Source organism: Mustela erminea, chromosome 14 (assembly GCF_009829155.1).
Source record: "Mustela erminea isolate mMusErm1 chromosome 14, mMusErm1.Pri, whole genome shotgun sequence".
In the NCBI taxonomy this organism is placed as follows: domain Eukaryota; kingdom Metazoa; phylum Chordata; class Mammalia; order Carnivora; family Mustelidae; genus Mustela; species Mustela erminea.
Genome location: NC_045627.1, coordinates 90,238,363 through 90,522,228, shown reverse-complemented (window position 1 = coordinate 90,522,228; position 283,866 = coordinate 90,238,363). Strand labels below are relative to the sequence as shown.

Here is a 283,866-nt window from a genome sequence, read left to right as displayed (position 1 = left end):
CCTCGCCCAGAGCCAGGCCTCCAGTGAGCGGGGGAGGGGAGGAGGGGGAGCGGCTTGCCTCCCCGCGGGGCTGAGGTCCCTTCCACCCCACCCCTCCCCACACTCGCGCACCTCCCCTTCCCGCTCAGGGAGAGCCCGGGAGGAGACGGGGCTGCTCCGGGGGTGACCTTCCAGGAGCGGCGGGTGGGGGACGGGCTTGGGAGGGATGAGGGCCTGCCCGGGGCCGTGGGGTGCGGCGTGCGGCGTGGAGGGCCGGGGACCTCAGCCTTTGTACCCTGGGAATTCCCAACGTGCCGTCACTTAGACTGGAGTCTTACATGACGGCACTGGTCGTCGGTTCCTTCCTTCCTCTGTCTCTTTCTTTCTTTCTGAAGATCGCTATAAACTTAAAAATGCTGGCAATCTTGGTGTTCTGCAAAATTCCTCTTCACAACGGAAATAAATCGAATAGTGAGAAGCAAGCCTCGGGGTGACAGGCGCGCCCGGGTCTCCCGTGGGATGGACGACGCTGCCCGCAGCCAAGGGCCCTTCCTCGAGCTTCCGAGGCTCCCCCCCTTCCTCAGCCGCGTGTGCAGAATTAGCGTCCACGGTCTGCCGGAGCGTTCCAAACTGGACGTTGGGAGGCATTTCAGCCAGAGCTCCCTTTACTGGGGCGTCTCACACCGTAACCAGCGTCCATTACCAAGGGCTCCAGTGCGGCTCAGAGCCCGGCGGCTCTCGGAGAGGAGCTCGTTGTCTCCCAACACTGGAGCCGTCCTCACGCGGAGGAGGAGGCGGCCACAGGCTCTGGGGCCTCTGAGCACGGTTTGCCGTCCTGTCCCGCCCTAGAAGCCGGCCCCTTCCTCATCACGGCCGGCCGGGCCTCAGGAGTCCTGCGATGGAGCCCGCCTGGCACAGCCCTGCGTCCCTGCCCCCGGGGGAGCTCCCTGCCGCCCAGACCTGCATCAGAACCCTGCATGTTGGGTTCTGTTTTTTAAAGTCAAGGTTGAGGGGCGTCTGGGGGCTCAGTCGGTGAGGCATCTCCCTTCAGCTCAGGTCAGGATCCCACGGTCCTGGGATTGAGTCCCCCTTGGGAGCCTGCTTCTCCCTCTCCCTCTGCCGGCCGCGCTCCCTGCCCGTGCTCTCTCTCTGACAAATAAATAAATCAGATCTTTAAAATAAATCAGTAAGATAAAAGTTGAGTTCAGGCACTGTTTCCTCATAAGGAGACGCATGGTCTTTTGAGGAAACAGCAGTTTCCCAAGAAACCCGTTTGTAATCCATTTCTGCTGTTAATTAAGGCACAGGCGGGGGCGGGCTGTGCGCGGGCTGTGTGCCCCTGCAGTGCCCCAGACGCTTCTTCTCTGGTCCCCTGCACTGTGTCAGCATGAAGCAGCTGGGAGGCGGCGAGCGCGCAGAGCGGGAACCCCAGTCCCCAGCTCCGGGGACCCCGCTCAGGCCCCCAAGGACAACGGGCCCCTGTCCAAGTCCCCCGCGACACAGCGCACGGCCCTCTTCCAGTCCAATGACAGCAGTGCCCAGAGCGCCCCCCTAAGTAACGGGTCTTTTTCTTAAAAAGAAAAAAAGCCCAACAACAATGAACCCGGAATTCTTGGTTTATTTAGTCCAGGCATTTAGCCCAGGTCCCGCTTCTGGGACCACATTCGTTGTTCATCTTGTGCAATGGAGAGACTCAAAACACTTAAAACACGCGCACGCGCTGGTATTTGGAGAGACGCCTTGGGCCTGTGAAGATCCGATCCCCGTCACACTTCTTCTACTTATGTTCTGGAAAAAGGAACAGCTGGCTGAGTCTCTTCACATCTTGCTGACTAAGGTCAAAAAGCAATATTCCGTGGCTTCTGGATCTACCCCAGTCCCTGGGGCTTCGGTCCCGGTTCCAGGAACGCTGGAGCCGTAATGACTTCCCGGATCTCTCAGGATGCTGTCACCCATCTTTCTCACGACACCTGCAGTGTTTTTAATTCATCTTCAAGCATAGTCAAGATCCTTTAATAAGACAGACCTGCGGCTTTCTCTTTTCCTACCAGAAAACCTGCTTTTCACAATCTTCTTGAGATTCCTTGTAATCCATGTGGAATTAAAAACCGAGGTCAGACAGTTCAGAAGGAAACCTTGTATAATGGTTGTGATTCCTGCTTAAAACTGGGCATCACAATCCTGTCGACAGGATCCTAGCATCGTCTTGAAGTGTCAGCCTCTAGGTGACGGTCCCAGCCCCTTCCTTTCTGGGAAACTAGAATATCCACCCATGTACGCACATTTTTTTAAAAAGCTGTGATCAAGACTAAATCGTTGTGTGCTTGTTCCCTACAAAGTTGCCAAACTCATACGACAGCCACAGACCTCGACAGAACAGGTGTGAGGCTGGACGGCCGCATGTTTCTGGCTGTGAGTTTCTCTTTCCACCATAAGCACGTGCCAGTCCTCACCGATTCACCAGGAAGCGGCACCTGCCGTGCGTGTGCCGCTCTCTCGCCAATGGGTTTCTCCATCCGTAGGCTTGTTGGCAGACCTTGGCTTTGGGGCCCCTCCAGGAAGATGCAGGTGGACGGGGCACAGGGAGCCACGACCTACAGGAAAACATACATGTGGTTGCTCGGGTCCTGGAAGCGGGTCCTGGCAGAGGCTGCTTCTCAAAGCTGCCAGCCCCACCTCCCCCGAGGTCCTCAGTGCAGGGGGCCTGGGGTGAGCACCGGTGAGGACGACCACACGGTGTGATGGGCTTTGGGGCCCGAGAGGAGGACACTAACCCAAACCGGCCAAGCCCGTGAGCTCTCAGGCTGGAGCTCCCTCGTCTACCAACGTGGACGCAGTGACTCGGGCCATGTTTTAAATACTTGTGCCCAGACCTTTGTGTTGGGACGAAAGGACATGCTCCTGGTTCCCGAGCACTTTCTCATTCGAAGAGTAAATTTGCAGCAGCTCTCGACACTCTGATTGGAAAACGCAGCTCTGGCTTCCCACTCAGCTTGCGAGAGGAGCCGGACCCCGCTCGGCTCCCGCGCACGCCCGCTCAGCGCTGCCACAGGCCCCGGGCGTGACCGGCTCCTCCTGGCCTCAGGCTTCCCAGATCCAGACCGGTGCCAGCTGGTCTCCTGGGGATGCAGCCTGTGGCCCCGAGCAGGCAGAGCACCGAGACCAGGGAGTTCTGCCAAACGTAACGGTTCTGCCCAACAGGACGTTTCTCCGACTTCAGGGGCAGGGCAGGCTCTGTGTTCTCAGGACCTGCCGAGCTCCTGCTGGGGCCCCGGGGCGTCAATGGCGTGTGAGACCCCCTGGGCCACACAGTTTCCTGACACCGTGCCCCCAACTCTGGGTGGACAGACAGCGAGAACAGTGGCTGCCCCCCCGACTTTCTCCTCCTCGTCCCCGTTGCTCTTGTCTGTCCCAAGCGTGTCTGTGTGCTTGTCATCTCCCCGATGGGCCCCGCCTGCCTAGTCCCCCCTGGGACAGTCTCCGTGAGGGCTGATGTCTGCAGCTCCGTGCGGAGCTGATGCGCCCAGCAGGGACAGAGGCTCAGCGTCCCCGGCCCTGCGAGCTACCCTGGCTGGGAGATCTGGTGGTCACCCCCCAACAAGCAAGGTCTTTGGGGCAGAAACAGGCCAGTCAGCTGATTCCTAATAAACCGTGATGTGATTCACCTGTCCTGAGCCCGAGTGCCTTGTCCCTGGTACACAACGTTTTTTGAAAAAAAAATAGGCTTCCGTGTTCTCAGTCCCATTTTTAGATTAGACCGGATCATTTCTGATAATCGACAATCTTCATCGACTGTGTTCACATGTAAATGCTTCGTTTAATAACCCAATGACATCACCCAATGACACACTTTCCCCTTTCCAACACATCTTGGCCTTTCTCGTTTTATGTACCTGAACGAGGACTTCCCGTTTAGGACATGGGATAAGTCAGGAGGACGCAGCCGTCTGGCGGGGTTCCAGGGCATGTGGCAGGATTGGGACGACTGCAGGCCACGCAGCTTTGGGTCCCGATGACAAGAAGCGCTGCCTTTCTGAGCCTTGTGGTCCGGCGGGGCCTTCACGCGACTCTCAGTGGCGCCGCCAGGCCCAGCGACGCTCGCCTCTCCGTCGAAGCCTTCTGCGAGCCGGGGCTCCGCCAGCTGCCCCCACAGTGAGGCCGGCAGCGCGGCCTGGATCACGGCGAGGCCTCCCAGCCCCCGGGCTTGGTCATTCTTACCGCATCCGCTCTCTGCACGGGAGCCGCTGGGACTTTCTAAATGCACAGCTGCGGTAACTCCTGGTCGGTCCCCGGGCCTTGCGCAGCCTCTAGACAGGCCCATGTCAGGCCGGGTCTCGCCGGCCCTCCTCAACCCCCCTCGGGGCCCTTCCTTCCTTCCTCAATGAACGGGCGACACCTGATGTCTTAATGCCCCAAGAGAGTTCCGAGCTCTTCAGCCTTTGGGCTGCTGTCCCCTCTGCCTGGACTTCAGACTTTGCTCTTGTCCTGGAAAACCACGTCCTACCTCAGGGCTCAGACTCGCCGTCATGGTCCCAGGGAGGAAGAGACGGAGTCCCGACCCCTGGTTCGATCCGTCTGCTCTGCCCCGGGGTGACTGGCTCTGCGTCCCGTCTTATTAATCAGTAATTATTTATTGGTTTGTCGCCCTCCTTGGCCAGGCGTGAGCTCTGTGGTGACGGGATCGTACACGGCGTCCCGCGCAGCCTGCTGTGTGAGCGCCACATAAAGCTCGGGGGACGGATTGGCCCCTTACACGAGGACTTCTCGAGGAGGCCAGGCGGAAAGTTCTCCTGCAGGTAAGACCCGGAGCTCATCCCTTTGGGTTTTCTGGACTTTCTATTTGGTCAAGGCCATTTTGAAAGTCAGATTTCAAGAGAAAGTTTCTTTAATCTACTTAATGACACGTTTCCCAAACTGTTTATTAGCAAACATTAAAAAAAATCAATTCTAGCCATTAAAAGGAAAGGTATTTAACTATACGTAGGGCTAATGATTTTCTAGTTTCAAAATATACTTAAAACACAGGAAATTATGCAGGCAGCCCTAGGAAGCAAGACACATTTTCCGAGCCCTTCGATGGAACCTGACTTCTCCTGGCGACGGCTGCGGGCTCTCAGCCGGCCGCCCGGGGCAGCCACGAAGGTAAATTTCTTATTTCAGGCTCACTAGCAAGAAGCAGATGTTGGTTCATCCGGGATTAGTGTCGCCTGTGGGCAGGGGCAAGCAGATGCGACACTGCTGTGGAGTGGCAGAGTGACCACGTCTATGAGGCTCGCCCTTGCTGTGATGGCGCAGGGATCCCCAGGTGTCCTACAGGTGTCCCCCATCGCCGGCATCACACGGTGGGCCGCTGTGACAGTCTGGGGGCTGGACAGTGCCCTTTATAATGCGTGGATGGTGTAAAACAAGCATGACCTTGAAGTCACCTTTGTTCTCCAAGAAGTAGACCAAGTTACAGAATGGTCACTGACCTCCATTTCCCTGGTTAATGGTGGGGACGCATGTGACACCCTGACGCTTGCCCCACACGACGACGGCTTCTGGGAACGACAGGCATGTAGTGACCTCTAACAGCGCCACCCCCCACCCCCGTCCGCTTTGTTCCCTGACAACTTCAGCTTTTTCAGTGGACGCGGCAGTAGTTCTTTCCCTGCTTGCGCTGCCTTCGTATTCTATGGGATTGTTTTGACTATCGGGCGGTGGTGCCACCTGCTCCAGCATTCAGGTCCCGCGGATACTGTTTTCAAAATTCAAATTAAGACTAGATGTCAGCAGGTGTAGCATCTCCGGGCATTTGCTCGTCCCTGGCATTTCCAGATCACCCAAGAGCTTGCCCGGACTGCAGAGGTGTCATGGGGACAGCCCACCCGAGTCCCCCCACGGGGCTTCTGTCTGCGTCTCCTGCAGATCCCAACAAGGTCAGCTTCCCGTTCCAAGTGGCGGGACAGCCGGCTTCCCCAAGAGAGCTGCTCGCCCGGGGAACACTGGGCTTCCTGGAAGGCTCAGCTCTCGGGGCGGCTCCTCCTCCCCCGCCCTCGTCCAGACCCTCCATCCTTCCCCATTTCTCACAACCTCCTGCAGATCACTACCCTCTGGCTTGGAAAACGTTACTGAGGGTTTATCTGCTTTTACATCTCAGCAGGTTATGAACTGGAGAATTTGGACTGGGTGGTGCCCACGTGTGCCCGTGCACGATGTATGTGCCCCGCACGCCGGCCAGCCCCGAGCTCTGCGGCTGGAGGAGACACCAGCAGCACTCCCCCGAGTGACCGCGCTGTGTCGCCCGACGCGTTGGCTGTCCCCTGAGTGACTTCACTGTGTCACCCGACGCGCTGGCTCTCACCTTAGTTTTCATGCTGATCTCCACGTTCTGAAAGTGAAGACTTGCCCTTCCAAATGAAGACTGTGTCTTAACCTTTCCTGCATCTTTGAATTCCCAGTACTTAATGCAATGTTTGGTTCAGAGCAGCCACTTAGTGAGGATTTGGCGAGGCAGGAATGCGTGAAGCTGTGCACAGGTACCCACACAATACTTACGCGGACGTAGAGCGATGGCTTCGCCACCAGCTGCCCCCTGGCAAAACTCTGGAAACTAGAAACACACGTGTGCAGTCTCACATAATAAGAACTTGTGTGTAGCATTTACTAAGTTAAATTGCTTTTCCATGTAAATAACGTATGGCGAGTTTTCTGGGGGCGTGTCTGCTTTTGTCCACTTTTCCGCTACAAGGAATGTGTATTTTCACTACTTACTATAAAATTTAGACTTTAGGAAGCTCGACAAATATAAAAACAAAAAGAGACTTCAGACCAATGCTGCTTAGGAACGTACATTAACACCCTGAATGCCACACTGGACCGTCCGGTGATGACGCGGCGACCCGGGAGCTCACCACGGAGTTTCTGATGACGGTGGGAATGGTTTGACACCGGGAAGAATTTCCTCCCCAGCACGCCATCGGACAGATGTCGCGGAGACGCAATGGGCGATGGCGTCAGGCAAACCCAAAAGGACTTTGTAGAAAACATCAGAGTTTGTGAAACTGATACAGTTCCTAACTCAGGAAGACCTTTTCTTTTTTTTTAAAGTAGGCTCCATGCCTGGTGTAGAGCCCAATGTCGGGCTTGAACTCACGATGCTGAGCACAAGACCTGAGCTGAGACCAAGAGTCGGACACCTCACCGCCTGAGCCCCCCGGTGCCCCGAGACTTCTTTTTTTAAACCAGAAAAGAAGGGCTACCGACGCCCCGAGCCAGTGTGAGCAGAGTCTCCCAGGGTTTCTGGGAAAGCTGGGAACGGGGAGACACGGTTCCATCCACGCTGTTATCCACTGTCCCTGCTCCGGTCCCCGACGTAGCTGCAGCCGGAGCAGTGAAGGGTCCTGACATTACAGGACGCGGAGATACCAACAGGCCTTTAAGGTGGACCATACAGGACCTGACGGTCAGACAAAAATCACGTGGAGGCCAAGGGAGTTGGGTCACTGGCTGGTTAGAAGTAGGTACACACGGCCCGGAACGCCGAGGCGCCCGTGATGGCAGTTTGACGCGGGTCGTTGAAAACATTCCAAACGCACCGCACTTCTCTCTACAACGGCGATCACGACGCATGCTTAGGAACGTATTTGTCGAGAAATGTGAACGCCTAAGCCAGGCAGAACTACGGAAAACACGGAGGCCTAAACATCCGGTGTCAGAGGCGCCGTGGCCAAGCAGCCTCCGTAGACCGGGACCCTCTGCCCCCGCCGCCCAGGCTTCCTTGTCATGGTTGTTTCCGCGCTCTCGTGCGGCCTGGTCTCCTGGTCAGGCGAGAAGACGATGCTTTTCTTACTCGCTGAGCCGAATGCCCCAAATCACACAGATACATGGTTGAATAAATTCATGGTTCGATGAATTTTTACCAATTTTGGTTGAAAAAATTTTCTGAAAAAAAGCAGTTTTGCATTTCCATTCCGCTCAACTCCTTCTGCTTGATAAGCGCGTCCTGGGTCATCTACTTTCCGCTGTGCACCCTCGGCGTGCAGTGGTTTTACAATTAAAAGGTCATTTCTTTAGGACGGAAAGGACGTTTTAAAATAGTTCTGAAATTCGCTTATGATAAAGGGTCAGACTAAAACTAAGAGCGGGCTCCAAGCCGTCCCCACTGGGCGCCGGCTGTTAGGCTCTGGAGAGGGCTGACGGCGGACGGGCGGGCCGCGGGCGGTCTGGTTCCAGCCGGCCCTGTCCTCGCGGCCGGTGAGGAGTGGCCCTGCCCCGTGACGGGGGGAGAGGAAGCTCTCAGACTGTACACACGATGTGACTTCAGTTTCATTTAAATGTGTGTGAATATGTGTGTGAGTGTGTCTGTGGGTGTGCATGTGTGTTTTTGTGTCTGCGTGTGTGTCCGTGTGTCTGCTTGTGCGGGCGTCCACGTGTCCACGTGGGGTGTTGATGTCACTGAACGGGCAGGTCTGCCCTCAGGAATCTGTCTCTGTTTCCAGCTCAGTGTTCCTGTGTCTGCCTACTTGATTTCAAATTTGAGAATATCCTTGTGTGATGACCTCATGGTCTTGTAGGGGTTTTCCTGGTCCCTACTTTATGCCGCTGACATTTACGGGGCTCACAGCACGTCCGAGGCATTGCAGGGGTCGCAGAGGTGACCCACCGCCCAGGGGCCTCTGCCTGCAGAGCCGGCTTCCACGGGATTCAGGGGTCCCACATGCGTTTAAAGAGCGCAGGCCCACTCAGGTCACCAGGAGCCCTGCACGAGCCGTTCTGCACCCCAGGCACCCCAGCTGGGTTCATATCCCTCCAGGGGCCCTTCACCCGGTCCTGCACCAGGCTCCCAACCCCCACTTGTCTGGGAGGATGTGCAAATGCCCCGGGGAAGTTATCTGGAGACTCCGTCCCCTGGATGAAGCTGGAAGCTGGCAGGAAGGGGACCCCCGTGGGGGGGCCAGACCCAGGGGATCGAGCCTCCGAGTCAGAGCTGGTGGGATGAGCTGCCTGAGCAGGAAGCAGGAGCCCGAGGAGGGCAGAGGGGGTCAGAGGTCAGAGGCCATCAGGCGCCTGGCAGCTCAGGCTGGGGCTGCCCGATGGGCTCAGTGAGCCACAGACCAACCCCAGTCTCCCCGCCCACGCTATTTAGGGGCAAACTCACTGGGCTTCTAAATGTTAACAAGTGATTCTCATGAAAACTCCTGGGGGAGCCTCTGGATAAAGTGAGCTCTGAACTCAACCTTGCAGGTCCTCCAGGAAGGCAGAGGTGAGGCCCGGAGGGAGGGGGAGAAGGGGGCGTGGGTGGTTCCCCTCCGGATCGCTTCCCGGGTTTCTCTGCCCGCCGCCCAGACGTCACGCTCCTGCACACGCACAGCAATGTGGGTCATGGTCAAAAAATAAAAAGTGGGATTGACATCTGAGTCATTTACTTCTGTTTCCCTCTCCCTCGGCCCGTCCCGGAGAAAGCGGTCGCCGAGAGAAGCAGGGACCTGAAGGGGATCCTATCGTTCCAAAGCACGACGGAGCAGAGCGCGAGCCAGGGCTGCCCCAGATTGCCGAGGACTCCGGGTGCCGATCTGCGGGGTGCCGGGCTGGGGGGCAGACACGCACCGGCGGAGGAGGAAGTGCAGCCTCACTGAAGGCACCTCTGCTCCTCTGGGTTCGACTCCCCCCACCAGCCCGCCTGCCCCGACGGCCGGGTCTCTGGGACCCGCACAGCAACCCTGAGGGCGGACGGGGGCTGAGGGGCTCCAGCCTGGCTTCCAGGGAGAAGGACCGGGGCACGGGGATAGTGTGGGACGGGGGCCGGCCGGGCAAGCCAGCCGGGGCGAGGCCGTTCTCACGGGCCAGAGCATCCCCTTGTCACCATCACAGTCAATCCTCTGTACGGACTTGGTGGGACCAAATTCCACGCAAAGAAAGCAAACAGAAGAGTAACCTCTGTGTGAGGAAACAGGAATGGGATTCTGGGGGGGAAATGGCTTGATAATAGCTCAGAGTAGGCTCGTGTCGAACCAACTTAAATGTGTCCAGATTAATGTATATTCACTTCAAACACATCCCAACTCAACCAGCTACATCTGATTCTCAGGCCTTGAAATGACGGAGTCTGCCACGGTGACACAGCTTTGAAATCCGGAGACGGCGGGGGAACTTTCTTTGTCTGGATCGCCTCTACGCATCGGAGAAATGACCGCGCGGGGGGCTTGCGATCGTCGAGAAATGTCTGTCTCGCTCACTCAACGTTCCTGGAGCAGGACTGATCAGGCCGTTGTAATTCCAATAAACATCAGAAAATCTGGCCGTCGTTTGGGGTAGATTCAGTCATCTACCTGTGCAACTGCTCCTCCCCTCAACTTTGCAGAGGGACCGACGGAGACGTCCGCCTGGATTTTTACTACTTACGAGATGCAGCCTCAAGGCAGCGCGTGGCAGAGCGATTACTTGATTGTAGACCGGAAGGATCCAGAGCGTCTTGGTGAGGACGTGTCCTCTACTCAGAAGCGGAGAAGATGAGGTGTTCTGTTGTCGGAGCGGAGAGCAGACGGCGCACCCCGACCCCGCCACCTGATGGTGGTCAACGTCGCCGCCAGTCTCGGTGTCTTTTCCTACCGGAGAAGAACCAGACACAGCCCTGCATCTCCCGTAGACCGGTGAGCGTGGGGAACGCCAGGGCCCTGGGCGGCGGATTTTCCCACGGGAGCACACCCAGGTCATGGGCTAGAGAGTGGACCAAGGGCTCATTTCTCCGTTTGGGGTTTTCTCACGTTATGGCGACGGACCCGGGCAGGAAAGCTACAGAACGGGGCTGGAGGAGAGTCGGTGCAGGGGAGGCATCGGGCCCCAGGCTGGTCTATACCGCCTGCACACGTGCTTCGCCGTCCCGTGGGCGCTAGCCGGGCAGCCGCTCACCTCCTCTGGGCTTTACTGCCATCACCTGCGAACGGGCCGGATGCCAGCCAGGCTCAGGGCTCAGTGATCGCCGGCCACCACGACCACCCAGGGAGGGACCACGCAGGGCGGCTTCCCTCGGCATTTCCTCGGGCTGGAGCGCTAACCCTGCACCCCGGGCACTTTGGCTGGCCCCACTGTTGCTAGCGGCCCGGAGGCTGCCAGGTTACCGCATGTGTCCGCGCATTTAAAGCTGCTCATTTCCCGGGCCTGCCTCCGGGGCAGGGCAGCGGCAGGGATGCCGTGCCCCGGTGTCCTTGCTTCTGTTCAACGGCAGCCTTTTCCGCGGTGTTTTGGTCCACAAAGCCGCGAGTACCAGCTATAATCTGAGAAAACAAAGTCTCCTAAACTTGAGTGATGGCCACATTAAACAGTAATGGCCCAGAGACTGGGAGCAGCTTTGACCCAATGTTCCGGCCAAAACTTGGGCAGCTGCCCAGACTCCACTGCTCCAGCCCCTACAAAGGAAGTCGACCTCAGCATCTCTGCGCAGAGAAGGGGAAGAATTTACTCCCCGGCCCCCACCCCCTCGTGTCCTCTCTGAAAGCCCCCAGTCCCAGGGCTGCACATCGGCCGCCGCTGGAAGCTCCGGCCGGGGTCCCCTCAGACGCCAGGCCCCACTGCTCGTCTTAGGGAACAGCGTGGGCGGCCTCCCTCATGTGGATTCTGCTCCCACAGCAATCGGGTGGGACACAGGACCGGGTCAGGGGATGACAGAGGATCCTGCTGCAGGGGACCACGTCCCAGCCCTGTCCCAGGCAGGGACCTCTCCCGGGGCCCGTGTCCACGCCCCAGTGCACCCGCTGTCCCCTACGGAGGGAACAACCACAGAAGACGTAGCACCTGAGATGGTCCCTCCTGGCAGACGGCAGGTGGCAGGTTCCGCGGGGGGTGACTCTGAAGGGTGTCCTGCTCCAGAACTCCCGGCAGATGTGGCAACAGCCTTGCACAGCCCGGGCGGGGTCCGTCCCTCCTTCTGCCAGCGCTCAGGCCATGCCAGCCCCGGACAATGTGGGGAAGGGCTTTCATTGGTTCTGCTGTTTTTCCAACTCCGAAGGCGTTGAGAAAGTCCTGACAGCCTCCCGCTACAGGAGTGACGGAACCCGACTCACAATTTACCCATCACCCTGCCGCTGGGGAGCTCCATGGAGAGTGGGAGCCATGCAACGCGGTCTGCGATGGGCTTAGGGCCCCAGGATCCCAGCCCGATTCCTCTCTGCTGTGATACCACCGCACCGGCCGCCGTGAAGGCTGGAGGGCCTGAGCCGTGCAGACCGCCGGGCACAGGGTACCTGCTTGTGCAAGGGACTCCGATGGGACCCCGTGTCCCTGACCATCTCTGAGACCCCAGAAGCGGGCCTTCCCCAGAACAGAAGTCAGGCGCTGCCTGTGGTTCTTCTGTGCACTAGGGGATGTACAGTTTGGTGTACCCCCGAGGCCTTCTCTGTACGGCAGCATGTCAGCCCCCAGGGGCTGCGGCACCGCGTCCCCCGACTCTCAGCTCTAAGCCGGTTGAGCCCACAGGGGCATCAGGAGGAAGGGTGAGGTGTGGCCCCTTCCTGGCCCACCCCCCAGTGTCTCCCAGCCGTGGCCCCGAGGACCCGGCAAGAGCAGATTCCCCGGTCTTCTCCGGAGGCAGAGGGCGTGCCGCCCCACTCCTTCTGGACCCTCGATGTGTTAATCGCCTCCGTGCAGCCCGAACTCTGTCCACACCCCACGGCCTCGTTCGGTTCTGTTGAGCCAGGCCCTGTGGAGGGGCCGCTCCTTCCTGCCGGCATCCAGACCGACACAGCGGGCGACACCGTCTCGCCGGACGTCAGCGTCGTGCGTCCACGTTCTGTGCACGGCACGACACATGACGCGTCCTCACAAGCAGCTCAGTCATCGGTCTGAGGTGATCATTCGCCGGGTTGGCGTGTCGGAGGCCCACTGCGCTTCGTTGTGACGCCTGCGGGCCGGGGCGTTGGGCCGGGTTCTGAGCCAGGATTTCAAAGCAACCGGGTCGATTGTTCGTTCTCTTCTGAAGGGGCCACAGGCATGGATCACGTGAGCTACCAGAAACAACGAGAAAAAACGAGAAAGCTCTCCGTGCTCTGGAGCGGCAGCTGAACGCCCGAGACTGTCGCTGGAGGAAGCGAACCAGAGGTCGCAGATGAGATTCACTAATTCTCACGTCCAGTGCACTGTTATTATCCAGTTTCTTATCAAAAAAATAATGCACAACAACCTGGAGCAGGTAACACACGGGGGAGGCAGTAGCCACAGACATGTACTTATTTTCTCAAGTTTCCAGAAGTCGGTCTTTGCCCGGAGCTCGAGGGCTCCCTGCAGGAGTCACAGTCGGCACATTCTGGGGTGACAGAGGCCGGATACCGCCTTATCTTTGGTTCATTTTCCACGGGGGCCGCCTCTTCCGAAAGATGTCCCGGCCCCCGGTGGGCACCAGTACCTGGAAAGAGGGCCCTAACACTTTTTCTCCAAGAAATTCCATTTCAGCTTTGCAATGTCTCTCCATTCTGAAAGGTTATGACATGACGGAGGAGCCCTCTGTTTTCAGGGAAGTCCCGGCTGGCTGACACCGCGTGTGACGTCGGTCGGGTTGCACACGTGGCGACTCCACGCTCACTTACGTCACCCGGTGCTCACCGCCACGGCGTCACCCTTCACGCCCATCTCCGATTTCACCCACTCCCCGCCCCTCCCAACAAATGAGTCTTTAAATCTCAAATCTTACAAACTTGGTGAACTTAGAAATAAAAGTCAGAGATAATTACTGTTAAAAATGTATGTCGTTTCTTCCGGGCTCTTCCCGCACGTGGGTTCTTGTTTTGCGTGTGTGTCTCTAACGACGGGTGACATTCACTCACCTTCTACACGCCTGCTTTCGTCTGTGACACGGGAGGGTCGCGCCGTCTGCGCTTGGGGCACAGAGCCTGGCGTGGGCTCCTGGGTGTGCCGTCGGACTGCGGAGACCCTGTCGTGACCACCGCCACGTGCTGCTTATCACCTTGTCACAGGCTGCGTGTCCCTGAGCCGTGCGGTCCCCTGTGCACGCATGCTCCGGACTCTGTGCTTGACTTCACCGTGTAATGTCTCTGACTTTGTACGTCCGAGTCAGGTCATGCTCTGTGCCGTCATGATGTGCCTTGAACGGTGACCGTCCCGTCTTCCGTCAGCGGCTCTTTGAAATTCTTCCCTTTGACACTCCAGACGGCCAAGATTGTCACGTCACCTGCTTGTTGGGAACTTGTGATGGTGTTTGGTTGGTGGCTGGAAGGGAGAATCCGCCCATCAAAGGGCGTACACACTCGATTTCATTAGGTATTGACACAGGGACTTTGAGCTCCTGGAGAACGGTCAGCGGTAAAGGCTGTTTCCCCACATCCTCCCGGAATTGGGTATTACAGTTTTGTTTTTTTGGTTTTTAAATCTTTGCCCGTCTGACAGGGACACTGGTGGCTCCTGTTGTTTTTAAGTGCATTTCCTCGGTTTTTAATGAGGGCGTGTCTCCGGATACCTACCGGTCATGTGCATGGCTTTCTCCAGGGATTTCTTGTTCCTGCCCTTTTTATACTGACTTTCTAGTTTTATTATTTTGTAATAATTTTTTCATAATATCTTAATTCTGTAAAAATTTACTTTTATTATTTTGCTTTTATTTTATTTTGCTTTTATTGTACTTTTATTATTTTTAAGATATGAAGGACATTGCTGTGAAAGTACGCAGCCAATAAAGTCGACATCCGTAGGTCAACAGAAGCTGCAGAGTTGAACGAATATGTAGGACGTAATGACATAGATGACGCTAGTCTTTGTAAATGAAGACCCACGTTCATGACTCCTTCGGTCACGACGGGCAAGTGCACGTACTACGATGTGACCTCTGACGCAGCCAGAAGATGCAGGGGGGCTGCCGAGGCGGTCGGGGTGGACGTGGTGGGTGTTGCCAGAACCAACACACGGAAGAGCCAGCTCTGGAGGCAACGCGATGCCGTCGAACTGCCAGCAGGTTCTTGTTTGCTGCTGTGGAGTTTCTTCAGCTCGGAAGCATACTCGGAAATGTACGTGGGAACATGGAGGCCTTGGCCCGGGAAGGGGAGCCGGAGGCCGTGACCGCCTGCCATCGCTGCGGGCCTTCTGTGAGCTTTGCTGCTGCTGTGAAGTAGGCATCGAGGCCCACGTACCACAGCGACGCCCGGCGCGACCGCCGTGCGTGCGGACGGGTGATGCCGGGCAGCGAGCAGGGGCGCAGATGGGGCTGCGTCTGTTTCTCCCACACCCAGAAACGGGAGCTTTCCCTGATGTCCTACCAGACACAAAATGTCACTCCAGACGGGTTACCACTCTAGACGGGGAAGGTAAAACTAGAAGTGGGGGGTGTGTGTGTGTGTGTGTGTGTCTCCATCTCAGGAACCTGCTGGCCCTGTGGAGGACAGGGAGGGGCACAGAGCGCCAGTCTGCCGGGTGGTGCAGGGCTGCAGGACGGGGCTCTGGGGAGGCAGGAGCTCTGCAGGGGCGCAGGCTGACACTCCCGTGACCCTTCATCACGGGCCGCTGGCCAGTCCGGACACGAGGGCCGGTGGAAGCTTTGGGCGTTGTCTGTGCAGAAAACAACAAAGCCGAGGGTGGCGGCTCAGGCTGGGGCTGACCCGGAGCCTCTGAGCAGCGGGAGGGTCTGTAGCTCGAGTCTGGACCCGAGATCCCAAACCCCTCGTGCGCCTGGAAGGAGCGGACGCAACGGCAGCAAAGAAAATGCCCCGAAAATAACCCCAGCTCTGGAGAACAGGAATGCTGGGGACACGGGAGCCGCGAGGGCACAGGACCCGTTTGCCGGAGCAGCCGCGCGCGGACCCCTCAGGGCAGTGGAAACCCCTCCACCGTGAGGGCAAACCAGGTGCCTTGTGAGAACAAGGAAGGACAGAGGACTCGGCACGCGGGCGTCCGCCAGGCGGGAGGGGCGACCCCGCGGGAAACAGAGAACCGTGTGGGAACCAGGGGGGTCGGGAACTGACGGAAGAGAGAAAACCGCAAATCCACTCCGGGCGTGAGCAGAGCACCCATCCAGCGGCCGCACGCGGGGATCCTGCCGCTTCCGGGCCTGGATTCAAGCTTCCATGTAATTCTTTAAAAATCGGAAGCCGGCCAGCGATCCCTCGGAAGCAGCAGGGAGTGAACGGCCGGGTGAGCCCACAGAGGGAGGCGACAGACTCGTACCACAGGAGCAGGCGGAGGGCGCCGGGGGCTGGGGCCGGGGCCGGGCGGCGGGCGGTGAGGGGACCCGGGATGCCACGAGCCCGGGCGCGGCACGCACCTGGCGGATCCCGAACTCTACCTCTGACACTCATGCTGCACCGTATGTGGATTGAATTTTAAACAAAACATTAAAATAAAAATAAAAAACAATGTCTCAATTTAAAATACTAAATTTAGAAAAATGCTCCCGCGAGCTGTTTTCAACAGGACAACAGGACCCGCGTGACCCGGTGCCCCTCAGATGTTTCAAGCCGCGGGACCTGACAGGCTCGTGTTTAAGGATGTAAAATATTGTTGTGACTTGGCCAGCGGATACCGGCGTGAAGCAGCCCCTCCTGGTTACCGGGTGCGAGAATGGCTTTGTGCTTCCGACGGGCCCTGGACGCGTCAATAAAATAAAAATGTACCTTCTCAGCCCAAACGCCTTCGTACGAGTAATGATCACAGAAAGGACATTTTCCATGTGTCCGGCGCCGCTGGGAGCCGTCTGCACGGATGATCTTTCTCACTCAGCCCCAGGGGGCTGGCCTTCTCGGCCGGGCTCACACCAGCTTCCAATCCCACCTGCCGCGTGCCCCCGGGCCAGACTCCCCCTCTGCACCAGCGGCCCCGTCGGCCGGGGGGCTGGGTCCGGCACCCGAGGGACAGCGGCTGTGTGGACTGAGCGGGGTCATGCCCATGGCAGCTTCTGGCGCAGGTGTCACATACCTGGAAATCAGAGCTCCTGTGGGCCCCCCGGCAAGATCCGAGCACGGACGCCTGGGCAGGAAGAAGCCGAGAACAGGGTGGGCTGCTTTGCTCTCTGGCTTTGCCATCTTTCACGATGTTCACCCCCGGAGAAGTCCTGGCTGTTGGGGAGTGGCGGGCAGAAGCAGCCCCATTGTATAGATTCGGAAGGACGGCCTCTCCCTCAAGGTCACGCATTATCTGCACACAATCAGAGGAGAAAACCCATTTTTGCTTCGCAGTGTACGCCCCATCCTCCCGAAATGCACTTGAAGTGATTTTAGAAGCGGCGGCAGTGGGATGTTTCGAGGACGGAGCTGAGGAGGACATGCCTCATGTTTATGGGTTTTAAAAAGCATTCGAAGGACATTTACCCAAATGAGGTTATTAACACAACTTTTCCTCGCTGTCAGGTCCATTCATTGGCTCCTCTTTCTTTTCTCCATTTTCTTGGCCAATGAGAACATTAAAAGATTTGCTTAGTAAACTAATCTTTTAAGTTCGCAGAGAAACACAAGCTCGGAGCTCACATTGCTTCTTCCCTAATCTTTTTAGCTTAGCGAGAAAATTTACTGTGGTCCTCCCCATTTTTCCTTTCACAGACCATTGGTGACACATCATGGGGGATAATAAGTGAGAAAATGAAATTCTCTCTCCCTTCCAGAGATACGCAGGCACATCATTCTAGCCCCTGGCACTTTTATCCGTCCCTTCTCTCCAGCTTTCCCTGAGAATTCAGCACGTCCTGCTGCACCTTGAAAAGAGAAATGCCCGGGCGGTGTGTGACCATATTGCCCATCCGTTTTTAAGTGCATTTCCAAAGCAATCTCATCGTTACTGGTCACACCCAATAGGTGATCGCCTTTCCTGAGTGGCTGGCGTGCAGGCCTGCCGAATGGCTTTTTACAGCCGGGCCCCAAGGGGTGTTACATTTCCTGGAAAGAGGAACAAAGGTACTGGTTTTCAAGTCAAAGGCAGACAGTTACATTACAGAACCTATTAGGGGGAAAACATGCACAGGGAAGGTCTCAGGTGGACCTTGGCCGTCATGTGTGTGGGACCCTCCACGGTCCTCCAGGGTCCTCCAGGACTCTCCAGGGCTCTCCAGAGTCTGCTAGAACTCTCCAGGACTCTCCAGGGTCCTCCAGGGCCCTCCAGTGTTCTCCAGAGTCTTCCAGAGCCTGCTAGAACTCTCCAGAACTCTCCAGGGTCTTCCAGGGCCCTGCAGAGCTCTCCAGGCCACTCCACGGCTCTGTGAGGAGGTCTTCTGCCCCCCGATGACCAGGAGTCACTCAGCTCGCCCCGTCCTCTCCGCCTGCTTAGGACAACACACACCTCCCCAGAGAGATTGCCATCAGCCGGCTGCTGCTGTCCGAGAGGAGCCAGAGGGCCTGAAAGTCTGCGAGGGTTCCCCGGGATCTGGATTGTTAGTTCTTCCAATTCCCTCCATTCCTACCAACACAGATAGGACTGTTTCCCAGTCTCTGAGGCAGGCTGGGGCTCCGGGGCCATCAGGCCGGGATGCCCTCCTCCCCCTGCCTCCACCCTGCCCACCCCTGCAGGTTATTTCTAGCTCTGGTGAGTTCCTGGCCTGACCGTGACAATAACGGAGGGCTGTCTGTCGGTGCCAAACCTGTCACTAGTGTCCTCTCGTCCACCCTGTCCTCTGGGCTGTTCTCCGCGGAAGGGAGTCGGGGTCTTTCTAAATTGCAAAGTGGACACTTGAACCTGCTTGGCACCCTATTCCTCAGATGAAGTCCTGGATCACAGGCTCCCAAGGTCCCTGGTGGCCTGTCCCCCCTCAGCCCATGTGGGTGCCCACTGCAGGAGCCCCATGCCCTGTCCACATGCACACAAGCTTCTCTTGTCTGCTGCATAAGCCTCTGGGGGCAGCTGTCACAAAGCTCCTAACAGAGCCAGGACCTCGAGGTGTCTCTCAGCAGGTCCTTGAGGCCCAGCTGAGCTTGAGGCTAGCAGTGGGGGACGGGACACCGGGCTCAGCGGGGACACACTGAGACATGGGTCTTCCCACAGGTACTTGGACCCCGGGCAGGTCTGCTGAGCCGCATGTGCTTCTGGGGTCAGCTGAGGCCGTCAGGCCACAGGGCAGAGGGAAGCTTTAAGGCTTCATCTGGTGGGGGGTGGGGTGTGAGGGGACAGGCGGAGCAGGGACACAGGTCAGACATCTGCATCCTTCCTTGTGGCTGTCTGTGAGTCCTGGTGCTCGGCAGAAGGAAGGGCCCGTCAGTGCTTCACTGGACAAAGGCCACCTGCTGACGCACCTGGTTCCCAGCAGAACCCCAGACGGCTCGACCGTCTCAGGCTTTTCCAAAGATGCTTCTCGATGCTCGTGCGGTCTGTTCCGCTGTGCTCAGACCCTGCGGAAGCAGGTAAGACCCGTCCAGAGCTCTTCAGAATGCTCCAGGGACCTTCAGGACCCTTCAGGACTCTCAAGAGTCTTCTAGAACTCTCCAGGACTCTCCAGGACCGGCGAGCCCGGTTCGTCCCATCTGGGGTTTGCTCCGCGGTGGTGTCTCTGGGTGCCGCATCTGCGAGCCCGTCCACACCTGAGTGTCCGTAGCTAGAGAAGGACTCAGTCGACGGGGGACAAGGCTCCCTGCACAGGGCGTCCACGCCCAGCCGCCCCACCAAGCCCGGCCGGCGCATGCTTCCGTGGCCTGAAGGGAAGAACCGTCTCCATGGCTTTGCGCTTTCTTTTGATTTTTTATCAAATTCGCATTGTCAACAGCAGCGTGGGCTCGCCCATCTCCCGGCACCTCCCCTGTGTGAGCTAGGACAGCGTAAAAATTGCCCAAGTCTCACTTTGTATTTTGTTCTCATGAAATATGAAAGTCAATAAATGCGTACAGGTACCAAGCCAAGATTTTTTAAATGGAATATGTCTGTAAAATTACATAACTCACGGAGACTTCGGAAAACATGCGAAACACGACACCAGAAATCTCAGCGATGGCCACGCGGGAAGCAGGTTTGCTTTCAAACCACGGGCGGTTCTGGAGGGACAGTGGCTATTTGCTGACACCTGAAGAGTGTGTGACATCTGGGCCACAGCGTCCACAGGTGGGGGACACCAATACACGGGGCACCCGTGTGCTCACGGGATGGCGAGGGGTGCCTGTGCCCGACGCCGGAGACTGTCTGCCCCATGGACTGCTTCACTGGGCAGGTCTGCTGACCTCGGCTCCCAGAGCTGGACAGGGGGACCACGGAGCTGGGCCCCAGGGCGGGGAGCGGCCTCTGCGCCACGCCGTCCATGGCTGTCAAGTCCCGTGGCCACGGGAGAGCCCGTGCCAGCCCCCATCTCACCTTCTCTCTGACCCTGGGGGCTCTTGCTGTACACGTGCGAGTTTCCTTGTACAGACGTTAATTCTTACAAAACCCGGTTTAGATTTCCTCTCTCTGGCTCTTCCCGGGCGTTCGGCCTCCCTCAGAGCCCGCAATAGCGTCCGCGCCTTGCATTCGGGCATTTTTACAGAAATTCTGGTTCTCTGGAAAGCTAACCCTTGAAGCGATGTGACTATCGTAGGATAATACAGTGAAAACGTGGTCGTCTTCTTCCTGTGCCCCGCGGGGCTGGGATCGGGTCCTGGGATCGGAGGCTGGGGACACTGGCCTGAAGAGCGTCTGGTCCACAGCTGCTGCCCATGAGGGACTCTCTTGTTCACGGTCCGAGCGTCGCCTGAAGACAGGCCCACTTAGCTGTGTCCTGGGATGCACAAGGCCTGTCTCCCATGGGCTCTGTCTCGGCTCTGCTCAGCGGAGGTGGCCGTCCCTGGGAGACCAGGCGTGGGGGCTAACGTGTCGCCTGTGTCCAGACAACCCAGCCCCAGCGCTGTGCTAGATTCCTGGGCTCCTTTGACTAATGCCACAACTTGGTGGCCGACATGAACAGAGCTTTAGTCTCTTCATCCGGAAGCCAGAAGCTCCGGGTCATGGTGTGGGCAGGGTCGGGTCCCACCAGAGGTGCAGTGCCCTCCGTCCCTTGGTGGCTGGCTGTCGGCAGTCCTCGTGTCCCCTGGCTTGTAGACACAACACCCCGTTCTCCAACTGTGTTCGCGTGACATGTGCATCTCTGTGTCCAAACCTCATCTTCTTGGGCACTTCGTCAGGGGACAAGGGGCCCACCCTAGTCTGGTATGACCTCACTAGAACTTGATTTTATCTGCGAGCCTCTATTTCCAGATAAAGTCAGTCTCAGGCGCTGGCGGTAAGGACTCAGCCCGTCTTCTGGGGACATGATTCCATCCACAAGTGACTGTGTCACTCACACCATCTACGCGGAGGGTCTCCTCTGTTTTGTCTGTGGTCCAGCAGGCCGAGATCATCTCCGCCCCTGCTGGGCTTTCCTCCCTGTGGTCTTCCCAGCGGCGGTGCTGAAGGTCACCGACAGGCTCTGACCCTCGTCTGACCCTCAGCGCGGCCGGTGGATAGATACAGCCGGTATGGGGACCCCACAGAGAAGCCAATGGCCCCCGAGATCCAGAGGCCGGCTTGCCACCATACAGCTCTGCACCCTGTGTGCACGGGTTTGGGACTGGCACCGGGGAACGTGAGGCCCCTTCCCACCACAGCAAGGGGTCCCCGAGAACGGTTCCTCCGAGCTCACTTCCCGTCTCCGAGTCTCCGCCTCCTGCCGACTGCTGGCCACGAGCCTTCCCTCCAGACACGTCGTAACAGAGAGTGTAATAAACCCGATCCACACTGGGAGAACGGGCTGTGTCTTTGTTCTGGGATCACCCTGATGTTGTGGGCCTGATTGAAACACCTGCCGTGATGCACACGATCTTCGTGGGGAGCAGACGGAGCCTCTCTTCAGCCTGCAACGCCGACCGGGAATCCGCTTTGCTGGGAACCGGTCAGCGCCCGGCAGGGTGAGAAGGGCCTGGGGACACCGCAGTCCTGGGGCCCGCGCTGGGCTGCCGTCCTGGGGTCTCTGGGGCTCACGGGTATCTGTACCTCTGCAGGCTCTGCCTGGGTGCGGGGGTCCTGACAGCCTTCCGAGAGCGGCTCCCCAGGCGGGGTCCTCAGCAGCCGGTCCGCAGCCGAGGCCTCCACACCGCTCTGACAGGGCAGCGGCTCCGACTGTCCCTGAGCTGAACATTTTCCAAGAGCTCCGTGACGGCGGGTGAGTCTCGCCGAGCGCTGGGTAGCTCCTGCCTCAGGTCCATGTGCTCGTCTCCCGCGTTCTCGTAACTGCCGCGGTTTACGGGAGCCGTTACCGCGCGACGGAGGCGTGAACCCCGCGCACGGCAGTGAGACCCCTCGGGCGAGGGGAGGGTCGCGGGTGTGCGGAGGCCCAAACCCCGCCTGGAGCCGGAGAGAAACCCGGTCACGCGCGCAGGGACCCCCGAGGCGCTGTCTCCTTCCTGCGGCTTTGGCCTGAGCTGGGGGTGAATTCAGTAACCGCTGCTCCGCACTTGAGGAAACACAGAGCCGGGCAGCCTGGCCCTCGGAGCCCGGGCACAGACCGCGTTCGTCTCAGGCACGGCCGCAGCTCCGCGAGCCTCTTTGAGTCTGTCACCGTCCGGGACCCCACGTCCTGCTACCGGAGCGCCCGCTCGCTGCTGCAGAGAAGGAGGTGGCCGGCCGTGCTGGGAAGGGGACTGCCTCCGGGACCTTCTTCGGGTACTGGGGTCCTGGACCTCTCTGAAGCCTCTCGCAAGCCTCAGCCCACGCAACCCCTGCTCCCCATTTTGCTCTTGAAATACGACGCCTCTGCATTAACACGTGGGCCACAGGCACATGACCTGGTCCTGCGGGGCTCCGCTGCGTCCTCTCCGCCTCTGTGCGGCCCCCTTGGCTGTCTGGGCGTCTCCCTGCACCTGGAGCCAATACCTGGCTACTGGCCCTGGTCTCCTCCGTCTGTTCATTTGGTGAGGAGTTCTTCCCAAAAGGGGTGAAGGGCACAGCCTTCTGGGAAGGGCTTCCTCTGCGTGGAGCCGGCAGGATGCCGCTAGAGGCCCGACCCCAGCTTGGCCGTCAGAACGCTGCCGCGACCCAGTGGTCGGCCTTGGACGATGCCATTCCAGGCCAGCCACCCTGAAGGTGTCCGCCATGTCCCCTTCCCCGGTGGGGGCCCCGCCCAGCTTCTGTCGTCCCGCACGCTGTGTCCCTGGGGCCCTGGCACAGCCGTCGTCGTGGTCAGGTCTGCCCTTCTCTGGGCTCCTCCCGGCACCCAGAGAGATGCTGCGTGGGTCTGACCTCCGAGGGCCCCATGGAGGCCCGGGCCGGCAGCGGGTGTCCACGGCTGTGGGCTTGGTGCCCTGTGGCCCTGGTCTGAGTCCAGAAACAGGACCTCTGGACTTCAGTGCCCTTGGGGTTGGTGGGAGGAGGGATACCCACTGTCCGGGTTGTCCTGGGGCGGATAGAGATAACACAAAACCCCGACAGTTGGCTGCATTCCTGTGTGGTCTGCTTTGTGGTGCGTGCCCCTGGGCCCCTTTCTAGGCACAGCTTTGTCTCCGACCTGTGATGGCTCTGTTCTGCAGCACCCCAGACACTGAATCAGTGAACGAATGTGGAGCCGTCGCTCCCGGGGAGACACAGGGCTCAGGTCCCACAGCCTCCGGTCCCGGCGTGTTTCTCGGTGCATAACGTGGCTGCCAAGTGTTGTCCACAGACACCCTGTGTCCTGCACAGCCCCCGGCACTGCGACTCGTGCCCAAGGAGGCTTCCGGAGCACACCTGTCCCCTCCACAAGGCGCCCCCCCAGCGCTCTTGCCCACAGGAACCCCGGCCAGCATGTCGGCGCTGGGCTCAGGGGCCGTTTAAGCAGCAAAATCACCAGCAAAAAGCACAAAGAAAGATGTGCTAAGTCTGGTTCTCAACAGACAGTGACCTGAGACTCGCTCGTTGTCTCAGAGCGAGGCAGGACGGGCGTGCCGCGCGTCTGTCCTCAGCCGGGCGCACAGGGTGGACCCGGACCGTTCCCCTCGCTCACCAGCCCGAGCACGTGCGAAGCGACTGCAAACGCAACGGAAGTAGCCGTCTGGGGGTCGCGAGTAAATTGTAGCGAGTGGGGGATTCACGTATGCGGAGAGCGAGGGTCGCCCCGCCGCCCCGTGTCCCCACACACCCACGACTGTCTCCCAAAGTGTCCCAGCCACGCGCCACCCACCCAAACCGGCCTCGCCCCCCCGAGCCCCCGCATCCTCCCTGTGGCCGGCTGACCGCGCTCTCCCACGCACCGCGGGGAGCGTCCCGCCTGGAGGTGTGCCGGGTCGGAGGCCAAGCAGGGGGACAGCGTGTGGGGTCTAGACCGGAGGAAGCGACTGTGCAGGGGCGCGGCCCCAGGACGTTCCTTCCGGGCTCCGGTCCTCTGTCCTCTGCTGTGCCGCTCCGTCCACGAGGACGGCCGGGGAGTGAGGTGACGCGGGCGGGCGGGCAGGACCTGGCACGTGGCTCCTGGTGCTGCGACACGGTGGTCTTGCTTCTCTTGCTGGAGACTCACCCTGCTTGTCTCTGGGTGCTCTGCTCCCGTGCCTCTCCCGCTTCTGCGGTCCTCCCGGAGGGACTGAGCTCCCAGACGCTCGCCGTCCTGCCCCGCAGGGCTGTCCCCAGAGCAGACGGGGGCGAGCCACAGGTCTGCGTCGCCCCACCCGGACTCCGTGGGCGACCCCCGTGGCCAGCCCGGCACGGTCTCTGTCTGCTCCCAGCTTCTCCCCTGGGACTCCCTCGTTGGGAGATCGAACTGTCTTCTTCTCCTGGAAGAAATGACATTTGTATCTGTTTAGATGCCCTGACAAATAAGGCTTCTGAGGTAGAAAATGTTTTCATGTTATTTATTGCCGTTTCCAAGAAGAAAATCTGAATTTAGATCTAAGCCATCGATAGTGCTTAGTATTTACAACCCTACACATTACTGTGAAATTCTGAACGACCCATCTCCATGTGTCCGGCCCGTCTCTGAGTCCCAGTACACGAAGCCATATTTCAGGGTGAATTACCAGCCGGCGCGGCCGCGAGTCTTGACCCCGTGATGGCATCTGACCAGTTCACCCCGTCGGCTCACGGGGCACAGACGTCCCCCCACAGAGGCCTGGCAGGAACCCCAGCGGCTCCCCCGTGACTGACAGTGAGGCCTTCTGGAGGCGGGGAATGAAGCGGTATACTTCGGCGCCTAATGCATGCGCCGACAGAGATGGAAAGGGGTTCCTGGGTGACGCAGCAGCTCCGGGCGACTTCCGCTGGGTGACCAGGACGAGGGGCAGTTCACACCTCCATGCCTGGGGAACCCTCTCGAGGCGCAGTGGCTGGCGAGGGGCCATTAGACCCCGGTCACCATGCTTGGGGCGCGGGGGATCCTCTCCGCACAGTGGACGCGACGTGGCCGGCTGGGTTCCTTGGGTGACGTGGCCTGTGGCTCCCCTCTACTCAAGCGACTGCAGGCCCGAGTGGGGAGCCGGACCTGGAGCAGGCAGGGCAGGGGTGTAGGACCACCGTGGAGGTCCCAGCAGCCACACACACGTGGTCAGCTTGAGATCGGGACCTCTGTCCCCCGCCGCCGTCAGCTGCCGTGTGCATCCCAGCCCCCCGGCAGCAGACTGGATTTGCCCGCCGGTGTCTTCTCCTCCAGGCTGCCCTGGGTCCGCATTTTCCCTCACTGTGGTGGTTGTTTCGTTCCTAGTGATGGTTTTGGAGGGGACGGGCACCATGTGACTGCCTGCCTTCCCGTGCCCCTGATGGGCGATGTGACAGACTCCCCTGAAGGGCCACCCCGCGGCCTCCGTGGAGCGCTCAGGGCGGCTCATGAGCTACGGGAGCCGTTAGGAAGTGTTCGCTCCGAGTTTGGAGTTCTGAGTCACGGAGTCCTGCCCTGCTCTCTGGGACCCGGAAGGGATCTGGAATCGGCAGTTTGGGGCCATAACGGCCAGAGAGGCAAAAATAGACCAAATCAGGAGGAACGTTTTGTTTCAAATGAGCACTTTTTCATGCTCGAGCTCTCAGAAGCTGTTCTCCAGACACATGGTGGCTTCCTATCCGGAGACGGGTACTCGCCCGTCCGTGGACCGAACACCACAGTCCTCAGGGTCTGGGACAGGACACTCTCCCGGCCCACACTTGGGGATGACTTCAAAGCAGTGGGCCACAGTCTGTGGAGGAGAGCCATCCGTTGGGATCTGGTGATGCAGAGACAACGGAGGGCTTTCTGGAAGCTGGGTCTCAGGGCAGCCCGACCGGTGAGAGCCTGGGGGTGTGGGGAGTCCCCGTTAGTCCGATTCAAGGGCTTAAAACTAACCTCCAGTGAGACAGAGATACGCTGTTCAAGGTGGCCGACGGGACTGGACACAGCTGGAGCCGTGGCTTCATTTTCTTTTTTTTCTGCTTTGCTGGGTCTGGGACGCAAGTCTCATGTCTGGCAGGAGGTGACCAGGAGCTACCGTCGCCCCCAAGGCCCATGTCGTCCGGTTCTCGAGGCCAAGGGGCCAGGCTGAGAGCATGTTCCTCAGTGGCTTTCCACACTGGGCTTCTAGAGTGGACGCGCGGCCGCCGGGCACCTCCTGCAGGGGAGCCAAGGGGTCCTGTGCCCCCCGGAGCCTGGTGTGGACGTGATTCTAGAACGTTAGCCTCGGGAGGCTTCTCTAAACCCGTCACCTGCGCGTGCGTTGTCAGAGCTGTCCTGCCTCCCTTCAGAACAGGGCCTGGAACACGCCCGGAAGGGACAATCCTCCAAGATGCCTGGGAGCTTTCTGGTCAAGCACCTGCTGGACCCGTAAGAATCGGCCGGCTCTGCCGACTTGTCTCCCGGGACCCCAAGCACGGAGCAGCGTTGCTTCTCGGCAGCGATGGGCTCTCTGCGTGTAACGGAGCACGGCCCCGGCACGAATAGCTCCAGTTTTCACGTAGCTAATGCTGAACTGCCTCTCCCGGCAGTGGATGGCGTGTTTCCCAAGGCAGTCCCTGTTGCATCAGCACGAAGCTTGCCCACGCTCCTGTTTGTGACGATGAGTCCTCAGCAGCTCCCGTCCCATCCGGACCGCATGTGCTGGGTTACGAGGGGCCACCCCCTCGGGGAGCACCGAGCAGAAGCAGGAACGAGCCCATCTTCTGGCAAATCTGTCCGTTCTCAACAGAAGAGTTTGATCTGGACTCGGGATCGTTAGCGGCTGGGACTGGTATTGACCGGGCCGGGAGATCCAGCGACCCCGTGCGGGCCGAACGGCCCTGCTGCCTGGAACCCACGCACGCGTCACCTTGCACGGCAAAGAGGACTCTGTGGGTGTGGTTCAGTTACGGGTCTTAACTGCGGAGATGACCCTGGATGATCCGGTGGCCCGATGCCATCGCGAGGAGGGAGGCTGAAGTTCACAGTCATGGGAGGTGATAGAGGAAGGCCGGGGAGGGACTGGAAGGTTCCGTGTGCCTGGCCACGAAAGTGGAGGTAAAGGGTCGTAGCCAGGGGTCAGCTGCCTCTAGAGTCTGGAAAATTCAATTTTTCACCCTGAAGCCTCCAGAAATAAGCCAGTGCCACCGACTCCGTGACCCCAGCCCGGCAGACAGACCGGACTTCTGACCTTCGGAGCTGCAGAGGATGGGTTTTGTTGCAGCGGCCACAGAAGCAAGTACACGGACGTGGCAGGTGGCCCAGGTTCCTCCAGGGTTTCATGGGGGCCCCTTCCTCACGGCCGCCGCTCAGGTGGGGCCAGGGAAGACCCCAGCAGGAAGCAACAACTGAGTTGAGGTTTTCAGGATTGGGGGGTGGGGGAGGCGAGAAGCTCGCCGGTCAGGGAGAGCGGAGCGCGAAAGCCGAGGGCAGAGCGCGTCCAGCCTGTCTCGAGACCGCACGGCAGCCGAGGAGCCCGGGGCAGAGGCCAGGGAGGTCAAGGCGAGAGGCTGCAGGTCTGCGCGGGGACAGGCCTGCAGGGCCCTGGGAGGGGCTGCGACAGGCTTGGAGTGCTGGGCCGGGAAGTTTCTCGTTTGTGTCTGTATTCCGCGAACGGGATCGGTCGGGAGTAGGAGGCCAGGAGAACTGGACCAGAAGTACCCCAGGGACCGAGAAGAACCTACAGAAACACCTCCTGGCGGGCCCTCGCCCTTCCCACGAACACTTCCCAGCAGGAAGGGAGCCGGCCGAGGGGACGGTCTCACAGTCTCACCGAGCATCAGCGCTTGCCTCCGTCGCTCAGCCGCCACATCAGCCTCCGCACAGCACGCGGCGGGTGACTTTCCATCCCAGAGCCGCGAACGCTTGGGCCGGGAAAATGAAGCCCCCGCAGGTGCCACTCCGGCTCCTGCTTCCTCCGTCCTCCCCCAGGGCCGTGGCGCCAGCTCCGCCCTCCACCCCTCCTGGTCTCTGCACAAAGGGAAGCTGTAGCTAAACATGCCGGGACTTGCCAGGCGTGGGCCTCGTCCCCAACCCGCAGGCGGGTCCTCACAGTCCCGAGCACAGGGGTCCTCTTCGTGGGGAGCAGTGTGAAGCTCAGAATCAGGGCGTGGGGTGGCCCCGAGGGAATGCTCCCCAGAGGGAAGAGCAGAGCGGCTCCGGCCAGGCGGTGGGAGAGGACGTCGCAGCTCGGAGCTGGCGCCTCGCAGAGGCAGGGAGACGGGTACAGGGCCCTGGAGACCAGCCGGCCGTGCGGCACTGCCCTCGCCAAGTGCCGGGGCTCTGAGCCTGTCGGGACAGGCCCAGACTCAGGTGTGGATTCCAACGTCCCCAGACCGACACCCGATTAGCGGAGTCCAGCCACTCCCGTAGAGCCGTGGAGCAGACGGACCGAGTCGGCCTGTGCACACCGGCCTGTGCGCGAGCGTCCCCGACCCCGGCTTCGGGACGTCAGCACGAGAAGACCGCAGACCCAGTCAGGGCCACGCTTTGCACAGCGGAGATCCCAGACGTAGGTAACAACGTTCCAGAGTGATTACGGAGGAATCCAGAGACGACCTGGTGCCCGGATTAGTGCATGCCCACAAAGGCCGTTGCCTTGAGCCTTTGGACAGCAACGTCCATGTTTCTGCTCACCGTGATGCGTCTGCGGCCTTTCGGTGGTGCTAATGGCCCCTTCCACCTGGTGTCCTGCAGGGACAGGAGGAGCCAAGGAGCTCGGGGGCAGAGCTGGCGGCGGCCGGACGTTTCCCAGCTGTGGCTCCAAGTATGAGCTGACCGTCCTCTCTCGCTGCACGTCATTCATTAGGACGCGCCGTTGACGGAGTTGCTAATTACTATTCGCGTGGGTCTTTTCCACGTAAGGCGGAGTCAGCGACCGCAGCGGAGAGCAGAGGCCCGGGGTCCGCCCAGCGCGTGGCTAAACCTTCTGCTGGAAAGAACAAAGCCAATGATGGCGCATGGACTTCGCTTCTGGGCACCGTCTTCCTCTACCCAAGAAGCTCTGCCTGATGTCGAGAGTTTGGAAATGGGAACTGGAGGGACGTCTCCAAGTTCCCTGACAAGGAGCTAGCCAGGGCTTCAGCTGGCTAACAGCTCTCTGTAGCTTTAAGAGGAATTAATGCCTGTGTCCTTGAGTGAGGGCACTTGGCCATTAGAATAAGCTCAGGGTTTCTCTAGCTGAGAATTCTGTGATTTAGCAAAATGAACACTTCACCTTGTTGGCTGCTGGTGCACCATTTCTGGAAGGTGCTTTGGGATGGCAGGGAACTGAATATGGAATGTAGAATGCGAGTCCCCATGCTCGTTCGGCGTGTCAGAACTTACGAGGAGCTGTGCACCCGTCACGTGATTCCATTCCCACGCGGATGGTGCCCACCTTACTGCTCGCCGCTCCGGGGAGGTGGAGATGATGTCACTGACTCAAAGCTGAAGCCCAGATGGCGGGCTCCTGAGAACCAGACAACGCATTCTACAAATGTTTGTCATGGGGCACACATTCTGGGGGGCAAGGCCGACAGAGCCAAGGTCAGGCACGTGGTCAGAGGTCTCGGCTGACTCGTGAGGGAATCCCTCAAGGCTCCGCTGGCGGGCCGCAGAGGTGGGTGAGGAGGGGCCCCGCAGGCAGGCTGCACGGCCGCCGGTGGGTGTGAGTCGGCACGCGGAAGCAGCGTGGTAGGAATGAGAAGCAGGTGCGTGTGGAGGCTGCGCTCCTACCTGGATGCCTTTGTTGGGGATCCTTCCAAATGCCCTGGGTGTACGATGCAATTTTAGTATAATTAAAACTTGAATCACTCCAATTATATAATTAATTACATTCCGCTTCAATCACAATTTCTAATTGATCCCAGTTGCTGGTTCGGCACCTGGAGACCTGGGGCACAGCAGGATCAGCGAGCAGGTGGCCCGGCCTGGCGGCGCCCTCACTCCCATTCCATCGTCTCCCAGGAAAATGCCTCGAGGCAGGTCGCAGGGAGTCCACCTGCCGTGCGCCTGTGCCCAAGGTACGCACGCGTGGTGGGGCGTGTGCCGAGGGTGGAAAAATCAAAGGCCAGCCAGAGCCCCCGAAGGAAGGCTCGGTCCAGGCCCCTGAGCGTCGGAGAAGAGCCGTGGTGTCGAAGGAGGACAAGGACCCTGCTGGTGACGGAGAATTGGACTCCAGCCCAGCAAGCGCACAGCAGATGTCTACACCTGCTGCGTTCACTGCCCCACCACGAGCCCCACACCCCACACCCGCACTCAGGACGCGGAGAAGGAGGTCCACACCAAGACGGGAGACGCCAGAGGCTTGCCGAGCCTCCAGAAACTGCCGCCGTGTGTGGGCTCACACCTTCTGGAACGATTTCCAAAGCCCTTCCAGACTTGTCACATGACCTTAGCGAGTGAGAGAAATAGTGTAAGTGCCACGTGGAAAACAGTGCCCCGTGGGCGCCGTGGTCCCAGCCTTCGTGAACGCAGCCGGCTCTGCTTATCTCTAGACCAAGCTGATGCCCGGCTCTTGCAGATAAGCCCGTAGAGGAGCACTTGTGTAAGCCTGTGGCCCTGGGTCGGCCTCCTGGTGGCACCATGTGGCCCCCACATCCTGAGATGTCACAGGCCCCCATCTAAGCACACAAAAAATAGGATCATTTTAAAAAGGGTTCCTATGACCATCGCAAAGAGAGCCGCCTACTTGTTTGTTTTCTTTATCATTTGAAGGAAGAAGACAAGAAAAAGAATAGGATTTACTTTTACTTCGGGGTCAAAAACCACATTTGACACGAAGCCGTCTGTTTGGCCGGGTCTCGGGTTCCGAGAACGCCTGTGCCCATGCGCGCGGCGTGAGTGTCCATGAGTCTGTGTCTGAGCTTGGACTTTTGAAAATGTCAGAGAATGAAAGAGAAGTGCCCAGCCAGCCTCCAGGCCAGCGGCGTGAGCTCCAGCCGGAGCAGGGAGCAGGTGAGCTGTGGTCCTGCGGGCCAGACCCCGGGTGCCCTGCGGGTTCAGGCCGCCTGCAGAGGACCTGGAGATGAGCTGCCGGAGCGAGGTGGCTCGGCAGGTTTTCCCGGATGAGCCCCGTACATTTGTTACCTCCAGGGGACGGCCATACAGTTAGGGGTGATGAAGACCTCAGGAGCTGCCCCGGCTGAAGGCTCGTCGGTTCAGGATCTCTGCTCACCTCTTCCGTGGGGTCTGTGCCGAAGCCCAAGAATCTTCGCCCCGGGCAAGTGGCACCGAAGCAGAATTTAACCGAACACAAAAGTGTGCAGCCGGAGGGCGGCCGATAACGTTTGGTTATGAATAACATTAGCCGGTGGTTCCAGCCGGAGAGCGTCGTCCCTCTGCCTTTTACCTCAGAGATTATTAAACAGATAAAATGAATTTTTCAAAACATTTTAATAGTTACACATTATTCTAAGCTTCCAATTTATGTGCCTTTCTTTCCCCTTCATGTTTATTTATATCTCACTGTTTCCCCTCAAATCCAATACACCTTTTACTCAAATGGCTTATTTTTCCGCAGGATCCTGTCGGAGGCTTAGACATCCGCTATCTGTAGCAAAGTCTCGGACGTTCCAGAAAGACCCAGACGAGATGCACACACGTGCCGCGGCCCAGGAGGCTCAGTTCCGAGGGCGCAGAGCCGTGGGCTGCCGACGCCAGCTCCGGGCCCAGACAGAGCTACACAGGCCACAGACAGTCTCTGGAAGGAAGCAGGTTGCATGCGGTTTTGGTTCAAGTTTTGGTTAAAGTTTAAGGCCCGAGAGCCTTTGTAATGAAAAGTTTATATGAAGAATTTAAATAAAGCCGAGGACAGGATGGGAATTCTTATGGATTTATATCAGTCGCCCCACACCCATGTACCCCATCGCACATGCACGTACACACACACACACACACACTTCAATTAATGACCACAACCGTGGAGGTTGGCGGATGGAAGAGTAAGTCAGGAGCTGACGGGTTTTGGAATGAACCACGGAATGCTGAGGGTCGAGAGTGGGCTTTGGGGTCAGACGTGCCCGGCCCAAGCGCTAGACTCTGCTGTGTACCAGACGCATGACTCTGAGCCCCGGTTTCTCATTTGTGGGATGACGTGGGACATCTCCACGGGTTACCGTGGCCCCGACGATGCGGCCACTGATGCAACAAGCGTTTGGTGAATTTGTCCTTCGATCCTTGCATCTTGGTTCTGGGCCTCGTGGAGACGATCCCCACCTGAGACAGGACAGTAACGGCCCCAGCGTGCCCAGGACCTTCCTGGTTTGTGGACTGAAAGGCTGGTGTCCCGGGAAGCTCTCAGGCCCCCGCACGCCGGACGGCGGGTCATCCCACCCCTTCCCCCGCCGCCACAACAGCCACACACCCCTGCCCTCGCCCCGGGATCTGGGGATGACATTTCACGGTGAGAAAGCGATTGGAAGGAGGCTTCGGAGTCTCCGTCTGGTCTATTTCATTAGCTTAATACCAGGGGAGGCGTGGGTCTTCCCTTGTCAACCATCCGGGACGGTTTCAAATCCTTACAGTCCAAGTCAACCAGGAGCTGATTTGTTGACACCAAAGACCTCGACAGACGACTTTGACTTTGCTCTGCGTGGGTGGAGTTTCTCTTTGCTTCTTTTTTCTATATCTGTGGTGAGAACGGTGGTCTAGATGTTTCTATTTAGCTTCTTTTGTTCCAAAAGATTGCAAAGTGTATATTCAGGGTTTCGCCGGCACACATGGATTATTCTGTTACTGCCTTATCCTGCCTGGGGGGTGTGCTCCCCGGCGGCGGAATGTCGTCCGCACACACCCGGTGATGTCCGCGTCCAGACCCTTGAACACGCGGATAAATTTGGATCTGCGACAATGGAGAGGTAACAGATGAGCCTGAACTAAATCAGGGGATGGTCCTGGACCCTCCGACGGGCTCGACCTTTCATGAGGGTCGTTGAAAGAGGAAGATGGGTCAGAGGCGGAGATACCTGCTGTCCAAAGCAGGGCTGGAGAGGTGGGGCAGCGGCTCCGAGCCGAGCAAGGCGGGTGTTTCTAGAAGCTGGAAAAGGCAAGGACACGGATCTCCCTGGAGCCTCCGTTTTAGCCCGATACCCGTTTTGCATGTGTGACCTGCAGCTCTGTAAGGCGGAGAGTTTCCCAGTTTGGGGTGATTTGTTACGGGAGTGCTCGAGAACAACACCGTAGCACAGGGGACTTGATTTGGGCGTTTTTACCAACAGTCATAGTTGCTGGGAAAAGTGAAGAGGGAGCCGGACGTGGACCCGTATGCCTGGTTTCCGGCAAGTCTGCAGGGACAGCAGGCTGAGAGATGTCCCCCGGCAGGTGCCAGTTGACGTGGGAGCCCAGCTGTGCCCAGGAGCCGTCCAGGTGATGCACGGGGGCCGCCTGCCCCTGGAGGGTCCCTAGTGACACTGACCAGCACGTTTGTCGCCTGGACCCCGGGGAGAAGGCCCCTGGGTGCCTGGTTTCCAGTCCAGAGAAGGACAAGAGAGGGTATGGAGGGGACGCCAGGGGGCCCGGGGGCTGCTCAGTGTAACAATGGGGGACGTTCATGGCCATGGGCAGCCTGGGGGCCCCCAGACCTACACAGGACACGGGTCAGGACAGGTCCGAGGCAAGGCAGGTAGGTGAGCAAGAGGACTTGTGGGCAGGGCTGGGTGGGAACTGGACAGACACGCGGGCCTGATGACCTTGCTCCTGACTGGACACCCTCCTGGGACAGTGAGGACCCTGCCTGCCCCCCACGCAGCCTCCGTGCTGAGTCAGGAGCAGGGACTGCTTCGCTGGTCAGCGGCTTCCATGTCGTACCTTGAATCCACGAAACAACCCTCCCGAAGGTCTTAGCGCATCTACCATGCAGTTCGGATGCCTGGATCCCCGACCCTGCCCTCCTCCCCGACCTGGCTGCCCAGAGCTCTGAACGGAGGACAAAGTGCACACGGCTCCCTCCTACGTCTGGGGAACAGTCTGGCCCTCAGCTCACCCCTCCTGGCCTCTCCCACCAGACAGCCGTCCACGCTCTGCACCATCTGCGGGGAAGCGATCACTTCCAACACCGTTTCTCGCGCCAGCCCCAGGGCTCCCTGCCCACCCAGCTCTCCCCTGCCGGCCACTCCCACTCGTGAGCAGAGCCTCTGGGTCTGCAGGGCGAGACCTGCCCACTGCTCAGGATGCTCCTTCTCCTGGAGGCGGGGCACCTGCTGTGGGGACCCACCTTCTCAGCACAGCTACAGGACGCAGCTCTTGTCTGATGGGCTGCTGGCTGGCTGGTTACTGGAAAAAGACAGTAAAAAAGGAAAATTATACTCAGTGTTACGTAGCTTAAATTTTTTGAGTGAAACATAAACATTCCGTGTAGTCTTGAAACGTGGAGTAGAGCCAAGGCTCTTTTCCGAACAAGTTCCCACCAGCTGGAACCTGCCCCGCCTCCTGCCATCCTACCGGGCCCCCCTCCTCCGCGTGCTCGTGTGGCTGCCGGCCAAGGTCAGAGGCGGTGTCGTGGTCCAGGTAGCCATAGGTCATTCCCTGTCACGTTACAGTCCAATGGCTCCTGCAAGAGACGCTCGAAGCTTCGGGCTTCGGGATACTCCGTGAGCTTCATTCTAGGGTCCGACGTCTGCCCCTTTGCTCCTCACTCTCTTCCCTGCGAACAAAATCACACGGAGCAGGTGAGGCACACGCACGCAGTAAGCTCCGAGTATCGACTCCGATTTCACGCATGCACACACACACGCACACACGCACGCGCACACACACGCACACACACGCATGCGCACTTGCAAACATTCGAGACGTTCACAAAATGTTTTAAGTTCATTGGAGATGCCCGTGGGTGTCATTTGCCCACCCTGAGAGTCAAAGCCGTAAACCATAATGGTCGATCTCCTCCAAGTAGCTACTCTGAACTCAATAAACCAAAATAATTTGTTTCTCATGGAAAATCACAAACGTTCCTGCCTGACGTTGCACTGTGTGCAGGACAGCTGGTGTACACTCCGCAATCTTGGTGTCGGGGACCTGAACAGTCTTCCCAGCCAGGCCTCCAGCTCTGGGGAGGGGCACCAGCCCCACGAGGACATAGAACAGGACGCGGCTTCCTGCGCGGAACCTTCGAAAAAATGTATGTGGACGTCCTCCTCTAGGATTTCAGCTGATTCACCCCAGGCACGTCCAGAGGCCCTTGGAATAAAACAGACCAGCCTTCACGCTTCACGAGCCCAGACTCTGGCAGCACCACAGAGGAAGACACCTGCTTGAGCTGAGAGACTAGCAGAGTGACCTAGCCCTTCCCTGTGGTAAGATGTGTCCCATAGGCTGCGGGTCTTGGGACCCTGGGATCCTGTCCTAAAGACCAGGCGGCCAAGGGTTGACCCTGCAGGGAGCACGGACCACCCTGTGGCCGGAGAATGTGTGGGGTTGTGTCCACTGGACCCTGGAGAAGGGGACAGTAAGCCTGGTGTGCAGGAGGCGCTGCTGGTCTCAGGAGGCACCCAGGAAGTTACAGTGAGTGTTGGTGGGAGCACCTGTGTCCCAGGAGGTGAGCTGGGGCCCAGGGACGCCTGGATCTCTTGTCAGGACGTCATCGTGGGCGCCCGTCCTGTGAGCGGGAAAACTCTGCTAAGCAGTCACGCTGCGGATTTTTCTGAAAATCGGATAATCACGTTTGGGTCTGGGGTGCAGGCACACCTACAGCTTTGTGTCCGCATTCATACTTCTGTGCCCCGGAGATCAGAGCCCTCGGGCGACTCCAGCTGGGACGTCTCTGTCAGCCAGCGTGCTGGGAGGGAAGACTCGGGCGTCACTTGACTGGCCCCAAGGACCGCGTGCTTTCTTCCAGAGCCATAGGTCACATGGACTCCAACACGCAGGTCGGGCCAGGAGGAGAGGTTGTGTGATGACCATATCCGGGGAAGGACGTGGAAGGCTCCGATCACGTGACTCCCGCAGGAGGTGAAGGCAGGTGTTGGGGTTTCGGGGCACACAGCACAGACTGCTGAACTGGACTTCGTTTCGGCCCATCCCGGTCACGAGTGATGTGGTCGCCCCGGGGAACAGATCCCTTAGCAGCTGCCGGGCCCCTCTACAATGAGGCCGGCAGAACCACAGAGGGAAATGGATGCCTTGTCCGTCAGGCTCCCCGTCCATTAAGCATCCCTCCACCAATCAGCCCTGAAGATCAGCGAGTGAGCTTGGGTGCGCGCCGTCCCCCATCTCTGCGGAGCCGGCTGCACGTCCTGTGGTTCCACGTCCCGCGGTTCCACGTCCCGCGGTTCCACGTCCCGCGGTTCCACGGGCCCTGGGCTGCTCCTTCCACTCTCACCGGGGACCGCGTGCTCGCGGTGGCTTGACCTGGGGGAGGACGGGGGCAGCCGTACCCACAGAGGCCAGGCAGGTGGGGGGCTGTGGGGCTCCTGCGGACAGTGGGGGTGTGGCCCCGAGCGGGAAGGGACCCACTGTAGGCAGAGGGAAGGTTCCGGAGCCATCCAGATACCTTCATTCTGGAGGCGCAGAAACTCTCCCCACTGAACGAGAGCATGAGCACTTCTGTCACCAGAAAAAATTGTCTTAATGAGAATATCACGTCCCTATTTCCAGAGCCTGAAGAAACAGGGACCTGCCGTGTGCAGCAGGGATAAAAAATACTCCAGTTTAGATTTCCAAGGTCCAAAAGACCCTCAGACAAAATGTCATCATTCCAGACTCTGGTCGTGAACATAAGCTCCCGTTCAGCCTTTCCGAGTCAGTGAAATCGTACTATGGACGGATGCCCGACATGGCTCCTGCCTGCTGGGGCAGCTCCTCCGACGGCACGGCCACCGGACCTGGCTTCAGGCACTGCATGGGGACAAGCCCTGAGGGAAGAGACAGCCCTGGTCCAGTGGGGAGACAGACAGAATTCCGGTCATAAACCGACTGTGGAGTCTCGGTGTTACAAGTGCTGAGCAGGGAAGGCTCCCAGGGCTGTGGGGAGGAGGCAGGAGGGGTCTAGGCCAGGGACTGGGGTCAGGAAGTCATCTCTGTCAGTCGCTGCTGCGATGAGTCCCCCTCAGATGACCGGGCAGTGGTAGAAATGATGGTTGTTGGGGGAGCAGAAATGCAGGCAGAAATCATGTGCAAAGGGCCTGTGGCAGGAAGGCCAGTGGGTTGGAACCATAGCTCGTGTGTGATGAGGCTGGGGTGGGGTCTTTCTGGACAATTATAGTGAGGGTAATAGCTCTCCACTGAGTTTTTAAACAAATAAATTGTATTTAAAGTCAGGTCATAGATAAGAATTTTGAAGTTAACTATAGTTTTAAAAGTAATTTCATTTCAACATTCATATATGGTAATCTTGATGAGGGGTTTAATCAAAATGTAGAGGAATTCAATTATTTTTAAAAAACCCTGCATTTTGGGCCGCTTAAGGGAACAGAAAATCTCATTTAAAATATCCAACTTTAATAATATAAAAATAAGACTATCCCAGTAATTACAAAAATCATATTTTGCAACTGGTTTAGTGTATTCTTAAATTTTATTGTGATGAGACATTTCTCCATTCACTATGCTTTGGGGAGATGCTTGTCAGTGGATGTGAAAGACATTTCTTCTCCCGTCCAGATTCTACCAGGGGCCGCAGACCGAGGCTCATTGTCTGTGCGTCAGAAGGTCTCCTTTCCAGAGATGGGTGGGGGGGTCGTCCTTGCGACCTGAGCGCAGGGAGATGTGCTTCCAGACAGGGAGATGCCCAGAGAGTCCCGCACACAACAGAAAACATCTCCGCATCGTTCGCTCCAGGTGAATAAAAGGTCAAAGAAAAATGAAGTTTAAAAGTGGTATTTCTTTTCATTTTTTTAGAGATTTGGGCTCTAAACCTTGTGAGCGTGGGATGGTCTGAGGCCAGGACCCAGAGAGCCCAAGCCCCCTGCCGTTTCCCAGACACTGGCTCCCGGGACACCTGCCCCTGGGGGCTCTGGGGAGGGGCCGCGTGGGGAGGCCTGATCCCCAGGCCTTCAAGGCTGACCCGTAGGCGTCATCATGGGGGCACATGTGAGTCTCAGCCCCGCCCCCACCCCCGACGGGGCTGAAGGCGCAGCAGGAAGATTCCCTGTGGGACGGAGGCCTGGACCTCGTCCACACAGCAGACAGCCGGGACGCTTGGCACAGGTGGATCCGAACTCAGGGAAGGGACTCCGCTGAGACCAGACTGGCTCACAGAGGCCACCCTGGAGCTGGGGGCTGAAGGGGGGGCACCGGATGGAGGTGTGGGTGGTGCAGAGCAAGGCTAGGCCCCCAGACTCTGGCCCCAAACCTCATGTCAGAGCCTTCTTCCTTCCTGGGAGGGTCTCCCTGAGACTGGAGGCTGAGCACGGGGGGCTCTTGGCCTCGGTGCTCACCAGGGAGGAGGGACAGGGCGAGAGGGGGCTGCTGTGGCCGCACAGGGCCTGGGGGTCCCAGAGGAGACGTAGCACCGGGGCCCCGAGGCTGTCCCGTGAGGGGCCGGGCTGTGAGGCCCGGCAGAGGCTGGCAGCGCACTTTGTCCCAAAATGAGAGGGTTGGGGCGGGGCTCGGTGTCCTCCCCCGTGACTCCGCAGGGCGCCCGCTTCTCACAGACTGAGACCCGACTCAGGGAGGGGCAGGACACACACGTTGCCTAAGCAGCGCTGGCGGAAACGCTCTGTTCCGGCAAGCACAGGACCTGAGCGCGCGCTCAGCTTACCGCGTGGCATCTCGGAATACAATTTTTTTTATTTTTAACAGTGACCCCTCGAGGCGTAGTGTTGTAAAGCTGCCTGCTCTCCAGTAATCACTGCACGACGCACTTACCACCAGTCTCACGGCCCTTTTTCCGAGGAACACGACTACTGATTCCAGAACGGCTGGGAAGCCGGGAAGAGAGAGCTCGGTCTACAGAGCGTCCGGATGCGTCTTCTTGTCTCACGGTGGTAAAAGCTACAAGTTGTGCGGGACAAACCGACGCAACCACGATCCGACGGGTCGCCGGCGCAGACACCCCCAGCAGGACGCGGACGCTTAGCGGGGGAGGCCGGCCAGGTCGCCGGCGCAGACACCCCCAGCAGGATGCGGACGCTCGGCGGGGGGAGGCCGGCCGGGCGAGCTGCGGGGTCCCTTGCGACCTCCCTCGCGGGAGAAAGAAGCAGAACGTCTGCCGGACCCGCGGCCCACACAGACCCCACGTCCTCAGCGTGGATGACACAGCTACGCGTGGAGAGTGACATGAGGAAGGGCACCGGGGGGCGGTGGAGGCTGCGCGACCACTGGGGACACAGGAGCTTCCCAGAGGCCGAGCCTCACCCCTGCCATAAAGCAAACCGAGGAGTTTTGGCGGAGGGACTGGTGAGACACGGTTGTCACCACGGACAGCACGTGGAAAAGCCAGTGATGACGCCACTTGGGCAGGACAGCGGGGTGAGGGGCACGTGCTGGGGAGCGGGCTTGGGCAGCTGCTCTGCTCTGGGGGTGCTAGCCGGCCCCTGGATGTGGGCTGGAGCGGAGGCACCGTGCACCATGCCGAGAAGCCTGCGGAGACTGTGCACCCGAGCACCGTGCACTGCGCCCAGGCTGAGGAGCCTGGGCAGGGCTGGGTTTCCCTCCAGAAAGATCCCAGGACGGGCCTGAGCTGGAAACCTATGCAGAAGTCTAGAAAGGCTGACCCGGCAGAGGGGCTCACTGAAGAACGCTCCCGGGGACCCAGAGGAAGCCCGGAGGGCGCGGGCTGGGCCGCGGGAGACCCAGTTCAGGTGGGCACATCTGCAGGTCGGAATGAGGCGACCGGACACCGTGGACCGGCTCCGAAGGGGGAGAGGAGCCTCTCTGGAAGCGGGGGCGGGGGTGACGCCATCAGACTCTGGGACGTGCTGTAGACGATGTCTCTAGAAGCCGTGCCAGAGGGTGCAAATCCACGAGGGAAAGTGGGCCACGGAACAGATCCGTGTCCCTGCTGTGCTTGAGACTGGCCCACAAGGACCCGCGGTGACCGAGTTACCATGTCGGAGGAGGCAGCTGTGAAGTGCTGGCTTCGGGAAAGGAAGGGCACCCCTGCCAGGGAACGGAGCTCATCCCGGTGAACCCAGTGGAGGGCCTGGGGCGGAGAAGCTGCTGCCCGACCGCAAGCCCCAGGCTGCAGGTCCCCAGAAGCCGCCGAGCCTGTGAGGGCACCGCAGGGGGAGCCGAGCAGACCCAAACCCAGGCTCCCCGAGAGAGGGGACGTGAAACCGCGGAGCTCCGGAGGAGCGGGGGCATGCCGGCCATTCAGAACCACCTGCAGCTGCGACGCCAGAAGGAGAAAGTGGATGAAAGGAACAAAGCAGACGTCGGTGAGAAAGCACAAGAGGCAGGTCTCTGAGGCAGGGCGAGCGGGAAGGCCGGGCAGAGTCCTCGCGGAGGGGGCGTCCAGCGGGAGGGCCCGGGAAGGCACCGTGGGCCTGTGAGTGCGGGGGCACGTCTCGAGCCCACGGGGTGTCCACGCTCCCAGCAGCTAGACCCGAGACCCCACGGAATGCCCACCAGACTCCCCGGACCCTGGGAGGGACCATCCCTCGGAAGAAGCTACCCCAGGCTTGCCCAGAATTCGGATGAAGTCAAGCCAAGGAGGGAACGGGCAGAGACGTCGCTGACTCTTACCTCATCGCGTTCACAAAATTTAGCTTCAGACAGAAATAGAAGAAAGTGTAAAGGCTTAGAAATATATTTCTGGAAGAAAACGTAGGAGAAAACCTCGCATTAGGCAAAGATTTCTGAATCACTCTTAATCATAAATGAAAAGAATTGGCACGTTGGGCTTCATCACAATGAAGTCTTCTGTTCTTGTCCAGCATCATTAGACATGAAACAATGAGCTGCGGGCCGGGGGGGAAGTAGTCCCCGGGCGTGTCCTTGACGTATCTGCATCCGCTCTGAACGCAGTTCTGCGCAGAACACGAAGGGGCTGCCCGGTGCCTGGGCCAGCCTACCCTGCTCCAGAGCACACCGTGGACGGGCTCACACAACGCTTGTGTCTCGCGGCAGTGGGGCTGCAAGACAAAGATCGCGGCACTTGGGGTCTGGCTCTCGGGGACGTCACCCCGCCGGGCTCACCGACCGCCGTCTCCTCCACCTGTACTCGTGTGGCGGACAGAGATCTCTGCGCTCCTCGTCCCCTTACGAGGACACTAGTCCGACCTTTGGGGGCTCCCCTCACCACCTACTCACCTCCCAAAGGCTTCACCTCCAAACACCATCCCTGGGGATTTCGGGCTCATCATGGAAATTTGGGGATGGTGAGATCAAACGTTCTGTCCCCGGCAACCTAATGAAACGCAGGCAGAACACAGACGCTTCTCACAAAGAAGATATTCGGCGACTGATCGATGCATTCGAGGGTCCACGTCACGAGTCCTCAGGGAGGTGAGGTAAAGCTACAACAAGCACTTTGTGACCAACATGGAATACGCTTGACACTACGGTGAAACCACGTCCACGAAGCGCAGCGGCCCGGGGAGCTGCGCTGTCCGTCTCCGCGGAGGCTGGAGAGTTCGTTCCGGGATGGTACCAAGTGAGGTGCGGACGCGGGCTTGGACCCCGGCGGGCAGCTTCTCACAGAGGCAGACGGTACCTGCCACCTGAGCCCCGGTCCCCCTCCTCGGCTCTCACCCGAGAGAAAGAACAACCCGATGTCGAGTCAAGACGTGTGCCGGGCTGTCCGGACCCGCTTCACCCACAATCATGATGTGTTTCAACGGGGGAATGCATACACTGGGTTTTGAAAAGCATTCGCAATAAAAATGAATAAAATATGGACTGACACAACCACAGGGATGGGCCTTAGAGCCACGGTGCTCGGCACAAACCGCATGGCACCGCACGCTTCTGCCTCCATGCTGGCAGTTCTCAAAGACTGCAGCCAACCCTCAGGAACAGACGGGTCAGCGGCTGCCCGAGCGCTGGGGCGGGAGGCCTGGCCAAGAGGGACGTTAGGGCCTATTTTAGAGGATGAAAATGTATATATTTGTCAAAACTCATCCAACCACTCACTTAAAATAAGTGTGTTTTAAGGTATGTAAATTGTTCTTCAATAAACTCGATGTAAAGTGCCGTGTTGTACCACTACCGGGGCCAGCCAGCGGTTAACATGACATCCGTAGGTAATACGGCCTCTCGGAGGAAATTGGGAGCCACTGGAACCCTTGGATACTGGCGGATGAGCCCTACGTGGTAGTTTATGGCGAGTGTCAAAACTGCAGAAAAACACGGATGTCCCAGTAGAATAATGGACAAAATATTTTACTGGAGCTCGTGTAATACAGGTGGGACCGAGAGCGTACGTACCCGAGTGGGCTCTGGTGGGGCTGGGCATCAAACGAGGGGACGGCGGACTCTCCCGTGTGGCAGGACACTCGGGCACGTGCCCCTCCGTCCTGATGGAGGCTTGACGGACGATCGCCGGCGTCCTGCAGGACACGCGGCACGTGCACGGCGTGGGCCCCTGTATGTGCAGAACATGGCATGACTGGTCCCGAGAGCTCCGGCACGGCCCGAGTCAGAGGGCACAGCTGCTGCCAGCAAAGCCCACGTCGTGGGTCTTTCGCTAGTGCACGAAGTGTTTATGGGCTGTTTTACCAATCCATTTAAAGTAAACGAGAGAAGTTCAGCAGAGAGCATGGACACGACACCATCACCCACAATCAGCAACTCCCCTTCGTGTGCTGGAAGGACGGAGCCCGTGGGCGCTGGTGCCGGTCTAAAGAGCCCGCGCTTGGCGGTGGTGCAGGGGCACCGTGGACGGAAGCGGGGGGACGTCCCCGTGAGCCGAGGTGTCTGCCTGGCAGCCTGGAGACACGTGCGTCCGGACAGCAACGCCGCTAGCTCTGCTCGTCCCCGGCTCCGCCGTGTGTTATGTTATTGTGTAGAATGTGCTCTTAAAACTTCATCTGTGCTTTAGGAAGCGATGAGTTATCTGTCAGAGAAATAATTCAAAAGTAGACAGCCCGTGAAGAAAACAGATGTCACTCACCTTTTTCTACAGAAGCGTGCGTTGATGCAAAATGAGCGACGCTGAATGCTGTTCGGTACAGACGCGTCGACCTCTCGGTGGGCAGGGCACACACAAGCCTGGAAGCCGAGTGCGGTGCTGGGATCGGGCCAGCGCCACCGTTCTTGCCGGGGAAGAGCTTCGGCGGGAGCGGAGGGTGCGCGTGCCGGGTCGGTCCCACAGAGGCGCGCAGTGAGGAGGAGACGGGAGGTGCATTTGGACCCCGTGTTCTTCCTCGTGCCCAGACGTCATTCACAGCGATCGCACATCCTGCTAGGGAAGAGATGAGAAGGAGCTCCTGGCTTGTCCCTGGGACCCCACATCTGCGTGTAACTGACCCTGCGGCAAGGTTGTCAGAGGAGGACTTGGGGCGCAGGGCCGGGAGCCACGCCGTCAAGCGGAGCCGTGGATTTGGACGCCAGAAAAGCTAAACCCAAAATGTCACACTCCACCTGCCTGCTTCTGTATCATGCCCCCCTTTTTTATTAAGACTTTTGGTTTTTGCTTTTCAAACATAAGTCATCCAGCAAAGCAGAAGACCTGCTTCCTTCGCTGAATCAGACGATTTCCTCTTTTCAGACAGGCCGGGAGCTCGGTGGCCTCACACCAAGCAGCCCTCCCGTTTCGTGCCTCAGGACGGGTTGCAGACCACGCGTCCTGAACGTAGGTGAGGGTGCTCGTCACGCCGCACGCCTTCCACGCACCCGCCCCACGGGACCCTGCCCAACGGCCCTCATGCCCTGTTCTGACGGACCCACGGCAACACCGAGCTAATTGCTCAGGTGGAGAAGGAAGGCTCTTTGCGAAATGAGGCGGCTTACTTCGGAAACATTACGTTTCTGATATTGAGGGAGTAGAAGGTTTAAGTCATTTTTAAACTCCTGTGTAAAACTCACTCTCATACAGCACTCGCTTTGTGAACCACAAGAAAAACACTAGCGGGGGCAGACATGATCATTTAATTTCCATGTCAGAAAAGCAGCCAAGAAAACAGAGAACAGCTTGAGAATGTGGTGCTGCCAAGTAGCACAGCTTAACAATTCATTCCAACTTTGTAAAGCAAATATTTCTCCTCCCACTTTGGCAAAGCGCAGAAAGAGGGGTCCCGGGAAGCCCGCCGGCTGGGTGGTGCTGGTGGCAGTAACCATGGGGTGACTTCCCATCTCCCCGGGGAAGGGGCAGGGGTGGGGAGCTGGCCGGAGCTGCCCAGGGAGCTGACGGGTGGGGTCGTGGGCCCTGGGGCTGGGTCGCAGGCTGCCTGCGGTCCTGAGCAGTGGGACGACCTTGCCTTATCGACCAGGAGGACAGATCAGTTACGGCCACACCGGGCACTGGAAGGCCGGTCCTGGTCCAGACTCGGGGTCTAGGAAAGTTGGATTGGACAGCACCGCCTGTTCAAACGCGACCCTGCAGTGAAAGTTCACGAGCAGGCCCGTGTCTGGTTTGCCTCCCTGTCCCCGAAGAAGGCGCGGCCCCTGGAACCTCATGGGTGCCCAGTGGGTTAATAATAACGCTGATTTGGGGCGCCTGAGTGGCTCAGTGGGTTAAAGCCTCTGCCTTCGGCTCAGGTCATGATCTCAGGGTCCTGGGATCGAGGCCCACATCGGGCTCTCTGCTCAGCCGGGAGCCTGCTTCCCTCTCTCTCTCTCTGCCTACCTCTCTGCCTACTTGTGATCTGTCTGTCAAGTAAATAAATAAAATCTTTAAAAAAAATTAATAATAACGCTGATTCCAGCAGAGGCCAGTGCTGGTGTGCACGGCTTTGAATACTCCTTTGTCCCAGCACCGTGCTAGGATGCGTGCATCCTTGCAACAGATGAGGAGTCCAGGGTTCTTCGTGGCTAAGAAACCTGGTGCAGGTTTCACTCTGAGGTCGAGGCAGAGCCGTGACAGCAAGCAGGGTCTCCTTGTGCACTAGAACCAAAGCCTCATCTCACTCTGCTGAGACCCGAAGATGTGCTCATAATGCAACACCTGGGCAAGCACCAACACGGCTTTCAATGATTCGTGTGGCTACGGGGCAGGAGGTGTGAACAGCACATGAACACAGAACGTGGCAAGTTTGGGCAGGAAATGGAAGCGTGGCTTGTTTTCCCTCCCAGATGCCCTTGATGCCCCGTGCCTTCAATACTCCTTCATTCCCGGTGCAGGCCAGGTTCAGCTGGACACCAAGCACAGTCCCTCAAACACCCGTGCCCTGTCCCGACAACGTCCCAGCTCCAGGAGGGCAGCTGCCCATAAGGAAGGACAAAGCACGGTGTGAAGTGCACGTCAGAGGAATGTTCTTGTTTTTCAAGAAACATCACGGAGGATTGGCCACCTGTGTTTGCGGTGTTCAGGCACACATCACCAGAAAGGTGCATCTGACCTAGATTTTGAAGAAGCCAGACCAGCGGGTAGCGGAGAAGGCCCTGGGCTTGCAGGAGAGAGATGCCGGGTTTCTGGGTACGGAGCAGGCGGCGGGGCAGGACCCGCTGGCGGGGCAGTCAGGGCGGTGAGGTCAGCCGTGTGCAGTGCAGGGGCTAGACCGGCATCAGACGCTGCAAGCTGTGATGGGACAGGTCAGGATTGTTGGGTGGAAAGCACTCTAGTGCAGGAGTCGTGTGCACATGGCATACGTCGTAAAGGGAAGGTACAAGCGCCAAAGCAGGGAAACTGCGGAGAACGGGGTGGTCGCCTCACGCAGACTCAGAGCAGCCAGACTGTTGGGACGGAAGAGCCTTGGGAGGACCAAGGCCTGGCACGGGGTCAGTGAAGGGCAGGCGTGTGCCAAAGACGGTTCCACATGTCCCCAGTGGGCTTGAGAGGCTGGGCCATCCTCCTCCAAGCAACAATTCGGAAGGGGGCAGATGGTCGGGGTCAGGGAAAAAGATAATGAGCTTTGGGCATGATTCTGGGTGCTGGGGGTCAGGAGGCTCTTCTGGGACTCAGTGGCAAGTGGCTGAAGTCACTCAGGGAAGCTATTTCAGGAGAGAAGAGGTGGCCGAAAACAGGTGACTCTGAGATAGACCGAAGGGTAGAGGTCAGGCTGCGAGAGACCATGTGGGGTGTCCCCTGTGGGGCATGCCAGAGAAGGGGCTGGGCCACGGGCCCCAAGAGAGGAGAAGGTCAAGGAGGGGCTCGGTGAGCCGGAAGGGGAGGCAAACTGAACGGAGAAAAGCCATCGCCGTGGTCACGCTCGCGACGAAACTCAGGCCGGGACCCGTCCGACGGAGCCGATGCCGGCGACACGGAGTGCGCCGCGTCCTGTCACGTCTCCCCGTCTGGAGCCCAAGTCTTGGCACTCAAAAGAGTATTTTGAATGAGCGAGTATGGGACTGACTCTCTCTTCCACGCAGGATTGGAAACCACAGACTCTGTCCATGTGCTGGAGAAGACGCCACTTACGGATGCGTCCTCGGTGAGCCCCGATGAGGCCTCGTGGGTTCACTCGGTGAACAATTACCCGAGAGCAAACATTGCGGCTAAAACTCTCAAAATCACTGTGGCAGGGGGTTCATGATTTGGGAATCAGCAGTGCTGAGGGTTCCCGACCTGATGCGCCCCAGCCGGGGAACGTCAAGGGACCTGTGGATCTTGGGGCCTGTCCTGTGATGTCACGGCCATCATTCCACTCCAGGTCCCCAAGGCTGTCACCATGCCTCGCCACGGATGGACAACCACTTCATCCACTGAGATGCCAGGACCGTAGAGGCAGGACAGCTCCTCCTCCCCTGCGGAGGAGGGACTGGGCCATCACCGTGGCTGAGATCCAGGGCGTGGCTCCCGGTGGGCCACCACCTCCAGGCAGACCCCGTGGTTGCAGGCTGTCTTGTTCTAGAGCTCCGGCAGTGCTGGGGAACAAATCTGCAGGGGCATTCGAGGTGAGATGGTGAGAAACCAACGGTCTCTGAAGTCTCTTCCCTGAACCTGTAAGAGCCACTTGGCGGCCGGACCCTCCTTCGAGTGTGCCCTCTCCGACCCGCAGGAACCCCTCTGAAGTCGAACCTAGTGTCTGTGAACCACATCTTGCCCAGATACGATTGAATGGATGCAAATGAGACGGAGAGTCAGAAGATTTTCTGTATGACACCAGCACGTTCCCCCTCAAATGCTGGTGAGGGTTCCCTTTTGCAAGGGGGCCCACCCTCCTCCTGCCAGGATGCAGCGCCGGCCTGGCCTCACTGGGCACCGCGGCCTGTCCGCGCTGGTCCTGCGCCAGGAATGGGATGCGGTCCTTGGCATGGCAGCACGGAGGGCCAGAGCCCCCAGCAACCTCCGAGTCCCCTTCAACCTCATGGACAGCCACGTGGCCCCACGCAGGGACCTCTGATGACCCCGTGCTCTCACGAGGGCAGGCTCTGTGGGATGGTTTGTTCCCCCACGTCTCCCGATGGGGGGGGGGCGTCCCTGCTCTTCCCAACACCCCGTCCTCCTCTCCCTCCCAACAAGCAGAAGGAGCCCGTTCCTGGGGCATCTCCGGGTGAGGGGGTCACATGACCAGTTGGGTCAGAATCGTTATGTCACCACCAGGCCAAGTTTCTGGCCGTTGAGGCAAGACCCTCCAGCAGACGGAGGAAGCTTGGTGCTCAGATGACGCAGCCTCTGGGTCTGGCCTTTATCTGTCCCTGAGTCACCACGCGAAGAGAGCCGGCCCTAGTGCGTTCCCAGAACGGCAGCCGACCTTGCATGAACAAGAAATACAGCTTTGCCTGCCAAGTCCAGAGGTGTGGGCGACGTGGGACCCCACCTGCGCTGGCAAATACGGCCGCCATGAGCCCAGGCATCTCCCTCTTCCGAGCACGCGCGCGCCCGCCCCCACCGAGCGCCCGTGCCCCCGTGCCCACCCCCGGACGAGCCCTGCCTGCTCCTCGCGGCTCCTGCTGTCGTACGCGCACGGCGCTCCTTAGGCACTTTGTCAGGCTCGATCACAGCCGCCCGCTTGCACGTCTGCCTCCCGCTCTCCAGCACAAGCTCCTTGAGGATGGGCATGTGCTTGTCTTATTTATGGTTATGGCCTCAGTGTGTGTTCAGGGATGTTTGTCCAACAAATGAATGAATGAAAGCTTTGCAAAGAGAAGAAAAATTGTATAATGCAAATAACGACTTGCTAATTTATTGCTTATGTGAATTAGGGATGTTTTATGTTGGGCTGTTTTAAATGGGACACACATGTTATACCACGGCTAGAATTTAATTTTAATTAAGCAGGCACTTCTGCTGAAGTTGTTCTGGGTTTAATCTTTTAATGTCTCACATTGTTCACCAACAGTCCTGCCTGCCGCCGTGCCCTCGGCAGCGTGGAGGCCAGCCTGACTTTCAGGAACAGCCCTCTGCTGGCCTGGCAATGGAGTCAGTTCAGACTGGGCGAATGCTTCTCCAGCAGGGTGCCTGGGTGGCGGGGAGGGGGTTCTCACTCCCCGGGATCAGACGGGCTGGGAGGGCGGCCGGGCCAGGTGCGGGGTGGCGACTCACTCACCGCATGAGTCACACAGCGGTGGACGGCCTCAGAGGGTCTTCAGGTGGGGCCTGGCTCTGCTCCCACCAACCATGTACTCACCCGTTTAGTCTGTTGCTGGCTGTGGGCCGGTGTCTGGACCCACGGCGAACGGGTGCAGCCCTTGTCGTCAAGGAGCTTAGAGTGACTTTCTTTGGAGGCCTCTCCCTGCAACCCCTCCCCCCATGACAGATACATGCACACACTTGTACACACACTGCACACACAGACCCACAGACACATCTGTGCACAGGTGCACACACACATTGGTACCCACGTGCACAGCTATACATGCGTACTCATAGACCCCCGTGCACAGAAGACCCCTCCCCACACGCACCTTCAGGCTTCCAGGACTCCCTGGTGGGAGTGGCCCGCTGGGTCCCAGGCCCCCCAGCAGCGGCGTCAAGGCACCGCACTGCCCTAGACGGCGCAGCCCGACACCTTGTCACAAAACCTTCAAGGGAGCCGCGCGTGACCACAGACTAGTTTTCCATGGAAGCAATGGCTGTCCGGTCTCCGCGCTGTGCCGACACGCTAAGTGGGCGCTGACACCACGACCGCGGACAAACGGAAGGGACAGTATCTGCTTTGGGGGATTTCGCCAAGCGCTTCTCTCAGCTATGAAAGGAGGCACGGTCGGCCCGCAGCCCGTTGCTTCCAGCAGCAGGACGGCCGGGACGCGGCGAGCAGCGGGGTGGGGGTGGGTGTCCTCTGAGCTCAGGCTACACCGGGAGCTCGGCGGACACCCTGGCCGCCACGCGCTGCCACGAGCAGAGTTGACTCAGAGACGTGCGAAGCGGAGCGGGTGACAATCGAGGTGACACAGACAGCCTTCCTTCCGAAACAAAGCGAGGCACCTGTCATTTTATTTGCTGGGGATGTTCCATGGAGAACTGGCCCGAGCGGTTCTACCACGAGTCCCCGCGTCATTAGTCCGGGATCAGGAGCAGGGAAAGGAAGGCAGTCTCCAACGCGGAGCCCCCGAGTGACACCCGCGGGGTCTACCGGAGGCTTGACTCCGTGTGTGGGCAGGTGCTCTTGGCCGCGGGGCGCGGGTGCACAGCCTGGCTGAGGCCACGTGGGCGTGAGTGTGCGAGGCTGGGCGGGTGAGCGGCTCTGTCCTAATCTGCACATTCCCTGCTCCTCTCCCCCAACCACAGATAATTGATGACGAGGAAGGGAAGCCGCAAGGGCATCCAGACGGCGAACGGCATCCTCCTCCGCGCACGCCTGGTCTCATCTCTCAGCGGCGCCCGCGGCACCTCACCACTTCGTGCCGTAGAAACCCGGTGACAGGCCGGCTGGGAAGCCTGTGGTCTGCCCCAGGCACGAGGGCATGAGTGGACCGAGCCCACCGTCCTCTCTCTTACGGGGCCAACAGAGGTCCCTCGCACCTGGGGCACATGCACGGGTGAGCTCCAGAGCCAGAAGATCAGCAGAATATTTCTTGTTAATGTGGGGACGAAAGCGGTTATGCTGAGCGGACGTATCTCCCCACTGAAAATCTGCGGTCATGGATTTTTAAAGCTCCCGTAGAAAATGCTGTCTCTCCTGTTCGCTTCTTTGTTGTCAAAATACTGCTTCATGTGAGCGCATCTCTGATCTCCTCCCCTTCTCTCTCCGCGCAATAACTCATAATTGTGCCAGAATCTCTTGCCAGGACGGGCCCTCATATTTCTTTACCCAAACCTTCACTTGCAAGCAGCGGGCGCGCCTGAGCAGAGCTCGAAGGAGAAAGTCAGAGGCCGTCTTTGCAAAATGACAAAGTCCATGGTCGACTGATTTCTAATGCCTGGCACTAGTACGAGGAAAGCTCTGTTTACCCAATATCGCCAACAAAATAAAATATGTTGCATCTTCTGAATGTGGAATAGGCATCTGGCAACCCAAATCTGGAAGGATCTGGTTGGTCTCAAAGTGTCGGGATTGAACGCTGCACCTCGTGGCCGTGACAAGCCCCACGTGCGGTTCCTGGTGATGCCGGGAGTCCCCTGGCCGAGATACAAGCGGCCGCACCGTCTCTAAGAGTGGGCGTGGGACGCCTGGCATCGTGGATGCTTGACCATCATCTGTTCTGGTCCTAGCCTCAAGCTGGGAGCCAGGACGGCACACTGGGGTAACTGAGGTCCACGTAGTGCATGGTGGGGGCCTGTCTCCCTCGCATAGACCTTCCGCTTGGATGAAAATCAGTGACAAGTCAGGATGCAAACTACCAATTTTATGAACACAGAAACGAAAACCCAGAGAGCAGCGTGTTCACCAGTCGGAGACGTTAGCCCCGCAGGACTGCTGAGCACACCTGTTTCCAGAAAGCGACCCGACTGAAGGCACATAAATCCATGTTATCTTAACTCATTCTCACGGTTGCATTTTAACGGCGTTGGGTCACTGGGACACGGGCGTGGTGTGTGTGGCGGCCTTCTGGTCTTAGGGATTTGCCCGAGTAGTGCTCCTGGGACCCTCGGGCCTAGGGCATCTCCTCTCTGGACGTCTATTGAATCCCCGCTGACCACAGCCATGGCACTGGGCGAAAGAGAGAGCAGTTTAGGGGTAGAAGGGCTATCAGACCCTCGGGCCCACGTTCTGTGCCGAGCCCGTTGTTTTGAGGGAGGCCACCGCTCCAGGGAGCGAAGGGGCCGGACCACGGGCTTGGGCGCACAGAGGCGGGTGCGCCGGGGAAGCCTGAGTCCAGGGTGGATGGCAAGTAGAGTCTGTCTCACAGGACGTGGTGTCCCCCCAGCTCACAGCACCGTCGGAGAGGGGGTGGGAACAAGCCACCGGGGCTGTGGGCTGTCGGAGAGCGTCCCCACACCGACTGTTGTCCTCGAGTCCTTCCGACATGCTTCCAAGGGAGGACTCCTTTCCAGACACGAGCTGTAAGCTGCGGTGGACAGAGATAGACCAGTCTGGAAGAAGGGCTACTATCCTGCCCCGTGGCGAAGGGGGAAGGGCCTCGGGGCTCACGCGGGGGAAAGCCGCAGGAAGTGGGAAGCCACCGCATCTGGCGTGGCTTTGAAGCCTCTTCGGCTGTGAGTTTAATAAGGTGGCATGGAAAATAACCCCCGATTTCTTTCTAAACTCAGGAAATGAAAAATCTCCTCAGATACTCTCTACCATAAAAATAAGCCAAATGTTAGGTGAGGGGGTTCTCAATTATAAAGCAGAAGCTTCGTGGGCTTCCGGTGACTCTGAGCCCCAAACTGGTGTCGTGACCTTCTGCCAGCATGGGGGGAGGAGCCGGGGCGGGTCTCGCGTGCTGGAGATCGCTTTGACTCCTGTAGCGTCTCGTGGCGGGACGGCATTGCAGCATCCGGTCCGGACTCCGGAGTCCGCGCTGCGGGGCTGGGAGGAAGCAGAAGCGCCTGGCCAGCAGCACCACGTGCCTGGCACCGTTCTAGGCACTCAAAGTACCACATGAGGGAGGGACATTTAAACCGCTGCTCTCCGAGGGGAGCATGAACGAGCCCCGCCCACGCTGGCAGGGTGGGCCCAGGTCACAGAGCCGCACGGGGACCTGCAGTCTTGCGTGCAGCAGCAACAGCATGGCATCGACAAGGGGGACACCAGGAGCACCGTCCCTGTCCTTCCAGACGGTCCAGCGTGCACTCTGGCGTAGACCCAGACACGGGACGGAAAGGAATGAAGTCGTGACCCCTCAAGGTGGGCGGCACCGTGGGGAGAGCTGGCAGGTGCGGAGGTGGACGAGCCACGGGCCCTCCTGGTGCAGCGCGCACAGCCCAGGTGTGAGTGGGAGCTGCTGCCTCAGAGAGACGGCGCCTGGGGAGTGCGGGACGAGAGCCGGCCGACCTTCCCGCTGAGGCGGGAGCTGCTGGGCGGCAGAGCAGGACGTGCCGCCGCCACAGGCGTCTGGGGGCGCTTGCAGCACGTGGAGGAGGTGTGCATGGGCACGAGGCCATTGAGGAGGACACAGAGGAGACCACGGAAGAGGCCACGGAGGAGCCACGGAGGAGCCACGCAGTCACAGAGGCTATGGTCTGAGCCTTGAAGGACCAGGAGAATGAGGCCGTGAGCGTGGGACAGTTACGGTGGCCCTTGGCCCCCTCACAGGCTGGCCCAGGATCCACGGGGAGAAGGTTCTGCCCAGCTCAGCGTCCCTGCTGCATCACCCGGCCGAGCAGGTGCAGCAACACTGGTCATGGGCGGGGCTCAATCAGGCTGAGGTCGGGCCAGAAACAAGGCAAAGGAGGGAAGGTGCCGGCAGGGGAGATGTCCCAGGGAGGCCCAGGAGGGGCAGGCAGGGGAGACGTCCCAGGGAGGCCCAGGAGGGGCAGGCATGATGGGCAGGGTGAGGGCGGCGGGCGTGAAGGGCCCAGGAGAGTTGGTCCATCTCTAGGATGGGAGGGTTGGGGCCGCGGGGGTCCCAGGAGTGGGTGGCAATGACAGGAGGTGCCTTCAGGGATGGGTGCACGGGGGCTTGTGAGCGTGTGTGGGCAGCAGCTCTTGGTGATACCGAGGCCCGTGACTGGGCAGGAAGGGGGTTGTCCAGTGGGACGGGAGAAGAGGCTGCGGAGAGGTGCTCCAGGGATGTGACTGTCGAGTGGCTCACTGGGCAGAAATCAAAATAATCTCATATTTGGACAGTGACACCAGAAAGGGACATTGAGTCGTCTGTGAACTTCATGGAGCTGTGGGTGTTGATGGTGGGTTAGCTGGTCACCAGCAGGGTCCTGTGGATGAGGGCTGAGGCTGACATGGTCCCCCTGACAGACTTGCCCAGGGCCAGGGTCAACGGTGGCTGGATGGTCACATGGACGAGGCTTCAAAGGGCATCATGGAGTCCACCCTCTGCCCCTCCCCATGTTTGGCACCTGTACACCTGCTGCCCCTCCCCGCAGGTTGGTGGACTACTAGGGTGCGGAGGTGGTCCACGGTGAGCAAGATCATCAGACACCACAACCACCCTGTGCACTGGAACCCACAGCCAGTTCCCAGTCCAGCAGTCACTGTGGAGGCATTCTGTAGCTGTGGTTAGTGACTACACACAGCGGCTCACCCTCCATGATGCGGGTGGGCCTCGTTCAATCAGGTGAGGGCCTTATGAGCAAAAACTAAGGTTTCCCAGAGAGGGAGTGCTGCCTGAAGACTGCGGCATCTGCTCCTGCCTGAGCCTCCAGCCTGCCCTACAGATTAGGACTTGGCAGCTCTACGGCCTTTTAATTCCTTAAACCCCTCTATCTAGAGAAGGACGGACAGGTGATGGATATACGTGCAGGAGTGGGTGCAGATGTAAGTGTAGGGATAAGTGCAGGTGTGGGTGCAGGTGTGGGTACAGGTGCAGGTGTGAGTGCAAGTGCAGGTGCAGGTGGAGGTGCAGGTGCAGGTGCAGGTGGAGGTGCAGGTGCAGGTGTGAGTGCAGGTTCAGGTGGAGATGCAGGTGGAGGTGCAGGTGCAGGTGGAGGTGCAGGTGGAGGTGCAGGTGCAGGTGTGAGTGCAGGTGCGGGTGCAGGTGGAGGTGCAGGTGCAGGTGGAGGTGCAGGTGCAGGTGGAGGTGCAGGTGGAGGTGCAGGTGGAGGTGCAGGTGCAGGTGTGAGTGCAGGTGCGGGTGCAGGTGGAGGTGCAGGTGCAGGTGGAGGTGCAGGTGCAGGTGGAGGTGCAGGTGGAGGTGCAGGTGCAGGTGTGGGTACAGGTGCAGGTGTGAGTGCAGGTGCAGGTGGAGGGGCAGGTGCACGTGCAGGTGCAGGTGTACGTGTAGGCACGGTATGTACACACACACACACACACACATCCTCCTGGTGGTGTTTCTCTAGAACACCCTAACTGATACTGATACAAGAGTCACAACAAAGCATGTAAGCCCAAGTTGGCTTTCTCTTCCTTTCTCTTAGCAAACACTCAGGGGCACTTTCAACTCCCATCCGCCTGGAAGTCATCCAGAGTGAGTCTAATCAGGGACTGGGGGCAGAGGGAGCCCAAGACATCTGTCACCTGCTCCAGAAAGGACCATGTAACTGAGCTGCTTCCTCACATGGGAGAATTATTTTAGGTGAAAGTATTAATTCTGAAAGCAAAATTATAAATAAATAGATTTTGAAAGTTGTTGTGTCTAACTCAACTGAGTCCCACTGGCCAGAAGTTGCCTCTGGGGGATTTTATTGAGCTGGGACTTAAATCATTTAATTTTTTACCAGGCTATTTTTGCAGTTGAAAATTCAAATTTCACAATACAGTAAACAATAATTTTTATTGCCTGCTCCCACTACTAATTTACTTGCAGAATTTCTTTTTTTAGAGAGAGAGGAAAAAAAGCAGTTCTCCTGTGAACAGTTGCTGGAAGCACACTGAAGTCAAGTGTCCCACGTCGAGCGTGAGTTTCAGAAATTCAAGACCAAGTGTGCAGCGCAGTGACGCACCCACTTGCGGCGAATTAGCCAGAAAGGAAGAACAAGGCAAGAATCACCCGATTCTGGGCTATTCGTCACGGGGGGTGGGGCTTTCCTTTTCTATTCAGGAGTCGAGCAAAGCCAAGGATGGCGGCAAAAGTGATTTCTGGGGTTTTGCACCCGTTCACGGCAGGCCCCACACCAGGCCCCCAGCCACCCGCACGCCACTCCCCTGAGCCGGCACCGTGCTCTCCAGCTCCCAGCGCAGGGAGCCTGTGGGGCCAGTGCCAGCTGGATTGCAAGTCCCAAGCAGCAACCTGTGTTCAGGAGGTCACCCTGATGGCCCAGGCAAGTGACACTGAAGTGGACCGGCCTTGCCTGTCTCTGGGCTTCCGGTCTGCTCAGTGAGAAGGACTCCACGAGGCTGCATTAAACTTGCCGCTCTGTGTGCAGCTCGTGCAAGAATGACTTTGGATGATCCTGGTGGAGTGCTCTCTCAGAGCCTCACAGAGGTTTGGGTCCCGCTCTGCCGCACGGGTCCTGAGCCGTGCCGAGCCCGGATCCGCGGTGTTGGCTTCACGTGGCTTTCGTGATGTGTTTGGAGACTGGAGCCTGGAGGTAGACACACAGACGCTGAGCCTGAGTTTAAATCCTTGCTCTCCACTCTTAGCTGTGTGACCTGCAACGAGCTTAACCTTTCTGTGCTCCGGGCTCTCACTGTAAACGAGGGCTTGGAAAGGGAGCAGCCACCTGCCAGGTGTGTGTGGGCACCAGAGCAGCGGCGTACGTACGGCGGCCGGCCGCACCTGGCACGACCGGGCACCATTGGCACTCGCTGTTGCTGTTCGAGATTCATCATGGCTCTGATGAGCTTTGTTCTACCCAGCAGTGTTTTAAGTACCCAGAAATTAGAGTGAAGTGTAGCGTGGCTCAGGTCTCAGGCTTGGTTTGAATCCCAGGTAGAGCTGGGAGCTCCGTCCCGGGCTATGATGACAGGGTCGGCTCCCTGCCTGCCCCACATGCCCTACAAAAGCCACAGGGCTCCACGGGTCTCAATGACACAGAGAAACAGGACCGAAGTAGGTCCAAGTCACAACAGAAAGAAATCCTGATGTTGGAGAAGCTTTCCTCCCTAGCAGGTGTGGACAGGCTGGTAGTGGTGGGGGGCAGATAACCAGGATCACACCGTCCTCCCTGTGCTCCGAGCACTGGGTGCCCCCCACCCCAACAAACGCACACCTACAAACACACTGTGTGCCTGTCCGTGACTCTGTCCCATCCTGGGCTGTGCTCAGCAGGTTTTGGGAGGAGACACAAGTTTTGAATAGGAAGGGCCTCCAGTGCAGGGCCAGTTGCGGCCGCTGGTCAGCACGGGAGCAGAGGGCTGCTCTTCGTTGTCCGCCGAGCTCCTGCTGGCCTTGCGGAACAGCTACCTCCTTGCCGGAAACATGGGGCTCGTGCTGACCCAGGGCTGTGGCTCTGCCCTCCCCTCTCTGCAGAGACGTGGAGAAGGACTGAGCCCTCCCCTGCCTGGTGGGCGACCCCCAGGCCTCCCGGACGGCAGGTACAGATGCTCCCATGGGCTCCTGCGGGATGCATGGGGCTCAGGGGGAAAGTGGCCCCCACACCCGCAGCCTCAGGGGCTCCCCATCCTGTGCACAGTTCACTTTCCCTCTTCGGGGACTAGGCAGTGCCCTCAGAGCCTATGAGATTTTATCAGGAGATTATTTCCTTCCAGCAAGGACAACTGTGCTTTGGCTCTGCAAGATTTATGGACAATAAAAAATCTCGCGCGCAGAGAGAAACGCTGGCAACAGGCACACGGCGTGTCCGGCCGCGGACTGTGGGGCGGGCGACACGTCTCCCCACTACCTCTTAACCTCTGGGTGTACTGTCTGCATCGACGGTGAGGAATGTAAGTGCATCATAATTCAGCCGATGGCCTCGCTGGAGGACACGCAGAGGGCTCCGCAGAGAAACGGGCTCGACGCCCTCGCCCAGAGTCCGTGGATAAATGTTGCACCAAACAGCAGCCTCGGGAGGGCCATCGATCCCTGGGTAATGAAGACTGAGCACAGAGGTTTCCCTCAGAGGTGACCCGCATAACTCATCCGGGAATTTAGACTAATTCCCCGCTGCAAAACGACCGTCCAACAAGGGGCTTGCTGGTGCGGCTGCATTTGCGGATTCCAGCCCCGGAGCGCCGGGCGCCGAGGGGACAGGTGTGCCAGGGACGGTGGCCGCAGGCCGGAGGCTCACACTGCTCGCCTCCACCGTGGGAGCGAGCGACGCTGGATGGGGAAGCAGGGAGCCGAGCGCTCGCCGTCAGGCAGCCTGGGGAGCTCAGGCACAGCCACGTCCGGAAGCCAGGGTGGGGCCTCGTGAGCGGCCGGTGGGCGGAGGCAGGAGGCTGGGCGCAGGACAGACCCCAGACTCCATGTGTGGCCTCCTCAGAGGAACAGGAGACCCCGAGGTCAGGAACCGGGTGGGGGTGGGGAGAGCTGCCGCGAGCTGGCGAGGACCGCGGAGGCCGGCGTCGGGGCGGCTGTGGGGCCCAGGCTGTGGAGGCCAGGGGCGGGGCCAGGACAGACGTTGGTCTTGGGGTGCCCTCCTCCCCACAAGTGTCCCCTGAGAAGCCACGTGGACAGATCGCTGTAAGAGTTTTCTGAGCAGGTGCACCGCTCGGGACGTCGAGGGGAGTCTGGGAGTTTGCTGCCACCCAAGGGCCCTGGCAGGCGGTTCACGTGCCTGTGCTAAGCGGGTCCCCACGACACTGAGTAAACCCGAGCTTCATTTACCTGAGACCTGGAGGGGCTTTGCCGGCGTCCCTCCGGGAAGGACTCTGTGCCAAGGAGGCCGTAGCGGGCTCCCCGTGATCACCGTGTCAGCATCGTGGTGCTCCCGAGACCACCCTGCAGGGGAGCCGGCCGGACCGCAGCACACAGCGGGGGGTGGGGGGACACATCCTAGCACCAGGCCACCCTGGGTGCGGGAGTCACAGGTGAGCGCCCTGTGCCGGTGCGCTGGAGGGCCACCATCTCTCTGCCCCAGAAGACTGGCCACATGGGCACTGAGTGTGCCCGATGTCCGGCCGCCCCGCTGAAACCCTGCCCTGTCCCTCTTCCAATCTCGCGAGCCAGGCCGGGCTGTTCAGCACTTTGGTTCGTCCCTTCCCCTGCGAAGCCCGCGGTGGCCGTGCCTGCTCCAAGCCCTGCGGATTTCCTGGCCGTGGGTACATATGAAGCCATAACGTCATTCTTGGCACGTTCTCGGGGCTCGGTGAATGTATACAATTATCTCCAGACCTTTTTACCAACACACCCTGAGCACTGAAGGACAGCTTCCCTGTATTTATATGACTTTCTCTCAGTGGAATTAGAAAATAATTTTTGGTGAGGCCTCACACCCTGGGGGTCAGAAAGCCCTTGCTGGCCCGAGGAAGGATTCGCCAGCTCGTTTGCTCTCCTGCAGGCGCCCCGAGGCCTGGAACAGCAGCACTGGCCCTGTCCCCTCCTGGAACGGGCAGCGACAGCACGGTTGATCACCATGGCCCAGGTTCCCGGTCAGCCTCCATCCCTGACAGTGCAGGACCCGGATTCTGAACGGTGACGGGGTAGACGGGTCCCGTAGCCCGGGGAGGAAGGATCTCCCTTAGCAGGTCTCAAGACCACAGGAAACCAGCCCAGTAATAAAATGCCCTCTGTGCTCCGGAAAGCAGACCCAGGATCCAGGGTCCGAGGCGGACTTCATGCTCTAGGTCCCTCGGTGAGGACCAGGAGTCAGGGGACAATGGGTCTCAGACCCTTGGTGCATCAGGTCCCCTCCAGGGACGTAGCCTGAGTGTGGGGTTCAGTGATCCTGGCGGGACCTGGGAGTCTGCATTTCTAACAAGCTCCCAGGCGACGCGGGAGATGCTCCAGGCTGGGAGTGAGTTTCTGAGAACGACTGTCCTAGATTTCCGTCCGCCTGGAGCTATAGGGTGTTTGCTAGAGGGAGGGCGGCGGGGGGGAAATGGAGGGGTGAGGTCTGCGAGGTCTGGCGGGCCTGCGGCACGGGCTCCCAGCTCTGCAGGCGCTGACCTCCTGAAGGCTGCTGTGCTTCCGCTGCTGGGAAATCCTGCTGGGGGCTCCTGGGCAAGGGCTGCGGGAAGATCACAGGAACTACCAGGCCAGCTGCCAGCTGAGCACCTGCCCCTTGGATCCCCACTGGTCACGACTCCCCCGTGCTTTCCTGATTTCTCAGCGAGCTCCTCAAAGCTGTCTCCCCTTCGCCACACTCTAAGAACCTAACCCACACCCACCGCGGGGCCCCTTTATGTGATCCATTTACCAACAGTTCAATACATAGTTTCGCTAAACGGAAAAGTTGACGTGCTCAGCAAACATGTATTACTTGATTTTGCTTAGTGCTGTGCCTGCTGCTGGCATGGGGCTCTGAGCCGTTGACCCCAGCCCTGGGTCCGGATGCCCCTGCCATCCACCCCAGGCTCCCTTGAACACAAGGAACACAAGGGCCTCTGTCTCCTTGTGCAAATCCCCGTGGAGTGTCCTAGCGATGCTCCCTCAGGAGCCCCCAGGGCCCAGGCCAGCTGAGTGTGGAAGGAGCAGGTGTCCACATGGAGGCCAATCTTAGGACACGAGTGCCATTGTCCCGAGCTGGTTGCTTCCCTGGGAACATCTCTAGATCACAACTTGTTGCTAAACAGTAACAAAGGAAAACCAAAGACACAACCCAAAACTCTGGCAAATGTTCCTCCGTGTGCCTTGAGGACACTGATTTTGAAAGCCAGAACGTGTCCCTGATAGTTTACATGTTACACACCAAACACACACATGTTCATATGTATAGAGACGTAGACACATGAGTATGGGTGCAAAATTTCTACTTCTTTGATCCTGAAGTCAATGATCCTGAAAAGCGGGACTTAGAGCTGCCATCTGGGAGGAGGGTAGAGGAGACCACAGGTCTCACATGAACAACTCAAAACTGCATGACTGGCATCGAAAGAGCCAGAGGAAGAGTGAGCCCCAGTTGAGTCTAAAGGGAACGTTTTTCCCGATGACAGAGGTCGTGTCCCTCGGGAAAGCCAGTGAATGTAGGGGACTAGGGGCCAAGTTCGAGGACAGTCACAAAAGTCCTTCTCAGAGAGAGCTGCTGGCTCCATCTTTGCTTTCCTGGCAGAACAGGGGTTGGCCAGGAAGCCAAGAGGAAGGCCACCTGCAGAGGGTCAGTCTCCAGCCATAGGTGTAGGCACCTGGGTTGGCTTCCCCATTCAGACCACTTTCCTCGGTCATGGACCACCCATCCCATGCCATGTCCTGTTTTCTTAGCCTCTCTCTACCCCATCCCAAGGGTCGCTCTGCCCATGGCCTCTCCAGGGGATAACTGACATGCGACAAAACATGCCAAGGATGGGCCCTTTGGTCCATGGGACTGGGCCACCAAGGCTAAGGGGTGGCTACTCCGGGCCACAGAAGCATTTGGTGTCCCGGAGACCATGACGCACAGGTGGACTCCCTCCCCCAAGCCCAACTGCTTCAGACCAAGCTCACCTTGTCAGAGGGAAGGACATCTACTGGGCGAATCCATGTCTGGCCGGAAGAGAATCCTGCTGGGATAGATTTGTAACATGGTGATGACTCACAGTCTCTCCCTTGCGGTGTCCGCCCACACTGACTCCAGACTCCATCAGGGACGCGGTCTGGGAGGGGCTGTGAGCTAACATGTTGCAGCAGAAGCCTGAAGAGTTCTTCCTGGGTTGGGCTTCTCTGTCTGCTCGTTCCCAGTGCACACCAGAGGGTACAACAGGTGGGAGAAAACCATTAAAGTCCCATAGACAGACATCCAGCCTCCAGACGTGTGGGTCTGGCCAAGACTGAAGAACCACCAGAAACCCGTGATTCATGAGCCAGACAGACGTTTGTGTTTCAGGCTGCTGAGTGCGGGGGCCGCTTGTTACGCAGTGGACACTGCATCTGAGGATCACCGATGCACCTGCACTCTGACCTGACGTCTGCAAACACGGGCGCACCAGCTGCTCTCACCGAGGCGCAAGAGCAGGAATGAGAGAGACCGGCCTTCGGGCACCCTGGAGCTGCCAACTCCATCGACCCCTGCCTGGAACCAAGCCCAGAAGGCACTGTTCATTGCAGAAAGGGACAGGGAGCCACCTGCCAAGTCTTCTGTCCCAGAGTCCCTTGTGGTGTTTAGGGAACTCCTCTTTTCCTGTGTTGTGGCTGGAATGTTCACACCAGGAACTTCATGGGGAAAGAAAAGCCAGAGGGGTAGATGGGGTCCTTTCTAAGAAATGAGGGTGTCACCTTCCTGGGAGCAAACGATACATCCAGGGAAAGAGTGAATCATCGTCATGAATCTCATAAAGGCAAACCTGATTGTTCTTTCCAAAACGGAGTGTGTGATCTCACCATAAATGCAGCTGCATGGTTTGACAGGCTTTTACAGCGTGGGGATATAATGATCGATACTAAAAAGACGAGATGATGCATTCGGACAGTGATGAACCAGAGGAGAGGAGGATTGGTGGAATTAAATTAAACAAAAATCTGAAACAGGCACTGACTTCCCATTATTTGAACTGAGGAAATACTCATTTCTGTAAACATTTTTTTTAAGGTTTCACCCAGTCATTTCAGGATCTCAGTAACTCTTGAAAATGAGACAAGCTGGCAATTTAAGACAGCGTTCTTTTAACTATTCAGTGCCAAAGGAAAACAAAAAAAATGACTTTATTTTAATGAGTAAAATTTACATATACCATTGACCTTACGGGAACCCTCCCATTATATGAAATATACTGTACACCATACCATCCGAAACGCATTTTCCTTTCAGGCAGTTGACATTTAAGCGTGCTTCTTAGAATCAAGAAAAAATACCACGTTAATCTTGCTTTTCCATAATCTAAAGAAAGGAGGGGAAGAAAGAGCAAATGAACATTTTCATTGACAAGAGGGCATGCAGCTCCGTTCCTGGAGCGTGGGGCTCCTTCAGCAAGCATGGCAGGGAAGGGGGGCCCCACTAGGGCCACATGGATTCTCTTGGAGAATGGATACCCCTATTCCCTCCAATGTTTTTGAGCAAGCCCATGAACAAGGTTGGCCAGCCCTTGGACACCCAGTTCTGTCTCCACAAGGACAGAACTGCTGTGGTGGTGGGCGGGGGGGGAACCTAACATCTCTACCTATGTCCCCACACCTAACCTCTAAATTCACCGACTGTGGCTTTGCTAGGTGATGGTGGTGGAATCTTGAACTTGCCAAGCAGCTGGTGTCAGCTTCCCAACCACACTCTTTACTCAAAGAATTTGTTTTCTTCTTATTCCTGACTCTGTCCTTGCCAGAGGCTGGTTTCCTCCTTCTGCTCAAATTTGCCGCATAAGGACATAGGCCATTTTGCTTAGCTCCTCCTTGAACTAAGAACCGAGTATCCTGTTATCGGCCCTGCCTCAGACCTGTGAGCGCTGAAGTGGGGGCCTCAGCATCCTCAGAGCACACACTCATTCACTCACTCACTCACTCCCTCCCTCGTCCAGGTGAGGGCTTGCTGTACATGGCAGAGGAGATCGAGTTCCTGTTCTCCAGAAAATCACATAAAAGGATGTAATCATACAATCAAGACATGCAATGAGCTCTGGGAGCAGAGTGGGGTGTGGGATTAGTCATGCCACAGAGGTAATAAGATGCTTTTCTTAGGTGAAGATAATTGATTCAGGCCTTGAAGTATGAGGACAGAAAAAAAAATGGTCGGTAACTTTCTTGGCAGAGTTTGCGTAAGGAAAGGACATTTGTACCGCAGAATAACGAACAGGGACCATCAGCCAATGATTCGCAATCAAAAGCATACACATGGACACTAGTTAATAAACATGTTTTTAAAAATGATTCCACCTCTATAAGAATCCAATATATAGAAATTAAACCTACAAGACAGGGTTAGTTGTTGCCTGCCAGACTTGAAGGATTTCAAAAATGACAGACACTCTGTGGCAACAAGACATGGACTGACTTAGTCCCACACCACCAGCCTCACAGGAATTTTAGAAGCGTCACACTCTTTGGCCTTCTGTAACCTAAAGACAAAGATTCCTACACAAAGACAAGTCATACAATATTGTGTGTGTTAGCAAAATTGGGAAATCCTAAATACTCAACATAGGATTGTGGGACACTCACCTATGGACCATTATGTGGCTGTGAGAAGTCATGTTTGTCAGGGGTGCCTGGGGGACTCAGCGGAGTGTCTGACTCTTGACTTGAGCGCAGGTCATGATCTCAGGGTCATGAGATAGAGCCCTGCGTTGGGCTCCACACTCAAGGGTTTCTCTCCCTCTGTCCCTCCCCCTCCACTTTCCCTCTCTAAAAAAATTATATTTCTCAGGAACGTTTAGTGATACAGAAAACTAATGATAGTGTAGGTGAAATTTTTATAAAATTGCCTAACGAATGTTCTCCGAGCAGCAAATAAAAGACAAGGACATGTAAGGAAAATTCGGTAAAAAGACAGTGAAAAGACCGGAGGACCATAGCGCTTAAAGATGAAATATATAATGACCGAAAATAATAATAATTTCAGACAAAAAGTATTTAAATCAAATTAGAATGTGGTAAGGAAAAACACAAGATAATATTATATGATTCTTATCTCATGACCATGAATGACAGATTACCTTAGAAGAACTTATCTTCAGTCCATTAACTAGAAAACTGGACAAAATACATAAATACGATTTTGGAGTCTTTCATTAACTGGCAACTCCAGACTGCACTCCCTGAGAGAAGGTAAACAATGCAGGTGAGCCCTCTGATTGTCTGCTCCCTTTTCTCCCTGGAGGTATTTTCCAGACTGTGGCACAAGGAGCCAAGAACTGGAAGCACGACATCCCTACCGACAGTGTACGGCAGTTTTGCTGAGTTGAGGACACAGCTCAGAGTTGTGGCCAGGCTGATGGGTCTGGAATTTGCAGAGCAGTTCACTGGACAGCAAGAATCTATGTGGACAAAGGGCCCCATTAATTTTCAGAGGACCCCCATTACATACTTGGCTAAATATTGAGCTGCATGTGCATGATATGGAACTCTATAAAATCAGAACAACCGAAAGGACCTCTGACCTAGGCTGTAAAATGAGCAATTCCATGGCTAACACAGAGCTGGAAGATGCTTGGGTTCTGACTGGCCAGACAGAGGAAGGTGGTCTTGTTTAACACCAGTTCATTCATCCAAGACATGCAGGAAAACAACAATAAAAACAAGGATGTATTGTGGAGTTCATAGCCTGTATTGGAGTCAAACGAGTACAGCTAACATAGAGAGGGGAAAGGGAGAATCAAAGTAGATGGTTGTAAGTTTCTTACACTGAATGTGAAGTTGTGTATTAGCTGAAGGCTGGTGATGATGTTCAGACTCTATAGCCTCTACTAATATTATATGATTATATTATAGGATGGTTTATTTTAGATACCTTAAGCAGTACCCTTAATGTGTCTATTCATGGTTTGCTGATGTTATTCCTCAGGGATGGAAGTTGGGTTCTGTCAAATGTATTTTCCACATATTTTGAGATCACTTATTTTTCACTCTTTTAATATGGTAAGTGACATCGGTTGATTTTTTAATGTAAAATCACTCTTGCATTCTGAGAATAATCACCACCTGATAATAATATACTATTCTTTTATATACGTATTGTGAGGCTCTACTAAAAAGACAAACAAGAATATTTCACTAATAAGCCAGTGGGAAAGAGAAAATGAATACTAAAATTTCCCAATTAATCCAAAAAAATAGTAGAAAAAATGGAAAGTGGAAAAAAGAGTTGAAGAAGAAAGGATGGGACAGATAGAAAAGGGTGAAATTGTGCACTTAAGCCTAACCATGTCAGTAATTGCACTAAGTGTAAATGGTCTAAATTGCAATGAAAACACAGATTATTACACTGGATAAAAATGCAACACAAGTCTATGCTGTCTTCAGAAAATGTGTTTTAAATATAAACAAAGAGAAATACTGAAAAACAGAAGGATGATGAAGTATGTCATGTAATTATTACCGGTAAAGGAGCTGGAGCACCTCTATGGTCGCTAGATAAAACATGTTTGAGAAAGGAGAAACATCACGACATAAAAATAAAAATCTTTTGTAATGAAAAATGGGTCAATTCATCAAGAAGAAATAGAGTCCTAAATGTGTATGCTCCCAATGATAAAACCTCAAATACTTGAAGACTGAAGCTCAGAATTCAAAAGAGAAATAAGAATCAACAATTATGGTTAGATATTTCTTGGTTCCTCTTCATTATCTCAGAGCAAGTAGGCCTGGGATCAGTAAGGGAACAGAGGACTCAAGCAATGCCATGAGCCGGGTACCAATGCAGTCCCCACTGGGTGTGTAGTTCCACAACAGTAACACACACTCTCCTCAAGTACACATGCAATTTCACCAAATAGAAAATATACTGCCTTGAAACAAATCCACATAATTTAGAAGGGTTGAAATCACATAAGTTATCTTCTCTGAGCCAACTGGAATTGAATTACAAAGAAAGAAGAAAACTATCTGGAAAATCTCTAAAATTTGAAAATTGAGCAAAAATTGAGTAATAAGAATAGAAAAGACAATAGAGCCAAGCCTGTGGTGTACAGATAAAACTGACATATATTAAGAGCTTAAACTACTCAATCAGAAAAGAAGAAAGTTTTAAAATTAATCATCAAAACTTGTACTTCAAGAAGCTAGCAGAAAAAGGAATAACATAAATCCCCAAAAATGTAGGAAAAAGGGAATAATAAATATTAAGAGAAGAAAATGAGGTAAAAAATGAACAAAACACAGAGGAAGTAAATGCAAAGTGATATTTTAAAAATCAATGAAATCAATGAGTCTGTAGCTAGACTTATTTTTTAAAAAATAGAAAAAATACAAATTGCTGGTCTCAACACTGGAAGGGGTGACACCACTATAGACCCTACAGAAAGCAATAGGATAGCAAGATTAGCCTAAGTGACTCTATTCCAATAAACAAACAAACAAACAAAAAGGCAAGTTGGAAACTTCCTTGAAAAGGAGTACTGTAATACAAATGATACCAAAATATAGCTCCTTATCTAGTAGTGTAATTGAATTCATACCTAAACCCACTCAACACACACACACACACACACACACACACACACACACACCCTAAAACTGCAGACCCAGAAGGTTTTCATGGTGAATTTCTTCAAATGTTTAAGAAAGACGTCATGCTAATATCACATAAGCTCCCTCAGAATGTAGAGGAGAGGACCCTGCCCAGCTCATTTATGAAAAGAGAATTACAGGACAGGGAAGCTACAGACTGGTATTCCTCATGAATATAGATGTGAAAATCCTTAGCTAAATATTAGCAATTCAAATCAAGCAATATATAAAAGAATAATATATTATTATCAAGTGGTGATTATTCTCAGAATGCAAGAGTGATTTTACATTAAAAAATCAACCGATGTCACTTACCATATTAAAGGAGTAAAAAATAAGTGACCTCGATATACGTGGAAAATGCATTTGGCAGAACCCAACACCCCTTCCCGAGGAACAACATCAGCAAACCACGAATGGAAGGCATTGCTGCACCTTCTTAAGGTGTCTAAAATAAACTACTGACCTTGTATCCTCTGACCTTGCTAAACCCATTTATTTATTTATTTATTTTTGCTAAATTCATTTAGGGGCTCCCTGATTTTATTCTTCTCTGAAATTATTTTGGCTCTTTGGTTATTTTTAGTTTTCCTAATGATCATACGACATGATTTTAGACTTACGATGACATTACCTTAATCAAGAAAATGTGCAATTTGCTTTCAGGGTAGATTGACAGGTCAAACAAACAGAATATGATGTTGAGGTCATTCAGTGGGAAGCAGTCTTTCTGGAAGCCACTTCTGTAATAACTAGGACCTCTGGAAATGCACTACTCTTAAAAGTGATGAAAACAACCTAAAGACTTACCAACACCTATTTTTTTTTTCAGGACTCTGTAAATTAACCATGGGCTTGCAACCATCTGAAGAGCACTCCTTCAAGAAAGAGGGTCAGTCCTGGAATCGTATCCAAAACCTCACTAACTCATATGGCGCAGTAAGAAGATGAACACTCCTTGGAAAGGATGGAAAATAGGACGAAGAGTTAGACAGACGCTTCAACAAAGGAAGTATTATGTTCTCTATACTGGATTATTCACTTTAAGTGAATTCATTCTATTCTACCTAAATCAAATCTCAGTGGAATTGATTTAAAATGTTAACATTATAAATGTGGCAAAATATTCAAGGAGATGCTTGACAGAGTAATATGTAAAAATGACAAAAAGGCACAGGAAAAATGCTCAATATCACTAATAATTATCAAAAGGCCAATTAAAGCCCAGTGAAGTAGGACCACAGGTACACTAATAAGGGTAACATTTTAAAATTAACAACTGTAAGTGAATATGAGAAGCATGTGGTGCCCTCATGCATTTCTGGGCAGATTAAATGTGGTAACACCACTCTGGAGAATAGTTTGTCGATTTCTTACAAAGTTGAACAGACACTTGTACATCACCCAAATTCCACTTGTATATTCACTGAAAGGAAACAGACATACGTCCACACAACAACTCACATACATGTTTATACCAGTTTTATTCATGGTGCCCTAAGCTAGAAACAACTAAAAAAATCCATCAGCAGATGAACTGCTAACCAGGTCTGGGTATGCCTACATAGTGGAATACGACTTATTCATAAAAACATGCATACATCCCAAAGATAGCATGCTGCCGGAAGAAATAAGATATAAATTGGTGAAAATTGCAAAAAAAATGCTTTTATATGAAGTTCTGGGGCAGACAAAATGAATTAATAAGACACAAAGCAGGTCAATGTTTGCCAGGAGCCTGGGTTGAAGGGGTAGCCTGTGGGGTGATATTTAAAGGGCCCCATTGGGACATGTCCTATATCTTGATTATGGAAGTGCTTACATTTTATTTATAAAGACATTTGAAGTTGATGCCTCATATTCCATATAACATACAACTCAGTAAAGTTTATTTAAGACACCAAAAAAAAACCCTATAAAAAGCAGAAGTCAAAATCTTTAGCAAATTCACCTATTCACCAGGAGAAAGACCATGTATCTCCTGAAACTTGAGGAGGACCTCGCAGTCTTGAGGGTGATGCACATCCTGCCAGGGCTGCCTGTGTGAAGAGACTGCGGCACACACGGAGCAGAGACATCTCCAGGTGGAAAGTCACTTTGAAAAAGCTGTGGCTGGAAAGGTGGCAATCTTGAGACAACCGGCCGACCGAAGCACTGGGTGCTTGGGCAACCACAAGGCTGGCTTCTGGACCACAGGGATGGTCGACTGAACCTCATATCCTGAAAATAACACCCCAGCTGCCAGCTGTGCAGATGTGATGTGAATGCCTGCAACGTGCCAGGCACAGAGAGTTCAAGGATATTGCTCAAGGTCGCAGAGTCACGACCGTCGGAGCCAGGATGCACACTTAGACACTTAGCCACTAAGTGTAGGGTATGGTACTTCCCAGAAAGGATTGTCACATCTTGTAGAATCAGCCACGGTTGTGAGAGGGTCTGCTGACACAGCCTACTGGAGATCTGCATATTTTTTGAAGTGTCATTTCTCGTGAGATAGTCTCTATGTTTGAGATTGCTAGTTGTCATCTAAAAGCCTTCTTTCCTACGGAGTGACGGGTTTTTAAGCTGAGACACCTCCTCCTCGTAAGTGTAAATATTGCATTCCCAGAATCTCTTGCAGATAGGTCCGGCGGCGGGATAACATAGTGGCCAGGAGGCCCTCCGTGGATGTGGCAGACTTTGGAAACTTCCCGAGAGATCATCCTGCTCATCCTATAGCTGGAGGTCCATCTGGGACTGCCTAGAACACACCAGAGGGCTCTTGCCCTGGATGGCTGTCCTCAGCACTTCTATGTGTGAGAGAGAAAAACCCCAGACATCCGTGCTGAAATCAAAAGGTAGACAAAACTGACAGGTGTGTATTGGTGCTAATTTTTTTTTAAAGATTTTATTTATTTACTTGAGAGAGAGACAGTGAGAGAGAGCATGAGTGAGGAGAAGGTCAGAGGGAGAAGCAGACTCCCCGTGCAGCTGGGAGCCCGATGCGGGACTCGAACCCGGGACTCCAGGATCATGACCTGAGCCTCAGTCGTCCAACCAACTGAGCCACCCAGGCGTCCCTATTGCTGCTAATTTTTAACAGAACCTATTTGAGGGATTAGAAAAAAGTACATATAATTTTATTTCTTAGGATAAGGTTAACTATAAAAGATTTACTCCATGTGCACTTACAGAGAAAACCATCTCTCTTAGGTACAGATATAGCGGGGCCGGACAAGACAAGAAAGAGGAGCCCACGTCATCAGTACAGAATGTGAATTGGGGTGGGGGATGGGAGTCTCTCTTTACCCAGTGTTTAGGAAATACGTACCCTGTCCATGGCACTGCAGCGGCCGCAAACACCCAGCCCACATGCTCCTGAAAGCAGGGTGCGAAGACCTCTACAGAGAGCGATATTTACCCTGGCTTTGCACGTGCCATGGCAGCACTGTGAGGTAGACGGCGGGTTGTCCGTCCTGTTTCCCAGAGACTGAACGGCAGGCGTAAAACGTCTTGCTGGGTGTCAGAAAGTGCTTCAGCTAGGATTACCCTGGCAGGCAGAATCCACTGGCCGAGTTCCCAGAGCGTTCAGCAGCTGTGGGAACCCAGCCGCGCACCGAGGCCGGGGAAGGCGGCAGAGAGGGGGGCCCAGGAGGCTGCGGGAAGGGACGGACGCGGCAGCAAAGGTACAGAGAAACAGGACCACCGCAAGATGGGAAGGTTTTGTGCACCAAAGGACAGAACCAGGTGAAGGGGCAGCCCACAGTATAGGAGAAAATAGCCGGAAATCATGTGTCTGATAAGGGGTTGGTATCCAGATTATATAAGGAACTTCCACATTCCTTAACAACACAGCAAACAACCTGATTACAGAACAGACAGAGGACCCGAGTGGACGTTACTCCAAGGAAGACATAAAAATGTGGTGCGTAAACAATGAATTTTGAAACACTGAGAAAAATAAAATAAAATAAAATTTTTTTAAAAATGGCCAAGAAGCCCATGAAAAGATGCTGAACTTCCTTAGTCATTAGGGAAATGCAAGTTAAAACCACATGCACCGGGGGCGCCTGGGTGGCTCAGTGGGTTAAGCCACTGCCTTCGGCTCAGGTCATGATCTCAGGGTCCTGGGATCGAGTCCCGCATCGGGCTCTCTGCTCAGCAGGGAGCCTGCTTCCTCCTCTCTCTCTGCCTGCTTGTCATCTCTCTCTGTCAAATAAATAAATAAAATTAAAAAAAATTAAAAAAAAACACATGCACCGTTATTCAAAAAAGTAACAGTTATTGGAGATGGTGTGGAAACAGCCAAACCCTAAACACTCAGTGGGAATGCAAGATGGTTCCGCTTCTATGGACAACAATATACCAGTTCTTCAAAAAATCAGAAATAGAGTCACCGTACGATCCAGCAATGTGGCTGCCGAGTGCACACCCGACGGAGTTGAAAGCAGGGTCTTGAAGACATGCGCACACCCACGTGCCTGGCAGTGCTATTCACAAGTAGCCACAGACTGGGAACACCGCAGGTGTCACCATGGAAGAGCGGACTAACAAAATATGGTCCCTCCATCCTGCGGAACCTTGTTCAGCCAGAAAGAGGGAGGAAGCCCTGACACCTGCTACAACACGGGGGCCCTGGAGGACACTAGGCTCTGGGGAAGAAAGCACAAAGCACGAGTGCGGGACAACCCTGCTCATATGGGGACCCCAGAACCATCACAGCCCTGGAGACAGAGAGTAGATGCCAGGCACCCAAGCTGGGGGTAAGGAACAGCAGGGAGGTGATGTTTCGTGGCCGAGAGTTTCAGGGTTGCGAGACCGACAGAGCTCTGGAGCGGGGTGGTGTGGAGTGCCCATGAGAGCCCGCTCCGCACCGCTGAGCCGGACGCGTCGCGACGCTTGGATGACAGATGTGAGGTCTCGGGTATTTTGCCTCAGCATTTCGAAAATTTAAATTTCAGTAAAAAAGAAAGCATACACGTGTGTAAAAGGAGCCCTTGGACGAGGCACCTTCCCATGGAAAGATTCACAGCTTGGAGAACACCCGGCGGGCGTCGTGGCGTGCTGAGCGAGTGCTGGAGCCCGGCTGCGTTTGCTAAGGTGGAGGTGGTCACTGAGTGGACAGAAGGAACTAAAAATGGTACGGGATATAGGTACACGTAACATTTCTCCGTGCCTTTGCCTCCCACCATCCGCCCCCATAAAATATTCTAAATAACTTTTTGCAAACCGCGTACCAACTGTCCTCCGACGCTGAGGCTTCACACGGCAACCCCTTCTTGGCAATTTGTGAGAAGCGATGAAACAGTGTGTGGGCTGATGGTAATTAATGCCTCAGGAAAAGTCTGTCCTTGGCATGAAACAGGATTCTCTCCCCTCCGCGGAAGGAGTGTTGGTTTTGCTCCATGCGGCGGCGTGGCTGGCCCCGTGGGTCTCCCGTCCTTCGGAGCAGCCTTCCTGACCCGAGAGCAGCCCGGGGATACTTTTTGGTCTTAAAGTTGCCTGTCGGCGACTCTACTGTATCCGTGCCGACTTGGGTGTTGTGTAGAGACTAACAAGCTGGAAGAGGAGCTGCGCCATTGATTTTATTTGTTGAAAATACCTTTTTAGATATTTGCATCTTCTGGCTTGTTTTTCTGTTTGCACGTGATCACATTTGGTGGCAAGCGTGTGCGTCCAGCAAGCTGACCGCGTCCCCAGTCACGCCCTGTTCGCGGACCGTGTAAACTTGTGGGGTTCATTCACTCACACTCTCATTTTTTCCTTTATTCTCCATCACTCTGCCGCGCATTGACGCCAGCTGTATGCCAAGCGCAGCAGTGGGTCCTGAAGTAGTTGAAGGTTTTCAGGTCTGGGGTGGGGGGGGCACGACCAAGGCTGATGCATCATGGTGCCAGAGCCAATGCCACGTGAACACGGGAAAGAAAGGAGGTGCCAGGTCCTCGCAAAGTGGTGGACATTGGCGAGACAGGAGGGTGGGCACCGACGGAAGGACTCACTCTAGGAGAGGACAGCACCGCCCAGAACCAAAGCAAACTTCCTTGTGTGTGCGGAGTGGCCAGTGCCCAGGTCAGCTGGATGGAGGAATCATCCCATAGGATGTCCCTGGTGACCTTGCCCAGGCTCCCCCGCGCCCCTCCCTGCCCTTCTGTGCTTCCTCTGACTCCTCACCCACGAGGCTGGGCAGCTCCCCTCAGGAAGGCTCTGGTGGCTTTATGTCCCTCCGGTCCTTCCTCAGAGCACAATGTCTGCTTGCGGAGCATCTTGTCCCAGGAGAAGGCTTGGAGGGGAGCAGAGGAGAATCCCCAGCCCCACAAAATGAAGTGGCTTGAAACCCACTTGAAACTCCACGGGTTCCAAACCCATTCTTCTTCTCCGTAACGTCCAAGGCAGGTTTGCCCACACGTGTGACTGCGTAACAGGCCTCTCCTGAGCAGAATGTCACCATCCTTCCTGGGGAGTCTGGGCAGCGGCTCGCCCACAGGGTGTGGGCTCAGGCTTCGGAGGAGCCCGGGATGACACTCCCTCAATCAGGGTGACTTGCTCCTGAAGCAACCTTTGCGTGTGGCAAGGGGCTGCTTTGGCAGTCTTTAAGCCCACAGACGCTCCTCTAGGGCGGATCTGGTGGATACCCGTGTCGTTCCTGGTGCTGGGAAGGCGCTCAGGCTTTGTGCTCACGAGCTCACCTCACGCCTCGCCCCTCCCAGCATCTGCCGCACCCGGGGAGGACGAGGCTGCTTCTGAATCTTTTATTCATAGACTCTTCATGAAGCAGGCTCCCAGGGGACATCCTCAACAGCATGAGCGATGTTATTTAAAAGCATCTTGCCACTTGATAGTAAAAGTGGAATTATTCTTGTGGTGCAACCCATCAATCTTGAAATATGGGTTTTTAATGCTTTTTCCTATGGAAGGTCAAGTTTGAATGAAATACCAGGAGGAGCAGCCTTGCCGGCTGGTGGCACCTTTGCTTTATGCTCTTCCTTAAGGAGTATGAATACAGAATTCTCCTTCGGAGCACGTCGTTGAGGAGAAGGCCTTTCAGACACAGCAGGAACGCGCCCCCCAAGAGTAGAGCCATTGTGCAGCACCCGCTGAAGCTGCTCTCGACAAAGTGGAAATACGAGGGGACGCGAGCTGGGCCCTCTTCAGAGCATGCTGCCTTTGTCAGCCCTGGGAATGGGGTCTTCTGCTCAGCCAATGGAAGCACTCAGCTCGAGTCGTCTTGGTTAAGATGGATTGGAAAAGGGAGACGACCCATGGAGTAGGGCAGGTGTCTGATTTGTGCAAAGCCATGGAATTAGCAATGGGGAGTTTAGGGACCTGTTTGCTAACCTCTGCTTTGTTCCTTGTCATGCAGAAGGCAGACAGACAGAGCCCCAGGGACTGAGGAGGCCATCTTTTAAGGAGAAGGCTCTCAAAGCGGTCCATGTGGCTCCCAGTCTCACGCATGCAGGGTTGGTAGGGGTGTGTGGAATAACAGAGCTTTATCATGTTGGCTGTCTCCAGGACGGCCTATGGACTTGGCTTCAAGATTTACTTTTTTTTTTTTGCTATTTTCTTATCCTACGACGCTGGTTCTCAGCGTTGACAGATTCCTCTTATGGGATATTTGCCAGTGTTTGGAGACATTTTTTCATGATCGTGACTTGCGGTATTGCTACTGGTGCCCATGAGGAAAGGTTAGGGATGTGGCCAAATATCCTGCAGTGGCCCGGACAGCCCCAACCACAGAGAGAGATGTAGCCCGAAGGACTTCACACCCGTAACAGCTTCCCTGACACAGACACTGCCAGTCGGCTGTGGGTAATTCAGTGCTTTCTAGTGCACCTGCCACTTCTGTAAATTTCAGAACACTTTCATCACCTCATAAAGAACCTCCCGATATTTAGCTATTATTCCTCTATCGCACATCCCTTCCAGCCTTGAGAAACCACCAGCCTGTTTCCTGTCTCTACATGTTCACCTATTCTGGACGCGTCATAAGGATCAACTCGTGTGATGTGTGATCTCTCGTGTCTGGCTTCTTTCTCTCGGCATCGTAGCTTCACAGTTCACTCGTGTTGTAGCAGGTGTCAGTATTTCATGCCTGTTTGTGGCCAATGTTCCATGGCATGGTAAGTCACGCTTGTATGTCCGTTCCTCGGCTGATGGGTATTTGGGCTATTTTGGCTGCCTAACTCATTCTCGGCAGAAGGGCAGTGGTGTTAGAATGACTGGCATCAACGGGCAAAACAAACAACAACGAAATGACCTAACTGTCATGTGTTATGAGAAAATCAATTCAAAATGAATTATGGGATTAGTGCAAAATATGAACCACAAGATACCTGGGAATAAACCTAACCAAAGAGGTAAAGGATCTGTACTTGAGGAACTACAGAACACTCATGAAAGAAATTGAAGAAGACACAAAAAGATGGAAGACAATTCCATCCCTCTTGGATCAGAAGAATAAACATTGTTAAAATGTCTATACTGCCTAGAGAAATCTATACTTTTAATGCCATCCCAATCAAAATTCCACCAGTATTTTTCATAGAGCTGGAGCAAATAATCCAAAAATTTGTATGGAACCAGAAGAGACCCCGAATCGCTAAGGAAATATTGAAAAACAAAAATAAAACTGGGGGCATCACGTTACCTGATTTCAAGATTTACTACAAAGCTGTGATCACCAAGACAGCATGGTACTGGCATAAAAACAGACACATAGACCAGTGGAACAGAGTAGAGAGCCCAGATATGGACCCTCAACTCTAAGATCAAATAATCTTCGACAAAACAGGAAAAAATATACAGTGGAAAAAAGACAGTCTCTTCAATAAATGGTGCTGGGAAAACTGGGCAGCTATATGCAGAAGAATGAAACTCGACCATTCTCTTACAGCATACACAAAGATAAACTCAAAATGGATAAAAGACCTCAATGTGAGACAGGAATCCATCAGAATCCTAGAGGAGAACTTAGGCAGTAATCTCTTCCATATCAGCCACAGCAACTTCTTTCAAGATATATCTCCAAAGGCAAAGGAAACAAAAGCGAAAATAAACTTTTGGGACTTCATCAACATCAAAAGCTTCTGCACAGCAAAGGAAATAGTCAAGAAAACAAAGAGGCAACCCACGGAATGGGAGAAGATATTTGCAAATGACAGTACAGACAAAAGGTTGATATCCAGGATCTATAAAGAACTCCTCAAACTCAACACACACAAATCAGACAATCATATCAAAAAATGGGCAGAAGATATGAACAGACACTTCTTCACATACAAATGGCTATCAGACACATGAAAAAATGTTCATCATCACTAGCCATCAGGGAGATTCAAATTAAAACCACATTGAGATATCACCTTACACCAGTTAGAATGGCCAAAATTAGCAAGACAGGAAACAACATGTGTTGGAGGGGATGTGGAGAAAGGGGAACCTTCTTACACTGTTGGTGGGAATGCAAGTTGGTGCAGCCTCTTTGGAGAACAGTGTGGAGATGCCTCAAGAAATTAAAAATAGAACTTCCCTATGACCCTGCCATTGCACTACTGGGTATTTACCCCAAAGATACAGATGGAGTGAACAGAAGGGCCATCTGTACCCCAATGTTCATAGCAGCAATGGCCACGGTCGCCAAAATGTGGAAAGAACCAAGATGACCTTCAATGGACGAATGGATAAGGAAGATGTGGTCCATATACACTATGGAGTATTATGCCTCCATCAGAAAGGATGAATACCCAACTTTTGTAGCAACATGGATGGGACTGGAAGAGATTATGCTGAGTGAAATCAGTCAAGCAGAGAGAGTCAATTATCATATGGTTTCACTTATTTGTGGAGCATAACAAATAGCATGGAGGACATGGGGAGTTAGAGAGGAGAAGGGAGTTGGGGGAAATTGGAAGTGGAGGTGAACCATGAGAGACTATGGACTCTGAAAAACAATCTGAGGGTTTTGAAGGGGCGGGGGTGGGAGGTTGGGGGAACCAGGTGGTGGGTATTATAGAGGGCATGGATTGCATGGAGCACTGGGTGTAGTGCAAAAACAATGAATACTGTTACGCTGAAAATAAATAAAAATAAATAAATAAATAAATAAATAAATAAAAATATGAACCTTGAAACTTTTAGGAAAGAACAAAAGAACATAGGAGTAAAAATCTGATATCTAGGACCAGGCTAAGAGTTCCTAGACTTGACCCCAAACCTATTACCTACAAAAGGGGGGAAAATTTAAAAAAAAAAAAACTTATAAAAATGAAAATATCTTGCTCTATGAAAGACTTTGTTCATTGGGTGACAAGGGAAGGTAAAGACTGAGAAAAGGTGTTTGCAAACCATCAGTCCAGCAAAGGATTGTCTCAAATAGGTGAAGAACCCTCGAAACCCAATGGTGTAAAAACAACCCCTGATGATGGGCAAAGATACGAGGAGGATTTGACTGAAGAGGGTGTGCAGGTGGCGAGAACACACGAAGAGGAGCTCGACATTACTACCAACTCAGCCTACCGACTTCACATCTGCCGGAATGACTCTTGTTTTCAGGTGACAACACCAAATGCTGGTGACGATGAGGAGAAACCAGATTTTTTGTTCAGGAACGTACAAGAGTAAAGCCCTCCTGACAAACATTTGACAGCTTCTTTGAACGAAACGATCACAGGACCCAGAAATCACATTTCTGGGCACTCATCTCGGGGAAACACCACATGTTTATGGAAGGACCCACGCGTTAGTGTTTGTGGAGGCATCGTTCAGCTTAGCCAAGACCACAAAGTCATCCGGGCGGGCTTCTGTGGGTAGATCACGACACCAACCGCAGTCTGTTCACACCACGAACGGCTGCTGAGCAGCTGGAAAGAAGGAACATTAACGTGTGCGACCACCCGGGCCATGTGCCGACCATCACACTGAGCGACCAACACCCACCACAAAGGTTTCCGCCATGTGATTCTGTCTGTGCCACAACCCTGAAAGGACACAGTCGTACAAATGGAGAGGAGATTAGTGTGTCCCGGGCGTCCAGGACGTGGTGGAAATGGCGTCGAAGGGGCGTGGCAGGAAGGACAGTGCGTGGGGTCCTTGGGATGGTGACGTGCTCTGTCTCTTGACCACAGCCGGACCGACCGCTGGCTGTGTTATGTACCACCGTTTTGCAGGATGTTACCATCGGGGGGACTGGGTAAAGGTACAGAGAATCTCTCTGTGTTATTTCTTACAACTGAGTGTGAATCAACAGTGACCTCAGACAAAAAGTTTAATTTTGAAAAGCATAAAACAAGTGGCTCTATCTTTTACCTATGTTTCTGAGACGAATGCGCAGATAGTACAATGCACATATCTTGAGGGCAGAATTTGATGAGTTTTGATAAATGTTTGCACCCATGTAACCCCATCCACCGGAGATACAGAACACGTTCATTCCCTAAGAGAGTTTCTCTTCAAGTCAGTCCCCATCCCTATGACAACCACTGCCCCAATTTCTTTCACTGAAGATTATTTTTCCTGTCCTTGGATTTTGTAAAAAAAAAAAAAAAATGGAATTAAGTATGCGTTCTCTGATGCCGGGCTTCTCTCAGTCAGCGCAATGTCTCCAGACAATCAACGGTGCAGACATCAGGGACTCACGCTCTCTTATTGCTGAGTAGTAATTAACTGTTCGAATACACTGAAATTTGTTGTCCAGTATTGATGGACTTTTGGGATGTCTCCAGTTTGAGGCCACGATGACTAAATGTACTAAGACATATCGTACAAGTGTTCTTATAGACTTTTTAAAAGAGTTTATTTATTTATTGACAGGGAGAGCAGGAGCAGGGGGAGGGGCAGAGGAGAAGCAGACTCCAGGCTGAGCAGGGAGCCGGGGGCAGGCTCCATCCCGGGACTCTGGGATCAGGACCTGAGCGGAAGGCAGATGCTCAACCAACCCAGGGGCCCCCTAGAGCCATGTTTATATGTATCTCAGCTGGAAATTGAGGGTCCCGCCACCAAGGTTCCTGTTAAAAGAAACCAGTGAACAGAGCTGCAGGCGAGCGGGACCACCAACATCCTTCTCTGCAGAGCACGAAGTCTGGTTACTCCACGGCCTCACCACACCTGCGATGGTCAGTTCGGTTTGTGTCTCAGTTAATTCTAGCCGTCCTGGGGACGCGTGCCATGCGTCTCCCTTGGGTCTTAATTTGCATTTTCCGGGTACTTCATGACATTAGGTGACTGTCCAGAGCTCACTGACGTTTAGTGAGCATCAGGGGTGCGTATATCTTGTTTTGCGAATTGTGTAGCCAGCCTTTCTCACTGGGCGGCCATCCGCCGTGCTACTCGTGCAGGACGTTCTTCATGCTGGACATTTGCAAACTCTGCATCGTTTGTCAGATAAATGTGCTATGAATGTTTTTTCTTCCAGTTTCTGGTTTGCTTTTTACATTTTCTTCGTAGTGTCTTCTGAAGAGCAAACGTTTACATTTGTCTGTTGTGTTTCATACTTTCATGTAAGAGTTCCAAAGCCATTTGTGGAACGGACTTCCGAACAGCTTCCCAACTGACCGGCTTGTCCCGTCCAACCATATTCTCCCTTTCCACAGGGAGATGTATTTGAGGATTCACTTCCTATGTTCTATTAAAAAATGACTTTTGATTATTCTGATTGCATTAAAATTATACATCAGTGTGGGAAACTGGCAGCTTTAACATGTTGAATAGTCACACCCATACATATGGTTTATCCACTTCTCAAGATTTTCCTCAATGTCTCAACAAAATTATATGATTTTACCTGTAAAAAAAATTACACATTATCTGTCAGAGTACTCTCAGGAACTTCATCATTTGTATTACTATTTTAAATATTACATATTTTAAGTTTTACATTCGACTTGCATGTATTCTGGAAACGCAAACAACTTTTTTAGATATTGATTTTTTAAAAACTGCCAAAGTCTATTTTTATTCCTTTAGTATTTGCTCTGAAAAATCCTAACATGCATATTTAATTTAACAAAGTGAAAATTTAGTAAGTATATTTATTTCTTTCCAGATTTACATGCCATTTTTTTGTCCATTATGTCATTATGACCTAATTTTTAGCTCCCCCAGGACGCATGTACTGTCTGTTGTCAGGTGGGGGCCCGTGGTCTGTTGTCAGGTGGGGGCCCGTGGTCTGCTGTCAGGTGGGGGCCCGTGGTCTGTTGTCAGGTGGGGGCCCGTGGTCTGTTGTCAGATGGGGGCCCGTGGTCTGTTGTCAGGTGGGGGCCCGTGGTCTGTTGTCAGGTGGGGGCCCGTGGTCTGTTGTCAGGTGGGGGCCCGTGTACATTTTGGCCGCACGTCCAGGCTTCCTCCGCTCACTGTTTCTGCCGCTGTCTCGGACGCAGGCACCACTTGTTTTCTCTCTCCAGACCTCGTCATAACTCCCGACACTGAGGGTCTGTTGTAGGAAATGCTTTCAGATTTTATTTGCTTCCACAGAGCGTCATTCCGCCCCCGCTCTGTGTTCCACGGATGCTGGGTCCTGTGTTCCCCATTCATCAATCTCCGCGATCTTGTTCATTTCTTGGGCACCAGAGTCATCCGGCTGCCATACCCGCAGCTAAGGGAGATGAGATGTGTCAGACTTCCCCGCAATGGCTACTACGTTGTCTATTCAAAAGTCTGCTCGTGTTTACTTTATGTATCCTGAGTGCCTGTTACTAGGTTCCTGCACACTTGGAGCTGTTCTACGATCTGTTCATCGTCTGCCCCTCTGGGGTCCTGTTTCTGGCCCCATAGTGCTCTTTGACAGCTGTGCACCTGGACTAGCATCTCCTGGTTCCCGCTCACATGCAGGGCTGCCCCTAATACTGGGGACACCGTGGGCAAATATTTTACATGGGGTCTTGTCTATGGAAATAACTTGATTTTTAAAAATATTTTATTTATTTATTTGTAGATCACAAGTAGGCAGAGAAGCAGGCAGAGAGGCAGGCAGAGAGAGAGAGGAGGAAGCAGGCTCCCCGCTGAGCAGAGAGCCCGATGTGGGGCTCCATCCCAGGACCCTGGGATCATGACCTGAGCTGAAGGCAGAGGCTTTACCCCACTGAGCCACCCAGGCACCCCAGGAAATAACTTGATTTTTAAAATGCATTAGGAAGTCCACAGGCCCATTTGAGGTGCTATGATGTGTCCATGAAGGTTTCGAGCTGTGGGCGGACAAGAGGGTCAGCCACATGGAGACGCCTGGTCGTTTCGAGACCCCATCTCTTACTGGTCAGGGGTGGGAATGTCCCCTTCATGTGATTTATTGCCACATGCATCATTCCTGACCAATTTCGAATCTCCCAATAGGAGGAAAAGACAGCAGGGCTGGTCTGACCCATGGAGCCCCGCCGACTGGAGTATGTGCCTGGCGCCCTACACGTCTCCCCTCCTGCGTGTGCATGAGACGCGGCTACATCCCTACTCCGGAAGGCGTCCGTCGGTCCTACGGCCGGTCAGAGCACGCCCCGGGGCACCCTCGGCGACGGCCACACACGCAGGACATGCGCTCGAGGGAGCACCCCTGGCACTTCCAGCAGCTGGGACTCGTGGCTCCGTGAGTTCTGGACACTGTCTGTCCGGGACCTGCCGAACGCGGCCTCCCCTCTCCTCCCTTCCTTCTGCCACTTTCTGGAAAGGACTCTTTCAAGAGACACACTAGCCTTTCCCCCCTTACCCTTGGAACTCCACGGGCGGCTCTCGGGACCCCGGGGTGCTCCTCTGCCCGGTCCTTCCTGTCCTCAGTGTGGTCTATGCTGCTTTGTAATCCACATCCCCTGGACAGTGAGTCTTTTCTCTGAAAGAGTCAATAAATCCACGTACACATTCACCTCACTGTCTTTATAATCTCTCCTTCTTTAGGCGCGACCTTAGGACAGTATTTTAAACTATTTTAAAATAGTTTCTGCAGAATGAATTAAAATATTAAATAAATCTATTTTTCTCGGAGCCGATGTTTCCACTTCGTGTTTCTCCTCCGACCGCGGGCACGATGACTTCTGTCCTCGCATGCTGCCTGCCCCGGGTGCGCCTTTGATCTGCTTCTGAGGCTCGTCTCCGCCGGCTGGACTTCTCGTGTCTTCTTGGGGAGTTGCCAGGGCTTGCTGCCAGGAGCCCATGCCCACCTCCCTTCATGGGCCACCTCTGATCTTCGTTCTGTCACATGGGCGCTGTGAATGCCGACTCCAGCCTGCGGGAGGACAGTCCGTGGTTGTCCACTTCCAGAGGACGCGTTTCCTCCCGACAGCTGGGCTCAGGTGCATGGCGGACGCGTTGCTGCCTCCTCTTGCGGGACGCCCTTCCTGGCTCGCACGGAGGCCGTCACCCTCGTGGGACCACCCCTGCCTGGCCTCGGGCCACAGCACCAGGGACAGGGACCTCCCCGCGGTCAGTGAACGTCTGGTCAGATGACAGCTGCAGCTTCATCCCATCACCATTTTGGGTTCTCTTGTCATTTTCGCCATCTCGGGATTTCCTCTACTTATTCTTTTATTACCCAATGCAGCCTTGTATTTTTCTAACGTTTCAATCATACTTTTTTCAGTGTTTCACATGAGAAACTTTGTCCGCGGCATAGCGTCCGTAAGAGCCTTATTCAGCCAGCATCTGAGAGCGCCGGCCAATGGTGTTCTGGTTCTGAGAGGGTGACGTGTGCCGCTTCTAGTCTAGAGATCCTGGTTGCAGAAGGAAGGGGGTGGCGGAGGACTCAGGACCAGCCAGCACCCTGTCCCCCACCCCGGGAGTGCCCCGCAGGGGCTGTTGGGTGAGGACAGTGAGCTGGGAGCCAGGCATGAGGAGGACGTTTCCATCCATCACAAGAGAAAGCACGAGGGGTGACAGGTGGCACTCGGACCGAGCCCGTGGGTGAGGGGCAGAGCCGTGCAAGACAGCTGGGTGGCAGCCGGCGAGCTGAGCTGGGACAGGGCTGCGGGAGCGGCCTCAGGAGGCTGTGCGAGTCGGCGAGGGCACAGGAAATCCTATCTCTTGTCCTGAGCAATCAGGAGCAGGGGTCTTGCCCACTTAGGTAGACGCAGGGCCACAGTGGGGTTCAGGCCCTGGGCAGCTCACCTGTGCCGCCGCACCCCAGTGTCCTCACTGGGCGGGTGCTCTGGGTGTCAAGGTGAGCCAAGTAGGACACGGAGTGTGGGCCGGGGAGCCCGGCCCCCACCATCTCATTATTAACAGGAAAATCCGCCTGCTTCATCTGCCGCAGGCTACTGGGCCGATTCCGGGCAGGCTGAGGACCTCCAGCCTCGTGTGCCCCCTCCAGAGGCCTGCGGACGTCTGAGTGTCGTGAACCTTGAACCAGGAACCTTGGACGTCAGCCCCTCCCAGCCAGCACTGCTAACGCAGAGGGCTCTCACCTCGCGTGATCACTTGTCTTCTGCAAATGCTGGCGGTCACACGGCACAGAGAGCAGGTGCGGGGAGAGGCCGAGGGGGGAGGGAAGCCCTCAATAGGGACCTGCGTTGGCACAGCGGACCCCTGAGACTCAGGCTCTGGGCGGCTCAGGCGGGACTGGGATGTTTCCTGGGGGACAGTCCTCTCCTTCCCCAAACCAGTCTGTTCATCTGTAACCGGTCCTTGTCGTGCTGGTGTAAGACAGACTGTGGGCCAAGAGACCAGGACCCTGGTCCCGACTCGGCTGCCGGAAGGGCCTCGGGTGCCCCGGGCCTGCCTTGGGGCAGCAGCGGGAACTTGGTGGGATGGATCTGGGGCTCTGGCAACTGAGGGTGGGCTTGGGAGGCCCACGTGCCCGCAGCCTGCTCGCCCCAAAGCCCAGCTGCGGTAGCGTCTGGAAGGATCCTGGGTCCCAGCCTGGGTGTGGTTCTGGGATGTGCGGTCCGTGTCTACTCACGTGCAAAGAGTTCTCCTTTTGGAATGAAGGCCTGGGGAGCCAATATGCCTCCTCTTCCAGGCTCATTTTACTTTACTTTCAATTTAATTTAATTTAATTAATTTAATTTTGCCTTTTTCTCTGACTTCAGAGGAAGGTATCCCTTCTGAGGCCCCAGAAGGGTGTTGGGACAGGCCCGCCCCGCACCTGGCACAGGGCCCCCAGACAGCCCAGGGCCTCAGGGCTGGGTGAACGCCCGAGGCAGTTTCGCTGCTGGCCCTCGGAGAAGCTGCTGCCCCTTGACAGTGTCATGCAGGAAGGTCCCTCTGGCGACACCAGCTGTTTGCAGTCCTTGAACATTTCATATGATTTCAGAACGGAGGGCAGAGGTTTTGTACGTGCTGCTCTGCTCTGAATGTCTGTCCCCCGGCCTCCCAGACTCATAGGCTGGACCCCTACCCCCCGGCATGATGGCACTTGAGGATGAGGCCTTGGGGAGGGGTTAGGCTCGCTGAGGTCACCAGCGGGTCACGACGGGATCGATGGCATTGTTAGAGTTCCACCACAGCTGGCTTGCTTCTGCTCTCTGCCCCGCAGAACTGGGAGAAAGAAGGTTTTATGGGTAAGCACCCCGGCTCGGGCCTTCTGTTGCAGCAGCCGAGATGGACGAAGACACATGCGTATTTTCTCACTGAGCTGCTATGTTCCAGGCACTGTTCTGGGCAGTGGGGACACAGCCAAGACAAAGAAGCTGAGGACCAGTGTCTGAGCTGCTGGACACAGGAAGCCCGAGGACCATACCAGCCGCTGGAAAATATCTTCCTCAGTTTGCTTCTGTGGGAGCCCTGCTAAGTCGTGTGACCCGCGTCTGTCTTCCATTTGGGAACTGACCCGAGGGAGGCGGCAGGACTTGCCCAAAGTCACATGTCCCCGAGACACACGGAGACTGGGCTCAGGAGGTGCCACACTTGGTGGGAGACGACCGACTCCATCCAAACCTTTCTCATATGCAGACCCCTGAGGTCCAGTGATGTCAGGTTAGGGCTTGGCCGGGGGGACGCCCGGGAGCAGAATCTTTGTGACCTACTTCAGGGAACTGGAGTTGGGACCTTGGGCTGCCTGCCCGCAGCCCCCCACAGACAGATTTATGGGGGGGCGGCCTGGCGGCAAGACCGCAGCTCTGCGAAGTCGCTCTCACCTGCCGGACCTCGGGGCAGCCCAGGAGCTCACAGAGCAGCTTGCTAGCTGCACGATGGCCCGGCTATCCCTCGGCCAGCAGCCCTGGGGAACCTCACTCTCAGAGTCAGGGGTTTGTGTTTGTGTCTCTGCTCTACCACTTACCTCTTTAAATAATCCAAATCTGTGCCCTGTCTAATTCTGAACTTGGAAAAAGGTCAGAAGTCTGATGCCCCAGAGACTGGTCCCAAAGCAAGTGTATTTCACCATATTTATTAATGAGCTGGAAGAGTCAGAGAAAAGGTTAAATGGCAGAATTTGCTGAATACACAGAATTATTTAAGTTAACGTTTCAGGGGGAAAAAAAGCCCTAACTGTGAAACTCGGTTTTTTCCTTGCCCTGAGACTATTGTATCAAGGTGAAAAATCGTAAGACGATCAATAGTGCAGACAGCACGTTTAGACTTTCCTCAGGTTTTTCCCCCGTTGTAATATAATTTATTATCGAGAACGGAGAATTTGGATTGGAAGCATTACGGTGGCCGGGTTCAGCGTTGTCCCCACTTGGGGGTGGGAGCTGTTTGCCCAAACCGAACCGCGCAGAAAGGCTGCGGGGCCGGACGCTCCCGGGGGAAGCGGAGAGCGGAGCCGGGCGAGGAGGCCGCGGAGGGACGCGTCCACCTGGCCCGAGCGCCGGAGCATGGCCGGCTCGCTGGACACCCCCCTCCGCCCTGCGCGCTCGGGCTGTCGCCCCGCAGGCGGACCGCTCGGTTCCCGCCGCCCCGCGAGCCTGCGTCCGGGGCGAACTCGGCGCTGCCCCCGGGGAGCCGGCGCGGTCCGCCTGCGGGTCTGGGTGCGCTCGGGCTCCTGTGGGCAGACGCCGAGCTGCCTGCGCGCCCGCGCCCTCCGCTCCCTGGGAGGCTCGTTGTTCCGGAGCCTCGAAAGCGTGTGCTCAGAGCCTGCGCTGCGGAGCTGGGAGCTGCGCTCCGGGAACCTGGCCGGACGGCGAGGAGCGAGCCGTGGGCCCAGGAGGCTGACGAGCTGCCGGAGGAAGCAGGCCGCGGGCGCGCTCATGGCTCCTCTCCCGCGAGGCGGGGGCGCGGCGGGGCTTCCCCTTGACCTGTTACCTTGTGCTCCAGGCCGGGCCCCCAACAGTCAGACTGCGTTAAAGCGCACGGGGCACTGTACTTCTCCCGGGTCGGACCACGCCGCTTCTCCTCCTGAGTTACTTCCAAGTAGCAGAAATGGTGTCACGGGTTTCCCAGCCGCGGCCCGTCTCACCAGGCCGTGGGCCGCAAGGCCACAGCGCCGTTAGGCCGAGTGACCTCCGCACGTGCCTCTCGCGGGGACGCGGATGCTGGGGATCCCACCCCTCCCCCGCCCTCCGCGGCGCCAAGAGCACTTCGTGTCGGGCGGTTGGAGCGGCGTCCACCCCGGGCCTCCAGCTGGCGTGAGGACACCGGGCTTCGACAGGACAAAATAAAACGATCCTGCGTGCGGCGTTGGTGCCAGCAATGGGGTCCGCTTGGCACGCCTCAGGCTCGCTGTTGGGCTGGGCTCTGCCGTCCCAGTACAAACAGCTTTGTGTCTCCAAAACCCACAGATCCTGCCATCAGATGCCACCAGATGTGTGCCACGAATGAGGGAGGGACATCGCTCCGCGCTTCAGAATGCGTCCACCTGCGTCTCTGCCCGTCCCTCCTCGTAAGTGCCTGCTTGATGGCACCGGGAGGCTGAAGACTCCCACCCTCTCCACAGCAGCTGGGGGCGGCAGAGGGCACAGGAAGGGGCCGGGAGTTCTGCTGGGGGGCAGGAGAGACCCCCAACACTGTGGGGAGCCCGTCCCGGGAGTGCCCCCCGTCCCACTGTCTCTGACCACCCCCCCCACCTTTTCAGGTCACCCTGGTCCAAAGAGCAGAAAGAGGGGATGAGATTGGCCTACCCTGAGCATGCACAGCCAGCGCCTGCTCCCCCTTTTTGCTCTGCAGACCGGAGCCTGCAGGAGCTCCTTCAGCCCCTGACCAGGACCTACTGCTCTGGAGAGCCACATGCTCGGTGCTGTCACTTTATGAGGGACAACTCCCTCTCTCCCTGTCATTCTCCAGGGCTCGATTCCCCGGGCTGCCTCGGTGTGATCTCAGGAAGTTGCCTCTCTGGGCAGACTAATCTGGCATGTGGCTGGGTGGCAGCCCCCTCCCCTCTGGTGCACACGACCTTCAACGCCCTGGCTGTGTTGCTGTCTGTTGTGTGGGACGTGGCCGTACAGCAGATCTCCAAGTCCAGCGGAGGCTCAGGAGTGGGGCATCCGGCCTGGGTCTTCTGTTCACTGGCACTGGCTAGTGTCCCCTGAACTGCTGAGGGAGGGAAGAAAGAAGAGTGTCCGGTCCTGCCGTCCCCGGATGGGGAGCTGAGCCAGCAGATGTACGTGCCTCGTGCCCCAGCACGGGTGTGGACCCGGGACCTGCTCCGGGGAGGGTGGAGGCTGTGGGCACAGGGAGAGCAGCCAGGTTCTCACCTTGCCCTGGGAGCCAGGGAACAAGCCTCCAGCAACCACAGGGGGCTCGGGGTTCCCAGCAGTCTCCCTCTGTTCCTCATGCCTCTACCCACTCTGTTATTTGGGATGACATGTGTCAGAGATGGGTGACTGTGGATGGATGCATGGATTGGTAAGTCGATTTTTGTAACATCCTGTTACAATGTCCCTATTGTCCCACAGTGTGCTACTGAGTTCTCATTAGGGCACAGGTTCCTTCCCCTTAAAGATCCTCAGGGGGGATTTGCAGTGCTGTCAGGAAGCAGCTCCCCTAAGAATTTCTAATACTGTGGGGAAGTGCTCGTACTATGAAGTTGAGTGAAAAATAACATTTAATATTATATATAGCACAAGCTGAATTAAAACTTTCTTTATAAGATACGATTTAATATAAAATGCAATATTATAAGGGCGCCTGAGTGGCTCAGTTGGTGAAGCACCTGCTTTTGGCTCAGTCCTGAGTCCCAGGTCTGGGGCTCCTTGCTCAGCGGGGAGTCTGCTTCTGCCCCTCCTCTGCCTCTGCATCTGCTCTCACGAGCGCACGAGTAAATAAATCAATAAAATATTTTAAAAATGCAATATTATAGGATGCGCTCTGTGAGATACTCATACAAGATACACAATCACGTTTTATATATAGAGAGAGAGAGAGAGGGAGAGAGAGGGGGAGAGAGAAGAGCTGGACAAAATGCTATGGAAGACGATGGAGGGATGTCAGAAAAGGTTCCCGTTCTTTTTCTCTCAGTGGGTTGTATTCATTAAGCTTTCCTGTTTTCTAGATATTCTAGAGCGGCACATTTATAGTAAAACGGGTCACAGTACCCTTTATCAAGCATGCACACTCCTGCCCATCCATGATGCATTGAGGTCACTGCCTGCCTGGGTTTACCCCTCTGTTTTTTAGGGAGCTTCACTCCCCAACACGTGACCTGGTGAGCGGCCTCTCCCTCCCCACTCTGTGCTCCCCTGGGGTGACCCCACGCCCATCCCTGACCCCAGGGACTGTGAGCTGACCCCAGTTCTATACCCCAACCATGACTCTGCTCCCAAACTCCTGGCTGAGTTTCCAGCTGAGACAGCGTATCTGTCTGGGTGTCCCACGGAGGCTTCAACGCCATCAAGCCTGAGTCCACCCTGTCCTCGAGGCCAGCCACCCCTGAAGTCCTTGCCTCGAGACCAGGGCTCAGCTGCAGAATCTCCCAAGCTCGCCAAAGCCCGGGAGCCACTCCTGCAGTCTCTCTTTCTGACCCCGCACTGAGGCAGGCACCACGTTGCCAGTCCCCCTCCTGGAGCCACCAGGCTCCCGCGGTGGCGGCGGCTTTCCTGGCCTCCACCCAGGGCCTCATCCTGTCACAGTTGGTGGGTGTTCAGGAGGGAAGGACGAGGTGGCATCCGCACTGGGGTGGGGACGAGGCTCGTTTTAACTCTGCAGGCCTGCAAGAGACTATTTTCATCGTCTCGTATTTTTGGATTCTATTAGCTTTTACTTAGAAAACAGAGTAAAATAACGTGGAATAAAAAGAAAAACCTTTTACAGTCTGCAAAATCTTATTTCATTGATCTCTCCCTAACGCCCAACATTATTTTTTCCTGAAAGGTAATAAACAATTCAGAACTCATTAGCATACGTCAATAATTCACGGGTTTTTTTTTCTGGTGTGAATCTCCTCTTGCCTGTTAGTCTCATCTTAGCTGCAAATTTCTGCTGGTTTTCCCCTGAATAACATGAACTTAAGGCTGTTTTTATTGCTTAGAAGAACTTGAACCTAATTGTGTATAAAACCCTTTCTAAAGAAAACTTCTCACCCAGAAAACGGGCCTGATTTGTGGGGTGCTAGCCATGTGCCCTGCCCTGGGCTGACCAGACGGGAGGCACTGCCAGAGAGTAGACGTGCACACCAGTACTGCCGGTCTGCCGGGCCCAGAAGCCTCCCTTTGCTGGCGGGCGGTTCCCTGATTTCTGGTCCTCAAGGAGAGCTTCCTGCTTTAACAGAGTCCTTTAAATCCCCACTGGGATTAATGTGTCTACGGGTTGAGTGGAGAGTATGGGGGGAACCTTGAGATGAATCTGATTGAAACAAGAAACAGAAGTTGAAGACGAGCCCGTCTCCTGCATCCCCTCACATCAGTTCATTTATTAGTGGAAATCACTCCGCATGTGTGTTGTCCTAGGCCATGTCTGTAGAATTCACACAGTATAAGAAAACATTCAAGGCACCGTAATAAATGAATCCAGTGAAGCCCATGGCAAGAAATAGCCAAGGAGGTTGGGCTACTTTGCAGTTATTCGAGTGAACAGCTGTGATTTTCCAGCTCTCATTCAGAGATGAGCACCATGCACGTAGGACCCTGGAAGGCCCAGGGACAGAGGAAATCACCAGGTGACAAACCCCCGCTTGAGTAGAACCACTCTAAGGACAGTGCTGTGAAGCAGTGGGGGCGAGATTCCTCCCCAAGTGCCTGCTGAAGCACCCACAGATGATGAGGATGGCTAAACCTGCCCTCCCAGGAGCTGGGGGTCAGTGGATGCGGCCATTTGCATACCCCAAAGGAAGCCATACGCTGCCACCAACGGTCCCCAGTCTCTAGCCCCCAAGGGAGGAAGGGGGGCAAAAACTCAGCTTCAAACAGGACCCTTTAAGAGGTCCACATTAGTCTGCCGGAAGATGCCTGCTCCGGAACCCTAGTCAGGCTGTGACCATCAAGATCAAGACACTGGGACCCCCTGTGCATGCACGGACAGATATATGCACATGAATTAAGGGCTTAGGTTGAATAGTAACAGCCTCTAATCTGTAGAGCTTTCTGATTTTAGGTGAGAAAAAACAAAATCTTGCCAGTACTTTTGCATCAAAGAGAAAGCTAAACTTGCTAATTGAAAACTGGTTTGCATGGAGGAAAGTATGGGGATGCCAGCTATGTAAATTAGCATATGCCCGGATCTACAAGAAATCATGCCAGGCCAGGAGGAAATTAAGCAAATTAGGACGAACACACAAGGCTAGAAGCAAACGGAATGCACCCTGCTGCCCTAGGTGGTCTCAGAGGGGGTGATCGGCAGACCAGTTCAGAGGTGATGAGATAAGGCGTTTGGGGAGTCCCAGCTGTGCTGTGGGTGTAGGCGGGTGGGGGTGTTACGCTGTCCGTCCAGGTCAGGAGGAGCTTTTCATACATGCCCTTGAATGCATACACCCTAATTCGGTCCCCCCTTTCTGCTTTCCGGGGCAAGAAGCCTCTTCATCCAATGCTGCAGAGAAGCACAGGCCCCCCAACTGGCGCTGGGCTGCTCCGGCTCCGCGACCTAAGCAGCAGATTGTCTCACGAGCCGCCCAGGGCTGGGCTAGGTCTCAGAGCCGCTGCTGCCGGCCGGGATCACACCGAGGTGAAGGGGACCCGGCTCCGAGGAACCTGGGTCTGCGGCTCGAGGTGGGCCCGAGCGGCTGGGACGCGCCGCCTGGCGGTGACTGCGTGTCACTGGCGCTGTACCTGCTCACTCCGCCGGCGGGGCCTGTGCTTTGGGCTGAGCGAGGGTCCTGGGAGGGAGGGGTCCGTCCTCAGTCCCAGGCAGCTCAGGGTGCCCCGCAGAAGCCGCTTGCCGTGGGTAAAGGAGGAGCACAGTCCTGTGCCTGGGAGAGTCTAGGACCAGCTCCTAGTGCGATCATGGGGCCATCGTGTGCAAAGGCCCAGAGGCGGCCTGCCTGCTGCGTGCTGGTGGGCCGTGGAGTGGGGCACCCGGGGCAGAGGACCTGCCGGCGGGTCAAGAAGTGTTGGGCAGATTTTCCCGAGACGGAATCTGACCGCGTCCAGTGGCGATGGACGCCCCCCTGGCGTCGGGTCTGCAGCCAGCATCCCCTCGAGGCCCTGAGACCTTGGCCCTGCTGAAGCCAGGCAGAGGGCGGCTGGCCCCGTGCCAGCCCGCGCCCCGGCCCCGCCCGGCGGCAGGACGTGCCCGGCTCCCGCGCCGCCGGCCTGGCCTCCGCTCGCCGCCGCGCTTGCATTCGGCTCCCGGGTCGGGCCGCGCTCGCCGCCCCTCCGTGCGCACCGTCCGCGCGAGCCAGCGGCCTCCCGCGCGGCACCGGAGCCGGGGGCGCGATCCGCGGGATCCCGGCCCGCGCGCCCGCGCCCCGGAGCCGCCCGCCCGCGCCGCCGCTGGGGTCCGGGCGGGGGCTGGGGGCGGCGGGCGCCCGGCGGCCGCGGGAGGAGGGAGGAGCGGACAGCGGCCGCCCGGAGTCGGGGGGCGCGCGGGCCCGGCCCGGCCGGGGAGGCGGCGGCGGCGGCGGCGGCGGCGCGGGCGGCCGCGCTCGGAGGGGCGGGCGGCGGGCGGGAGGAGGGGCTCCCCGCGCGGGGCAGGGGCGGAGCGAGCGGCCGCGCCGCGGAACCAAGTGAGTTGGCTCCGGAGCCCGCGCCGCCGCCGGCCCGCACCTCGGGCGCCCGCCGCCCCCGCCGCCCCCGCCGCCGCCGCCCGCGCGGGGATGCAGGATGCTGGTGGGCGCCAGGCTCCAGCGGCGGCGGCGGCAGCTGCAGCAGCAGCCCCGGCGGCGGCAGCCTCTCCTCTGGCCGATGAATGCAGACCCGCCGCCGCCGCCGCCGCCCTGGGTTTGGATGGTTCCCGGCTCGGCCGGGCTGCTCCGGCTGGGCGCCGGGGTCGCGCCCCCGCCCGTGCTGCTCGCCTCGGCGCAGCCCCCCGCCGGCCCGCTGCTCCCGGGGCTGCCCGGCTGGCAAGCCCCCGGCGAGCCCCTGCTGCCGCTGCTGCCGCTGCCCTCTGCGCCAGACCACGCCGCCGCCGCCGCCTCCGTGCACCACTACCCCTTGCTCCACGGGCAGGTAACGTGTCCCCGGCCCCGGGATCCGGGGGGGGGGGTCGTCCCCGGCTGCCCCCCCACCCCCGCTCCATCCCCTGGGCGCGGCCCTCGCGTGGCCCCCCGGGCGGCCCTGGCCCTGCGGCTCGCGCCCTGCCCTCCCCGCGGTGGTGCTCGGCTCCTCGAGCCATCAGGGCGCAGCCTGGCAGCCATGCATCGGCAACAAAGTTCATGCTTCGACGTCCCGCTCTGCCTCCCGGCAGTTTCCGCCGCACGTCCTGGCGGCCCCGGGCCGGGCGCTGGGCAGTCCGCGCCGCGGGCGGGAGCTGGGACCGCCCTGGCCGCAACTTTCGCCCGGGCCGGGGTCGCTGTCCAGAGCGCGGTGCTGAAGTAGCGGCCGCGGGAGCCCGCGTTGCAGCCGCGTTCTGTGGCTGGCGTATCGCCGAGAAGTTAATACTTTTACAGTCTCTGCCAGACTTGAAAAGCAAGCTGGGAATCAATAGCTATTTCTGATTCTGATCTGGGCTCCCCCCCCTTTTTTTCTTTTTCTTTCTTTCTTTCTTTCTTTTTTTTTAATTTTTCAATAGACTCAGGACAATGCTTAAGAGAATTCAAACCAATGGAAGCCGGCAAGGAAATCCTGTCTTTAATACTGAGAAATACTGCCGGCGATTTTCCCTTCCACCTAGGTCAGCCGGAGTCCACTAAATTAGCTAATGCCATATTGCACTCTAGAAGAGTTTGGGGTTTAAAACGTGGAATTAAAAAGAAAAAGTGACTGTACCTTTGATTAATGGTGCAACAGAGCAGGGCAGGCTGGTTTTGGCAAGACCCATTGTTTGCTGTCTAACATGCAGATGCATTTAAATCAGGGAATAACATGTATTTTATTCCCAAGATTGTCCTCATTAGCATATTCAAATGAGTGGTGTGTTAGAATACATCATTTAATTAATTTAATTCCAATATTATCTCGTGAGCTTTTCTAAAAAATGTTGTCAAACTCCTCCTAAATCGGTCTTCATACTTAAGGATACATCACATATAAGGTGCCGGATATCACGTTCTGATATGTGATGCAGTTCGTATTGGGTTTTATCGAATAAACGTCGGTAGCTTTTTCCGTGTTTTGAAAAGGTTGTTATATCAGAGTCCTACCACTAGAGGTATATAATGTCAAGGAACTACAGTTTTTTTTCAGTAGGGAACACTGCATTTGTGTGTGTGTGTGTGTGTGTGTGTGTGTGTATTTAAACAGAAAAATCTAAAAAAACTTATCTCTTAAATATTTTGTGCTACATATTTTCTGTTCAATAACAATATTTAGAGCCAGAAGAATATTTTCACATTAACAGGAAGATCAAAGAATCTTTTACAATTTTAAAACAAATAAATATCAAAGTGTTCCATACCATCAAACAATAATCTTATTAGTTCTCCACTGATGACGACTCAGTTATTTAAATTAGAGAGACTGTCTCCTAAATGTCTGCTCCCCCTTCGATGTTGCTGTTCTGTTCTGTGCATCGGGATCTTCAGTTGTCTGATAAGCTCACTTATATTTTCTCTGCCTTGGAGTGTATTTGCATTTGTGAACCTTGGGAAACTTTGAATCCTAACCCCTGAGCTAATTTTATTTTGAAACTATTAGCTGTGTTGGTTTTTAAATGATAAGTATAATTAATAAAAGAATTTGTGTTGAAAGCATTATCATAAAATAGAGCTTCCTACTTGCTTGTGAAAAGAATTCCAGAATTATAGAAGGAATACCCAGCATTTCATCTCTCCACTGTAGTTTCTCATTATCTTAAGGTAGAAACCCATTTCTTACCATATTCTCATGGCTTTGTGCTTAGAAATTCTTTCCCAGTATCGAAGAACGCAATGTTGGTGATGCTTTGTGATGATTCCAATATGAAAGCTTTAATACATTTTGAAAATTTGTGAATATTTATGGTTTTTCTTCACTCTTGAAAGGAGGAATTTCTCTCCTAATCGAATACATATATTTTAAAATTATTTTCTTAAAGCAGCTATGCCAACATCTTGTGGTACAAAGTAGTAGATATGTTTAGGCTAACGAGCACTCCCTTGTGTTTTCTTGGGTTTCAGTGGCTGTGCGGTGGCCATTCTCCGTCCATAGGACTCTCTCCCTCTCCCACTGTGGAGCTGGTGCCCGTTTTCCCACACGTCTGCCCATCTGCCCTTCCACCTCCTGTTGGGAAAAGTTGGATAGAAAAAAGGATACCCAATTGTAAGGTAAAATGCAAGTAGTTTAATTAGATGAATGGGCCATTAATTATTAATTTGTTGGGCATTTCCATAACAGCAGAAAACATTGTGTGTTTTCTAATTGCAATATCTAGGTCTAGAGATAAATCTTTTCAGAATAAGGTCAATCTGTTCAAAAACACCAGCAGAGGTGGGGGGTTCTTTTGTTTTAACTGAAAAATCTGGATTCCGTGGAGCCATGAAAAGTTTCTACTTCTGAATCAGAATCCACTTGAAAATTTTTTTTTCAGTTTTTAGATCTGTAAGCATTGATCAAAATATAGTCTTAAACATTGTATACTTTAAGTACAAATTTTATGAGGTTTTTCTTGCTGTTACTGCTTTAAGTGTTCATCTTTCTGATTTATGTTAGCTTTTGGATTCAAATTTAAGTGCCACACTGTGTTTACTTGAAAACTAAAGACAAGTAAAATGGTGACTTTCCCACGGCACACTGTTTACCTCACTGAGGGATTCTTCCATTTGTAGACTGGCCGCTAGGCTCAATTAAGCACGTCAATGGTAGAAGACTGGCCCAGGAGACTTCATCTAGAAGGTGACTGTTGTCGGCACCATGGATCTTCAGGGTTTAGGATGATGCCTTTAGAGGGTCCCACTTACAGAATCCCCAGTATTTGATCAATGTCAGAAAGAGAACTATTTTACAGCAGTTTTTAGCTTTTATCATGTGTCTTTTCTTACGTGTTATGCTCGCTTTATTTTTGGACAGATCTTTTTTAATAATTCCTTTGCTCTGGACTCAACGTGGATATATCCTGAGGAGTCAAGGTTGTTCCGTGGGCATGAAAAGCCTCATCTGTTGGCGAACCAAGTCGCCCTGTCTCTATCCAGACCAGCTCCTGCCTCCTGGCCTCTTCCCACGGGGCTGTTAGCACCTCAGCTAATACCAGGTTGGTGCCCCAAATACATATTATTTTTTGTTTCTGCTTTAGTCATAAGTTAGTTTTAGGTATGAAAACTATATTTGTCATTTTAGCAAAATGATTATTTCATGTTGTAACTTTTTTTCATGAACATGATTCTTTTTTATAAAGAAATCGGGTGTTGAGTAGTTTATTCGTTGTGTTTTTAGACTGTGGAATCTGTTTTTAAGATCAAGGTATGGCTGAGGGGATTTTGATAGAACCCCAGTTCTCAGTGCTCAGTTTTTAGGCTCGGGCTGAGTCTTCTGCTCTTAATAGGAGTACTAATGGATCAGACAGGTCATTGCCCGCATGTTCCTCGTGTGGCATAGGGCTCATGTAGCCAAGCTCCCTGGTCTGCAGGACGGGGGCACCTGCAAGATGTTTGTGAGTTTTGCCTGCATGCTGGGGGTGATATTGGGAAGGACCTATAAAAATACACTGTTTGGAAGATGGATTTTGTTCTATCTTTGGAGCCTAGTGGCCTGAAAGAACATTTGTCCTGGAACAGACTCTCGTGAAATAATCTCTGGATGAAAGATTGTATAATAAACCTATGTAGCAACAGGAGAATAAAATCATCTTATGAATTTTTAAATTGATTTTTAAAATCACCTTAACATAGATCATAGTATAAAAGCGAGCGTTGTCCATGCCAAGATGATCTTGCAACGCCTTCCATTATGGAATATTTTATGACTTCAGAATTACATTATCTTCCTGTAATCTCCTACCTACCAAGCTTTTCTCAATGTGCGTCTGTGAAATTCAGTAACAAGGATGTGTTCCTGTGGATGACACCGTGCTGGTTTAGGGCATGTGTTTATCTCCTTCTCCCTCTGCCTACCTTGCATGTTCTCGTTTGGAAGGGACCTTGTTTAGTAATAAATCAGGAGGAACAGCTCAACTATTCGTGTTTGTCACAGGCTTTGATAGTTCTTGACTGAAATTTGCCTTCTGTCCTTGCAGTGGTGCATTACTGAGTCACTAAAATCTGCATACATATCACGCATACATTTATAAACATTTTAGGCTAAGATGGTCCTGTTTCCTATTTAATTCAATGACCATACAGGATGATCAGATTACACGTATCACGTAAGGACTCCATGACTTCAGCTGGCTCACGTACCATCCTTGAGTATCACAGAGACATTTCTCGGTATATCTGCTCCTCTTTTTAGAAAACCCTTACTGTGGGGACACCCGGGGGGCTCAGTCGTCAAGAGTCTGCCCTTGGCTCAGGGCATGATCCCAGGGTCCTGTGATGAGCCCTACATTGGGCTCCCTGCTCCGCAGGAAGCACATTCTCCCTCTCCCACTGCCCCTGCTTGTGTTCCCTCTCTCACTGTGTCTCTTGCTGTCAAATAAATAAATACATAAATAAATCTTAAAAAAAGAAAACCTTTACTATGAACGTGTTAAATACATAGTTAAGGACGCTCGTGGCAACTAACAGATTGTCTCTCGTATGGATATTGTTTATTGTGTGGCCAACATCTCATACTTTATTTAAAGCAGATTTATGTTCATTTTACCTTTGACTTTTGACTACTTTATTTTAAAGGGCATGTTCTAGTTGATAATAGAATAATCACTCTGACCTGGTCCACTATCTGAAAAATCTCTGCTTCTGTTTTCCCCTGGTTTTGTTTTTGTTTTTGTTTTTGTTTTTGAACTTATAACCCATAAGAATATAAGACTTACATTTTTACTTGTCTTTTGGGGAGAAATGTGTCTGTCCCTAGAGGTAATTTAATAACAGTTAAATGCATGTGTTTGAGATGGGAGTTTTCAAACTTTGTGAAAATTTTGAATTTTTAAAAAAATATCAGAATCTTTAGGAACTACTGTTGTGGAAAGCAGGGGTTAAATGCCCTGTGTACAAACAAGGTATTGAAGGGGTGGATTGTGTGTTACTAACTGCTTAACAGAGAAGCGGGGAAGAGAGCTCGTAACTGCAGAAGGCAAAGTCAGCTCCAGGTCAGCTAACAAAGACACGTCGTTGTAGGTTCACCAGAGTTAAGAAAATAAAAATGCACTGAACCATGGTACAGGTCAAGTTTCGGAATACTGGTAAAAGTAATCATGAAGGGGCGCTTGGGCAGCCCAGCTGCTTGAGCAGTGGGCTCTTGATCTCAGCTCAGTTCACGATCTTGGGGTCATAAGATCAAGCACTGGGTCAGGCCCCCTGCTGGGCACAGAAACTGCTTAGGATTCTCCCTCTCTCTGCCCTCTCCCACCCCACCACCTGCTCACCCACTCAGGATCTTTCTCTCTCTCTCTTTCAAAAATTGCTATTAAATTTTTTATCCTATTATAGATCAATAAATTTAGATATTACATTTATTTTTATTATATAGTTATACATTTAAAATATAAAACATTGCATATCTTCTATTAATATATCATGTACAAATATGACATATAGTTGATTTTTAAGTTCATCAACCTTGTTATACACTGTTCTATTTGTAAGTAAATGGTTTTATATGATAGATATGTTTTATTGATCTGATTTCAATTAATCAAAGGAACACCATCAGAACTCTGAAAGAAACAGAAGAATGAGTCAAACCCCCTCATTTTAAATAGGTCTAGTGAGTGAAGCTCATTTTCCTTTCTTGGGTGGGTAGTAATTTTGTGTAATAATCACTTTGGGAGTCATGTTTTGTATGCAGGACAAGGTCAATATGTGCCATGAGCTCCAAAGATAAGACATAGATAGCAGCTTTGTTTGACTAATTGCGCCGTTCATTGAACTGGATTAGACGTTGAAACAGGCAGGGATGGCGGTGTTGGGTGGCCTTGGAGACTTGTGTTAATATCTCACAACCTGATGTGTTGTTGGGTAGCTGAGTGCACAGCAACAGGGTCTCATGTAATATTAGCATAGCTGTGAATTTAGATAAGTCATCTGAAGCCTAATAAATATTATAAAGGACCTTACTTCATTTTGATCTGTATTAGACTCACTTATATTGAAGGTACTATGGCCGCTCTGCCATCATATGCAAATCTGAGAGAAGCACATTGGCTGCTTTCCATCCTGGAACCCAGTGGTTAATATCATACTCTTGCTTCATTCCCTGGACCACGCTCCTGCCGGCCATGCAGGGTGCTGGGAAGGAGGTCATGCTCCAGTGGGGAACAGGCAAGTCAGAAGATGAGATCATGCAACATGGATCTTGTATGCTCACTGTGGACCTTTGAGGAGATCTCAAAGGGAATCATCAGGAGAGGGCCCACCCCCGGGGGGCAGGTGATGACACCTGACACACATCTCCAAGACTTAGCAGAACTTGAATAGGGCAGGAGAGGGGAATGGGGTTCCAAACGAAGGGCATAGAATGTGCCAAGAGACAAACACATGAGAAATGTGTCTGGTCATCACACGTGGCTGAGTGTGGCCACACCACAGAAGAAGACAGAGAGGGGCAGGGAGCAAGGAAGGGGCGGCAGTTGTGAGCCCCATGATCCCACTGGACTGGGTGGTGTGTAAGCCCCGGCTCTTTACAGGGTGCTGTGGAGTTTTCCCTCTTTCCTTGGCTCGGGATCCATCGTTCCTTCAGCAAAGTGAAGAAGACACAGAGAAGACAGAGCGTTTTTCTCATTGAAAAGTAAATCCAAGCATTTTAAAAATATGTAAAGTTACAGCTGTACTAGAAACTTAAGTCTCTAATGAATAATTTAGCGGCTTTTTAAGGAATTATCCCTAATTACAGTATGAATGGGTTGAATTGAGAAATAAGCCAGGACTCACTCATTCCCAGATCTCGGAAACTGATTCAAGGCAAGACTGCTGGGGAGGAGAGTCAGTGAGCCACCCGCACAGACAGACTCTTCTCTTGAGGAGCTCCCCCACACTTAGGTCGGAGTCTTTGCTTTCTGTCTTCCACCAACATCCCCTTTCTCTCATGCAGCAGGCGGGAGCCCATCTTTCCAGGGAGGAGAAGGGTTGCACCACATCTTAGGACACAAGGATGATAGCAAGCAGAAGAGGAGACAGGGCCAGCGTGGAAACCGTGCTTCCTATGGAATCTCTGTACCGTACTTGTAAAAATGAGAACTTCTGGGTCCCTCAAGATGCTCAGAAAGAAAATTACTTAGATTCAGAGTATCAAGCAAAGGGAGGTTCTGTCCAGTAAAGATGCATGCAATAGTAGTTTGGTGTAACGTGGAGATTGTCTAAAAGTTGTCTGTACAACCTTGCCCTTTAGCTTAAAATCAAAGAACCTGATTCTACCAACACCTTGGTGGAAAAAAAGCCAAACTGACCTCATTCAAAGATGACCAGTGAGAGAGAGAGAGAGAGAAAGCTGATGGAAGATGGGGTGGGGAGCCTAATCATATTCTGCTCCATAAAAGATTCTTTTATTCAAAAGACGTGGAAGAGAAACAAACCTAGGAACAGGTTCGTGCATGGGAACTGATAAATATTTTGGATAAATTAACATTCGGTTTACCTTATTAGAAAAAAAAAAAGAGTGTTATAGAAAAGCATCAAAAAAAATAAGATCAAAAGAGAGCAGCCAAGATGCCAAGTCATGCAGAAAGAGAGTCAGATGCGAGAAGAGAATGCAAGGGAACTTTTGAACGCTGGCAAGTAAGATCCTTAAAGAGAAGAGCTGATTCTGGATGTAATGATGGAAGACAGTGCAGGAAAAGTCTCAAGCATGCGTTTCTGGAACAAGAGATGAGGATAATGAGATGAGGTGATACGTAAAATAGAAAGCAAACAGCACATCGATTTGTCTCCGGCCTCCATGCAACACCGAGAGCAGCAGGGGTGTGCAGTGTGGCTGCACCATGTGTCTTACCCACGATGTCCTGATGAACTGTATGCATGAGAGGGAGAGGCACCGCTTGACCCAGAAGCGGACGTAGCTTCATGTCATTCTTCAGCACCAGGCACCGTTAGTTGGTGGGGGAGCTTTAGAGAATTATGAGGACAAAAGTCTGTGATTGAAGAAATGTATTCCAACAGGGAAGTCAGACACATGCATCAGTAAGGGAAACATGTTCTCAAATGAGCAACAGATCAGCTTTGTCACACCAAAGTTTTCGCCTCAAGTTCTCCAGGGAATGTTACTTTTCTTCTGGCTGCATTATGCTATATCTCTGCATTGTTTCTCCTGTGGGTTTTGCCTCGTCTTTTGTTTTAAGCTCAGGTTCACTATTGAAAGGCACAGTCTCTGCCTTTGCCTTTTAAAGATGTAGTTGAGCATATTTATGTCTGCTTTCCTGTTTTTTTTACTTCTTCTGTTATATTATTGTATCTTGTTTCTAATGGTATCTTGTAATTCCTTTATTTTTAAAGTTTTTATTTTAGTCTTATTTAACATACAGTATAATATTAGTTTCAGGTGTACAATGTAGTGATTCAATGCTTCCATACAGCACCTGGTGTTCTAAGGACAAGTGCACCCCTTTAACCCCATCACCTGTTAACCCATTCCCCCCACCCCTCTGGTGACCATCAGTGTGTTCTCTGTAAGTCCTTTCTTTTAATCTGTTTTTATTCTTTTGCTGTGCCATTTATGTTTTGACTTTGTCTACTTTTATATGGTTATGTGGGATGTGCTGGTCCTCTTCTCAAGCAGTCACCAGTTAAATTTTAAAAAGCAGACTTGATCTTACATTTCCTCTGATTTCCAAATCAGGACAGCACCAACACTTTAGAAAATCATGACACTTTAGAATCCTTTTATAGAATATGAGAAATTTGGGAAAAGTTTATATCATAAAAATGTATAGTCTCTCTTTAATTTCCTCCACCAACTGAGAAATTAATCTAAAGCAAAAACTAAGAATGGGGCTAGTCAGGTTTCAGAATATCTGTAATTATAAATAACCTGCCAGTCACATAGAATACTTTTTAATTTCGTTACAGGAGTAGGTGAATAATTCTAAGCAATATTCTTGATGAGAAGGAATTACAATAATAATTATAATCTGAATGGACAACCCCAAAATGTACTGATATAATTGGGGAGAAGAGAAATGAGAAACATGAGCACAAACTCAAAATCCCTCAACTTTTTTAAAAGAAGCAGAAACATTAGGAAATTCTCATACTTAAAGTCCCGATAAGAAGGTTATCTGGGTCTGAGACTGGACCAGGCCTGCTGTACACTAAGCAGATGAATGAGAGCAACAGCCATTTGCTGGTGTTGCAGGGCAAGACACGGAGAGTGACCCTTACTTGTGACGCAGAAATAGGAGGGTGGCTGCAAACTGAAGGAGGGGAGCACAAATATTAAGAAAGTCTGTCAGATACCCCAGAACTTCCCCAAGCAAAAGTCATCATTAAAGGGGTTTGAAGCCTATAGGGTGTTACAGGCTACTGCAGCAATGAAGTCCAAATCCAGGTCAACACTCAAATATATGGACATACCTCCTTTACTAGCAGCTTCACAGAAGAAAAGGGGTGCCCATTTATAGGAGTAAATCCTATTCATTGCACCCTCTATTGTTCTACTCATCACGTATGGCATTCAACTAAAAAGTTCTAAGACACACAAACAAAGCAAGAGATGATAAACCATAATCAAGAGATAAAATAAGCAACAGAACCAGGTCCTCAGATGACACAGATACTGAACTATCAGATAGAGACATTGAATTACTATGATTAATATCTTCATGAATTAATAGGAAAGGAGGGAAAACTACATGAATAGATGGAGAATTTCATCACAGATATGGAAAATATAAGAAAAAATCAATCTGAAAAAGGCATGGTATGAGAAATTAAGAATTACTTCAATGGATTCATGAGTAGATGTGATACATCCAAGGAAGGGATGAGTGAACTTAAGATAGGTCATTAGAAATTGCTGAAATTGTAACACAAAGATAAAACAGGTGAAAAAAATAGAGGATACTTTCTCAGCACTATGACATTTATAACAAATGGTTTAATATACATATAATTGAAGTCTGAGAAGGAGAGAAAATATGGCAGAAAAAATATTTGAAGAAATAATGACCCGAAGAGATAAAAAAAATTATGAAACTGATCAAAATATGACTCCAAACTCAGCAAACTCCCAGGACTGAAAACTAGACAAATCATATTCAAATTTCAGATTGAAAGATTAAAAATAAATCTTGAAGACAACTAAAGGAAAAAAACACACCACATATATAGAAACAAATCTTAAAATTGCAAGAGTTTTACTGTCAGAACCTATAGAAGCCGGAAGGCACTAAAGGACATTTTTAAAAGACTGAAATAAAAATATCTTAGCAACAAAAACAACACTCAAAAATAAAGTGAAATAAATATTTTTTCCAAACAAACTAAAGCTGAAGAGAATTCATTGTCAGCCTGTATTCAAGAAATTATAAGGAAGCTTATCAAGCAGAAGTTATATAATAGGAGGGAGAAGCTAACTGTGCAAGAAGAAACACAGAGTTCTAGAGATAAGCTATGGTAAGGTAAACGTAAGTTGTCCTTTTTTAATTGCTCCAAAAGATAACTAACTGTATAAGGAATAAGCAGTAGTGAAATAATAGATGTGTATCTCCAAGTAAAAATTAAAATATATGTCAGTAACCACAGATGATGGAAGGAGGAATAGGAAGTATGGGGCTGTGAGGCTATTAAACCGTAGAGTAAGTTTTATAATATTATTTGGAGGTGAATTCTGATAAAGTCAGTACATATTACAAAGCATAGAGTGAACTCTTAAAATTATTTAAAAAGTTGTAATTAATAAAACTATAGTGGAGATAAAATTAGAATCATAACAAATGACACAAAAGCAGGCTGGAAAAGAAAGAAAAGGGTCAAAGTACAGATGGAACAAATATTTTAAAAAATAGCAACCATGAGCACCTGGGTGGCTCAGTGGGTTAAAGCCTCTGCCTTCGGCTCAGGTCATGATCTCAGGGTTCTGGGATCGAGTCCCGCATCGGGCTCTCTGCTCAGCAGGGAGCCTGCTTCCTCCTCTCTCTCTGCCTGGCTCTCTGCCTACTTGTGATCTCTGTCTGTCAAATAAATAAATACAATCTTTTAAAAAAATAGCAACCACAAGATGGTAGATTTAAGTACAAAGGTTTAAGCTCCCCAATTAAAGGCAGATATTCATCCTCAAATATATGATGTTCTCAAGAAAATCATTGAAAGGGCGCCTGGGTGGCTCAGTGGGTTAAGCCTCTGCTTTCAGCTCAAGTCATGATCCCAGGGTCCTGGGGTTGAACCCCATTTGGGGCTCCCTCCTCAGGAGGAAGCCTGCTTCTCCCTCTCCCTCTGCCAGCCACTCTGCCTACCTGTGCTCATTCTCTCTGTCAAATAAATAAACAAAATCCTAAATAAAAAGAAACGCATTTAAACAACACAGAAGTAGAATAGATAAAAGTAAGAACACAGAGAACACACAGCAAGTACAGATCAGAAGTAGGTGGGGTATTCGTATTAGGCAGATTGGAATTCAGAACATGAACTATCGCCAGGGATGAAAAGGAACATCCCATAACCACCAAAACATACTTAAGAGCATACGAGGAGGCATAACAATGCTAACAGATGCGTCTGCATCTGTGAGAGAACTTCCATACGCCCGAAACAAGGATGGGTTGAATTGAACAAAAAGAGGCACGAGGGCAGTTGGAGATGCTGGCACTCATCACTCAGGATTCCACAGAGCAGGAAGGCCAAGAATCAGTGACAATGGAGCGCACTTACACAACACTGTCCACCAACTCGGGTCAACGAACACTTACAGAACGCTCTCCCTACCGCGGCGTGTGTGTTTTCTGTGCATATGGGGGATGCACCTAGGTCAATCATACTCTTAGCCAGAAAACAAGTCAACAGCTTTTAATTAAATAATAAAAGATATACAATTTGTTCTTCTGCCACAATATCATTAATTTGGGGGTCCCTACCCGAAAACAAGTCCAGAGAATTTTCAAATATCTGGAAATTAAATGAAAACCTGACAAGTAATGTGTAGCTGAAAGAGGAAGTGAGAGGAAATTTAAAAATATTTAGAATCGAATGTAAGTGAAAGTCAATTTTAAAACTGCCTGTGAAACATAGCTTAAGCCATATTTGGACAGAAATGTATAGCATGAAAACGCCTATATTGAAAAACAAGACATTCTCAACAAAATATTAGCAAATTGAATTCAACACATCAAAGGAAGCGGACACCACAGTCCAGCAGCATCCGTCGCTGGGACACAAGGATGGTTCAGCGTCCGCCGAGTGGTAAGTGCGATGCGTCGAGTGAAGAGACGGAAGAACGGAAAACTGTGACCCTCCTAGCAGGGCAGGAGAAGCACAACATACAACGTCCTCTCACGACCAAAGGGCTGGACGAGCGGAGGACAGAAGGACCACCCCTCAACATAATTAAGGCCTGTGTGACCAACCAGCAGCAAACGCCACACTCCGGAGTGAAAGGCTGAAGGCTTTTCCCCTAAGATCAGGAACAAAACAAAGGTGCCGGCTCTCACCGCCGCTATCCAACTTAGTTCTGGATGTCGTAGCTGGAACCGTCAGGCACGAGGAAAGAAAAAACACCCAGGTCGTAAAGCAAGGAGTAAAATTGTCTTTCTTTGCAGATGAGGTGATCTTATACAGAGAAAATCCTAAGGACTAAGCCAAAATCTGTTGGAACTAACCAATAAATTCAGTAACGTCACAGGATAAAAAATCAACAGAATCAGCCGCTCTTCTATTTCCTATAATATATGAAAAAAGAAATAAGGAAATCACGATTGCTTTTCACTATAGCAAACAAAACAAAACAAAACAAAAAACATAAAATACTTAGAAATAAGTTTAACCAAAGAAATGAAAGATCCGTACTCTGGAAACTACAGGACTTTGATGGAAGAGATTGGAGAAGACACAACAAATGGAAAAACATGCATCTGTGTTCATGGATCAGAAGAATTAATATTGTTAAAATGTCCACACTACCCAAAGCCTTACATAGATTCAGTGCAATGTCCATCAAAATTCCAATGGCATTTTCCACAGAAATAGAAAAGATCCTAAAATATTTATGGAACCAGGAAAGACCCTGACTGGCCAAGCAGTCCAGAGAAAGAAAGAACAAACCTGGAGGCACCACAGGTCCTGATTTCAAGCTATAATACAAGCTACAGTAATCACAACGGCACGGTACTGGCATCAAAATAGACTTTGGAAAGCCCCAAAACAAACTCTTGCATATATGGTAAACTAGCATTTGACGAGGGAACAAGAATATTAGTGAGGAAGAGATTGTCTCTTCAATAAATGGCGCTGGGAAAAGTGAAAATTTCATAATATATAAACAGGCAGAAAAGTGAAATTTCATAATATATAAATGTTGAATTACTATGTCTTATATCTGAAACTATTCTAATGTTGTATGTCAACTATAGTTCAATCGAAAAGATAAAATTGGACCTCTGTTTTACAACGCTCAAAAATGAAAAAGACTTAAGCATGAGACCTCAAACTGTAAAACCCCTTGATGAAAACAAAGAAAAAAACTCCTTGATGATGGTCTTGGCAACAAGCTTTTGGATACAATACCAAAAACATGAGCAACAAAAGCAAAAATTAAAAAGTGAGACTACATGAAACTTCAAAGATTCTGCATAGCAAAAGGAGGAGGAGGAGGAGGAGAAAATGATCCAGCAACCTATAGAATGAGAACAAATATTTGCAAACCAGACCTCGGTTAAGGGGTTAATATCCAAAACATATGAAGAACTCCTAAGTCAGTAACAACAACAACAAGCCATCTATTTTTAAAATACATTTTTAAAATGTGCAGAGGAACTAAATTAGACATTTTTTCCAAAGAAGACACGCAGATGACCAACAGATGTGCTCACCATCACTCGGCACCTGGGAAATGCAGATCAAGCCCACGATGAGACGTCACCTCGCACCTGTCAGAATGACCATGATCCGAAAGACAAGCACTCTCGGTGGGGATGTCATTGGTGCAGCCACGGAGCAAAACCGTCTAGAACTCAACCCTACAATTAAAGGTAGAACTACCCTATGATCCAGCCGTCCACTTGTGGGCATACAGTCACGTGAACTGCAGTCCTGATCTCGAGGCGATACCTGCGCTCCCGTGTTTACTGCGGCGTTATTCACACTAGCCACGATACAGAAACAGTCTCAGTGTCTGTCTTGTCCCTCATGGACAAGCAGGTGGTAATACACTCTAATACACTCACGAGTAGCACTCGGCCGGGAGAAAGAAAGGAATCCTGTCCTTCCTGACAACACGACGGACCCTGAGCGCATTCTGCTCAGTGAGGTAAGTCAGATGCAGAAAGACAAGTACTGTCTGACCTCACTTCCACGCAGGATCTATCAAAGCTGAACTCAGAGAAAGAGGAAATTGCTGTCACCAAGGTTGGAGTGGGGGTTGGGCCGATGTTGGTCCAAGTGTAGAAACGTGCGGCAGGTGCGGCCTTCCGGGGTCGGAGGCACAACTCCAGTCAGCAATGCTGCGTCATGCGCTTTGCAGTGGCTCAGGGACCAGACCTATATTTTCTCATCAAGAGAAGAAAAATGAAGAAAATATGAAGAAAGGTCTGAAATCAATGATCTAAAGCTTCCACCTTAAAAATCTAGAAAGGAGAGAGAGCTAATTTACCTGCAACTAGCAGACGGAAAAAATAGTGTTGAAAGAGCAGACGTCAAAGAAACGGGAAACAGGAAAATACAGAGAAAATCAATGAAACCACTTCCTTCCTCCCTTTCCTGCTTCCTCCCCTCCTTTTCCTTCTCCCGTTCCCCCTTTCTCCTTCTCTCCCGTTCTTTCTCGACCGTCCGACTGACAAACCCCTGGCTACAGAGAATAAGAGGAAAAAGAGGGGCGCCTGTGTGGCTCAGTCAGGTGAGCGTCTGACTCCGTCTCTGCTCAGGTCTTGATCGCAGGGTTGTGAGTTCACAGCCCACACTGGGCTCTACACTGGGCGTGGAGCCTACCTAAAAAATGAAAAAGAGGGACAACACCAATTATTAATATCAGGAATCACATGAGAAATGTCACTATAGATCTCATTATAAAAATGAAACAGGAAAATATTACTACTTCCTAACAATAAGCTCAACAGCTTAGATGACGGAGACAAATTATTTGTGAGTCACAGCGACCTGTGCTCACTCAACAAGTAGAAAACACAATAGAACCATATATGTCAGAAATATTGAATTCTTAATTTTAATCTTTCCGAGAGAGAACACTCCAGACCCAGACAGCATCAGTGGAGTTCTACCAAATATTTAAGGAAGAAATGATACCAAATTAAAGTAACCTTGTTTGAAAATAAAAGGAGGAATAACAATGCCCGATATTAATTTACTTATTCATTCATTATTCATTCGTTCATTCCCCATTCCTCTGATTTGAAAACCAACTAGTGCAAAGAGACAATTACAGACCAATATACTTCATAAACAGAGATGCAGATGCCTTCAACATGAGAGTAACAATATATAAAACTGATAATACATCATGACCAAGCAGGGCTCTTTCTAGGAAATCAATGCTGGGTCCACATTAGCAAATCAATGTTATTTACTTTATCAAAAAGATAAAGAAGAAAAGCAATATGATCATTTCAATAGATGCAGAAAATGCATTCGTCAAACTCAACATCTATTCAGATTTAAAAAATAACAAACGAAGCTCTAAGTCAACTAAGAATTTTTTTGGTAAGATTTTTAAATTATTTATTTGAGAGAGAGCAAGACGGAGTAGGAGCAGGGGGGAGGGGCAGAGGGAGAGGGAGAAGCAGGGGGAGTGGCAGAGGGAGAAGGAGAAGCTCCCACTGAGCTGGGAGCAAGGTATAGGGATTGATCTCAGGACCCCGGGATCATGACCTGAGCCAAAGGCAGACACTTAACCAACTGAGCCCCCCAGGTGCCCTCAAGTCAACTAGGAATTAAAGGGAATGTCTTCCAACTAAGAAAGGACAATCTTCAAAGAGTCACAGCCAGTGTTGTATTTAGTAGTGAATGTCTGCTGTTTTTTCCTCAAAGATGGAGAACAAGGCAAGTGTTTGTGCTCTTCCCGTTCCTGTGCGAAATTTTGCTAGAAGTCCTAACTTCTGGGTGGAGGCAATGCAATAAGGCAATAAGGCAAAAGGCAAACCTACAAAGTGCCGACAGTATACAGACAAAATGATTGTCCTACGACTATCCCAAAGAGTCTATGAAAAGCTGCTAGTTCTCATGAGTGAGCTTAGCAAGTTGCTGGACACAAGGTTCATGTGAAAATTCAATTGTATTCCTGTACTACTGGTGATGAACAATTAGAAATTAAAATAACATAGCAGTATCATTAAAGCACTCAAACCATGAAATATTTACAGGTTATCCTAACAAAACATTGGTCCTGAAAACTATGAGACATTGATTGGAGAAATCAAGGACATTAATAAATGGAGAGATATTTTATATTAATGGGCGAGAAGACTCCATGACGTTAAGATATCAGTTCTCTCCAAATTGATCTATAGTGTATGTCATCCTAAACAAAATCCCTGTGTGTTGAAATCGACAAGCCGGCTCTATCTGGGAAGCTGGAGAAAGCAGAACAGCCATAGTAGTTTTGAACAAAAATGCAGAGGAATCATACATAACTGATTTGAATGCTTACGATAAAGCTACAGGAATGGAGGTGTTATATAATTGGCAAACCCATAGGAGGAAAGATCAATAGACATAGTAACAGACCTTCCAGAAATAGACACACACATAGATGGTTAATCTGTTTTTGACAAAGCTACAAGGCATTTAATAGAGAAAGCTTGCCTTTCCAATAAACGGTTTAGGAACAATTCATCTTTACAATAAACAAAGAGACCCTAAGCAATACCGTACATCATATACAAAAATTAACTGAAAATAGATTATAGACTTGATTACAAGACAAAAAACCCTGGAACTTCTGAAAGAAAACATAAAAGAAAAAAATTTTAGCCTTGAATTAGGGAAAGACTTCCTAGTTAGGCACAAAAGCCTGAACCATAAAGAAAAATGTACTGATACATTGTACTTCATCAAAATTACCTGTTGTTCATTGAAAGGACTTTTAATAAAATGAAAAGAAAAATCACAAGGTCATGCAGCCTGGTCACAGCCCATAGATAGATTAGCAAAACATATATCTGATAAAGAATTGATATCTGGAATATACAAAGAACTCTTAGAAGTCAATAATAAGAAGATGGGCAAAATATGTGAGCAGACACATCGCCAGCAAGGATATATGGATGGTGGCTGAGCCCATGAAGACATGCTCAGTGCTCTCTACCATTAGGAAAATGCAGACTAAATCCATATTGAGACCCTCCCCTTCATATTAGAAGAGCTGTAATTGAAACCCTACACAGGTGGAGGCACGTACGTGGGGAGAGGTGGGACAGCTTGCTGCTGGGAATGCGAAAGTTAGGATCACTTTGGAAATCAGTTTGGCAGTTTCTTGTAAACACACCCATGTCCTGTACCCCGTGATCTCATTGCTGGGTATTTACCCAAGAAAAACAAAGAGGCATGTCCACACGAAAACCTATACACAATTGCGCACACTGGCTTTCTTGGTGAGCAACAAACTTGGGGACAATCCACATACCCACTTTGTTTGACCGACAAACCTGGGCACATCCAAATCATGGCCTGTGATCGGGATGGACCTCGGGTGCAAGGCGACCGAATCCCAAAGACGTGACGCCAAGGGAAGTGCAGGATCAGACACTTGTGCTGTATATGATGCCCTTTTCCTGACGTTCCAGGGAAAGCGACACTGCGGATCCAAAGCAGATCAGTGGTTTCCAGGGATCAGGGGTGGGAGGGGGTCCTGACTACAGAGGCACAGAGGGCATGGTGTGGGGCTGTGGTCAGTTGTCCCAGACCGGCATGGCTCCACGTGGAAGACTGAATTCGTAAATCGCATCTGAACGCGCCAACTCCTTTTTAAGAAGAGTCGTTAGAGACCTCCACAGTAACACATGCAAAATTCCTGTGATCCGGGTTTGAATAAACCAAACCAAAAAACTGTGAGACAACTGGACACTTAATACAAGTAGATATTAATAATTCTAAGGAGGCCGCGCTAGTCTGGCGCAGCTGTCGGGTGACGGGTTCTGTGCTCACGCTTTCCAAAAGAGCCCTCGGCTCCCAGGGCGCACGTGCTGCAGCCGGTGCCCGGAGCTGCAGGGGGTCGGGGGCCGCCGCGGAATCGGGGTGGGGGTGAGCAACGAGAGTGCTGGGGAGGTGGGGGCCATCGCACTGGCCTCTATTTCATTACTGCGGGGGCTTCATAACGAAAATGGAAAAAACAGAGGAAGCGCATTCGAGAAAGCACAGCGACGGCGCGACCCCGCCGGCCCCAGCGCCGCGGATTCCCCAAGTGAGGGTGAGCTGTAAGGAAGCCGGAAGACGACGAGAAATGAATGAATGAGGCAGAAATCAACGCAACAAAAACAAGCCTTTTGTTAAATAACCAAACGCGACGTGCACCTGTTCCGAGGGGTAGTTCGCGGCCAGTGGTACCTTCCTCCCTGGCTCCGGAAACCTGTGCCCCCAGTGACGATGGTGCTACCACGGGCACAGCGTAAACTCGCTTTCAAGGCATCAGGAAGTTAGAGAAAAATTAGGAAAATGATAAAAACAAAGACAGACATTCATAGTTTAAAAACAAATATTGATTAAAAAACAACAACTCACTGCACTCATGGTCAGAAAAAAATAAACATATCAGGTGGAAACATTCCTGGTCAATATCAGTATTTCTTTCTTTTCTTTTCTTTTCTTTCTTTCTTTCTTTCTTTCTTTCTTTCTTTCTTTCTTTCTTTCTTTTTTTTTTTTTTTTCATGACTAGATGAAGTGTTTTCTGGGACACAGTGAGCCCTTCAGCTGGATCAAGGTGGGGCAGCCTGGTCAGAGCCCCCAGTTCCCTGCCTCCTGGGACGGCTGCCAGCTCACAGATCTCACTCACTGTCGCGGTCCGTCCACCTGCGTCCCTCGCCAGGCGCTCCGCACATGTCACCTGTCAGGTCTCCAAACTCCAAGGAGAGTCTTCTCCTGACACAGAGCTTCTTTCTGAACGTAGGGAATAGTAGTTTGCTGATGTAGGTTATAAAGCCGGCTACCCATTTAACCAACGTTTCTCAAAAACGGGGGAAAAAAGAGAAGCAAATAAATTACTTAGACAAGCAAATACATTACTACAAGATCTCACTTGTAAAAGTGGCTATAAAAATCCTAAAAGTATTAATGAGAATGTAACATTATGGTAACAATAGCGTCTGCCAGGAGCGACTGGATACATTTCATGGTGGCAGAAATCATGTAATGACAAGAAAGGGATTGGCAACAACATCACATCAGTAGGTTTAATGTGAAAAAATATTCCTTAATTGGATTTGAGGACGATGTATTGCTTGATAAAATTCAACAACCATTTAAAACATGAGAAAACGCAAAACTGAAGGGTAAACCTTCAACATGATACATATTTATCTAAAAGCTGTCACATCACACAGCAAACATCACTGTCATTCCCCTGAAAATTGGTCACTATGTATCTTTGACTGCGCTGTTTTCTGGAAGTTCCAGCCATTACAGTAAGAAATGAAACATAAATATGAAATTCAGCTTGAAGTTTGTACACCTTTATATTTTGAACTCACAACACTCAGCCTAAAAATTCTCAGAATTATAAAGGCAGTGAAGCAAAAGGGACTGGTAAGATAGAAACATAGAAAAGACAGTATGTTTCTTACCTGTTGACACGTATTTGGAGATCGCAGCAGGAAGAATGCTGTCTTTGCACGTGGTGTTGGACGCAGCCATCGACGGGCCGCGGCCTCAGAACCTTCACTGTGCATGAATCTAAACAAAGGAAATGAAGAATTTGCCAAAACTGGTACTTTTCAGCTGAAGAGACTCACTGTAGGTTTGGATAGGACAACGGAACATCATGAGGATGTCAGTTCTCATCTTGGTTTATGACTATAATAGAATGTTAATTATATTACTTTTATGAAGTGTGAGAAAATCATTTTAAAGTGTTGATCAGGGAATACACAGGAGATGGGCAAATATATATCTTTAAAATCTGTCAGATGGATTTAACTTCTTATTCCAAAGTGGCATCAGTTTTTAAAAATGGGATGCTGGTATACTAATCTACATATAGATTAATGAAATGAGTGTTAAAAGAATTGTTATATGGGACAATAGTCTAATACCGTCGTAACAAATAGACAGACATAAGCAGATGACTCACAGAATGATTATCAATGATCATTATGCGGTATGTGGTTTACTCATAAGTTATTCAAGGATGCAAACTTAAACCACCAAATATAATATTCCTATTAAATTAGCACAGACTTCCAAAAACCTTGGCGCTGCTCTGTGTTTGCAAAAATGCAGTAGGGTGTGCGCTCATTCTGAACGCTATTAAATGTAGTGTGTAATGGGTCATGCACTGTGACTTTCAAATCTTTTAAGAAAGTTAATATCATTTCAGTGATTCCACCTCTTGGAGAAAGAACAAATACGTATGTACAGAGTCAGTGCATCACTATTCAGAACACTGTACCCCAATGTTTATAGCAGAATACTGAAAAGAGGAAATAAAATCTCAAATATCCATGACTAGGTAGTTGGTTAGATGAGTTAGGACTCGTTGTTAAAAAATAAATAGTCTTCACCATGAATAAAATCAGATGTGGAAGGTTATTTAGACAAAAGGCAATGCTCTGGTTTTGTTTTGGTAAGTTTTAAAGGCAGCTTGCAAAGTGTATGGACAGGGCGTTCCCAATTTCAAGAGCTCTGTTCACACACACACACACACATACGCGCGCGCGCGCACACACACACACACACACACACACGCACACTGATGAAAGCCAGGGAGACTCACCGGAATGATCATACCTATTTCTGGAGGCAGAAATGAGGCCTTTTATGCCTAACTATAGAGTATCTTTTATTTTCCATTTTTTAATGAGAAGGTATTTCTTCTATAATCAGAAAAAAGGCCATAAAATGCAAGAAAATGCTTTCTCCTTCATGCTATTGAAGAGGAGACTCTTCTCCGCCGCTGGGGCCGTGCATCTGCTGTGCACGACGGGCAGGACCCGACCACGGAGCTGTGTCCACCTGGGTCACAGAGAAGCGACTGTGTGCCAGTGGCGCTCCGTACCCCAGCCCTCGCCCTGTCTGGGGAAGCAGCGGTGCCCCAGTTCGGGGCCTCTGCCTCAGACAGGTGTCTCTTTCTCGTTCTCCTTGGAAACATAGCCCGTGGATCCTTGGGGGACAGCACAGGGGGTGGCACACTTTCCTGACAGTGGTGTCCCCACAGAGCCCTCCCCTGCAACGGTCGGATCCGCCCCCTCCAGGACTGGGGATGGGTGAGGCGGGGCGAGCAGGACATGTGCGGGGCCCATCACTGCCCTCTGGACTCAGCCCGGCTTCCTCAGAAACAAGACCGTGAGGCCCAGCCGTCCATCCTTTGGCCTCAGCTCTCTAGCTGGCTGCCCAGGGCCCAGGGCTTTCTGCAGCGAGAGCCTAAGCAGGGATGTCTAGGATCCCAGCTTAACTGAGATGGTTGGGGGCAGCACGCTGCCTGAGTTTGGTGGGAAACCAGGTATTTTAGTGGAAGATGTGAGTGTGTTTGATTCTTTCGGGAAACGGGAAGCCCTCAAGGGACTTGAGGCTGGCATGAGCAATTCAGGGTCTGCTGCGCATCTGCCAGTATGTTCACACTTCCCTCCAGCCCCAGAGAAAACTGCTGGGGGTGTGGGGGAGGTTGTCCAAGAAGCACTGCGAGTTGCGCCTTCTGCAGGAAGCCAGAGAAATGCCAGCGCAGGAACGACACTCATCCGATGTCATCCTCTAATGAGTGGCTTGAAAGTGTGCTTTGGAGAAGTGACATTACAGAGGGCAGGTGGCCTGAGTTCAAAATGACTCTGCAGCTTGCTTATGGTACCACCTTAGGGACACTATTTCTCTGTGTAAAGTGGGACTATTTCCAGAATTCAGCACATTCCTATGACATGTCAGCAATCCATAAAATGCTCACAGCCCCATCGCATCTTGGAGGCTGGTGCTGTCCCGGCAGCTTCTCTCCAGACACGGCGGCGGCAGCGCCTTCTTGGAGATCGAGTGAACCAGCTGTCCCTCCCGATCACTTTATATTTTCTCTGTGTCTTGACTGTACTTCAAGGCTCCATTTCTAGGAAAATTGGTTGTGCCCCCAGAACCACTGGAATAGCATTCGGCGATCAACAGGAGTTGACAGGTTGCCTAGATGATGAACAAACTAACCAACAAAACTATCTTTTCGCACAACCGTGATCTTTTTGGCCTTGAGGGTATGGGGACATGCCACAAAGTCATGAGACACTCTGCGGAAAGAGGAGAGTTGTAGGTCACAGATTCGATTCTGAAGCCCCGTATGGTGCTGAGCCGTTCAGAAGGTCATGAGGGGAGTTTCAGCATTCCGTGGTAAGTGTGGACGCTAAAATCCAAATTAGATGTGATCATTCCCCACTTTCTCCTCAGAGAACTTTCCAGATGCTAGTACCTATTATAAAACGCTATTCTCTTTTGGAAACATACTGTGGACCACTTAGAGAATTTTAAATGCTCTGGTACTCATAATTTAATGAAGTATAATGAAACCGGTGAAATTAATTTTACTTAATTTTATTTAGCCTCACCTATGCAGAACACTGTCATTTCAACATGTAATTGGTATAAAATTTTATAAATGGGATTTTTTCTCCTCCTCCTCCTCTTCCTCCTCCTCCTTCTTCTTGTACATTGTCTTGATATTTTTTGTATTGTATTTTACATGCGTAGCACACCTCAGTGCGGACCAGCCAGTGCCTGGTGTCCTCGTGTGGCTAACGTCCCCGTGTGGGACAGGGCAGCACAGGAAGATAAGAACCAAGCACATCGGAAGAGACCTTAAAGAGCCCTTCCGCAGGATGTTTTATGGAACAAAAGTGTGAAGACAGCATTTTAAAGAAATTTGCCCGATGCCCATTCCACAAACAACTTGAATTCGAATGTGACCTTTCTATGTCTATGATCTTATAAAAATAGTTAAGGCACCAATTCTATCTTACATCTAGAATACTTAAAAGGTAATAAGCGTGTATAATTTATATGCACAAATGGTTTGCCTTTCATTTGAGCACATTTCACTTTTCCCAATGGAAGAATTATCCATATCTGTTAGGTGTGCAGAATTTGGAAACTCCAAAATGTAGAAGGAAAGAAAAAAAGTCACTGGAGGCCGCAGGATGGATTTCCAAGCAACTACTATGTTGCCGCAATAGTGTAGCTACCGTTTTGCATTCTACTCCGACTTAATATTTTAATATGCATATCTCTGTGATCCAATACATTAGGAAATGTTACCTTTAATCATTTTTTTTCAAAATCCAGCTGACAAATCAGAGTTTACTTAACATAAATGCACAGGGAACACTATTTCCACATCTTCGCTGTGCATACAAGTTTCTTTTAGGCATTTAGCATCGCTTTTTCCTAAGTCCCCAGACATCGTAAAGGCCTCTCGAGCCAAGTTGTCACCACCTTTTACTTGCTTTAGAGGACACAGGATTGCCTTGCGAGAGCCACACAAGTATTGATCATCAGGAAAAGGATCTGTTTCTTCCTTCCACTCTCATGCTTTTTAATTCCACTTTCAAAAATTTGATTTTTGCCTTTGCTGTCTAGGACTTGAATGCATTGACTAACGCAGCAATGACGGCAGACACTCTGGGCCATCCACATTTTGAAGGGGGTCTTTTAATCCTTTCCATTAACACTGATGTGTGTTGCGGCTTTGATTAATTACCCGTTATGGGACTTAGGATAAGTTCCTGCTGTTCCTAGTTTGCTAGTGGTTATTGCTTGTTATCATAATTGAGAGGTAAATTTTTTTCAATTTTTTCTATTAAGATAATCACAGTTTTTTCATTTTAATTTGTTATTGTAGCACATGCTAGTAAAAAGATTAATAATGTTAAATCACTGGCAATCCTTGGATAAACCCGAGTTCTTCGCTGTGAATCGCCTTTCCATACAGACGGCCGTGTTGTTGTTACCCCTTGTTTCGGGTTTTTTCTCCTGATTCGGTCTTTCTTTTCTTCCACGTTGCTCACCTGGTTTAGGTGGATGCTGCATCGTGTTCCTAGAATAAACTGAGAAGAGGACCCTCTTTTTCAATTCTTCGGGAGGGTTTTACATTAGAATGAGATGCTCCTTAAAAAAACAGTTTTTAGGACTTGCCAGTTAAATATAAGATCCTATTTTTTTCATTTTAGAAAGATTTTAAGCACCTGATTTAATGTATTTATTTGCCTTATGACTGTTCCTGCTTTCTGCTGCTTATTTCTGTAAGGATCCATGTGTTATAGACATTTTTCCTAGAAATCATACTTGCATTTACATTTTCAAATTGTTTTTGGCATACAATAGTTTATGATATTTACTTATTGTTTTAATATACTATACTAATAATTTTGTCTTTTTAAACATGTAATATTTCCATTTATTCCTCTTTATTTAAAAAACAGTTTACCTGTTCAACTTCACTAGAGATTTGTCCATTTTATTCAAACTTCAAAGAAACAAATTTTGCCCTTTAAAAATACTTTCTATAGCTATTTTTATACTCATTTATTTCTGATTTTACCTCTAGTTTCTTTCATTTTCTTTGGATTCGTTCAGGTACTTTCTTTTCGTAAATCCTTAAGTTATATATTTGCACATTAATTTAAAGCCACACATTTCTCTCTACATATCACTTTCACTGCTTTCCATAAATTTGTAAGCCATTTTGTCATTCACTTTTATAGATTTTGCATTTTTATTGTAATTTTATGTCTCATAGATTTTTAGGATATATCTGTTTAATTAATTTTATCATTTATAAGTTTTGTCCTTTTCTTTCTGTTATTCATTTATAATTTAAATAACTTGTGGTCAGATATGTGGCCTATATAACAATGATTCTTTTGAACCTTGCTGAGATTTTCTTTATGGCCTAATACCTATGTCGAGATGGATCAGAATGTGCTTTGGTTAATGGTGGACACAAGGTTCCTTACGTGTGCATTTGAGTAAGCTTGATAATTACGTTGTTTATAGGATTTTCCTCTTGAAACTATTTGAGAAACATAGGATCAAATCTAGTACTGTGGTGGTAGATTCCCCAATTCTACTACTCCCATAAGTTTTGGCACTATTTCATTAGGCTTATTCATATTTCGAGTTATTCTATTTTTATGGTGAATTTTACATTTTTACTGATAATGTGGTCACTTCCTCCACGCCCAGGGCTTTGTTCTTACAGCGTTCCCGCTCACTACCTGTCTCACAGGGGTGTACTACACCGGCACTCGTCCCTTCTGCGCGCCTATGTCTTTTTCCGTAGCTTTGCTGTCAGCCCTTCTGCGAACCCGTTCAATTTAAGTGTACCTTCTTTAAACATTGAATAGGTGGATTCTTTTCCAATTAGCAACCCATTGTTAACTGCTCAGTTGGTCGGTTTACCTCTGTCTTGGTATCTGTCTCTCTGGACTTTGCGTTCCCGTCTTAGGTTGGCGTCACTGTGTTCCTAGTTCGTCTCTTCCCAGAGCCTACCTTTATTTGCTATGAATTCAATTTTTTATTTAAATATTCCATTTTCTGCTATTGTTTGGAATTTATACACTCTATTTCTATTATTTAAAAATACTCTCTAAAAAAGTTTTATTTATTTATTTAGGGAAAGGGAGAGAGAGTGGGAGGAGGAACAGAGCAAGAGGGAGAGAGAATCCCAAGCAGATCCCCCACTGGGCACAGAGCCCAATGCAGGGCTCAGCCTCATGACCCTGAGATCACAACCTGAGCTGGAATCAAGAATTGTACACTCAGCCAACTGAGCCATCCATGTGCCCCTCTATTATTTAAAAATTCTCTTATATTTATGCCATCAACAGTTAACTTAAAAAGTCCAAAGTTGAATATTGTCTTGCCATTATTGTCCTAAACAACATAAGGGCATTGTCATAATTTAATACTGACCGTCCTTTTCTACCTACTTTTTCCAAGTTAGGTGCTTATATTGTTCATTACTCAGTTTTTTTTAAAGCACATTTATTGTTATTATTGCTCTTCATACTCATTACCTATTTGACTTTCCTAAGACAATCCTTCCAGGATCATTTTTCTTTTTTGTTAAATCCCAAGAATTTTTTTTAAAGTGAAGGTCAGCAAGTAGTAAAATCTCTTGTTTTTGCCTATCTGAAAAAACTACTAATTTTCCTCCATTTTTGAAGGGTGGGTTTTCTGGCTGATGGCAATTCTTTTCTCAAACCTTTACAACTACTATTCCAGGAATTTATGGGATCTATTTATTTCTGCCAAGTTTTCCATTATTTTGGTGGTGTTCCATGTAGGGGATCTATCTTTCATCTCTGGAGTTTTTAATATTTTTGTCTCACTTTAGGATTTACAATTTTGTCACAATGTGCCTAGCTGTGGTGCTCTTAAAAATTCGTAACTCACTGAATGTTATGCTTCTGAGGCTTTGCATCTTTCATCATTTCTGGGACATCCTTCAAATGCTGTCCTTCTGTTTCTTCTGAAATGTTGATAAGAAATATTTTAAGCTTTATTACTTTAAATTTTTTACCTTTCCTTTCATGCTATTTATCTCTTTGCTCTTTATGCCGTGCTCTGGGCAATTTCCTCGGGTGTATTTTCCAGTTGCTAAGTCTCTCTTCATTGGTCTCTAATATCCTGTTTCAGCTTTCTACGAAGTGTTTTATTTAATCATTTATAATTTAATATTTAGAAATCCCATTGGTTTCTTTTTTAAAATCTGCTTAATTGCATACAGTGTCTTCATCCTTGATCCTCTTGAGAACATGGTACACACAATTATTTTTTATTCTGTGTATGAAATTCCAATATTGTTGGTCTTTGAGGATCCAGATTAGTTGCTTGTTATTTTTGATGGGCATCACCCATGGTGATTTGCTTCTCATTTGACTTGGTGTACTTTAATCATGACGTTATTGCTTTGTTATAATATGTAGAATGGCAGTGGTCCTGACTTTGTTGTGCTTTCCTCTAAAGAGGTTTTATTTTTTTTAAGATTTTATTTATTTATTTGACACAGAGAGAGAGAGAGAGAGAGATCACTAGTAGGCAGAGAGGCAGGCAGAGAGAGAGGGGGGAAGCAGGCCCCCCCTCCCTGCACAGAGAGCCCGATATGGGGCTTGATCGCAGGACTCTGAGACCATGACCTGAGCTGAAGGCAGAGGCTTAACCCACTGAACCACTCAGGCACCCCAAAGAGGTTTTATACTTAATTCTGCAAAAACAAGGGGTGCCACTAACCCAGGATGAGATCAGTCCCCGACGAATATACAACTCCTGCCCAATTCTAAACTCCTAGACTCCACCATCCCATCTAACCATAAACCAGCCTCCAAGAATGCCCCATGGTATTCTACCCTTCCCATCTGCCATTGTAGACCTGAGGCTTAATTATTCCTGATAGTGAGAAGAGATGCAATCTTTGGAGACCACTTCTACTATTGGCAACTTTAGGAAAGCATCCCAAAGCGGAGTTTATCAGGACTGTCCTTTCCAGTGACAGGAGAGTCCTTTAGTTAGAATACTAACTCATCACACTGTTGGGGATATAAGTCAGCTCAAACTCTCCGACTGAGAAGACCAGCCAACTCAGTGGCCCATATCCACTTACGTCTGTAATTGTGTAATATCTGTTCCTCCAATAGAGTACATTTTTTTTTTTCTCACATTGGGTAGCCTCGTGGTTGGATAGCCAGGCAGACTGTCATAGATTTCTCTTGAAGTATAAAATCACGAGCACTGTTTTTCAATCAAAAGTTAGGTTCAAGACTTACAAGGAATGAACTTATGAGACAGAATGTTTTTGATAAAAGTTAAATATTTAGCTTGCCTGACCATGGTTTTCTTCCTTTAAACATTCAGTGTCAGCATCATGCAGGTGAGAAGTGAGTTCTTCGAGAGCAAAAAGCCCGTTTTGTTTACTGCTGGGTCTCTACGGCCTAGCAACATGTCTTGCCTCTAACGAGTGCTTGGAAATATTAGACAAGGATCAATACCACAAGGATGGATTAAGCACCTACCACCTACCGTGCTCTGGGGGATAGATGGTAAACCAAACAGGTTAAAAGGTTGGCTTCTGTAGGTCTTACATTCTAGCTGATTTTGTTAATATTTTAGTGTGTCACTTTTTGTATGCATAGATTAAAATACCCTTGGTGGAAACTTTTCAGATAGGGAGACCCAGTCTTTCTGGTACAACACCCAAGGATATTTTCACTGGTTTCTGTAATGAAGACTCACTTCCCTTCTGCTTATCGGGTAGTACCGACACTGCAAATTAAAACAAACAACAGGAAAACTGCACCAGGAATCCTAACATTGATGCTTGTTTCTAAAATTCCCTGTGATCATTGTTATATCTGTTGACTTCATGTCAATGTGATTTCAATTAGAATTCTGAGAAACTTTCAAGCGTTTAGACCTGAGTATCTAACTCTTCTGTGTACTCCAAGAGATGGGGGTTGGGTCAGTTCTTTCCAAGTGGCTTTGCAGAAGCGTGGGTTTTCATTTGTCTTGGGCAATATTTACTTTTAGATACTGAAGTTGCTAAGAAGGGGCAGACCAGGTGTTTGGACCATGAGATTAATGCAAACCTGCTTTTCTTTTCAAGGAAAAGCAGACCAAGTCACTAATAGGAGTTGAGGATGGAGAGGGTTTGTGTGAACGGAGCTCCCTGGAGGCTAAGCCTCAAGAGCTTCAAGTCAGATTTGCTTTTGGAAAGAATAAATCTCTGAGTGTTCTCCAGTGACCAGTCCTTGTTTCTTCTTGTGATAATGACCTGGTGGTCCTGAGTTTTATTTAGGAAGTTGCAAAATCCTGGTTCCTCGCTACATTAATATAAATGCCTTTTACCTAAACAATACATTATTCACTCATTTAAGGAAAATAAGTATTCATTTCAGGTAACATTATCTTCAATACAGTGGATTTTTTTAATTGGAAATGAACCTTGAATCTCTTCTGATCTAATTAGCCTATTTGCATTCATTCTTCATGTTGGAGAGACGAGCCCGCATAGCAGATTTCCTTCCGCAGTGTGGGAGGAGGAAGGGCATCCTTCGGATGCGTTTCTGCAAGACCTTGCTCATAAGGGACACCCCAAAATGCCTCCTGATTCAGAAGGAAGATCAAATGCAATTTGGAATGCAAAAAATGGAGTTTTGCGATTTGCAAGAGAAACTTCGAAGATGGTTAGTGACTGTTGGCCATAGATTTTTGCTTTTGATAACATGAGAAAGAGGTGTAGAGACACTGTTGCAGGCTCAGATAAGAGTTAAACAGTTCTCACTGATCACACAGCAAGTTTCATAAATGAGCTTGGGCTTTACTGATCTTGGAGATGTAAGCGGAAGGGCCGGGCCCAGGGCTTACTTGGACTCCGGGGCAGCAAAACTCTTTCCTTGGTGTTGGGGAAAGGAACAAGTTAAGGCCCAGGGTAGCCTGACTCGCTGCCTCGGTGGCTAGGCTCTCCCCCGCCCGACCACTTCCCGTCACAGGTGCCTCTCCAGGGACACCCAGGCAAACCGGTGACTGATTCCCCACATTGTAACCATAGAGAGGGCAGGTGTGTGGTCTTGTGCAGACACAGATGCCACCTGTGGCTTAACATCTAAGGACACAGGCTGGCTCTTACATGGGAGAAACTCTCACCAAGGGATTCCCAGTGGGGATTCCCAGTGGGAATAGATGCACCGCTTGCGGGTGTGACCTCACCAGTGCTATGAAAGGCGGAGGGAGAGGCCAGAAGTGGGTTTAGACTCTTGGACCATCTGAAACCCACCAAAGCTCTGAACTCATCCATTTTCCATTTCTTCAGATGATTTTGGGACTCCCTAAGTGGAGGTGGCTGTCCTCCTGGGGACACTGGCCGGTTTCCCTCCCGGGTCCATCGTGATTTTCCATCTCCATCGTTGGGCGTTCTCATGGCTGCCAGGCTGAGGAGACCGTGGGCACCGTGAAATGTGTGACTTGTACCTGTCTCACCAAATGTCACTTCCTCCAGGGCTTCTGCACTCTGCCTTTGATGCTGATGGTCCTGATTTCTTTGGCCCCCTCCTGGGAATGCTTGCGGGGGCGCCCTGACACCTGGGACACACCGCAGGGCCGGTGGTCATGGGGACTGTGTGTCCCACCGAGCAGCTTCAGCTCCTGCTCACCCGCCGGCCGCCGACTTCCCCCTTCCTGCCTCCCTCCTCTGTCCCTCGGGAAGTCAGCACGTGTCTTCCCTGCCTGAGAGCTCCAAGGATAATGACCAGTTTCTACTGGAGCAGGCACGGCGTGAGCACTGTGTAAGGGCTTCCCCGTGCAGGGGTGTTGGGGGAGGGGTCAGTGTCCCTGTCCCAGGGGGTACGTGGCCCTGTAGTGAGGTAGGATGGGGTTCCAGAAGGGGGTTGCTGCAGCCACTGGGCCGGACTCCTGGCTGTCATGGGAGCCAGGTCTTCCTGGGAAGCTGACCTGGCAGGGCAGGCTGGGGGGCGGTCATGAGACCCGTACTTGCCCTGCCGTGCGCTGGCAAGACCGAAGCGGCAGGAGCCTTCAGAAAGCTGCTCACGACGCTCACGGAGCTAGCGGTGTCGGTTCCCAGTGTGGAGAAGACCCCAGCGGGTCAGGTGTGAAGACTTGGAGGGTGGGGGCCACCATGCCTGCGAGGCTGGACGCTGCCCGTAGGAGGTGCTGCCTGCAGGAGGTGGCTTCCTCACGGACAGCCGACTGTGCAGACACTGCGAGTTCAGGCCCTTCCCACCACCCCAGGCTCCCAGCTGTGGGGTCAGAGGCCCAGATGGAGGCCTGGGCTGCTGCAGCTGCCTCGGAACCGCCAGTGCCTCTAGGCCCCTCCCCGGGACCACGGCAGATCTTCTCAGCCTTGTCTTCCCGGAGCCGTGGTGAGTGACTAAATCTCCCGAGGTGGAGTGAAACCCGAAACTGCCCCTGTCACTTCCCCACCGGAGGAGCTCCTGACCCTCGGGCTCCGTTCCTGTCCCAAGCACCTGGGTGTGGCCTTCTCACTTGCTGTTCCCTCCTCCAGAGTCCTCGGGGGCTCACTGCCTGTTCCCCTGAGGTCTCCGCTGGGAGGTGCCTGCAGGGGCGTGCCTACCTGCCCCCTCCTGAAAAGCGCGCCCCTGCCTCTGTGTCCTTCTCTGCACGTGTGGCCACACATTCATCCCTGTGCCTGCGGGCGGCCGGCCCCCCATGCTAGGCTTGAGCTTCGCCCGGGGGCTGCACGGGGGAGGCGCTCGGCAAGCGTGCGCACACTTGGCCGCGGGGGACCCTGGCCTTGCTGGCGGGAGGCAGAAAGTGGCCTTCTTGTGTGACGAGGCCCAGCTACCCTCACGGCCACATAGCTGCCCCCCCGCCCCCCGCACTTGGCAGGCTTGTTGAGGCTCTGGGGCAGGCTCGCTTTGCCTCAAACAGTCCTCAGGATTCAGGAGCGGAGCCTCAGAAATGGTCCCAAGCCTCCTTTGTTTCTTTCTGATCTCGGCAGTGGGCCTGCTGCTTTTAAGTCCCCTTTGTCCTCGGCGATCCGCCGGTGGGGAGCCTGCAGGCCAGCCGGTCCCGCGTGAGCAGGGCTGTCATTACCCTTGTTTCTCCCGATGCCGGCTTTCCGAACACTCAGACTGGCCGCACAGAGGGCAGCAGTTCTCCAAGGACGGACAAGGGCACTGTGTTTTGCCATCCCCCAGCGTGGGTTCGGTAGAGCATCTTTGAGCAGCAGCTCCCCATGATGAGAATGCTTTCTCTGGAAATTTCTGTCTTAAAATTTATTCTCAAGGACGGTGCATCGTCATCAGGGAGTGGTGGGAAACCCCATTAAGAACGGTGGTCCCGGGAGGCTGTTTTGGGGAGAAGCACTTGGGTTTCAAGGAATAAGGTCCTCAGTGCAGACATAGTTACCATGACGTCATCCGCGAACGCTCCAGCCACCGTCCTGAACCTTCTTGCGAGGGAACAGACGCGTGTGGTTACCTGGGGACGTGAGGGGACAGAACCACTCCGGCAGGTGGTGAAGGGAAAGGCGTATTTGGTGTCTCCATTATGAGGCATTCAATCATCTTAATTTCATAATGAAGATAGGCACGGCAAAGCAGGAAAATGCCTAAAAATTGTCAGCTGGTTGATGGCATCGCTGTCTAAATGTGTCTCCGAAGAGGGAGACGCGGGCGGAGAGTAATTTCCTGCGCTTCTTTACTGCCGGGGGTGTCACGAGTCAGGTAAGAGGTGAGTGTAAATCACGTGCACGGGCATCATGAGGGGCTTGGAAACAGCTGCGCTACGATCAACGGCGCAGTTTTGTTAACGCCTTAAGGAACCGCCGCACAACTTTTGTTGTGCCAACAAATAAGCTTCTGTCCTGCATCAAGGTCAGCAGAACCTCCAGCTTCCTGTTGGGAGTGTAAATGGATTTATTTTAAGGCAAATGGTAATCTTTCCCTGGGGTCACTGTATTCCAGAGAGAAAGGCCCTCCCTTTAGGCACCGCCATGCGCACTCGGGGAGAGGGGAGCTGTGAGGCAGGCGTCCCGAGATGCCCTCAGGAGCGAGCCGCACTCAGGAGTGAACTCAGAAGTCCTTGTGGACCCACGGAACCCACTAAGCCCGTTCTGGAATGAGTCCTTCAGAAGGTGAGTGTTGTCTAGGAGCCACTTGACGGGCATGCATCTGTTAAGCACCAACTGCATACACAATATCTGGACGTGTCCTGTGGGTACAGTCCCGCCTCCAGGAGTTTCTAAGTGTGTGTGGTGGTGGTGGGCAGGTCCTGGATGTTCTGATGGAAAGTGAATCTAGTGGAGTCAAGGGACAGTGCCGAGCTGGCCCCCGGGCTCAGCTCGACCAGCTGTCCCCCCACCTCAGGCACCCCCCCACCGCCTGGTCTGCCGTACGTGCCGCCCCTTCCCGTGGTGGCCCTGGGATTCCAGAGTGGGAGCGGCTGTCATGGAAGGTGCTGGCCCAGAGCAGAAGGCCGGGCTCACAGCGCTCGGTGGAAGCTGCTGTCGGTCGGTCCGTTGTTTCTTGATGAAGAAAGTCGCTACCCGGCTCTGTCCGCCCTTCCCTCCCGGCCTTGGTTTATTACAGCCATCAGGACATTTGGATTATCCCGTATTAGCGGCAGTTTGTTCTTTGGGGTAGTATGATTAATCTCTAGTTTTAATGAAATGAATATTCAAATGATTGTGTACCAAGTTACACGAAATCATAAAAAGAAAACAGATCAGTATTTCTAAGCTGATGCACAGAGAGAAGTGAACTGGCCACCGTCTTAGCGTTGAATAACTCCTGCGTCCGCAGACTCCTGCGGTCTACAGCGCGGAGGCAGGGAGAGCCCGTGCCGTGCTCCTGTCCCGTGCGTGCCGTCCCCAGAAGGTGACTCCGTGCCGAGGTATTTGGGCTTCCGTCCCACGGTGGTGCGGGGCTCCTCCACGTTGTCCTGGCGGGATCCAGTGACCTTTCTGAGCTCCTGTTGGCAGCTGTCCCTGCTAGAGACACACACGTCAAAGCTATACCGTTCGCTCTTCAGCTCCCTGGGGGGAGCCCTTGAGGGTCCCCTGGCTGTGAGGAGAAGGAGCTGAGTTAATCCTGGCTGGAGGCCCCTTCAGGGCCAAGAACCAGGGAGCATGGCCACTGTCCGTTCGATGGTCCGGGGTCAGTGACCTGGAGGGATCGTCAGTCCTGGGGTACAGGGCTCCGAGCAGCCCCGTTGGGTCCTCACAGGCTGTACCCACAACCGTGGGCACGACCCCAAGACCCTGAGTCCACCTAGAGTTACACAAAATAACAATCCAGAAGGGGGCTCTAGGGCTATGGATGGACACTCGGTCATCTCCATAGTCACCACCGCTGCTAAGTGTCCGTACAAGGAGAAAAATGCGACTGGCTCTGACGTCACTCCTGGGGAAAAGCTCAGCACGTGAAGACGCAAGGGCCGTCACCGACTTGCCGGGAGGACGTCCTCGCTGCTGGGACCAGAGTGTCCGGGCTCTCGGGGGCCAGGAAGGGAGCCGGGACCTGGACTCCAGACGCCGAGCCCCGCGGCCCTCCTGACTGCCCGCCGCGGACCCCAGACTCACCTCTGGGAATGTCGCCCTCACACACCGCGTGCCTGAAGTCACTGCTCTGATCAAACAGTCAGTTTTGCAGAAATAATTACCAGTTGGTAGATATATCGCCTGAAGGATTTCTACGGGAGCTGAAATCATTTGCTAAGTAGACATAATAAACTAATGATTGTTTATTTTTTGAGTATGTGCCTCAGCATGGAGAAGGGGGCAGCTGGCGTCATCGGCAGGGGTTTCCTTCCCTGCAGAAGCCTCGCGGCCGCCCTGTGGCTCACGCGTCCCCCGCTGCCGTCCTGGACACCTGCGGCTCTTCGCCTCCCGGGGGGCGCGCTCCCACTGAGGCGAAGGCGAGCGCGGCCTTCTGAGAAGATGCCCGTGTCTGCTCCACAACCTGCTGCTGGTTTGCCTCCCCAGCTTGGGGTTTGGTGATGCCCTGACGTCAGAGCAGCCCTGGGAGGCTGAGCGCCCCTCTGCAGGGGAGGGGGGGCAGAGGCCAGAGGCCAGGGCTGCGTCCCCTCCAGCACCGCCTGTCCTCCGAGGTGGCTGAGGGCCTCCTCCAGGCGGAGAGCAAGGCTGGAGTAGGGAGCAGGAGACCCTGGAGCCAGGACAGACGGCGCCGTCCCAACCTGGAGCCGGCGCCAATGCTGGGTGTTTCTAGAGTCCCCGACTGTCCCACTGTCCCCCTTCCCATGGCCACTGGCCTTCCTCTTGTTTCCTCGTTGAATCTGGAGAAAGCAAACCAGCTGCTGGCTTCGGAAGGGTCCGGTAGGCGTGCGCGCGTGAGCACGGGCCGCCGCCAGAGCCTGCCCGCCCCGGGGTCACCGAGGCCGTGGAGGTGAAACGGGCCAGCCTCAGGGCCGGGACCACAGGCCCCCTGTGGGCTCAGCGAGTAGAGGAGGAAGGCCTCCAGCCGTCCACCCGGTGTCTCAGACGGGAGGCAGCACACGTCCAGACAGTGGGGCACCAGCGCCGGCCTTGCAGGGGATCGAGTCAGACACACCTGACCCTGGACTTCGGCCCTGATGCTCCAGGGCCTCTGTGAAGTGCAGGAAGCTGCCCTGAGCCTCACTGTCTCTGGCCGCAGAAGACAGTGGACGCTCTTTTCCGCAGGGCTGCGGGAGGGATCACTCAGAATGAGACATGCAAACAGAGCTCTTTTGCAAGGAGGCAGACCATGGGAGCCCTGCGAAGACAGAGCCCGGGGCAAGGCTCCCCCCGCTGCCGGCCGCACGCTCTCCTCGGCCGGTCTTCAGGGGAAGCTCACGGTTAGTTACGGTCTTGCTTAAAACATTGATTTTTTATAAGTGATCCTTATGGGACAGCATTCCTGGCTTATCGCTTAGCTGGCTTAGCAGGTTTTTTTGGCGGGACCTCTTATCTCACTGTTTATTTACTCAACTAAGGGATTCTCTGCAGTCCTTGGGGGAAAGCAAGCTATGATAATTATTATCAGTCGACACAATTTATTGAGTGCCTGCTCATCTTGCAAGACTTGGCTCCAGAGCCACCCCTCGGTGGAGCAGATGGCGTCCCCAGGCTCTCTCCGGCTCTGTGCACCTGCTGGCTGGCGTCCACGGGCAGAGCTTCTCTGTTTGCACGGGTGTCCCCTTTCATGTCGTCTCCAGTCTCAGGCTGGGCAGTTGGGCAGGTGGCTGGGGAAACGCCTGGCCGAGGTGTGTGGGGAAGGAAACAGAGGGGGCACACGAGGTAGCCAACAGCTTCCTTCCCAAGCTGGGCTCCCCGAATTTTATTACTGTGCGCTCATCTGCAGTACGGGCCCCCGCAGGGCATCCTGGTCATTTGCACACTTGCACATGTGCGTCGGGGCTCATGTGTGCTCTCGGTGTGCAGGGCCTGGGTGCAAGCTTCTGCTCCCACACCGGGCTCTGGGTTGGGATGTCAGCACAGGGCCCCCGCTGTGGCCTGGATCCTGGCGGAAACGTCGCCACAAGAGGACCAGGACACCTTCCATCTCGTCCAACATAGGAGCCTCATTCCGTGGCTGTTCAGCAGCGTCCCGACTTGACCCATGTTCGGGTAGCTTTGTGAAGTAATGGGAGCATTGCCTTTTTGTATGTAACCAAATGAATTCAAGCAGGTTAAAAACTATCTTTCCAGACTTTTTTTTTTTTTAATAGGTAGATAAGGTATACTTATCGGTTTTCCGTTGCAGCTGACTCATTATTTTTTCCTGGTTTTATTGAGCAGTAATTGACGTCCGTTGCTGCGTAAGCATCAGGTGGGCGGCATGTTGGCTGGATTTACGCCCCTTCTGAAACAGTCTCTGTGGTCGGTCCGGCCGGCATCCATCTACTCGTATAGAGATGATACAGAGTAAAGAAAAAAGGAAAAAATGTTTTTCTTGGTGTGATGAGAGCAGTCAGGATTTTTTCTTCTAACCACGTTCCTCTGCATCCTTGGGCAGCGTCCGCCACAGGTGTCCTGCTGTCAGTGACGTCCTCAGCACCGTCTTTACACCTGAGTATGTTCCCCTTGACACCTCCTCCCCTTCCCCACGCCCCCTCCTCACAGCCCCTCTGCCCCTGGAGCCACAGGGATGATCTCTTTCCATGAATCGGGAGTTTTGTTTTTATTGTATTTTTTTTTCTTTTAAGATTCCACATCTTGGCGAAATCACATGGTGTTGGTCTTTCTCTGTCTGACCCACCTCACTTAGAATAATGCCTTCAGAGCCCGCCCGCGTTGTCAGAGACGGTACGACCTCCCGAGCTCCAGAGCTGAGAGCCGTCCCTATGTTCACACACATGTTCCTCATCCGTTCATCCCTCGAGGGACACCGTGCTCTCCACGACTTGGCTGTTGTGACTCGGGCTGTGTGCCTGTGCGTGTAGACTCTTGAGTTAGTGTTTTCATTCCCTGCGGATATATTCCCAGGAGCGGAATTGCTGGGCCACGTGCTCGGCCTGTGGTTAACGTTCTGGTGGGTCTTCCGAGCTGCGCCCCGTGGCTGCACCCGTCTTAGCCGTCCGCGAGGGCTCGTTGCCTCCACATCCTCGCCAGCATCTGTTGTCTCATCTTTGGGGAGACGGCCCTTCTCACAGGTGTGGGGAGACCCCTCATCTTGGTTTTGATTTGCATTTCGCTGATGAGGAGTGGAGAGGACCGCCGGTTTGCCCCCACCTTTCCCACATCTTCTGTGGAGAAGCTTCTACTGAGGCTCCTTCCCCATTTTTAGATTGCATTATTTGTGTTTTTGCTATTGAGCTGTGGGCGTTCTTTATGTATTTTGGATATTAACCCTTTATGGGATATATGGTGTGCCAATGTCCCTTTCTCCCATTCTGTGGGTTTCCTTCTCAGCTTGTTGATGGTTTCCTTCTTTGTGCAGAAGCTCTTTGGTCAGATATGGTCCCGCTTGTCAGTTTTGTTCTTGTTCTTATGCTGTAGGTGTAATTTCAAAAAAAGTCATCACTACGACCCACGTCAGGGAACTTTGTTCCCAGGTCTTCTCCTAGCATCGTGGTTTCAGGTCTTATGTTTCAGTCTTTAATCCATTTTGAGTTAATTTCTGTGAGTGGCGTTAGACGAGGGTCCAGTTTCATGCCTCCAGTTATCCCAGTGCCGCTTAAGACTGTTTTTTCCCCGTGAGTGGTCTTCACTCCCTTGTGAAGCATTACTTGGCCAAACATGGTTGCATTTATTTCTGGGCTCTTGATTCTGTTCTGTGGCCTGATGTGTCTGTTTCGGTGCCAGTACCGCACTGTGTTGTGATTATAGCTTCATAGTAGAGTTGAAATCAGCAAGTGAAATATTATTTTTGACAACAAAATCGCATGATAATAAACATGTCCCTATATGTCCATCTATGAAATGCGCTTGCCTTGGCTTCTGCTTCTTTTAAAACACCAGTAATGACTTTGTCATTCGTTTCTAAAAGGTCATCCTCAGTTTGAACAGTAGGTCGGGGCTATTAGACAAATCCAACAAGCAGCATGTCACTGAGGTCATGGAACTTTGTGGTGTGTCTCCCCAGTGGGTCTGTCTCTAAACAGTGCAGAATGATGACTGCACCCCAGTGAACACGCCTTCGGAGAGATCATATGAATGTGTGGATCCTGAGGGAGAGAAGCCAGGCTTAATAAGAAATTGTAGAGGGCTCTAATGGTGTGCTGGCTTTCACAAAATTACCTCATTAAACTGACACAGGTGCACCCAAAAATACTCACACTGCTTTGACCCTGAACGTCTGTCCCAGAACAACAAATGCAGAAACGAATGTTTTTGCAAACTGTTGTTTACATCATGTTTATTTATAATAGGAGGCAGCACCTGTTAGGAAGGGGGATAGTAGTGAATGCGGCAAATTTGTGTGGCAGCTGAATTGCCTGGAATGCCGGGCTCCGGTTAATAATTGGACTGGGTAAGCCATTTAATGGTCAGGGAAGTGCTCATTTCATAACATCTCCAAAAAAGAGCTGATCCTGCAGTCTGATGGGGACACCAGGGCAGTCACACCGTGCCCCCAGGAAACTGGGGTTTGCTGCATGACAAAAAATGAGCTGTGTTTGGCTGGGGGGTCCACAGGGACATTTGTACACAGTGAGTCACTCCATTCTATGACTTTTCTATAATAGGTTTTTGTTATCAAGTACGATAATATATTTAGAACAGTGGGGCTTTTTTTCTGACCACAAATGTGTATGTGACAACAGGGACGGGCTCCTACACACCTGTCAGAACGGTCAGACTCCGAACACTGACCCCAAAGGCTGGCAAGGACTAGGAGCGTCAGGAGCGCTCGTTCCTGGCTGCCGGGGATACAACATGGTACAGCCACTTGGAGAGACAGTCTGGCGCTTTCTTACAAAGCTGAACGTTGTCTCACCATATGATCCAGCAGGCGCATTCCTCAGTATTTACCCAAATAGAGAACTTGCGTCCAAACAAAAACATGCACACACATGTGTATAGCTGTTTTATTCATAATTGCAAAAACTTGGAAGCAAGCAGGATGTCCCGCGGTAGCCGAGTGCGTAAGTGCACGGTGGCCTCCCCAGAGGACGGAATACTACTCGGTGATAAAAGGAAAGGACTTCTCTTGCCATGAAAAGACAGAGACTTCAGTCACACATTGCTGAGTGGAAGAAGCCAGTCTGGAAAGTCTACTTAATGGATGTCTGATTCCAATTATACGACATCCTGGAAAGGGCAAACTGTAGAGACAATGAAAGGTCTGTGGTTGTGGGGTGCGGCTGTGGGGGCCGGGGATGAACAGGCGGGGCGCGGGATTTTAGGACAGTGGTGCTCTTCAGGACAGCGGTGCTCTTCAGGACAGCGGTGCTCTTCAGGACAGCGGTGCTCTTCAGGACAACGGTGCTCTTTAGGACAGCGGTGCTCTTCTGTGTTCTGCTGTGTGGGAACGCGTGACCGTCTGGCCAAGATCGAACTGCGCAACACAACCACAAACATCGCTGTCTGCCGGGGCTTCGGTTAGCAACAATGTATCAGTTCTGGGTCATCAGTCGGAACAGGGACTGGCTGGCACTGACGCGGGGCTGTAAGCATGGTGGGGGGCGGGGTGGGGTGGGGGGCGGCGGAGTACGCGCCAACTCTGCACTTTCTGCTCCACTTTTCTGTACCCAAGAACTGACTCTAGAGAAATAAAGTTACATTTTTAAAATTTGTATATGCCCATCAAAGGGAATTTGAATACTGTGGAAAGACAAGCAAAGGCAGACTGATAGGATCTGGCCGAGCGTAGCCAGGACCCAGCTGCCCCCTTCCTGTCTGTCGCCAGCAGAGCAGGCAGGGTGCGACTTGAGATGACGGCAGAGCTTCCCCGCCCCTGCGCCCCACCCCTGCCGGCAGCTGCAGGCCTCCGTGTGCCGGCAGGGTCAGTCGCCCCCTTCCCCACACGCACACTTCCTCATCCCTGCCCCTCCACGCCGCCTCCCTGACCGCCCTGCAGCTTCTGGAACACACTGGGCTGGCGCCTGCCCCAGACCCTTTGCACTCCCCCACCCCGCCCCGGCCAGCTCTTCCACTCTCGCCTCCTGCAGGCTGTCAGCGGTGACCTCTCTTCCCAGGGCAGACCTTCCTGCCAACCCCATGTAAAGATGAAGCCCACCGACCAATTCCCAGTCCTTTTTCTTCCTTGCTTTACTTTTCTGCGTTGTGCCCATCAACCTATAACACAAAACAAATAAACGAGGGACGTATATGCCATGTGTCTTCCCCCCTTGGGAGGTGTGGTCCCTGGAGGAAGGCCTTCCCTCCGCTCGGGTCACGGCTCTGTCCCTCAGCTGGAACATGGTGGACACCTAGTCAACCCAATAAAGCATTGTTGACTGAATGGCTATGTGGTGTAGAAATAGAAATGATTTTGTAAGTTGCTTTGTTTTCTGAACACACCGTGAGCGGTCCCCTGTGGCACTGGGTGTTCTTCCTTGTGTGGTTCTACTGGCTGCTCAGCATCTCGCTGGCTGGACCACTGTTAGTACAAGTATCTGCCCTTTGCTGCTTTTTCCAGTCTCTCGCCACAAACCTTTATCTGAAGGCATTGGGCATGTGGGCAAATTCTAGGAAGGGATACATTAGATCGAAAGTTGTAAACTATATTAACATTTTTTTTAAAGATTTTATTTATTTGACAGACGGAGATCACAGGTAGACAGAGAGAGAGGAGGAAGCAGACTCCCCGCTGAGCAGAGAGCCCGATGTGGGGCTCGATCCCAGGACCCGGGGACCATGGCCTGAGCCGAAGGCAGAGGCTTTAACCCCCCGAGCCACCCAGGCACCCTGATATTAACATTTTTAAGACACATTTCCAGATTGCTTTCCAGACCTTGCCCATCTGTGTAAGCTGGCAGTTACAGACTATTTCTTAGAAACTGCAATTATTTAGGGACCAAGAGTCCTTTTAAATCACAACTTTACAGAAAAGGCAGAGACAGAAGCCAAGTTTCAAGTGTTTCCAGTTCTGCCAGGAAAGACCAGCCGAACTGCAGGCGTGGGGCCCGGCTCCTCACAGGGGCGCCCAAGCTGGTGCGACGCCGAGCTTCTCCCTGCAGGGACCGGGCATGTGGCAGCCACGTCGTCAAGGATCAGCGGAGCCTCCTGGGCTCTGGAGAACCCCCGACCCCGACCCCGGCCGCCTTCTCCTCCGAGCCCATCTCCCGCCCGTCTGTGTCCTGTCTTGCCCTCCCCCTCCCTTCGCTGCTCCGAGGAATGGCGTGCTTGTCACCACCATCCCTGGTTACACAGATACCACGTGTCCCCTGCCGCCGGGGGTAAGGCACGCGTGTCCCCCGCTAACTAAGCCTTGTGACTCACCGAACGTCACAGCGGTGTGCATGTGCTCTGCACAATAGCGTCTGGACAGATTGAGAACTCAGCCTGGTATTTCTGGGGTATTGGCACACGGCATGGGTTTCCAAGAAATGGGTCAGCGCTGCCCTTGTTTTCTGGGTGAAGATATGCTGCGTCGTGGATGGCGCCTCCCCAGGTGACCCCGGGCTGACCTCCCTGTCCCTCTTCTGCAGGTGGTTGTCACAACAGCCTGAAGCCTGTCGGCAGCGCCCCCGGCATTGCCATCACCGCCACGGCTGCCATGGTGTCCGTGGACCCAGAGGGACTTGGGGGCCCATCCCCCTCCAGCGTGCAGCCCTGCCACTTCCTGACCTTGGCGCCCATCAAGATACCCCTGAGGACCACCCCCTTCTCCGGTAAGCACAGAGCGTGGGCTCTCAAAGCCTGGAGCTGGTTCAGAGCTCACCGTGTGGGGGACAAGGCAGGAGCCAGCCTGCCTCTGGCTTTGTGCCTGGATTCACGTGCCGAGGGGCTCCCTGGGGAGGACATGCCGGGGGGGTTCACCCAGGTTCTGCCCCTCTTCATGCTCCTCAACCCCACTGAGGAAGGTCTTGCTATGTCAGACTGGCTGTTTCCTGCCGTGAGACCAAGTTTGAAGTTTCTATTCAGAGAAGCGAGGCTTCCCTTTGCTAAGTGTTTAGGGGGAATAATGTAGTCAGTGAGAGTCAGGATACCCAGAGGTGTGTGGTTTCCCTCCGTGGGGCTCAGAAGGAAGCAAAGGCAGCACGCCAGGAACGGGCTGAGCATCTGAGTTAGTAAAACACAAAAAAGTGCAATGCTGGGACTCACTAAGTCACACCCCACCCCCGGGCTTGCTGGTTGGCTCGTTCTGAACATGAGGCAGGGACCTCGGGAAGCCCAGATACGTGGCTGACTGTGAGGGGCGTGAGTGGCCACAGAGGTCCTCGGCTTCCTTAATGCACGTGTGTGCTCTTCTGGGAAGCCTCCAGGACGGACGTGGGGCTGGCAGATGCCTTGGAGCCCAAATGGTGCCGTGATGCGTGTTTGGGGGCTCAGCAGAGAGAGGGAGGGCCCTCGGTCCTGCCCTGGTGGCGACTCTGTTGTCCGTGTGTATGTTCACAGATGTAGGTGTGTGTCTGTTAATGGTGACCGCACACCGTGTGTCCAAGCCACCCGTGGACGTGAGCTTAGGTCCTTCCCTTAAGTGTAGCAAAAGCAACGTGGACTTGGAATGAGCGTTCGGTAGGTGCTCAGACCCAGAGAGCTGGAACGGCTGCTTGAGTGTTAGGTTTGCTTGTGATGCTAAAGACCTGAATGGAAGTTCCATGGGTTCTAGTATTAATCAGGTGCTAGAATTCTAATGTTACCGTTGATGTCCTCAGTCACTAGGTTATTGGTAACAGGAAGCATCACCAGATTGTGAGACACGTGCGCACACATCCAAGTTCATGGGAGAAAGGAATAGCACAGTTTTGTTCTTTTCCTGCTTTGGTTTGCTGACATTGTTCTGGAAAATCAGATGCGGTCTTTGGCGTCCGTATTTCTCTATTGGCTTGATAAATGAGTCGGCCGGTAGAACATTGTATTCTCAAGAACAAAATCTTATTTCTATTTCAAGCTGTTAGTGAACATGCATTTAGGGTGTGATGGGGAAATGAATAAAACACATGAATAATCTCTCGTGTGCAACATAATTTACAGCTGCGTCAAGATTTCCGTTAAAATCCATCAGTCCATTGGCATTTATTAAGGATGACTTACTGTTTTCCGAGAAAATTAATCTTAGAGGGAACCCAAACCCGTGTACCCCAGGGGTGGCTTCACTTTCCATACCTCGTATGATTTATAAAGTGACATAATAATTAGGTGTCTCTCTGTGTTTGCATTTTATAAGGTGCTATGATCAAATTTGCTGCGATGTGCGTTCAGTTGGAGGACGAGTGTGTCAACATGGTCGGTCTTGCAGCTAACCACTGTAGTGTGCCCTCGGGAAGAAGGAAAGGGGGTACTCCAGGGAAGCTTCTAGAATGGTCCCTATGCTGTTGATTCGAAAACTGAGCACTGCAGCAGAGGGACCCGGTGACAATCGAAAAAAAGGAGGAGGCAGTGCCTGGTCTAGACACACGACCCCAGCCTGGGGGCAGCCTCCGTCCGAGCTCTGTGCCCACGTCTGGCACCAGCAGCGTCTGTGGTCCAACCCGGAGTGTCCCTGCTAAGTGGGTCCTTTGGGAGATTGGGCCACCTTGCAGTCTGCCCCTGGCAGTGTCCGCTGGACATCGGCAGAGCACATCTGGTGAGACTGGCTGTGCCCGTGATGAGCCAATTCCAGAATTTCCTTGAGAACTTTCTGAGAACCGCGGCTCGGCGGAGCCTGAGCCTACGGTCTGTCCCTCAGAGCTCGTGGGAACCGCGGTCAGTGGCTCCATAGAATGAGACTCATTGAGGTCCTGGAGTTTCGAGGGTGATGAGTGTTCTCGAAGCTGGGGAATTCCTGCCACCCGGTAAAACAGGCACCTGAGCGGGGCCGGATGGGGCGGAGGGCTGGGCGGGGCTGAGACAGAACCGTGTCCCCGCGAAGCCGATTTCACAGACCAAGAAAAACGCACCCGTCTGTGAAGTGTGCTCCATATTGAAATTGATTTTACAAAACCATGTGAATTTTAATTTATCTACGGGTGAATAATCTCGTTTTTGTTCAGAGAATTCACAAATTCGGTGAAGGACTAGACTCATTTATTTATGCCCCTGCTTGGTCCTGAGAGCCTGTGAAGCTTCGAGACCCTGCGGGGAGCAACTCTCTGCTTCTCACCCGGGGCAGACGGCTGGTGACGGCGGAAGGCATTTTTTTGGTTGTCTGTCCTAAGTTGGGGGGTCCTACTGGGATCCGGTGGGCAGAGGCTGGGGAGACAGCCACACCCCCCACAGTGCCCGGGACGGCCCCCGCGATGAGGAATCACGTGGCCCAAGATGTTAGTAGTGCTTCTGTCCAGAAGCCCCGGTTTAGATTCCAGAACTCCCCTTAGCGAGGTGTGGAAAGCTGTGCCGGTGCGTGGATCAGCTCGCTGCGGAGCGTCCGCGATCCAGCAGCAGAAGGACCCCGGAGGAGGCAGGCATATCGCGGGAAAGGAGGTCAGCCGGGAGACTTGCACTTAATTACATGCCTTCAGCCTGATTTAACATTTCGAATAGGACCCTGTACTCGAAGAACCCCACGAGCTGGTCTGCGCCTGTCATGAATTGGGCTCTTCCCTCCAGGGCGCTGCGGGCACACGTGAAGCCGGTCCTTGCTGTCCTTGCTGGGGCCCCGCAGGCCACGGGCCTCTGTCCGTCCCCTTCCCTGGCCTATAGGTCCCGTGTGGTGGGGCTGTGTCTGCCTGTCCCCACCCCAGCCCGCTCCGGGCCCAGGCCGTGCTGCTTCCCTCTGCTTCCTTCGGCGTTTCCCCGAGGCCCGTCTCCGTCCTGCACGACCCGTCTGTCATTCCCACCATCTCTGCCTCCGCCACATTCCTGCTCCTGAGTCGGGGTGACGTAGACGGGAGGGAAGGCAGAGCGGGGGCAGGGCCTGGAGATGCCGCGTCCCTGCTCTGTGCTGGCAGCAAGGGCCACCCCCTGAGGGCCTGTGCCCACGGCTGGAGCGCCAGGAAAGTCATTTCCTCCTGTCCTCCTGTCCGCTCTGTCCTCCTGTCCTCCGTCCGCTCTGTCCTCCTGTCCTCCGTCCGCGGGCGGGCTGGCACGCTGACGCAGCCGCTCCGTTAGATGCAGAGCTCAGGGGGGAGAAGGAAGCGTTCGGAGAACGGCGGATCCTGAATCGTAGCTCCTCTCCGTTCTAAGGAGACGGGAGGTTTTGGGGGAGCCTGCGGTGCACAGTGGGGGACAGCTCTGCGGGCCACCGGGGCTCGCAGCTGCCGGCCTGCCTGCCGCCTCTGTCCCCCGCCCCCTGGGGGTCACCATGCCGCAGGGCTCTGGCACAGGAAGGGATTCTCATTTTTTTAAGACTGATGGTCGTTCGTTTTAAAACTTGGCCCGCACTTTGCAAGCATTCAAGTGAAAAAGGTAAAATATGAGTGATCGTTACGGCCGCTCGTAGAGCGGCTGGCGGTCGAACACAACTATTAAAAAGTACCATCTGTCTCGGAAGCCATTTACCACCTGTTCTTTTGCTTCCAGAACTATCGAATGGTTTAAATTTCGCATTTTGTCCTGCCACCGAGCAGCTGGGAAGTGACTCCTCTCGTTTCTGTCGGGAGGGCGCATCCAGGCCCCATCCCAAGCCGGGGAAGCCCCCACACCGGGGCCTGCCAGGGGCCTCCGCGACTGCCCTCGTGAGCGACACCTGCACCTGCCAGCACGGGCGCGCCGCAGGAAGCGGCCGCGGGGGAGGAAGGCTCTTCTCTTCCCATCCAGGAATTACTTCCTCCTCCACTGTAACCAAAAGTGTCATCAGGCATATTCACACTTTAGAGATTTTCCCAGACAAAAATGCTCCTAACAGGGAAATCGCTGGTGCTCCCAAGTGTCCGGCTTCCGCGAGGCGCAGGAGTCTCTAACACGGAGATCGAGCTGCTTTCCCCAGAAGTACTGGGTTTACACAGACAGAAGGGCTCTGTGTACCATGAGCTCCTGAAGGGCCGAGCTGCCGGTCGCCGGGTCGGCCTCACTACCTAGAGACGGTGCAGGTCTCCCCAAAGGGAGACCCCAAAGCGGGGATCCAGAGGGGCCGTGGGGATCGGCTCCCGCGGTGAGTCCTCCCTGAGAGCGAGCGCACCTGCTGTCGCTCATGCCCCTCGGGAAGGCCCCCTCGGACCGTCTCGCCACCGGCGGGCTCCCTTCCCGGCTGCCCGTCTTCGGCCCCGGGAGCCGCCTGCACCCCCAGCTGTGATTCACTGCTTCCTTGAAAACAGACGTCGGAAACCCGCCGCACGCACGGAAGCACGTGTGTGTTTACGCCGCTGTAGGGAACGCCAGCACCGTAGAGCCCCGAACGCGGCCGCTGGGCCCGAGTACACAGACATTCCCGCGCCCCCTGGCCCCTGGGAGCCTCGACTCCTGATGACCCCCGGGGGTGCTCACTCTCCGGAACATGTGAGAGCTGCCACTTCGCTGGGTTCTGGAAGACTCTTACCACATACGTATCATCTCCAGACAATGCGCCGTGTGAGCGAGGCTTCTCCGGATTTTACATAAGTAGCATGATCCACGCACTCTTCAGTGACGCCTTTTCTGCTCAGGGTGACGGTTTGTCGCTGTTTGTTTCTTTATACCGTCCCACGGAGGCTCCGAGTTCTAGGGCGATCACGTGCCCTCGGTAAAGCCTGCGTTCGTGAGCGGAAATCCATGCTGTGTGTCCCGTGCTGCTGTCGGCGTCTGGGCTGTTTCCTGAAATGCCAAGCGTGGTGGTTCCCTCCTGCTGGTATGCGGGGGAGGGGTGGCGTGTGTGCACAGGACTCTCCGGTGTCCCAGACGGCTTCTTTCCAGTCCCCCAAACCCTCTGCTGATGGTAACTCACCCAGCCTTTGCTCTCAGGCCCGTGTCTCCCTTGAGCGCTGATGGGTTTGGTTTCCCGCTGGGCACCTGCTCTTTCTGATGGTCGTGTCTCCAGTGGCACTTTCCTTTAAAGGGAGTATTGGTTCTCAGCCCGCGAGAACGGCTCTCCTGCGCCTGCTGGGTAAATCCCGTTCTTCCTGAGGACCTGCCTCAGTCTGCCCGAAGGGGGCCAGCCTTGGCCCACTGGCCTTCACCCTCCTGACGCCGGCCCCCAGGTCCACCTTCCCCATCCAGGCCAGCACCACCGGCAGACTCTGGCTGCTGCTTGCTGTCTCTCTGCTCCCACCGTGCTCTTTCATATAAGCCGTCTTCCACATGCGGCGTGTGGGTCACTGCTGGGGCTGGTCTCGGGACGCTGGGAGCAAACCCCAGGCTTCTACCCAGAGTCCCTGGGACCCACAGTGTGTGCCCCAGCCTGCACTTCAGCTGCTGCTTGCCCCAGGGCCTTTGCACTGGCAGCTGCTTCTGTCTTCAGCTCCCCTCCCAGTGCGGTACATGCAGGTTACTCCTCCGTCATTCGGGCCTCGGCTCTGAGACCCAGGCTTCCTGTTCTGCAGCACCTCCGGAGTTAACCCCGTCTCACCAGCTTACTGACTTCCAGCCTTGCTCATTGCCCAGAATCCTCCTCGCCGTCTGTTTCAGGCTTAGTGTGTCTCCGCCCTCCTAATCCTGAACGTTAACTCCAGGAGAGCGGTGGCTTTCTGGGTCTCACTCACCCCGAGTCTAGTTCTGAGGCCGGTGCACAGGGCACAGCTGTCTCCCAGCCCCTCTCTGCTGAGTGAGGCCCAGCCAGGGGCAGCGGTGTTGTTTAGGAGAGGTGATGGGCTGCTCCGAAGGCGTCCATCCTATACCCCACCACACCCAGCCAAGGCCCCAGGCTCACGGCACGGGGAACCTTCTTCCTGCCTCAGACTTTCTCAGTGGAGTTTGGGACCAGAAATGGCTCCTGAGATATTCGCTCAGCATTGAAGGCAAGGGACTTCTCAGGATGGGTCACGCCTAAAAGCTGCATTCTTGCAAGATTGGAGCTTCCCAGTACCCCAGACGTTCACCCTGAAAAGGCTCTGGGACCGCATGCGACCGAGCCCATTCCTTAAAGCTGGGAGCCAGGGCGGGAGGCTGGGGAGGTCCCCTAACCTCTGTGCTGGGGCTCAGAGGGGTGGAGTCAGCTGGTTCCCAGCCCCCTGTCCAAGGGCCTGGAAGGTTTTTCTAGTGCACCACCGGTCCTCTGCCTTGACCTCTCGCCAGCCAGTCACACTCAGGGACGGAGCTGTTGTGCTCAATCAGTCATCAGGACTCTGGAGGTGGGGCCACCGGCACCGAGGGGACATTGACCACATCCAGCCCTGTGGCTGGGTTCCCCTGCTCCAAGGGCCTTCATCCAGAGTCTGTGGCCAGCCCTAGCAGAGGAGGGCAGAAAGCACACTCACACGCTCACACACAGCATGGCGCACCGTACGACCCCCGCGGCAGACCTGGTGATCTCCTAGGGGCCATCGTTACAGGAGAGCCTGGAAGGGCTGTGAGGATCTCAGGCTGCTCGGAGACACAGCAGTGAGACAGGAGCCACGTGGTGGCTTTGATGGAATGCATCTCCAAGGAGGCCTGGGTGCTGTAGCCACGGGCCTGAGCATTGTCTTGGAGGCTCGCTGGGACCGGGGCACCCCGACCCCTCCCGGGCAGGGGCCATTCACTCCTGCTGTGCTGGATTTCAGCACCGGGGGAAGAGCGTCCGCGGCCGGTGGCCGGTGGCTAGCATCGAGGCCGTGGGAAGGGACCCTGATGTGCACTCGCTGGAGGCAGCTGGTCTGGGGCACACCCAAGAGGATCTCTGAGCTGAGCTGCTTTGGTCTGAAGTCTCAAACAGACCTGTTTGGTGAGACACCAAAAGATCCAGGGCACACAAACATTGTGGGTAAAATGCAGGTGCATGCAGGTCTAATTTCTTGTAGGGATATTGAAAGCGCCAGGAGAACAGCATTCAGTAAGGGAGAGACGGCATTTTACTGCCTATGCTCTACTTTGTAGGTCACATTTCTGACAGCATGGCCTGTGCACCTCCCCTGATTCAACCCTAATAACAGCTTTCCCAACAGCCAGATTTCTGGCACAACCTAGAAACTGAGGCATGCAGAGGACGGAAGTCCTCTGGGCACGGAGGTGGACAGCTGTTGCAAAGTGCACGCCCTCTCCTGGCTCTGGAGGTGCCGGGCAGACCGTGGGTGGGACCGGAAGAGAGCACAGGGGCGGGCGAGAGCCTGAGCCGGCCTGGCGGCCTCTGCCTTCGGGGCCGGGGTCCGTGGAGCAGCAGGCGGTGGAAGGGCGAGGTCGTGCGGAGCGAGTCGGACACGAGCGAGACGGACACGGGCGAGACGGACACGGGCGAGACGGACACGGGCGAGACGGACACGAGAAGGGAGGAAGGGCAGGCGAGGGGAGAATGGGGTAGAAAAACCGGGGTTTGCGGTCAGTGTGGACCGGCAAGCCCCAACACTGGACCTGGGGGCCACGACAGGGTGGTCGGGGACCCAGGCCAAGATGCAGAGGACTGAGGGTGTGTCAGTGCAGATGGTGGGCGATCCCACGAGGGGGAGGGCTGCTGTCCATGTCCTCCTGGAATTCTCGGGGACCCCGTGCGTCCTCACACGGACCCGCAGACTGTCAGCACACTGTCAGCACACTGACGCTGTGACACGCTGGAGAATTCAGCCCGTCCTCCGCTCTCCGAGGCCTGAGCGGCCCGGTGGGGGTGTTTACGTTGACCCGAGATGCCGCAGCTAGGGGCCGTGCAGGGGTGGGACAGTCGGCACGCTCAGCACGGTCCTCGGTCACAAGAACGGACGCAGGAGCTGGGGAAGCCATTCAGCAGAAAGACGGGAGCTGTTGAAATGCAGTGTCCGTGGTTGAAGGTTTATAAGTGTCGGCGACGAAGAGGGTGTGCTCTGACTCTGTCTCTGTCTCTGTCTCCGACTCTGTCTCCGTCTCTGTCTCTGACTCTGTCTCTGACTCTGACTCTGTCTCTGTCTCTGTCTCTGTCTCTGTCTCTGACTCAGTCTCTGTCTCTTACTCTGTCTCTGTCTCTGTCTCTGTCTCTGTCTCTGACTCTGTCTCCGTCTCTGTCTCTTACTCTGTCTCTGTCTCTGTCTCTGTCTCTGTCTCTGTCTCTGACTCTGTCTCCGTCTCTGTCTCTTACTCTGTCTCTGACTCTGTCTCTGACTCTGACTCTGTCTCTGTCTCTGTCTCTGTCTCTGACTCTGTCTCTGACTCTGACTCTGTCTCTGTCTCTGTCTCCGACTCTGTCTCCGTCTCTGTCTTTGACTCTGTCTCTGACTCTGACTCTGTCTCTGTCTCTGTCTCTGACTCTGTCTCCGTCTCTGACTCTGACTCTGTTTCTGACTCTGACTCTGTCTCTGTCTCCGACTCTGTCTCCGTCTCTGTCTCTGACTCTGACTCTGCCTCTGTCTCTGTCTCTGTCTCTGACTCTGTCTCCGTCTCTGTCTCTGACTCTGACTCTGCCTCTGTCTCTGTCTCTGTCTCTGACTCTGTCTCCGTCTCTGTCTCTGACTCTGACTCTGCCTCTGTCTCTGTCTCTGTCTCTGACTCTGTCTCTGTCTCTGTCTCTGACTCTGTCTCTGACTCTGACTCTGTCTCTGTCTCTGTCTCTGACTCTGTCTCTGACTCTGACTCTGTCTCTGTCTCTGTCTCTGTCTCCGACTCTGTCTCCGTCTCTGACTCTGACTCTGTCTCTGACTCTGACTCTGTCTCTGTCTCTGTCTCTGTCTCCGACTCTGTCTCCGTCTCTGTCTCTGACTCTGTCTCTGACTCTGACTCTGCCTCTGTCTCTGTCTCTGTCTCCGACTCTGTCTCTGTCTCTGACTCTGTCTCCGTCTCTGTCTCTGACTCTGTCTCTCACTCTGTCTCTGTCTCTGACTCTGTCTCTGTCTCTGACTCTGTCTCTGTCTCTGTCTCTGTCTCCGTCTCCGACTCCGACTCCGACTCCGACTCTGACTCTGTCTCTGTCTCTGACTCTGTCTCCGTCTCTGTCTCTGACTCTGTCTCTGACTCTGTCTCTGTCTCCGTCTCCGTCTCTGTCTCTGACTCTGCCTCTGTCTCTGTCTCTGACTCTGCCTCTGTCTCTGTCTCTGTCTCTGTCTCTGACTCTGTCTCTGTCTCTGACTCTGTCTCTGTCTCTGTCTCCGTCTCCGACTCCGACTCCGACTCCGACTCTGACTCTGTCTCTGTCTCTGACTCTGTCTCCGTCTCTGTCTCTGACTCTGTCTCTGACTCTGTCTCTGTCTCCGTCTCCGTCTCTGTCTCTGACTCTGACTCTGTCTCTGTCTCTGACTCTGACTCTGACTCTGTCTCTGTCTCTGTCTCTGACTCTGTCTCTGTCTCTGTCTCCGTCTCCGACTCCGACTCCGACTCCGACTCCGTCTCTGCCTCTGTCTCTGTCTCTGTCTCTGTCTCTGACTCTGTCTCTGTCTCTGACTCTGTCTCTGTCTCTGTCTCCGTCTCCGACTCCGACTCCGACTCCGACTCTGACTCTGTCTCTGTCTCTGACTCTGTCTCCGTCTCTGTCTCTGACTCTGTCTCTGACTCTGTCTCTGTCTCCGTCTCCGTCTCTGTCTCTGACTCTGTCTCCGTCTCTGTCTCTGACTCTGTCTCTGACTCTGTCTCTGTCTCCGTCTCCGTCTCTGTCTCTGTCTCTGACTCTGTCTCTGACTCTGTCTCTGTCTCCTTCTCCGTCTCTGTCTCTGACTCTGACTCTGTCTCTGACTCTGTCTCTGTCTCTGTCTCTGTCTCCGACTCTGTCTCTGTCTCTGTCTCTGACTCTGTCTCTGACTCTGACTCTGCCTCTGTCTCTGTCTCTGTCTCTGTCTCCGTCTCCGACTCCGACTCCGACTCCGACTCCGACTCTGTCTCTGTCTCTGTCTCTGTCTCTGTCTCTGACTCTGACTCTGTCTCTGTCTTCAACACCCGCAAGCGAGCCGACTGCTCACTTCCCTACGAAGGCAGCCAGACGCCTGGCGGCTCCCTCATCCGAGAGGAGCCGTCGGGGCGCTGCCGTGGAGCCGGCCACCAGAAGTGTGCGCTCCCTGCTCCTCCTGCTTCCCTGCAGTGGGGTCCGGACAGCTGTGCTCAGACAGGGTCCGAACAGCGTCCACGGCCGTCTCCCGGGGTTGCGGTCCTCTCGACGCGGGCGCGCTGGCCGTCTCTGCCTGTGGAGGGAAGGGCGGTCGCGCGCACGGAGCATTCCCCTGCGGCCAGTGTTTCTGTTTTAAGTGTTCCTGGTGGGTATTTATCGGCCACAAAAACAGTCCGAACCCGACCACCGTTTCGTCCGTGGCGCGCTCCCTCCTGCCCTGTTGCAGGTGCTGCTGCCCCGCACGCCTGTGCTGTCCTCAGACATTTCGTCCCGAACGAGGAGCGTGCTAGTCGGCTTTGTCACCCAGTTGGTCGGGGACCCCCGTAGACCGTGGGTCACGAGCTTGAAGCACAGGACACCGTGACTTCCCAAGGCCACGTGGGCCCACGTGGTGCCGGCGGGGGTGGTGGGGAGGCCCACTGTGACAGCCTGACCTTGAGCTTAGCGCTCAGCCCATCAGCTCGTCTCGCTGGAGTCCAGCAAGGCCAGAGTGGGAGTGGGAAGAGCAAGTCTGCGCCTCTGCAGCCCGGCCCCGTGCCCTGGACTGTGGCTCGGCTGGGACACGTTCTGCTGCAGGAGCCACTCGTGCTCCCGGGAACGCACCCCACCTCCCGACCCTCGTCCTTTCCCTGCTCCGTGTTACCTCAGGTGCGTGATAGTGCAGGGCTGGTGGCCGCCGAGGGTCCCAGTGTGCCCACGTGACAGGGCCTGTCCAGGGACGGGCTGCAGGACCGTCCTCACGAGAGAGGGAGAGCTCAGGAAGGAGCAGGTGCCTGACTTCTGACTGCTGTGCTACCCCCGTGCCTCTTTCCGCGACCTTTCCTTGCCCCTCCGTTCACGCCCACCCTCATTTCTGGAAGTCCGGTGGAGCGCTGACCTTGTCCGTGGCACCTGCCGCGACCCCTCTCAGCCGCCAGCCTCATCCTCTGCTTGCCTAACCCGCCCCTCCCCTGGCCGCGGGTTGTTGACAAGTGTGCCTCATCCCCCCGTGGGGACCGTCTGCAGGGCCAGGCCCATAGCGCCACCCGCTCGGGCTCAGCATGGCTCCTGGGCACACAGCCGTGGCTTAGAGGATTTCCTAGGCCGGACGCTCTACCTGTCATTAGTGTGGCTCCTGAAATTATCCCGTGTCCTGAGATAGCCCCTCCCTTGTTCATGCAACGTGTCCAGAACGTGGTCCTTTCCTCTAATTTTCCTGTGAAGATGGCCTTTCCGACCTAAGGAGGAAACAGCCCGGGTCCTCAGGGCCCATTTCCTCCTACAGGTGACCTCGGTGTCTCCGGTCTGCTCAGTTCCCTGAGCCGTGCGCGCCGGCACTGCCTCACTCAGGGAGATGCACGAGCTCGCGGCTCCTTCCCAGTCCCCGGGTGTCGTTCCCAGTCCCCGGGTGTCGTACGTAAGTCGCATCTCTGTGCTGCCCGCTGCATGGACATCGGTGATGCTCCCGTGCCATCCGGCCTAACAGAGTCCAGAAGGACTGACCTTCCACCCGCTGGGAAGCGGCCCTGTAACCCTGTGTGCTACATGTGGGCTGGGGGCACCCGGACGGCCAAGCGCAAGGTCAAATGCCCTCCCTCTCCTCGGGGGCGAAACCGGAGCCGTGCGTGGGGAGCTGGGTGGGCAGAGCCCCTCCCCGGGCAGAGCCGGGGGGCCCAGAGGAGCCCACTGCTTCTGATGGAGGAATGGTTCCTCACCTGTGGGAGGGGCTGACCCCACGGTCCGACCCCACCCGGCCCTGCCCGCTCAGCCCAGCCCGAGAAAGCTTTCTGTCTCGTCTGCGGTCAGGGCAGCTGTCAGCGCTGGCGAGACACGCACGAGGTCTCTCCCTGGTCCACTGCACGCTCGGGCAGCCCCACGGTCCCCTTCGGCAGCTGGGGGCGCCTGCTGGCCCAGCCCCCTGGACCCCAGTGGTGCCAGATCGAAGACCTCCCTGGTCCACGCTCAGCACCATCTCCCATGGACAACTTCCAGACGCTTTTCCTCTTGGCTCCTGAGGGAGGCTAATGTGCGGAGTTCTTAGAGTTCAAACCCACAAAATGTAGAGTGAACCCTCTGCTGTTTGGACATCCATCCACCAAGTGCCGGGTCACCAACACCACCTCCAGCTCCAGAACATCTTCCTCACCCCCAAAATCCCGGACCCTGTGGACCGGCCCCTCCTTTCACTGCCGCCCCCCAGCCGCTCCCGGCCGGCGTCTGAGTCGCTGCCTTACGGTCACCCGCCGGCAGGTTCCACGTGCGCACAGACAGCGTGGGGCCCTGTGTGATGGCGCGTCCTGGCCTCAGGGTGTCTCTCCTCACCCTGGAGGAATCTCCTGGGGCAGGACTGGTTTGTTTCCTGGAGGACCCCGGGAACTCTCTGGGGAGTCTGCTCGGCTCTGCGCTTTTTCTTTGTTGGAGGAGTTTTAAGTAATAATATTTTTTCTACTCACATGACTATTTAAGTTTTCTTTATTTTCCTGCATCACTTTGGGCCAATTTCTCCTTCCCTGGCATTTGTCCTTTGCTTCTGAACGTCCCGATTCACGCGGTAAAGGTCGTCCCAGGTTCCCGCTTTGGTCGCGCCCGCACAGCTGCGCTCTAGAAAGGTTTTGCGGTAGAATGATGGTTCCCTGCTGCGCGCCCCGGCCAGTCTGCCGTGTGCGGTCGGGGCACCGAGACGCACACTGTCCTCGTCGAGCCCACGAAGACACACACGTCCGCACCTCCCCCTGCAGCCCGTCCGCACCTCCCCCTGCAGCCCGTCCGCACCTCCCCCTGCAGCCCCTCCTCCCCTTCGCCTCCGCCCAGCTCCGGCTCCGACCCCAGTTCCAGCAGGAAGGGCTCCCACAGGGCCAGAACAGCTCTGGGCACAGCGGGCATCTGCTGTCCCCTCACACCGTGGCAGTCCCGGTGACGGCGGCCTCCAGTTTAGGTGCCGGTGAACCAAAGACGCCTCTTTTGGCTGCCGTTTTCCTCTTCGCTACGTCTTTCCCCAATTATTAAAGTGACTCATGCTCACTTGGAAAATAATCAAGGAGCGTGGAACGTGAGACAGTTAAAGTTGCCCATAGTCCCTTGGCCTCTGTGAAGCGTGGAGACATTTCTTGTAGAACAATGGTGAGCCTGTGGGATCAGCCCGTGTGCAGAGCTGCACCCCGTGCCCGGCAGCCGCCCTTCCCTTCCACTTCACCCTCATACACGCCGCAGACGCTGGAGGAAACCCAGGCAGACGGCGGGGGCTGGTGGTGCTCAGCGGCGACCTCTCGGGGGTCCTCTGGGGGCCGGGTGGGCTCCGCGGGCTCCGCTGTCGGGTGTGCAGGCAGGATGCGCTCCCTGCGTCTTCCGTCGGCTCGGCGGGGCCCGCGCTCCAGCCGGCTCACCCTCGTGGTCAGGCGCGTCCTAAACCCGGCTGCTCTCATCTCTCCCGGCAGCTGTGCCGGCGCTGGAGCCGGGTCTGGGTGCGGCGTTGGTGCTGGCTGCTGGGCCGGTGCGCGCTGCTTTCTGCCAGGGCAGCTCTCCCCGCGGGGTGAACGCCAGGGTCTGGATCATTCCAGGAGCCGGGGCAGAGGCCTGTCCGCTGTCCCCAGGTTCTCCGGAGCTGGCAGACAACTCGTGTGTTCCTGTACTGGTTTGGAAGGGCAGGAGGACATGGCTCACGGGGCCCCTCTAAACCTTCCCTCAGCGCGCATGAGAGTGCGGGTGCTGCCGGCCGCCGTGACGGCCAGCGAGCGAGTGTGAGTCGGTGTGCTGACGTTTCCACTGGGGACGTGCGTGGCTTGGTCATCGACACGGGCGGTAGGAACCCTTACAGAAAGAGGGTCGATGGTGTGGAAGAGGGAGGCTGTGCCGCGGACGAGGGCTGACGGGCAGGCAGCAGGGGCGATTGTGGGACTTTGCTGGTCACTGGGGATGTGCCCGCGTTCCTGGCGGGCACCGGGCGGGCATCTGGAGGCTTCGTTACGAAGCTTGTGGTTGAACAGCGAGGGGCTTGAACTTACCACACAAGCCATCTAGTCTGCATCGATTACGGGATGTAGCCATCGTTCTCGTGTTGCAGAATTGGCAAGTTTGGTGAAGACTCGTGTGGACAGCGGAAAACACGCCTATGAGGGAAAGACCCTGGTGAATAAGCAGAGCCTCAGAAGAGACCTTCCTTCCAGGAAGACGCCCGGCGGCCGAGAAGCACGTGACACGATGCCCAGTGCTGTGAAGCCTCAGGGAGCAGGAAACCCAGCCTCTGCGAAGGCACTTGGCACCCCCAGGCTGGCCGGAAGGCAAGGGCTGGGGGGTGACCCGTGCCGGCGGGGCTGGGAAGAGACTGGGCCCCTCACGGCCTGGTGAGTGCAGAACAGGGACGACGGCCTGGCAGCACCTCGGCTGCTCTGACAGACCACAGGCTCCACGGCTTCCCTTCTAGAATATTCTCAAGAGAGGAAGACCTCTGTCCACACAAAAGCGTGTGTGCGAGTGCTTGTAGCAGCATTACGGACGAGAGTCGAAGAGTGGACACACCGGCTGTCCGGGAAGTGCTAACACCTGCCGCAACACGGAGGGACCTCAGACACGTGAGGCTCCGTGAGCCAAGCCCGTCGCAGAACCACACAGTGGACGCTTTCGTCTGTACGAAACGTCCAGAACAAGCAAATCCGCCAAGACAGAACGGAGAACCTTAGAGGCTGCGAAGGGTACAGGGTGGCGGGGGAGGTCGGGGAGAAGGAATGTGGTTGCTAATGGGCGCGGCGTTTCTTTCGGGGCGACCGTGTGCACAGCGGATGTGCTGATGGCTTCGACCCTCTGAGGCTGACACCACCGGCTCTGTTCAGGGGGGAATTCTGTCTTAAGCAAGCCGTTACGGGAAAACAAACACCTACAGAGCACACACTTCGTTTCCAGCCCCCACACGCCACCTTGCTGGGGGGTCCTGCACTGCCAGTTCCCCGAGTAAAGTGGGAGTGAAAACCGCTTCAGATCCCAGCACTCGAACGCGCCTCCTGGGGAGAGAGCCAGAGCGGTCTGTCAGGTCAGCTAATTTCAGTAATTTTCTATTTGAATGTTTTCAAGTAATTTTGAGCTCTTGCCCGGTAGCTCTGCTAATCTGCGTGACTGTGGTCATCATCTCGTCAGAGGCCTGGGCTGCTCGTGGTGGAGCCTGGGCTGCGGCAGGAGGTCTCAGGCCTCAGACCCTTCACTGCCCTTCTGTGTTGGTCTCGCTGTTGTGACATTCCAGCTTCCATCCTAGGATCAGGCAAAGGGGTTCCTGGGCAGCTGGGATGGAGGCATGGGGTACAGGTGGGGGCTGTGGGTCTGGGAGACGGAGGGATGAGGTACAGGTGAGGGCCTGGGGGATGGAGGCATGGGGGAGGGCAGGAGAGAGAGCTGGAGGGCAGAGCAGGCCTCTGCAGCCCTGGGATCGGGGTCGGGGGAGATGCTGCGTCTGGCGCTGGGGGCCGTTCTTCGCAGGTGCCAGCGGGAGGGGGTCCTGACTGGCCCTTCCTCCCCAGCCCATGCAGCGTGAGCCGTCACCTGGTTCAAGGAGAGGGGTGTCCCGCAGGGAGACTCTGGTGTCCGAGTGACACACGCCCCGTGGGATCACGCGACGTCCTCAGACACATTTAGTAACTGGCAAATCTCTGCTTTGGAAAGTGATGTCGTTACTTTCTCAAATGCACATGAAGTTATTTGAGTTATTTCTGTCATGTTTACAGAGCGTTTTCTAAATCCTCTTCTGGTAGCGACAGCACGGGAAGGTGACCCGCGCTCTGGCTCAGCTGGCACGGCGCGGCCCCGGCTGAGCCTGCAGAAGTCCCTCCGCTGTTGCCCGGAGCAGTGGGCACCTTGCCTCCGCAACGGGGCCACGTGTGTCGGTATTTTATTTATTTCCTCTTCTTCAGTCCGGAGAGCTGTCCGTCCTGTGTCTGTGTCTGTGTCAGGTGCTGGCCTCATCGCGGGGCCCAGCACTCTCAGAGATGAGCCGAGGCCGGGGTGGGGACACTCGCCACCTCACGCTGTTCTCCGGAAAGCAAACTCCTTCTCGGGAAGGTTCGGGCGAGAACGCGTCTGTGCCCGGTGAGTCAGGGCGTCCTGGGCACGGAGCGAGGGGTCCCTGCCCCCAGTCCTCGCTGACACACGGGCTCCTCCCCAAGATGGTGCTCCCCGGCTCTGGACCCCAGGGCCCCCGCATCTGCCCGTCTTCCTGTGGTGCTTTCTGGCGAGTGTTCGAGCTGCCAGCCTCCTGGAGCTGTGGACCCACCATCAGAGCCGCTCACGCGGGAAGCCACACGCACACGGGCTTCCACGACGAACTTTCTTAACCCTCCCCTGAAAGAGCTCGGGGATGCGAGACCTGGTGTTCGTGCCCAGAATTCATGTTCCGCTGGTTGGCTCGGCCGCCGCAGGCTGATGTCTGCTCACACGGGCCAGGGTGTGTGTGTGCCGGTGCGTGTGAGCTGCAGGGTGTGTGGGCGGGTGTGACGGTACCTGGGAGTCCCACGGGCGTGTGGGCGTGATTTTGGCCACACAGGCGGCTGGGTGACCTCAGCGCCCAGGGCAGGGCGGGGAATGGAAGCGTGTCCGCGAGCCTGGCAGACGGTGAAGGGACAGACTTGGGCCGAGGAAGCTCTGGGGGAGATGCGGTCTCAGGTGACCTGGGCTGGCGGCTCTGGGACGGTGGCTCTGGGACGTGTCCTTGTCCCTGAGGACCCGGGCTCACGCGTGCCTCCTTCTGGCGTCTTCGTCACACCCGTCTTCAGGGAACAAAGAAACCTTGCCCAGGATGGGTTCTGCGCCCCAGGGGTCCTGTGGCTCCTCATGGCTGCTTCCGGGGGGACGTCCCCAGGGCGGGGAGAGCACAGTGTGGTCAGGCCGGGCCCAGCGGCGACCCTGACCCGTATGTGTGTGCGGCACCGTGGATGATGGTGGGCAAGAAGGCGCAGGTGTGATTCGCCCCAGCTCGTGCATCGCAACGCTTCCGTGTGCCGACACTTGATTTACAGTCACTGGCAGAAGTGAATTCACAGACAGGACGCGGGGCCTGACACGTGGCAGGTGCTGCTTGCACAGGAGGCGGCTGAGTGCCATGTCGTGAGGGGTTCAGGTCAGGGCTGCCTCTCCACGGAGGGTGCCGCGGCCTGCTCCCCGCTACGTGTTGTCGGACCCGCGTGGGCCTCCCCGCTCACCTCTCGGCGGTTGAGCCAAGGCCCCGGAGCGCCGGGAAGTGGGAGTGAAAACTCAGGAGGACGCTTGTGAGTCAGTCTGAGCCCAGGCTGCCGGCCCCGAGTCCCGGCAGTGCCCCGGGAGGGACGGAGGGCCTGCAGCTAGGAGGGCGTCTCACCCTCGCGTGGTCCCGCCTGAGGGACAGAAGGTGGGTGCTGAGTCTCCCCCGTGGGCCAAGCCCCTTGCCACTGCTGGGACGTGGGCAGTGTCCCTGGGGCGGCCCCGAGTTCCAGCCTCCTCAGACAGGGAGGGCCCCGGGGAGGAGCGCTCTGCGGGGACAGGGCAGAGGATGGAGACGGGGTTTATGGTCCCCCAACTCCTTCTTTCTTCACACCATGTGTCCCCAAACACCCCCTGGCTCTCCCTGCTCTGGCTTGCCCATCACTTCCAGGGCCACATGCACACTGTAGTGGGCCGCCCAGGCCACGTGGTTTCCAGGCCTGCCTCCCCCCATGCCCAGCATCAGGCCCTGGCCTGGTGGGCGGGCCTCTCCCGGCCCCGCCCCTGCCCTCCCGGCCCCGCCCCCGCTGCCCTCACCCGCCTGTCTCCCACCCTGGTGCTCTAGGATCTGCGTCAGCATCTCCGTCTCTCAGGACGCCCTCGCCTGTGCTCCTGGAGGCTCTTGCCCAGCCTCGAACTCTGAGCTGGCCTCACCTCCAGAAACCCTTCCTGAGCAACCCCCCACCTGTGCGCCATGCACCCCGGTCGTGCTGGGCCGTCTGTCACCAAGAATCACGCGGTGTCGGTCCCTCACTGGACGGAGAGCCCCGAGGGCATCTGCCCCCCAGACGTCCTGCCGGATTTCTAGCCCAGCCTTCCGCAGGCCCCACCTCACACAGCTCCCTCCGGACGACAGCCACAAACATCCCCCGAGGTCATGGCCACCCCTGCGTCCCTCTCACCCCGAGGTCATGGCCACCCCTGCGTCCCTCTCACCCCTGCAAACTGTGGTCCCGGTCCTGGAGGGGATGTGCTGACTCACTGTTACTCAGGAAGGACACAGGAGCTGCTCTGGGAAGCGCCCCCACCCCGGTCTGCACTGTTGCGGTGGAAGGTGACTGGCCAGTGTCCGAAGCCCTGGGGAGGGCGCAGGGCTGCGGCGGTGGCTGCGGCGGTGGCTGCGGCGGTGGCTCCCGCACAGGGAGGGGGTGCGGGCCTCGGGAAGGGCTGGCGGTGTGCTTCACACGCGGAATTACTGTTGGCGCCCTGGAAGCCAGAGCCCGTGTAAACCTCTCACAGCGTTTTTCAAACTTATTATCTTAAGCCTATTAGCAAGCCATGATGCCGGCTGTTATTTCCAGAAATAATTAATCATAGGCCAACTAGAGGAATTCCAAAGAGGTTAAGCTGGCGGGGCTGCCAGTGGATTAAATGCTGTAATTAATAGGCCCCTGCTGCCGTCGTGTGCCGGACGCTGTCCTCACGGTCCGCCACCCTCCAGCGTGAGGTGAGGCACGGTGCCCGCTCCGTGTGCCATGGCCGGGTGCCCGGGAGACCCTCAGAGAGGGTGCCAGGTCCCGCTGGACCCCCCTCTTTGACGGGGAGGAGGGACCAGAGTCGGGCTCCCTCTGCGCAGCGTCCTTGGGACCTGAGCGTGGTCAGGACCTCACTGGTCGGGACGTCACCCCTGCGGCCCCTGCCTGGGGCTTCTCTTCACCCTTTGCGCCCCGGGCGACCCTGTAGGACCTTCTTCTTTCCTCTGTGGCCGTGGCCACCCCTGATCCCTGTGTCGCTGCCCCAAGGCCAGAGTGTCTTGGCATGGAAGACACCTGATCCCGCCTGTGGTCGAGAGAAGGGAGATGTGCCGGGTCTCTTGTGATTCCCTCTCTGCCCGGAGGAATGGCCCTGAGTGTCTACACAGGGACTGAGCTGGGCTGGGACCCTGGACCCTGCAGCCCATGGCGCTCTTGAGGCCACACCAATGACTTGTCCAGAGGGAAAGCACTTTCACACTGTGCCGTGATCTCTGTGGCCAGCAGCTGGAGAAGCCCTCCCACAGTCGTCTTGAGCAGAGCCTATGCAAGACGTGGCCTCACGAAGTCCGGGGGTTCGCGGGAAAGGCAACACTGTGTGCTCGTCGGCAGCCATCCGCTCCAGAGCCTGGTGGCCATCCCCTGTCCCCCCACTTAGTGACTCCTCCGCTGTCCCTCCGGCCACCACACTTCAGATGACCTTTGCAGGCTGCCAAGAGTGTCCTCCCTCACGAGGTGGCCCCTTTGCACAGCTACCTTGTGGGGGACTGCCCGCTGACCCCGAGCCCCAGGGAGAGCACATGCCTCTCGCAGGTGGGGTGTATCTGGCGCTTCTGTTTCCCGTGGCTCTGACTTCAGACCTTTACACATGTATGCTCATTCACACACCTGTGCTGGTGAGGACAGAGGCTGTGGTGAAGAGTGAGGGTCTCCGGCCCCAGGGACTTTGCACCCCCACTCCAGAAGCGGCTTCTCTCAGTGGCTTCTACTTTCATTTTCTGTCTTGCAATTTTGACAGTAAGTTTTGCACTCTGACTTTGCACTCATGTATTTATTTCTTCATCTGTCCATTTTAGACGATGTCTATTGACATCATACGACAGATGAAGATTGTGGCTTATTGTCTGTGGCTGCATGATGGACACGTGAGCTTTTGCTGACTGGCAAACCCTCCCAGTGTGTGGTGGCTTCAACGAGTGGCCACTTATTTAACTCACAATGTTTTAGGTCAGCAGTTTGGGCTGGGTTCAGGCAGATGGTTCTTCCACAGATACAGTGCTCTTAAAAATTGTGTGGGTTTCCTATGTATTAGATCCAACAACAGATCTCTAAGAGTGACAGTGACTATAGGATTCGTCCCTGCAAGTTGTCTTACAAGACTTTTTCTTTCCTTCCTTCCTCCCTTCCTTCCTTGGCTTTGTTTCCTCTTCTTTCTTTTAGAGAAAGGGCATGAGTGGGGGAGGGCAGGGGGAGAGAATCCCCAGCAGGCTGCACACCCAGCACAGAGCCCACCGTGGGGCTCGATCTCACGACCCTGAGATCATGACCTGAGCCGACAGCAGGAGCTGGTACTCCACCAGTGGCCCCCCCTGCCCAGCACCCGTCTTATGAGACTCGCCGTCTGGCTCACAGACAGGCCTGGCCTCCCCGAGGTCTGGCAGTGGCTCCCCAGAACTTCCTCCTTGCCCCTGGCTCTGGCTTCACTGTGTGTGGAGAATCACTTACCTTCTGGGGCTGGGAAACGAGCCACGGCCTCCAGCTTGAGAGTCTCGGCCCCGCTCAGTTCTTGTAAGCCGAGCACTTGAGTTTCTTCAGCGTCTCTGCTCACCTGTGTCTCAGCACAAGCAGGCACAGGCCAACTGCACTTATGGCCTTTTTCTCGGAAGTCCTGCCCCGGGGCCCACGGGTGACTTTGCGTCCTATAGGTCGTGGCGCGCTGGGGTGCCTGTCCCACGGGACAGCACAGTGCCGCATTCTGACTCGTCCTTACACTCATGTTATGCTGCTTAGGTTTCTGCTTTGGTGGTACTTTCTGTCCCCAGGTGTGGGAGGTCATGTCCTGCTGGGTCTTCCGTTGCCTGAAACCTGGAGGCATGCAGCACCCAGTATTTACGTGGCTCGTGCTGCTGCTGTCAGTGCGGGAGGCCGGGCTCCGCTGGCCGTTCTCCAGTTGCTCCTGGCTGTGTCCCTTGGTGTCAGACAGCTGTCACTCTGCCCCAAGGCTGGATGACCTAGGGCGGTGTTAATCACATGCCATGGACACCTGGGGGGCTCAGTCGGTTGAACGCCTGCCTTCAGCTCAGGTCAGATCCCAGGGTCCTTGGATGGAGCCCTGCGTCGGGCTCCCTGCTCTGCCTGTGTACCCCTCTCCCTCTACAGCTCCCCCCGGCTCGTGCTCTCTCCCTCTCACTCACTCCCTCTCTGGCTCTCATATGAATAAAGAAAATCTTTAAAAAAAATCCCATGCCCATCAGCTGGCAGCCTTCTGCCCGGGAGGAAGGGGGACTGGCCACTTGCATCTCCCGAGCAGGCACGTTTTTCACGGGAAGGTTGTGGTTCTCGGAGGAGGGAGAGACGGTGAGGCTGGAGCGGTGGGCAGGCGTCGGCCACACGTGTGCTGCTGTCCTGCGGCCAGTGGGGCCTGCGGTCCATCCGGGGGCTGGTGAGGGTGCACGTCCCACAGGGCGCGGGCAGCGAGGGGGAAGAAAGCCCGGGGCTCTTGCTGCCGTGGCCTCCCTCAGCGCATCCCCCAGAACGAGTCTCCATCATTTCAGGTAGTTCGAACCAAGGACTCTCTACATAAAACTTTTTTTTTAAAGATTTTATTTATTTATTTATTTGACAGAGAGAGATGACAAGTAGGCAGAGAGACAGGCAGAGAGAGAGGGGGGAGGCAGGCTTCCTGCTGAGCAGAGAGCCCGATGCGGGACTCGATCCCAGGACCCTGAGATCATGACCTGAGACGAAGGCAGCGGCTTAACCCACTGAGCCCCCCAGGTGCCCCTCTAAATAAATCTTAAAGCAAATCTCTAATTCTTCTTTCATAAAAAGGTGAGTTTTTCCCGAAAATGGCACTTCTTTTTTTTTAGTAGCACAAGGACATTGACACCCCCGTCTCCGGCTCAGCCTTCCGAGTTCTGAGCTCTGCTTCGTTGCCGAGGTGTGGATCCTGGATCCCGTCCACGGGCTCCCCCGACATCTCCGGGCCTCGACCAGAGCCTGCTTCCTCACGTTCGTAATTAGGAAAACAAGCGTTTTCAGGATTGTAGTGAGCTCGATGCCGCTCCCTGGAGAACACCCACCCCCGAGACGCCTCAGTGTCCAAGCCCAGCGGGGACCTCTTCTCGTCTAAGTTGTTTTGGTCGCACGCGGTCAGGGAGGCCTTTCCCTTGGGCGTCCGCCTGGCCGTCCCTCCCTGCGCACTGTTCTCTCCCTGCCCTTCTGTCTTTCTGATTCACCCGCTCCTGGCAGAGCCCGAATCCCATGGCCGGTGCAGCGCTCCTGGTCCTGCCGCGTCCGGCCTGGTCGTGGCGTCCCTCTCCCGGGGCAGATCTGAGCATCTCATACCAGGGACAGCCGTCCGCGTTTCCTCGATGGTCACATTCTCACGTGTCTTCACGCTGGGTTGGTGGGTTGTCAGGTGATAAGATAATTGCGTCAATGGATGTTCCTTCAAAATTTTTTTTTTAAAGATTTTATTTATTTACTTGAGAGAGAGACAGTGAGAGAGAGCATGAGCGAGGAGAAGGTCAGAGGGAGAAGCAGACTCCCCATGGAGCTGGGAGCCCAATGCGGGACTCGATCCCGGGACTCCGGGATCATGACCTGAGCCGAAGGCAGTCGTCCAGCCAACTGAGCCACCCAGGCCAGGAGCTGCTCTGTCACCTTCTGAAATCCCAACTCACAGAAGGACTCACTCCCTTCTGTGGGTCTTCATAGGTGGCTTGCGTTGGTGTTTTTTTGTGGAAAAATACTATGGTAATAGTATCTTGCTTATCTTTGACATTCAGAGATTTCTAATGCTGCACATTTTTAAATCATCTGTGGAACATTCTACGAGTGTTTCAATAGGAAGATCCATGCTCGTTACTTCTGGAAGATTCTCTCCTGTCTATATACACACGGACACACACCCACGTGCATGCTCTTAGCAGACATGATGCACACACTTTCACATTACGTATTCCATGTTATATGTCGGAGTAGGTGTGAAATACATGACGATACTTTCTGTATGTTGTAATATAAAATGCCGTCCACAGCGTGGTCGGGCTCACGTGCCGTAGGCAGCCCCCACCCCCACCCCTGGCTGGCGTGTGCTGTGGTCCCGGGGCACCTGCCCGTGAGCTGCGAGCGCTCCCAGGTTGTCCTTCCTCCTCTCTCGTTCTCTTCCTGTTTCACTTCCTCCCACACACGGAGACTCCCTTGTCTTCGTTTCCCAAATCTAGTGACGTTTTAAGGCATGCGTTTGTGCCTTCCAGAGCCTTCTCTGCCTTCTCTGAGCGGATGTCCGGCTCTGCACACTTTCCCGCTCTCCCCGTGTGCACGTGGCGTCTATGGACGTGCCCCGCGTGCCCGCCGCTCTGCCCGGCCCGGGTGCCTTTCCCGTGGGTCATCGTGGTCTCTTCCCTGCGGCCTCGTCTGTGCAGCTGAGGAGAAACTCTGGGATTTCTGTGTGGGAGCCGCGGGGTAGAGCCTCCCGGGGTTCAGCCACGCGACCCGCTGCCCTGCGCCCCCGAGGGGACCCTGGCTCCTCCAGCCCCGGTCACTTCGCTGCTGGCTCCTGTCTGCTTCTCCTGCCAGAAACCCGTGGGAAACCCTGGCTGGTGAGGGACCCGCTTTGCCACCCGCACTGGTGCTGGCTCCTTCCCGGCTCCTTCCCGTTTGCATCAGGAACCCCAGAACACGGGTGCATCCCCACCGTCTCAAGGGTTCAGTTGTGTGCTGTTCTGTGAGACCATTTGGCTAATGTCCTTCCCCTGAGACTAAACTGGGTCAGGCTGGCACTGTGCCCGCTGTCACGGCTGCACCCCTCGGGCCTGGCCCCCAGGGGAGACGCTCGCTCACCCGTTCATTCATTCATCCGTCCTTTCTTTCATCAAACTCGTGCTGAGCCCTTATTGTGTGCCAGGCGCTGGGCCACAGTCTTGAGACTGTCCATCCCTAGAAGAGGCAAGAGCCCCCAATCCTGGAAGCCTGCGGCTTAGCCAGAGGACGCAGAAGATACACACAATCCGTCAGCTCCACACGCGTCACCCAAAGCATGGGAGGGGCAGGGACATGTCTTGATTCCTGGGTGCCCGCGACCAGAGGCTGGAGCAGATGTGCGCCGTGTCCCACGGATGCTGCTGGCGGCCTGAGCGTGCCTGCTCTGTGCACCGTCCACGCTCAGAACTGGACACAGCAAGGGACAACAGTAGCTGGGGATGTGCTCCCAGCACAGGCCGCGCATCTACCTGCAGAATTAAAGACGGGGTGGACGTGCTGGCGCCGGGCTCCCAGGGACAGGCGTTCTAAGGTCTGGGGTCATGTCCCTTCACAAGGTCAGGACAGCAAGCATGTCTGCGGCGGGACCCTTTCCCCCGACCCCAGGTACCCCGGTCCTCACACCCCTTGACCTGCATCAGTCTGGATGGGGCTGCTGGCCTCCGTGTCTTGACAAGTTTTACAAAGATCCCATTCTGGAGGCCACGAGGAGCCCCAGAAGGGTCCTGACTCCGACCCAGGTTGGGACAGGGTCTCTGCCGGTAGGAGCTCAGGCAGAAAAGCAAGTGGTAAGATTGCCATCTCCCGGGAAGTGATTTCCCCAGGTTGCCTGACCCTGAGGTCCTCAAGGCCAGCCTGCAAGAAGCCTCTCCCCGAGCTGCCCTGGACCTCCCGTTGCTGCTTCCCTCTGCCCGTGGGCCACGAGGCGCCCGAGCCTGTGGCGGCACAGCAGGAGGGAGGTGTTCGGGAGAGATGTCTGATTATTACCAAACTTGTTGCCGTCATTTGACCGCTGTCAGATCTGCAAAGAGCTTTCTTTGGAGGTAATAAATAAATAAGCAGATAACTAGGAGATGTATTCTCTGTTGGACGTGCCTTTATTTTTAGGAGATAAGATGTATGTTGACATTTCATTCTCATTTGTAATCTGGGCGTTCCATAAATGTCTTCTGCACTGGGTCTCTTCCTATCTGCGAATCTTTGGTTCCCATATCAGCAAACAATTTTTGGATTGTTATTATTATTTTTTATGTCTGATAAAGGCTGTGTTCAAGTGAAGGCGTGGAATTAGACCTTCAGGAAGGCGGCCGCCGACAGCACTTGTGTGTCTGGGTAGGAGTGAGGGGCTCAGCTCTGGGCTGCTTTATCTCCTGGCTTCTTGGCGGCTGGCAGCCCCTGCAGACGGCCCTGGCCCTCCGGGGAAAGTGCTCTGTTTGGTTTACGCAGACGGCAAAGCGCACGGGCTACATCTGTTCTCAGAGTTCAGGGCGGCCGGCAAGGAGTTGGAGGGACCTGCTTGGAGAGGGGCTGAGCCGAGGCTGCAGCCGGCCCCCTGCCCCCCAGCCCCTGCTCAGCCTTCCTGATGAGGAGAGGGAGGCCCATGCGGGGCAGCTACCAGGGTCCCTTTCCAGCATGTAGCCCCAGGACTTCCAGAACAGTCTGTACAAGTGCCCCCTCATGTCAAGCCCTTCTTCTCCTTTGCTGGCACCAAGGCCGTGGTGGCCAACGGAGGCACGATTCCTGTCTCATGGAGTCCTAGAGTGCTCGGAAGAACACCGGGGGTCGTGAATGTCCAGAACAGCTCCCACTAGGAGCCCATGCAACTTCCAGAAAGCCTTTCTCTTGGAGGAGACGTCTTCCCGTGGGTCACAGTGGCTGTACGAGAAAGCGAGCCGTCCTCACTGTGCCCGCGGGCACCGGGGCCGCTGAGAAGGAACCGTCAGGGGCCGCGCGGGCAGCGGACGTCCTCGTCATGGGATTTATAAGAGCAGCGGTCCGGGCATCCATAGTGAACTCGCGCGTCCGCTCCCCGGCCTGTGGGGCTACAGCTGGTCTCACTCACCTGCCTCAGACGTTCCCCCCAGAGCCCAGCTCCCCGCAGACTCTCGTTAGAGACCCCGGGGTCTCTGTTCAGGGATCTCACCCCCGGTGAGTCCACAGCTGTGACCAAGGTGGGGAGACAGCGGACAGAAGCCTGTTGTGCCCCTTACCCGGTGGGCGTGGCTGTGATGGAACACTTGTCACCTTCTCTGACAAACAAGCTGGGTTCTGAGACGGGCACGGAGCCATGCTGACCCCCATGTGCGGTGACATTGTGGCACTGGCTTCCATGGCCCATTACCAAATAGCTGCTTTAGTTAAATTGTTTGAATAAGCAGCAGTAATGACTAATTTTCTGAGAACCTTTTTTCACGGTCTTGATGTTGAATCATCGATTGAGGTGTGTGACCTTGAACGTGTCGACATGGAGGCCCACGGCCCCTGGTGGGGGTGACGGGATCTCAAAGCTGGGGCTTGCATGTAAGATCGACCCACGGCATCTTGGGAGACGGAGCGGAGGATTGTCCTGGCCTTTGGGGCGGAGTTAGGCGTTGCGAGCAGACCCACGGCCTGGTGCGGGCATCCGGGTCCCCTCCCTGCGATGACGGGTTTCGTCAGTTCTTGGTGAGGGACAGTGTTCACGTCGCACCTTCCGAAGAGCTCTTTAATTCAGAATTTATTTCCTGAAGATGTATCTGTTGTTTGAAAATAGTGAACAAGTACATTTTCTGTTAAGAGATTCTGCGGAGCACAGGCACAGCGAGCAGGACGTCACTGCTCCGGCTTCACGTCGGCCTCCAGGGGTGCCCCCGGGACTTCCGGACCTCCTTCCGTCCCGCGACAGGCACCGCACAAACAGGGAATTGTAAATGCTGTTCTACAAGTCGTTTTTTTAAATTGTGGTTAGAACATGGAAGATGAGATCTGCCCGCTTACCATGCTGTCATGCACAGCGCTGTGTTGTCGCCTGCACGATGTATGTGGCTTGTGACAACGCTCTAGAGCGCGTTTGTCCTCCATGACTGAAGCTGCAGATCTGTTGAGAGTCTCCCTGTGTCCCGGGACCCTGCGCCCCTGGAAACCACCCTTCCTTCTGTTTCTGTGGTGCCACCAGCTTTGACGGCTCCTGGAGGAGGAGTCACGCGGCGCGTGTCCCTCTGTGACTAGCTTCCCTCTTCCCGGACCCCAGGTTCATCCTTGTCATCACGGATGGCAGGATCCCTTCCTTTCTGAGGCTGCGTAACCTTCCGTCGTGTGGGTCTGTGGGGTCTTCTCCACCCGTTCTTCTGGGGATGCGCGTGTGGGTCGTCTCTGTGTCCTGCTCCTGTGAGCCGCACTGGGAGGCCCCCCACGGAGCAGACGTCCCTTCCAGGTCCTGATTTCAGTTCTTCGGGACGCACAGATGCCCGCAGGCGGGACCGCCACACAGTATGGTAACTCCTGGTTTTCGTCTCCGAGAAACCTCCGTGCCTGCTTCCGCCGTCACCGCATCCTTCCGCGTTCCGGCCACTGGCGCGAGAGGGTGTCGGTGTTTCCACGTCCTCCCCGGCACCCGCTGTCTCTCGCCCTCCCCAGGGCGAGACGCCAGCTCATGGCCTTGCTTCCCGGACGATGGGTGATGAGCGTACGTGTTCACGCGCCCCTGGGCTGGGCGTGCAGCTTCTGCAGGGACGGGTCTGTCAGGGTTTTCGCCCACTTTGTACTTAGGCCACTTGTTTGCTCGGCTGTCGAGGCGGGGCACTTCCTTCTGTGTTTGGGACACTAATGTCCTATAAGGTGTGGTTTGCAAATACTTTCTCAGCTCCGCGGATTGCCTTTTCAATTAATTCAATCAACTAATCGAAATCAACAAATGCCATTGAATCTGATACAACTCAGTCCCTCTTGCTGACTGTTCCCTTTGCGGGAGGATGTTAGTCTCCTTATGCCTCCTTGCCTGTGTTTTTGGTGTCGGATCCAAAACATTATGGCCAAGACCAGCGTCAGGAAGCTCTGTCTCTGTTGCTCGAGAAGTTTTATGGTTTGGGGTCTCACATTTCAATCTTTTCACCCATTCCCACTTGCCTTTCGAGTATGGCGTGAGGTTCATGTGTGAGCAGTTTTCCTGACCCTGTTGAGGGCTGCAGTGGAACTTACGGAAGTCGATGAAAGACGTTCAAGATGGAAGTGAAGGGAAAGGCATCCGTGCCCGTGGGCTGGGACAGTCCGTACACCCTAAGGAATCTGCAGATTCTGTGTGGATTGGTCAAAGCCCAGTGACACCTCGTACAGGAAGAGAAACAATTCCTAAATGCAGACGGAGCCACAGGGGTCCGGGCAGCCACGGCAGCCTGGAGAAGGCACCGCGCGGGGGCGTCGACTTCCTCGCTGCAGAGCACACCGCAGGACGGCCACGGTTGAATCAGCATCGTCCTGGCGTGGGGACAGACGCAGGGGTGGAGGGAGGGGAGAGAGAAGTAAATCCACAGGACAGTCAGTGGATCCGCACCCGGTGCCGGGGAACAGGACAGTCAGCGGATCCGCACGCGGTGCCGGGAACAGGACAGTCAGCGGATCCGCACGCGGTGCCGGGGAACAGGACAGTCAGCGGATCCGCACCCAGTGCCGGGGAACAGGACAGTCAGCGGATCCGCACGCGGTGCCGGGGCACAGGACAGTCAGCGGATCCGCACGCGGTGCCGGGGCACAGGACAGTCAGCGGATCCGCACGCGGTGCCGGGAACAGGACAGTCAGCGGATCCGCACCCGGTGCCGGGGCACAGGACAGTCAGCGGATCCACACCCGGTGCCAGGGAAGTGCAGTGAGAACGGAGAGTGTCTTCACTATTGTTCCAGGAAAACCCGTTTCGTACCGTCATCATTTCTACCAGAGAGGCTCCCATAGTGGCCCACGCAGACCTCCCTCATTCTGTTAAAGTCACTGGGACACGCCCTTGTTTGGACCTACCGAGACTCGTGGGCTGTCGGCATTGTTTTGGGTTTTGGGCATTGTTTTGGGTTTTGGTCATTGCAAACAATGGGCACGTGTCTCTGTGTCTACATGCACCATCTTTGGGACAGACTCTCAGAGTTGGAATTGTTGGGCTAAATGTTAAGCACTTTTTAATTTTTAATGTAAAATAATGCTGCCCAGCGGCTGTCCAGAAGGCACCCCCATCCTCTCTCCCTTCAGGAGCGTCGACATCACTGAAATTCTCCTGGACAACAACTCTGCTTGGACACTTGGTCCAGAAGCCACCCCAGGCATGGGGGCTGTCCTGGGTGCTGGGGCAGGAACCGACCCTGGTGCCCCCCGTGCGGGGGTGGGAGCCCCCCAGCAGCACCTTGCGGAAGTTCCTGCTGCTCACAGACCCACCACCAATGGGAAGGGGCCAGCTCACGGGGCAGCCCACCCTCTCCTCCCAGAGCTGTCCTCACGCCGGGCATGCGGGCCTTCCGCGGGCCTCCAGGACTCCCGGGTTTCTCAGAACTTTCTCAGAACAGATTTCCAGAACGTGCCCCATGTTCTTCGAACTTCATCCGCTCTGCTAATGGCGGTGACAGACCGCAGAACGTGCTACTGTCACAGCCACCGTTCCCAAAATGACACGCGTAAAACCCGCTTATCCTGTGACGCAGCAGTCTCCCGACCGCGGGCGGACGAGGCTGCTTCTGTCTCTCAGAGCAACTGGCCGCGTTGGCTGGAGCAGGAACTGATCAAACAAAAACACCTCGTGGTCCGCCTTCAGGGATTTTCAGGGAATTAAGGATGTCCTTGAATGTTTAATGAGAATTAAAATGACAGATTCTCTTTCCACTGCGATAGTATTTCATAATTTCAAACCGGGTGTTCTCATGTAGCATTAAAAATGGATTATAAAGTTGCATATAAAGACCAGGGCGGCTCAGAGGAAATGTGTGAACAAAAAAGGACTCAGTAAACCACAAGTTACAGGAAGACAGAGACGGGGAATGCCTACGTACGTGTGTACAAACACGCGCATACGGACGTTATGCACACGGTGTGTTAGTGTTACCTCTTGTGTATAAGAACGTACTGTGACGGACGGGGGGATCGAGACAGTAGGAATACGTAGTTAATAAAAATACAGAGTCAGTGTAACTGTTAATGACCGGGAAACACAACTTGTGGCGGCGAGAGCACCATGTTCTACTCCCTGATTCCTCCTCCTGCCCTCCTGGGCTCCTCCCTTCCGTGAGGTCGGTCCTTTGCCCCAGAGGAAGTGGAACCGAGGCTTGAGGCTGCTTTTATCCGAGTAAAGGAGCTTTCAGAAAGCCTTGTAGGGACCAGTGTCACTCTCCCGGTGCGTGCCAACAGCCCCTGACCGGCCGTTGTGCTCGGGGACCTCAGCCTCAGGAGGCGGGAAATTGACCGCAGCCAGAGTGGCCAGTGACGCTCAGAGCGGCCGCAGCCTCCGCGCCCGCAGCCTCCGCGCCCGCAGCGCCGTCTGTAAATGCTTCTCGGAGGCAGCTCTTCCCGTGCCTTTCCTGAGAGCTGTTTGCAAAGACTACGGGGTCACGTAAGACGCTGCTTGCGCACAGCGTTTCCTGGTGCAGAGATGAAACTGGGGGGACGTTGTCCCGAGGCGAGACTCGCTCCCCGGCCGCTGTCTCCGGGGAGCTGCAGCAAGGGCGTCGGGTGACCGCGGCAGGGACAGGGCCTTGGACAGCACCTGCCATGGCAGCTCCCGGGAGGGTTCCCCAGGCACAGAGCGCTTCCCTCGGACCGTGTTTCTATCCACTGCGATTCTAAAAAGAAAGAACAAAACTTGTTTTGTTTTAAACTTGTTTCGGGATTCATCAGCCTGTCTAACTCGAGCTTTGGTGAACAAAAACGGGCTGCGAACCACACCCATGTGTCAGGGCAGTGTGTGGATTCCTCCGAGCGTCTCTGGGGTCGCAGGTGTGCTTGCAGGAGTGCCAGGTGGCCAGACGTGTTGCTGACCTGTCCTCCCCGGGCTGCGTGGACAACCTTGGTGGCCAGCGTGACAAGTGTCCATGGATGTCCATCTCGGGCCATACGGGCAGCGGCTCACCTTGATGGGGCCGCACCCAGGTCCCGGTCTTGGCAGGCGGTCATAGGACTGGGATGGCCCCGTGCAGACTGACAGCCCACCCTCCTGGGCCCCGCACACCCCTGCTCCTCGGCCGCCCACCAGCCGTGTGGGTCATAAGGGGAGGGACCGCCTCAGCCAGGAGCAGCACAGCCACGGCAGCTTGTGGTCCAGGTTCTGCAGGCAAGGCCCGGGCTGCGTGGGTGTGGCCGGGACTCAGGGACGACGCAAGCTCTCCAAGCCTGGCTGCTTGCATCTGAAGTGAGACCGGTGACACTGGGCTCCAGAGGGCATGGCTGGACAGGGATGTGTATGTGTCTGACACACAGTAGGTGCTTTGAAAGCGATTACTAGGCGCCACTGACTGAATTCTCTTGACACAGCATGGACCACAGCATGGCGGCCACTCCAGGGAGTGCAGGATATGCTGGCGGCTCACCGCTGGCAGAAGCGCCTGGCCTGCCCTAGGGCAGTGCGTGACCCTAGCAGAGGCCACTCCCTTCCCGCTCCTGAGCGCCCGTCGGCTGGTTCACCTGGCCTGGCTGCCCCCTCCGGACCTGATGGTCACACCGCCTGAGGGTCCTCTGGGCCTGTGGACTGACCACACCTGTGTCTGGAGCAGCTTCTCTCCAGCAGGTGATTGTGTGTGGCCGAGAGTCAGCGCTCCTGACCCGCTGTTGGGCGGCACAGGGACCACCCAGCCACGGAGGCCCCGTTCGCCTCAGGTTTAGTGCAGCTGAGGTCACGGAGGTTGGTCCGTCCAGTGCCCCATACGAAGGCTGAGGTTTTCCTTCAACAGATACGGTAATAATAATGATGGGAATTTCAAAACTGTCTGTGGAAGGGAAGGTCCATCTGTAAAGGTGTACATATCACACACATGTACAAGCATGTGTACACACACGCTGTGATCACATGTCTGTATGCACACGCACCACGCATGTCTGCGTATCATGTTCAGGTTCTCTGGGAAAATGGATCCAGCAGGATCTACGCTTACATCCATGTATCTCGGTCACGATTTACACATGTCCTAAGCTTACAGGACTATAATGAGGTTTATCAGCAGGAACTGGCTTCAGGAGGCCACAGGCTGAGACTCGGGGAGGCCAGAGCCTGGACTGAAGGCCCGAGAACTGGGAACAGACGGGGCGGGAGGTGAGTTCCTAGCCTGTTAGTCACACTTCTTCCATCTTCTTGTGCTATCTGGTCCCTCGCCCAATTGGATGGTGTCCTTGCCCCCCACGAGGGGACATCTTCAATCGGCCCCTGGGTGCAAAGGCTACCAGCACCCAGAACACTCCAGCAGACACACCGGGGACAGTGCGACCGTGTGCCAGGGCACCCCGCGGCCCAGGCGGGGTGGCACAGAAGATTAACACGTGTGGACATAAAACTGGGAAAGTGGAAACGTAGTCATATACGAAAGGTCTTATGCTCTTTGCGGAACGTCATGAAAGTGTCTCCAGGTGGCAGAGCTCCCGGGGATTGTCCCAGGCTGTGCCCCTGCAGGTGTGTTCAGGACCACACGCCCTGACCGCGCTCTGGGCTCACCTGCGGGCGTCGGGCCCTGTGACGCAGCTGCCCGAGCCGCGATCCCGCCTTCAGTGCGGGCTCTGCCCACAGCTGGCTCTTGCCTGAGGGAGGACTGGGCTGGTGGCGGTCCTCGGAGCGTGCACGTGTGTCCCCGGCACAAAAGCAGGCAATCGGACTCACAGCAGGGGTCTCTCCGTGGGCTGGGCGCCTTCACGTCCACTCTGCTCCCCTGGGCTGCGGACCCGCTGGCTGTGGGCAGGGGGACGGTCCCCCGGGGATGGCGGTCGTCCACCTGCTAAACCGTGCTCCCGCATGAACATATGGGCTGTCAGGTCGCTGTGCCAAGCAGCTGAGGCTGAGGTGGGGGCTCTCCTCGACTGTCCTCCCCTCCGCCTCCTTCGGGGTTCGGGACCAGCCTCTGTGGGGAGAACAGAAGGCCACCGTCCGCCTCATAAAACACAGCGGCAGGGAGGGAGCAGGCTGCCAGGCTGCCAGGCTGCCGTGAGGGTGGGGGGCTCCCCCCCCGATCCTGATTCTTATCATCCGCTTTCCCACACCAGAAGTGCCCTATCTGCTCCGGGTTGTCCCTCCGCTTCCCGGAATCAGAAGCTGGTGTGCCAGCGAGGGATTGGCCTTTGTACCTAACATTTCTTAACCTTTACTGCTACGGCAGCCTTCCCTCGAGAGGAGCGAGGTTGAATGGCCTCAGGCCGTGGGGTGAACGTTCGAGGGGGCAGTTCGGCTCTCGGCATCGAGGGGGGGACCACATAAAATGTGCGTGTCATCGACCAGCAGGACGTGATCTTCTCAGATCCATGCGGGCATTTAGTTCCCCTGCCCATCCATTCAGAAGGAAATAGAAAATGAAAAAGGGAGGGTTTTTTTTAAACCAATTTTTTATGTATTTATTTGACAGAGGAAAGAGAGCACAAGCAGAGAGGCAGCAGAGGGAGAGGGAGAAGCAGGCTCCCCGCTGAGCAGGGAGCCCGATGCGGGGCTCGATCCCAGGACCCCGCGATCATGACCTGAGCCGAAGGCTGACACTTAAGAGACTGAGCCAGCCGGGCACCCACAAAAGGGAATTCTGTGAGAAGCATTAGTTCCCCAGGCTTAGTGCTTTGGCGTAGGTCATGCAGGAGGAGTGAGACCCCAGGCTGGGCCGCGTGGTGACGGTGACCCCAAGGCGGAACCAGGAATAGAGACCCACAAGGTATGAGGGTCCCTTTCCTGTGCTCTGAGGCACGTGGAGGCGTCCAGGTTCCTGCTGCTGGGGTGCCCCTGCGAAGCACCAGCTGAGGGGGGCTGCATTGGGGGGGTGGTGCCTCACCAGGAGGAGACTGTGGGTGTTGGGGTGCGGGGCCCCGGGAAGACCGGGGAGGAGGAGGGTCCGGTGGCAACCAGCCCACAGGGCCGTCTGTGAGCGAGGACAGTCTCCAGCCTGGCCCGTCCCCATGGCCATGGAGCGCTGCCTTGAAAGACCGTCTTGCTCGGGTCAGCATAAAATGCTCCACGGAGGCCGGAGAAGGATTCCCTTTCTGCTTAGAAAGTGAGAAATAAAGAACATTATCTATAACTGATCAGTGTTTTCATGATTGTGACCGTCCTCTGCTTTGAACGATCACAGTGGATGTCCTGGTGGTGTGCTCAGTCCGTTCCCGGGAGTCGCACGTGCCGGTGACAGCCCGCCTGACCGATTCGGGCTCTGGTCACGTGGCTGAGCTGAGCCCGGGGTGGGGGAAGGGCTGCTCCCCTCCCCCACCCCAGCCGCCCCCAGACAACAGGGAGACCAAGGCAAAGCCTGAGGCCCGTGTGGCCCCGTCCGCCTCTGCCCACAGGTCCCGGCCCACCTAAGTGCATTCTGCTCTGGTCGTTTGCCGGTTCTGAGGGGTCTCTTCCCCGAGACCACCATCCCAGGCACAGAGGGCAGCCCTCCCTGGGGACACCGGCTGGGCTGCGCTCAGACCCGCCATTGCGTCTCCGGCCCGGGTGGCGGGCGCCACAGGAAAGGAGGGCTCCCTTCCTAGGGGCAGTGGCCACACGCACGGAACGTTCTGGAGAGCAGGCCTGACTGGAGAGTTGCCGTGTTGGGGGGCTTGTGAGGGCAGAGGGCCAGGCCCCTCTTCAACGTTGCTGTCGTGAGGAGGCTGGAGGCCAAGGACACACCCGGAGAGCAGGGGAGAAGCTGGGGCAGGGGAAGGATGTGTCCTTCCTGCCCGAGCCCACCCGGCCGAGAGCAGCAGCCTCCAGCTGCGGGAGTGGCGGAGCCCCGGGCGTGGGACTCCCCACGTTCAGGTCTTTGTTTGGTTTCAGGCCTTTTACTTGGACACAGGAAACCGGAGCCCCTCCAGCTGGTGCAGGAACAGTAAACCAGGACATTGCATGGTGCCCCCACCCTCCGGCAAGAGCAGGGCTCCTCTGTTCAAAATGAACCTAGTTTCTGCTGCCTGAGCTTTAAAACTTATAAACCATAATTATTTTTGATTACATGTATTTGCTATGTGGCTAATTTACCTTGAATGCCTTGAAATTGAATTTGCGGGACGTTTCTCGCGCGCGCGCGCCAGCTGTCCCGTTGATCGTGTCCCACTTCCTTCATTGTCTGCTCCATCAGGCCACGCTCCAGTTCCTGGCTGCCGAGCAGAAAACCCACTCCTGCTGAATGCTGATTTTCACGGGGATGATCCGGATGTGTATGGTTCTGAAGGAGATGTTGAAAACTCAATCATCTTCCGGATTCCCCTCTCTTTTGGAAAGGTAGTCCCCTGTTTGGGGACTGGGGTTCTTCGGAATGAGGAAATAATCAGGCCATTTAGACGTTTAAGGAAAATGGGTGTCCAGGGCCCAGAGTGTGTTCCTCTCGGGTGCAATCTTGACGTCATTAACCCCGCGGGATGACTTAGAGACGAGTCATTAACGTGGAGTCTGTGTTCACAAGGCTGCGGCTCTCATGTTGGCTCTGTGCTAACCTGGGGGTTCTCGCCTGCAGAGGTGAGTGCTGGCTCTCCTGGGAGGCGCTGGTCGGTGCCGTCGGGTGTGTAGTGCTATGGAAATGTGCTCCAGCTGCCTCTCAGGGAGTCCGTACCGCGGGACTTTGGGGGACCTTCCACACCGGTTGTGGGACCTGGGGTTCCCTGTCAGATGCACTGCTTTGCTTATGAGCATCCAAGTGCGTCCTGGGTCTGCGAGCAGCACAGGCTGGGGGCATCAAGGCAGCATGAAGGGCAGAGGTTAATGCTCTGAGCCATGTCTCAAGGTCATTACATTAAAACCACGAGGAACGCCTCTGTTTCCCCCCTTCTGCCTGTGGGGAGGGTACTGTGCTCTGTAAGCAGAGGCAGCCCCTCTCCGAGCCAGTCCTGAAAGGCCCTTCCTGATGATCTGGGTGGTAGCCCAGCCTTTATAGTCTGCCTGGCCTGCCCCGACCCGGTTCTGTGCTCTGGGGCTCCCCGTTGGACATTTGTGTCTGGGGTGAAGAGCCTGTCCCAGAGGGAACTCTGTTGGGCTGCGGCAGTTCTGCTCTCGGAGAAGCTGCTCTCCGAGAAGCTCACGAGGTGTGTGATGTAGAAGGAAGCGCAGGCTCTAGCCTCCAGGGGCATCTCCGTGCCGCCACTGCCACCCTGGGCCACCCTGGGCTTCAGAGCCTCATTGTGCCCGTCTATGCAGTGGGAGGATAGGCAGACTTCCCTAGGGTGATACGCTGACAGCATCCGGGGTCAGAGCTCTCCCATGACTGCGAGCCAGTGCTCCTGAATGCATTCAGAACGTCTACCCCGAGACACAGAGGCTCTAGTTAGAGCAGAAACTGGGTCTTATCAAGGTTTGAACTTGCAGAAGCTCCTCTGGTGAACTCCACACGCCACGACGCTCCTCTCTGTCTCATCTGTGTGACACGGAGAGGGGACACGGAGACAGAGATGCCAGGTGGTCTCCGCCGTGTCTCCACTCCCACCGGGCCGCAGAGACTGGCGTGACCTATGACTCAGAGAGAAGCCTGCGGTCCGAAGGCGCCAGTACCCCAGCCGGCAGAGCGCAGCCGAGCCTGGGAGGGAGCGTGGAAGCGGCTTCCCTGGGGCTTGGACACCAGCTTCTGGGGAAGGCTGCGGTGGCATTTTCAGGAGCTGGGGTTGAAGGACCTGGCAGACAGCGGGAAGGACCTCGGAGACACCACCTGTCCTCCATAAAGCCCGGCAGGCTCAGCGGCCCTCACCGTGGCGGATGGCAGAGCAAGGGGAGAGAGACAGCCCCGACGTGGCGGAGGTGGTGCTTGGGGAGGGCTGGTGCTCCACGTGTGCAGAGTGGGTCCTCAGGGACTTGGTCATGTCAGGTCCCAAGGAGCAGTGGCCGTGGGAAGCGGGGGACTCAGAGATCGCCCAGGGGGCTGTGAGGGGCCCACCCAGAGCTCACAGCAGACCTGCAGGCCGATGGGTCCCGGAAGGTGCCACGAGGCAGGCTGGTCGTCGGCGTCCGGGCATGTGGGTGGCCACGTGGACAGAGCCCCGAGAGCTAGGGTAGGGTGTCTGAAAAATGCCCCGGGGGAGGCTCCCGGAGCCCCACTTGGGGAGTCACGTGGGCAGACTTTGCAAACGTCCACTTCTCTGAAGAAACCACCCGCTGGCCTGGAGCGCGCTCCTCTCTCGCGGGGAGGCCCAGCACTCACGCTCGCACCCACGCTCGCACACACGCTCGCACACACGCTCACAATCACACCCCGCAGGGCCGGGTTCCTGATCTCTCTCGGTGGGGAAACTGTGGTGTTCCCCATCTGCCGGCGGGGCCGTGTGCCTCCGCGGAGTGCTGGGTGCCGGCTGAAGAAGCCGGCGCAGTTTCGGGCTCACGGCCTGTCAGCGCGGCACTGATTCACGCGGGGCAGGAAACAGGGCGGTGCCGAAGGCCGCCGTCGCCATCCAGCGAACACCATTTGTGATGGTTCTGAAGCACTGGTCAGGTTGGATGCTCCGGTGCCTGCGCGAGTCAATATTCTTTTTCTGATAAATCGTCACATTTGCCGTCCTGATAAATCGTCACATTTGCCGTCCTGACACTGGAGACGGCCGTCTTGATGGCCCGGAACCCGTAAGGCCATTTCATACTTACCGTGTAGTATGTTACACGGTCGCCGTCCAGACCGAGTGAGGCCGTCCTCTGTCCGTCTGGGGTTGCTGAGGCCTGAGGGATGGGCCGTTAGTCCTCGGAGTGCTGTAGGACGCGGGCAGAAATCAGAACACCCTCGACCCCAGGCGGCCTCGTCCACTGGCTGCGGGAGGTGAAGGCTCTTGCTGGGACGGCCACATGGGCTGCCCGTGCGCTAACACAGACGGGACGGACCGAGCCGTGCGCACGCGTTTCCTCCTGTCCCTCCCCGACAGCTTCAGGCAGCAGGAAGTGAGTGCAGGCGGCCCTCCTGTCTGGGTGTGACGTGTTCTGGTGTCTGCCTCTGGTGACCCCGTCAGCTGTAACCTGGTACCGATAATTTTGCTTTTAGTGAATAATCACAACAGAGATGACCTTCGACCTGCGTCTGGCACACTTTTTAGATGTATTACTTCTGGGTGCAGCATCCCTGCTCTGGGTCTCTGGGAAGTCTTCTCTTTGGGGACAGGTGCCATGGTTAGAAGACCCCGCCTTTCTGGGGCTGCTCAGGGCTCCGCTTGGCCCTTGTCAGCGTGCTTACTTGTCATCGCACCCCAGATGGGAGCTGCACTGGGTTTCACGGGCACGGTTGTCGTCTCGTGTCCCTAAGCCCTAAGGCAGGGTCTTGCTCAAGTTGGGTCCCTGATCACTGTTTGTAATTAATGCAGGGGCAAGATCCACCAGCACAGGTCACGGAGCAGGGCCTGTGTTGGCTCAGGCTGGTGGGGGAGGGGAGGCAGGAGGCCCTGTCCTTCAGAAGAGGCCACACTGGTCGGGACAGCTGTGTGGAAACCACGAGGCCTCCGTGCCGGCCTGCTCTCATGCCTCTGCATTGCCTTTCCGGTCCGGAGATCCCCCTGCCCCACAGCAGGCTGGCAGGGGCTATGCCTCTCGTCGGATCCGATGGGAGATATTTCCAGGCTGCCTCGGTGGCCTGCAGGGAAAGACCCTTGGTGCAGGGAGGGGACGCAGGGCCGCCCGATGGCACAGTCTCTGTCACCCTAGACTGTGCTGGCCCTGCTCCCAGGGCAGGGGCTAAGATGCTGTACACACCCCCGCTCCAGCAGAGCCGCTGTCGGTGCCTGGTTCTGCCCCAGGGCCCTGCTCCACCACCACCACCCCCACACACACCGCCCTCCTTACTCTGGCCTTTAAGTACAGCCGAGGGTTCTGGCAGTTTGTCAAGATCAGAGAAGCCGGGGCGGGGGCGGGGAGGGTAGGGGTGGTCAGCAAAGCCCTTTCCCACAGCTGAGGTAGGACTCTGGGGGTGCAGGGCAGTCCCTCCTACACCCGGGGTCTCCGCACACCCCCTTCTGTCTCTGGAGCCTGCCCCCAGCCCACAGACGCCCCAGGGATCGGAGAGCCCCAAGCCCGTCTTTCCTTCTAGTTCATGTCCAAACCAGAAGAGGAGCAGGGCCCGACTGGGCGGACGTGGTTCTGTTGCATTCCTAAGTACTCAGCCGTCAGTGTGCAGGGGAGAGGAAGGCGTGCTTGCTGCCCCGGTGTGCGGGCTCCCTCTGCTGGTGCCACGGCCATCGCTGGGCGAGGGCAGCGGCTCTCACCAGACCTCCACAGCGAGCTTTGTGCCTGGTTTCTCCCCTGAACTGTCCCCTGGCCAGCGCCGGCTGCACAAATGTCCTACTGTGTGCACACTTGCCTTCTCACAGGCGGTCCCTGTGCTTGGCGAGGAGCCTGGCGCATAGTAGGTGCTTGCAGGTATTTGCTGGTGCACTGAGTGGCACTTACGCTCTCTGCAGCCCAGGGCCTGGATCCTCAGCTCCAGGTGGGGCGTGTGTGCTGAGGCCCCCGGGCTGCCTTCCTCGCTGCCTACTTGTCCCCAGGCCCCCCAGCTTTTCCAGCTGCCTCCCACTCAGGAGTCTCCCACTGTGTCTGGGGCACAAAGCCCTGCAGGTGCACACTGAGCACTCATCATGACCTGAATAGTTCTCCACGTGCATGTGAGCGCGCTTTTCTTCTTAGCAGGGGTGTATGGGCCCTGCTTGAACCGAGCTCCTGCAAGGGTGGCCGGGTCCCGCTCAGACTCACGCTGCTGCAGGGGTGAATGGGCCCTGCTTGGACCAGCTCCTGGAGGGGTGACGGGCCCCGCCCTTTTTCCTGTGTGGTCACTTTTTGTGAAGATATTTTTGTGTTTCTATACATACTAAACTTTGTCCTTTTCTGTGCTTGGTTTCTGGGAACCCGTGGCCTGGGACCATGTTCTTCCCTGCTTTGTAGCCATTTTCTCTAACTTGGGGCCTCACTTTCCTGATCTTGTGTCACTGCAGCCCTCTCTTGACTGTCCCCCACTCTCCTGCGAGGGACCCATGCCCCCAGAGCCCGCACCTCCCACCGTGTTCCTTCTGGCAGCTCTCACCTCTGCTGGGGCCCCCTTTGCCCCGCTGGGTGCCATTCGGCCCTGTGTCCCCCTGTCTAGAGCCCCGTGACCTCGTCCACACACGGGGACTTCCTTCACCAATTACGTGTGTCCCATTTTAATCACACTGGATCGGAGCTACGATCTCCATCTGTGTTTAAATATACATTGAAGGTCATTTTCTCTCAGTAGTTGATATGTTTGTCTGGTGGCGAGTTCTGCACTGAAAACGCTACCATGACTTGGAGACAGTCTCCCGTGATTGGTGTGAGTTCTGGCTCCCGGCGGGGTGCCGTTGATTCACCGATCATGGCCATTCAGGGCAGAGTGCGGGGCAGGGACACGTGGCCTGGAGGCTTCCCCGGGATCAGAGATGGCCATTGGGTCAGGACCACGATACTGTACGTCTGGTGGGGTGACAGGGAAGGGCCCGCGTGGGGAAGCATCACAGGCCTGAGCTGAGTGCTGCTTCTGGGGTGGCCCTGGAGGGAGCTGGCCTGGACAAGCCTGCCTGGCACTTGCTCCTGGGGACCCCTTATCCCCAGTAGGATACCCAGCCTGGCCCTGAGTTCCGGGTTACCCCTCCGTGAGCCAGGACGGCCCCGGTGCCCACCGCGAGGGCTGGACTGAGAACCTAGGAGGCACGCGTCCGTGGCTAGAGCCGCGCAGAGCCGCGCAGAGCAGCGCAGGCACCCATACCCTCATCTGACCATCTCGAGGGTTCGAAGTCCTCCTTACGCTGAGCCGAAGCCCGGCTGCCGCCCCTCAGACGGGGCCCGAGAGCTGGGCACTGATGGGCTTTGCAGGACACACGTAAGTGACGGAGGCGGCTTCTTTCCCTCCTGCTGCACACTCTTCAGTGGAAATAAAGTGTCAAGGACAGTAAGTCCTTTATTAAATTGCAAATATAAAGACTTTCTAGAAGGAGAGGGGAGACACTGCTCAACCCAGGACAGAGGCCAGGGGTGGGGAAGGTCGAGCCGTCTCCAGGACCAGCTGCCCCTGCTGCTGGGGCATCAGGAAGCCCGTGGGTTTCTCAAGGAACCGGGGTTCACCAGCGAGTGCCCAGATCTGCAGCCGACAGGGTCACTGTGTTCCGTTTTGTTTGTTTTACTTTGAAAGTGTGTCCTCACCCTGATAGGAAGAGGACCTCTGCTGGGCTATCTCCGTCCACTCTGAGCACTCCGGGCCACCCTCACTGCAGGGCACACTGGGGCTGGGGTGCTGCTGGGGACCTGCGGTGGGTGCGCTGCTTTCCTCGGGATCGTGCCCGGAGGGAGCAGAGCTCTGCGCATCTGTAGCCCCGAGCGCATGTGGGATTGAATTCTCACGGTCCTGTGTAAATTGTCATTTCAATTAGGCTTTTGTTCAGTAAACCGAGCAGAGAGCAGGGCACACAGAATCCCATTTGCTCAGGGCTCACCTGGAGCCAGGTGCAGCGTGGGGTGCTTGGCATAAATGAGCTCATTGAACCTTCTCGGCCAGTGGCTTTGGGGACAGTTCTGTGACTGCCCCGTTTCACAGATGGGGACGCAAGTCCCGGCCAGCCAGGCAGAGGTCGACTCTCCGTCTGATCGTCACTAGGCGTTTGAAGAACAGAATCATGTTTAAACACCTGTGGGTGTTTCCAGTGGAGAAATTTTATGATAGGAACCGTTGCTCCCACTAGATGCGTTTCGTGTGTTTGCGCGTGTGTGCAAGCGTTGAACGAGTGTGCCGCCTCTGTGTGGACGCCAGGCTCTCCCAAGGTCATGGCGGATCGATGCGCCGGCGTTGACTCTGAAACGTGTCCTCTTCCTGGGGGCCAGGGCCATGCTGACCCTGGGAGGGGCCCCCTAGTGTCTCGGGTGTGGCCTGCCCTCAGTCCAGGGCACACCCCTCTGTGCCTGTGCAGCCTCTGACTGGGGCTGATGAGGGAACGGCTTTCTGGGCTTTCTGGGCTGCCTGCCTCCCGGGGTCCGAAAGGGGCATTTTCAGGCTGATCGGTAACTGAAGTCTTCAGCCCCGGCATGCAGCTGAGGGTCGCATGGCTGAGAGGGTTTGGAGGGCTTCTGTGCTGAGCGCTTAGGCGTGCGGCCCTGCACGGGGTACTTTGGTCACCTGCCGAGCCCTGTCACCGACCGTCCAATGACCCATGCCTTCACTTTCTTTCTCTAAGAAGAGGAAGGAGCTTTTATTTGCATCTGTGGCTGCTTAACGCATGCACGGGTTGGTTATTTTATTAGCCGCCGGTTCCTAGACCTAATTTGGGAGCTCCGGGTGTGATAAGAATCCTGCCGTAACAGACGTGTGTACGTGTAGACTGCCGGGTACTGAGACCCTCCAAAGGATTGTCATGTTTGTGCATCACCTGGAACGTCACCTCTCCCCGTTGGTGGCTTCATGAGCGACTATCACGCATTAGGTGAGGTCTCCTAATCTGGTCTTGCAGAAGCCGAGATGAGCAGGTCCCATCACGCATTTGATGTACCCTTAGCTTCGGGGCCACCAGGGTGGACGCGGCGGCGAAGGAGAAATTCTTCCTCTACCCTTCCAGGCCTTCCGGCTGGATGAAGAATTAAACTTACAGGAGAGAGGTCAACGGGGAAGACCCGGGGTTTTATCCTGTGCGCCCAGAGGCCCAGCAATGAATCTGAGACCCGGAGAAATACCAGGGCAGGGAGTTTTTATACTGTTCCAGCCAAAGAGGTAACAGATCTGTGGGGACTCGGCAAGACAAAAAGCACTTTCGTCCACTCCTGAGCTTCAGGAGTGAAAAGTGCTGAACAGAGTCCGGGCCGGGCTAGTAAACGAGGAAGACCTCCCAAGCAGTGTTTCCACGGCCCTCCCAGCCTGAATTCCCCACCTGTGGAGACAAGGGAGTCCCTTTGCCTCCTGATACAGGGAGGGCCCCTTCCCTGTGGGAGGTTGAGCCCCTGCTTTCAGAGGGCGGAGGGCAGTCTGAGCACCCTTCTTCCGCATGCTGTCTTCTTAGTAAACTTTCATTTAAAATAATCAATATGCGGGGCGCCTGGGTGGCTCAGTCCGTTAGGCGTCTGCCTTCAGCTCAGATCATGATCTCAGGGTCCTGGGATCGAGCCCCGCATCGGGCTCTCTGCTCAGCACGAGTCTCTCTCTCTCTCTCTATCCCTCCCCACTAACTTGTTCTCTCACTCCCTCAATAAATAAATAAAATCTTAAGATGAAACAGTCAATATGTCAAAGTAGACATTGGTGGACAATCTGCCCTGGGCCCTACAACACTGAGAAGACCTCCAAGATCGTTTCATTAAGACCTTGCCAAATAAACAGAGCCATGAGCCTGAGGGCAGTGGGGGGAAGGGGCGGCCCCCACCCAGGCCCTGCGTCTGCGTTGAGATGGTTCAGCAAGTGGAGGCAGACCCACAGTTAGCAGACCTGGCTGCAGGCTCACGGTCTCTCAAGGGATGAGTCCGTCTCCCATCCAGCTGAGAAGTTAGGGTGCCGCGGTCTGGCGCACACGCGAGTCACAGCCTGTGGGTGCTGTGTGTCTAGGAGCCTTGCTGGACTCAGGACAACACTCAGACTTAGATTCCGCTGGGAGACTTTAGGGGTAGGAGCAGCATTACGCTTCTGGTCTAGGAATAGGCTTCTTCTCTCCAAGCCAGGTCAGTGCCCTGCTGTCGCCTAGACTTGTCAGTAATCCTATCCCAGAATAATAACTAGCGCCCGCCTTGGGGCCAGCAGGTTCTAAAGACTCACTCGTCTTGTTCTTGCAGTCTCACGGAGAAGGTGCTCCGAGGTGTTATTACGATTCCCTCCCCAGGTGAGGGCATTGAAGCACAGAGACGTTGTGCCTTTTTCCTGCGGCCACACAGCCAGAGGGGCAGAGTGGTTCAGTCCGGCGGCCCCTGCCCGTGCTTCCGCAGAGGGCATCAGCTCTCATGGAGAGAATGCTGGTCCGTGAACACAGGCGGTGGCTCGCCGGCCCAAGATCCATGGAGCCGCCGTGTTTTATCACCTGCCGTTGCTTCCCGACCTGGGAAGAAAAGAAGACCCGTAAAGGGTTGAGGACATTCCCAGCAAAGGCAAAAAGACAATCTCACTTAGGACTAATGATGTGGAAATGTCTGCTAATTTGATTACTTTGCTACTTGATGGTTCTTGTACAATCCCTTCCAACCAGAGTCACGGATGCCGCCAGCCGCTAGTGGGTGCAGCTCTCTGGCGCTTCTTGGGGCAAAGGCTGAGGCCACATCCTGGCAACACCCCTTCTCTACCTGTGGGATCCAAAGCTATAAATGCCAGCAGCACCCCTCACATATGTGAGAGAAGCCGTGGCGGACCCTTCTGGCGGACGGCCTCCTGAGCGCAGGGCCCAGTTCTGCGCTCACTGCCTGGGAGGTGACTGGAGACGCCGCTCGCACCAGGGCGTCCCCGCCGTGGGTCCTTCTTCTGAAGATTCCGTGGCAGCATCAGCATCAGCGACGTCCATGTCCTTGTCCCCAGTCTGAAGCGGCACCTGCTGGTCTGATGTGGCCGGGAGCATCACTACCATGGCACCGAGCTCTTCCATGGGAATGGAGAGGTGGCCCCTGGCATCCTTGTGGGTGAGGGCCGGGCTCTGGAACACGGACGCCGTCCATGAACCTCTCCCCACCCCGTGGCCTGGGGGCTCTGCCTCCTCCGTTTGAGTGACTCTGCGCTTTGTGTGTGTCTGACTTCCCAGGGCTTGAGGCTTTCGCTGAGGTGTGGAGCAGGAAGGCACAGGGGCGCTCCCGCCACACGGGTGACGCTGAATCGGGCCATTGGCAGTTCAGAAGCCGGCCAGCTTTCCCCCAGAGACGGATTGTAACTCGTGCAAAGACAAACAATTACAAAGTGGCTGTGACCTTGCATGTTAGTTACTTTTATTCTGAAAATGTCTCCTTTTGACGATAGGCCGTGGTAGGGTCGGGCGGGAACCCACCTCCCATCCTTCTGCTCCTCTCCCCTGCGTAGGGTGTGAGCTGGGGAGGTGGGAACACAGACACCGTGGAGAGAGGGGCAGGGACAGCGGGACCCACACACAGACATGGTGCAAAGAGACAGACAGAGAGACACAGGGAGAGACACAGAGAAAGAAGCTGAGAGAGAGAAACACTCAGAGGGACAGAGACACAGGAGAGAAACACACACACAGACTCAGAGAGAGAGATACAGAGAGAGGGACAGAGACACCACGGGGAAGAGAGAGATATAGAATGAGAGACAGAGACACAGACGGCAATAGGAAGAGACACAGAGACTCGGGGGGAGAGGTCAAGCTGAGCACAGGGGACACTCTGTGGGACCTGTCCTTTGTGATCCCCACCTTTACTGTCCTTCCTAGAGGGCCGTCCCTGCAGAGCCTTGAGGGAGGGGTGTGGGCTCTGGGCCTCAGATGGCCTGGACTCCTAGACCTGGATCCTACCTGTGTCTGCTTCCAGTGCCATTCCGTTCCCTGGCTCTGGAACCCTCCCTGACCCTGAGGCTCTGCACTCAGCCCCTGGTCTGGGGTTGCCCCTGGGACCCGCATTTGAATGTGACCGTCAGTTGTGGCTCAGCTCTGGGAGCCTGGGGGAGGCTCAGAGGAGAAGCCGCATGAGGGAAGCAGGCATCTAGAACTGGCTGCCTGTCTGGCTTACTCTCTAGGAAAGCCAGCGACCATCCAGCAGACCGCCACGCCCCCAGCTTGGTTACAGTGCAGCAAAATAGAGTAAGAGTTGGGGGGAGCAGGCGTGGGACCTGGCCGGGAGTCCAGGCTGCAGGCCAAAGGGGCTGGAGATGGCAGCCTCACCCTCCCACGGTCAGGGCGGGTGCTAGAGAAGAGATGTGTGGCCCAGGGATGAGGAGGATGGCGCTGGTCAGCATAGGTCCCTAACACCTGGTTTAGGGTTTGAAGGCCATGGTCTTAAAGTCCCATATCTGCGGTTCAAGATCTAGCTTTATCGTGTAAGAGCTGTCTAGTCTTAGGGAAGCCGCTTCTCAGTGTTTCACTCTCTTCATTATAAAGTATGGATTGTGAAGGTCGATGGAAGAATTCAGTGAAACATTGTATCTAAGGATGCTTAGTGGAGGGCCTTGTACAGAGGAAGGCTCCAGAAGCATTGGTGTCTATAATAGAGATGGTGGTGATGATGGTGACGGTGATGGTGGTGATGGGGATGGTGATGTGGTAATGGTGGAGATGGTGGTATGGATAGGGCTGGTGATGACGCTGATGGTGGTGATGGTGGTTATGGGGATGGTGGTGGTGGGGATGGTTGTGGGGTTGGCAGTGATGGTGGTGATGGTGCAGTGGTAGGTGACATGTGTCGGTGGGGTTAGGAGCATTGTGAAGAGCAGGGTCCCCAGCACAGCATGGACCCAGCACACCAGGGAGGGAATTACAGTCGGAAGCCCACCGCCACCAGGCACAAGGGTCAGTGAGACAGAGTTGCGGTTGGCCGCATGTTCAAGACTCAGTCATACTCTGGGCTCACCAGACACTGTCTTGATTTGGGGATTCTAGTCTAATTAGAGTCCTAGTTATGTGGGGCTTGAGGTCCCAGGGTGGCCCCTGCCCCTCCAGGCTGGCTCGGTTACTGCATTAGTGGGAAAGGGGGCTGTGGGGCCTGCAGTGGGACGGACCTGCCTGTGCCTCTGCCCAGACGGCATCCGCCCATCTCCCGTCCAGCGCGATCCTCGGCAGCCATCCGCAGGGCACAGGTGCAGGTGCCGCAGGCAGCTCTGCAAAACAAGCCTGTAGCATGTCCCCGGGTGGGTCTGAGTCAGAAGAGCAGACTGAACGGAATGTCTCTAGATGTGTTGTTTTGATTAAAACATTAAAGTGCATGGCAGCTCCTCGTGGAAATTGTAAATCTTCCTTGGAGGAAAAGGAGCAAACGGGAAGAACATGGAATGGTGACTTAGGGTTTCAGAGGTTTGCGGTGCCGGCTTGATTTTCCATGGGAAACTGTGTACTGCAGCTCCCAAATTAATTTTTGGAAAATGAGTTATTGACTGCAGATGGAATTTATTATTAATAAGCAAAATATGTTTGCAACCTGGGCCCGATGGGATAGTTAGCCGGGCTGGAAGAAGGAATCAGAAGAAGGGGGTGGGGAGGGAACCCTCCGGAGGGTGAGGAAGAGGAGGGTGTGGCCCCAGGACTGACCTGCTGGGGTCCTCCCGACACGGGATCTCATGCTGCGAGGTTCTGAGTTCGTTTCCTGCCGCCCACTGGGCGAGGCCGCACGGCTCCCCCGAGTGTCAGAGCTTGGCCCCAGCCGGCACCATGCTGTTCCCAGATGATCGGATTCCTCGTCTCCCCCTTGAAGTTGCCCAGGGTGTCCCAGCTGTGTGGGGATCTCCTTGCTAGAGGGAGCCGTGCGGGGCCCTGGTCGCCGTCGGGACGAAGGCGAGAAGCTGGGCAGGTTCTCAGCTCTGCCACGGGTGATGGACTGCGAGTGACAAGGGACCTGGAGGGGGCGGTCTGTGAGCCGACACCTGCTCCTGAGCCGGAGGCAGGGAGAGCTCGTGCCTCCAGCTGTCGGCGACCCCATCTGCAGAATGGGCTCCCGCAGCTCCCCGCGTTCCAGAAACTACGGCAGGGACAGCAAGGAGAGGATGCCAGGATGCTTGGAAACGGAGCCTCACACACAACTGCGGTCAGTCCTTGTTCTTTGTCTGGCCGCTCGAATCTCACAGACGGTCCTTGCTGAGCCGAAACTACCTGCTTGGAAACTAAGACAAGGGAAACCCCCTCTAGCGCTTCGCTCACTCGTGTTGGTCTGAGCGCCCCGCGAGTGACGGCGGCTTCCCCGTGTGCTGCGCTCCGCAGTTGCTGCATTCGGAAGCAGGAAGCTGTTTGCGACCCCGCGACCTCCGTGCTGCAGGGTCCGCGTTCAGACTTATGCAACAAGAACATCCACAAAGCATTTATCTTTGAAAATTAATGTTAACACCAGGAAGTCTTCTTTCGGCTTAAAGGTGTTTACTTATATTTATTTAGATAGTTATCGAAGGGCTTACTTAATAATTGATTGTGGTAAGTATGTAAATGATTATCAAATAGTCGTCGCCAGGGCACTGCTCGCGGGTGGGGGCGGGAGGGCGGGAAGACGGATGGGCGTTGAGCTGCCAGGGCCCGCGGAGTGGAGCGATTTCGCGGAGAAGGCTGGCGGCGGTGCGGGCGAGGAGGAGGATACATTGTGTATTTATGAGCCCGTTTTTCCAGAACGTTCCCATTTGTGATAATGGAATCATTGTACAAGTCATGCCATGTGCGTCTAAAAAGGTCCGTTCCTCATAGTTCTAAGAACAACGTCCTAAAGCTTTTGAAACCAGGTCCTGCTTCCATCATAATTACGGTGCGCAAGGGTCCAGAGTCCCCGTCCTGCTTCGTTCTCACTCCTGTCGAAGTGCTTCGTGGTTTCCAGCTGTGTGAAGGCGGAGGGTCTTCCGGAGGGTGGGCAGCGGCCTCGGCGGCTTCTCCTCCCATGGCGCGGTCGCCCGCTGCGGTCGGGCAGGGGACGATCCACAGGGCGTGTGTTTCGGGTCTGTGTGCATTTTCACTGCGCATGCCTGTCTGCTCAGACACCAGCGAGAAGAGGGTGCTCGGGAAACGGAGGCTGTGTGGGAGATGGAGGACTCTCGGGAGTCGTGGGGTCCACGCCACCACTGCAGCCTGGGCTGGAGCATGTCCCCATGGAGCTCATGCTTCTGGGCCTGGTCGTGCCCCTGCTGTCACTAGGGACGCTGAGGAGGGCCAGGCTCATAGCCCCTCCGGGGCCTGGCCGTCAGGGTGACTTAGACCCCAGAGCGGTCATGGCTTTCCCAGCTGGAGTAGTCTGGGAGTCCCTCGGGGAGGGGTGCAGGACTGAGCCCCCAAGGAGATCTGAGGTGGCTTATGAAGGTCAGTCTATTTTCTCTCAACCTCAGGGTCCTGTCCCTGGAACCCCTGCGGGGCTGGGTGGGGTTAATCTCCACCGTTCGTGTGTCAAAATTCTACCAGGTTTTCATTTATGGACATGACTGCATGAGCACAAGTAGAGGCTGTGCACCTGCACCCATGTTCTGAAGCCTCTGCCGCATGAACCCAGGGGACCCCTACGCAGACGCGCGGCGTGTGCAAGGCCTCGCTCCAACGCTGGCCATGCTCCCCGGTCGCCTCCAGCTCTGAAAGCCACGTGGGCTCGCGGTGTGACGGTCAGGCTCTCTGCAGCGTTCTGGACATGGGACGGGCTTGCCTCTGCCCCCTCCCCGCAGCTGCTACGTACAGGCAGTAGGCTCAGCAGCGGGAGTCCCCCCTGCACAGACTCCGCACCCCCGCCTGGGCTCGCAATCAGCCTTTACAGAGGCCGGCGGCACACACTCCACGTGCACTGGTGGCCTCCTGGGCCTGGAGCTGCCCTTCTCTGTTGGCTTGTCGCTCCCCGGGTGTCCTGCCCTGAGTTCTGTCTTTCCTGGACGTCTGTGGGCCGTGGAGGCAGTGGCATGTCCCCAGCGCATCCCTGCACCCTGTGCCCTGTGCTTAAGCTGCCTTAGTGTCCACCCAGGGGAGCGTCGGCTGTGTCCCAGTCCACTCCCGGGTTGGCGACTGTGGGACCGGCATCCCTGTCACCGGACCTGGTCGTTCTGATGGGACCCCCACCCTTCCTTGTGCGGATTCTCTCCGCTGACCTTGGCTGGACCCCCAGCAGGGCGGGTCCCGGGTGCCCGATTGTCCTTTCAGTGTCGGCTCTACGTGTTATTCTGGAATGCAGAGCCCCTGCCAGTTCTCCAGACTGGGGAATCGGGAGGACCAGGTCTGGGGACCCTGGGGGTGGGGCGGGTGGGGCAGGGGCCTGATCGTCTCGGCCCCAGGACACAGCCACCTCCTGGGCTCTGCATCTTGGGCTCCCCTGCCTCTGGGGACTTGAACCCAGCTTGTAGGAGACAAGTGTCTGCAGCGCTGGGCCTGCGGGGCCGGGGTCTCAGCGAGGTGGCCCTGGGGGCTGCGCTGCCCTCCAGTATGCACCCCTCAGTCCACCCGGGAAGGCCGCGGAAAGCGGTGCCGCTGCAGCCGGAGCGACATAGGGGAAGTTTGTGTTTTATTATTTTCCCAAATTGAAGTTCAGGCTGTTGCAGAGTGTCCGTGTGAGAGACGGGCCGGCACGGGGCCGCTCCGCGGAGAAGTCATTGTGCGAGTAATTCACTTCTCGGGAGGCTCCCTGAGGGGCCGCGCCCAGAGCCCAGCTCCTTTCCTTTCTCTCACGGTTTGAGGTTCTCGTATTCCTCGGGCATCAGGAGGAACTGAAGGCCTGTTTAGGGTTTACAGTCTCACAACTCACAGTACGTGTCCTGGCCGGCAGCTGGGAGGCGTGAGCTCCTGAGGCTCGGGGAGGCCTGGCGCCCACTTTAATTTTTCGTGCCTCCCCACCACAGAGGTCTGCGGGGATGAGAGTATCAAGTGCTAAGACGAACATTCTCTTTCCCTTGTAAAGGGAACCACTTATCAAGCCCAAAAGGCAGTGAGATCGGTCTGATGAGACTGGACTGCGGGGGGTCGGGTCAGCTTATGAAATGCATCATTGGAGGTCACGTGGCCGGCTTCCCGTGGCGGCGCCTGAGCCATCACCAGGCCGGCGCAGAGGCAGGACTGGCCCCGGCCCAGACCCCGGACAGGGACCCGCCGAGCCCACGGCCCACGGGCGTGAGGCTGAGCTCGGGGTGCCGGACGTCCCCCGCCTGCCCGCAAACCGCTCCCCCCATTCACCGGTGAAGCTGGGAGGCAGGGACGTTGTTCCTTGTTTCTTCTTGGTATAAAGGACCAAGTGATGTTTAAGCCTGTGAGTGTCTCAGGGTATCCATCTGTGACTTCTTACGCAAACCCCTTGGTGGTTTCAGTTTGTAACAGCTTGGAAGCAGGAAGCACACTTTGTAGCATCTTCTAGAAAAAACTCCATTTCAGAAGTACACTGGGTTGGATTTACACTGGCCCGGAATCCGAGGACTGGTGTCCTTGCAAGAGAGGAGAAGGAACAGACAGGGAACAAAGCCCCATGACAACAGAGGCAGAGGTCTAGAGTGAGGGGTGGACACGGCTAGCAGCCCAGGGACACCTCGAGCCCCCGCGGGAGCAGGAAGAGGCAAGAGCAACCCCCCCCCCCCCCCAACCCAGAGCCTCTGCAGGGGCACAGCCCGCCGACCTCTGGACTCAGGCTGTCTGGGTTCTGGAGCCACGAGGGACTACACTCCTGCCGGCAGAAGCCAGCGCGTGGTCACTGAGCTGGGCAGCCCCAGGACACTAGTACAATGAACACAGTGAAAATTTGTGGGAATGCTGGGGTGACGTGTGGTGCTCACAACACTGCCCAGGACATCCTGGCCCCCCAGACCTCCGGATCCCCCTCTGTCCGGCTGTCTCCTTCCTCAGCAGGGCTTTCCTGTCCCCTCCTGATGGTGCTCTTCACCGTCTAGGCTGTCACAGGTCTGATCCGCAGCCCACCCACTGACCCGGGGGCCGGGCAGTGAAGGTACCAGTGGAAAAAGTCGCCTACCAAGTGGGCTTCTCCCTTAAGGGAAGTCTGCTCTGAGGACAACTGTCCCCTTGTCATGTTGCTTCGTTGACTCATGTCGGCCAGCAGAGGAGGAAGGGCAGACAGCGCCTTTCATCCAAGGACACGTGCATTTGGTGTCCCCGTGCCCCGCACGGCACGGGAGCTGCTGGCTGGCGAGCTGGTTGCCTCGCTGGAAGTGGGGGTCGCCTGGCCCTGAGAGACGGCCTCCCTTGGGAACGAGCTTAGCGGCTGCTTCCTGGCACCTGGGGGCATCTAACCGTGTTCACCCCCATTTCTCAGCCATGCATATGGAGGTTACGAGGACAAGTAACTTGCTAGTTTTTGGAGCCTGTCAGTGGTGGGTCTGGGTCAAGATCCATGCCTTCTCGAACATCCCGGCCCCCACAGCCCTTACTTCCTTCCCCCGGGACCACACCCAGTTTGCCCCACGACAGGAGAGAAGGTTGTCATGGAACCCAAGGGAACACGGCCCTCCAGGCAGGCTGACGGCGCACCTCCGGCCAGGGCCCCTCCACAGCCCTTCCTACCCTGCAAACGGCTGGTTCACACTCCGCAGCCCGGGGGCCTTTTGCCGCCGGAGGCTGGACAGTGGTGTCTGCAGAGGGGGGTGGCGTGGGGATGGCCGGGAGCGGTGAAAGCCAGTGGGGAAGCCCAGTTGGGCTAAACATCCTCAGCCAGGTGCCAAGGGCAGACTTCATCCAAACATTTCCCTCTTCCACTTGCCTCTGTGATGTCTTGGAGCCTACTTGTGGCAGTGGCAGCACCCCCACGGCCAGATGACCCAATTAAAATGACTGTAATTAAGAGCAAACATTATAGTTAATTCTGTCCTGTAAAGACATTCACTCTATCCGGGGCCGAGCCTGCTCCCCAGGGCAGTGAGGCTCTCCCTCTTCAAGCGACGGTGTAACTAGAAAGGGCTCCAGGTGGGTGCCCAGGACTCGCCTCGTGGACTCTGGGAGACCCACACCAGGACCCGGAAGAGGGATCCCAAGGGCCGTTGGAGGAGCTGTGGCCACCTGGCAGGTGAAGTGGTCACACTAGCCCCCTTCTCGGTTTGCCGCTTCTGGTCCCCCCATTTCCGCTGTGTGGCTCTGGAGATCCCAGCTGCCCGCTCAAGACTGGCCACTGCTTTTGAGCTGGAACTGGGCTGCCCTGCCCCGGACACCCCGAGCCCAGGCCGTCCACTCAGCCAGGCCAACCGCCGACGGAAGCAGAAGTGGCGAGTGTCTGCTCGCTGGCACGGTGGCTGGGGACAGGATGGTGTACTCCATCGTGCGTCCCCTGCCTGCCCTGTGATGCCGGCCGCGCCAAGGCTCTGGGGTGCAGGCCCGGGAGAGGAAGGACCACTTCCTGCATCACGGTCACTGACACTCACGGGCTCCGACACTCGTGATGACTCTTCTCCAAACCCAAACGGTTTTGCTGGGCAGGGAGAGTGGGCGGCCATCTCCTGCCTCTCCCCGGGGCAGACACGAGCACGCCTGTGGGCCCGATGCAGGTTTCCTGCCCAACGCGGCTTGTCTGATGACCGAAGAGCCATCGGGCACGTCTCCGCCATCAGCCTCATTTAACACCCATCCTCCACCTAGTGAGTGGGTCTCGAGGGCCGCACGGTGCGCCGTGGGGACAGAGGGAGGCCGTGAAGAGGACCCCCTCCCGCGGGGACACGGTCGGGAGGCGCCGAGTCTGGGGGCTGCTCTCTCAGCCCGAGCGCCGTCCGCAGCCGCCACAGCTGCTTGAGGAGTCCCCTTTCAGACTGTCCTGGGGCTGGCGTCACGACGGGTCTCGAGTTCCTGAGCGGCGTTCCGGGCAGGTGTGCCATGAGTCAGACAGGTGCACGTCCGGGTGGCCTCTGGCCCTCACCCACGGTCTGGAGCCCACAGGAACCTCTTACCCCAAACCTCCGTGTGGAAAGCCAGCTGATTCACGGGCTCCGTCCCGCAGTCTCCAACGGAGGGGTCTGTCTCCGTCACCAGAGCTTAATGAGCTAAATGTGTGCTTGCTCTGAATGAAGCTGTAAAACGTGACCGTATTCTATTTAAGAAATGGGAACAATTTAGAAGTTTATAGAATCTGCCTCCTCTCAGTCCCGTTCTTCTCAGGAAGGAAACGTCTCTTGGTAGGGTCACGTGAGAATCAGACTCTCTCCCGAGCGGGACGGTGCACACACGTGTATTCCTGTTTGTTTTACGCACGTGGGGCTGTGAAGTGCAGTGTTCAGCGGCACAACTTGAAGCCCAGTGACACCGAGACAATGTCCAGTCCTAACTGCTCCGGGAATGTTCTGCGGTGTGGGCATGAACAGACTTGTCTGCGGTTGGACGTCATGTTGCTCACGTGGGGCCATCACAGATGGCCCTCGGATGGTTTGTTCTACTACGTGCTTACCGCTTCCTCGAGCAGGTGCGAACGTATCACATGTAGCTGGTGATCATGTAACTTGACACAATGTTTCTAGAAAGAAATGAATAGAAATCAAAATGCTTACCTTCGTATGTCTATTACTGAGTCCAGCGGTTCCATTCACGGGACTCCATCCTAAGAAACCCGCTCATCAGAAATCCCATGTGGGGCTGCAGCCCACAGGACCAGCAGAGACGGCCACCCCCACATGGCTCCTGGGGGACATCTTCTTAACTTACGTGACACATTCTTTCCTCCCCTCACCCGAGGGGCTGACAGGGGTTCTCTCAGCACAGGGCACGCCTGGATGTGGGGGAAATTGGGGTCGGGCTCCATAGCCAAGTGACCGGTCGATCCCCGGCTTGAAATAGCAGCTGAAAGCTTAGAGCATGATCACAGGCCCACATGGGGGAGGGGCGGGCATAAGGACATGCCAGAGAATATAGTCTAAAATAGGGCGATCAGAAATAATAAAAGCCCAAGTGCCCAACAGCAGGCCCAGAGCACACTGGAATCTATACTTAAGTCGAGAGACGAGGCAGCTGTTAACATCATGCCCGTGACGAGTTCCGGAGGCTTGGAGATGGTGTGCTGAGATACCGAGTGAGGCCAGCCACCCCAGGGCCTCAGCCATGGGCTTGCAGACACACCAGTGAGGCCGGCGCCCCGAGCCTGAGCTACTGACCCTGTGTCTGTGTGACCGTGTTCGCACCCAGTCTTCAGAGATGCTGGACTGTGCCTTCACTGCCGCTGGTGCTGTCTCCCTGCCACCTGGCCACGGCTGCTTCTGTGGGGTTGGGGTGCAGTGCTCATGGGCATTCGGGAGGCAGCCTGGGGAAGGGAAGGGCAAGTTCCTTTCCCTGGGCCGGCACAGGGGGGTACCGTTCCGTGGCCCGATGCTCCCGTCCAGCAGGGCCAGGCCGGCCAGGCCAGGTGGACACAGCTCCCCGGGCAGGAGCAGCCGCCTCCTCTGCTCTCCCTCTGTCCTGCCGCAGCTGGCCGGGGAGCGTGTGGGTGCGCAGGCTCATGGGACCAGGTTGGAAGCAAGTGAGTGAAAACTTCTTTCAGGTGTCGATGTGTCCAGCCGTACGATGGGGAACCACTTCTATTACCAGCTCGTCCTGTCTGAGTAGACGCCATAAGGCAGCATATACGTGACCCACGCGCCACACGTGGCCATGTTTCCATCCTGGTGGGCATCCTCCCGCCGCACCCCCGGGGCATGGACGCCGTTGGAAGAGCGGAGCTGGGAAGACTGTCCAGGAGAATGTCGCTAGGAATAAGCATTTCCGTGGCCCATTTCAGGCAGGGATTCACGACCTTACTCAGCCTTGAAAATCAGGTTGGGTTTTGAGGTCCTGAGCCGGGTTCTGGCTCTCCTCACAGGGTTCTGAGCCGTCAGGATGGTCGGTGTTTCTGTCAGCGCCCCGCTCTGTGGTTTCCGAGCGGGGATGTGGCCTCACGAGAGGGAGACAGCCACAGCTGCCTGCCAGGTGAGGACGATGGATGGGCTGAGATTCAGGCTTTCTGTCCACGGCTCCAGGCGCCTGGGAGGCCTGCTCATGTGACAAGAGAGTGCACCTGTTCGCCCTTTCACCACCGTCCCCGTGCTTGTCGGAGTCCGTCCCAAATGTGCTGAAACCCAAAACATGGCCTGGACCAGCGGCACAAAAGCAGGATCTGCAGCAGTGGAAGGGCCTGATCCTGGGTCTCTGCTGCTCTCGGGGACCCCAGGAAGAGGTGCTGTGCAGATGATCGGGGGACGGGTCGGGTCTCATTACGCGCAAGCGTCGTCTGCCCGACTGTAGCATCTTCCTTTGCTCTTTGATCTTAAAATAGCATGTGTATGTGTGTGTGTTTGTGCAAAAAATTTGATCAGTACGTACACAGGTGCACGCATGCCTGGGAATGGACTCCGTTCCTCTCAGATCGGGGGTGCCGTGGACCGTCAGGACGATGCTGCCGAGCAGACAGAAGCCAGCAGTTTCGTTAGGAAGATGCATCCGTACCTCACCCCTCTGTCTGATGAAGTTCAGGCAGAACGGATGAGGGCAGGCAGGGGTTCCTTACGCGCTGTTGGGGTGAGGAGGCTCACCCTGGTACAGCACAAACCTGGAAGCTGTAAACGAAGAGACTCGCAAATCGGACCCCTTAGGAATAAAACCGTGGGCCATAGAAAGCTTGATCATAATGGAAGTAAAAGGAAGACAGCATTTTGCCATCCCTTCCCCAGCCAAAGCTCTGTGAACCTCTAAGACAAAGATCCTCCATCCAAAGGAAGCAGAAGCAGAAGCCACAGGCATGGAGTTCAGGGAAGAGCGGACACAGCACTGCGGACACAGCACAGAGACCGTCTGCAGCTGCGGGAAGGTGCGCTTCTCACAGGCGCGGCGATTCCGGGTCTGTGTTCATCAGAGTGGACGTTCGGGGGTGCAGGAAATGTCATGTTTCGTTCCCCATATGCTCCCCTGGGCCAAGAACCGTGCGTGACGCACAGTAGGTTCTCAGTTAGCATGTGTCCAGTGGAGGAGCCCAGGGTAAGCGACCTCTCGTAAGACAAGCATCGCCTCTCAGATTGGCCCCAGGCAGTGCTCTATGCCCGGCTCGTCGCCAGGACGCCAGAGGCTGGGAGCTCCGCTGGTGGTGCAGGGGCGTGGCGATGGGGGGGGTCACTAATTTAAATTAGAAATGGGATGGCTAGTTTGGCTACATCAAAATCAAAATTGCAGAGACTGTAGCCTCCTACCCAGCTGCACCCAGCCGCTCTCTTACGGGGCTTGCCTTGGTCTGAACCGCTGGGGGCCGGTGACAAGGAAGCAGGGCTGCTGTGGCGGTAACACCTGTGAGAGCCGGAGACTAGAAAAATCTTCATGTCTGTACAGTAGCACACAGTGAAAATGAACGTGCTCTGCCTGTCCCCCTGCAGAACTTCCAGAAACGGGGAACGTGAGCTTGTGCAAGCTCTGGTCGTCTGTACAATGGGTATTCAGAGCTGTGGAAAAGGACAGTGCAGGCTTTGTTCACCTCGCTCTCAAAAACATAGGATTGGATTTAAGAGGAAAGGCACAGTGCAGATCTATATTCTGGCGCCTCTGTGTTCAGAACAAAGCGTGCACCCTTGTATTTGTGTAAGCGTGCAGAATGTCCCAGGAGGCTCGCAGGAGGGGGCTCGCGGGCGTGAATTCCAAAGCGGGTTCTGCATGTGGGTTTAGGAGTGCAGGGAGGTATTTCACATTATATTCTTCTGTATTTTTGGGGAATTTGAATAATGATCCTTTGGGCATATTCTCTATTAACATTTAAGTTGATTTAGAAAGAAACGTAGGGAGCCGGGTCCCACGTACATGGATAACTGTCACAGGCAAAACACCCAAAGTCAGATCTATTGAAGCACTGGTGTGAAGCATCTTTTGAATGTTCTGTAATAATTATCCTGAATTAATGTTAATTACGTGCCCCTTACTGAGTGTAGGAGTCACTGAAATATCAAAATTCAGATTTGTTTTTGCAATACTTAGATGCTGGGGCAGCCCCCAAGTAAAATGTGCCTTTTCTCTCAGAAGCTCTGTGCCCTCTCACTGTGGCCTGTGCATTTCCAGTGGGTAGAGTAATGGAGCAGCCAGAGGGGTCTTTTATCTCCCTGTAAAACTTTGAAACCCATTTTCTAGGTGTTCTGCATAGAAACTAGCCGAGCGTGCTCATTTTTATTGTGTTCTGTTGTATCAGACGGTCCTTTGATTCCCACGATTTCAACTCAGAAACCTTGCCATCAATGAAACTAATTGCGTCAGGAACAGCCAGGGAACTTCACGAGCATTCGGCGCACATAAATAACACCGCCAATTAACCGCCGGGACGGGGAAGCCCTCCATCTTCTTGTCAAAAGCCGGGTGCTCCTCGCTCTAATTGCACCCGGGGTGGGTGGTGGTGGCGAGTGCTGGGGACAGAGCGGGGGTGGAGCTGCCCTTTGGGAGGACGGGAGCCCCTCAGGATATAGACGGTGCATTTACTCACTTCCAGATGGATCCCTTCTGCCAGGCCGGAGACCAGCCAGGGCAGGAGCAGTGGTTGTGCGGGACGTGGGGGCTCCCCTCTGCCGGAGACCTTGTGGGCTCCCTCCTGCCTCTGAATGCTCACCCTCCATGCCCCAAAGCGGTGGGACCAGATGCTCAGGAGGGGTTTTGTGTGGGCCCACAGGGGAGCTCCTCGGCTGAACCGAGTGGCCCAAACATCTCAGTCAGAGCTGTTTGCTTGTTGGCAGGTAGTGGGTTGGGGCGGGGGGTTGGTGGCAGGAAGTTGAGAAGTTCAAGCGGAGAACCAAGGAGTCTCTGCTGCCCACACAGGGCAGATGACCTTGGCCTTGGTTTTCTCATAGTAGAGTGGATGAAAGGCAGGAGTGATGCCCCCTCGCAAGCATACTCACAGGGCAGGCGTAGTGGGGGTGTGGGTAGGTCCATACCAAGACCGTGGGGTGGAGCGTCAGCAGAGCAGAAGACCAGACTGAGTCCTCCCCACTGGGCCACCTGGACATTGTCGTGTGTCCCAGACAATGGGAGCGTCTGGGACGGCTCTAGATGACCCCGGCCCTGGACTCTGAAGTCACACGACCCCCTTCCTCCCCCTCACCCCTGCCCACTCCTCAGATCCTTGTGCACAGGGTGCAGGGGTGGAGCTGATGGCCTCCTTGACCAACCGGCACTGTCACTGTGGTCACTGGATCAGAGTCCTGTGTCATCCGTCCGAGGCACTGCGGCCTGGGCTTCCCGAGGACTCTTAGAGCCACAGAGTGTGTCTCTGGTGGTCTTCCCGGGTCATGCACTGGCGTGGAGGGGGGGAGTGGGCTGCCAAGGAAGGGCCCGTGGGGGCACTCAGTGCAGACTGGCAGGAGGGTCTAGAGCCTTCTGAGCAAATCATGTTTTAATTGGGTTGTTTGTCTTCTTATTAAGTGGTTACAGTTCTTTGTGTATTCTGAGTGCAAAACCCTTTCCAGATAAATGATTTGGAAATATTTTCTGCCATTTTGTGGGGTTTTTTTTTTCACTCTCTTAATGTTGTCCTTTGATGCATAAAAGTTTTTTGTTTTGGAGAAGGTGCAATTTCTCTATTTTTTTCTTCTGCTGCTTGTGTTTTTGGTGTCATAGCCAAGAATGAACTGTCAGGTCCAAGGTCACACCTCTATCTTTTGAAAATCTTTATCACTTTCTTCTCTATTTTGAGATATTTGATGTTGTCTTTCTTTTCTCTTTTCTTTTCTTTTCTTTTCTTTCTGTTAGGGAGAGAGAGAGAGAGACAGTGTGAGTGGGGGCGGGGAGGGGCAGAGGGAGAGGGAGAGTGTCCAGCACAGCCCACACCCAGCAGGGACTCCAACGCAGGACTCGATCCCACCACCCTGACCTGAGCCAAAACCAAGAGTTGGACCCTTAACTGGCTGAACCACCCAGGTGCTCCGATTTCGTCTTTCAAACGCATATATACATATATTAATAGAAATCCATGTGCGTATGTATGAGCTAGAGAATAAGACAGCCCTGGAAATAGGCGTATGTACACATTTACCAAGGAGTGTGTGTGGGTATAATTTAGCGTGTTACGTATTTCATGCACTTTTTCCCAGAAAGCAGCCGTGCTCTCTGATGGTTCCCCACACTCCTCTCTGCTGCGCGGATTCACTGCCGACCCCCGCCCGTGGCCCACAGTGGACCTTTTCTGTCCTGCTGTAGACGTGCTCAGGTGTCCGGCAGCCCTGACTGCGGGATCCACCAGGAGAAACCTGTGACTTCTGTGCCAATGTACACATGTTCCTCGAGGCCAGGCATGCCGGGAACCGGCCGTTTGGTGGTGGGACCCCTTTGATGACTGCGTAGAGGGTCTGCTCCACAGTGGAGGACCTCCTCGCTGGCCTGGCTTCTGCCAGATCCCGTGTCCAGCTTCTTGTTCACTCACTGATTTATTTCTCTTTTGTCTGATTGCTCCGCACGGGGAGGGGACAGATGGCGGAGCCCACTCATGGTTCCAGAGGACGGCCACTCCTCCATCTGAGCGCGAATACGTCTAATCAGCCATCCGACATTCATTAGGCATCTACTTTGCGTCGATCACACAGTTCATTTAAAATAGATTTAAAGATCAAAAGGCATGGCTTCTGTTTTCCAGGAGCTCACAGACATGAAACAAGCCCTTTGGATGTGCTATGCTGGAATAGAAATATATATATTTGAAAACACAGGACAGTGGACAGTGAGGTCTTTACCCTGGGCAGCAGCCTACGTGAAGGCTCTGCGGAGGATGGCTTTGTCTTTTGCACAGAGAGGAAGGACTGTCAGGCAGGAAAGTAGACAAATTCTAGGAAACAGTAGCATCCAGGACAGACGCAGTGCGCTGAGCTGGAAAAGCCCCCGGCTCAGCCTGCCAAGGTAGAGAGGAGGAACGGTCACCGAGGTGGAAAAGCAACTTTGGCGAAGGGGGCTGGGGACACCTTTGAACTCCGGGCCTGTGCAGGTGCACAGCAGACAGAAATGCTAGAGACGTGGTTTCCACCTTGAAGGAGCTTATCTTGCAAGAAGGAGAGATTCATCAGCCGACAGTGTTAGTACGATCTGTAAAGACGTGACAAACAGACAGAGTAGAGGGCACAGCGAAGATGCGCTCGCCATGGAGAGCTGTGGACGGTCGTGGAGGGGATGAGCCTCGAGCTGGGTGTGGAGGGGGGGACAAGGTGTTCCAGCCTGAGCAGGTGTCTAAAGCCACGTTGTTCTGGGGAGGGAGGTCCGGGCAGTGGAGGGCTCCTGGGGAACAAGATACCAATGCACAAGGAATGGGATTTGGGGTGCCACTGAAGGGCATTGTGTCAGATCTCAGTAGTCGTGTGGTTGTGGACAGAGACTCTGACTGTAGGTGACACGGAGCTGACGCAGGTGGTAACCAGCCCAGTAGACTTGACGGAAGGTACACTCAAGACAAGAAGCCTCACTGGGGCATTTCTGAAACAAAGGATTTCTTCTTACTAGTGTTTTATATGTGTAGGATTAACTGTTTTTAATTTTTAATACCTTTACAAGAAGTAGTCATTAAAAACGCACGTTCCTTAGAACATGTCTACCATCGTCCGAGCCAGCGCAAGCCTCCATCCCGGGCAGTGCCGAACACCATACACAGCCCTTGGACTTGTTGGGTCTCCTGTTCCCTGACGTTCCACAGAATGCACGTGCCCTTTTCGTGAACATGCATCGTGCCCGTGGGGCTGGGCTGGCTTCTTGACGGCCTCGCGGGAGGATTGTTCTTTCCGGTGATGGGTGGTTTACTCTGCAGCCACACCAGACCGGATCGTGCAGGCTGACGTCACAAATCAGCATGTGAAAACAGCACTGTTTCACATCTCTTAGCACACACACTAGCGATCCCAAGCCTGTATTCATTAAAGGTCATGTTTGCCTTAAACTAATTAAAGCCATTTGTATCAAATGACTGGAAGAACGTCCCTTTTGAAAATAAAGAAAATAACTGAAGGAACTTGGACTTTTTTTTAAAGTCTGAGTTAATTTCATCAACTGAAATGAGAACTGCACTATTAATTTTATTACATCTAAATGTGAGAATAAATCAGCTAGGTGAGGACGGCATTTTCATATAGATTAGTCTGCAGAAAGTCAGAGCCGACTCGAGATGGCCTCTTCGGAGAGCAAGCAGACGGCACATGCCAGGATGGCAGGTGTGGGAATCAAAAGGCCGCCACAGTCCATTGGGGCAGCCGCAGACGATGATTCCATTGGCATCACCTTTTCCTTCAATCACATAGAGTTACAGGAAACACAAGTACGGCTTTGCGCACTGGGCGTATATCCTTGTAGGTATCTGTTCATTTCAATAATGCGAATGAGTTGGGTTAGGATGAATTTATCACAAATCTTGATTTACAGCTTAGAGAATTTTTAAAACAGACGCTATTCCTTTCAACATAGGTGTGTAATGAAGTCCAGCTGGTGCCAAGCTCCGAGGCAGATGCAGGGGCCAGAAAGACAGGGGCGAGTCAGGCAGACTATCAAAGTCTTTACAATGTGATAGGCCCTTGATACAATGTTTCATCTCCACCACACGATGACAGCACCAGGTGCATTTCTTAGGACATAGGAGGAAATTCTTCAGGATTTTGTCTCTTATCTGCTCACAGGGGACCCAGAGCCATTGGAAGGGTCTAGCATGTTCAGCAGGTATCTTGAGTCAAAGCCTAGAAAGGTAGGCACCTGCACAACATGCACTTGGACCCTCTGCCCGCAGCCGAGCCAAGCCAATGTCTGTGTCCCGATTCACAGCTACACGTTCGTGTGTGAGGATGCTTTGGGAGGAATGAATCGTCTTTCCCGATATATTGGGAAGCAGTCAATGTTTCGTATAAACTCCTCTTGCTAGAATCATTGCCAGCACGATGTTCTGGAAGGCCCATCTACTTGACCAGGCTGCACTTGTCACAGAAAATGGCTGGCCCTGGGGGCCTGAGTCGGCGCTTGGGGGAAGCAGGGAGCCAGCGGCCCCTCTCTTCCCGACCGCAGGGCTCCTCTGCACTTGCTCACCCATAGGCAGAGTCTGCCCAGTGGATAAAGCTGGTTTGGGATGATTTTGCCCCCAAACCGCTCGAACCCCCATTGCATGCGCACCTGCTGGGACAGACACTGCGCAAAGCACCGCCCATTGCCAGAACCTTCCGCGTGGTTTTGTTACGGACAGAATGCCCTTGCTCGCAAAGGCAGGTGTTGAAGCCGTAGTCACCACGGTGAAGGTATTTGGAGCCGTGGGGCGGTCAGGAGGTTTAGATGTGGTGGTGAGAGGGGCCTTGGCCATGGGTCAGTGCCTTGTGATAAGAGAACCAAGCTTGCTCCTCCTCTCCTGGGGAGGACGCCGCGAGCCGGGGCCGCGGCAGGCCGGGCGGAGGCTCTCAGCGGAGTCGCGTGAGGCCGGCACCCTGGGCCGGGACTCCTGGCCTCTGGGCCTGCGAGGAGGACGTTCCTGATGCTCGCGCCCCCCACCCCGTGGTGGGAGACACAGGCGTTGCTTGTGCCATTGGGTCACCTGTACCGCAGAGGAGGAAGCGATTATCCCTGTAGGGGACGAACACGCGTCCTTTCTTCCCTTCTGTGTTCTTTCGCTAAAATGATCGTTTGACTCGCATAAGAGATTAACAGGAGGAAAACAAACTTAGTTATGTTTGTCTTGGAGCCCCATAAAGAAGGAAGGGGCTCCTGGCCTGTCCGGCAGTGCGGCTTACCTGCCCTCCTGAGCTAAGGAGAAAGGGGTAGGTGTTCGACTCCCAAGGGGGGGGGGGGCAATTCACAGGAGGCGGGAACAGCAGAAGGTCCAGAAGTCCTTTTTCTGTTAAAAAAAAAAAAAAAAGTCATCTTTGGAGAAAGCTCGCTTCCTGGTTCAGGCCTCTTATTTCAACTCTACAGAAGGCAAAGGCAGTAAGGGGGAGGTAGAATGTTCTTCCTGTCGGCGGGCCTCTGATGGCCTTTCGTCGGAAATAATCCACGTTCTGTGGTGGCCTGCCCTGCACCCACCACCCCCATACTGTGCGGTGGGAAGCGGCCCAGCCTTGGTCGGATTCCTACCCCCCGCCCAGTGCTGAGCCCTGTCTCCAGTCTGGTCCCCCGGCTGCTGCCCCATCGTCTCTGATTCCTGGTCCTCCCAGACCTGGTGCAGGCAGGGGAGGTCCCTCCCTGAACCACCCTGCCTCTCCCTCCCCCCCCCGGGCCGGGGTTCTGTGGTGGCAGCTGGAGGACTAGAGAGTGTGTCTCCCCTGCAAAGACCCAGAGCAGCAGCATGGAGACCCCGGGCTGGCTCAGTTCCATGGGGCAGTGGGGCGCTGTGCCCTGAAATTCCCCTCACAGGAAGGAGGCCCGTGGGGTGCTCATGAACCCAGAGACCCAGCTGCACGGCTCCCCTGCAAGCCAACCGACTCAGAAGTTGTAACTCCTGCCCTGGAAATACGGGTTTCACAGCCTCCCTGTCATGTTACAATTACTTTAATTCTGAATCCCATTCTTTTATAAAAATGTTCCTATTTGATAAAATTTAATGATGTAATTTAAACGTGAATATATTTAATCATGCATTTCTCTTCCATATGTCATGAGGGCTTATGAAAAGGTGCTTTGGAGATGTTTTAAAGTCTGAGGCCGTGAATACTCCCGCTCACATAACTAAAGTGCTACGGCGGTGCTTGAACTCTGGGGCAGTGAGACGTGGTTTCAGCGTCGTCAGAGCGCTCCCAAGGGTGGTACAGGCCTCTCTCGAGATTCCTTTCTCTGTGAAATCCTAGTAACAGTAATTGGGGGCCTTGAAAAAAATTTTCAGTGTGAAAATAAAGTTCAGTTCTTTCTACCATGTGTATAAAACCTTAAGAGACTGTAACGCCTCATAAATGGCATTGTTTCCGTTGGCAAGGCTCCATGTCACGGTACGCACGGTCCCCATCTTGGCTGCTCCCGGAATGTGGAAATGCAGGGCAGGGGCTGCCGCTTGGCTGCTCGGCTCCCCACTGGCCCGGCTTCCCTCCCTGGCCCCCAGGGCTGGAGATGGGTCCAGGCTCTCTCAGCTCCGGGACTTTGCACCTGCTCATCCTCTCCCTATGATGCCCCGTGGCCCCTTGTCCCCAATCCATCCCGTCTTTGGGGTCTCAGTGCCTGTCCTGGAGACTCTCCTTGCCCCTCGTGTGTGCAGGTGTCCCGCCCCCCTACAGAGGGGCCTGGCCTGGCCTGGTGCAGGGGCCCCCGCCGCCGTGTCGGACGGCGGCTTGCTCACTAGTGGCTGCCAGTGCTCATGCCGGCCTCCGACTTCGCCTTTCTCTGTCTCAAACCCCTCACGTTTCATGCTGAGCTCACAGCAGGATAGCTCGGGGCGTACTTCTGAGCAAGAAAGGGAGAAATGGCTGTAAACCCTTTATCCTCAGGGAGCCCTGCTGTCCCGGGGCGCAGGGACGGACGTGCGCACCTGTCGGCGGCAGGACCAGAAGGGGTGCGTGGGCTGTGAGCTCAGGGACAGGCCGGCGCACGGTCAGCCGTGACCAAACGACCACCGGTGCCATTTAAGGTTCTGCCCACTTCCTGGAGATGCTAGATTCGCGCAGCTGCCACCAACCTCCAAAGCAGAATCGATACAGTCTGTGGTCCATGCTCAGTGACCAGGGTTGGATGACATCGCTGCGAACCCCCGTCCCCAGCTGCCCCAGGGGTCCCGTCGGTAGGGCTTTGTCTGAACTTCAGGAGGGTCAGGAGGCTGGGGTCATCCATAGGCCGGGCCCCAGGCTGCCGGGGCCTCTGAGGGGTGGAGGGGCCCTCCTCTTCAGGACACATGGCACTGGGAGGGGCCGTCCTCGTGCCTCTGTTTAGAACATTCTCAAATTAAAAGTTTAAAAACCAACTTAAATAACATGTGTTTTGATGTTTCCATGTTTATCACTGAAGCCAGTCCTGCCTGTGAGTGCGGCTCGTCCCTTGCCGTGACCCAGAGGAGGGGCCAGAATGTCCTCACCCCGGTACTGCTCTGGGGCCAGGTGGCCGCGGGGGCGTGGCCGTGGGGCCGTGGTGCCATGTCCGCTCGCATCTGGCCCCGCAAGGACCTGGTCCCCGCCGTGCTCAGAGCCCAGCCACCCCATGTGCATGACGTCCACCCGCCTGCGGGGAAGCTGCGGCCGCACGAACGGGAGCGTGTCCCTGGGGTGTGGACGCGCTCGGGAACACATCCGAGCTCCGTGGTACAGGAGTCCAGTGCGCTGCTGGTGTGGCTCCGTCAGAATTGCTGTTTTCTCATTAAACTAATCAATCTGTGTTTCCTTGGAGTGCGCGGAGGGGTCCCAGCTGTTGATTCTGTTGTTTAACTTGATGAAAGAGAGCCGTCGAGTGTGGAAGACCAGTCACCCTGAGAGCCTTTACACTGAGGCAGGTGCCTGGCTGGGGTGTGGGGACCCTGGGGGGCTGGACCTGGGCCGAGGGGGAGATGCTCCCGCAGAGGGCTTTGGGACGGAGTGACTGGGAGTCTCCAGGCCGGGTTCCAAATCAGGATGAGAAGTCTGGAGGGCAGGTGTCCTGCTCCGAGGTTAAGGACCCCCACATCTCTGAGCCTGCGCATGCTCAGCCATCCGTGGCTCTTGCCGACCTTTCAGGGACCACCCCAGAGCCCCGAGAGGCTCCCCGTCACATTCACCAAGGCCCAGCTGATGACAGAGAGAGATGTGCAGGCTCCAGACCCAGACCGTCCCTTTCCAAAACTACTTGGAGGCCGTCGCACCAGTGAGGTTTCCCCTTCCTACGGGGGCCCCGAAAACCTGCACTGAGCTCCTAGGATGTCACTTGTGCCATTGACCTGTTTTACATGCATCATCCTGTTAAAGGGACACAATGAGCTCAGGGGTGCAGGGTCTTCAAGCAGCATCCTAAGGGAGCTTCCCTGAGAGAGATCAGCTCCAGGGGACCAGTATGTCCCTGCCCACGTGGGACCATGGGCCGCGGGTCCTAGAACCGTGCCAGCACCTCGGAAGAACCGGCGCCCCGTGACCTCAGAGTCTGGAAGCAGCTGTTTTGTTAGGGTCCCAGGGGGACACGAGGATGCGTGGAAACGACTCGGGATGAAGGGGAGCGTGGCCGTCCGTGACGGACAGGCTGGTCAGAGGAGAGGTGGCCACAGGCCCGGGTCTGGTCCCAGAGGAAACGAGTGGCAGTGACTTGACCGTAGCGACCTTAGGGGTTGGGGGGCTACTATTTAGGGTGGGAGTGTCACCAGAGACGGAAAGGAACGGGTGTGGGTCTTGAGTGGTCAGCGTGCTCTGCAGGAGGGGCGGTAGCGGGCCGGCACCGTCACGGGGGTGTGTCCCCGAGCGCGTCCCCGAGGCCTTCCCTCTTCCCCTGTTCGGTGCCCCGGGAGCAGGTGTTTGCTCGCTCAGGCCTCGGAGGGCGTGCGGCTCCCAGGGCCCACACCCCTTCCCCTCTCCTGGCCAGAGGATATTCCATAAACTGCCCTTGCCCTGGGCCTTCCGCTGTGGGAGGGGAATGAGAACACTTCTGGGCAATTTCCAAAGATGTCGTCTGTGTTTCGAAAGTGGTGCGGAGCGCGTATGGTTTTTACGCCAGAGAACTTACTTTTGATGTCCCGTCCAGAAGCGGCCCCCGCTGACATTTTGTTCACGCGTCTGCAGCAGATCTCCGTCAAGTTTTCTTCCTTTCCTCCCTGGTGTGTGCAGACCTGAGGCTCACCGAGCTGAGCCGCGGAACCCAGCCAGCAAGCCGGTCTCCTGCGGTGGCCAACAGCCCGTCACAGTGCTGTTACCTGTCTTCTGTGCGCATCTGTGTGTGCACACGTGTGTGCGTGCACACGTGTGTGTATGCGTGTGTGGAGGGGGTGCATGTCTGCTTCCGGGTGGGTACCTGAGCCCCCGGTGCCCACTCACGTCCCCAGAGGAAGCCCAGTGACCTACCGGCTGTGACTTCACAAGGGCCAGGCCGGTGGAACAGGCCCCAGGTCGAGGGAGAGAGGAAGTGACGCCTGCTTTCCGCCGCTCACTCCCACGCCTCCTTGAGGACAGCCGTGGCTTAGGTCACTCAGCCCAGTGTCCCGACATGGGTTTCTGCTGGAAAAGCTCGGAGGCTGTGCTTTTGCAACAGGTTCTGCGGGAGCCGGAGGAAATGCGTTAGTGATGTTTGCGAGCAGACGCGGCCCCGCCTCCCTCCGACCTCGGCATTCCCGTCCACGCCTCACCTCTGCTTACACGCCGGCCTCCCCTGCCCAACTCCTCCCCTCTTCCTGGTCCAAGTTTGTGGCCAGGCCCACCGTACAGCTGACAGGGATCAGAACTTTCTTATGGAGATTCTCCTGCACGACGATACCTCTGTCGCCTTCAGCTCCCTACCTGTGGGCGACAAGCTTAACGTTGAACGCGTCTTTGGAAATCACACGGGAGGCACCTGTAGTTCGCTCACTCAGAGAACACACGTGAACGGGGTCCGTGGGCTGCGCTGGGGCGCTGGGCCTGCTGGCCACAGACGCTCTGCCTGGCCACCCACCTCCTCTGCTCACGGCCTCATGGACCAGCTCTCGGACACAGCCCAGCATTGGGGCCCGTTTCCCTGGCAGCCCCTGGCCTCCCCCCGGGCCAGCGTGCCGCGTCCGGGTGCGGGAACGCCGCCCACTCCGCTCTGCCTCCTACTGGAAACCAGGGAGCCTCCCTCGTCCTGCCGGGCTCCACGCAGACACTGCGCTCCCCGTCGGAAGCTGCCTTCCTCAGAGAACTGGAGCGGCTCAGGTTCTAGAACAGTCTGGGGAGGTTGACCCGTCATCGCCACAGGACACTCTGCCCAGCGGTGCATCAGCTCCTCATTGAGGCACACGGACCAGAGCAGGTTCTGGAAGGCCTGGCGTGGGATCCTGGCTGGGGATGGAGTGACAGAACCCTGATCCGGGTAGAACTGCATTGCAGAACCCTGACGCTCTCTGGAGGGGGGGTGGGACACACACACCAAGCTGGTGCCCTCCAGTGTCCGTGTTTTAAAGCCCTTTGTTCTAGCAGAGCGAGATCCATGATGCTGCAGACAGGCAGAAAACGAGTTCTCTCTGCAGTGCGTCGGCTCTGGGAATCACTGCATGGAAGATGTGGAAGGGCTCAGAACTGGTTTGCCGTTGATGCAAAAATAATCCTCAGTTACAGGGGAGCAGCAGAAGGTGCCCTGGGACCTCATCAGCCAACCTCTTCAGGGGAGCAGAGAGGTGGGCCAGGACAAAGCAGGTCCTGACATCCCGACCCATTCGCGTGACCCCTTGGACCCCAGCCCCCTCCAGCACCTGCTGTCCTGGCCGCCCTTGCTTCCCCCACGGAGCAGCCTGAGATCATCGTCTTGGAGACTCCACTGCCAGTGGCCATCTGTCTTCCTCTCCTGGGAGGCTTTCTGAGAAGGTAGCCGGAGCACAGCGACATCAGCGCCTCGGCCTTCGCTGCTGACGCGCGGACTACTGGCTCCCGAGCCGGGCTTCTCGGTGCGACGACAGTCTCTTCCGCGTGTCCCTGTGGACGCTCGGAACCTGTGGACGCTCCTTCACCACGGGGAGCCTCGCTCCGCGTGTCTGGCTACTTCGACTCGTGGCTCACCGTCCTGGCTGCGCTGGCTCGGGAAGGTGCGAGACCCAGCCTGTGCGGCCCCTGGTGGGAGGAGGGGACGGGAGCACAAGACCCCCGCGACCACCCGCCTTTGCCACCTCTGCCCCTGGCCACGTCGCCCGCCCCTGAGCCGGCTGGAGGGCGGGGGCCTACCTAGGAACTCATGCCTCCTTCCAGCGGCTGGGCTGGCGGCGAGAACGGGAGGCCGGCTCGGTCCTGCCCTTGCGAAGCTCCTCCCCAGCAGGCCTTGGCTGGCTGCAGTGACATCAGGGACGCAGGGACAGGACACGCAGGTCTCCTCGGGGTGGCAGGCTCAGATGGAAAAGCGATCGGAGGGGCTGTGGCTCCCTGGCACCCCGGTTCTCAGATTCACCGGCTCTCAGCCCTCAGGTCTCTGCCTCCTGCTTCCGTCCGTCCGTCCGTCAGGGCCCTGGATCGGCAGCTGCTGTGGATTCAGCACTGGGCGGCCCTGGATCGGCAGCTGCTGTGGATTCAGCACTGGGCGGCCCTGGATCGGCAGCAGCTGTGGATTCAGCACTGGGCGGCCCTGGATCGGCAGCTGCTGTGGATTCAGCACTGGGCGGCCCTGGATCGGCAGCTGCTGTGGATTCAGCACTGGGCGGCCCTGGATCGGCAGCTGCTGTGGATTCAGCACTGGGCGGCCCTGGATCGGCAGCTGCTGTGGATTCAGCACTGGGCAGCCCCAGCTTTCCCAGGGACAGCGTCTCCCTCGATGCTTTAGTCCCGGAGGCCCCGTCGGAAAACCCATGTGTTTCTCATTTAGAACCGAGTGCAACGGGCCTGTGTCATTTTTATTACCCGAGACATAAATTGCATTTTTCTCCTTATTTTACTGTCAAATGTTCAGGGGAGCTCAGTGCCGCTTAAATTGACAAACAATTTCTGCCCTCCCTAATGGTTTATTTTGTAACCTGGAAAATGACTCACCTGGCCCGTTTCTCCGAGTATAAAATGAGATGATGGCTCCTGCTTGGCTCAGGCGTTGGGGAGATTATGTCCAGACGGGGCTTGTTCAGAGGGGGGCCGTGTGCGAGGCCGAAAGACCGTTCATTGTTCCCCTTAGGACACGTCTGTGCAAACACGATCGGTTCCCTGTTCCTGGAGGTGAGAATGTCCAAATATGGAAACGGGGTCGCCAGACTGGCAAACCCAGAACACAGAGCCTCCATGACCCGAGGATTGTCTGCTAGCACTCGCGTGTCCACACAGGCCTGTCGTGAGTGGAGGTCCCTGGGGACAGACACGTGTTTCCGGGCACGGCGTCCCTGCGGTGGGCTGTCCCTGGAGCCCGTCTCGCTGTTAGCCTTCGACACACTGCGGGCTGAGGCGAGTGTGGACTCCGGGTTCAGCAGTGGGGACTTTTTTGTAAGCCCCTCCTGTCCGGGCCTGGTCTGCCCCGGCCAGCGGACCCTGTTGCCCCAGTGTCCCCTTTAACCTCCTGCCACTCTGGGACATCACGGTCAGGGTCACAGGGGAGACACGGTGGATCTGGGGTCCCTTAGCCCCAGAGCAGGCTCCCCACTTAATTCCAGACCCGCCAGAGGACGTCCATTCCAGACAAGCCGTCCATCCGAGGTCACTGCTGCCTTCAGGGTAGAAACAGTGAATTCTCTCTCTCCTGCCGCCTTCCCTGGGCTTCATCCGTGTCCCAGAGTCGGCCCTTCTCCCCACAGGAACTCGGAAGACTGTCTCACCACCTCCCAAGGTCACTTCTCTTACTTTGGGATGTACCCCATGTAGTTCCCAGGACCGAGAGGTCTTCTAGATCATTTCATTTTATGGATGGGGGGACTGGGACCAGAGGACGCCAATTTTTACCGAGTTAGGACTAGATGGAACCTAGAAATTTTCTTTGCATTAGGAGATACTGGTCTATTTCTCCTTTTTTTGACACGTCACATATTTTTGTCTGCAGTTCATGTTAATAATTATAAAAACAATGTTTGAATGTTTTTTAAAAAAATCCTGGCGTTTGTTCCCCTGAAGCAACCGTTGCTGAGAGGAGGGTCCAGGTCCCGCCAGACCTGCTGCCCTGCTGTGTGCCCGGGAGCCATCCCGCTGGTGGCCCGATGCCCTGATTTCTTCAAGGGCCTGAGTTATAGCCCCTTGTGTGCTTTCCCAGGGCTGTTGCTGTGTCCTGGCCTCAGGTCGCCCCAACAGACTCCGGGGAAGAGCCAGCTAACTGCCCGCATCACCTTCCTGTGTGTCCCCCGCAGCCTCAGGGCTGGGCCGGCTTGTGCATGAGCCACAGATCAGGGCCCGTCAGGGGGTGGATGTGGTGATTTTCAGTAGAGAAGCCTTACCTCCTTCCAGACCTCTCCGCGGACTAAACTTGAGGGAGGCAACTCTCACTTGAGACGAGGCCGGTGAGCTCGTGGCCTTGCCGCCAGGTCTCCGAACACGGACTTTGTGGAGTGCGTCCCTTACGGGAGCTGTGACCTTCCATGGAGAGCTGCAGACAGACACAGGGTCCGTCGCAGAGGACAGCTCACCCTCCCAGGCTCCCTGCATGCACAGTCCCTCGCGGTTCATGGGAAATGCCGACCGATGGCTCCAGGTTGGGTTTAGGGAGGGCAGTAAACCGCCATCTGCTCCTTTCTAGTGACAAACAGGTCCCAGGGCAGGAACCACGTCGGCGGAGACCAGGGCTGTCCCCCATGAGTGGGACTCTGGCCCAGATCCACCTGTTCCCATCCCTTGGGCCTGCCTTGGGCCAGGTCTCAGCCAGTGGGCTCAGTGCGTCTCTGTTCCCGGGCAGCAGGGAATGCGCATCTGAGGTCATGCCTGGTGACCTTGGAGCTCCTTCGACTCTGTCCTCTGTGGGCCTGGCAGGGCCAGGGCCTCCAGAACCGCTTCTCCAGTGTCTTCTGGCACCGTAGAACACAGTGGTGGATGGTAGGATCTAGGGGCCATGGGCTGAAGCCAAGACAGGGATCCCTGGGGTCTGGCGTTTCGTCACTGGCCCGAGCCCCTCGGATGGGTCAAGTGGGACAGATCATTCTAGAAGTCTCCTGTGATCCAGTGAAATCGCCGACACTCGTCCTATGGCCGGTTCCACGAGAAGCAGAAGGTGTTATTGTCGAGGTTGTTAGATGGTTGGGTCCTGAGTCTTCACGACACAAAGGGTCTCCACAGAGTACAGAAGGGGAGTGGGCAGCCCTGGAGGAAGCGTGGACACCCACGACTTGAACGTTGACGCTGGTGGATCAGGTGTCTTGAGGACAAGGCGTCCCCACATACAGCATAAGATGCTGACAGAGTCGTCCCGGGATTTCAAACCGAAACATGCGCTCTCCTCGGACTCCGGGTGAACTGAGTCAGGCTTTTCTCGGACACCGGGTACCCTGAGCCGGGCTTTTCTTCCCCTCAGCTCTCCCAGCAGTGCTGCGGCCCATGCTATGGGGCTGGGGCTGCGGGTTGGCGCCGCAGCCCCATGTGGAGCCCACGGAGCGCCGCGCCCCCAGACTCCTGCCTGCTGCCCGCACCTGGACGGGAGGTGGGCTTTGGGGAGAAATCCCCACAGGTTCTGGAGAGGTTAGCCCCATCCTGGGGCTCTGCTTGTCCCCATGAATGGTAATCAAGTGTCACCACTGCCCTGAAGTTAAAATTTTGATGGCTCAGGTTTGGTTCGACAGTTAATTGAAAGTTGACTGTTCCCTCCCCAGGGCTGATCTGGACATTGACCTGGATTTGCCAGGCCCTGACCCATGTCTCCTGGAGGGGGTCATGGCTGCCCTGGGGCCCGGAGGTCAGCGCTGACCCACCTCCGCGCTCTGGGACCGGCTGCCCTGTCGGCTGGACCCAGCTTTGCAGCCGTGAGCGTGCCGGGTGCAGACGCCCACTGTGGACAGATGATGGGGGGTGCGATGTGGGCTCCCGGCATGCGTGGCCCCTTCCCGAGCCTCCTGGCTAGGAGAGGGGGCAGGGGAATCCATGTTCGCGGCCGGCTAAGGAAGGTGGGAGGGAGGGGCAGGGGGCTCCTTGGGGCGCCAAGTCTGCCTTTCCCTGGCTCCGCCTGGTGAGCACAGACCTCAAGGCACCTTCCCTGTGCCTGCCTAGTGCGGGTGTGCATGTGTGTGCGTGTGCGCGTGTGTGTGTGTGTGTGTGTGTGTGTGTGTAAAGCAGTGTCTTCTGCCCCTTCCTGTCTTCCCCAGGGAAGGATCCGTGCCGGACAGACAGCAGCTCCCGGTCAGGCCGCCCTCTTTCCAAGGGCCCTGACCTTCCAGTCTCGTCCAGACAGCATGTGTTTGTTAGGTTGGGGTGTGGTTCGATGGTTTGGGATTTTTTGCTTTAACTCTTCGTTTTAAAATGCTGGTTCGTTGTGCTGTGTCTCACTGCACCTGTTCGTGGCTTGCAAATGTCTGGGGGCTGTGTGGACAGTTTGGAGTAAGAGGAAGCCTGATCCTTTTCTGTCGGCAGAAGCTACATTTTTGCCACTTCCCCTTCCTTTCCCAAACAACTGCTTTGCAAAGGGCCATGGCCAAGCCAGCACCCACATTAGTGATAGGTGCACAGGGGTAACTGGGGGTCTGCCCGGCATGGACCCCACCCACCCCCCTGTCAGGATGGGGACCAAAGGTAGCTGCTTGTGGCCACCAGCCACCAAGGTCAAGAAAGCCTGGTTCTTCTGTCCCACATTGGCCCTTGGCCCTTGTCAAGGCGCCTTTCCGTGTGAGAACTTGGGGCCGTCCATCCCAAACCCCCATGGCCCGGTCCACCGGCTGTGGCCAGCAGCACTGTGGCTGGTGCTGGGCTCAGAAGGTGTAGCCAGAGGAGCTCAGTGTCCTGGGAGGGGCTCATTCACAAGACCACGGTCTAGACCGGGGACCACACAGCCTCGCTGTGGGACGTACGGCGTGGGCTGCCACACTGAATTTTCAAGGCCACTTTCTGTCCTTGTTTAGTTTTCCAAAGGGACGTGACAAATGGGATGCTAACGACCGTTGTTTTGGTCCAACAGACAGAAGCAGAGAGCGCAGCCGAGCGCCCGGCCCCCCCGCCCTCATGCTGCACGCCGAGAGGAAGAGCCCAGCCGGGCCCGGGGAAGACAAGGTGGGTGTGCGGGCTCCGCTGGCGTCTCACGGACGTGCAGCCGGGAGAGGGGCGCTCAGGGCCGGGACTCCCCGCCCTGCGCGTGTTTCCCATCTGGCTCCGGGAGGGGGCGCGGGGGATGCTCTATGACACGGAGCCGAATCGGGCAGGACAGTCCAGAGCATGGCAGAGGGGCGGGGGTCCGCGGGCTTTGGGAACAGCCGTCGCCTTCCGGGTGGGTCCCGTTCCAGGGCTCGCCAGGCGGGGGGAGCTTGTGCTGACCTGGTTTCCCGCGGGGGCTGTCCCCGCACTTCAGACAGGGCGGGGCACCAGGCTGCGGGACGCAGACGCCGCCGAGGCAAGGCCCGAGCCCGTGTTTGGATTGTTTTAGCTGCGCGTGTACCGCCCCCAGCCACACACCTTTGTGTTTTCTCCTCTCATTCTAGTCAGAGGCTTCTCTCGGCCTTTCTGCCAAACAGCATTTTAGGACTGACCATGAGTGCGTCCGGCGCGGTTACCTTCCATGAACGACCCAAGGGATTAGCTTTTATTGCTACGCTTGGAAATCACGAATGGCCCTTAATTTGCTCTGATCTCGAGCATCCCGGAGGCCCGCGGTCCGCCTCTGAGCCTGGTTCACGTTCACTCGAAACTCCTTCCAGCGGGTCCGTCTCTGCTGCGGGTGTGAACGTCCGGTCCCCGCCGGCCTTCCCACCGCGCCCCTGCGGGGACCTCCCCGGCTCCATCCCGCCCTCCCCGTCCTTCGCCAGGGTCGGCCGTAAAGGGGTCACACGGTGTCAGCGCACACGGAACTTCTGCTCCCGGACGTAGGATTTCTCTGCGAGAGATGAGCGCCTGTGCCAGAATTCCAGAATTCCAGATTTACTAGACAAACATCCTTCCTGGCGCCTTAACTACTTTCTTTATCCCTGGGCTCCGCGTCTCTAATTCACTTTTATCACTTTAGTGCAGAAAGGGAGTTTTATGCCATTTTTATCACCAACAGGAAATCATGAGCGGCGAGTGCCCCATGAAGAAGACCTTGGTAATTAGCGGGAGAGAATCCCAGTCTTGCCGAATGTAAATGTTCGTCCCCGCCACAAATCATGCCCCCGCCAGATCTGCGTGAGTGATTCGTGGGGGTAACCCACGGCTCAGAGGCCCTCGTTGGGTTTCCAGCGTTCAATTAGCTTCATAATGAAAACCGCCCTTCCTTTCTCTAATTGGATTAGTAGTATAAACTCCGTTCTCCATATATTTTTTTAACACCACTTTCTGAGTCTTCCCTGTTATGTTCATTATTTATCCTAACCTTTTTTCCCTCACAGGAAGGAAAGACACCTTCTCGGACCCAAAAATTCTAGAAGAAATTATTCTTAAACTTAGGGATAATTATAAAAATTAAAAATCGTTTATCCTGTGCCATGATCTGTGGCAATGAATGGAGAACCACAGGCAGAGCCAGTGAAAGGCCCGGGGTGCTCACACCTGAGTGGGATGGCCCCTCGCTTCCCCGGTGTCGCCTGTCCGGCGGGAGAGCAGTGCCCTGTCCGCTCCGTCCTCCGCCGACACCCCGCGGGGTCTTTTCCGGAGGCATGTTGTCAGCTCAGGACTCTTGTCCTTCTTGGCCGGCTCTGCTCCGCTGGCCACTCCCGCCTGACCACGGGGCCCTTCTGAGTTCTTGCCTCGTGGCTGGGCGGGGGTGGGAGGTGATGGCCCTGCCGAGGGCCACGTTCCCGGCGTGGGGCTGTGTTCGCCCGGGCTCTCAGACCCTCGGTGTTCTTGGAGCGTTTTGTCTGACTCTCATGTTGTCAGTGCTCCGTAGTCGAGCATTTGCCTTTCCAGCTCGTGTGTTTGAGCCGAGGCTGACGCGGTGGATGCTGGCAGGGGTGCGCGAGGACACACACGGGCTTCTGTGCATGTGGCCTCCTCGCTGGTGGGCCCCACGGCAGGTGCTCGCATGGTGGCCCCGTTCGGCCTCCTGGTCGAGACCATCCAAACACATGGTTGATCACGTCCTCACCCACAGTGTCCCTTAAAGTCCCGGCTTGAGCCGTGCTGGAAAGCAAGATGGCATCCTTTTTCCTTCTTTCTTTTATTCAAGGAATCAAGAGCTTTAATGGCACCTGACATTCTCGGCCAAGAGCCCTTTCATTGCTTTGAATAACATCCTTAGTGTGTTTACATCTCACCCGATTGTTTGAGAGAAGGAGAACCCCGTACTGTATTATTCTGAGATCGAAACTATAGAAACAGCTGGGAAGGAAAACACGTCCCCCATACTGCGAGCATTTGCTGAGCTCACTGAGACCCCCCTCCTCTCCTTAACCACTCCAGAGTCGAGGGGACAGTTTTCCGACGATTCCTCCTCAGGGCCGTCCGGTCTGCCTGCAGGAACTCGGATTGGTTTCCTCTCCGTCTGGCAGAGAGCCGGCGCTCCAACGCAGGAAGGCAGCTAAATCAGTTAATCCAAACCTTCGGTCTGCATTTATGTCTATCCTAGTTTCTATCCTCAAGCAGCTTTCATTTCTCTGCAAACTGTGTCCATAATGAATGATGAGCAAGGGTCCTGGCCATGTTTTGTTTTGTTTACCTTTTTAATAGTAGAGAATAAATCTTCATTTTCTTCTAGGTGGTGTCGTGTTCAAACATTCCTTATTTTCTAAACAGAGATAGAGTGATTTCCAAACCAGCTCTGCCTCCGCGTACCGTGTCCTGCCCCCGAGCGCTGTCCCCAGCTAGATGCACAGAAGGGCGGCCAGCCTCACGCGATGGAGCAAGGAAGCAGGCTTGTGTCCTCCGGCCTTCACGGGCCCGGCATGAGCCAGCCCCAGTGGCACCCGGGACCCCTCGCTGCGTCAGGGTCCCTACTGCAGTGTGCGGATTCGGATCTCCTGGACCCCAGCTTCTGAGTCAGCCCATTTCTAGAGCTGAATCCCACGTGATTTTTTTTTTTTTTTTTTTTTTTTTACCCACGAGATGTGAAGGCATCCAGAAGCATTCTCTTGGCCGCCGCTGCCCATCTCCGTGTCTGCAAAAGCAGATAGTTTAGCCAATTTGGGGTAATTAGGGAGATGCCTTTGTCTGAGTTCCTCAGCACGGTCCGTTGTGCCGTAAGTTCCGTATTCTCAGCATAATTGCCCAGTTCCATTTGCTTTGCTGTACTGAGCAGGTCATTATCGAGTGGGTACGTCGGCAGGTCTGTCTGCAGGAGACTTGTTACTCTTCCCTTGGTTGCCTAATTGAAGATGAGTGTTTAAATTAAAAAACAAAAAAACAACAACAAAAAAAACAGTGTTGTCTTTCTCTTTCTGTTGAAAGGAACCGCCATCCATACTAGTCACCAGAGAGGACAGTGCAGCCGAAGGAAACAGACCCGTGGCCTCCACGCCAGTGCCCGGCTCCCCCTGGTAAGATGCTCCGAGACCTGAGAGCAAGGACAGGTAGCCTCGTCTACACCCGGTGCCTGCTTGCTGGCACCAATGAGAGAATGTACGTTCCTTCGGTGATAGTGCTGTGCTTTAAAATACTAGTTTGCAGCTCATGGCAGCTCCAGCTCCACCGTTGTGACGTTCTGCAGAAAGAAAGTAGCATTTAAGTGATACCTTACCCTGCTCCATACCCTTGCGAATCTGCATCCAGATAATAAGCTGTTGCGTGTCTATCAGTGAAAGACGGTGTCTGAAGAAAACCCAGCGCACATTAGGCTTCAAAGGGCTTTTCTTCCGTCTCCTCTAAGAACATAGTAACTGAATAGCTGTTAATTAAAGATGTGTCTGGCTCTCTCCAGCTGCCCTGGGAGGACTCCTGATCTTTGAGTACGCCGTGCTCGAAAGACCCTCCACGAGGGAGCCACTGCCTTTGGTTTTTAAAAATGTCCTTTTATAATGGAATAATTTGGAAGCAGAATAAAAAGGTTATTATAATAAAAATTCGTTCTGAAACCTGAAGACGAAAGGGTAGGACAGAGCTGGAAGGGACAGCTAATTCGGACAACAGAGACCACGCCTGGGCATCTGTGTCAGGTGCGTCTGCGTAGGAACCTGGTGGGACATCAGCCTCACACGGTGTCCCTGGTGACCGGCAATGCGTTCTTCACTGGCGAGACGGGGCATGTGCTCCTTCCCCGCGCGGCCAGCCCTGGCGTACCCCCCAGCCACGCCCTGTCTTCAGCTGAACCTGCAGTTGGCGCAGGCCCTTCTTTGGTTAACAGTTCACACCCAGCTCTCCAGTCGTCCCAACACTTAGGGAGTGTCCTACAATTCAGTTGTGACACCGATGCAGAGTGGTCCAGACCCAAGAGCTAAGGGCTCCGTCCCTCAGTGGTGCCCTCGCTTCAGACCCGAATGCCAATGGGGTGCGGGGCGACCTGCCCGCTGACCTGGCGGGCCACCAACGTGGGGCTTCCTACAGCTCCCCTTGGGTGTAAGGATTTGCTAGGACGACTCACGGAGCTCAAGGGAAGGGTTTCCTTGTGGTTGCGGTTTTACAGGAAGGTTACAGCTCAATGGAGGAGACCAGTGCTTGAGCTGAGTGGGGAGGTCCGTGACCTTCTGTGCCCCCGAGAGCAGCACCCCAGACATGGGTGCTCACGAGCTGCGGTATTTATGGACGTGGCATCACAAAGGCATGGCTCCTTAGATCACTGGGCAAATGGAGTGAAGACCACAAAGGCATCTCTGTGATGCCACGAGGGCTGCCTGGGGCTTCCGTCACCAGACTCCCCGGTGTGTGTCCAGGGTAGGCGCACTTTCCTGTTGAGGGGCCGGAGCAAGTTCACCGCAGGGGAGTGGGGCTTGGAGGATTATGATTCTGTCAAAAACATGACCTTGAGCAGTGGAGGCTCTAACTGTGAAGCCACGGCGCTCCTTCCTCTGTAATACCGCATGAGAGCGCAGAAGGCTAATCAGACCAGAGCAGTCCTGCGGTCCCTCCTGTCACTCCCTGCAGCGGGGGGCCTTTGTGTGTAAACTGTGAACCAGCCTGTGCCCTTCCTGGGCCTCCTGGGCCGGTTGCAGCCAGCCGTGGAGCCTGAAGTCTGGTGTCCTCTCGCTGACGCACCAGCAGGATGGGGATGGCGGCCCCGGGCAGGCCGGCTGGGCGCAGGCAGGGTCACCGTTCTGCAGGACGTCACAGGCCCGCAGGTGTGCAGACAGCTTCCACGACCCAAGGAGGTGCTTTCTGGGTGGGAGTCAGGTGTGCTGGCTGGAACCTGGCCGTCCCTTCCCTGAGGCTGCCCCAGCCCACCCTCTGTTCCTCTGTCCGTGCTTTTCTGACCCGGTGCCCTTGAAGGAGAGCGTTCTGGCCTTGTCGAGAGGCTGTTCGGTTAAGGGCCGGAGTGTTGACAGACGTGCTCCCTCAACACCTTCGAGCCTGGGTTTGCAGGTCCCCCGAACGCGGACCTTCGACCTCGCGGGGGAGTGGCCCCCACTCACTTGTTCGGCAGCTGGGAGGCAGCTTCACAGGAGGCTCCGACATCCTCATCGGCATCGGTGTCGCACACTTGGGAGCCTGGCCCCAGCGCTCTGCACGGACACCCCAGTCTGCCGCCGGGAAGGGCCCCTGCCTGGGGCACCGTGCCTGCTTCCCGTGCGTAAACCAGTCCCGACAGCCTTGTTCTGCGTGTTTGCTCTGGGCGGCCTTTCTTCTGGGCCATTGGTTCTCAGGAAGTCGGAGGACAGAGGGACCCACGGCAGGTGCAGGGCCCTGGCTCTGTCACCCTCACCAGCCACTTGTACATCAGGGCGTCGGAATCGGCCCATGGCATGTTGACGCTTCCGTCATCCAGACGGCGACTCTTCCGGGAACACTGTGCCTCTCGTTCAGAGGATTTGATGGTGAGGTGTTCATGCGGAGGCGGGGTAGGGGTCGGAGGGACGTGACTGGGTCCCTTGGAGGTGAGCAGGGAATACAGGCATGTCCGCGGGTGTGACGGGGTGACCGTGGGGTGGACGCCATCCCCCAGGAACTCCGTGTTTTCACCGAGTCTCTTTACATGTCACCGTCCAGCACCAGGGCTCCCCACTCAAGTCTGGGGGAGTCTGGTCCTCGCTCCTCCCCGAAGGCATGCCTTCTCCACGGTGGCCCCAGTGGTCAGGCAGGCCCCATTCCTGTCCCCAGGAGCAGACCCTCCTCCAGAGGGAAGTGTGAGGGCTCAGGCCAAGAGCCAGGAGCGAGACATCACCTGTGAACCTGAGCCTTGACCTCAGACCAACATTCTCCAGAGAAAACTTGGGATTTCTAGAAGATTCTAGAGGTTTCAGCATAGGTGGGGCAGGCCACATAGGCTGGGAAAGGACCACTCTTGACCACCACAGAGCTCCAGGGGGGCAGCTGGCATCACATAAGGAAGTAAGAGGTTTTGGAATCTATTCAGAATATGTAAAATGGGGAAAAAATGGAAATCAAAACATTCTTTTTAAAAAAAAAAAAAGATTTTATTTATTCATTTGAGACAGAGAGAGGGAGAAAGAGACAAGAACCCGGGGGGAGGCAGAGGGAGAAGCAGGCTCCTCACTGAGCAGGGAACCTGATGTGGGGCTCGGTCCCAGGACCCTGATGCTTCATGGGCTGAGCCAATCAGGTGCCCCTAAAATGGAAATCAAAATATTCTTACTCTGCTAACGTTTTCACTGTGCTCACATTTTTACCAAATTGGAGCTGAGCCGTTGAATGTGTGGGAGGGCGGCAGGGTCAGCTAAGACCCAGAATCACTCGAACGTAGTGGGACAGGAGAAACTTGCTGTGAAAGGTTGGAAGCTCTGCTCCTTGGGGACCCCGGCGAAAGCTTTGCAAGCAAGACCGGGGAAGGCAGTCCTGCTCGTGGTTCCGTGGGAGGCCGGTGAGTGAGGGGAGCGCCGCAAACGAGTGGCTTCCGTGATCATTTCTGACCGTGCGGCCAAGACACACGGCCCGACGTACAGCCTTCTTCAAAGCACCAGCATCGCACGGATACCTTTAGAGATGCCAGGCCAGTGCCGGGACGCCCGGTGGACACGGGGGAGGAGCCGACCCTCATTCTTCCCACCTGTGCCAGCCAAACCACGGGCATGGATGGCTTCGGAGCCCGAAACGGTGTCTTCAGCCGGTCTGCGACTCAGAAGCTCACGGAGACGCGTGCCGCCAGGAGGGCCTCAGGGTGTCATCATCTGACACATGGAATTTTCAGGAGAAAAAGAAAATGAAGACTATGTATGAACTTTCATAGAAAGTGACGCCCTATCTGCCTCAACATGGAAGAAGCGGCCGGAGGGAGAGCATGAGGGGATCCGGACCTGTCTTCTGGGTCTGCGCCTGTCTTCCCTGTGGCCGTCCCGGAGTGGCACTGTCGGTCTCTTACGGATCTCTGTGTATCCATTTCTCGGGCTCACCTTCCTCCTTTATAATTTGGGTTTTGACCCACAGGCCATTCGGGGACAACTCAGCCACTCTCTAATTGGAGGGTCATGAAAATGTTCTCCTTAGAACCGTTGAAGACACGAAAAAAACTGAAAACTGTTAAAGTGTAAAGTTCATGAGCTTTGGCTCAATTGACAATCAGTGCTGGTGCCAATCAATAACATTTTACAATTCTTTACAAGACTATGGATTTACAAGTAATTCTCTATTTTTGTAAAATTAAAAAAAATGAACATTGTTGTGAAATAAGACCATTTTCCAAGAAGTCAAAATTAATGTAGCAAGTTTTATGTCTGTGATGCCTTCAGAGCAAACCCCAAGTCCTTTTCCCAGCAGCTTAGAAGGAGATGAGGGCGTGCTCGGGACGAGCAGCGCTGGAGGCACCGGCAGGAAGCTGACTCGGCCAGCCAGCGGGTGCCACCTCCCAGCTGCCGTGAGGAAGGACACAGTTTGGAGGGAGCGTGTGGGACGCTGCCCAAGTGGCTATGGTTGGCGTGGGAGTCCCAGTGTGGCCACGGAGAAGCTGGCGGCGCGTGTAGCCTTCTGCCTGGGAGCGGGAGGGCCTCCTCTGGACAGGAGCCTAGAGGCACGACGCCCGGGTGCACGCCCTGCTCACCCCGACTGTGTGACCACGGCACGCTTCTCATTCTGATTTTATTCGTTGTCTTAGCCGCGACTGACGGCGTTTTTTATTCAGTCGTAACTACCCATCCGCTGAGTGTGATGTTTTAATAGCAGGTTCTCTGGGTTTTTCTAAATCTTGGTAGTGGACACGCTTGGCTTGTTCTTGGGTGAAGTTGGTAGAACCTTCCCAGAAAGGAAATTCCCCAGAGCATCGTTGGTGTGGGTGACGTTTGACGAGAACAAGGTTATCAGAAAATGCCGTGACGAGGATGCCGGGCTGTCCCCCCGCGGGACATGCGCTCTCCTCGCGGAGGTCACGGTGGCCAGAACCCGCAGCCATCCCTGCCTCGCGCACTCACCGCTGAAGTGAAGCCAAATGTCACCGTGTCCCCTTAGCACTGTCGAGTCTCTCGTTCTGTCGAGGAAGGGACGGGTGACACGTGATGTTGGGGAGGCGATTCCGATGTTCAGTGAAATGTCAGTCCAGCTTGGGGAAGGCCGAGGAGGGGTGCGTGAGGAGGAGGCCATTGCCACCCACAGCGAGCTCCCGGGCGAGCAGCCCCTGGGACTCGGAGAAGTGTCGTGTCCGCGCGGCTCCCCGCTCGCTCGCAGGAGTCCCCGGGCCTCGCTTTCATAACGAGGCGGTGATGGGGTGTGAGGAGCCGCTGCGGGACTCCGGCCTGCGTCCTGTGACCGGGAAGGGCCAGGGCCTGGTGCAGGGAGCAGACCCTGTGTCCCTGACACCGTGACTCCCCAGAAAGGCAGAGTCTCCCAAAGCCCAGAGCCACGGTCAAGATGGAGCCGTCGGGACCTTTGTTCTGTGAAGACAATGCGTGGCGGTCCTGGGCCTCGTTCCGGTGTTGGGAACAGGCCTCCCGAGGGCCAGGTCTCCTCTCCGAGAGGCTGGACAGACGGCAGCCGGGACTCCGGACGGGAGCCCAGCTCCGCGCGCGGCTGCAGCGCGCCTTCCTGCTGCTCTTTGGAAACGGGAGAGAGACGGACGCGCAGGACCCGGAGGCCGGGGGAGAGACGCTGTCCGGAGTTCGGACGGAGGGCGCCGGTGACCGCTCAGAGCGGGACAGGCGCACACGGCCCATGGACCCCCATCAGCCAAAACACCCTCCCCGGGCGCTGCGCGGAGGGCACAGCCCAGAAGCCGCCTCGGCCGACCCCGCCGCCCCGCCCCTCCTCCCCCTTCCCTCCCCCCCCCCGCCGCCCCGCCTCTCCTCCCCCTTCCCTCCCCCCGCCGCCGCGCCTCTCCTCCCCCCTTCCCTCCCCCCGCCGCCCCGCCTCTCCTCCCCCCTTCCCTCCGCGGGAGGAGCGGGGCCCCTTCTCCCAGCGACACCGGCTGTCCGGTGCCAAGCTGCCCCCGTCGGTGGTCCGGGCCGTGCGCTCTCAGCGTCCCGACCTTTCTCCGGGTGGCACCCACACGTCCAGCGTCTGGACCGCCTTTTGTCTGGAATGACACTGCGAGGCCACAGCCTGAGGGTCTCCCTGGGGGATGGCAAAGCCACCACGTCCAGGTGCTGATTGGACATGAGTGTGTTTCCTCAACGACAAGTCATGGCTGTGGGCAGTTGTGGCCTTGTCCGCAGGAGCAGACATCACCTGGACATCCACGCACTCTTCCCTGAACCAGCGCCATCGGGGTGGGCGCTGCGCCCGGGGTGGCCAGGGCGGAGAGCGGGCCGGGGAGGGAAGATGGCAGCACCTCCTGGGTCTCCTGGGCTCTCAGGACTCCACGCACGACCCTACGTCCGCCACCCCCGCTGTGGGTCTTCCCTCACTGAGCCGTCTGCGGCACCAGCTGGCTGTCCTCCAGGTTAACTCGGTCGGACACTGTCTGCCTGCAGACGGCTCAGACCCCGCACGCAGGTCAGAGGCTCGGTCCCCGAGACCACCCCCTCCCCACTGCGGACCCCAGTGTCCAGTCCAGGCTGTCCCCTCTGCTGGTGTTGGCTGGCTGTGCATCAGAGATCCCCGTGACCCCTCCTCCGGCTGGATTAATTCGCTAGCGCAGCTTGTGGAACTGGGAAGCTCTGTATGTACTAGATTTCCGGTTCACTGTAGAGGGGAACAGCCCGGGAACGGCCGGCGGAGGAAGTGCAGGGGCGAGGTGTGGGGGGGGGCGAGGAGCTTCCACGTTCTCTCCCGGATCCACCCCTGCCAGCTCCATGGGGTCACCCACAAAGAAGGCCTCTGGTCCCCCTCCTTTTGGGTTTTCGTGGAGGCTTCACGGTGTAGGCACGATTGACTAAGTCATTGGCCGTTGGTGACCCCCCTTCTATCCTAAGAGCTGTGAGGGGGGTGTGGAACGTTCCAACCCTCTAGTCACAGGGCGGGTTCTCTGGCCACCTGCCCCCATCCCTGTGGACTGTCCCCAAGTCATCTCTTTGGCATAAAGGGCTGGTGATGCGACTAAGAGACCATCTCTCTGCTCTCGTGTCTTAGGCGATCCCCAGGATTTGGGGAGTGCTGTGCCAGAAACAGTGACAAGACCAAATATGCCTTTCTTACTGCAGATCCCACTATCACAGGACAGAAGGCGGCAGGGAGGCTTTTACCTTCTCCTCCATTACTCTGTGCCCCTTACCCAGCCCGCCCGTGCATCAGCCAGAGCTCCTGCGCGCTGCTGGGCCACCCCTCCCTGAGCAGAGGAGGGGTGAGGACAGGGAGGGAGGGGCAAAGGGGGCCCAGACCCTGCTTTTCGGTCCAGGCCGTAAGCCCTGCGGGGAGACCCGGGGAACGTCAGGCTCTGTCCCCTCAGGACAGTCCTCCTGGGTCAGGCAGGTGGGGGGAACAAATCAGGTGGAGAGAGGGAAGGACCCAGTGGGAATCTTTGGATACTCCTAGAGCTACAATGTGGCCCTCGGGGTCTGCAGTCCTCAGGTGCCCCTGGGACCCCTGGCGCGTCCTGTAGCGGCCAGGGCAGCCTCACTAGACAGGATCCAGGTTCTCCTCTGTGAGGGCTGCTGAGGTGGGGGATGTTCTGTCCCAGCCTGGAATAACTGTGATGTGCTAATGACATCCTCTGGGACACGGGGACAGTTAAAGAGAAGAGGGAATGTGGCAGCTCTCCAGATACTGTGTAGCGTGATTAAAGAAGGCGAACGTATACATATTACTTAAAATGTGCATAAAATGATACATAAAATTAATTTTGCATGTTACAGCTGGCTCCGTCTCGTTGAAACCAACCGTAACAAGTGGACGGGCAGACTTCTCCCGGGGGACCACGCTATTTACCCTGCCACCAGCTCTGTGCCTCCAGTCCACCCGTGTCCCCATGGCACCGAAACTGGGTTCTTTGTAGCCTGGATGGAAACGTGCCATGTTAATTGTCCTCGCTAGGCTTTCTCCCTGGCAATACTCCCCTCCTCGGTGCCTAATTAGGTCCTCGCTTCCCCTCCTCGGAGCTGGGTGGGGATTCCTGCCTACACTGTTAGGTTTGGGTGCTGGCCCTTCCAGTGACTCGGATGTGGGAGTGGTGTCCCTGGACTCAGCTCCGGGAGCTTACGGAGCCTGCGTGTCCCCGAAACAGCTGGCTGACCCAGAATCTGTGGAGAATTGTGCCAAATATGTCCCCGGTGTGAGTCTCTTCCTAGAGTTCACAGCAGCGCGTGGGGCCGGGGGCAGGTCCCTCGGGAAGTCAGTGGTAGAATGAACCGCGAGCACCTGCGGGGGGAAGACCTGGGCCTTGCTGTGGGGCGGCGTGTCTCCGAGTGTGGGGGCCGCAGGTTTCATTGGGGACCGGGCTCAGCAGGCTGGTGGCCCTCAGCGGCAGCGCCTGGTGCTGGAGAGAGCGGACTTGCCCTGGCTGCTCCGGTCTGGGCTGATGTGACGCCTGGTTTTCTTTGAGAACCAAGACCCTGCCAGGAATTCAAGTGGGTCCCCCAGGCCCTGCCGGAGGTCGGTCCGATGGGGGCCTCCCCTGCCTCCGTGTCTCCACTAGAGGAGGCCAGGAACCTGGGGCCCCTCACACTAGTCAGCCTGGCCCTGGGCGCTGTTTCAGCACAGACCCTAATTCCCTGCTGGCCAGACCCACCTGCCAGACCCTTCTGTCGAGGCCTCCTGTCCAGGCCCCCGCTTGCACCCCGCTTGGACTAGTGGCTAGGCCGTCTAGTCCAGATTTGGGTGTCCAAGCCTGTTTGCCCAGACCCACCGGGCTATAAGCCACTTGTCCAGATTACTGCCCCAGTTCACCCATGAGCCTCACCCACCCAGGCCCGCCTGCCCAGACCCACTGGCCTCCCTTGAGCACAGCGTCAGGTCAACACGAGATTGCTTCGTAGCTGCCGAGGAACCAGAGTGGGAACGCTCTTGAGCCCTCGGACACTGCATGACAGGCCGTGGACTGCCCAACCAGGGAGCAGTGGGTATCTCCCCTCGTCTTCAGCTTCTTATTCTCAAGTCCCCTCCACGCTGCTGACCAGAACTTTCTCAGGACCCAGCACCCTGCCTGGGTCTTAGGGAGACGAGTGACTTAGAGTCGACCACCTAGGAGGCCAGCTGCTCCGCGGTAGGACAGCCTCCCAAAGCCAGGTGGGAGGGCGCGGAGCTGATCTGAGGCTGGGCCCCTTCACGGACCTTGGTCCAGAGCCAGCTCTGCTCTCCGCCCATGCCCATAGCCAGACGGACAGCGCTCCGAGCCGCTGGAAACCTGCATTTCCACGGCCCAGCTGCCTGTGGGATGAACGGGAGTGTTCCAGGACCGTGTCCTGTCCGCAGAGCCCGGTTAACCACTCCCTTCCCGGTAAATATCTCACATTGCCGGCTGCGTCCTTGAGTGGCCATAGGGATGGCTGTGCTGTGTTTGGTGGCATCGGGTCTTGGTTTTGAAAACCCAGAGAGCAGGTCTTCCAGGGAAGAGGGAGGTGGTGGGGGCTCGTGGAGGCAGGTGTCCCTGGTGCGGGCACAGCTGCTGTCTCACCTGTTGGAAAGCCTCCTGGAACACTTAGTTCTTCCTCCCCTTTGGGATTTGTCCTGCTCCGTGTCCCAGGGGAGCAGCAGGAGCGATCTGGATGCCTGTGTGTTAGGAAGGAGGGATGTCTAGGCAGGGGGAGCAGGAAAGCCGGCAGGGAAGCTGCGGCCAAGACCGGGGGCCCTGGAGCATGGATCGCACCCACCCCTTCACCCCGAGTCAGGCAGTTAGGAGCTGCAGACAGCCCCAGCAGAGGCGCAGCCTCAGAGAGGGGTCGGGACAGGCTGAGCACATTATCTAAGGACTGAGAATGTGCGGCCTGAGTCCCGGACCACCGAGCGTGGGAGCCCGGCTTGGGTGCACCTGCCTGTGAGGGGAGGGGCAGCAGCAGGACTATAACTGGGGGCCTGGCCCCAAACTGAGAAATGAAGAGAAAAGAACAGAAAGTGGAATAAAGGCTGGGAGGGATTTAGGAAACCATCTGGGACTAGACCCTCGTCCATCAGCCTCTTAAAGATGAGGATGGCAAGACCACGGCTCCGCAGGCTGGGGTGCTCCAGGCACAGAGGCCGAGCCGCACTGGAGGCCAGGTCTCTGCGCCCCCGGACGCCCAGCTGAGTGCTCTCTCCCTCCAGGGCTCCAGAGGAGGGAGCAGGTCAGTCAGCGCTGGGGGTGGGGCTCTGGGGCTGCTGGGGAGCCGTGGGGGGGACATGGTGCCCGGCCGCCAGGGGCCGTGGTGCCCAGGAGGACTGTTAGCTGCAGCAGGTTTGGCAGAAGTCGTTCTCTGCCCCATCAGGTGAGGTCGGGGCTCCTGGGCAGACGCGGTGGGGAGGGGCTGACAGGAACGCAAGGAGCCAGAGCTGCTCTGGAATATTCCGCTCAGGCCAAGGGCCGTCAGCCACCACGGACGAGCCTGCCGCCGGCAGCTTCGGACCCGCAGTCGGAGAAGCTTCCGCAGCCGCATGTGGGGCCGCGTGGGCCGCCATGGGCACCAGGAGCGTGAGTGGGCACAGGGCAGTGACAGGAGGAGCTCGGCGCCTGCTGTCCCCCCAAGCTGCTTGCCCCTGACCTGGCAGGAACCACCGTCCCGAGAAACCGGGTGCTGATGAGCACGGGAAAACCATCCCCTTCAGCCCCCTGAGCGCACAGGCTGGGCCATGGGGTGCCCCGACAAGGGCTGCGGCTGCCGGGAGCACAGCCCCCAGACAAGCCAGGTGCCCGCCCTCCCTAGAGCTGCGTCTGAGTAGGGAGGAGCCGTGTTGCTCGGACAGGGCTTGTGGTCCCCGCCAGCCCAGAATCCCATCCGGAGAACTCGGTTCAACGTAATTACCTTCGGCTTAAACTCTGTACTAACTTCCGGTGCCGAGGAGTAGCTCCCGACAGAACTCGTAGCTCCTTCTGGCGTGCAGAGGCGGAGCAGGGCCCACCCAGGCACGCGAGGGCAAGGACAGGATCCGAAGTCCGGCGCCCGGTTGCCAACCCTCCCCTCGACTTCCAGCCCCTGCACGGACTTGGGCAAAACCCCTGTGGGCCCAGGAGCCCCTGCCTCTCAGAAACACAGGGACCCGGCAACTTGCCTCCAAGTCCCCTTAACGGGGTTGGGGTGGGGTGGGGTAGAATAATGCACATTTCCCTTCCAGCCCGTCCTATACACAGGATGGAACTGAGGCCACCTGGATGAGGGGAAGCTCCCAAGGTCACCTGAAGGTCAAGGACAGGCCCAGAGCTGAAGGCGATGTCAGCCAGAGGGCGGGTCACCATATTCTACCTTCGTGTCTAGGCCAATGGTGGGCAGTGCGTGTGGGCCCGCTGCTTGGGGTTTGGGGGACTTCTGGCTGGAGGCGGGTTCTCATGCTGGTGCCCAGGACAGAGAGAGGCCACAGTCTGCCACAAACCCAGAAGGTGCAACTCCACAACTCCACAAACTCAGCATCTCATAATTCTGGAGGTCAGAAATCCCACTGCGTCTCACGGGACACAAATCCAGGTGTGGGTGGGGCCGCCTGCTCCCCGAGGTCCGGGGAAGACCCGTCGCCCATCCTCCGTCCCGGAGACCCACACATGGGGTCCTCCCTCCCCCGCCCCCGCCTCACGTGTGTCTGACCTCTGCTTCCGCGACCTCTCCTCTAACTCGGGCCCTCCTGCCTCCCTCTTGCACGCAGACAATCCAGGATCATTTCTGGTCTCAGGACAGTGCTTCCCACAGCTGCAAAGCTGCCCTTGCTGTGGGAGGTCACACATTCCCAGTCCCAGGGATTAAGACGTGGACATTTTAGGGAGCCTCATTCTGCCTACCACACCCACGGCCCTGGCCCAGCCGGCATGCAGATCCGTCAGACCATCTCCGCACCCCTCTGGGAAGGATCCTGGTCTGTTCAGAATCCCAGAACGCAGGGTTCAGCCCCCAAGCCCTCTGCACGGCCCATGGGAAGTGTCTGGCTGGGCAAGGAGGCAGAGTCCGGTTAGAGGGTGTCCTCTATGCAGAGCTGAGTGTCTGGTGCTGGCTTGCTTTGTCCTGACGGTGCACAGCTGTGCATGGCCGGCTGGGCACGGGAGCAGTGGGTCACCAGGGATGAAGGCAGGGCCTAGAGGTAGCTCCTTATCGGTCAGACGTCCCTTGTTAGAGGAAAACCAATAGCCACAGGTGGTCAGTACATGTGGGCTTTCCTGCGCAGTCCCACCGCTTCTGGAATCCGGGAACCCTGGCCTGCAGGGCTCTGGGAGGCCGCTGTGGGAAGCTGGGGCCCAGGGATGGGGGGACTGGCCCAAGGAGAAACGTCCAGGAGCCCAGACCAGAAGCGGGCCTTGCTGCCCCACCCCGGCCCACCTTTGGGACAGAGCCAGAGGCTGGGCCGGGGGCCTTGCGCGGCCGCATTCTTTTGGCCACTGCTGGACCCGGGTTCCTGTGCACGGAGCCTTACAGACCCACTCATACACGTTAGGGACCCCAGCCTTTCTTTGTTTTGTTTTTCTTCACTTCTTAATCTTTCCCCCTCTCTGATGCCCTCCTCAGAGATGGGGTCTTCAAATGGCCTCTTACTCCATTTGGAAATTTCAGATTCCTAATATGAAAACACAAAGCTTAATTCTTTGTTCTTCTAGAAACAAACTGGAGAATGTGGGCAGAGCTGCTAAACACAGTGGCCCGTTTAATGTCTCGGATGTACGAGAGTAGGATGTGCCGATGTCTCCAAGTCCTGGGAATCAGCAATGTGTACCGGGAAGCCCCTCCAAATCATGTGGTCCCCTGTGGGCGGCCAGAGGTCCCCAGAGCGCAGGGTCACACGGAGGAAGCTGGTGTACCAGGACGAGCTTGGACCCCCAGGGCCGCATTGAGCTGCCCGCTTTGCTCAGCTCTGCTGTCCCTACCCCATAGAAGGACAGTCAGAGGAATATTTACCCGTTAGCTGAATGGGAAAATAGGAGAAGCTCTGTGAAGCTGCCCAGAAAACCAGACACGGCCATTATGACTTAGATGGGACAGAAGTACCTTTGCCAAGGTGAGGATTTCGGGCCCCAGGGGCTTCTGGGTCAGGTCGCACGCCGCTGATTTCTGAACTCCATGTCTTTGCGGGGAACTGAGGCGCGTTTTCCACTCAAACAGGTGTGTGGTCTGGACGGGCGACGACCGGGTTTTCTTCTTCAACCCGACGATGCAGCTGTCCGTGTGGGAGAAGCCCCTGGACCTGAAGAACCGCGGGGACCTGAACAGGATCATCGAGGACCCGCCCCACAAGCGCAAGCTGGAGGCGCCCGCACGTAATGAGCAGCGGGGCCGCGGGCGACCGTCCCCCGCATGGATCCCTCATGCTCGGGCAGGGACGCGGGGGCGGGGGGGTCGCCTGGCTGGGCCGGAAGCCAATTTCTAAAGCGCTGTGTTCGCTCTTTGAGAATGTAGTCGCTGAGGTTTTGCGGCACTTTCTGCCGGAGACATTTTCTTCCAGGGTGGTTGGGGCTTTCTGTCCGCGTTTGGTGAAGCGGTTAACTCAGAGGAGGCTTTCCCGGTCCTCGGCTTCCTGAAGCCCCCGCCCCGGTCATTGGCCAGCGTTTACTTTGTATTCCAAATGGTTCGTGAACTCCGCTTGGGAGACCAATGTACAGGCAGGAGCGCGTTTCCTTCCCCCTCACAGCCCCCGTCCGAGCTGCGAACGGACCCGTCCCTTGTTTGTTCCAAGGGCGCTTGGCTTCCCGGGAAGGCAGGTGTTGGCGGGGAGGGTGCGTTCCCGCCCGAGGGGTCGGGCGCCGGGCGGAGAGGCCGCCGTGTCTGCGAACCACCGTGGAAATCCCGCTTCCCCGGAGCCGGAGAAGAACGGTTAGCCTTTCCGGCAAGGGTCCTTTCCCATCAGATGTGATGTGTTTTTTATTAGCTGCGGTGTTGGGAAAGCCCGCTCGCCAGGCACGGGGGTTGAACAAGGGTTGGCTTCGCCTGGAAACTCAGAGTCCGGAGCGGCCTCCCACCCGAGAGGCGCACACGTGCCTGAGAGGCCAGGAAACTGGATCTTGACCCCTTGAAAGAGGGTTTTGTTTTATTTTTACGGGATATTTTATTGAGTTTGCAATGATGATTTTTATTCTCATGATAGAGAGCCGACGCACGACAGTATCTACCCATGGTTTCAGTCAAAGGCGGAGGCATTTAACTGGAACTTTAGAAAACCGTGTTTGGAAAGTTTTCTAAACATTTTTAACCACGCCAGGAGCCTGGAAAACGGTGCTCTTCAATGCGGGCGTGGTGTGTTGGGGTCGGGGGAGGCAGGTTTCATCGGTTTGTTTCACCTGAGTTGACGAGAACATTCTCCAGTGAGCCCGGGGCAGCCCCCGCTGGGACAGGAGGTGTCTTAGGTGCATATGTAATTGCATCTGTGGAAACGCAGCTGCACGCAGGGACAGGAAGCGTTGGATTGTGGTTTTGTCTCCTCCTCTGATTGGGTGGCGTCCATTTTTATCTATTTATTTATTTATTTATTTATTGTTGTTGTTGTTTTAAATTTCTTTTCAGCGTAACAGAATTCATTGTTTACGCACCACACCCGGTGCTCCATGCAATACATGCGCTCCTTAATACCCACCACCTGGTACCCCAACCTCCCACCCCCGCCCCTTCAAAACCCTCAGTTGTTTTTCAGAGTCCATAGTCTCTCATGGTTCGTCTCCACCTCCTAGTTCCCCCAACTCCCTTCTCCTCTCCATCTCCCCTTGTCCTCCATGCTATTTGTTATGCTCCACAAATAAGTGAAACCATATGATAATTGACTCTCTCTGCTTGACTTATTTCACTCAGCATAATCTCTTCCAGTCCCGTCCATGTTGCTACAAAAGTTGGGGATTCGTCCTTTCTGATGGAGGCATCATACTCCATAGTGTATATGGACCACATCTTCCTTATCCATTCGTCCGTTGAAGGGCATCTTGGTTCTTTCCACAGTTTGGCGACCGTGGCCATTGCTGCTATAAACATTGGGGTACAGATGGCCCTTCTTTTCACTACATCTGTATCTTTGGGGTAAATACCCAGGAGTGCAATGGCAGGGTCATAGAGAAGTTCTATTTTTAATTTCTTGAGGAATCTCCACACTGTTCTCCAAAGTGGCTGCACCAACTTGCATTCCCACCAACAGTGTAAGAGGGTTCCCCTTTCTCCACATCCCCTCCAACACATGTTGTTTCCTGTCTTGCTAATTTTGGTCATTCTAACTGGTGTAAGGTGGTATCTCAATGTGGTTTTAATTTGAATCTCCCTGAGGGCTAGTGATGATGAACATTTTTTCATGTGTCTGATAGCCATTTGTATGTCTTTATTGGAGAAGTGTCTGTTCATATCTTCCGCCCGTTTTTTGATATGATTGTCTGTTTTGTATGTGTTGAGTTTGAGGAGTTCTTTATAGATCCTGGATATCAGCCTTTTGTCTGTACTGTCATTTGCAAATATCTTCTCCTATTCTGTGGGTTGCCTCTTTGTTTTGTTCACTGTTTCCTTGGCTGTGCAGAAGTTTTTGATGTTGATGTAGTCCCAAAAGTTTATTTTGGCTTTTGTTTCCTTTGCCTTTGGAGACATATCTTGAAAGAAGTTGCTGTGGCTGATATCGAAGAGATTACTGCCTGTGTTCTCCTCTAGGATTCTGATGGATTCCTGTCTCACGTTGAGGTCTCTTATCCACTTCGAGTTTATCTTTGTGTATGGTGTAAGAGAATGGTCGAGGGCTGCGTCCATTTTTAAAAGGGATGTGTCATTGAAAGGTTTGAAAACAAATCCTCATAGAAAACAATCTCCCAAGGCCCAACTCACAGGGCAGCCGAGCACGGCCCCCCTCAGCCTCACGAGACCCTCCAGTCCCACGAGACCGGCCGAAGGGCAGCCGCCGCAGCTGCGAGTGGGTTGGGTTGGTCACAGACAAATAATGCAGAGTTCCCTTAGCTCACGCTGGAGATGACTGGGTGCCGCTCTCCCTCCCTTCCTCCCGCCGCCCGCCCGCCTACCCCCTTCCCTCCTTCCCTCTTTTTCCCCCAAAGCACTGGCAGGCACGAGAAAGGAACTCATTAAGGCGGTGCACGGCTGCCCTGTGGCTTCTGTCCTTTGGGCCCAGTGACACCAGGTCTAGGAGAGACAGAGGGGCGTTGGCAGAACTCGGCACTGAGCCTGCCGCCGTATCAGGCCAGGGGAGGACTGGGGTGGGGGGCAGGTGGAGGATAAACCGAGGTGTATGAAACGCTGCGAGAGTTTGTTTGTGCAGAAACTGGGTTCCCGTGGAGCAGGGCCACATCGGACACGCACCTGGTGCTGACGGGAACCGGGGAGAGGCGGGCAGAGAAGGTGGGATTGGCCTTAGCTCCGAGCCCCCTTGGCGGTCTGCGACTGGCCATTCTCGGCATCGTGAGTGATGCTGCAGCCCTGAGACATTCACGGGCCTTGGTTTCAGTTTGCTTAAGTGGACCTCCCAGGTCTCAGAGCCCTGGCAGCCTAATGGCCTCTTGTTTAATTAATTTAACAGCAGGATCTAAATTACCCGGTTCACAGATCAGTGCTTCATCTCACGCACTGTACTCAGGAAAAGTAGAATTGAAGCTGAAGTCCAACAACACAACCACAACCAAAATATCAGATTAATTGGGATTTGCTACAGCACACACTGGTCTTCCATTAACTTATCACAACGCCCCTAACCACTCTACCGAGATAGATAGACTGATATCGTTAGGTGTAGTTACAAAACAAGTTTTAACCATGCTGCTTCTTGTAAAAAGAGGACAAGACTTTGTTAAAGGAGTGTTGTGGGATTTTAACCAGAACCTTAAAGATATGCAAATGACTGCGACTCCCGACTTCTTGTTGCGGGGTAGAATTGACATTTCTGGGAATAATTTCTGATTTTCTAAGATCCACCCACCCAAACTGTTTCATTTGCTGCCAGACAATTAGGGCAGGAGGTATTTCTGGAGGATTAATTAGCGATTAGTGGGCAGAGTTGATGACCTCCAGCCTTCGGCAAGTGACACTTCTCCCTGTCTGTTCATCCATCGTGACTCATCAAATGATTTGACCCTGATTATTTCGAGAACCGGCTCTAGGGGAATTGTTCTTGGTGGAGAATTTTGTTTTTCACATTTTGCTCAACTCCAAGACATTACGGATCTGAATATATTAATACCTGTTTCTAGTCTGAAATAGGACAATTAAGCATTCCGGTTGATACCGGTTATTTTTCAAGAGGCAAATGAAGTAATTGAATTTTATCCAAGAGCGGCCACAGGCCGGGGCTCCGGCCTCTCGACGTGTGTCTGCGTGCAGGGGACACATGGCACGGTGTTGGGGGCGCTGATGCTGTGACAGCCTCGTGGAACAGGGTTCAGAACTGCCAGATGTGCTAAGCCACTCATCACTCAACAGAGAAGGGAAAAGTCCCCTCTTGATTCTGTTAGCGTTGCTGAGGGACTCAGACAAAGACCTGAATTATTTCCTAATTATCTTGCGTGCATCCAGATTTTTTTCCGGGTCTAGAAGCTCTGCCCGCTGAGCGGAAGGGCACCGGGAAGCCGGGCCGACGGGCGTTCGGTGCAGCGGACGGGGGAGGGGAGGGAGCTCTGCCGGGAAGGTGCGCGTGCAGCCTGGTCACTTCCATCAGCTCGGCCTCTCGAGGCGGGGCCCCGTGGGAACTGCGTGATCACGGGTTCCGTGGCTTCGCCCCACGCCCGTTTGTTACGCCGCGCGAGTCCCGGTGGAGATGGCGAAGCCGTGTTTCCTGGCCGCCTGGTTTCTGCCCTCCGGGCTCCTTGTCCCCCCTTCAGGGACAGCAGGACGGTGACCTCAGATCTTTCTGGCAACTCTCCTGCCTTCCTCCTCCCCTGGGAAGGAGGGTCCTTATGATTACACCGGGCTCACCTGGGCGGCGCAGGACGCTCTCCGTCCCCAGGTCGCTGCTTGCCGTCTGGATCCTCCTTTGCTGTAGAACCTGATATGTTCACAGGTGCAGTGACCGGCCACGGCCATCCTGGGGGCCATCATTCTGCAACCCACCGGCTTTATACGCATTTATAGAAGAGGGAATTAAAGGAGATGGATTAACTAACTTGCCCCAGGTCCCATATCTCTCCAGTGTGTGGGGGCAGGTCAGACCCCGCATCCGAGGAGGGACAGCCTTACCGGGCTTCTCCTGAGCCATGAGCCTGTGATAAGAACGCGCTTCTGGAAAGTGTTTTGCTCCCTGTGCCTGACATACCCATGACCAGGGGCGGGCAGCCTTGTCCTCTCAGCCACTTTGTCCCCAACCTACCGCAGAGGTGGCACAGATGTCACTTGGCCTCAGTTCCTCTGTAAACATTTTAGTCATTTATATTCAAGACGAGTGTGCATTGGTAATAATGTTCATTTTGCAAGTAGGACATAAAACCGTCCCTGTGAGTAAACACAGCTGTGGCTCGAGAGAGGCTGGCTCTCCCAAGCTGTATTTGCCCAGGGAGAGCACACGAGTCTCAGAGCCACAGTGGGACCAGGTGTCCAGGCTCAGCTGACAATGTCCCTGCTGACTGTCCGTAGCCCACGGTTGGCATCACCTGCCCCAAAAATTGAGTTGAGGAGAGCCCCCCCCCCATGCAGAGTTCCCCCATCCCAGCTGTTTGGGAGGGACCTGACCTTCCCACGGGACCCGCATGCCACGCTTCACAACACCCATGGGCCCCTGGCCTGTGCCGCCTCTTTGCAGAGTGACTGGTGCAGGACCCTGGAGCCAGCAGATGAATGGAGACACACAGGACATCCACCCTGGAAGGGGCCTGCAGGGAGCTGATGTGCTTCAGCAGAAGCTCCCAGGCAGCCGGATTGGAAGGGGCAGGCCAAGTGCCTGGGCCTCGCGGGGTCTCCATGATGCCCTGTGACACTCAGCCCTCCTCTGCTGCAGCCCAGTGGCCAGATGGCGGGGCCCCTCCGGGTTTCAGATGTGCCACTGAGTGAGCACCGATCCCGGGGCTGTGTCCCTTCTGTGCCTTTGGGCCACATGCAGCTGTGGGACAGGAGAGGCCGGGGGAGCGTTTTCCAAGTGGTTTCTCCCAGAACCTAGTGCTTCGGGCTGTCTGCTCCGCTGCGATCCAGGCGTGAGGGCGCACGGGGAGAGAGGACAGCAGTCCCCGTCCAGACCAGTCACTGTGAACTTGGAGGCTGGACTGACCAGCCCTGGGCGGGACCCCGGCCCCAGCCACGAGCAGAAGGCCCACGGGCAGTGACAGGAAATGACAGCCGTGTCGTGGGGCAGGAGGAGAGGCCGCGGGTGGACAGAGCAGTGGGAGTCCCCAGACCAGTGGCCAGGGGACTTGCTGACGCAGGGCCGCTCACGCTGTACCGCAGGCAGCAGGGAGGGGCACCCACCCGGGAGCCCCGTGTCTTGTGGGGCTCGGGGAGGGGGAGGAGCCTGGGCAAGCTCTCAGTGAGCCTCGGGGGCAGGGGATCGCCGTCAGTGCAGCGTTTCTAGGTGACCAGGCAGCCCGTCCCTCAGGGTGACTGACCCTGGGGTCCTGCTGGCCCCCGGCCTAGAGACCTCTCCCAAGGATTCTGCCCCCTCTGGGCCGTGTAGAACTCTGCCCGGCTCTGCTCAGGCCTAACTCTCATTCTGCACTTTTTCACAGGTTGACTATGACCTGCCACGAGCAGAGAACGCAGAGGCCGATTTGGGTGTCAGGAGGCTCCCTGCTAGCGGGGTCCACAGAGCCACAGTGCGGGGCCTGGACCTACCCAGTGTGATTCCCTCCGGTCCAGCAGTGCAGGCTGACGCCCCTCCTGTCTCTGCCACCTGCTGTGGGCCTGCCTGTGCAGGGGGAGCAGGGAGGAGGGGAAGGAGCGGGAAGCAGGGGGAGGAAGCAGGGGCGAGCGGGGGAGGGAGGAGGGGAGGTCCATGCAGCAGGACACCTGCTGCCCAGTCACAGCTCCGAGCCAGTAAACGGAGCGTGTGCTGTGTGCTGTGTTCTGTGGACTGTTCTAGCACAGTTTCCAGCCGGTCGGTCAGAAGTCGGGGTGCCCAGGTCGTGGGGGCCCAGCGCTGCCTCCAGGCTGTGAGTGTCAGAGTCCCGTCGAATTGTTGCACTTCGGTCCTGGCTGGGACCCGAGAGCCGGAAGCACGGCTGCTGCTCCAGGAGAGCACCAGAAAGGCAAGGCAGCCCTGCTGCTTGGCTTCTCGTCCCAGCGCCCATGACCGTGCCCCCGGGTCTGCTGCCCCAACTCCCCCACCTTGGGCAGCTTCTGACCCAGCCATGGGAGGAGAGGTTCCTGGGGGCGCTCGCCCAGCTAGGACAGCACCCCTGCCTTGCCCCTCTTTTTGCCGAGGGCAGCCAGAGTCTTGGGGGTCTTTCTGTCTTCTGCACCTTGGGAGGAGCCACGGTGCGTTTTCTTCCCACGGTCTCGGAAACATCACTCTCGGAGGTCACGGGACAGGCAACTCTCACACGAGTGACTCGTCTGCTGCGAGGGTCACAGGTTTCAGCAAGCGGGGAGAGCGCGGTCTGCAGGCGCTGGGTGGGGACGTCCCGTCTGAGGCAGAGCCCGTGTGGGAGGCCAGTGCGTGCCGGGCCAGAGGGACCTGCATCCAGGCCTGGGGACATAAGTGCAGGGCTGCGGTGGGCCTGGAGGCTGGGGCAGGGACCGGTGGGCGTGAGGGTGGCCCCAGGCTCAACGTGCGGGGCGGGGGTGAGGCCGAGAGGCCAGGAGGGGAGAACCGGGCGGAGCAGGCAGGGGAGTGAGCCTCCTGGGCTTCGGGGTCAGAGGCCAGGAAGGGACTGATGCCGGCGTCCCAGAGGGGCCCCGTGGGAAGAGCGTGTGGAGAGGCAAGAAGGTGAACTTGGCCGCAAGTGAGCTCATTTCTCACACGGGTTCTTTCCGGTGGCTCTCAGTGAGGAGGGGCTTCTGTCCCCTGGAGGGGCGTTTAGCAATGTCTGGAGACCGTTTGGGGGTCACGCCCGGGACCTGTCCCCGCTGATCCTGGCACCTGCTGAGCATCCGCTCTCCAGCTCACAGGACGGCCCGGGTGTTGCTGCGTGAGGCGTCCTGAAGGTGCCACTAAGGGGTGGACACCAGCCTTCCCGGAGCTGGCGTCCCGAAAGCCCGCCCCTCCCCCAAGCACGCACCCCTGTCCCACAGGGAGCCCCACTCCGCTCCAAGTTCATGTGCGCAGGGTCCCTGTCCGTGAGGCCCTTCCTGGGCCAGCATCTTCCGGGGTGGGACACTCCTGGGGCCAGTTCTCCGTCCCGTCCGTGTCCCCCTGCATCCCAGGACGCTGGAGTGCACACGGCGTGGCGTGGCTGCTCACGGGTGGGGGGCCCCAGAACCGGGATGAGGGCTGGGACCGACACAGGCTTCCAGAGCCTGACTCCCTCCTTCCGCGGCCAGCCCCACGCTCAACACTGGAAGCAAACTAAGAGTGGATGGGGTTGAAGGCTTCGCCGGCTTCCAAACACGGCGCTCTCTGAGGCGGTGGGCAGTGTTGTCCTGGCGGGGCCTCTTCAGGAAGGCAGGGCCGAGGGAGCTGGTGGTCCGGGGGACGTGGGGACCTGGGAGTGCCCTGCAGAGCCCAGCCCCCCTCACCTCTGCATGCTAGGGACGGGCGCATGGGACAGTGGTCCCCGGGCGTGATGGATGCAGAGAGAGAAGCGGGCTCGAAAGCAGTGTGATGCCGGGGAGCGTGTGGACCATCCGTGTGTCAGGACTGAAGTAATAACGTTCTAGAACTAGGTTGAGCCTTGTATTTTCCCCTCCCTTTTGGAGACAAATATGAAATGCTGAAACCCCTTTATATTTTCCATTTCAAATCTCATCAAATATTTACCAGACCAGTCTCCTCAGGATGTAAATAGGGGACCTGTCGTCAAAATCAGTTTGGGTTCTGGAATTAGACACGTGGTCCGGAGTGAAGTCAGTGCCATGTGCAGGGGAGGGGAAGGCGGCGGACAGAGGAAGGGACAGGGGCCTTGGTCTGCTTGCGAGTGCATGAAGGCACACGTGACATAGAAGGTCTCTGCTAGGGCCTGCCCGTGGAGGGGCTGGGAGATGCCCACTGCCCATTCTCTGTCCCCTGGCTTTGCTGGACGATCGGGCGGCTTCTAAAGGCCTTCTCTGCTCAGAAGGGCAGCAGCTTGCTCTTCTGCCGGAACATACAAGGAGCGCCGAGGGAAGCTGGTTCCAGGGCTTGGTCTGTGTCCCTCGTTCCCAGATGACTGTTTGAAAGGGAGTGCGTCTTGGTGGTTTGCCAGAGTGATGGGCGCAGACACTCCCAACTCATTAACCTGATTTTCTTCCAGCCGACCACAGCGACGGGTCTCAGTCTGAGGACGGCAGGGGAGACCGGAACCTGAGGACCAAGAGGAACCGGTAGGTGACAAGGCCTTTGGCTCTCACGTCTTTCTGCCGCAGGCAGCATGGAAAGAAAAAAAAGGTTCGTTTTGATTTTCATGACTGAGAAAAGAGCAGATTTAACCAGTAAGCAGAGGTGGGAGGGTCTCAGGTTCTGTGTCGCTGACGGCTCTGGGTGCCCCGTGCCTTGGTGGGCAGGTGTCATGGTGGCTCTAGGCACCAAGGACACTGGACCGCGTCCGGCCTGCACCAGCCCTCCCCAGGGCCCATGTGCCCTGTCCGGCCTGGCCTCTGAGCCCTGGAGACACACACGGAGCCCGCTGGGAGCCTCGGGTGCCGTGTGTTGGGTGAGGGCGTGTCCGGCAGATCTTGGGTCGGACTTGGGGGCCTTCTGCGCACATGGTGATGTTGGACAAAGTCATTCACTGCGACCTCAGATTTCCGGTCTGCACGAGGTTGCAGGAGCTCCCAGTGGCCGCCCGAGGTGGCAGGTGAAGGGGGAAGGTTGTGCTGGTGACGGCGGGCACGCTCCGTGCACGCTCCTCTCTCGCGTGTGCCACCCTCTGGCTGTGGCGGCAGCACCCGTGGCCCGGAGACCCGCCGCCAGCCCCTCCCGTAGGCCGCGGTCTGTGGCTCCTTTCCTCCTGAGTCCCACACAAAGGGGTGAAACTCAGTGTTTGTGTGTCTACGCTCCCGGAAAGGCGGCAGAAGGCACGGCAGAGCTGCGCGGCCACCGTCTCCGGCAGGGAAGCTGGGGGATCTAAAAGACCACCTGTGAAAAAAGAGTCACGGGCCACTTCTGAGTTCAGGGGGTGCCCGCTGTCTGGCCAGAGCCCGGGCCTCCCCATAGCCCAGCGGACACATGCAGCCACGGCCTGCTGCCCACGTATCGGTCCTCTCACAGGTGGCCTCGGCCTGTAGCAGGGGCCACGTGCCCGTGTCAGGGGCGTCAGCGTTCTGGGTATGTGGGCATCTGGGGCGCGCGGTCGGTTAAGCGCCCAACTTGGTTTTGGCTCAGGTCATGATCTCAGGGTCACAATCTCAGGGTCGTGAACTCAGGTCATGATCTCAGGTCATGATCTCGGGTCATGATCTCAGGGTCGTGAACTCAGGTCATGATCTTGGGTCACAATCTCAGGGTCACAATTTCAGGGTCGTGAACTCAGGTCATGATCTCAAGGTCCTGATGAGACTGAGTCCTGGTTGGGCTCCACGCTCAGTGGGGAGTTTGCTTGAGACTCTCCTGCCTCTGCCCCTCCCCTGGCTCACACACACGCACGCTCTCCCAATTAAATAAATAAATCTTTAAAAAAAAAAAGTGTCTTAGAACCCCAAGCCCATTCAGGAAGCAGGAGCTGCTGGAGCCCAGCCCCCGCTCCGCTCAGTAGAACAGAGCCTCCCACTGAAAGTCAGGGGATCCACAGGCACCGTCGCTGTCCCCGGCAGGCGCAGCGCAAGGACGGCCGCCATGACGGGCCGCAGGCAGGTGGTGGGTCAGCGGCTGTGCGGTGTGGAGGGTGCTGGGGTTGGCGTTGGCCAGGATTCCAGCAGCATCTTGTAAAAACTGGTGTTTGTCTAAACAGCGTCACGAATGGAAAATGTGATGGTTGTAAAGAAAAACCGTGCCCTGTGTATGTGAGGAAAACGAACCTCACATCATTGACTTATGACGATTTCTGGTTAAAACCATTCTGCGGTCATCATTTTTATGCCCTTGATTATTCTTTGTTTTTTTTTTTTATTTTTAAGATTTTTAAGGGTCTTATTTTTCAGTCATCTCTCTGCCCAACATGGGGCTCCGGCTCACCAGGCTGAGATCAGGAGTGGCGCGCCCCACCGACCCGCCAGCCCAGAACCCCATGGCCCTGATGATTCTTTAAGTCTATGCTGTGTAAAGTCTTAAAAATACAGCTTCAGTATCATTTCTACCAAAAGATAGTTTCTTAGAAGAAGTGACCCCTGCCCACAGGAAGAGAGGAAAATCCATCCTGGCCTCCTCAGCCCTCACGGGGGCCTCCTGGCAGCAGACGGCGGGAGCCCGGGCGGTGGGCCCTGGCACCTGACCGCAGTCAGGACGGGACTCTCTGCGGCGGACGGACAGGGTAGGAGGCACCAGCCTGCAGCGTTCTCCCTGACCAGCTTCAGGCCCCTTCATTTCAGTGCCGTTGGGCCTTTCCCTGCCACACACCCCTCAAAAATTCATTCCTCTGACCACCACTTGGGTATATTGTAATTTTAACGGATAACAAACAGACACCACGGAACTTTCCAGAAACAATTCCAGGGTGGGTGAGCACTGTCGTCCCCTAGACAGGGGAGCGGTCCCGGTGCTGGGAGGGGGGCTCTCCTACCTGGGGCGACAGGGACACGCACTGCAGTTGCCTGGGCACGAGGTTCCCTGTGGTGCGGGGCTGAGCACCCCCCGCCGTGTCCCACCTTCTTAGAAAGTCACCTTGGGCATCAAAGGACACTTGCATGCGGCCAGAGTTTGGACGTCGAGTGCCTCGCTGGGCCAAGGGCTCTGGGAAAGGGAGCGAAGTGTCATGTCTTTATGTCCAACCACGGGTATCGGCCACGCCGGTCTCCGTCCCTCTGGTTAAATTCACGTAGAATCTTGGAAACAAGACGCCCTTTCCGAGGCACCGGGCGTTGGGAACTCCAGCCGCTGGGTGACCACGTGGAGCTCACGAGGGAGGAGAGGCTGGCCAGGAGCCGGAGTGTCTGGGCCGTCTGTCTACACGGCCTGCTTTCTCTCGCTCTCCCGAGGGACTGGCCTTGAATTCTGATCAGTGGCATTTAAGAAACGTCAGAACATTAATTTTGCTGTTATCATCCGAGGGCTGTCTGGGATTAACCAGCAGCCTTGGACCCGACCCCGAGGACTCCGGCGGAGCCGCCCTGCTCTCCACCCGCGCGTCCGTCCTAAGCTGCGGGTTCCACCATCCAGGCAGCTCTGCTCTTCCCGGATCCTGGGAGGAAACGTCCCCTCTGTGTGGGGACGCAGCTGGACGGGGGACCTAGAACGCTCCACCGGCTGCTCCTTCATCTCGGGGCCGTTCACATCCACCACCTGTTGTGTTCGCCCCGCAGGCTCCCCCGGCCGGGTCTGCGTGGCCCTCGCTCAGAGCTGATTGCCCCAGGTGGTCACCCCGCCAGCGCCAGCCCCGCGTGTCTCTCTGTCTTCCAGAAGGTTGTTGTCCATCTGTTCAGGCTCTTGCAAGCCCCTGATGGCCTCTGTGTGTTTCTGATTAGCGGGTTCTGGCGTATGCAGCAGGTATACAGTAGTATGCAGTAGTATACAGTAGAACAGGCCTCCAGAGGATGGGCTGAAGTCCGTCCCTGAGGGCCCCCCGTCTGCATAGGTAACAGAACACCTCCTCATCCAGAAGCTGCCACGTCTTCCCACGCTGCGCCGCTCACTGGCAGCCACGTGCGGAAGCAAGGCAAGAAGCCACACGCTCGCTCTGGACGTGGCTCTGCTCCTGCGTCCCTCTCGAACCCTCACTGACTCCCATCGGCTGCGCGCGCCCTTCCGCGATGGGCGTCCATCCGCTGATCGGTCGCTCAGGGCTGAGTGACGCTTTCCCCGAAATTCCCTGGGAAGACAGTACGTCACGAGGACGGGCTTTCGGATTACTAAAACGTTTAAACGAGCCGGCGAGCGCCTCTCAGGGAGCCGGCGGCGGCCTGTCCGACGGGCCGCGCTCGCGGTACACCGGCCTCCGTCCTCCCTGGGAGCGGAAAACCGATGGCGCCGCCCGGGCTTCCGCGGCGCCCGCAGGAGCTGCCGCCTTCTCAGGCGCGGTCTGGTCTTCGTTCAGACCTGCTTCCCGAACGGGCCGCCTGTGTTTAGAACTCAGGACTTCTTTCAGATAACTGAACTGAAGTATTATAGGGAGTCAGCAGAAGGGAGGCATTTAGTCGAAAATTCACAAGGAAATGATCTGCGAAACACATCAGAGAAGAAGTTGTCCGCGGCGCGGGTGGCCTCCAGCCCTTCCAGGAGGCGCCCGCCTTCACCTGTGGATAGACGGGGAGACGCCTCTACGGAGCGGCGCCCTGGAGCGCGGCCGGGGGGCCTGGCTCCTTCAGGGATGACGGGCCCCACGGCCTTGGCATAGATTCCTTGTCCTGTGGGCGACCAAAACAATCTCTTGGCTTGGAATAGTGTTTGTCTCTAAGTTTGTAGATTTTGTAGTTGGTGAGTTTGGGGGACACTTTGGATACAAGTGTGAAAGTTGACCTTACCCCAGGAAGCCGTCATGTTGCGTGGAGTGTTTCCTTGGGGTCGGACGCAGTTGAGCTGGAGGCGACCAGAGCGTAGAATCAGCAGGAAGTACCTTGTCCCTGGTCTACTTGCTCCAAATATGGCCTGAGTATTCTTCTCCTGGCAAACCACGGGGGCCAAGGAACACTCCAGGCAGGTCCTCTGGACAAGGCTGGGTCACGGGGTTGAGACCTGCCCCCAACAGTTCCACACCCCACCTTGGGGCACCTAGGGTTGGGAGAATCCATCTAGACCAAAAAACAACACTATCGTCCAAAAGACAAAAAAAAAAAAAAAAACCTTATTTGAAGTCTGGGGGTTGTGGAGGCACTGTCCCTGGGACTGCCCCCAGGTTGAGCCACATCCCGGAGAGCCAGCTGCGGAGGGTAGAGGGAAACACTCGTACTGTGGTCAGGAAGCTGCTGGTCACAAAGGCAAGTGACGGCCAGTGAGTGTGGGCAGCAGAGGGCTACACGCCATGGAGACAAGGGGGAGCGAGCTGTGTTCACATCCACACACAGGGTTTCTAGGATCCCAGAAAAATTAGCTGCTCAGAAAGTAAGAGTGTTGCTTCTTTGAAATGCTCTAGAATGAGGCTGGGAAATAGGCAGACTTTAAAATACACTTGCTACCAGAGTATGTCTGTAGTTGACCGTATGGGGTGAGAACGGTCTGCATCCCGGGAGCAGTGTGGGAGCCTCGACCCTCCGGGGACTTCCTAACACGGGCACGGCGCGTGGCCCCTTGGCCTTGCGTGGCGAACCAGTCGTTGACACCCACTTGCTTTCTGAGCCGTTCTTTGTGCACAGCTCCTGAGTCGGGTTGGTCAGTGGTTCTGTGAAGAGACCTGTGGCTCTGTGAACGGTACTGAGTCTGCGCCCCAGGTCATCAGGGCCGCCTACGCCGCTGACCTGGTTGTAGCCACCTTGGGGATGGCGTGTGCAAGCCTTGGTTGGGATTTTAGTTTGCTGTTTTAACCCGAACTGCCATTTATTTGCTGTCCAGAAAGAATTATAAACGTACGTATTTCTGAAAGGGGAGACCAGATGTCGGCATTCACAGTGAGCCCCGGGAGCACGCCGGACTGCCCACAGATGCGCGGCCGCTGCCCCTGGCCTTTTGAGGGGGAGGCAGAGTTATCTAGGCAGCGTCCACACAGCCAGCCCTCACTTGGAGGTGCACCCGAAATCCAGCCGGGGGAGCCAGTCCGGGTCGGCTCCAGGCCCCCGCCCCGAGTTCCCGTGCTGGTCCTTCATCAGGCCTCTCAGCCGACCTTGCCTTCCTGGATCTCTGCTCCCGCAAGGATCTTGGCACCCGGGCGTCCTCTCTGACTGTCACACAGCGGGGGCCCAGGAGAGCTGGCGGGGGGTCCCCGGGACCGCGCTGGCAGCGGGCATGTGAACTCTGAGATGAAGCCGTGGTGTCTTCCCTCGTGTGGGAGGAGGGCCTGTTGTGGAATCCTCTTCCACGAGGGGCCCCTTCGTGCTGCCAGGAGCCCACACACGGCGTGAGCAGGGGGGGCTGGGCTTTCCCAGCCCCCCAGGACCGCCACCAGGTGCCCAAACATAGGCCAGGAGGGCACACTCCCACGTGGAAAGAGAAGCTACGTTAGCTAGCGCGCTAATCCTGCAAATGCTAAGCACCTGCTGCATGCAGTGCCGTGTGCCCAGGCCCTGCCATGTGGTCTAGGCCATCTACTTCTGGGAGCTTCCCATGGCTCCATCTCTCTGATGGACTGGAAGCTTTCGGGGACAGTGTGAGCCCCACATCCCCTGCCAAGATACAAGGACCTTCCATGAAAGGCCAGGGCCCTGGGAAGGCAGAGCGGACAGAGGAACAAACACGGGGCCATGTCCCCAGATCATAACCTGCCCCCAGCTCTCCCCCACGGACCCTCCTCTCTTCTGGGCACACGTGGAGTGAACATCAGTGGCCGCCCGCCACGTGGGACGCCGGGGACCTGGGCCAGGCATCTCCTGCTCTGGCGGCTCTGGCCGGCAGGGAACACGAACATCCTAGACTGGCCATGCAGGTCTGGTCCCCCTTGGCTTGGGGGGCCCCGGGGCAGATCCCTGGAGGGGAATGTCTCCATCCCTGTCACACGTCCTTGTGTCATCACTGCTCTCCGGCGCCGGACCCCAGAACTCGCCGTCGTGGTGTCTGCTGAAGCGCCCCAGTGGACGATGAGCATGGCAGAGCCGCGGCCCCTCCCCTCGCACGGGGACCCTCCGCTGCCGCACCGGGCCAGGCACAGTGACCGGGTCCGGGCCCTCCGGGGACATCGGGCTGTGCCTGGGCTCTCTGCGTCGTTTGATCTGAGTACCTGTCCTGCCGCGGAAGGGGAAGGACCGGCGCCGGCGGCCACACAGCCCTAGCCACACCAGAGCTGAGGCCCGTCTGTGGCCCTTCCACGAGAACACGGCCTGCGGATTCTCTGCGAGGCTGCGTGGACGTTGGCGGTCAGGGAGGCAATGCATCAGTTGAGTCTTAAATAAGAGCATTTTTTTTAAAAAAAAAAACCTTATTTATTTATTTGAGACAGAGAGAGAGCACAAGCAGGGGGAGCGGCAGGCAGAGGGAGAGGGAGAAGCAGACTCCCCACTGAGCAGGGAGCCTGATGTGGGGCTCGATCCCAGGACCCTGAGATCATCACCTGAGCTGAAGTCAGATGCTTCGCTGACGGAGCCCACAGGACCCCCTTAAACAAGATACGTTGGGCGGGTTTTCCCCAGGAAGTAGAAGAAGAACCCACCAAGAGGGGCTGGAGATGTGTCCTCTCTCCCTCCAGCACCCCAGGCTCCGGGGCCAGGACAGGCCAAGGGAAAGTAGGTGCCTGTCCTACCCAGGCCCCCGGGACGTGGTCCCCTGTGCTGGCGGGGACCCGGGGCTGAACTGTCCCTAGAAATGCTCTTTGACTCGAGAAGACAGTTTCAATTTCCACCTCGTCTTCAAGCGTCTGACTTAAGAGTTCTCCCTTTTAAATGGAATCCGGGGCATTTCCTCGCCCAGACCCATCTCCATCCCACTGACCGTGGCTGAGAAGGGCGGCGGCTGCTGCTGGTCCCGCAGGACTGAGCCACTGATCGTCTGAAACCAGCTAACGGGCAGTTCCAGTCCAGATTTCGGAAATCCCTGCGGCTGTTGGAGTGAGACACATTCTCGGAGTTGCCAGATGCTGGGCGGGGGAGCCCGAGGGTGCGTGAGGGGACCAGCGCCTGCTGTCCTGCACGAGGACACTCGCCAGCGAACACCACCTGCTTCCTTTCCAGAACGTGGCCCTCCTCGTGCAGCCTCCCCTCTGGTCACATCCACCTTACCTGCGGCGTGGTGATGGCCCACGTTCGCATGGTGTCACTGTGGGCACGCAGAGACGCAACCAAGTGCTGGGCGCCCTCTGCGGTGACCCGCCTCCCTCTGCGTGAGCTGGTTAGTGAGCATTTTGGCTCCTTGGTCAGCCCTTGGAGTACAGATGTGTGAAAACCGAGGCAGCTTTTTCTCTTGTTGCCATGAGAAAGCACGTGTTTGCCGCGGGCTTGGGAAAATGAGCTGGTTAGCGAGGCGACGTTGGATATGACTGTCGCAGGAGCGTTCAGCTGGGGACACGGGGAGGGGCAGCGGGAGCCGTGGACGCGGTGGTGGCGCTCCGGGACATGAAGCACGTCCCGTCCTGAAGATGCTGGTGTGCGACGTGGGGCGAGTGTCAGGACAGGGTGAAGCCGAAGACAAGGGTTGTGTGTGGGGAAGAGCGGGGGGCTCGACTCAGAGGGCCTGGAGAGGTGATTCCTGGTGCAGCCGAGAGGTCAGAGTGTGGGGGTCCCCCCGGGCCGCCACGGGAGAAGGCCCAACACCGTGAGAATGACTGACGTCCCCCACTCAACTCACAGTGTCACGGCACACCGGTTTACAGGTTTTCAGTGTGACAACGTCCAGAACAGACTACGGGCAGGGTGTCTGTTCGGGCACCTTCGGCTCAGCCACTGCCTCCTGCCAGCCCTGCACATGCCTGGTCCCGCCGCCCCATTCTATTTTGGAACAAACCCCAGATCTCCTGTAAACCCCACGTGTGCATGCTTCAGGGTGCATGAACAACAGAAGATTTTTGAAAGATCATCGTTATCCCCCCTGAGAACAAGCAGCAAACAGTCGTTCCCGGACACGAGCTCATCGCCCCTGACACCCCCGAAGCCCCCGACGCCCCCGTTCCCTCCGTTGTTTGAGCTTCTCTTGAGACTCTGTTTTCCGACCCGAATCCCCCTCAGCTCTGTGCTCCGCAGCCTCCTGGTCTCCTTCCGCAGTCTGCTACCTGCGCTCCTTTCCTGGCCCAGCCTCGTTTTCTTCATTGGCTTTGAAAGAAATCGGCGTCTTCCCCTCACGGAAGCCTCCCTCCCCCGTCCGTGTGTCTGCGCCCCCGGCCCCCGCAAGCTCCTAGCCCTGCAGCTTCTGTGCCCTCAACGCCCACCCGGGTTTGGTCGGCGCTGAACGAGAGACCCTCGCAGCAGCCCTGAGTGCCTTCTGCCGGGCGGCCCCGCGGCTCGGGTCACCTGCCTTCCTGGGATGTGCGCAGGTGACTGGCGTGGGACCGGCATTTCCTGCAGGACTGGTACATACCAGCAGGTGCGTTCTCCCGTGTCATTGGCACCCGTGAGCTTGAGCACTTTACAGAGCACAACGTTCTCCTCAAGTCTTTGGTTCCCCGGAGTTGGAGCTCAGGTGGAAAACACGGGGCGCAGGCTGGATTCCCTCCCTTCAAAACTCACTTTCCCGACATCGTGTGGTTTGCCGGCAGCTCCCACGGGGGCTGGACGCGCGGTGAATTCCCAGAGGGAAGCAGCGTTGGTGGCGCGGTCTGCTTCAGTCACCATGTCTGTCCTGCAGGAGTCGGAGTGTGTGTCTCTGTCGTGGGGACTCAGACTGCCCCGGGTCTGACAGGCTCTTCACGACGTGGCTGAACGTCTGTTTCCTACGAGGAGACGCCTCCTGAGCTCCACAATACCTGTGTCCTTCCACGCGTGCGCCTCATCACCGGCCTCTCGGGGTCCACGGGGGGCTCTGTCTTTCTGCCCCCTCGGCTTGCACATCCTTTTTGTCTCTTTCCCAGTTTCTTTTGGTTTTTCCTCTCCTTCTTCGCTGTTTCCCTCCAGGCGTCGTCGGTGGTGTTTATTCTGCTCACATCTGTGCACTTTCCGGTGCGTCCTTCAGTTCTCAAACTTCTCTCCCTTTCGTTTCTAATTTCTTGCGTCATTCAGATGCTTTTTAGATGTTCACTTGGTCCAACATCCCCTTCCCCCCTGAGTTGTCTATCGTGATACACGCCGTGGTTTTAGAGCTTCTATTGTGTCCTTTGAAACATTGTGTCCTCCCGAGCAGCAGGGGTGGTGTTTCCGTCGGAGTCCCGGCTGCCCCTGGCCCGAGTCCCGGTAGCCCGTGGCCCGTGTCCCGGCTGCCCCTGGCCCACGTCGCAGCTGCCCGTGGTCTTCCCCTGCTGTGGGTCCTTTGCTCCGCGCGTCACTGTTCTCCGGCTCATTGGTATGGGATCGGACAACGACCTTTTCCTGCAGCTCAAGCTGAGATGAGCTGATGACGGGAAGGCGCCTGGAGACGGCGTTCCTGGTCTGGAACTCCCTCCCTTTGTCGCAAAGTGGGGATGTGCCCAGCGTTTGGCGCCTGTCTGCGCTGCCCCTCACTCTCACCCCTGCCTGTCCTTCCCTTTCTGGGGCGTGTCTGTGTGGTCCCATAGGCTCACACCAGTTCCTCTTGGCATTTTTGTCTGAGTTTTGTCCTGGAGGGACCCTTAGTTACCAGGCCCGGCCACCTCTCCCTTCCAAGCTCTGGGCCACATCGGCTCCCCCGAGTTTGGAGCCCAGAAGACCCCTCCAGCGTCAGCAGCACCCCCCCCCCCCGCCCCCCGTCAGCCTGCTCCAAGGCCAGGGCCTGAAGCTGCCTCTCAACCTGGGGCATCTCAGACTCGCTGGGCCCAAAGGTCTTGGGACGTGCCTCCTGGGGGGGGCGACCCCCGAGGGTTCGTTGGTGCCTGGGCTCTGGCTGTGCCTGATGGTATGAATTCCTGGGAATGCGTCACCCCCTAGCTTGTGAAGACGTTGCCTGTGGGTTTCCCTTCTGTTATCCTAATAGCCCAGCTGGTCTGCTTCAGTGTGAAAATTGGGGGAGACTAACAACTTCCCTCTGCTTTCTGTGTCAGGAGGTTGGTTTTGTTTCAAATCCTCGAAAGCCTGAGAGGCCTGGGCCCCGAGGTGCACGTGACGGGACTGACACTTGCCCTCCAGCCTTTCCCCATGTTTTGTTGATGCTGTTGCAACGCGAGTGACCCAGCAGCCTCTGTGAGACACACCCACGTCCCCCGAGCCGAGGATATGCCCTTGGTGTCTCCTCAAGCCTGCGTGTGCTCAGGACGGGGGTGGGGGCGCCCGGCGAACAAAAGGAAGGCCCCCCATCTCGACAAACAGGGAGACCCCGATGCCGTGGGACCAGGCCTGGGTCCCTTGTGCTGCTGTCATGTGAGAACGTGTCCTGGACTCTGAGACCACGTGTGTTTCCCATGAGGAGAGAGCACAGGGTCCCCCACCATGCTCGAGGGCCCCCAACTGCTGGGAAGTCCTTTCAACTTCACCAAGACAAGCCCTGCCGACAGGACAGCCTTGTACCCATGAGCTCTGTCATAAGGAGGTCCACGGGTCAGCCCTGCCCTCGGACAATGAAACTGACCTGTGCTGGAGACCAGAGGGTCTGATCTCAGGGCCACCCAGGGGGAGGCCATCGGCCACTAAAAACAAACACCCGCCAGCTGGTGGAACGGACGGGAGCACAGAAGGAACCATGGCCTTTGGACGCAGGGTGGCCCTTGAGCTGACAAATAAAGGTGCAGCCAGAATGGCCTTCAGTCCTTCCGACGGCCCTCGTCGGCACAGCCATCGGGGTGGTGGAGGTCCTGGGTCCTGGGGTGTAACCGACACGCTACAACTTTGAGCACAGAAAGGGATGGACGACTGTGGTCGCAGCACCGTGGAGAAGTCTGCCGGGCTCTGCACAGCGGGGCCTTCAGGGACCCCAGGCCCTTTCTGGGAAGGTGTCGCCAGGACCAGAAGGTGGGGTCAGGCCAAGCTCCAGAAGTGAAAGCTTGGCGGGCAGGCGGGCAGAGCTTTGCCAGGCGGCCAGCAGTCCATGAGACCACAGGGCAGAAGTGAGGTCCCGGGATGGGCACCCCAGGCTGGAGCCCAGATCCTCCTTCTCCAGGCAGTCCTGGGTCCCTGGCCATCCTAGAGTCTTCCCTTTGCACGCAGGCAGCGGCTGCTACAGCCCATGCTCCCGTGCTCCTTGCTCCTTCCCGGATCCAGGATCTTGCCCATGGCTGTGTTCCTTCCTAGGGAGGCATCCTGTTCGATGCCACCATCGACACTGAATCCCAACCAGGGCCCCTGCACCCCAACCCTACCGAGGAACCCAGAGCCCACCCTGAGTGATGTGCCAGTCTCCAACAGTGGCCAAAGGCAGCTCCAACAGAGCAGTGTCAGGGCTAATACCTACAGAATACAGATCTTCCAAAGGTTGCCTCGTCTGAAGGCCATTTGTCTCAACCACATGACAGAATGTCTGAGGCCCCACAAGGCAGACATTCACAGAGACTTTGATTCCTGCAGAATTTCATACTGTGTCTAACAATGGACTTACAGGATGGCAGTATTTTGTTGATAAATTCCCAGCTTTCTTTGCCAGGAGAAAGAGCAAGTTCTTCCCATCCATTAAATCAAATAAAAGGTGAGACATCACCCAGCCAAACAAAGGGCTGGATCTCGGTGTTGGAAGGTTTGGTGTGGATGGTCAGAGGCTGCAAGAGACAATGAGAGTGAAGAATCATCATCACCCTCATCACATTACCAACATCATCACCATTGTCATCACCAGAATTGTAATCATCATCACCATCATCATCAGCAGCACCATCAATACCACCACCATCAACACCATCATCATCACTAGCACCAGCATCAACACCATCATCACCACCATCATCATCACCATCGTCAACACCATCATCACCATCATCACCACCACCACCATCACCATCACCACCATCATCAGCACCATCACCAGCACCACCATCATCACCATCATCACCCCCACCACCATCACCATCACCACCACCATCACCACCATCATCAGCACCATCATCATCACCTTCACCATCACCAGTACCATCACCGTCACCACCATCATCATCGCCATCATCACTATTGTGTCACCATCATCACCACGACCAGCAGCACTATCACCACCAGTACTATGTACAGACCAGCCATTGTGCTAAGTACTTCACATGCATCGTCTCAGTTTTCCCATCTGTAAAATGAGGATGATAACCAAGGCTGCCCTACAGGGCTGTGATAAGATCGCATGAGGGCATGTAGGCAAAGTGGGAGGACAGGGTTTTATACACAGAATGTCAGCAAATAGCAGGTGCTCATATGACTTCATTTAATTATTACAAAAAATCTTAAGTGGCAAGTGTTATAATTTAAATTATACAAGTGAAAAAATCAGTGAAATGAGATTTTCCTGAAAATACAGTACATGTGTGTGAAAGTCCAAGTTCAAAGATAAGTCTATTGATATCAAACAATTCACGCGCGGCACTCTGCCCGCCGCGTCACCCCTACAACGAAGCTCCCCTTCTTCCCTCCGCCCGCCTCCCGCTGCGTCACCCCTACAACGAAGCTCCCCCTTCTTCCCCCCCCGCCTCCCGCTGCGTCACCCCTACAACGAAGCTCCCCTTCTTCCCTCCCGTGCCTCCCGCTCTTCTCCGCTTCCTCACCCTCCTCCTCCTCTCCCTTCTTCTTCCGACTATGAGGATGCGGTTGTGGAGCCGGAAGAGGCTAATGGAAATCCGGACGACAGTTACATGAGCCCTGAAGGGGTTCCAGGTACGCTTGGGTCCCGAAGGGTCGCTCTTAGCAACTTTTCGCGACACAGCAGTGGATACCGAACCCCCGCACCTCCACACAAGAGCCGTGTGCCAGGAGTTCCCTCGACAGCTCTCGCAAGAACAGCCACGCCTTCGGCAGGATCACAAGAGCGTGCTCATTACAGCCAGACAGACTCCGGAGGAATAGCTCGGAAGGGCACGGCTCTGCGGCTGTAAGAAAGACGCCTAAGCACCGTGACGCCTCTTCAGAAGGTGGGACCTGGAGCTCCACTGCGTCTAATGTGTCTCTGAGGAAGCCGCAAGGAAGAGACTCAACCCCCAAATCTAAGTCAATAGCGTAGTCACTGCCCTTTGAGTACCAAGTGCGGCACCTCGTGCCGGAGAAGAGCAGGTGCACAGGCCAGGGGCCGCCTGCGGGGACGCGCCCGGCGGTCGTGTAGGCCGACCCAGAAGTGAGCGCGACCAAAGCGTCGTGTGTCCGGCCCTCCCGCTGCAGGAACCCGCACTCTGGGCGCAGAGGGGAAAGCAGCGCAGTCACACAGGGTGGGCCGTGTCCCGCCGGGGCAGTGGCCGGGTGACCAGCGGAGCCAAGCCAGCTGCGAGTGGACAAGGGGCAGGATGAGCAGGTGTGAAGAGGAAGCGTCACCGGGAAGGCGCGGAGGTGAGGGAGCGTGAAGACGGGGCCGGCGGACCAGGCCGGTGGGATGAGGACCCGAGGAGGGGTGTGGCTCGTCCTCCAGCATGGTCTGGCGGGGCTGCAGCGAGAAGAAATTGGGGAAGGTTGGCAGCCGGGGGCCACCAGCACAGGGATGTGGCCTGGACTGCGGGGCGTGCTGCCCTGTGGTGATGCCTTCGAGAGGCTCTCGGGAGACCCCGGCGTCGGCTGTGGGCAACCTGAGACGTGGCCTCAAGACAGACTTCTCTGCGCAAACCGGTGTGGATGTTCTAGAAAAAAGCCCGTGACCCAGGGGTTCGGTCAGTCTGGGGAGCGTGAGGCTGGTGCAATGCTTCCTGGATTGGGCTGGACGTGTCGTCCCCACGGTGCACACCCAGGAAGCCTCAGGCTCCTCACTTCCAGCCCATTGCTTCTCGCGGTGACGAGACCAGGATGGTCCCTGAGGCTGTGGGAATTGCTTGCTGGTGACGATGGCCCTGGCTGTGGGCTTGCGTGGCTTCGCCCCACTCCGACGCTGGAGCCCCGGCCCCGCAACCTCAGCCTGGGGCTTAATTTGGAAATTGGGATGTCGCAGATGTGACGAGTTAGGATGAGGTCATTAGGTCATAAGCCAGTGACTGGTGGCCCTGTGGCAGGGGACGTTTGGGCACAGACGCACACTTGGTTGCCGTGGGAAGTTGAGGACGGAGACCCGGATGACACCTCCATGGACCGAGGGACACCAGAGATGCCTGGTCGACCACCATGCCAGGCAGGCGGGGGACAGACCCTCCCTCTCCACCTCTGACAGCCACACACTGGTGATCCTGGCCGAGCGCTGCAGGTTGGAGGGGGACGTCTGCTGGGATCGAACTGGGGGGGTCAGGAGCCACATGGCCTGCCCTGGCCACAGGGTTACACAGTGGGCCCACAGCACAGCTGCCGATGGAACTGGAGGAAACCCAATAGTGCCTGCCCTGTGAGAACAGTTCCCTGGCGTCCCCCAGCTCGGCTCTGACTGTAAGCACCCAGAGTTCATGCAGACCCCACTAACAGGTAATGCAGACCCCGCAGGGAAAGTAGCGTGACCAAACAAGTGTGTCCACATCAGACACCGGCAGAAAGTGGGGTCCCCAGCCCATCCCCCCTCTGTCTGACTTGGCTACGAATATGAGGGTCTCATAAACTCCCTGGAGGCTTGGTGATTTGTGACAATGACTCCCAGAACCCCGGAGAGCACTGTACGCAAGGTTATGGTTTTATCATAGAGGGCACAGCCAAACAGAAGAGAAGGGGAGGGTGAGTTCTGGAAGGGTCCCGAGTGCCCGGGCCTCTGTCCACATAGAGTTGGGTGCCCCTCCCTCCTGGGGCATCAGGCAGCCCCCCAGCCCCACTGTTGGAGTTTCTATCAGTGCCAGGACGTAGGCAGGAAGGACCGAATGATCGGCCCTGTGACCAGACTCCAGCTCCGCGCCCCCTCCCTTCCTGCGGGCTTCAGCCCTCTGAGCTGTGGTGGTTTTCCAGTGGGCCAGGCGCTCCCTGGCCCAGGGCTCAGGAAATTCACACGGAAGCAGGGACAGAGGCCAGACAGTCTTGGTTACTCCACGGCCCACCCTTGCCAGCACACCGCCTGGCTAGCCGGCCCTCGCGGCGGCAGAGTGTGATCCTGAGTGGTCTCTGGTTACAGGCAATGGTGGTACAGCAGAAATGCAGGGGGGCGGATGGGAGGGCAGGGAGGACGGAGAGGTGGTCTAAGCAAAGCCCCCTTGAGGAGGGCACTGCAGGCCGGCCATGGGCAGGGACCCCTGGTGGTGGCCGCGGCATGTGCAGATCCGGTCCTGTGGGAGGCTGGCCAGGGTTGCCAGGACACCTCGGCCTCTGGCCCTGAGGTCACCTTGCCTGTCGCCAGCCTAGGGGAGGGCGGTGTCCCCTGCCAAGTGGGGATGGGGGGCCAGAGGTCACTGCCTTTGGCCGTTCCTGCTGAACGATTTCAGAGCAAGTTGGAGGAAGACGCAGGAGGCCTGCTTAGCGATTTCTAGGAACAGCAACGCTGGGAGGCAGAGCTAGTGAGTCGGTGAGGAGTGGAGACTGTAAATGTTTCCGCAGGACGGAATGAGCACGAGCCCGTCTGCGTCCCAGGACGGCGGTCCTGGAGGCATTTCAAGATCCTCTCATCCAAACCACGTGTTTCACCAAAACCAGGTCCACACAGCTTCCATAGTTTGCCCAAGATTTCGCAACACGCTGTCCCCGGGGGGCTCAGCCGCACACTCAGGGCCACATAGCCACGTGCAGTTTCTTCTCTGGACACCCAGGTTCCTTTACACGAGATGGAATCACTCGTCACAGCCTGAGTCAGCCCTTATCTCTTCCTCTCTTGTGCTCCCCCTCGTAGCAGTGGGTACCGAGAACGGCTTCCATTTCTGTGCAGACTCTCAGCTGATGGTGTTGGGGGGAGGGTAAAGGGAAGGGAAGAGGCGGAGAGGGAAGGAGTGGGGAGGAGGCCAGGATGACCGGTGGGGGGCGGGGAAGAGGGCGGGAGCAGAGAGGGACGGGGGGCGGGAGGCCCCAGAGGCCCCGAGAAACACGCCCCCCCGTGCGCACCTGTCGGGAGAGCCGCGCGGTGCCGGGACCTCTCCTCCTCTCTCCCTCCTCTCCACGGGAAGACTCAGGAGGTGGGAAGAGGCGTGTCTGCGTGTCTGCGCGTCTGCGAGGTGACCCGTGGGGGCTGGCAGATGTGCCAAGTCCTGCGCCCCGTTCCCTCTGCCTCTAGATAAACGAATTAGCATTTGTTGCCCGAAAATGGAAACGAGCAGCCAGATGTGTCTAGAATCCAGTCGCACTGCGTGTGAATCTAGTGGCTTTTCCCAGATCACCTGCTTCCCCGTGCGCAGGGGCAAAAGGAGAAAACACCGTGCTCGACCTCGCACGCCATGCGCCCCTGCCCACGGGCCATCCGCGGTTCGGCGGGACGAGCTCAGCAGCGGTCACAGGGCGGAGGCAAGGGGCCGAGTGGGTGAGAACAGCCCCTCCGCGCCAGGTGGCGGAGCAGCCACCATATGTCTCCCGAGGATGGGACACGGGAGCCAGGCAGCATGCTGTCCCCAGGATAAAGGGAACCCAGCACCGTGGCCCAGACTTGGGAACCCTTGCTCCGGGGGAAAGGCTAGACGTGACCAAGCCCTTTTCAACTTACCCATTTGGCCCCAAAGATCTCCCCAAGCAGGTGCCAGCCTGGCGAGGCATCGAACTGTTTCCAGGTGAGAGGCCTTCCCCCCACCGAGCCGGCGAGGCAGGTGGGTACTGCGGCCATGCCCTTGAGGACACAGCCTCTCCTCCTTGGTACTTGGGGACGGAGCTAGCTTTATTCCAAGCATTAGAATTTGCTTTTTGTTAAATGTACCAAACTCATTCAGCCATGAGAATATTAAAAGTATATTTAGCAAGTTTGCATTTACTTCTGACTGATTCTAACTGGCCTGAGAGCTTGCCGTTCTGGAAGGCGTCCAGCGGCTCTGAACAAGACGCCGTGTGGAACGGACTCTAATACGTGATCATCGCTGAGCTCGGAGCTCCTGTGAATCCTATTTCAAGTCTCAACAATACGGGTCTTATTTCCACACTTCTATTTTTATCTAATGAAAATTTATTACAAAGAAATCCTAATTACACCCTCTGGAAAAGGACACAATTGCAAACCCACTGGTGATTTTCTTTTTTTGAAAATCCGCATAAACACGTAGGAAGCCAAGAATGCGCATTTTCCTGAAATAGTTGGTCTGTAAATAAGATTCCGATGTTTCCGTTGTTTTTTTCTCTGGACATTTTGCACTGGGGGGGGGGGGTGTTCGTCCACACTCCACGCCCGGTGAGAGCCCGAGGACGTTGCACGGTCTCAGCACACCCTGAAGTGCCCACGGGCAGATTCCCACGGGGTCCTGGATGGACAATGATGGCCAGAGCAGGCAAGAGGCAGGGAATAGCGTGGTCAAGGGACAGTATTACCTGGGACGGGCCTTGACCTTGGACGGGTCTGCCTCCTCCACCCCCCACACACGGATTGCGTGGACTGGCTGGATAATTGTGGGTGTCTGTGCGGGGCATCACAGGGCATTCATCTGCATCTCTGGTCTCTGCCTCTCCATGTCCCGGTAGCCACCAGATGTCCCCTGGGATTACAGTCACCCCAGTCAAGGGCACTGTTCTGTCCCTAGGTCAGGAAGCCTGATGTGTGTGGCCTGAGTGCCTCCTGCCCCCTGATTCCTGGGGTGAAGATTTGCAGAGAAGTGGGGACGTGCCATCCCCTTTGATGCGTGTCCTCTGCTCTTCCTACACCCCAAGAGCATGGGGCGCTGGCGGGCGTGCAGGGGCCACACCTCCCAGTGCCTGGCAGGGGTCTCAGCAGCCTCGCCTGACCACAGGCCTGCCAGAGAGGGAACGGTCTCTAAGACTGTCAGTCTAGGGACAGACTAGATTTGCGCCCCCCCTCGTTGCTGGGGTCACTGGCCGTGGGACCTGGTTATGGGGACATGCGGAGCAGGGCTGAGCAGGGAGGAGACCGTGCAGAGGGGTCCGTGGGGTCAGAGCAAAGGCTCACCAGGCCAGTGTAGGTAGACTCTGCGGCTCAGGCTGAGCACAGGCCGTGACAAGGGGACCCGAGCGGCGGCGGGACCAGCCGCTCCCACGCGGGCCAGGTCAGGAGGAGGAGGGCGTCACGGGAGTACCTGTGTCGGCAGGGTCGGGGCATCCCCCAGCAGCAGACAGGGAGATGTTTTGGGAGGAGGTCCCCAGTGCGACAGGGATGAGGTGCAGAACAGAGAGCGAGCTACGGGACGGGCAGCAGAGAACAGAAGGCAGGATGCAGAGCTGGTGCTTGGTAAGGCCGCGCTCATCCTTCCCCTCCAGCGGTCAGCCTGCTGCCCGCCGGCCCCAGCTCCTGCCTGCTCTCAGTGATGCCCCGCTGTGGCTGGGCCGTGGCCACGGCTGCCCCCAGGCCTAGGGAGGAACAGTCCAGCGGTCCAGCTCTGCACCTTTCCCTAGGCAGACGGCCTGGGCGGGGTCCTGGTCCCTGCTACTGTCGCTGACCTCCCCGGCTGGGTTCTGCTCCAGGATAGCGTTTCGTACCCAGAGAGTCGATGGCGTAGTCTGTGATTGTTTTTCTGCGTCTGTCCAAAACGAAGGCCTCCCCGAAGCAAAGAACAGCAGGAGCAGAGCTGGACGTGAGCTCCAGTGATTTGCTCCGACGGAGAGCCTCACCCCTTCCTGTCCTGGACGCCAGGTCCAGGCAGTGAAACGCGACTCCGGGCTGTCTTCCTGGTGGCCCCGCTTGGCCCTCGCATGCCCCTGCCATGACCTTGGCTCCCTGCTGGTGCCTGTGTCGGGGGTTACGGCTGCGCCCCAAGTGCAAAAATGCCGTCTGCGTCCAAGAGCGAAAGCTGCCCCCTCTGCGGCTGCCGGCCCCTGGCTGTCCGTGGTTCTCGGGTGTCCCTGGGAGCTGCAGACAGGCCCCCAGGGCATGCTTAACTCTCTGTGTCTTGTGCCCTAAAGGACAGAAGGCCACGGGAGTCCTGGGCCGGAGGAGGCAGAAGGACAGGACAAGGGTGCCGGGACGCCGCCGCCCCAGATCCTCCTGCCGCTGGAGGAGCGGGTGACCCACTTCCGAGACATGCTGCTGGAGCGAGGGGTAAGGACCACGAGCAGACGACGGCCGTCCCCGAAGCCAGTCACTCAGTAACACTCCCCGGGTTCATGGAGTCGGGCTGAGTGGCGTTCACTCATTTGAGGCCAAAGCCCATAAAAAGGAGGCCCTGCTCCTTGCCCTGCCAGGCGGTCACCCCAGGGGCACACATGGGAGGGGCAGGCGGGAGGGGGCGTCAGCGGACTGCGTGCAGAAATGCTCCGTGGCGAGGAGCTTCCTGCTGGAGCCCGGCAGCTCTCAGGGTCCACACCTCGCAGAGGGGCGTCCCCGGGCCTCGCCCTCCTCCGGCGACGGCCTCCACACCTGGGGACCGGGGCGACTCGTTAATGGAATCAGGCTGTCATGATCAGAGTTGACGTCTGCACCTCAGTTCGAATTTTGGGGAAGAACATTTTAGGATCAAATCCCCTCCAGTGACGTTTCTTTCCAGCTTTGGCTTTTGGGTATAGACGGGTCTGCTCTAACAACCCAGCTGGATTTCTTTGCAAAATGAGGCTGAACGCAGGGGCCGTAGGGGGAGCCCGTATGCGGCAGCGATGATCGCGGACATGGCAGTGGCCTTGGGAACGCGAGCAAATCCCTTCTGTGGTGAGCAGCCCCCCACAGACTGCCTCTGGGCGGGCCGATCCCAGCAGCAGGCGCCCTGGGCGCCGAGGCCAGAGGTCAGGACAGCCGCACGCCCGCCAGAGCGGGGGGTCGAGCAGGGATCCCCGGAGTCGGGCTGGCGGGAGGCCCTGGGGGTGCACGGAGACGGGATGGCCTCAGCTCTGGAGTATCACCAGTAGGACGGAGGCCGTCCTGCCACGGGGCAGCTCTCCTCCGGTGCCCGCCAGTGATAATATGCACGTCACTCCAGCTTCTTACTCAAAAATGAAATCCAGTCCTCGGCCATGAGGGACAGGAAGGAACTCAGAACCGCGAGTTAGCGAGTGAACCTAGATGAGCGTCGGGGTCAGGTGAGGCGGAGGTCCGGAAGGAACCCAGGCGGGCCGGTCTGTATGCCCGATGACATGTTCACGGCCCCGGGCCAGGGCTGACCCTGGAGTGGGCCCACGGAACCCGTGACGTGGGGGCTGGTCTGCGGAGCACCTGCCGTCGCCTCTTCCTGTTGCCACGCTCACGGTGACCCGGCAGCACAGGGCAGGTCTGTGGCCTTGCCCTTGAGAAGCAATACGGCGTCTCTTCTTCCACAGAATTGCCCCAAGAGGCCACCTCTGTCCTGGAGAGCCACGGGCATGTTTGCTCCCGGGCTTTGCCTGGGCCCTCGGTAGGTGTTGATGGACACGCAGGTGGTCCTCTGCCCTTGTGTGCGGAAACACATGTAATTGTGAGCGCTTGAATCGACCGGGCCCGTCTGTTCCAGTGCGTCAGGCGCAGGAGACACGATGGCTCTCGGAGCCTTTGAGAAGCAGAGCAGGCCTCGCTTCACCTTCGGGACACCGGCATTGCCCGTCTCTCCGCTTGGGAAACCAGCCAGCCCCCGCTCGCCCGCACAGCCTCAAACTAACCTCACGGGAGCTCAGGGCTGCCCGGGACGCCCACCTTTCCTCCCGAGGCTGCCGGCAAGCCAGCTCGACGAGGCTGCTTGAATTTATCCCCGGGGCCTCGGTTGAGCAGTTTCCATGATGAGATTTCCAGCGCGTTCTTGCTTCATTGCAATGGGTGGTTCTCTTGGATACTTACATCTTCTCTGTGAGACTCTTACCTGAAAGAAAATCAGCAAAAACAACGCAGAAATATGCAGCGCCGCCCGGGGTTCTGAGTCTGGGGGTGACGGCTGAGCCCGTATTTTTGCAGGATTTCAGAGGAAGCCCACACACAGTTCATGAATAGAAAAGATCAATTTGAATTTACTGCTGATGTCCTAAAGCAATGCGGCCATTTATGACTTTTTGACTTTATAAAATATGCCAGCAGATTTTATAAGTTATTCATGCTCAAGAGCATTTGATAGCTAAGCCCATAAGATTTCTAGTTGCTTAGAAATGAGGCACAGAAAGGTCACTTTTTTCATGGACTGAGTGATTAATAAGGTTTTTTATTGCATTTGTTCAGCGCTTGCGTCCAAAAATCCGTGCGCTTGCAGAGCGACAGAGCCGGCTCCTGTGGGCTCCCGGTCGCGGAGGAAGGCCATGGTTCGTGTTTTGTGGGGATGACGGACTGGGAAGGGGCTTCCAGGTCTGTGGTTTTGGAGTAGCTACCTGATGGCTCAAGGAAGGTTTTATTTTTATTTTGTTTTACTCTACGAACCACAGTAGAGCTTTTTTTTTTTTTTAACAAAAACCAAAAATGTCAGCCTGCGAAGGAGAGGCTTCACTGAACAGAAGATGATTCATGAGACCCAGCCTATTCCGATAAATGTATTAGGAACATTAGGAACATGTGACTGCGAACTTGTTCCTCTGCCTCGTGTCCCTCAAGAGCGGGGCTGGCTTTCCCAGGGCCGGGAGAGGAAGACTGTGGGAGAGCCCTCGATCTTGCTCCGGGGACTCTGGGCCCTGCACCTGCTGTCTGTCTGGGGTCCTTCTATGGGGCAGCCTTGGCCAGCTTCCCCAGAGTGGGTGGCCTGGGAGAGGCTGGCTCACCCTGTCGCCGTCTACCCAGGTGAGCCTCCGGGAGGTTGGACCCGAGTCCATTAGAAAGAGGAACTCGCGGGCCGCACAGGCACGCCCGCCGGGCCGTACCAGTCCGTCTCTGTGCAGAGATGTTGTCCGTCGTGAGGCCTTTGGTAGAAAGAAATGGTATCGGGTGTCTTCCTGCCAGCAGGGCAGTGGAGGAGGGCTTCTCCCCGCAGCTAGACGGCCACCCCCTCCCTGACTTCTGAGGCCCCTCCCACAGACACGCAGATGGCTTTGCCTCTGCAGAGCTGGAGAGGCACTTGGGCCCGGACACGCGTTGAAGGATTCCGTGGTCCTCCCGCGCCAGCAGCCCGTCACGGCCCTGGAGGCGAGGCCAGCGCACCTGCCGTCTGCTCCAAGCAGTGACTCGTGCTTCTCGCGGAGCTGAGCGGCCCCGTGCTCTATGGCAACTCTTCAGATCTCTCAGGCACGTGGGAGCCCACGGATAACGGGCAAGGGCCAGGGCACGTCGTCTGTGCGGTGAAAGAGAATTGGCAAAAAAAAAAGTCTCCGTGGGAAAAGAAAGTCGCTCCAAATCCCATCCAAAGAGAGAATTATTTTCATCAGCAAGGTCCATTTCTTTCCAGTCTTTCTAATAATAGATTTTAAGATGCCAATAATAAATATTTTTGTCTTATAGTATAAGCAGGACTGAATGTAATTGAATGTGGCTCGACCAGATACTTCGTTTAACACAGGCCTATGAGGCTCAGCCGACTTATAAGTTTGGATGCTGTTTTCTCTTAGTATCAACCTTCGGAAAACATTTTGGATGAGATCGTGATATTCAATTCATTGTCCAAAAATCCTGCATTTTCATTCAGAGCTTGTGTTCTCCAAATGTGCTATTTTGAACAACAGCCCGAGTGAGCACGTTGGCGCGTGAGCTCCGTGCGTGTAGGGTGTTTCCTGCGGGCATCGGCGCTGGGTCGCTCTTACCAAATTGCTTGGAGGAAAGTCATTTTCATGCAGTGTGCTCGTCCAGCGGCCACGTGTGAGAGGTCCCGAGACTGCGTTTTGCCCGCACACCCCGCCTGACGAGGAAGAACTGTAAATATTTATCATGTTTGAACCACGTTGCTCCTTTCCTGGGGCTTCTGTTGCGTCTCGGCTCTGATGCCGTGGTTCTTCTTTCCCGAGCGGACTGCCATGGCCCGTGGCGATCCGGATCTTTGGCTACGAGGTCAGTGGTGGTGAGATCCTGTTCTAATCACGGAGATGCCCTTGGGGAGGACCATGGGCCACCCACTCTCATTGCCAGGATGGGATTCTGTCGACGCCTAGTGTGAAAACAACCCTCAAACGTAAATTAAATCAGCAGAGAACGCTGGCGGAGGGACAGCACGAAATCCCACGTGTCTCTTGCAGCAGCAGAGGCTGAAGTTGGTAAAATCCCACGAGCGTGACCACGGAGGGTGAGCGAGGACCACCCCTCACTGTCCTCGGTGAGGATGGACTGGGGGGCTGGACCGTCCTGAGCGCTGTTGAGGCCAGTGTGGGAGGGCGAGCCGGACCAGCTGGCTGAAGGAGCCCAGCGGACTCTGAAACAAGGGCCCACGTCTCCAGCCTCTGGTCCTGGAAGCAGAGCTGGGTGCCTCAGGCCGACGGAGCTCCTGAACCTTCCTTCAGTGGCCACTGGGTCTCAGGCGTGGTTATCAAGCACCACGTCCACCCGTACCCATGACCTCAGAGCCCCTCAGAGCCCTTGGACCGGCTCCCCACCTCCTTCTTTCCAGGGGCGGGAGGCTTGCTGCGGCCCCGGACAGAGGCATTAGTCAATGTCCCCGAGGCGGGGCCAAGTGTGGGACCCTGTCAGTGGCCAGGGCCCGAGGGCAGGTCCCTGATGCCCAGCCTGGCCCCTCCTCGGGCAGCGGCGAGCACAGGCCACCGCCCGCCCCTGTGAGAGGTTCTTCATCCGTTCTTCTCGTTTGGAGCGTTGTGGAAGGGGGCGTCATGCAGGCACGCACTCATGTCTGTGCGCGGATGGCCCGCAGAGCCGTCCTGTGGCCCCTGGGTGGACGCAGCCTGAAGGCAGGAGCGTGCTGGCCACACCGTGTGGCTGCGGTGCCCGCGTCCCCGAGGCCAGAGCTCCTGTCGCAGAGCCGTGAACTTGTGAGAGATGCTTGCTGTCCGCGGGGCGGGGAGGCCGTGGAGACCGGGCGGAGAAGCCACGTGATGCTGGACAGTCCGCGCTCGGGATTCCGGGGCGCTGCTGATACTACAGAGCAAGGAGCGCGTAAACACAGTGCGTCTGAGGGTCAAGTTTGGGCAAAAACCTCAGCTTCTGAAGTACGTGCATTCGTGTTTGAGCTGAACATGAGCCCCCCAGAGACCCCGGGGTCCCCCAGCAGCATTCCTGAGCCCGGACTGTAGCCGCTGCGGGTGGGACCCTGGCAGAGCCAGCGGGAGACAACGAGCATGGTGCTGACGACAGACGGGTGGACAGACAGTCTTGGGCAGCTCTGCAGCCCTGCCTGGCTCGCCAGCAGCCCCGGCGCTCCCCGAGCATGCCCCAGGACACTGTGCCCTGCTCCCTGGTCCTTGGGGCAGGCAGGACCATCCCCTGCCGCCTTCCTCCCTTCCCTGGCCCCTCGGCCCCCGGCCCTTCCGTGAGCTGGGCATTGACGGAGGCTCAGAGTGGCCTTTGGCCTTGAAGATGAAAGCAGGGTCCAGCTCTTCCTTCGGGGCGCCCTGCCCCTGGGGGCCTCAGGCTGTGACGACCTTCCCGAACCCGCTGTCCTCTCACGTTCCAGCCAGAACCCCGTACGAGACCCTTTTCCTCCATCTTCAGAGAGGCTTTGGGGAAGCTGGGGCTGAGGTCAGAACCCGTTTTATCTGGAGGTTTTTCTTCTCTGCACGAGGCCGCGGTCAGCTTCAGCGGGCTCCGGCGGAGGGTCAGCCTCTCCTGTGCCCGGCCGGGAGGGGGACAGCCGCCGAGCATGGGGCACCGCCGGGGGGCCCTTCCAGCTGGGATGAGTGCTCAGAGGAGCTCAGAGCTCAGCCGGTCGGGGCTCCCCCTCTGAAGCGGGGAGGGCGGCTGGGAGGCCACGGGGGCCTGGTGACCGGCCGGCCAGTCTGCGGGCTTGGGAAGGCGGGGCTCTGGAGCCGCGCGGTGACGCGTCCAGTCAGTGCCCTCGATGCTGCCAGGAGGGCGGGGATGCCCCAGGCTGGACGACATGAAGGACGTGCCGAGTGCCGGGGAGAGGTCGGCGGCACAGCCCCAGGTTAGCGCCCCGGGAGCACTCTAGGCGGCCAGCTCCCCAGAGCTGCGGAGTCTCCCGGTGGCTGGCTCGCCGAGGTGCACAGACCAGTCCGGGATCGCGGGTGACAGGAGCTGATCTCGGGCTCACGGAGCCAGCCCCGCGGGGGAGACAGACCTGGCACGGGACCCAGCCGGGCTCAGAGGAACCGCGGCGCTCTGCAGGAAATGGCGTGAAATTGGCTGAGGAATCCACCTTTCAAGGACATGAGCACGTGGGAGCCCCGGAGCCCCAGACGAGCCGGCGAGACGAAGGGAGAGGTAGCCGCATGCTTAGTCCTGGGGCCTGGCAAGGGGCGAGGTCCTCAGGCAGCCCCGAGGTGCCCACCCCCAGGGTGCACCCCGGGGTCATCCCCTCCCTTGAGAAGGGGTACGTCAGTGAATAGGATGGTGGGGTTTGGGACGTGACCTTCCCTAAGACTCGGACGTCCATGCAGACTCTCCTGCCAGCTGTGGGGAAGTCAGCCACGCTGGCATGGAGGGGCTGTGGCAGGGAGCACTGGTGGCCATGAGTCTGAGGAGGGCTCAGCCGGAGACAGGCGGCCTCCAGCCCTGCTCCATGGGGTGAGCTTCCCAACCGAGACATGCCCCTGGGGACACGGGAGTCAGGCCCAGGGAGTCAGGCTTTCCTCAGAAGCAATTCTCCCCGTCTGTCCCACCTGCGGTTGTCAGGAGCGAGTCCTCAGGGAACAGCGGGGCCTCGCGCATGAGGCCCGAGGGGGGCCCGGTCACACGCACGGCTGTCCACCCTCCCCTTCTGCTGTGATGCCCCGGCCCCGGGCCCCCCGCCTGGCTGTGCCTCTGTCCACCGCAGCCACTGTTCCCCAAACCTGATGCACCTGCTGGCCTGGCCCCCAGAGGGTAGGACAGTACCTGTTCTGTCGTTGTGAGTGACCGTCCCTGCCGAAATGGCTTCCCCTGCCTCGCACGCAGATGGGGACTTCCTTTGGAGGCAACCATAAGTTATTAATTTTTAAAGAACGATCATATTACATGTCCAGATCTGCAAAACCCTCTGAGCACCTGCTCTCAGCCATGCTCTGCCTTCCCTAGTGAGCAGAGACGGCGCTGTCTGCCGGGGCCCTCTGGGGTGGTTGGGAGCCCGTCTGTGTGGGCTGAGTTGTGCTGCCCACGATTTCTCTTGGCAAGAGCCCCGGTGCTGCTGTGGTCAGGGGCAGAGAACCGCGGGGTCGGTCAGTCTGGACACTTCCCCAGGGAACCCCCTGTCCCTGAGGCTGGTCCACATTTCATCATGTTCTCAGTCCTTGGGAGAAAGTCTCTGCGGGGAGACTGGATCATCCTGCCCAGGAATGCAGTTCATGAATATTAAAAAGGGGCTTTTATTTTTATTAGGAAAGATAGAAAGTGTCCATTAAAAAAAAAAAAACCCACATGTTAGGCTGGACAAGTAAAGCACATTAGGATTGTGTCTCTACCGGGAATGCCTTGACGTGTCCAAAGGCAAGAGGGAGAGAGGGCAGTAAGGGGCCCGTTAGCCCCCGACTCCCCTACGCCCCACCCAGCCCAGAAGAGCCTTCCTGAAACGCACGTGACCTGTGGCCGTGGCCCCCGGGGGAAAAGGCTCAGCTTCCTCAGTCCGCCTGGGACGCTGCCACCGCTTCCGGCTCCTCCTGGGCTCCTGCACCCCCAACCGCGCTGCCCCCCTGCAGCCCCGACGTCCCTCCAGCTCACGACGTGGTTGGAGCACCCAAGCAGCCCTTCCCAGACACGTCCCATCCCTTCAGGAGCCTGATGAGTGTCCGTGCTCCAGAAGAGTCCGTGCTCTGGACACTCATCCTGGAGCTGGTGGAGGCGCCCCTTGGCCCCTGGGCCCGTCTCCACCACAGGTGCCTGCCGGGAGGCCGTGAGCTTCCTTAACTGCCCGAGCCCAGACCACGCGCTTTCCGGTGTCGGGGACCTTGACTTCCTCTGGGTCCTCAGCACGCAGCTCGGGGCCTACGGCAGAGTCAATATTTAGTCAGTGTTTCTAAGCGAGTGCACTATCGTGTGAATGACTTAAACACTTCCGTGCTCTGTCAGTGAGGAGAAGCCGGCAGCTGCACGTCCCACAGCCCGGGGCACACTCGGCTGTCTCAGTCCTTCAGCAGGGGACCGGGATTCCCGCAGAATTGTCGGATTCTGGGGCTGAGGCGGGAGAGATGCCTCAAAGTTCCAGGAAATAAGGAGGTGCCCCCCCCCCAGCGGCAGCCTAGCCGAAGGCACACAGCAGCCCACCGGCCAAGCCCTCCACGGCCAAAGCTGGAGCCACTCGAGCACAAGAAGGAAGTCACATCGGGTCATCGCCCAGATTGTGGAATAAACAGCCACGAGTCTGTGGGCAAGTCAGTGAGGGAATAAAGAAGTCGACGTGGGAAACGGGTGACCGTCCCATCCAGAATGCCGGGTGACCGTCCCATCCAGAATGCCAAGTGACCGGTGTTCGGATCCCCCGCCCCCGAGAGTGGAGCGTGGCCCTGAGCGTGGGCTGTACAGAGTGGGTCCCCCAGCAGCCGAGCACGGAAGGGGGACCGAGAGTGGACGTGCGGGACAGATCCGGGGACGGCAGCTCCAGCCAGGGGGTCGGAGCCCACACCGACCTGCTGTAAGTCACGGGGACAGTGAGAACCACGAGGGCATGTGCTGACCACAGTGCCTGTCTCTGGGCTCCTCCCCCGGGACCCAGAACCCCATCTCATCATGAGCAAAGCTGAGATCAGTCCGCGGAGGGGCGTCCACGGCGTGACCGGCACCCATCAAAACCATAACGGTCCAAATGGCAGGGAAAGTCTAGAAACGCTCCCAGCCCAGAGGGGCCTTGGGAGATGCGACGCTTCCTGTCATGTGATGTCCTGGGTGGGACCTTCGCGAGAAGAAGAGACCCATGTGAAAACTTAAGAAGTTGCTCGTGAGGACCTTGGGTAGCAATAGTGTAGACAGACCTGGGGTCCATACCCGTGCGAGGAGTTAACATCGTGGGAAACCGGGTAAGATGTGTCGGTTTGTAATGCTCTTACAACTTCTCCGTAAATCTAAAACCACCGTAAAATAAGATAGTTTGTTTAAAAAAATAACCTTCCTGAAAACGTTTAATTATTGATTAGAAAATCAACTAAAACTATGCTAAACTCAGACTATTTGCAAGAAGTTGCCCCCGTCATGGCCGTGGTGTTCTGACGGTTCTCACGAACGTTTCAGCCAAGACATGACATCCCAGAATGCCCCGGCTCCCCGGGTGTAACCGGGGCTTCTGATCGGAGGCAGGTGGCCCTGGAAGACACCCAAGGAAGACAGTGTCGGGTCGCGGGTGTCGTGTCTGTTGCGAGTGCAGGAATCAAATCTCAAGCATCGATTTCCCAGAGAGCTGGGCACGCCGCTGAGCCTGGGGTCCCTTAATGCGGTTCCCACCAGTGATCATTTCAGCCCCATTTCAGGCTCAGCCTCGATGCTAAAAGCGACTCTATTGAATATCTTTCTTCAGGTGTCCGCGTTTTCTACCTGGGAGAAGGAGTTACATAAAATCGTGTTTGATCCGCGCTACCTCCTGCTGAACTCGGAGGAGCGGAAGCAGGTAAGGCGGGGACGAGGCGTGGTGGGGGGTTCCGGACGTGCACACTTGCACGGCGCCCCCCGTCCCCACCGGGGGATGCTTGTCTGTCGTGTCGTGTGGTGTCGCGTGGTCAGAAGGGAAGGACGGTTGCAGACGGAGCGTACTCGCTTGCGAGCTGGTGCGTGGGAGCGGTGACCGGGCCGGGGAAGGCGACCCCTCCCTGTGCCTAGCAGACCATCGGGGGGTGACCCCACAGGGGAGACCCTCCCACTCGAGGATGGGGCTGCCTGTGCTAGGAACACGGACCACACCCCAGAAGAGTGTGTTAGGGAGACCTACGGTCATATCTGATCACAAGGACGGAGAAGACGGCCCAGTGAAGGGAGGAGCAGGGAGAGGGAGTTCTAGAACGCGGGTCCCCAGAAAGCTCAGGAATGCATCACAGGACAGTTTCACCTGACACGTCTGCCCTGGCTTGTTGACAAAGCGGGTCACGGAGCCAGTACTGCTTCCCAGATGAGGCAGAGGGACAGAGGGACGTCTGTGCCGACCCCAGGGGAGGGGCTGAAGCCATGACATGTGGGCCTGCACAGCTCAGCCAGGGTCTGGCGGGGGAGAGGGTCTCCCCGGAGCCCGGCCCGAAGGGACCCGGCATCAGTTCCAGAAGATCTGGATGTGCTTGTCTCCGGTTCCCGAGGCAATCCTGTCTCTCCCTCCTGCACACGGAGAGCGGGTCATCAAGAACAGCCCCTGAAAACAGAGGGGCCTGAGAGTGATTTCAGCGGGGGGCTGGGTCACCACGGTCTGTACGGGGTCAGGAAGGCCTGGGGCCAAGGGGTCAGAAAGGGCTTTTTCCTCTTCCTTTCTGTCATGGCGTGAATCTCCTTCAAGCCCGTGCTGGGATGACCAGGGAAGCACCAGGAGAGCCAGGCAGAGCCTCAGGACTGCGGACCCTGATGGCCCCAGAGATGGCAGAGCCTCCCTGCTACCCCCACCCCCAGCGCAGCCTTGTGCTTGGGATGGCCCTAGACTGGCCGCTTTAGAATATAGACCTTGGACCTTTCACGACCTTAGAATTAATGGTCCCTGCACTGCATTCCCCATGAGCTGTATTTCCCAGAAAGAAACATTTAAAAATGTAGAAAATGTGCTAGCAGTGGCTCCAAAAAAAGAAAGAAAGAAAGAAAGAGTCATAACAGAGCCAGACAAGGTTAGCTTATACACATAGAATCCGAAGAAAGCTGCAGACGGCAATCACCGATTCTGTCGCACCCTTTTGTTGTGATATTAAGGACCGAAGTCTGACTACTCGACGCTGAAAACAGGTAAGAAGCTTGTTTCTCTGCGGCAGTGAGGAGCGCGCTGGCTCACATCTGCCGACCATCTGCACATCTGTAGGCAGTCAGGACAGTCCTCTCCAGGTCACGGGGGTGTTTGGAAGGCATTAACCCTTTGGGGGAAGCTGAGGCAGTGAGGCTACCCGCCCGCAGAGAAACAGCCCATTTATGGCCTCAGGCTTTCTTCCGCCTCTGAGCGAGTGGGGCAGACGGGGCACAGGTGGCTGTGGTGTTGAGCGGTTCCCCCGACCCGGGGTGAGGGGAACCCATGGAGCTGTCCTTCCAGCCATGGCCAGAGCAGCAGGTGCCAGGCAGGCGGGCTGAGACTCGCGGGGGGCCAGGACCCCGGGCCCAGGCCTGGACATGCGCTGGAGACCGGTCAGACTGGAATGTCAGCTCACACCAAGTACTCCCTCGGACCCCTGGGAAGCCCCAGGACCCTGCAGGCCTGTATCGATAGCCTACAGCTTGGCTGCGGAAGCCTGATGGGGAAGAGCAAGAAGTGGCCTCTTGAGCCGCCCAGGCCAGCCCGCCAGAGAGCCCGTGACTGAGTGCCGAGATCATAAGACAAACCAGAGGTGGTCCGGGGAAAGGCGGCCATTGCTGTGCGCACCGGTGCTGGAGCGCCCCTGGGGAAGGAAGCAGAACTAGGGCCGTCTGAACACCCAGTCCTACCTACAAAGGCGTGGGTGGCTTTTTCCTGGGGGAGCTGAAGCTCCTGGTGGCCCATCGCCACCTCGCCGCCACCAGGGCCTACGGGGGAGAAGTGACTGAGCCCAGATTAGGGGTCGGACAGCACCTCTCAGACCCATTTCCACGGTGACAGAGAACGTTCCCTTTGACCACAGATCGTGCCATTAGGAGGTAAGAGTGAGCGAGGCCTCTTAAAGGGTCCTGCTCCGCTTGAATGAAAGTAGCATCACGGGTCGAAGAGGGAAGGAGACCCATGCGTTGGCTTAGAGCAGCCTCCGCGGAGCAGCAGCCCCAGAGGGAGGAGCGAAATCGGGTTCGCTGGGCCGGTGGTTCCGGCACCGGAGAAGCGGGGTCCCTGCAGCCTCCGGCCCCGCAGCCAGGCAGGGTTTCTTCTGTCCAGATTCAAAACGAATAGAGCGAAACTCGGACTCGCGACGGAGCCCCATGCTTCTGTGTGGGGGGTGAGCATGCCTTCCCTCTTCTAGGAACCTAAACTGTAAGACCGCTGCAGGGTTAGGACACCAGCGGCCTTGCGGGCGCGAGGAGCGGACCCGGCTTTCACTTCGACGTACAGGCCCGCCCTTTCGGTTTCCGTCCTGCTCCTGGCGCCTCCCGTTGAGGCTGACTCGCCCGGAGGAGAGCGGCTTCCGTTTTCCCAACCCCGTTGGGCCGGCGGTTACAGAGAGAACCGGAGAACGCCCCTGCCGTGGCCATGGGGGCGCGTCCCCCCTCCCGCTCTGGGGCAAGTGAGCGCGTGGGCAAGAGCCCGTGGGTCAGACTCACGCCTGCCGTGGCCAGGGACCGGGCTGGCTCAGGAGTGCTGTGTATTGGCCTTCTGTGATCACACGTGCGATCTTCACGATCTTTTTATTTACGTTTGCACACACGTTGGCATTATCTCCAGTGTTTTCTCTCTTAAGCTCTCAGGGCTCCCACAGCACAAGGCCTCCTCTAAGCTCTGATGCATAAATGGCAACTTGCTGTTGTTAGAGCAAGGAGCCGCCCTGGTCCTGGCGAGGGAAGATCCTCCGGGACGGCAGCAGACATGCTCACGGCATCGTGCGGTTGTGTTGGTGGCTGGTTTTCAGTCTGCACGAGCTACAGTCCCAGAGTCACCGGGGCACCTGCCTGACAGACCACACTCGTTCCTTTAGGCTAGGGAATGTGGTTTTCCCTTTGGCTTAGCTTGCAAAACCCACCTCTCGTCAGACAGGGGCTAGTGCAGCAGCTGAGCATCTGGCCTGCACTCGGGGGGTTTACCTAGAGCCTCCTTGACATGCCCAGAGGAGGCCTCCCATGTCTGCATGCACCCCCGATGATCAGACCCCACGCTCGCAGGCGGTCTTCTTAGGGACTGGAGGGTGGGGAACCAGAGATGCCAGGTCGACTCTCTTTTCACGAAGGTAAAATCGTATTTGGAGACCCAAATACCAATTATGTTCCTGAGGAATCGACTAGAACAGACGACACAATCGCTCGTGTTACTGGGACTACCAGCGGCGATGTGACCGTCAGCCAGACGGTGTGACCGGACGAGCTACTCACAGCCTTCCTAGCCCAGTACCATGGGGGCAGCGGGGCTGGGCATCTGGAACCCTCAGTAGCTCCCATGGCCTCCGGACAGGGCTGCGCCGCCCATCCTGTACCTCCCCGGGCAGGGCTGATTCGGGGTTTGACCCCGAGACGGCGCCTCGTAGGGACCCAGACTTCATCAGGCAGACACTTGTCTCATGACGCTGAGAGTGCCTCCCCTGAAAGGCTCCGGCCTCAGCCCCAGCCGCTATGGAGAAGAAGGGCCGAGCCACAGGCCCTCTCGCCGTGCTTTCGTGCTGTTTGAAGCCCAAGATTTCCTTTCTGATGCGCAGCCTCGTAATACCTTTCTTGTGTGTGTGTTTTAAGATATTTGAACAGTTCGTCAAGACAAGGATAAAAGAAGAATACAAGGAGAAGAAAAGCAAACTGCTGCTCGCCAAAGAAGAATTCAAAAAGCTTCTGGAGGAGTCTAAGGTGTCACCCAGGTACGGAGACGAAACAGACGCCGGGCGTCCCCAAGGCCGGACGTTTGCCCGTGACCGCAGACGGCTCTCATGGTCTGGGTCTGTTAAACCGCACACCCCAGCGGGCCCTAGACACCATGAGTGTGATGGCGGCGACCCCCTAGGGAGGGAAGCCGCCTCCTCCCTGCCGAGGGGGAGTGAACCTCCCAGTGGCCGCCGTGCTCCCTGCCCCTCCCCACCACCTGCGCCGCTGTCCCTCCGTTCCGCTGCCCAGATGCCTGGATTTCCAGCCTGGCATCCCTGACCCCACGGTCTAAATGATTAGCAGGTCAGCACTGGGGGGGGGGGTCTTACTTCAGATCTAGGGATCAGAGACTGAACACACAGGCCACAGACAGCAGCAGGAACACGAACCACCCCCACCCCGCTGGCTCCAGATGCCTTCCCGGTCATCTGGGGTGCGGACAGGAGGTGAACTCGCTGGAGTAAATGGGCCCGGTAACATTGTTGCCAAAACGCACATACAATAACGACATCACTCCCACGAAATAGAACAAGCCCACAGGGGGCTCACGTCCCAAATTAGGAAAGTCCGTGGACTTCACTGTCCTTAAAAATTAGCTGCCGTTGACTGATATTCAAAAACCAATGGATGTGCACTACTTCTGAAATGACAGAACTATCACTCTCATAAACAAAAAGTGTGGTTTATTTTCATTTGGGGTTAGGACATTAGGTCTAAGTGGACCCGTATGTGTTAGTATTTTATAACAATCCCTGAGTACAGCATCGTTTTTTAAATAGATGTTAACTGACGTTGCTTTCTACGAAGACCTATGCGGTGGGAGATTGTCCAGTTCTCCGGGTCGGGTTGGGTTCTGACAAAACTGCGGGAGTTTAAAGAGCAGATATTTTCTGGATGGGAGAAAATGTAGCATGAATGATCCCCATCACAAAATGCTAATCTAGGAAAGCAACTGTGCCTCTAGACATTTGTAATCGTGCTTTTCTACCATTAGAGTTGAGAACACCGGCTTTTCTGTGTCCCCCACATGGTGACTCTAGGAGAGAGGACATGATCTGGGGCCCCTGCTTCGGGGCACAGCCTGCTCAGCCCCTCCTCAGTGTGGCAGTGGCTGAGGCGTCACACGTTTCTGAGCTTCTGGTCTCAGGTCTCATCTGCAGTCAGCACAGCTCCAGCAGGCTCCCTGTGGGGTGCAGGCAGAGAAGCAAACTGCCTGGTACCTGGAAGGAGCTTGGTGAAAGGGAGGTCCATCACCACCACCAGCACCACCACCACCAACACCACCATCTCCACCATCACCACCACCAGCACCACCATCACCAACACCACCATCTCCACCATCACCACCACCAGCACCACCACCACCAACACCACCATCTCTACCATCACCACCACAGGCACCACCACCACCTCCACCATCACCACCACCAGCACCACCACCACCAACACCACCATCTCCACCATCACCACCACCACCACCAACACACCCATCTCTACCATCACCACCACCAGCACCACCACCACCTCCACCATCACCACCACCAACACCACCACCACCAACACCACCATCTCCACCATCACCACCACCAACACCACCACCAACACCACCACCATCTCCACCATCACCACCACCAACACCACCACCACCAACACCACCATCTCTACCATCACCACCACCAGCACCACCACCACCTCCACCATCACCACCACCAACACCAACACCAACACCAACACCACCATCTCTACCATCACCACCACCAACACCACCACCACCAACACCACCATCTCCACCATCACCACCACCAACACCACCATCATCACCACCATCACCACCACCAACATCACCATCATCACCATCACCAATATCCTCATCAGGAACATTTACATAATATTCTTGATCTGTCCATTGGTGAAATGTTAATAATAAGCCAACACATTTCCCCTCCTCTGATGAAAACAAAGGAGAAAATATTCGGAATTCATTGAGCAATTAGGAGAATGATCACACACACACACACACACACACACACACACACCGGGAAAATGAGTGACTCCAGTGTGTATGTCATTTTCTCCCTGCCGCTCCCTGCGCATTCTAATAGATGTGTAGTTCGAGTCGCTGCACGCTGGATGGGCAGGTGAGCTCAACACAGACCATCTGAGCATCCCTGGAGGCAGCCTCTCAGTGCTTCTTAGCTCTGACCCTGTCCCCACAGCCACATGGAGAGCCAGAGCCAGCCCCCTGCCCAGCTCTTGGGGTCTTGGGATGGGGCTGGGAGCCACAGGGGGTCGTGGTTGTGACCGTGGCAAGGGCCAGGAAGGATCCTGAGTGTAGGGCGAGGCTCCCCAAACAAGCCACACTGCCTTCCAGTGGTGATCAGTGCCGAAGCAAGGATGGGCACGCCGGGCCCAGGGCCAGCAAGAGTGGCCTGGGGCAGCCAGGAGATGGAGAGAGCCACGGACAGGAGGGGACCCTGGCAGCCACGGCAGTAATGGGCACAGGTGGGCGGTGGCCAGTTCTGAGGGACAGAGGCCAGACGCTGGTGAGACGGAGCCATAGCAGGGTTCAGGGGATCAGGTCCCTGCCAGTCCCTCCGGGGGGGAGTGACACCCAGCACGGGAGCAGGTGGGGCAGGTTGAGAGGCCACAGTTACAGCCTTCAGTCTCGTACCTGCCCCACGCCCTGAGTGTCCCCCAGCATGCCGCAGGTCCCGCCCCGTCCCCGACCTGCCCCACGTCCCGACCTGCTCCACGTCCCGGGCCTGTCCCCAAACTCCCCCCATCCCCGCCCCCGTCCCATGGCCTCCCCCATGTCCTGTCCCCGTCCCGCCGTCTACCTCATGCCCTTTCCCTGCGGCCGGATGACAGCCAGATCTGGTGAAAGGGGCTGTCCACCCCCCGGCGATGCCAAGAAACGTCACACCCACCCCCGGGGCAGGGGTTTCTCAGGAAAACTCTTGTTTTTCAGAACCACATTTAAGGAGTTTGCGGAGAAGTACGGCCGGGATCAAAGGTTTCGACTTGTTCAAAAGAAGAAGGACCAGGAGCATTTTTTCAACCAGTTCATCCTTATCCTTAAGAAACGGGACAAGGAAAACAGACTCAGGCTACGGAGAATGAGATGAGTGTGCAAGCGGCGCGACGAGCCAGGTGCGGGGCGGCGCGGGGCGCGGGCGCGGGCTGCTCTCCGAGGGTTACTGTTTCATATTGAAGCTCTTTTGTACGACGTTCCGAGTTTGACGCATTTCTAATTGCCGTGGTAGGTCGCTCCCTTAATTGTTTTAATTATGCAAATTCCATGTAATATATACAAATTATAAATCTGCTGCGGGTTGTAACTCAGCAGAAACATCTACAACCGTCTCCAGGCGTTTTCATGAGTTGAGCCGATTATCTGAAACTTTTCTGAAAACCTTCGTGCGTCCGCGATGCCGAGCTCCTTCCGCGAGTGTGCTAGGTCTCGGTCCCGTGATCTGAGTAGTAGCCATAGGACATTCATCACCAATCATAGTGACGACCGTGAGCATCTCTGCACGTGGACCCTGGACCCCTGCAGGAGTCGACGGACATCGCCTCGTCCCCGAGGGGGTGTCGGGCCCGGAGAGGGCGGCTGCGCTGCCGGAGGTCCTACTTAAAATGGAATTATTTTGTACAAAATCATCATATTAATATTTGAGTTATTTTTATTGTAATGCCCAGAGTTTGCATGAGATTTTTCTCATCATCTTTGTATAAAAAGAATTTTAAATTTTTTTTAATTAATAAATATTTTAAACCAGTGTGGCTTTGTGGTAAGACTTCTCACACGATCTTCGGCGGCAGAAATGGGTTTCAGGGAAGACACTGTGTCTTGAAAGACTCGTGAAAACGTTGGTGTGTCCGTACAAAGGCTGAGGAGGGCACAAACGAAAATCTTGCTTTTTAGGCCCTGGGCCTGGGAGGGGCCATGTCGGCATCAGCCCAGCTACGGTGCTTTCTTAATCGTTGTGTGTTTATCACGGGGTTCACGGAGCCTCTCTTTGGAGGGGCTGCAGGTGTCCCCACGCACGGGGACACCCATCCTCGCCCAACCGGTGCTTGGCCAGTTCCACCCCACGTATTCATCACACAAACTGGTCACGGCGGGTCCCTGGGCTCGGCACCGGTGCAGTGAGCATAGCTCCTGTGTTGGTTCCGGGATCTGGGTTCTGGGGTCATTGCTCAGGTCCAGCCGGGACCCCGTGGCTTGGGCACCCAGGGTGTGAGCAGGAGGCCGACGCCGGGAGACAGACGCTTCCTGAGGGTCCGGAAGTAGAGACGGCCTTGTAAACTGAACAGAGAGTTTTTAATGTTATCTATTTATTTTCATGTCTTTATTTCTCCGGTGGGCAGCAAAGCCAGGCTTCCTGAGCGTCCGTGAAGCAGAGCCCGCTGAGGGGTCGTACAAAGCTCCCAGAGAGGGAAGGGGCTGGAGAGGTCGCCCAGAACAGAGCATTTTAATGGAGAGAATTATTAGGCTGGAGTGCGGCCCTGGAGTAATGCGGCTAGTGAGCACTGGTACCCCGGAGGACCAGGAGTAACAGTCATCACCCCCAGGGCTCAGAGCGGTGCCTGCAGGGGAGCAGGTGGGGCAGGTGTAAGCCCCTGCCTCTCCCGAGCCGTGCGGAGCTGGGGAGCTCCCTGGACGGGTGCAGCCGTGGCTCCGGGAGGGCTGGAACCCTCCCCCACAGTGTGCCGGGGAGTCTCGTGGGGCGGCGTCGTGCAGGGCACGCCTCTGCCCAGCAGCACCCGGAGAGATCTCAGGCTGGGGGGGCTGCTGGCTGCGCGGGGCTCGGCACGAGGAGCCGGGGACGAGACGGAGCGGGGGCTTCCGGACACCGTGAGGTTCACACGTCCGCGCCCCCCCGGCCTGCTGGACCGTCCGCTCCAGAACCGGTTGACTTGCCGCTGGCTCTGGTGGAGACTCGCTGCCTGGCAGCCAGCACAGAACCATGGCACCGGCGCCCCGGCCCTGAGCGCTCACTGACCCACCCGCGTGAAGTGGACCCGCGCGGCGGCGATGAGCGGAAGACGGGGACGACACAGGCAAGAGCGGCTCCTGTAGTCCTCGAAGGCGTGCGGGGCCCCGTGCTCCCTCGGCACCTCGCTCCCCGGCTGATGCCCGTCCCTGCTGCCCGCAGACTCCTCGTCATCCGTCAGCTGAGGGCCAGAGCCGTGGCCTGGCCGAGGGGTCGCACGTCCTGCTGTGGCTGCAGCCCACCCTCTGCGAGTCAGGTGTGGCCCCTGAGAGCAGGCGGACGCACGTCTCTCTGGGGCGGAGCATGAGCTCTCCTGAAGGACAGTCCTGTTAGCTTCCCTGGGAGAGGACGGAGGGCCTGCGGCACGGATCCCCACTGATCTGCGGGCCGGGCGGGCAGCCCCCTGGTGGGGGGTTTGGAAGGCACAGGATCGGGCCGTGGGCAACAGAGAGGTTAGGGGAGCATGGGCGGGCCCGGAGCTGGGCGTCCACAGGCCCCGGACCCTTCCTACGAAGCCGGGCCGGTGTCTCCCTCCCCAGCTGGTTCTTGCTCAGTGTCCCACACGGACCCCTTTCCCGGTTCCTCCCATGACGTCCTGTCACTGTTAATGGGGAGCAATTCATCTTCACAGAATGAATCTCTCAGAGGCCGATTCTCCTTCCCTCCCATGACCACAGTCCGTGCCCTTACGGAATGGCTCATGTACGGCACAACTTCCCACGAAGTTCCTTCTCGACCAAAACCTTCAGTCTGAGGGATAGACATTGCCACCGTAGGCTCATGGCCACCAAATTCACTGGCCCTCGCCTGCTGAAGGCACAGTGCCATCGGTGGGACCAGGCCCTGTGAGGGGGATGGTGTCCTGTAGGGGAGTCACCTGCTGCCTTCAAACCAGCCATCTCCCTGGAATCACGGTGCTTGACTCTGGTCACCAAACAGGGGACGTGGGAGTGGCCCCCTCATTATTACACCCAATAACCCTCGTCCCTACAACCCCAGGCTTGGTGAAGTTGGAAACCCTGTTGCCCCAGGGCAGAACCCACCACCTTGATCCGGTTCACAGAAGCTGGGATCCTGGCCCTTCCGACTCCTTATGGTGCTAAGCCACCTGGGAGAGAAGGCGGTGGCTGTGCGTGCTGGGCCGTCATCCCAGTTCTTGAAGGGAAGTTATGCTTCTGGTATCTCATGGGGATGGCGGGACAGGGTCAGGACCGAGGCGGCTCCCAGGCACCTGGAGAACCACTCCGCACCCATTTGGGGCTACCAAAGACCAAGGGCCGGTGGGGAGGAGGCCGAGGTCCGCAGTGCCAGGAGGGGTGGGGGACACGGGGTGCTCGGCCGACGGCACGATCCCCAGCTGCGGTCCCGTGACCCTCCGGAAGCAGAGGTCGCAGACCCTGGTCTCACGTGGGTTTTTCTCCCCCTTCCTTGCTCCCGTTACGCCACGTGGTCCGTGACTGGTGTAGCCGCTGCGTTTCAGACACGCCTCGCCTCGTGAAGATGGAAACCGGCTGGAAGGTCGGCCACGCTGGGGCCGCAGTGTGGTCGCCACCCATGACGGCGAGCGCTCTGCGGGGCCCCGGGGCGGACTCTCTCCCCGACACCCTCCCCCTGCCTGGTGGCTCCGGAGCGTGTGCACAGCACAGCCCGTCAAGCTTCCTTCCTGGGGCTCAGCCTGGGCGGGTGCGGCCAAGCTCGGGGGCTGAGGGGGCCTCCTGCGGCCACGGCTTCCGCCCAGGCTCCCGCGCTGCTCCTTCAGGCCCGTGGGAGGCGGCCCCCGCACCGCTTTGCCCGGGCACGTGGCGTCGCGTGCCCACCCGGGATCTGGTCCTGCGATCCTAACGGCCACGTGGACTCTGCTCCGTCACTCAGACCCCAGGCCGTCCGTCTGCTTGCTGTCAGCGCGACTTGGTCACGACCATCACTGCTACCGTCCCCAGACTCAAAGAGTAGTTCCCCAGACGCGGAATCACCGCAACAACGGGACCAGCAGGGGACAGAGGGCATCGTGTGGTCCTCGCCGTGGTGCTGGACGAAAGTGGAAAACCCACCACCCTGGTGCCCAGACACACAGGCGCCCGTCCGCCTCGACCGAGAGTCCTAGACACTCACCCAAATGTTTGCGAATTTCCATTTCAGTTCACAGAACTGTGATTTTGAATCTAAGAAAATTGGATTATTTAAAGTCGTAGACAGATGACCCGTCGACACCCACGGTCACGTTCGTCTGTCGCCGGCTGTCCGCCGGCGAGCCGTGGGAGGTGGCAGGTCCGCTGTGGCGTCCTCAGGGAGAAGACCCAGAACCCGCTGGCGTCTGCGTGTCTGTGTTTCAACACTTGCCCACTCGGAAGGCTGCAGAAGTCATTCATCTCTTACGTCTCCCCCGTGCGTTAGCGACAGTGTAGAAGGGCAGGAGACGAAGATGTCTCTGAAAGGGTAGTTCTGCCTCCTTTTGTCGCATTTACCTTTCCTCTGAAATGCCACCGGGTAACTTGGGTTAACGCCATCGTGACCTCTGAGCTGCTGCAGTCCAGCAGGGAACTCGGAACCTGTCCATCAGCTGCATCCAGACCAATCGGCAAACGCAGGGTGACGGGTCCTTCTGTCCCCGTATCAGACCTCCGTGTCCCAGAGGCCTCAGCCTCCCAGTCTGCGTCCCAGCTGAGTCCTCACCCCGGCCCCAGGGCGCGTCTGACCAACCTGTCCTATTCCCTGCCTCCCCAAGCACCAGGCGGCCGATCCCCATCCTCTGGACCGAGCCCTCGCCCAGCTCCCCCGCCCACACCGGCTCGGCGGCACCGGGGCCCTGGACTGGGAGTCCTTCCTTCCGCGATGACCTGTCTCCCTCCCCACCTGACCGTGTGCAACGCCTTCTTGGTGATGCCACGCCTGTCACCTCCTCCACCGGGGAGCACTTCTGGCCCAGGACGGAGGTCCCTCCAAGAGCTCAGCCCCTCAGCCCTGGGGGGGTTCTTCAGCCCTGGGTGGGGGGGTTCCTCGGAAGGGGCCGGGCTCTGGGCAGCAGTGATCCGGCTGGAACTTGTGAGTCAGAAAAAAGGAGAAACCCAAGTGGACTCATTCCTGCTGGTTTCCTTACTGACGGCCGTGACGATTCCTCCTCCTGAATTTGCTCGAGGTCTCTCCCCTTACTAAGTGTGTGGTCCCTACCGCCTGTTTTCCTGGGGCTTCATTTGAATGACCTGCTCCAAACTGTCCACAGCGATAGTGGGAGAAAGTGGTTCATTTGTCTTTTCCCCAAATACTTACACTTTGTTTTCATTTTCCCCACAAGGTATTTGAAATGTGACCCAAGTCAAAGCATCCCAATTGCTCGGGAAAGGCTGTTGAGGTATGCCCTTGTGGGGGTCGGTGGGGGAAATCCTCGGAGGGGAAGCGTCCAGAACCACTGCGTGCTGGGCGGGCCGTCCGGAGGCGGCAGGCGAGAGAGGCCGTCAGGCGGGCGGGGGTTAGAGGGCTGCTCTGGCAGGGGAGTGGAATTTGAGACAAACAGAATTGTTTCAAGGGAATTCGGGTGATGTTTGTCACGGATACAACCCCTCTCTGCCCCCACTTCTTTTTTTCCCAAGAAACAGTCTTTAAAAATTGTACTGCACTTAAAAAACGCGGTTGTTGATGCTCATCAGAGAAACGTATGCTCGATGCAGGAAAGCGACAGCACGTGGACAACGGCCCCATCGACAAGGGCCCCGTGGGCTTTGGTGGCTCTTCCCGGCCACAGCACGGAGCAGCGCCCGCTCCGCTCTGGTACGAGTCTGTGGTGGACTGAACCTCCCGAAATGCACCCCCCCGACACAATCACCGGTGCCCTTGCGGCGCGCTGCCACTGCTGTCAGGGGTGGGGCTGGCGGGTCTGCGACGCCTCCAGCAAGGATGCGGCAGAAGCGCAGCGGCGGGACTCGGCAGGCGCTAAAGGGGGTCCAGACTTCCCCGCTGTCCCGGGTCGCGGCGGCCTCCCTGAGGGCCACACGGGGAGGGTGGACGGAACAGCTGTGCTCGGCAGGTCTGGCTGGGTCTCGGGGGACGAGCAGCACTGATGGCCGGATGCAGAGCTCCTGGCCTTTGAGAGGCAGCACGGACCCCAAGGAGAGCAGACCTCGGCTCCCCGGGTCCCCCCGAACTGCAGGCCAGCGGGCGGAACAGAACATGCCCCTGTTCCAGGCCAGCAGGTTGGGGGTTTGCCCTGCGGTCCAGGAAACAGGAACACGGTCCCTTTCCGAGCGACGGGGCTACTTGATCTCTGAGTAACGGAAATATTAATCACAGCAGAGAATCCAATGAGCGCTCGCTCTGGGCCGGGCTTCTGTTCCTTGCCTCGTCGAGTGTCCCCACAGTCCCCGGGGGAGCTTGGTTACCATTCTCGGTTCACAGAAGATCCGAGGTCCGGAGGTGTAAGCGATTGCTCAAGGTCGCCCGGGTCCTGGGTCAGCCAGGAGTGAGCAAGGGTCTGTCTGACTCCGGAATCTGTGCTCCGAATGCCCCGGCCCCGTCCCCACCACCGAGGCTCCCCCGGGATGCGTGGGACTCTTCCTTTGTGCCCAGGCTCTTCTGGAAGGAAGCTTCGTGCACGGTTCACAGACCGGTGGGGGTCAACCCCGTGATCAAGCCGTTACTGCGGGTGGAGGGGCCCCTCTGGGGCGCTCGGCCGAGTGTGCTGGAGGAGAGAAGGGATAGGAACGAGGTCCAGAGACTGAGCGGGAGTGGGGGGCCGGAGGCCTGGGGTGCAGGCAGAGGGAACAGTATGTGTGGAGGCTCAGAGCACAGGAAGCAAGATGTGCCCGGGGAACGGCCAGTGGCCTCCTGACAGACTGTGACCTCCTCCAAGGTCGTGTTACCCCAAAGACTCAGCACCCCGCCCTGCCTCGGAGGCGATGGAAGCAGCAGAGCCCGGCCGGCTTCCGGGAAGCCTGTGTGGAAGACGTGCGTGGAGGGGACGGTGACATCTGTAAACCACCATGGTCAGTCATCTGCGCCACGGCTATCCGCGAGCTCCCAAGTTGGGCGATGGTCGGTCACCAGCACAGAGGACAGGACAGGCAGCCACACAGATGGGGCCTTGCCCCTTCGAGCTTGACGCTGGTGTGGGGAAGGCAGACCAGCAGAAACAGGCAGATGGCGCGGTTACTCTGGGGAGCGTCACCGAGGGAGCAGGGGCTGGAACAGAGGGTCCGGGGCTTGTGGCCCCTGAGGAGAGTCCACAGCCATGGGGCCCCGTGAGGCACAGGTAGGGACAGGAGCACAGCTGGGACCTGGGCTCTGTGGGGGCAGGACAGCGGTGCACCTGCCATGGGGAGGTCTTGGGAGGACAAAGGAAGCCCAGGACTCTCTGGAAGGTGTGGCCTCTGTATCACATGGTCCTCCGGAGGACACTGGGCCCTCAGGCTCCCCTCTGTGATGCGCACCCTCTCTCATGGGTCCTGAGTCTCCGTTTCCGTCCTGGACAAGAGATAAAGTAGCATCGTCCACACGGGCTCTGTCTTTCCCCAGTTCTGCCAGCATCGTCCACACAGGCTCTGTTTCTCCCCAGTTCTGCCAAACTTCACTTTGCCCTTGTTCCCGAGAAGCAGGAACAGCCTTCACCAGGTGAGAGCCTAGCTTCACAGCGTGTTGAGTTTGGGGAGCGCGTCCCCATGTCGTCCCTGCCCTGCCCTCCACCACTCAGGGCCGGGTCCCCATGGGTGGCTGTCAGCACCCGGAGCCGAGAAAGCCAACGGGCGACTTCAAACTGACTGATTTCCTGGAACCAGACGCCGCTCTGACCCCACTCCTGGTCTGAGCAAGCCCGGCGCCCGGCAGGGCAGACACGGGAAGCCCGTTCTCCAGACCGTCTCCCCACCACCTCGTGCACAGCCCTGGGCATCTCAGGTGCAGCTCGTGTCGCACATTATGGGGGGATTTGCCCCGCAGCGGAGCCCAGCCTGAAAGGACACATCCTTTCTGGCCCGGTCACCTCGCCCAAACGCTCCAGCCGGTTGCCACTGCTGTTTGCAAACCACAAGCGTAAGCAGTGGCTCTCGGGCTCTGGGGCTGCGTCTCCCCCACACGCACGTCTGGGATCTGAGGATGCGGCTCCTTCTCTTCAAAGACTGGCGCAGGCCTTTGACCTCGGGCGCTGGAGAGTGAGCAGACGGGAGCTGTGCAGAAATCCAGGAACGGAGCCCACCTCCGCACAACACCCCCTGCTCCCCGCCCAGGACAGCTGGGATGGGGCCCCGGGCCGCGTCGTCGGCCTGGGATCTCTGGGCAGCTGCTCTGAAGCCCGAGCACACGCTTCTAGAAAAAGCCCAGTTACCGCTGGCGCGGGAGGAGCGGAGACGGGTCTGGGTGCTCCTGCGCTAGCCGGTTGGCCCTAAACTAGAGCAGTGATACGTCCCCACGTGGCCCCATCCTGACGATCCCAGATTCTGCCCCAGACTGGCCGATGCCCAAAGGACGATGGGGTTTAGACCTGCAGCCGCGCCCTCCATGGACAGGACGCCGCGCCCTGACCCAGCGCTGGCCTCTGCGTCATTCTGTAGCCTCCACGCTCAGAGAATCTCTGTGGGCCCCCGTCTTCGTCCCCAGCCTCCCTGAGGGCTCTCCTTCACCGAGCCCCCTGCTCCCCTTCTGGAACGTGGTCCCCAGCAGGCAACGCCGCATCCCGGGAGCCATCTGCGCACAGGTCAGGACTCCTGCCGCGTCTGCGCTCACACTCCTGGGCCCTTCTGCCTCCAGCCCTCGTCTGGGCCAGCATCGGGGCTGCTGGTGACACCGTCGATTCTCCTGCGGGAGCGGCAGACTCACCCAGGCCAGCACGTCCCAGCGAGAGGCCCGCTTGCCCTCGTGGCGTGAAGAGGCCGGATGGCAGGCTCCGCCGACCACGCTGGCGTGAACTGGCCTTCCGGGGGCAATGTGGCCAGAGCTCTCGGGGGACCCTGAACTTTGCCATTCACTGTTTCTTAAATTTGTAGTCAAGCTGGGGTAGGGAGGAAGGCAAGGGGAGGGTCACGTATTGTCTGAGCCTCCTTTTCAGAAATGCCACTGAAGGGTGGTGACAGCCCAAGTGACCGTCCTTCCCCACAGTGGCCGGCAGCCTGCGTGCCTCTTCGCTGCTCCCAGCAGGGACGCTGGGCTCCCGGTCCCGTCCGCAGGGCAGCCTCATGCCAGGTCCTGCCAGCACGGGCAGCCCCAGCAGGTGCGCAGGTTGGGGTGCGTGCGGGCTCACAAGGGGCACACAGCTTCTGCAGGGCTCGGCGGGCCGGCCGGAGGACCCACTTCCCTAGCTCCCCCGTTCCCGAAGCTCCTTCCTCTTCATCTAAATGCCGTCTTGACCCGAGCTCTCCGCACCCCCCACTCCCGCACTTTCCGGGGGACGGGAACAGACAGCTCTGCCCGTGCCCAGCTCAGGAGCCGTGGATCATCTTCGCGTCCAGGGCTCTGTCCCCGAAGACGCGTCCCAGCAGGTCGATCGCAGGGCTGGGCGTCCCAGGCAGCATTTCTACCTGCGGGTGCATTTCCATCAGTGGAAAGAGTCCCCGCCCCCACCCACACACCCACACACATACACACTGTGCATACCCGGCTGCTGCCGATCGCCCGATACGGCGTTTACCCAGAAGGGACCCTTGTCTTTTCATCATGGCCTTTTTGCTTTTGCTGCCCTTGCCTTTGACGTGGTTACCTCTACGGGGAGCTCACTGGACACAGCTCGGGGCCAGGAAAAGACTGTCTCACCCCCTGCTTCCATGTTCTGTCCCTCTGTCCTGGAACGGCGGAGGGCAGGGCCCAAGTCTAAGGGGAGGCGGAGTGAGGACCGGCTGGCCAGTCGCGGCGCAAAGACATCGTAACGTTTTCATTTCAGGGGAGTCAGGCGGAGTTCGCAAGGACAGTATCTCCTTGGCATTCGAGGGACATTGGGACCGGGGCCAGGGTGGAGCCCTGCGGGGCCCGTGCCCGATGGGGGAGCTCGGAGCACACGACAGCCGCAGAGGCGCAGTGACGAGCCGGCCGGGCCCGGCTGCTTCCCCCCACCGAGGCCAGCGCCGATGGGCATGCGTGGGTATGTACACGTGTGCGTGTGCTGGGAATGCACGTGGGCGTGCACACACGTGTGCTTGAACAACATGGCCCCAAACGGTCCCGCTCCATCGGCCCACCCCCGCATGGACAGTCCTGCCCTCAGAGCCGGTGAGACCATGAGTGTCTCCACAAAACGCTGGGAACATCCGAATTTCGGATTTTCCATGTGCCCTTCCTTGGATGTGGGCCCTGGTCTTGGCCCTGTGTAGACTGTCATTTGGAAGGTGGCCTCTGCCTTGAGTGGACAGAAACACAGGGTGGCCGTTTCCAGGAGAGGACAGGCGACCTTCCCTTTCGTTCAGAGAAAGCATGGCTTGGAGTCTGCAGGGATGGCGCCCGACCCAACAGCACGCCCATCCGAGACGGGTCTCTCCGTTTCAGTCCTCGGATTCTGTCTGAGGGTCTCCAAAGGTGGGCGTCCCACGTGCTTCTCTCAGTAGGTTGCCTGCCGGCAAGATGTGTCAAGGAACGTGTCCCTTCCACTGCCCTGGGACTTCCACGACCTCCCCACACCCGCATTTAACACCAGCGTCCGGCCCACGGCCTGTCATTGTAGCTCAGACTAACGGACTCTGAGTACTCTCTGGATCCAAACGGACTTGCAGACCTACGGCCATCACCTGTCTTCGGCTTCGTGCCCTCCCGTGTAACAGACCGCCTTCCACGACAGGACAAGAGACATCCCGTGGGGCTGGGTCTAAGCGCAGAGCCCAGCGTGTCGCTCGACGTGGCCAGGGCCCTGGGTTTGGGGAAGCCGCTCCTCTGTGTTGTGTCTGACCCTTTCCCATCTGGCCGGGCATCGTTCCAGACAAAGCGGCCGAGCCGGCTCTTGGCACCCAGGGCTGACAACTGCCGGGGTCGGGGAGCGTCCCATAGCTCATGTTCACTGCCACTAAATTTTGGCTGAATCACAGGGCCAGGGCCACAATGCGAAGACATAAAAGAGGCCACAAAACACTCGGGACTGGGGGCTTTATTTAGGACATAAAAGAATAGTTATCACAGTCCTACACACCATAAATATTTCTTGCCACATGCATTATCACTTTGCAACTTACGCCGTATTTTAGAAATGGAAACGGCCCATAAAGGCCCCAGCCATTCTGCTCTGGCTACACCAGCGTGGCCCGGCCACCGGGAAGCGGGACCAGCGTACTCCGCCCCTTCTGGGCAGCATCGCACAGGGACAGCGCACGGCCGGTTGTTTCCTGCGCTGGTTCCTCAGCCGGCCTAAAGCCCGGGGACCGAGGGGCTCCCCGGCAGGTCCAGACAGCAAGCCCCGGGCTCCTGGCTTGGGACTCCCTTGTTCAGGGGCTTCACGGGCGGCCTGAAGACCGGCCACCACAGTTTGTCTCACCTGTGGATGCAGAACAAGTCCCACTTTGGGATGTGCAGTGACAAATCGCAAGTACTCACCCCGTATGTCCCAGGGGAAGGAATGGGACCAACAGAGCCCCTGCTGGCTCGGGAGCTCACAGGGGTGCTCGGCAGCCACGGGCACGTCCGCCAGGCCGGCGCAGCGCGTCACGCCCCGGGCACGGATGGCACTGGCGCAACGGTGCTGCTCTGACGTCTTCACAGCCCCGCACGCTCTCGCCGGCCGTTCCGCGTTGAGGCACCAACTCACGAAATCCTTACACAGACCCTCCGGAGAGGCAAGACCACTGCCCGCATTTCACAGATGAACGAACTGAGTCAACAAGAGGCAGTGAGCACTGGGCCTGGGACGGGGCACCAGCAGGCGGCCTCCAACACCCAGTGTCGAGCCACTGCTTCGAGGGACTCCCCGTGTAAGGTTAGCAGGTGACATCATAGAGGCTCAAAGCCTGTGTCTTCTCCAGCCCCACCAGACCCTCACAGTATCCTGTTCTGATGCCTTCTGAGGCTCAGGCAAGAGAAGTCACCTGCTCAGAGCCATAGATCCAGCAAATGCCTGACCTCCGTTTCCCTCCAGGGCTAATGGGTGGTCAGTGTTGTTCAGATAGAGCCTGTGGGGTCAGAGTCAGGTGCTCAGCAGGCGAGCTTGGGCCAGCTGCTGAAATTCTCAGAAGCTCACGGCTGCACAGCGCCAGCTCCCGTTGTGCGGAAACCTGCGGGGAAGAGGAGCCGTGGGTGTGGACGGCTGCACAGGACGGGCTTGGGCCAAGCCACCTGCACAGCCAGAAAGCGTCCGTTCACTCCTGACGCCCTGGTCCCTGGGAAAGGACTCTCGGGTCTGGGCTGCCTCGGGCGTGGCCGGTGCCCTGGACCCCTGGAGGCAGAGGGAAGGACGGGGGAGGCAGGGAGACGGCAAGGACAGGGGCTGACGGCCCCAGCCAGCGGCGGCCGGGGACCAGCTTTGCGCCGTGACTGCCGCACGTAATTGTCCCTGCGAAGGTATTCTTGTTATCCCATTTTCCTATTATTCAGGCTGATAGGACAGAGAATGTGGAACCTGACGGTGTGCCGTATAACGTATTAAGCCAGGAAGGTCTTAAAATTAAAACATTTAAAAAGAACTATCTGGGGAGGCAGTTAAAATCCATTTAAATCCTTATCAAATAATGAAAATATCTTCAGGAAAAAAAAATCAGCCTCTTAGCTATGTGTTCCTTCCAACATCATCGTGTTTTTAGCTTAAGTCTAAAAACAAATTTACATGAAAATATTTAGGATTTGGAAGTCCCTTTCGGCCACAGGCTGAGAAAGCGGGCTGCTGGCAGAGGGAGCTCCGCGAAGGTCATGATCAGGGAGGGCTCGCTGGCTCTGGGCTCAGCCTGTCGACCCCTGCACCGCAGCGCACGGGCCAGCAGCACCCTGTTCTCCTGGGAGAGCTCTGCTCGGCCAAGCCTGGCGGGCCTCTGGTTCCCCAGCGCGCAGTGGGTGAGGGTTTGGACCCCGTCATTTCCAAGCTTCCTGCTCCACATTCCAGAGTTCTCTGCCAAGGTCAAAGCCAGTGATACGGGAGACTGACTGTACCATGGGCCGAGCTGGAAGAGCTTTCCTGGGGTCGCCGGCAGCTGGGGGCTCACGCACCTGCTGGCTTACCTGGCGTACTGCGGTAGCTCCCACGGGCTCCTTCCTCAGAGTTCGCCACCGCTGCACTCACTTGTTGTCCAGGTCAGGGGCTCAGCACGGAGAGACGGCCTGTGCCGGGCATCTGCTAGCCCCATGGACCAGCTTCCCGTCCCCCTGCCCAGCCTCCATGGCTGTGAGCTCAACCTCCCGGGATAAATGCCCCACCTGTCACTTCCAGAGGTGACAGAGGTGTGGCTGAGCCCGGCTCCCACATGTCCACGGCACTGGCCTCCCTCTGCTCCAGAGACTCAGCAGGAACCTCAATGCTGGCTGCACTCACAGCCACCTGGGATTGGCCATTACAGTCCCAGCCACGCAGCAGGCCCCCCACCCCCGAGGTCCCCCAGGCCCGGGACCAGAGGTGGACCCACTCTCTGCACCACCCCTGTCCACACCGGGCTTAGATCCCTGAATGACAACCAAGCAAGAGTCCCCCACTGGGCCTGCCCCGCCTCTCCCTCACTGTTTCCTCATTTGGTTTTGTTTGGTTTTGATTTAGTCCTTACCCTGGTCTGCAGAGGAGGCCCAAAGAGGCAAGGTGACTGTCACAGGCAGGACTGGGGCTGTACCCGGGGCTCTACAGGCAGCTGAGAGCCCATGGTCCTCGTGGGTGCTACACTGTGGTGTGTGTCCATGGCAAGCTGACCAGCAGCCCTGGGGCTGTGGATGGGGTCCCCACCCCCCACAGTCTGGGGCCTGATGAAGCCTCTGTGTGAATCTCATGACCTATTCACCTTCCCAGCCATCCTGGCACCAAACAGAGCAGTAATGGGGCGGGGGACACTGCTGGCCAGCCCTGTGATTGTTGGGGCCCCCAGAGACCATGCATTTCCTGCAGGCACTGCCCATCCCTGGGGGCTTCATGCAGGAGCCAGACAGGATGGAGGGGCGCAGGGGGCAGGGACACCCCACAAGGACCTTTATCCTCTCGTGCTCGGAACAATGCTTCCGTGTGCTCAAATGGGCACGTGGGATGCTGGCCGGGATGGATTGGGGCCCTCAGATGGGGTTTTTCAAACACATGAAGTGTGGACCAAGAATCATGACCCCTAAACCCCACACCTCCCTCAGGAACCACCAGACTTTG

General features: G+C 56.1%; 1 protein-coding gene across 1 annotated transcript; it reads left to right on the top strand.

The window, feature by feature from the left end:
* Window positions 1-91,251: 91,251 nt before the first annotated feature.
* TCERG1L (transcription elongation regulator 1 like) lies at window positions 91,252-270,422 on the top strand. The gene is made up of 12 exons (XM_032312719.1): window positions 91,252-91,596; window positions 93,684-93,830; window positions 94,573-94,753; window positions 133,470-133,652; window positions 207,776-207,867; window positions 211,168-211,256; window positions 224,394-224,548; window positions 233,564-233,633; window positions 253,023-253,158; window positions 262,529-262,618; window positions 266,527-266,645; window positions 269,618-270,422. Exons 1-12 carry the CDS (start codon window positions 91,252-91,254, stop codon window positions 269,772-269,774), a joined length of 1,764 nt encoding a protein of 587 aa, XP_032168610.1. The 3' UTR covers window positions 269,775-270,422.
* The last annotated feature ends 13,444 nt before the right edge of the window (window positions 270,423-283,866 follow it).

Coding starts and splice junctions, on each gene's coding strand:
- TCERG1L (XM_032312719.1), top strand. CDS start 91,252: ATGCTGGTGGGCGCCAGGCTCCAGCGGCGGCGGCGGCAGCTGCAGCAG. Junction 133,653..207,775: donor GAGGACCACCCCCTTCTCCG/GTAAGCACAGAG, acceptor TTGGTCCAACAG/ACAGAAGCAGAGAGCGCAGC. Junction 253,159..262,528: donor ACATGCTGCTGGAGCGAGGG/GTAAGGACCACG, acceptor ATCTTTCTTCAG/GTGTCCGCGTTTTCTACCTG.